Raw genomic sequence first — 287,953 nt, 5'->3', positions numbered from 1 at the left:
CCCCACCGCTGAGCTATCCCTCCAGGAGTCCAGCTGCTGCCTGTGGGAGCCCGGCCAGCCCTCTCATGCCTCCGTACTTCCTACCAGTCTTGATGTGGCTTCGTCTATAAGTCCAAGGTCATAAGGCTTCTTTCCAGCTAGTCTTCAGTTGGTTATTCAGGATGATTTTTTAATAATTTAGTTGTAATTCCAGTTTGGTCATGGGAGAAGGGTAGTGTAGCTTCCACCTAATCTGTGACCACCTTGGTCTCTCTGCAGTACTATTTTAACTAGCAGTGAGAGCAGCTGTCCTCAACTTGTTCCCTACACTAAAGGGCATGTTTAAGTCTTCTGCATGATGTTAGAGGCTTGATGTGGGTTTCTGATAGGTACATTTTATTGAGTTAAGAATCAGAATACCAGAAAATAAATATAAATACAAATGTATTATGTGTTGTTTTTTTAAATCCCCGTTGCTATCTCTTTTTTGCTGCTTCATGGAATTATGGGTGATTTGGGTTTTTAACACTTTTCTTTGCACATGTTACTTCAGAGGTGAGAGGGAAAGGCCACTACTAATCTTTTTAAACAGTAAGCATGTGGTATAGCAGTCTATGTCAAGTGGGAAACTGGAGCAGGGATCCATTTGAACAGACTGGGTAAACAGTTGGGAGTCTGGAAGACTAATGCCTGAACTGGAAGGTTCCCAGTGTTACTACTTCCTCTTCTTTTTCAATAGTTTTTTATTTTTATTTTTTATTGATTGTTTTAGATAGAGAGGAAATGAGAAGAGAGAAACATCAATATGTGAGCACATCAATCAGTTGCCTCCTGCATGCTCCCCACTGGGGATGGAGCTCGAAACCCAGGTGTGTGCCCCGGCAGGGAATCAAAGCAGAAACCTCCCATTGCACTGGACAATGCCCAGCCAACTGAGCCACACCGGCCCGGGCACTACTCCCTCTTCTGGTCAGGATGACTTAGGGATTAAGTTGTCAAGCCAATGGGAAAGACATTGGAGGTCAGTCTTCTCCCAGGGCCAAGTTCTGACCTTGGAAAGAAGACTAACAGTGATGCTCTGAGAGGAAGAGAGTAAAAGGTGAGGCCTCTGGTGCTCACTTTTCTGTGATGAATACCTACAAGCTCTGAAAGTGGTGCACATCCATGGCGGCTGTCAAGAAGATTAGCTTTGACTAATCCAGTTGTGAGCCCAGGAAGCCTAACCTACACCTGGGGCCTGTATTAGATGAGTGAGCTGAATAATCTAAAACTAAAGGGTTCTTAAGAAAACAAGATGAAGTTCAGAAACTGATGGCCAGCATCAAGTGTCAAACTGTAGAAATGAATCTCAGGCATTATGTGATCAGGAGCTGAGGGTATTAGGAGAAATACAGTAGTTGTAAAAGTTAGTGCAAGATTAAAGTGAATTATTGGTGAACTTCAGGCCATTTATTTCAGTTCCAGTGAATTATTAGTGAAATTCAGGCCATTGGCTGCACACAAAGCAAAAATATAGAGTTCTACAGGGCTTTGTAAAAGAGTTTTATTTTGAAATAACTTTAGACCTAGAAAAAACTACAAAAAATGTACAGAGAATTCTTGTAGATCTTTTACCCAGCTTCTCCTAATGTTTAACATCTTGTTCGACCAACGTTCAATTATCAAAACCAGTTTTGTTTTGTTTTGAATTCTGTGCTGGCTGTGTTGAGAGATGGAGCCAGCTGACTCTGACCTTTGCATAGGACAGGGCAGATGGGTAAGGAGAGTCCCAATAACATGTTGTGCCATCACATCAGACCAAATGACAGAAAGGAACTGATCCCAAGTGATACTTCCTGATAAAAATTGTACTATGGAAAGGAAAATTCTGTACATTCTCTATTCTAGTCTATGGAAATGAGATAAAAGAAAGGGATGAGAGAGAAGAACAGACTCATAGTCATATCCCTAAGAAAATAGCAGAGGGAAAGTAGGTGTGTGGCAGTTAAAATGTGTACCACACCTTACAGATCATTGGTTGGAAAACTAATTTAGATTCATTTTCTCAGGATTTTACTAAACAGATTTAATAGGCCATGAAGAGCTAGGAGGAAAAGCACTGATTACTGCCATGACTACACATTTAAACTTTAGTGCTTAACACCTTTGGTGATCCTCTTCCACATACCTCTGAGCAGGTGAGGCATGGTAACTCCATGATTAGCATTCACATGAGAGTCTTCACAGATGACTCATCTGGAAGTATTTAAATTAGATTTTCCAATTGCACCACGGCATCAGAGTCGACCCAGTGAAAGAAGAATGCTTTATAGAGTAACCACAGCCCAGCTGGTGTGGCTCAGTGGTTGAGCTGCCCCATGCACCAAGAGGCCACCAGACAGTTCAATTTCCAGTCAGGCCACATGCTTGGGTTGTGGGCTCGATCCTCACTGGGGGGCATGCAGGAGATAGCCTATCGATGATCAATGTTTCTCTTTCTCTCTCTCCCTCTTCCTTCCTCTCTTTGACGTCAACAAGAACATATTTTTTTAAAAAAAGGGTAACCACAGTAGTAGCTTGATATTTTGGGGGGATAGCAGTTACAAAAAGCAACAGAGTGACTTAAATACAGCATAGGCTGGTAGAAAAATATTTGAACATGTAAAACACTTACTAAAACACTGACATTGTAGTCATTACCATACATGGAAATTTTCCTATCTGGATATGGGATCAAGAAACTTCTAAGGAATGGTGAGAATCTGGGCGGATGTCATTTGAAAATCTTCCACAAATATAAAATTTGGTAAAGAAATTTTGTGTTTTCATAGCATTTTTGAGCAGAAAGATTTCATTCATTCATTTATATACTTAACAAGTAAACAGGTTCTGGGCCTATAGCTATGCAGTAGCATAGGTACATCTTTTATATTCTAATTGAAGAAATAGAAAAATTATAAAAATATACCAACAAACGAGATCATTTTAGACAGTGATTTAGTGCTGTGAAGAAAATAAAACAGGGTTCGGTGACAGAGGCCAAGAGATGTGGAGGCAGAGGGGCTCCTTTAGATTAGGCTGCCAGGCGGCCTCTCCGCAGAGGGGACAGTTTGATACCATAGTCTGCTATCTGCAACTGATCCCAAAGGCTGGAGTGGGGCGTCAGGACTTGCCTTTACCAATGCGTTCCTGGGCTTTGTTAAAAATTCAGCCCTGGCTAGTGCGGCTCAGTAGTTAGAGCGTTGGCCCTTGCACTGAGGTGTCATGGGTTCGATTCCCTGTCAAGGGCACATACCTGGGTTGCATGTTCGCTCCCCGCACCCTGGACCGGGCTTATGCAGGAGGCAACCAGTGGATGTGTCTCTCTCACATCGATGCTTTCTTCTCTCTTTCTCTCCTCCCCCCCTTCCACTCTCTCTGAAAAAAGCAATGGGGAAAATATCCTCAGGTGAGGATTGACCAAAAAAACAACAATTCAGCCAGTCAAGGGCTCCTTGGAGACAAAGCAGATTCCAGAGCTGGGGAAAGGATAGAGAAGAAGGAAAAGCTCTTACAGAGAAAAGTCAACTGATAAATGCAGGAGGAAGGACGTTGTTAGGAAATCATTAATGGTTGCTAAAACTAGAGGGTGGGAGTTTGACAAGGAACAGAATGTTTACAGTTTCAAAATATTTCCCCACCGATGGCTTCCTAATTATTAACATACAGTTGCAGCTCTACAGTGAAAAAGCCTGGAGATATCTCCCAATCAAGCGATCAAAGTGACAGCACTAACACTGGGACTGATGGCCCCCGGTCCTCCTGACGGGAAGCTCTGAGAGGGCACAGCGTCAGTTTAGCGGTGTCGCTACCGAAACTGCATAAACTGAATGTACAGTCACGAGAAAGCACCAAGCAGACCCAAACTGATCAACACTGTACAAAAAAACTGGCCTGAACTCTTCGAAGACATCAAGATCAAGGAAAACAGGAGAATGATTCGAGATGAAAGCAGATGGGTGAGAAATGAAAGTCAATGCACGCAGGATCCTGGATTTGATTCGAAACGGGAGGTGCAAAGCAAAGCTGGAAAGGACGTTACTGGAACAAGAGGGGGAAGGAGGCGGTGGTCTATGGATTCGATAACAGTATTGTGTCAGTGATAAATTTCCTGATTATGTAAAAAAACTTTCTTTGTACTTAGGAAGTACCAAAGTGTTTAATGATGTCTCCAACATACTCTCGTTTGTTGTTTTTTTTAAAATATATCTTTATTGATCTCAGAGAGAGGAAAGGAGAGGGAGAGAGAGAGAGATAGAAACATCAATGATGAGAGTCATTGATCGGCTGCCCAGTCCACAACCCGGGCATGTGCCCTGACCGGGAATCGAACCCTGATCGCCTGGATCCTAGGTCGATGCTCAACTGCTGAGCCACGCCTGGCCGGGCTCCAACATACTCTCAAATGGTTCAAAAAAGGTACACACACTCACACACACACACACACACACTCACACACACACACACACACTCACACACACACACACACACAAAATGATGAAGCAAATGGGGTTTTGCAAACATTAGTGGATCTGGGTAAATAGTATAAGGAGTTTCTTTGTACTGTTGTTTCAATTTTTCAGTAAATATGATAATATATAAACATGAAAAGTTACCAAAAAAACCAGCCAACTAACCAACAAACCCGTCGGTGAAGCTTCCCCATCTGGTGGGATGACTGAGGTCGTCGTTTCTGAAGGAACTCTGGCCTTGGTGGTGCAGCGGCACAAGGTGGGACGAAGCGCCCACTCACCTGCACCCGGCATAAGGTGGTAGCAGAAGCCAAGTTCCAGCATAACCTGCTCTGCCCTCTGAGTGCACACAAAACCCGATTCATCCTTCATGATCAGTGCTTATCAGTCTCTCCAAAACCAGGATCTTTCCTTTCGCTGGTTGTCCCAGTGACATAAACATCCAAAATATCTGGGTATTTTTCTCAGGGGAATTATTTTTATATCTTCAAGTAGAAAAAAATTATCATTCAAGCTTCTTAACAGCAATCAACAGAAACTGATTCTGGTTGATTTAAATATAAAAGGAATTTATTAAAAGGTACTAGAGCAGATTTTTATTTTGGGCAATTCAGGCCAACCTTAGTGCTGAAAACAACTAGGAAAGCTGGATGAAATATAAAAATGTCCTTCCTAACAGCATCAAAGATCTAGCAAGACTGTGAGGAATTACTGAGCCAAGATACCAGAGAAACAGAGATCCAGAGATTTCCAATCTGGGAAAATCAGCTGAGAGGCTGGCCGGTCAGCACCTTTGGCAGTCTGGCTAGGCTAGGGAAGAATTCTGAAAACTCTGCCTTAAAAGTCCAGATAAATATTTTAGGGTTGCAGGCACATAGTCTCTGAATCTTTTGACATAACTCTCCAATTCTGCCATTGTAGTGCAAAAGCAGTTAGAGTAGAGGTATTGGCACACTCACGTTAACAGCAGCACTGTTTACAAGAGCCGAAGACAAGGAAGCAATCCAGGTGTCCATGGGCAGATAATTGCATAAGCAATCTGATCTATCTATCTATCTATCTATCTATCTATCTATCTATCTATCTATCTATCTATCTATCTATCATCTATCTATCTATCTATCTATCTATCTATCTATCTATCTATCTATCTATCTATCTATCTATCATCTATCTATCATCTATCTATCATCTATCTATCTATCTATCTATCTATCTATCTATATCTATCTATCTATCTATCATCTATCATCATCTATCTATCTATCTATCTATCTATCTATCTATCTATCTATCTATCTATATCTATCATCTATCTATCATCTATCATCATCTGTCTATCTATCTATCTATCTATCTATCATCTATCATCTATCTCTTTATCATCTATCTATCATCTATCATCTATCTATCTATCTATCTATCTATCTATCTATCTATCTATCTATCTATCTATCTATCATCTATCTATCTCTATCTATCATCTATCTATCTATCTATCTATCTATCTATCTATCTATCTATCTATCTATCTATCTATCTATCTATCTATCTAATCATCTATCTATCATCTATCATCATCTATCTATCTATGCATGTGTATGTGTATCTATCTATCATCTATCTATCTATCTATCTATCTATCTATCTATCTATCTATCTATCTATCATCTATCTATCATCTATCTGTCATCTATCTATCTATGCATGTGTGTGTATATATATATATGTATATATATATATATATGAAATATTATTCAGCCTTAAAAAGGAAGGAAATTCAGTCACATGCTACAACACAGATGAACCTTGAGGACATTATGCTAAATGAAATATCAGTAAAAAAAAGTCAAATACTGTATAATTCCACTCACGTGAGGTATCCAAAGTAGGCAAATTCATAGAGATAGAAAGTAGAATGGTGGCTGCCAGGGGCTGGGGGAGGGAAAAAGCTACGTTGTTATTTGATGGGTATAGAGTTTCAGACTTGAAAGACAAGAAAGGTTCTAGATATCTGTTTCCCAACAAGTGAAGAGAGCCTCCCCTGCAGTATGTGCTGTTTGGCAAGCTTTCACACGGGGCACAAGTATCTTCAGAGTCTATGCCCATCCGGAGAGATCCTTCCACATACCCCTTCCCCAGACATCCTTGTCACCAACCTCCCAAGCCTGTTTCTCCCAAGTCCCTAATACCCAGCCTAACTATACAGCTGTTCACGTAATGAATGCAGATCATACTTGTCGCCATCTCTGTCTCCAAACCCAGTGAACTCAAAGTGTACCCCAAGTTCCGCCTATGGAGGATTTTCCTTCACCGCCCCCCTTCGGGGTCACCCTAGGTTGGCAGCTGTCCACCTTAAGTATGAGCATGTCATGTAACGTACACCAGGAACCCTCCCCTGAGACAGCATTCAAATTTGTATTTCTATCACTAGCCCCAACTCTCTCCTCAGCTCCATGTCCTGATATTTTCCTAGTGCAATTATTTTTAATGTTTTAATATAAAAAGTTCCGGAAAATACTTTAAAAATAGAGCACGATGAACCCTCACAATCCTATCAGCCAGCTTTAGCAATCATCATAGATAAAATGCTACGCTTGATCCAATTATGCCCTCCACATTTCCTTTCACTTCAAGATTTTAAAGCAAATTCTGAGTCATTATATCTTTTCTTCCCTAGAAATGTCAGTATCATTTCAAAAGAAAATACACAATTTTCCCTCTCAACATAATGTGTTACCACATGTAACAAAATTACCAATAGTCCTTTAATATAATTGCATACCTAATTCAAATTCGAACTTTTTAATCATCTAAAAAGATTTATACAGTTGGTTTGTTGAAATAAGGATCTGAACAATTTGAATTTGTTTATGATGCTCCTTAAATCTCCTATAAGTTTCTTTTCTTCTAGAACAACTCTGTTGTCACGTAGAAAAATCCCACATTCTAGATTTGGCTGACTGCTTTTTGTTTTGTTTTTAACTAGCTTCACTATCCCACACATTTCCTGTAGACTGGAAATTAGATCTAAAACTTGATCAAATTAAGGTTCAATTGGCCAGGAGGGCAAGAGGATCCTCTTTCATAGAATCAGGATACATACAAAGGCTAATTGTCTCCCTTTCAGAGACACAAAAATTCATAAGTGACTTCAGACAGATGTAATTCTTTTTAAAGTCCCTGAATATATCCCCCCCCCCAAATTCACCCCCACACTCCCAAACTACCCTTCTTCCTTTCATCTGTCTTTGTTTAAGGCAGAATGTTCCGAGACAGCCTGAATTCCTCCCTGATTCCCACACTCGAGGACCGTTCTCATGTGAGATCACTCCTCTCCTTTCACACCGCACTGCCTCAGCCAGAGAAGGTTCCAGAACTGAGGTACTTGAATAGATTTCAAACAAACAGCACTATCTAAAGACACAGGTTCGTTCCTCTGACTCTCCCAGGCAGAATAACCACTCGACCCCTTTATTGCCATACCGCTTTTGTGATCCCTTTATGATTGTATGTCATCACATCATATACTTAATGTCTATTTCTCTTCCTATCCAGGTGGAATCCTTTATAGGAGAGATTAAGTTTTATTCAATGCGTAAATTCCTTACACATGGTAAAATTAAATGTCTACTGTTGAATGAATGCTTCCCTTGTAGGCAATACTAAGTATTTGAATAAACTATGAGTAAACTAGCTTTTCTTTATTAGTTATCTAAATATATTTAAATGTTTAACTATTAAATTCAGTCTTGTGCTAATAATCTCAATCTAATGTGAGATAGAAGAAAAATTTACAGTCCACTATATCACAAACTAGAGCAACGATGCTCAGGAGGCTCTGGGGCCACATTTGTAGTGTTACTGTTGTGTCTGCCCCAGCCTATTGGTAATGATGCTATCAGATAGTAATGCCTAAGGTGCTCACCTAACTATATTACTTAGAGGGGCCAATGTTGTGGCTGGACTGGTCCTTGTAGTGCTTATTGATTGCAGGAAGCACTTCAGCATAACTATGAGGGAACTCTAAGGAACAGGATTTACTACTCACAGGTTATGAGGGTTATGTGGCATGCCCAAAGCGCATAAAGAGAGGTCACAGGTAGAGAAAGAATGTGGACTTGGGGCTCAGCTTTTATTAGGACCCAAAAATGGAGTGTCTAGGATTTCATGGGTTCCCTTTTTTGTATAAGAGCAGAAATAGGACACAGGAAGGAAGAATTGGGGTCACTAAGAGGTAAGTTATCTAGTTTACCCAAAGCTTTATTTTTTAAAAAAAAATTATTTTTCAATTATAGTTGATGTATATTATATTCATTTCAAGTGTACAACCTAGTGATTAGACATTTATATAACTTATGAAGTGATCAACCCAATAAATCTAGTACCCACCTCACACCATACAAAACAATATTATTGACTCTATTCCCTATGCTGTACTTTCCATCTCCATGACTATTCCATAACTAACAATTTGTACTTCTTAATCCCTTCATCTTTTTCACCCATCTCCCCAATTCCCTTCCCATTTGGCAACTGTGAAAATGTTCTCTGTATCTATGGGTCTGTTTCTGTTCTGTTTATTTTGTTTTTTAAATTCCACATATAAATGAAATCATATGGTATTTGTTTTTCTCTGTCTGACTTATTTCACTCAGCATAATACTCTCTAGGTCCATGCATGCTGTTGCAGATGGCAAGATTTCGTTCCTTTTTATGGATGAGTCATATTCCATTGTATATATAAACCACTTCTTTATCCATTCATCTATTGATGGACACTTAGGTTGCTTCCATATCTTTTTTTTTTTTTAATATATCTTTATTGATTTCAGAGAGAGGAAAGGAGAGGGAGAGAGAGAGATAGAAACATCAATGATGAGAGAGTCATTGATCGAGCCCACAATCTGGGCATGTGCCCTGACTGGGAATCGAACCCCGATCGCCTGGATCCCAGGTCGACGCTCAACCGATGAGCCACGCCCGGCCGGGCTCCATATCTTGGCTATTGGAAATAAAGCTGCAGTGAACATATGGATGCATGTCTTTTCCATTCAGTGTTTTGGGTTTCTTCAGATAAATACCCAGAAGTGGAATTGCTGGACCCTTCATTGTCTCTTGCCTTTGTTTTGAAGTGTATTTTGTCTGGTGTAAGTATTGCAACCTAAGCTTTTTTTTCATGAACTATCTTTTTCCATCCCTTTACTTTCAGTCTCTGTGTGTCCTTTCATCTGAAGTATCTTTTTTTTCATTTTCATTTTCTATTGATTTTATTGGGGTGGCATTGGTTAATAAAATTATATAGGTTTCAGATGCACAATTCTATAACACATCACCTGTATATTGTATTGTGTGTTCACCACCCCAAGTTGAAGTGAGTGTCTCATATATAACGTGTAATACCCAGGGCTTTCTGAAAGAGGGAACCTCATGGATGGGGGTGGCCCGATTCCTTATCTGCTTGTTTTGCTAGTAGCTGTGTCACTTAGCTGGCAGTATGTTCATTCAAGGTGAATGTCTTCTGAAATGGATGCTTTTGCAATCGAAAGCTTAATGTCAGGCACTTATACTACAATTAAAAAGTTTAATGTGAGGCTCTTACACTACAGTTATTTAACTACAAGGTCCATATGACTCCATAGAGTTCGTGGTCATATTTAGAGAGAAACTAGAGTTGCTAAAAATCAGACTTTGAATATATAGAGCAGAGTCACTTGCGAGGCCCAAGATTGTTGCTAGATTAAAGGGACTTGAGACAATGATTTGGATCCATGCAATAACATCAGCCAAAACATCAATAATTAACATTTATTGCATTCTTAGTATGTGCCAGGCATGCTGTGCTAAGTGTTTTTTATGGACCGTCTCATTTGATCATGAGAAGAGTCCCATGCAAGAGGGCCAGTTACGATTTTCCTTACGCAGACGCAGACAGTGTCATGCAGGTAATGAGCAGTAGGAATGAAGGGTCCAACCAGATGGTCTGACATTGTGGGGGAAGAAGAAACTTTCTTCTGCCCTCTTAGGTTCTTCCAGCTGGCCTAATAATTAAATCGGCGTGAGACAGATTAGCAAGAGAAAATAGCCAAATTTAATTAAATACATATGGGAACCCCACGTACATGAGAGGTCCCGAGACAGAAAGGGAAAATGAGGTCTATGACACGCTGAGCTAGGGGTGAGGTGAGGCACCTGGAGCCTCGGAGGGGAGGAAGATCACTCACAGGACGGGAAGAGCAGATGGTCAGTAATTAGATGTTTGCCCTGCCCTATAGATAGGTCAAATGAGGTTTTGTCTGATAATCTCTTATGGACAAGGTCCCTAATTTACATTCTTTCAGGGAGAGGTTAAAGTTTCTCTTTTTTAAAAAATTTATTTTTATTTTTTTATTTTTAGAGAGAGATGAAGGGGGAGGGAGGGAGAGAGAGAGAGAAACATCAATCCGCTGACTGGGGATCAAGTCCACAACCCAGGCATGTGCCCCGATTGGGAATGGATCCGGCAACCTTTGGTGCACAGCATTACGCCCAGCCAACTGAGCCCCACCGGCCAGGGTGGTAAAAGTTTCTCGTGAGCCCACAGGGTCTTGTCGATGAGGAAGAAACTTTCTTCTACCCTCCAGGTTCTTTCGGCTGGTCTAATAATCAAATAGATGTGAGACAGATTAGCAAGAGAAAATAACTAAATTTAATTACGTACGTATGTATGGGAACCCCGCGTACATGAGAGAATCCGAGAACCCACACACATGAGAGGTTCAACAGACAGGGAAAACGGGGTATATAAACATTCTGAGCTAGGGATGAGGTGAGGCACCTTGGGTTTCAAAGGTAATTTCAGGAAGAGCACATGTGCAGTAATCAGTAGTTTGCCTTGCTATATAGGTAGGTAATTTCTCATTATCTGTTCTTATGGGCAAGGCCCCTAATTCAAGTTCTTCTGGGTAGTTAGAGGGGAGAAGTCATGTTTATCATAGCCTGCAGAGTCTTGATTGCCTTTAGCTCAAAACAATTCACATACCACAGAGGCACACCTTGGGGTAACTCATTCTGAACCCCTGTAATTGCCTTCAGCTCAAAAAATTCACATGCCAAAGTGGTACATCTTTAGGAGGCCTGTCTGAACCCCTTTAACATGCAGCAATTACTTCTTGCCCAGCTCATAGTGAAGCTTTCCATTTCTAAGACAATCTGACATTTCTTTTCTATTGTCAGGATGCTATCATGTTAAAAGGAAACCTTTAGGACTATCCCCCAATTCTTTCCATTCTCCCAGTCCCATAAAAGAATAATCACTCAGTCCAAGCACCCGTCATCCCTTCGCAGCTTGTCTCCTTAACCACCACCACTGTACTTGTTTAACACATTGTTTTTTTACTCCAATTCTCCCTTCTCCACCGATCTCCTACCTTCATTTCCCTTGCCACACCAATACCTCATTTCAACCTCTCTTTTGCCAAGATTTTGTGTTTTTGGACCCTTTGTCTTTTGGTTACACCCATCCGGAAAACCCCAGACCTGGAATTGATTTGGATATCCATCATCTTTATTCTTACACTTAGGTTGCTGAGTCTTATTGTAGAAATTGCATAACCAGGCAGAACCCTATCACTGTATGTTTACAGCTTATTTCTGTGAACTCAGCCGGGGCCTCAATACTACCCAGGCTCTTACGATGATGTTCTACTAGTCAGCACATTCCCACTACCTGCAATGGCTAGTCCAAATTTTCTGCACTCTTCTCAAACAACCAGGCTTCCCAGACAACCTCACTTTCTGCAGACAGTCTTGCCTCCAAATTGACAGAGTAAATAAAGGCAATCAGATGGAAATTCCTTCAGCTTCCTGTCTGAGTTTATACACATTCTTTTTTTTTCCTGCAACACCGGAGAAGAATCCTTTCTACCCAAGATCCTTTCCTCTCTCTGTGCTCTGGATCTCGTCATTCGTTCAGGCAGTTGGGGTTTAATTTAGGTTGAGGGGGGTAGAATGAGCCAATAAAATACCTGAAGGCAATGACAAAAAAGCTTTCTGAAGGACAAATAGGAGGCAGGAATGGAAGAAACGAGGGTGGGGGGAGGGGTTGGTTGAAAAAGCTGTAAGCTGAGAGAAAAGAAACTGGATGTGTACATCTTGAGACAGGCAAAAGTTATACAAGTTCAAGGAAACTCCTTTCTCAGGAAACTTGCACTAATGATGGCTCCTTCTCTTCTAAGTCGTCAACCTATCATATTTTAATGGCTTCTTTCTTTTTGCATTCTTAAGTTCTTCTACCTTAAGAAAAATAAAAATAAAAATAAAATAAAAAAGAAGAGCTTGCTTTTGTCTGTGTGCCCTTCCAAACACAGTGGTCCCTCTCCCTCCATCCAGCCAATGTTCTTGGAAGAGCTGTCACCAGTCACCACCTCCAGTTCCTCCCTTATCACTCTCCCCGCAACCTGCCTCATCTGGACTCTGCCACTCCTCCCTTCACTCCTTCTCTTCTTTCAAACTGCTCTCCTAAGGACATCAATGATAAATCACGGGGTCACCCTTGAATCAAGTGCAATCACATTCCCTGTCTGTCCTACTCTCTGGCAATTTCTTAGTTTCTTTTGTCAGTTCATTGTTTCCTAATAAACCACTGATGTGGGCATTTAACAGAAGGTGGCCTGAGGCCCTCTTCACTTGTCATTCTATTGTCTTTGTGTAGGTCGGGGGTCCACAAAGTTTCTGTAAAGGGTCATAGAGCAAATAATTTAGGTATTGCACACCATACAATTTCTGAGCCTCCATCACAGCCACTAAACTCTACCATCATAGCTTGAAATCTGCCAATAAAAGGCTGTGGCCATGTTTCAATAAAACTTTATTTACAGACTTGAAATTTGAATTTCAGATCTTCGCATTTCAAAAAAATTATTCTTCTTTTGAATATTCCCCCAATCATTTAAACATGTAAAAATAATTTTTCGCTGGTAGGCTGTGCAAAAACATATGCACAGCCCAGGGCCATAGTCTGTGCCTTGCACTCAGTGATCTCTCCTTGCAGCTTTAATTACCATGTGTGCACAGAAAATCCCAAATTTAAATCTGCAGCCCAAACATATTTTTGAAGCTCCTAACATATATATCCAACTTGTTACAACGTTTCCTCTCGGATGTCTCAATGGTACCTTAAAATGAACACATCCCAAGATGACCCTGATTCCTCTTCTCCCAGCACGAGGTCTTGCTGATTATATATCCTACTTGTTTCTTGAAACCAAACTCTTCTCACCGTTCACTCTGCAATCACTCATCGTTTGCTCTCCAGCAACCACTTCCTAAATGGTCTCCTAAGATCCCCTCTTGTCCCCCTACAATCCATTTTGCAGCTGGGGTAATATTTGAAAACACTCACCTGATAAGAATACTTCCCTGCTTCAAGCACTTTTGCCACTTTGCCAAAAAGTCTTCCCTCAGGGTGAAGCCTGGAGGTTGCTGCATGATCTGTCCAATCCTTGCCCCTCCAACTCACCGGTGCCCCTTCCCACCCCTCCCCTCACTCTAGCCATACTGAGGCTGAACTGGTCTGTACACTTTAAGCTTTCTTTCAGAAAGTCTTACCTACCCTAAGACCATATATTCTCCCATGTTTTCTATTAACAATTTTGCTGTTTTTGATTTTCACATTACCACTTTAATATATCGGGATATAATCTGTGAGGTATAAGTAATAAATCTAATATTATCTTTACCTGTTTGGGTAGCCAATGTTTCCAACACCATTTATCACATAGTACTGATTTCTATCACTATTTCCTTCCCATTCTAAGTTCCTTGGGTCAGCTTCTAAACTCTCTAATATTTTCCACTGGTCTATTTTCTAATAGTAATACAATGATTTTTATTATTATGTTCAAATATTTCTTGACTATTTTTGGCCCCTACACCCGCAAATTAGTACTAGGATCAGCTTGTAAAGTCCTGATAAGAATCCTGCTGTGATTTTTATTGGAATACGACAATAAAATGTTAGTAATCCCCTTTAGAGGATAATATCCAAAAGCCAGGAGAATGACAGCTAGAAGCTCTAACTTCAATAAAACGAAAGGGAATTGAAACTAAAGCACCAAGTATGTGGAAGGGCTTCCAAGGCACGGAGGGTCGGTCGCACAGGGGCGCACGTGGGAAGCAGCAGACAGGCCACGGGCATTTCTACAAACCGCGGACAGAGCTGGCGAAATATATTTATCCGAGGGGAGGGACACTCGCAGGACCAAAAACTCTCCCCTTTTGAACACCAGCGAGAGCAGGATGCCTGGAATGGCTGTAAGAATGGCTATGGACCCGGTTTGGTTCCAAAGAAGCAAAGCACATGAGGCCAAGAAAGCTCACAAAGCGGCTGAGCTCAGAACTACCTGTCCCAGAGCCCCTGCCAACACGTTAGAGGGATGTGCAATCTCAGGAGCATTTTCTTAGGTTAAAGGAAGTTGTAGCCAGATGAATCAGGCAAGGAGAAAAAAGGTATAAGAGTTGGAAAAGTAATTAATTTGGCATAATTACAAAAAAGTAATTAATTTGTGTTTGTCTAGATAGAAACTAAGGTAAGAGTCTACAGGGAAGCTACTAGAATTCAATCCACGAGGTCAGCAGGTTGCTGGATATAAGATCATTATATATAAGTGAATGGTGTTCATATGTACCAGTAAAGTATATTTGCAGCACTGATAAAAAAAATCACAACCCACTGAGGATAAATTAAACAAATGATGTAAAAGACCTTAACAGATAAATTAACAAATTTTATAAAAGGCTTGAAAATGGAATGCCATACCATTTCAATGGATCGAAAGACTCTATATTTTAAGGATGGCAATTATCCCAAATTAATTTATAAATTCCATGCAGTTCCAACAAAAATCACAACGGGACTCTTAATAGAACTTTACAAGCTCATCCTAGTACTAATTTGCAAGTATAGGGACCAAAAACTGGATGTCTCTATAATTTTGTTTTATTAGGTGTTTTCTTAGGTGTGCTTCTGTGTATTGAATTTGGGGTTTCTTCCATGGTTTAGTTTTCTTCAATTGTTGATATTTGTTGGTATATCTGCTTTTTTATATTTAAGATTCCTTGTCCTCTTGTCTGTGGACACGAGTTATATTTGTCCTAGTCTGTGATTTGGGGGAAAGGGCAGTCTATGCTCTCAGCTAGAGGACACTGCGCCCTTTCATTTACATCTTTGCTCTCATTCCTCCTGAGTGTCACTAGCCAGCCACCAAGGGCCAGCAAACTTTTTCTATAAAGGGCCCAATAATAAATATTTTAGGTTTTGCAGGCCACATATGGTCTGGCATATATTCCTTGTCTTTCTTTTTTTAATGCTTTACATGTAAAAATTTACACGTAAAATGCTTTTAAAAGTGTAAAATGCAAAAACCATAGTTGCCTTGCAGGCAATACAAAATAGGTCACAGGCCGCAATCGCTGACTCTTGCTCTGATTCTGCTCTTACTGTTCCAACCTGGGACAAATGTTGCTCAATATAAGTGGAAGATAAAAGAAAAGACCGACGTATCAGGTTTTTCATAATTCAGTTTTCCAACCAATTACTCTGACATTTGCCCTAGGGCTCCATCTTCCGTCTTCTGAGCCTTCCTTCTGCTTCTGAGTTTAATATGATCCCAGGGCCCTTTCCACTCTAACCAGAACACATCCCTTCCATAAGCTTTGGACTTGGATTTACACTCTTAATGCTGTCCCATCTGCTCTCTGTCTTCCATAGGATCTTCTGATCTTTCTTGTTTTCCAGTTTTATAAATTAATTATGGCTAAAAATATATATCTTTTCTAAGAGACAGATCCCTTTTATCATAGGTAGAAATTAGGGCAGAGGGGAGAATAGAACAGCTCTAGCTCTATTTTTAAGGGAAATTTTCTTCACAGTTATGAGCCTCAAAGCAATGTAATCAACAAATACTTAAGAATTAACTATGAGTTTATTTCTGTTTTTTATTTTTCATTGTATTCCACTTCTCTTTCTTAGATTAATATTTTATTGGGTTGGACCACATTCTTGAGTAATTATTTAATAAGTGTTTTGAAAGTGGTATAAACTATTTGAGCTCTTGCATTTGATTTCACTTTTTTAAAAAATAAATCTGAATCTTAATCTTTTTAAAAATATGTTTTTATTGATTTCAGAGAGAGGAAGGGAGAGGGAGAGACAGAAATATCAATGATGAGAGTCATTGACACGGTGCCTCCTGCACGCCCCCTACTGGGGATCAAGCCTGAAACCAGGGCATGTGCCCTGACTGGGAATCAATCGTGACTTCTAGGTTCATAGGTCGACGCTCAACCACTGAGCCATGCCAGCCAGGCTGATTTCACCCTTGAATGATAGATTAATTGGATAGATAATTCTGAATTTAAAATAATTTCCCTTGGAACTTTGCTTTGAACACTTTTATTATCAAGTGTCACTAATGAGGAATCTGCTACCAAGATCTTTTTTCTTTATAAGTAATCTATTCTCTCTTTTTCCATATAAAACCATCTCTCTCTGCTTCCAGTAGGGCAGGAGAGAAACCCAGCAAAGCTTAGATATTATAAAAGCCTTATTAGGGGGTAACAGGACATGCAACTAGGACCTAATTCTTAGTAAGTCCACTTGGGTTTTATTCTCTAATATTAAAAAATCCCCAACATTTTGATATTTTGAATGTAAAGAACAAAGGCACAAAGCCCATCCTGCCATCTGGTCAGTTTCTGCAGTTCTTTCTTTAGCCTGTTTCCTCCTATTAGAGGCTTCTCTGGTTAAACAAGACATGCACATAACAAGTTTCTCTCTCAGCAGGTCCCCCGATACAGGTGTCTCAACAATGGTCCGCACTTGGCTGAGAAGGCAGAAAGGGGTGGGTTCTTACTTCTGCAAGCTTCAAGCCGAGGTGCAATCAAGAACGCCAGTGGGGCAGATGCATTTCAAACGTTCCGAGCAGCTCCTGCCTCATGTTAAACAGGCATCTCAATTCTAAAATATTCATGGCTGAAGTTTTGAAGACGCCCACCTCCCCCCACTGCTCTCCCAGTTTTCTCCATTTTAGTAAATGGAACCACTCTCCACGCCATCACTCAGGCCAAAATCTGAGGGGTAACTCTGGATTCCTGTCTCCCTCAGTGCTATTTACAAGAGTTGCTATTGCATCTCCAGAAAGTACCTCCAGTTTCTCCACCTCTCTCCAAATACACAGCTACTGCCCGAGGAAAAGCCACCCGCCCTCTTCCAGGACAGCTGCACGTTTCCTCACTGTGCTCCCACCTCTGCTCCTCCCTCCCACCAAGCGGTGCTCCATAAAGCAGCCCAAGCGATGCTCTAAAGACATATTACAGACCTCTGAGGCCCCTCCTTAGAATCCTTCAGCTGCTTCCTGACACGATTTTTTTGTTTTTTAAATATTGGTTACTTTTTTTAAAAAAAATATACCTTTATTGATTTCAGAGAGAGGAAGGGAGAGGGAGAGAGAGAAACATCCATGATGAGAGAGTCATTGATCGGCTGCCTCCTGCACGCCCCCAACTGGGAATCGAGCCCGCAACCCGGGCATGTGCCCTGACCCGGAATCGAACCCGGATCGCCTGGATCCTAGGTCGATGCTCAACCGCTGAGCCATGCCCGGGCGGGCCTGATATGATTTTAATAAAATCTCTGCCTGGCCTTCTCTATGACCGGCAGGCAACCCACGCATCCTCAACAGGGGACGTCGCCCCCGAAGAGGTAGAAAGTGGTGTTCCCGAGAGTGGAGGAGGGGAATAAAAAATCTTCCTCTTTCCCATGTATAAAGCACAGATACAGAGCATATATAACATCTATGGAATTAAAATGTCATGGGGGAGATGAGGAAACAATGTCTAAAAGGGTTCCTAAGGGGGCCGTAATAAAAACGGCTGAGAAACACTGCTCTGACTTCATGCCAGGCCCTTCCTCCCCTTACCCGCTGGACCAGTGTTGTACATCAACCCTTGTGCGGTGTGTCATCTGCGCTGCCTAATGTGGTAATCCCTAGCCACATGTGGCTATGGAGCACTTGAAATGTGGCCACTGAAACAGAGGAACTGAATTGTTAATTTTCACTAATTAAAATTTAGATTTCAACAGCCACATGGGCTGCCGTATTAGACAGCGCAGCTCTAGACACGATTGGTCTCCTTTTGATTCAAGACACCAAGTTTTTGCACGTACTGATGTACCTGTTAGGATGCTTTGCTGCAAAAACAAAAATTCAGAGAGGATTATATAGTAAGAAAATAAGTTATCACCCTGAGCCAAAAGGTTGCAGGTTCAATCCCTGGTCAGGGTGCAACTGATCGATGTTTCTCTCTTTCCCTCCCTTCCTCTCTCTAAAGTCAATACAAACATATCCTCAGGTAAGGATTTAAAAAAGAAGAAAACAGGCCAGCCAGCATGGCTCAGCAGTTGAGTATCAACCTATGATCCAGGAGATCAAGGTTTGATTCCCGGTCAGGGCACATGCCAGGGTTGTGGGCTTGATCCCCAGCAGGGGGTTTGCAAGGGGCAGCTGATCAATGACTCTCATCATTGATGTTTCTGTCTCTCTCTCCCTCTCCCTTCCTCTCTCTGAACTCAATAGAAAATATATTAAAAAAAAATAAGACATTTAAAAAAAAGAAAATATATTATTGTACAAAATAAGTCCAGATATAGAGAGACTCCAGGGTTGGCTAATTCACAGCTCAATGTCATTGTCATGGATCCAAGTTCTTTGCATCAGGTTCACTGTCATTCCCAGTGGATAAGCACTGCCTTTAGTTGTTCCCCTAATGGTCACTATATGGCTGCAAGGGTACCAGGCATCACATCTCAACCTAATGTTCAAAAGAAAGAGAAGTCAGCATCTTTTGTTTCTCCATTTGAAAGTGAGGAAAACTTCTCACATCTCATTAGCCAGAATTCTGTCATGTCTCTATATAACCCAATGACTAGCAAGAGAAATGAGACGACTATGTGTGGCTCAGATCATATAAGAGCGATTCCCTGGGGTCAGACATGGTGCTGGTCCCAAAACACATGGCTGTAAGAGAAGAGTGGATACTTAAAGAGGTGAAGGCGCTGCAAGAAAGGGACTTGCACGCCTTGTATGGGGTGGCACATGAAAGGAGAACCTCACCCACCTTACTACACAGAACTAAATGGAACCAGTTGGGCATTTCCCAATGCCAATGGTTCTCAAAGTGCTGTTTCTCCGCCAGCAGCATCAGCATTACCTAGACTTTATAGAACTGAGAGTCTCCAGGTTGAACCCAGACCTAGTGAATCAAACTCTGGGGGTAGTACCCAGGAATCTGTGTTTTAACAGGCCTTCCAGGCATTTCTGATGTACCCTAAAGTTTGAGAACTATTATCCTATCTCACTGACTCTCAATCGGGAGCAATTTTGTCCCCAGGGGACATTTGGCAATGTCTAGAGACATTTTGGTTGTCACAACTGGAGTGTGGAGTGCTATTGGCATGTAGAGGTCAGGACAATGCACAGACAGCCTCCACAACAAAGAGGTGTCCACCCCAAAATGTCAACAGTGCCAAGGTAGAGAAACCCTGTCCTCTGCCATGAGGCACAGCCAGCTCCTTGGGAGGGGCTGCAGCCACCTGGCTCTCCATACTAGATTCGGCTCTTTGAGCCCTGTTGGGACAGGATTAGCATGCCTTAACCACTCTCAGAGCAGGAGTGTCTGATCAACTCTTCTAAGCAACAAATCTTCAGGCCTTCAAGCCACCCAAATCAGTCCCAGGACTCTCACTTAAGCATCCATCCCTGATGAAGGAATGAGCAAGACAGTGCTTATCTTCAGAATGAAAAAAGGGCGTATTTTATAAGGGGCACAGTCAATATGTGCATCAAAGGTTCAGAACCGGCCTTTTCGGGAGCCCAACTCCTCTCTTAGAAGGCTAATAGGCAAGCTTTTTCCATGCTTAGGAATTTTTCTGTTCAGTGGAGATGAGGGAGCCTCCGCTGTCTTGAGCCTGAGGGTCAGGAAAAGGAGATCAAGCATCAAGTTCTCATCTACCTTTCCCATACAAGATGCAGGCGAGAAACCTGCACCTCTGTGGATAGGAATTCTCTCTGTGAGGGTTTAACATTAGAGGAGAGCAGCAGATCACATCAGAGTAGCTAAGGCCACAATCAGTTCAGGTCAGACCCATCACATACTAAACCTATTGTCAAAAGTCTTACAGTGCGGCCTGTTCTACCACAGCCTCTTCGGGCACTTTATGTAATATAACACAGTTCCGGAAATGGATGCAATGGTAAAGTTTATTTTCATTATGTTCTATCATTCCAATCATACTCAAGTCCTGGGAATTTGTCTTGTCATACAGAACCCAGTATATTCCTGGGAGAATTTTTTATTTTTTTGAAAAACAAAAACAAACAGGATACAGTTCATATGACAGTTGGGTAGCTTAACAAACATCTGGCTTCTGTGGGGTCTCATCTGGGATTGTAGAGTCAACTGTATCCAGAGGCTGCCAGTGGCAATTCATGAGAGAGTCGTAGAGTTCTTCACTTTTCACCATAAACTCTTTGTTTAATTCCTCAATATTCAAATAGAGATTGGGATCTGCAGAAGCCAATAATGCATGTGAAAAAAAATACTAGAGTTTGACAAGACATATATTAAAAATGGCTTACAGTTTTTAAAAAACATTAGCAGGAGATATTTAAGGCAGTTAATGTTAAAATTTTAAATTGTGTTTCCTTTAAATGAGGCTTGAAAACAGAAATTGAGGCTGAGAAAGAATTAGTGCTACCAGACTCAACGAGCATCTGGATCGTGAACGAGGTGGGAGTGGGCGGACTCTAGAGAGGTTCTGGAGAGGAACAGACAGTATTTGGAGATGGAGTCAATCTGGGGTAAAAGAGAAAGTGGGGAGGGGTTGAGGATGACTCCCGAGTTTCCAGCATGAGCACCTGGGTGGATAGGGTGCCAAACAGTGAGCCAGGACCAAGTCCCTGACGGGGCTTTGAAAAAATAACCATGCTGCTCTACCTGCTTAGTTAACAGACTGACATGTGAATAGATTATATGCAGCAACCGATTTAGAAAAAGGGAGGAGCCTGGCCTTCCTTCTCTGAAACCCTGCGATGCGAGGAGGTGCTCTGTTATCATGAAAGCATCACACCTACATATTCAGTTCAAATTGCCAGGTTCCAAGGTCACTGACTTTTTTATATGCAGTCCTTTTCTTTTCTTTTTTTTTTGGGGGGGGGGCAGGTCTTCGCTCATTTAGGGCCTTAATTTGCTTCCTAGTAATCACATTTGTTCCTGATATTCATTTGTATTTATTTATATGCCTGTTATAAACAGTTTGTGCCCCCCCCCATTCATACATTGAAACTCTAACTTCCAATTTGATGATATTTGGAGATGGGGTCTTTGGGAGATAATTAGGGTAAGATGAGATCATGAGATCCCTAGTTCCATGGGCTTAGTGCCCCTTATAAAAAGGACACCAGAGCTCGAGATCTCTCTTCCCCATCACATGAGGATATGAGAAGGTGGCCATCTGCAAGCCAAGAAGAGAGCCCTCACCAGAAACCGAATCAGCTGCACCGAATCTTGGACTTTCCACTGTCCAGAACTACGAGAAATAAATTTCTGTTGTACCCAGTCTGCAGCATTTTGTTATAGCAGCCTGAACTCCCTAATGTGATGTCCTTCTGTAATTATCTTTGTCGAACCAAGATCATCCAATAGCCCCACATCATATAAGTTTCGTGAGCTACTTCTTATTTTTCTTCGCTGGGGTCCTTTGTGGCCGTGCCGTCTGATACTTGTTCTTTAGAGCTTCCCACCCCTTTTGAACCATCTTTCCTTTGAGAGCTAGGGGGTCATAAAATTAGATATTTCCAGGTTTCCCTGAACTTTCTGAATTTTTCTTTCCTAAAGTCACGCTCCAGGGTCCTTTCCTTCATTGCCATGGGCAATTGTTGGCTAAAAGGCTCCTGACTCTGCATGTCCGTGGTGGGGGGAGAGGTGTCAGGACCACATGCTCACGAGCACTGTCTCTCCTGTAACCTGTGGCCTAGAAAACAAACATCAGCTAGAAATCACAGATTAATGATGTAGGCCATAGGGGTAATAGAAGCCTATAAAAGACAAACGCATTACATCTTTCCTAAACCTGCGGGCCCCCCAGACCTGTGCTGTCCAATACAGTAGCCACTAGTCACAGGTGGCTAGCGAGCACTTGAAGTGTGGCTAATCCTAGCTGAGATGTGATGTAAACATACATTGCATTTTGAAAACTTGGTATTAAAATTTTTTTACATTTCATTAAATTTTGATATTGATTACAGGTTGAAATAATATTTTGAATATATTAGATTAAGTTTTAAATATTTAAATTAATTTTCCCTGTCTCTTTCTGTTTTTTGAGTTTGGCTACTAGAAAATGTAAAACTACCTATGTGGGTGGATTTATGTTTCGTATTACTTTCCTACTGGATAGAGCTGCTCCAGGCGTGTGAACAGCTAACCCTCCAGGGGTTATTATGTGCCACACCCTGTTAAGCACTTAAAAGCACTTTAGAGCTATTGTCCTCACTCTTCGTAGGAGGTGGGTCTTAAATCCCATTTTATAGGTGGGGATGCCAATGCACTGGAGATTAATTTGTCTGGAATTACAGAGGGAGTAAGAGAGATCTGAACCCTGGCAGTCTGGACTCAGAAAGCACAATCTTATTGTATGTCTTCCTCTGTTACTTTTATAGTGTCTGAAGAACTGATAAAAGCAGGGAGAACAGACTCACACTTTAACCAGCATGAAATCCCCCTGAGAGCTGAAATGAGCACCTGTTATTCACATTGCAATCCAAGTACTGAAAACTAGAACTGCCCCATAAGCATTTGAAGATTTCTTTTAAACATCCATTTCATTCCATTTAAACCCTGAGCCCCAACTAACACGAGGACTTTGGGTTGGTTACTGGGACTGCAAAGACGGACACTCCCACATTTGATAAAACTGAGAAGGCAGTGGGTGGGTTTGTCCTGTGGGGGTGGGTGAGGGTAGGGGAAGCGACCAGATGGACATGTGATTAGACAGGCATTTAATAAGAAACGGGCAAAAGGATTCTCTGCATTTCTCTTCTATTTCTCTTTCCATCCCTTAAAATAAATAAAAGAAGCCAAATGTATTGTTCTCTTCCTTGAATAGGACACTGTCAGAAACAGGGTTTTTCTCTGGGCAGATAAACCTTGGTCTTTTCAAAACAGATCAAGAACTACGTGAAGAAACACCTGACACGACCGAGGGGGCCTGTTGAGTCCTCTAGGAACCAACAGCCCTGAGGGAAGCTAGGCAGCCAAGGTCACAGCGACTGCCTCATGCTTTTGTCCTTAAAAATAAAAATTAAAGCATAATTAATCCCGAAGTCTAAACTTATGAAGAAAATAGATCTTAAAATCAACTTATCTTATTTTTTGGAAATGTCCCCATTTCCCAGTCCTCCAGAAAGACCTAGAGAGGAGGCTTAGCTAAAGCTGTTCTCACAGAAGCAAACACGAAGTGAATTGCTAAGAGAATGGCGTAGGCAACCTACGCTGGTATTTTCCAGGAGGATCTCTCAGTTCCTAGCCAGTTGAGTGAATGAGGAACCTGGAAACTGGTTGAGCTTTGTTTTTAACTACCGTAACACAAGGTTTATGTTACCTTCTAGTAGGTCTTCATCTTGGTTTTCTGCCAGAGCTGTGGCTTCCTACAATGAAAATCAGTATTTTAAGAAAATAATAATTTTACTATCACATATGCTTTCTTAGAAAAATATAGTGCTCACAAATAATACCTAAAATACTAAACTCCCTTTAGATCAAATTTATTTTTCAACTTTGATTAGAAAAGTCTTTAAATGATATAATACTACAATTATGAAATGAATGAACTGAGTCAATAGAAGAAAGTTCACAAAGGAGCAAGGCCAACAAAGAGAGGCCTCTGGCCTCTATGAAGCTTGAGAACTGGCATCTTAGGGCCTGAGACAGGAACCTGACAGCAGGGATGCTGGCATCCAGACCCTATAGTGCCCAAACTAGATGCCAACTCTCTACCTGGAGCTCTGCCCTTCCTTCCAGGGGGCAATCTGCAAAGTCTCCATGAGCACATCCCCAGCTCCCCGGCTCAACTGAGGACCACCACAGTAGGAGCTTAAGGAGCTGCCAAGGCTACAGAAAAGCTAACCAATCAACCATCATCTTACATAATGAGATAAGTAAATCCCAGAAGCACTCCCCAAATAAGTCTGGGCTGGTTAACCCAGACTGTTGGCTCTACTGGGGCATAAGTTTCTATGACTCCTCTTTATAGGCACCTGTTGGAAACCTGTCTTTGTTAAGGATGAGCAGCTGTTCCAAGGAACCACCCCCATCCAGAAAGGGCTGAGTTAGCTCCGCACCATTGACTGTAATTAAGCCTCTCTTGCTGATAGAACAAGGTTACATAGAAAGCCAAAGATCACCTATCTCCTCTCTTCAATCTGTCTGAAAGTATGCCTCTCTTTCGCTCCAAAATAGGTCCTGATTTGGAAAATAAATTATATAGTTACCATAAATTTAATCACAGCATTAGAGTATTTTTTCTGTTTAGAAGCCAGAATCCATCTTAAATGAGGCCTTTTTTTTCTCTTTTACATTCTCACCCAAGGATATTTTTCCCATTGCTTTTCAGAGAGAGTGGAAGGGAGGGAGGGGGGGAGAGAGAGGGAGAGAGAGGGAGAGAGAGGGAGAGGGAGAGAGAGAGAGAGAGGGAGAGAGAGGGAGGGAGAGGGAGGGAGAGGGAGGGAGAGAGAGGGAGAGAGAGGGAGAGAGAGGGAGAGAGAGGGAGAGAGAGGGAGAGAGAGGGGGAGGGGGGGAGAGAGAGGGGGAGGGGGGGAGGGGGGGGGAGAGAGAGAGAGAGAGAGAGAGAGAGAGAGGAACATTGATGTGAGAGAGACACACTGAGTGGTTGCCTCCCGCATGAGACCGGACCAGGCTGGGGGTCAAGCCTGCAGCTGAGGTTATGTGCCCTTGGCTGGAATCGAATCTGGGACCCTGAAGTCCTAGGGCTTACTGACTTGAGAGTGAGAGTGGGGGGGGGAGAGGAGAGAATGGGGAGAGGGAGAGAGAGAGAGAAACATCAACCGGTTGCCTTCCCATACACACCCTGACCAGGGATCAAACCCAAAATCTAGCTATGTCCCCTGACTGGGAATTGAACCCGCAGCCTTTCCCTGTATGGGACGACGCTCCAGCTGAGCCCCCGGCCAGGGCACATTTCCTCCCTTTGAATGTGTGCTCTGGGAAATGTGGACCCTAAATTACGAGGCTGTGGGGAGCAGGAGCTGTCTGGACACAGGGCACTCTCTCCGGTCTGAGGCTCACCCGGGCAGTGCATGCTGCTGGTTGTCCTAAAAGAAGGGCACATCTGTAAATGGTTCTCCTCTGAAAGAGGCAGTTTGTGCTGATGGACCCCCAAAGACCTGAGAATCATTCTGAAGGCATACACTTCTGTAATCTTAGGCAGGACACAATGTCAAAATGGAGAGGCGAGCCCCTTAACTTGGGGAGGTCAGGGCTAGGGACACGGGTGTGCTACAGCGGTAAGGGCGCAACAGAACTACAACACCTCACGGAGGGCACTTGAGTAGGGAAAGACCCCCGAAGAGCCTTACCATCTTGAAGTTTGCTCACCAGCTTCAAAACCGGGAACTCCCACCAAGAGAGCAGGCAGGTGGCACACGTATGGTAACCACAGCCACAGAGAAACTGTTCAGAATTCCTGAATGAAAAATTCCATGTTCTAATAATTTGACTAGAAAATGAAATATTAAAAATCCAAAATTTGTCGACAAAAATGGAAAGAAGGAAGGAGCGAAAAGGTGGCATGGAGAGACAAAAAGGTGTTAATTTCTTCTTTTTTCATGAATGGAGAGATAAAGAAATACTTTCATTTCTGGAGTTGGTAATACACTCGAACCTATACTCCTCTATTTAAAGATATAAAGGTGAGCAATACAAGTCAGATAGACCATCTCCCAAAAAAGAAAAAAGAGGGGTGAAAGGAAAAAAAAGTGTTAAAACCTCAGGCAATATAGCAAAAGATTTTTTAAAAAGACGTAATATGAAGCATCTTCTAAAAGGGTAAAACCCAAATTGGGTTTAAAAGAAAAAAAAGCAAGACGTCTATCAAGATATTTTCTCTAAGAGACACACCTAAAACAGGCTTGAAAGACTTAAAATGAAAGTTTGAGGAATAAAATACCACACAAATGCAAATTCTAAAAACGGGTTAGCCGTTAAATTCAACTCTGGTGTAAATTCAATCAAGGCCATCACACAAAGAGTGTCACTGTGCACAGTAGGAAATAAACAGGGGAGAAAAACCTGTAACACTTTGACTGCAAAGGGCTAATTTCCCTAATATGTAAATACCTTACACAGCCAAGAGAAAGGGGCACAACACAAAAGAAAAAGGTAGGCAAAAACACCAACTCAATCAGAACACCGATACCAATAAACACCTGAGAAGGTGTTTGCCCTCAAAAATAGACAAAGGCCTTCCTCACATTTCCAATTGGCTAATCACACAGAAAACAAAACGCAAACAACAACAAAAAATTACAGAGAAGCAAGCATACCTACAACAGCAGTGGAAAGCGGAAACTCAGGCAGGTTTTTTGGTAAGTTGCTGATTAAAATCTTAAATGACCTATCCTTTAATCCAGGTCTTCCACTTCCAGAACATTTTCTTAGCCAAAAACACTCAGATGCTTACAGACAAATAAATAAAAGGAAGCTTGTTAAGGCACGGAGACTGTTTAAAATGTCTGTCAATAGGGATGAGCTAAAGTCACAGCACATCCAAATGGGCAGCTTTGAAAGAAAGCTCTCCTGGTGCAGCCTATAAGCAGAAGGGAGCAAGAGGCAGACAGGGACACGCCGCGCAGTGCAGTCCTGCCCAGGCAGGAATAAAGCCCAAGCACAGGGGGAACTCCAGAGGACAAGGGCAACTTCAACAGTGTTTTCTGCGAAGTGGGGAGGGAATGGGAGAGTGGGGGGATGGGGGGTGCTTTCCCTCACTCCACTACATCTTTCTGTGGTTTCAGTACTTTAGTCATCAAAATATTAAAGTATCTTTTAAAAAGTGTGTTAATGTTCACTGCTGTATCAAAACAATACCAAAACAAAAACAATACCAAGAACCCGCCACCTCCTGTCCTATCTTAAGTGTTTAAGAGTAAAATCTATTGAAAGATGATCATCTAAAATTTAGTAACAAGAATTTAGGCACAAGACTTCATCAGCCTGTTATTTGGTTTTTGGAAGAGTCAGGACTTAAATCGTTTGCAAGTCAAAATTTCTTGGGTCATCAGTTGTCACTCGGTGGTATTAAAATAGGGAGCAAAAGCCACGGCCGTGGGAATCCGAGTGGCAGGCTGTGGCGGTGTGAAGGTAGGAAGGTGTTTCCACATTGGGCACACGAAGGACACAGGATTCGTTCTAGAGTGATACCTCGGGCGTCACCGAAGCTTCCGCGGGGCGTCCAGAGGTCCCACGCGCAGAAAGGTTGTGTTCACTTCCATTCACTGCACAGCCACAGCTGCAGCCAGAAAGAGGACACCAGCTGTGCTGCTGCTCATACCCGCTGCCAGCCGGGTAACCCTGGTGGGGCTGGAACTTCGGGTTCACTCTGCTAGCAGAGGGGAGACACCAGGAATGACATCACCAACCAAGGCAGAATCCTTCAAAACCACAGGGCTCTTTCTCCTTCCCCAGAAGTTACAAGAAGTTTGATTTCTGCTTTAATTGTTGAAGAGCACCAATTTTCAAAGCCATAGTTTGTAAGTTGCTGAAAGATATATAAGAAATAGAACACTAAATGACCTTCATTTTCACTTAGAGTAGGAAAAAACACCTCACCTTTGCCAGTACCAGTAATAATGATTTTGTTGAGCTATGTCAAAACCTCCAAAACTCTGCTGTCCGGCCATTTATCCAGAAACTTGATAAAAAGAGACAAAGAATCTACAGTTTTTACTCCTGAGTCAAAAATTCCAGCTTGTGAGCTAAAGCCTCTCAACCCGGCAAATAACTCTCACAATTGCTTTAATTCCTGCTAAACAATTAACTGCTTGGCTTTCACGACAATGAGGTTAAGGTGTGGGGAGAGGCAGGGAGTCACCTGGGGTAACCGCAGCAAATTCTTCAGCTGGCTTTGGGCTGCCAGCCCCTCTCTCAACCATCAGGCCTGGGGAAGCTGCAGAGCTCTAGGGGGACAGGGGGGTGGTATGTGTTGGGCAACTGCGAAGGACACAGAAGTCTCCACCCCCACCTCCTAGATAAGAGAGTTACTTTTAATAATTAAAATTTTAGGACAAATACCACAATCTGATGTTCCCTTCTCAGTTTAGTTATCTACAAACAGAACCAGCACCTAGTGGACGTTTTTCCCCCCTACAGGTTGAAATCATCCCAGCCAGCTGGTGGGAAGAACTGGTACATCACACACATGAGCACATGCGCACGCACATACCCCTCCCTACCTTAATACAAGTACAGACAAAAAAACTGAAAAAAATAAATCTGTGGTTCAGTATTTTTTTTTTTTAAAGCACAGTTAAGCTTCCCAAACGTCAATGCATGTTCGCAATAACTGGGCATGTTGTTTAAACTGTATGTTATGGTTCCATAGATTTGGAGTGGACCCTCAGAGTCTGCCTTTTCTAGCCAGCTCCCATACACTTTAAGTAGGAAGGCTACCCAAAATGTCAAAATTTAAGAAGATAACTTGTGAGTCCGAAAAGGAATAGTCAGGGCCTGGCAGGAGTGGCTCAGTTGGTTAGGCTTCATCCTGTGCACTGAAATGTTGCCAGTTCGATCCCAGGTCAGGACATGTACCTGGGCTGCAGGTTCCATCCCCAGCCAGGGCACGTACTTATGGAAGGCAACCAATTAATGCTTCTCTCACACTGATGTTTCTCTCTCTCTTTCCCCCTTCCTCTCTCTAAGCATGCCCTCTGGTATCCTCAAGTGAAGATTGAGAAAAACAAAAAAACAGCCCTAGCCAGTCTGGCTCAGAGTGTCGGCCTGTGGGCTGAGGGTCCCAGGTTCGACTCCAGCCAAGGTCATATGCCTCGGTTGCAGGGTCCATCCCTGGCCCTGGTTGGGGCACGTGCAGGAGTCAACCAATCGATGTGTCTCCCTTGAATCAATGTTTCTCTCTCTCTCTCTCTGAAAAGCAATGGAAAAAATATCCTCGGGTAAGGATTAAAAAAAAAGGAACAGGGTTTCGCAATTTCCCTGAAGCTTGTTAATAACTAACTATTCCTCTATTAATGAACTATTCCACTCTTCCAGTGCTTGATGTATTCTATATGTGCCTGTAATGAGAAAAATAATAGTCATGATGAATTTAAACTATTCACCCATTAGTTACTGAGCCCCTACAAGGCAGGGTGACTGGCACTGGTAGCCCAGCGGAGGTTATACTCTAGTGGATCTCCCATGTCTTCAGAGAGATGTCGCTGATTAGCAGCTGTGGCACACATTGCTAGGTACCACCCAATATTGTTTCCTTTCCTTTTCTTCCTTAATAACAGAGCCCTGATTTAATTTGGGGGCAGCAGCAGGCCTCCCTAAAAGACTACATGTCCTACCTTCCCCCTTGCAGGGGATGTGGCCAGGTGGCCAAAGTCTGGCTAATAAGATGTAAGTAAGAGCTATGATAAGGGGATTGAGGAAGGCTGTGCAGACAAAGGCAGGCCTTTTTGCCCTCCACCCTTTCCCCAAGTGCTGACAGGTGTGACGGCTGGAGTCAAAATAACTGCACCTATCTTGGCCTATGGGATGATATCAAGGAGTAAGTCCGGCATGCAAATATAGGATTGGAAACAGAGAATGGGTCTGGGACCCAAGGACTGCAGACTGACCCCTGTACTAGCACTACACTAGCCTACCTCCAGTTCTAAGAAATAAATGTCTTAAGCCACTGTCGTGTTAAGTTATATGAAGTTACATAGTTCTTTAACAGCTTAGATATAAAATAAAGTATCAGTTAAAGATTTTCTTTTATATTAGGTTTTTTTTCTCCCTCTCTTATTTTTAGGACTTAATTTTTTTTTTTTAAGAAAATCATAGTTCTGGCTATGATGGGTGAGAGAGGACGCTGGATGGAGAGGAAAGTGGGAGTTGAACATTGATAATAAGGTGCTGGGGAGGCTGAGGATGGGAGAGGCCAATGCAGAAAGTTGAAGTACCTGGGAAGGTGGCCAGAGTGGCCCAGAGCACCGTGAGCAAGGCTCCAGAGCTGAAGATAGACATTCAAGGGTTTTGCAGATGAGAGTGACAGGGAAGGGTTCACAGACAGTTTTGCTTTCTAAAAGCCTCCAATGCAAGCTTCTCATATTTCACCTGGATTAGTCCCATGAAACAAGTGAAGCAAATTTATATCAGGTTAGACCATTGGCCAGTGTCCGGAGGAAGTAGCCCACTCTGTTTCCCTCAGCCCTACGTGCAAAGGGGACCAGAGTCCTCTGGGAATGCAAGCGCATGCAACCTCTGAAACTTAGCAGACTTGCTACCTGTTACATTGAGAAAAGAGGATAATGGGGCAGGAATACTAGACTCACGTGGCATTTCTAACAGGGCTGGTTTTTCTCCACTGTGTCCTGCTTTTAGCCCAGTATATCCACTTTATCACTACCCCTACCACAAATCCCCCCCAAAAGAAAAACTGGCTGCTTTTTCTTTAGCAAGCCAAAGCCAGGCACTCAACAAATATTTATTGAAAGAATGAATAAATAAATGCATGGCTTACATGTAAAAAGCTTTCAATCAGTAATTTAAAAGCAAAACTAAAAATCCTGTTGTGTTTTAGTATTAACCAGCTCTGAATAGCTGGTTGTTTCTTGGCAAGTTTTCACAAGAACGAGACTAAATGGCTTCTTACATCCTGAGTTTGAAAAAGGAACAGGAGGTTTTGCAGGAAGTATGTTCAGTCTGAATCCAGTTGAACAGGTACATAATTTTGTATTGTGTTCTTCTTTTACATAATGAAAAACCACGGTTAAAGAGAATGCTCAAGCCCAAGTACACAGAAAAAGCAGCAGCAGCACTAGGTCTACTGTTACTTAGCTGTGTGGTTTTGAAAGAGTTCCTCTGCTGGACCTATTTCAGCATTTATGACCTTGGACTGCACTAGTGTATTTTTATCTTAACGAGGCTCTAATCTTTTAAAAAATGTAACAAAATTTTATCAATGCTCTCCTCCAAAAATTTTGCATATAATTTCAGGGGATTCAAAACTGCAGAAAACAATCCATGAGCTCCCTAGTAGAAGCACCTGAACTAGATGCTGAGGTCATCTGAGCTCTGCAATTGGTTCCACTCATCTCTAACAGTAAAAAAAAAGAGTAAACCACTTTGAGTTATATTTGTTGCTTACACTATGGTTTTCATTCTAGAAGCAACTATATTCTAAAAGATTGGAGCAAAAGGCTTTTTCAAGCCTCAAGGTTTGTGTCTAAAATGTGTCAAATATTGCCCTAGCTGTTTTGGCTCCGTGGTTAGAGCGTCAGCCTGAGAGCTAAAGGGCCCCGGGTTTGAATGCAGCCAAGGACACGTCCTTGGTTGAAAGCTCAATCCCCAGCTCTGGTCAGGGCAACCAACCGACGCTTCCCTTTCTCTCTCTGTCTCCCTTTTCCTTCCTCTCTGAAAAGCAATGAAAAAATATCCTCAAGGGAGGATTAAATAAAGTGTGTCAAATACTTAAACAAGTAAAAGTGTGGCAATCTGATAACAGATGCTGAACATAGTAATTATCCTGTAATAGTGATATGTTAAAATTAATTTTAAAAAATATTAAATAAGTACTAATTCTTCACAGACAGACAGCAGGTGAGATTTCTCTGGGGTGAAGAGGCAGGGCACCAGGGGCATTCCGGAAGCAGCAGAATATACACAGCACAGGATTTTGAAACAGTTTTATTCAAACTATTTTTTCCCTTTCGGATGAGAAAATATTACTTTCACATTAAAATAAACAGATATGTCATGGAGTAAAACGCAAAAAGACGTATTTTTTAAAATATGAGGCTTCAAGGAAATGCCCAGCTTACTCAACCTTTTTTTTTTCCTTTATTGATTTTTAGAGAGGGAGAGAAACATCAATTTGCTGTTCCACTTATTTATGCATTGTTGATTCTTGTATGGGCCCTGACTGGGGTTCGAACCCACAACCCTGGCGCTTAGAGAGAATGCTCTAACCCAGAGGTGCCTGGCCAGGGGACACCTCCTCAAGCAACTCACACACCTCTCACCTTAGTGGGTCTCGGGAGGTAACAGTCAAGAAACAGTAAATAGGAAATAATTGAAATAGTAAAATAACTTCTGACTTTTTGTGACATAAAAAGATAATCAGCACAAAACAAAGACGTTACTATAAAACAGTGAATAACTACAGGTTTCCCAGAGACTGGGAATTAGTTTAGCTACAGCATTCCAGGGCCCGGGGAGTGTGTACAGGTGGAGTCGCCCAAGCATCCAAAGTGAAGTCGCTTCCACAAGACCAAGCATCAGTCGAAGCGAACCCGAGTTAAATACAAACATGTACAGACAATTCAGGACACCGGAGGACGCTCTTGGAAACAAAAGGGCGTGAGTGCTAGAAGATTAGCTCTAAATGGCGTTTGATGAATCGACACTGACCTTTGCATCTACCCCCTGCCGGCCAAACCGACCTGCTCTGGCGTCTATAGGCGGCGAATGACACATCCCAGGATTTGTGCGAAGATGTCATTCCTAACACATCCCGAAACCTCCAAACCTCATGAAAATCTCAAATGTAAATAAAGGCCATCTTATTTTATTAACGTTTTGACTTTGCACCTAAGCGGGGGAGGTGGTGAAACTTAATGACACCCTCTGGATGACCGAGCCTTTCTTCCCCAGGAGCCGGTCTTCAGGCCCTTCAGGCAAAGCGCCCTCCCCCCTCCCCAGGACCCGCCGCAGCGCCGGCCGCCCGGCCCGGCGTCGGACACGCGAGCCCAGCAGGGAGAAGAGCTGCGCAGGCCCCAAGTCCCGCGCCCTCTTTGCCCCGCTGAGCCAGCGTGAGAGAGAAAAAGGCTCATTCCACCGCTTCCTGCACAAAAAGGAGACCTAACGCCCTCCCTGCGTGTCACAGCCCACGGCAGAGACGCGTCCCCACGGACCGCCCCCACCACGCCGCCGGGGCCCCGCCCAGGCCGGAAGCTGGCCCGCCCCTTCCTCACACGTTCCGGAAACGAGGGGCTTCCGCCCAGGATGTCCCGCCCACCCCCTCAGACGCGCCTAGCTCGCAGCTTCCTAGAATATGCCTGCTTACCCCAATTTTTTTTTCTCATAGCGATGAGAACCTCCTCACGTGACGTCCTTCCTTATTCTTCGCTTGAAACTCTCGCGTGATCCTCGAGCGCTGAAGCCGTTTTCAAGGATGCAGGCGCTTTGGCAGTCCCGTGGCCGTGACGTCTCTCCGAGCCCCGGCGCAGGAAGGACCCCCTTCCCCTCGCGTCCGCCGTAGTCTCCGCCCCCTACGCCGAGCGCGGCTCGCGGCGGCGGCACGTGTCCTGGATGGAGCTGGTCGCGGGCTGCTACGAGCAGGTCCTATTCGGGTTCGCTGTGCACCCGGAGCCCAAGGCGGGCGGCGACCGCGAGGTACGAGGCGACGCGCCGAGGGACTGCGGGAGGTGTGGGCGGGGGGAGGTCAGGCCCGGTTCCTGCGCGGCCGAGGTAAACACAGACCCTGAGGGGCTGCCCTGCGGGCGCGGCTCGGCGTCCACCCGGTTGGCGGAGACCCGGGTCAGCCCCCGTCAGGGCCCGTGCCCGGGTTGCGGCTCGATCCCCAGCAGGGGGCGCGCAGGAGGCGGCCGATCAGTGATTCTCATCGATGTTTCTCTCTCTCCCTTCCTCTCTCTGAAGTCAATGAAAAAATATTTTTAAAAAGATTTAAAAAAAAGAATACCAAAGGGGAACACACCGTCTGATCCCTTAGGGATTAATTGGCGAATCAAACTCGAGAGACTTAAGTATAGGATAGCTTTTTAAAACACGGAGTAGACCTTTCATAAAACGAGGTGATGTCTGTCTGTTGTGGTAGGTGTTGTTGAGCTCGGTAGGCAAAGAAACTAGGCATTTCTGCGAACGGGCAGATGGGTCATGGATGATGGATTTAAGGGTCGCTCTCATAAATTGACAGCCAGTTGAGATGTTCGCTCTTTCACTGAATTTCTGTCCTGGAGTTTTGCAAACTCTTAGAGCTGGATCAGGATGACAGCAACTCATTATTACTGGATCCTTACTCTGGGGCCATTACTTGCGGTGAAGGTGCAAAGACGCCAAAGGTATGGATCCTGCGGTAGAGATCTTCCCTACGTAAGGGAAGACAAGTGCATGGAGAGAAATTATAACGAGATATAAGTATTTTACTAGACCTATGAATAAAAAGTTAAGTAAATTGCCAGTAGTCATTCAGGTAATTAGGATATAACCAGGTCTTTTAGTCTAGAACTATTTTTTCCGCCTAAGCACTCCTAGATATCTCTTAAAAACTTATTTCATTGGTTGTTTCTAAATGGAGAAGTCATGGTGTCAGTCTTGAATTAACCAGAAAACTAGAAGTATGTGACTTGACTAATTGCTTTTGTTTATTTTCTACTCTGGTTATTAATCTGCCTTTGGCTGAAAGGTGACATGTTTTGAATATTTAAAGATGATGCTATTGATTGTGTTCTCTTTGTAATAGTGTTGCTTACCGTGTTCCAGACCATGTAGCCTCACAGCAATCCTCTAAGGCAGTTACAGTTAAACCCATGTTACAGATGAGGAACCTGACACTGACATAGGTTAAGTGACCTGCTCAACACCACACAGCTAATATTTGGCAGACCTAGGACTTAAATCCCCAGGTGTCTCTGACACTTGAAGCTCTTAACCATTACCCAGTACTGCTTCTACACCTAGACAGACAACAGCCCGAACAACCACGGTTCCTTCTATAATACAGAAAAGCAAAGGTTATTCTTGGATTTATATTGACGGAAGGGATTATCTGTTGCCGTAGTTACTTAAGAATTAATCTACAATAACACATTATAAATGTGTTCAAAAAAATTTGGTGGGTTTTTTCCTTCCTTGGTTTGTTTGTTTTATTAATAGTTCATGAGGCATCTTCTTCAATTTGAGAGGTGTGCATGCATGTATTCTTGGCACTCAACCAGTCACACTTATCTAGTCCAAAAGTTACATGTCACAGTAAGTGTAGTTCTTGAAACCTCATCATCGGTCAATCGCTAGGGCTTATATTGGTACTAATGGAAACATACTATCCTATTTATTTTTCTTCTTTTTTTAAATATATCTTTATTGATATCAGAGAGAGGAAGGGAGAGGTAGAGACAGAAAGAAACATCAATGATGAGAGAGAGTCATTGATCGGCTGCTTCCTGCACTCCCCCTACTGGGGATCAAGCCCACAACCTGGGCATGTGCCCCGACTGGGAATTGAACAGTGATCTCTTGGCTTAACCACTGAGCCGAGCTGGCCAGGCCTACTTATTTTTCTTTATAGGACTTGCGGCTATAGCTATTTCTGGGTGACATTATTTTAATTTGTTTGTCTCTCCCACAGGAATGGCAGCTCCATTAGAAAAAGGACTTTTGCTTCTTGTGTTCACTGCTGTGTATCAACTGCCTAAAATGATGCTAGGCACTTAGTAGTCACTTATTTTTTTGAGTGAATTAATTCAAATCAAAATTGAACATTTGAATGAGTGAACATAAGTATGTGAGTCTCACATATAAGTAAATATAATAAGGAGTTAAGGCTTTGGCTGGGAACTTAAAGTCCCTGTAGTCTGGTCTTCATAACTGTTTTGCAATCATACATAGCACCACAGTCCCATCTTCTTGCTTTACCTTCCTTATTCAGTTATCTGGTTCTTTGTTTTAATCTACATGTCATTGCATAGTTTTTTCTCCATTTGTAAGATCCATTGGTAGTTTTCGTGGATCCTGGAACCACTTACCTGTTTCTAGAGAACTATGATATGATTGTGACATTGACTGTTTTACTCTTCAGCAGAAATGGACTCCTGTGGCTGACTTCACGCACCATGCCCACACGGCCTCCTTGTCAGCGGTGGCTGCAAATAGTCGTTTTGTAGTCACTGGGAGCAAAGATGAAACAATTCACATTTATGACATGAAAAAAAAGATAGACCATGGGGCTCTAGTGCATCACAATGGTAAGAAATGATATCCTTTAAGATAATAATGTTGAGGTATTGTTACTTTACAGTTTGACTTCAGTTGCACAATTCATCAAGCAGATTCTGTGCTAGGAAATAGAGAAACGGGGAAAAACCCCCATGAGGTTCTTTGTCCATAAGTTGTTCATAGTCTGTACTGAGAGACAGAAGGGAGGCGCTTAACTCAGTCTGGAGGGGAAAGAGGAGGAAGTGAATTTTCACTGAAAAGTTCCTTAAAATGACATCTGAATTACCATAAAAGAGAAATATCAGTTGTTAGCCAGGTGACGTTTGCAGAGAGGGAGGGCATTCCAGGAAGAGCAGGCAGCATGGGGAGCACAAGCAGCAGCGTCATGTTGATAGCTGACTTTACTGAAGGGGCGTCATGTACCCAGCAGTGTACCAGAAAGGTACAATTCTGTTTTCAGCTTCGGGAAGAGAAAATCGTGGTTCAAAGATGTTACGTGACTTACCCAAAGTCACAAAACAATGGAACTAGAAGTTGAACCTAGGTATAGAGCCTGTATGTGTTGGTTTGTTAGTTATTCTTAACCCTCACCGAGGATATTTTTTCCATTGATTTTTAGAGAGAGTGGAATGGAGGAAGGGAGGTGGGCAGGGGAGCTGGGGGAGAGAGACAGAGTGAGAGGAACATCCATGTGAGAGAGAGGCATTGATTGGTTGCCACCCGCATGCACATCAACCAGGGCCTGGGATCAAACCGGCAACCCAGGTATGTGCCCTTGACTGGGAATTGAACCCACAACCCTTCGGTATGCAGACTGATACTCTAATCACCAAGAAACACCAGCCAGGGGCAAGAGCTCACTAGTGTGCATGGGGGAACTGTAAGCAGGTCAGTATTACAAGAAGGTTGAAATGAAGGTTAAGGTGACTGAAGAAGTAGATGGGGCCAGGCCCTGGTGGTCCTGGAGAGGAGGAGGTTAAGGATTGAGTGCGAGGGAGGGATGATCGGACTTGAGGGACATGCTGGCAGTTAGGATACGAAAGAGATGCTGGATACGAAAGATAAGCCGAAGGACCGATGAGAGCTGCCCAGTTGAATTCGGAGGCTATGGATTTAGTAGCATCACTGCAGTAAGGTACCGGCATTTCTGTACAGCAAGGAAAGTTATTGTGTACAATAGAAGGATTAAATTACAGGGGAATAGATTTTGGTGAAATAATAGTTTAGGTTTTCAGCTTAGGGAAAACGGGTTGTTAAGGGTGTGCAGATCTCTGAAGAAAGCAGGCGGAATGTGAGTAATGGAAGGCATGAAAGGGCTGGGAAGATGTGAGGTTGTGGTCAGAGACTAGATCCTTAGAGTTCTCTGATGTGGAGCAGCCCTAGGTGGTAACTGGGTTTGAGGGACTAAAATACAGAGACAGCAAAGGTCACTAGACTGGAGGAAGTCAAGAAATAGCGATTCCCAAGTCATGGGGGGGTTTTCCCCACAGGTGGTACAGTTGCGCAGGACAGTGGCAAGATCAAGAAATAGACTGAACAGATAATTTACTTTCTCAGTATTGAACATTCTATTCTATTTTTATTGTTTTTCCCAGGAGACAGAGAATGAGGGGTTAATGTGTTCAGGAGAATGAAAAATGGAAAGAGAGAACTCAAATTAGTAGATTCAGTTAGATATATACTTAGTTTAGGGAAACTGAGCCAAGGAAGTTGGTTTCCTGCAGTTACGACAGGTACCCGCCCTGCTGGGCGTAGCTCCCGTTGAGCATCTCCTAGGATCCAGGAGATTGGGGTTTGACTCCCGGTCAGGGCACATGCCCAGGTTGCGGGCTCGATCTCCAGTCGGGGGTGTGTAAGACACAGCCAATCAGTGACTCTGTCATCATTGATGTTTCTCTCTCTCCCTCTTGCTTCCTCTCTCTGAAATCAATGAAGACATATTTTAAAAAAAAAAAAAAAAAGACAAGTACCCTTTTTCCTTTCCTGTCTTCATATATTTCAGAAGTTCCACCCCAAGCATTGTTGTCTAGCAACAAATTTGGAGTGATCAATCGTCTTATATTACGTGGTCCTTAGCTACTTTGTGAAGTATCTTGCTTTTCAACATAAGCTAGGCTTTGAGTCATTTCAACATGTATTTCTTTTCCTCTCTTCTAATTCCAGTTTATATAAAGGAGGCTTCTCCCTTTCTAAGGCTTGGAAGAATAATTTAAACAAAACTGGTCTGTCCACACCCAATAATAAGAAAAGCACTTACTTAGAAGGAGTTTGGATGGGGGTTGGGCCCCTGGCTTCCTTTATTCCTCATAGAAATCCGGGTTTTCTCTCAGTTGGTAATAGATAAGCTCTTTTCCAGGGAGCAGATGGAATCATGGGCAGGAGTAAAAGATGTGGGGAAGCAAAATATCCAGAGTCAGAAATGGGATAATAGGGAAGCAGGAAAACACGGGCCAAGATAGCTAAAGCTTTGAGGAGAAGGTGGTCTGTGAGCCCGTATTGTCTTAGTGCGGGAAGGGGGCTGGTGGTACAGAATTATTCATCAGAAACCTTTGGCTCTGTCCATCTGAAGGGCAATGTAAAGGATTGACCGGGAGGTATGCAGATGAACAACAGTGATCCGGGGGTTCACATCCTTATTCCATAAATGACAAAATAGTAAATATTTAGGCTTTGTAGCCATGTGGTCCCTATTAAGATTATTCGTCTCTTGTTGTAGTGTGAAAGCAGCCACAGGTGTCTTGTACCTGAATGAGTAAGGCTGTGTTCCAGTAAAAGTGCATTTACAAAAACTCCTCCAGCCAGATTTGGCCTCCTGACCCCTGTACGCTGGCTGACACAGCTTCAGAGGATAGGAGTTTTACCTGAGGGTCAATGTATAACGGCATGGACTGCTTTGGGGAGCTAGAGGAATGCTGCATTCTTACATCAGCTCACCTCCTTCAGCCTTTTCATATTTGAACTATGGGAAGGGGATAGAGGGAGAGTGGAAGAGTGTAACATTTTAAGTTCTTGTGACTGGATGAGAACTGTGTAGACACCAATCAGACACAGCTCTGGAGTGATAATCGGATTGTGGATGACGGGGTGGCTGACTGACAGTTTAGAAAGTAGAAGTTCTATGCTGTACGTGTCAGCTTGTCCCCCAGGTTAGTTGTTAGCTGGTTAGTTTTGTTTGACTTCTCAAACATTCTTACCAGCTATCTCCTATATTTATTATGGGTATGTAGAGCAAGAAAGTGAGCTAGTCAGTTCAAATCTATATCTACAACTAGAGAAACTCTGCTGAAAATATTTGCCTAGGGTTGAAATTATTTAAAAAGTTAATTTGTACATATAAGACGTTAAGGTTTAATTCAGTAATGCTTACATTGGAGGTTTTACTTGGCACAGCATAGCCTTTGAACTAGAAGTGGAATTTGCATTCAAAATAGTTCTTTTGAGTATTAATTTTGCCTATTTTGTTTTTCCACAGGCACAATAACTTGCCTGAAATTCCACGGCAACAGGCACTTAATCAGTGGGGCAGAAGACGGACTCATTTGTGTCTGGGATGCAAAGAAATGGGAGTGCCTGAAGTCGATTAAGGCGCACAAGTGAGTCCTGCCCTTTCTGGTTGGCGGTCTCCAGGTGCCAGTCAGGTGGGGGGCTAACTGTTGGTTTCCTTTCAGAGGACATGTGACCTTCCTTTCTATTCACCCATCTGGCAAGTTGGCCCTGTCTGTGGGTACAGATAAGACATTAAGGTAAGTTATTAATGCCCAAGTGAATGTCTCTACTTGATTGTGGTCTTTGTTCTCCAAGTACAACAGGAACCCAGAAACATTGTACTGCAAGGAAAGGTTGAAAGCTAGTGAACCTTTTCCTAATGGGAGGGAAAATGACAAGCTCTATGTTCAAACATACACATTACCTTTCAGTCCTTGTAAGCTGTGAAGAGGACTGTGGTCCTAAAAAGAAATGCTTTAGGAGGGGCACCTTTTGAAAATATGTTAAAGAGATGTGGGAATGCCCCTTTAATGAGTTAATCTTGCTAATCAATGTTTCAGATGTTGCTTTAGGAAAGTGGCCATTCTTCTGAATAGCCACATATTTAGTAAGTTGTCATTTGAGTACGTCTTCATTAATGTTATATATCTAGTAAAAGTTAATGATTGTGCCATAAGTGAGCTTCTTGTTTTACAGAACATGGAATCTTGTGGAAGGAAGATCAGCATTCATAAAAAATATTAAACAGAGTGAGTATTTTTTTTTTATCCTCACTAGAGGATAGTTTTTCCGTTGCTTTTCAGAGAGAGTGGAAGGGAGGGAAGGAGGGAGGGAGGGAGGGAGAAAGAGAGAAGGGGGAGAGGGAGAGAAAGAGGAATATTGATGTGAGAGAGACACATCGATTGGTTGCCTCCTGCACAAGCCCTGACGGGCCGAGCCTGCAGCCATGGTACGTGCCCTTGGCCAGAATCAAACCCGGGACCCTTCTCTGTGGGCCGGGGCTCTAACCACAGAGCCAAACCGGCTGGGGCCAGAGTGAGTGTTTTTGTTTGGAGTATATTGTGTGATAACTTACTTGATGGAATGTGAATACACACACTCCTGTGCAGGCGTATGCACATTTTTTTGCCTGCTTGATGGTGGTTACGTGTGAGAGCAAATGCTTTGGGTTACTTGCTTCATTTTAGATTGGGATTCCTGTGGCTCTGCCACCTACCAGCTCTCTAACCTTGAATGATTCTTTGAACCCAGTTTATTGTCTAAAATTGAACTCACAAAATATGTACCATAAGTTTGTTGTGAACATTCAGCAGGATAATGGATGTGAAAATATGCAGTATAAATATTTGTTATTTTTAGTATTACTTTCATTTTATTTTTTATTTATGAAATGAAAAGGCTTTGTTTTTTAACTTACAGATGCTCACATAGTGGAATGGTCCCCAAGAGGAGAGAAATATGTAGTTGTCATACTGAATAAAATAGATGTCTATCATCTTGACACAGCATCTGTTAGTGGCACCATCACAAATGAAAAGAGAGTATCTTCTGTTACGTTTCTTTCAGTAAGTGATCAGACATCAGTGGTGGATGTCAGTTTTAGTGTATGTGTGAGGGTTGGAATTGTTTGACATTCTGAATATTACTCTTTTTCTCTCAGGAGTCTGTCCTTGCAGTGGCTGGAGATGAAGAAGTTGTAAGGTTTTTTGACACTGATTCATTAATGTGCCTCTGTGAATTTAAAGCTCATGAAAACAGGTATTTTTTTTTTAAACCAGTTTATTGTATGTGTGTGTATACTCTCAATAAATGTTATGTGCAGTAGTTTCATAAAGCAGGTATATGTTTTTTATGAACAATTGCAGAGATAGACATATTTCATATTTATGTCTTGGCCTTAGTAAATGCAAAAGTGGTGAAGTTGTCGTCAAAACTAGTCACTTGCATAAGATACTTTTCCAATAATTTCATTAGCCTCGGGGCCTGAAATTAACCATATTTGAACGGGGGGGGGGGGAAATTAAAGTCTTGAGCTTTGCCCCAACCACTCTTGCCTTTTCACTTTACTTCCCTTGTCTGTGCCTTCCCCCTTTACACCCATTTGTTTTTCCTAGAGAAGAAATGCAGGGCATTATAGACTTCTGTTTTGTGCCAGTCTCTGTCACCTCTTACTGCTCACAGTATTTCTAGAGGTAGACTCTGAGTCTCAGAGTAAATAGCGAAGTGTCTTTGCCAAGATTACCCACTGTTAGCTGATGGAGGTGGGATCCAAACCCAGTTCTACCTGACTCTGCCTCTGCTTTTTCCACTGTAATTTTGGAAAAGGTGATAATGTAAAGAGTTATACTTCAGTGTGTTTCATTTGCATATTCTACATCTTAAGGAAGTCTTAGTTCTTATTTTCTAAGTAACATGTAGGTTTTAAGAAATCTCTCTTTGTAAATACTCAGAATATTGCAATCACTATACAGGCCTGGTTAACATGATCAGAGAAGGGGGAGTGGGACTTTAGTTTATCCCTAAGGAACTATTAAAAAAATTTTTTTTTATTGATTTTAGAGAGAGGGGAAGGGAGAGGGATAGAGAAATAGAAACATTGATCAGCTGCCTCCTGTACAGTGAGCCCGCAACCCGGGCATGTGCCCTGACTGGGAATCAAACCCGCGACCTCTTGGTTCATGGGTTGATGCTCAACCACTCAGCCACTCAAGCTGGGTGTTAAGGAACCATTTTTAAAAAGAGGAGAGAACTGCTGGCACACTGGCTCTGACGGAGGGAAGAGCTGAGTATATTTCAGGAACAGATAAAAGACCTGTGTTACTAGATCAAAGTGAGCCAAATGCTGCACAGCCTTGGAGGCTGTTGGGAAGAGTCTGGCTTTGTAGGTTTTGTTGTGTTTATTTTTTATTATGGAAAATTTTAAAGGCAGATAAAATTTTTTATTATGGAAAATTTTAAAGGCAGTTAATGCCTTTATTTATTTTTAAAATATTACAGATGTCCCTTTTTTCCCCAGTGACCCATTCCACCCTCTCCCATCCCCCTCCCCAGCCCCTATATCTCCACTGCCCAGCTCCAGCAGTTGTCAGTTCATGGTTAGTCTTGCTTTCTAAATATCCCCACCAGCTTCCTCCTTTCCTGTGTCATTCTAATGCAGATCCTAGCTTTGTAGAATTTTAAGCCTCAGAGTAACGTGGTTTGATTTCCATTTTTAAAAATTGTTAGGGGGCAAAAATGGAAGCAGAGAGGCCAATTAGGCTACTTCGTAATACAGAAAAAAATTATAGTAGCTTAGACTAGGGGTGGGGTGGCTCTGGAATGAGAAGAATGGATGTGTAGGAGGAGGTCTCGATTCATTTCTGTCTTACTTTTCTCTCCATACTGAGTGTGTAGTTTCTTGAGAAGAGGGGCTCTCAGTATCTTTTATCTCCTTTGTGATAACCTGATTGTAGTGATCATATTTTTTTTTAAAGTTAATGCCTTTATTTATTTATTTTTAAAATATTACAGATGTCCCTTTTTCTCCCCAATGACCCATTCCACCCTCTCCCATCTCCCTCCCCAGTTCCCCTCCCCCGTGTCCTTGGGTTGTGCATATATGCATATAAATTCTTTGGTTAATCTCTTCCCCCATCATCATTTTTTCTTTTTAATTAATTTTTAGAGAAGAAGGAAGGGTGAGAGAGAAATATGGATCGATTTATTGCCTCCTGCGTGTGCTCCAACTGCCACCTTTTGGTGTGTGGTACGATGCTCCTACCAACTGAGCCACAGTGGCCATGGCTTTTCAACATTTTTAAAGATATGGTTAACAGTCAGTTTTATCTTAGAATTTAGACCCTGAAAAATGACTGACTCTTGGGAAGTGAAGCATAGTTCTTGAAAAATCAAGAGCCGGTGTGCACAGAAGCTTTTAAGAATATCACACTATTTGAAGAAAGGATCATTTATGGTGTTAAACGTTTCTATTCTAGGGTAAAAGACGTGTTCAGTTTTGAAATTCTAGAGCATCATATTATTGTTACAGCATCGAGTGATGGTTTCATCAAAATGTGGAAACTTAAACAGGATAAGGTCAGTGTCTTAGCACAATATAAATGCACTTGAATGCAAGTCTGTCAGTATTGCCTTGAGTTAAGTGAGATGGAATTTTTTTCTTAAGGGTCATAGGCAGAGATCTTCCAGGTGTGGCTGATATTCATGATTTTAAAGTTAGGGTTCCACGGAGCTGCCTCGAGGGTGGGCACGGTGAGTCTGAGCTGGCAGGATCCCAGAACTCCTGCTTTCTCAATCCAAGAGGTGCTGCTTTCTTCTTTTTTGTAGATTGATGTTCTCTGTAAAATTTTGTTGGATAAAATACTACCATTACTGGAAAAAAAAAATTGGAAATTCCCGATTAATGTTGGAACCAACAGTAGTCTTGAACCAGATACTTGGAAAATTAAATTCCCTTCAATGGACTCCCTCTCCTAGAGAGTCGTAGTTTATTATCTGTGAATGTGATTTGCCGAGTGCCTACTTTGTGCAAGGTTCTTTGTTAAAACCTAGAAATGATCAAGACATGGTCCTGTTCCTTGGTGAATTTACAGTTTCTGAGTAGTCAGAAATTGGCTCAGTGAAGGATGTAGTCAAACCAATCATGAATCCAGATCATTTCTTCTAAACAGCATATTTTATTCTCAGGAAAATACAGTGTTTTAAGTTAAGGAGTTGGTTATGGAAAAAGAATAATAACTATTAAAAATTCCCCTATGTTGTTACGGATTTTTCTTGCTTGTTTTAGAAAGTCCCCCCATCTTTACTTTGTGAAGTAAATACTAACGCCAGGCTGACATGTCTCGGAGTGTGGCTGGACAGCGTGACAGATGTGAAAGAAAGCCAGCCTCCCGCTGCAGAGCCTTCTCCTGGTAAGTGAAATTGTTCATTTAAAAAAACTGAATAATCTTGGGGGTGGGGGGGAGAGATTAATCGAAGAACTTAAATGCATATATGCATAACCCATGGACACAGACAATAATATGGGGACAGCCTGTGGGGAGGCAGATGTGGGGTGGAGGGGATCTGGGGGGTTGGCAGAGGGGATATCTGTAATGCTTTCAACAGTAAAGATACATTTAAAATACATATATATATATATACACCAACAAAACAAAACTGAATAATCTCTTCCCTCTTGAATTGTTGAAGTGAAGGAGATCCAGGTAACTTCACTTTATTTTCAACCTGTGATTTTTTCCCCAGAGGGATAAATGATCTTAAATGCACTGTCTCATGTGTTTTAGTAAGTGAAGGACAACCCAAAAGCAGTGAAAAGAAATCGGGTGACGCAGAGCAGAAAGAAGCGAGGCAGTCAGCACCTGACACGGAGAGACGTGGGGTAACTGGTGGCAGCAAGAAGCCAACGAAAGGAGGTGGCCTGGTGGCAGCCAAGAGGAGGAAAGTGGGGGAAATGTTGGAAAAGAAGAGGAAAAAGAAGAAAATATGAATAATGCACTGACTCCCAAATTTTTCCTAAGAGGGAAGCTTTTTAGTGGGCAGTATGTTATCATGATATATATTATGTTAATATGTAATATAATTTTTACTGTCGTGCAAAGCAAATAAAGATCTTTCTCAAAATAATGTAGTTTAAGTAATACAAAATCTTGCACACGTTCTTGACCAGAGGTAGATAAGAGAGTTTTTCAGATTGTTTGCCTAAATGGGGAAATGATGAAAAACTGCCTTGAGCTTCTTCAAACGGTTCTAGTAATTTTAATGTAGATTTTGTTCATTTTGGTATAAAATACAGTTTTGTTCAAACAGCATAAAATGATTTTCATCCCAGGATGTAAGGACCAACTTAAAATTATAGTCATGTAAAATAAAAAATGTATAGCCCAGCCGGGCGTGGCTCAGCGGTTGAGCATCGGCCTAGCATCCAGGCGATCAGGGTTCAATTCCCGGTCAGGGCACATGCCCAGTTGCGGGCTGCAGCAGATCAATGACTCTCTCATTGATGTTTCTATCTCTCTCTCCCCCTCTCCCTTCCTCTCTCTGAAATCAAGAAAGATATATTTAAAAAATAAATAAATAAAAATAAAAAATGTATAAAAGCATACACTTACGTTTAGGGCTATGTACATAAGGTTATTAGAGAGATGGTCAAACTTCGTTAAACTGTTTTGTTTCCAACCAGTGGATGACATAATTTAAGGGCAGGAAAGTGACATATCCAATTTTGTGTGTGTGCATGTCCATTTCAGGCCATCAAAAAAATTCATGCAACTAATCTAACAGTTTTAAATTCAGCTGGTTGATTACATCATAATCTCTTCCTGACTTCTTTCCTCATAGATTACTGGATAACTTGGAGACATTATAGGGGATTTCTAGGTTTTAATTAGCTGTGCAGATGTCAAATACCTGAGGCCACCAGAGGGAATCCCTCCTGATTTGGCAAATTAACCATCTGTTGAAGGACATCTGGTGGTTTTACGGCTAAATAGTATTCTGTTGTATGTATAGAGCATATTTGGTTTATCCATTCATCTGTTGATGGACATGGGGGTTATTTCATCTTTTGGCTCTTATGAACAATGAACATTGGCATACAAGTCTCTGTGGGCATTTGTGTTTTCAATTCTTTGTGGTACATACCTAGGTATAGAATAGCTGGGTCACATGGTAATTGTTCTTTTAACTTTTTGAGGAACCGCCAAACTTTTTCACAGTGGCTACACCATTTTACCTTCCCACCAGCAGGGCACAAAGATTTCAATTTCTCCACACCCTCACCAGCACTTCTTATTACAGCCACCCCGGTAGACATGAAGTAGTGTATCACTGTGCTTTTGATTTGCATTTTCCTAATGACTGGTGTCGCATATCTTTTTATGTGCTTATTGGACATACGTATTTTATCTTTGGAGAAATGTCTAAGTTCTTTGTCCATATTTTAACTGGGTGGTTGTCTTTTGTTGCTGACTTGTAGGAGTCCTTTATGTATTCTGGATATTAAAATCTTATCAGAAAACACTTGCAAAACTTTTCCCCTATCACACGTTTTTAATGCAACTCATAAACTGTTTTGGTTCTTGTGGACACTTTCCCCATGAAAGCCCCATTGCCATTGCCTTTCCCTCTCGTGCCTGCAGCTGTGTGGCTCCTGGTTGGTCTAACCAAACCTATTCTTCCTTTTATAGTAGCCATGAGGAGCAGGACCAGCTTGCCCTCCTGGGTGGAAGGTGATGAGGACACATCACCTTCTACCATCAGAATGTGCAAAGCCATCTCTAAATGCATTTGTCTGTCTCTTCTCACTTGAATGCCTATACTAGGAATTGTTTTGTGCCCGAATAAGTGTTTGATGGTCTAATTAAGAGGCTCACATTACACCATCTAACCTGGACTATGGCAAAGGCAGCAGGGTTTTTTATGTGGTATGGACAAAAAATACAGTTGTGGACATTTGCTTTTGAGAGTATTTAATTCTATTAAAGACAATTACTGCATTTGTAAACCAGAGGAAAGCTTTTAGGATGGAAGTATAAGTAGGTAGTAAACAGAGTTTATTAAACATAGGCAGAATTCATAAGATAGACTAAGTAGTTAGTAAATAGAACGTGTTAAAGAAGTGGATAGAAAGGTCCTGGCCCGTATGGCTCAGTCCGCTGAGCATAGTCCCATGCACGGAAGGGGGGTGAGGTAGCCTGTTGAGTCCCGGTCAGGGCACAGCCCCGGGTTTCAGGCTCCATCCCCAGGAGCGGGTTGCTGCAGGAGGTGGCCAGTCAACGTATCTCACATCTATGTTTCTCTCCCTTTGCCTTCCTCTCTTCTAAAATCAATAAAAAATTTTTTCAAAAAAAGGATAGAAAGGAATAGAAGGTCTGAGATACCCAGTCTTCTCAGGCCCTAAACATACATGCAATGTCTGAGCACTAAACGTTCCTAATACATGAACTGCATGATTAGGCAATAAAACACAGCTCTTCCACAGGCCAGCAGGCAAGGTGCAGCCACCCACCCGGCTTGCCGGTGCCTGCCTCTGCTGCGGCAAGTGTGTGTCATGGCTTGGGGGGTGGTGGTGGGGTGGTTCCCTCTGCGGCTCTCCTTGCTCAAACCTCTGATCTTCAGAACCATCGGGAGGAAGAACTGTTGAGAGGAGCAGGGGGACGTGGCACTGTGATGCAGGATTAGGTAGCATGGTCCTTTCAGCTGGCTTGGAGCCTCTCCTAAGGCATTTATTTATCCCATCTCTTTCCCCTTCTCCCATTGTTGTAAATTTAATTAACCATGTGACTGGGACATTTAAATATGGTCTGTGAGCCTTTCTCCTCCATGACCTCTCGCAGATTTTGCCTGTAGTGTGTACTTGGAGGCCACTGCATTTCCCACATGCTAACAGTTCACACTGAAATATGTGATTCATTTTGGGAGAAGCAGGTCGATTTGTTTCCTTTTTCCTCCTAGAAATGTACAGTTTGCATATAGTCTTAACCATCGTAGGTACTGAATTATCTACTTTGATACTGTGTATGAACAAATCCTCATTACAAATTCACTCCTCAATATTTAGAATGCCCCATATGTGACCCATATCTTCCCTTCCATTTGTTTATTAAGTGCTCACCATGTGCCAAGCACTATTCCGGATTCTGGGGGCTGAAAGGAAAAACATGATCCCTGCCCAAAGGACAAAAGCTTTGTAAATAACTTATTGCATGAATGGCTGGGATGGTCCAGGCAGCTTGACGACTTTAGAAAAGAGAAGGTTGAGTTTTTGGCCAAGGACAAGACGGCATTTCTGGCAGAGGTGACAGGGTGCTACCTCACATAAGAAAGACTCTTAGCTGCAAAATACAAAAACTAAGTCTGGCTATCCAGAGGGGGTGGATTTATGACAAGAAGACCGGTGTCTGACAGGACCCAGGGCAGAAAGAGAACCAGAACCCAAAAAAGGGGAGGGTGTAGCCATGGCCACCTGTCCCTCCTCTTGTCTCGGACTCTGCATGCTGACTTCATTCTTTCCTCTCCAGACTAGCCTCTCACTTCTCACTCCCCCCACCCATCCATTTAGCTATTCACCCATTACGTGCCAGCCAGGCACTGTTCTAAGTGCTGCATAAAAATCGTCACTCTTGGGGAATTTACATGTTGAAGTGGGGAGGTGACATTTAGTAAATTACATAGCATATTGGGGGTAAGTGGCATGGAGAAAAATAAGCTGTGGGGGGAAATGCAGATGAGTTGCAGTTTTAAATAAGGTAATTCAGGAAGGCCTGGTTGAGGTGACATTTGAATAAAGACTTAAAGGCCAGGAGGGAGTAGGTGAGGGATTATCTGGGGAGAAGGTTCCTGGCAGATGAAGGAGCACGTGGAGTGCTAGGAGGTGGGAGCAGGGAGGCTGGAGTGGCATGAGCAAGGGGATAGGAATAGGGGCTGAAGGCAAGGAGATAGTGTGCAGGGCTTTGAGCTCAGGAATAGTGACACAAGCAGACTTGTAACAGGACTGTTCTGGTCACAATACTGAGAAGAGTCTAAAGGAGATAATGCAGCTCTGCCATGTACTAACCTTATACCAGTTAGATAACCTCTCTCTCCCTTACTTTCCACAAAGTGTAAAAGCAAGATATAATAATAGTCTTTGTTGATAGGGTTGTATGAAGATTAAATAAGTTCCTCTATGTAAAGCACTTGGAATAGTGTCTGGCATATAACAAGCACATGGTATGCTTTTGCTAATGTTATTATTACCGCTAACATGTGAAGTCCTAGAAACGTGGCATATAGGATAGTTAGAGAAAATAGGCATTTTTTTTCATAATCTCACTTATTAATTTCTTGGAGAAAGGTTTATTGAATAGATGCTATCACTCTTTAAACAAAGCTATAAAATACTCCTAAAAATCTAGAAATTGGAACTCATTTCTTCACACACTCTTGGTGACACCCCATTTACACGTTTGTGGTTCAGGGTTCCAGTAATTCAGTGGGCTCCTAATTAAAAGCTTAAATCACACTAAAAGTTTTTGCACAATGAAGGAAACCATATACCAAACAAAAAGACAACCTTTTGAATGAGAGAAGATACTCACGAATGATATATCCAATAAGGGGATAATATCCAAACTATATAAGTAACTCATACAACTCAACAACCCTCCTCCGAAAGATCCCCCCAAACCCCAATACAATTAAAAAATGGGCAGAGGACCTGAACAGACATTTCTCCATAGAACATACAGATGGCCAACAGACATGAAAAGGTGCTCAACATCACTAATCATTAGAGAGATGAAAATTAAAACCACAATGAGAGAGCAACTGAGATCTTTCTCCCAGGCATATGGCCTCATTTTGGTTCAAATAAACTCTTATGAAAATGGAAAAAAAAAAAAAAATCCACAATGAGAGACCACCTCACACCTGTCAAAATGGCTATAAAAAAAATAAAAATCAAGTGTTGGCAAGGGTATGGACAAAAATGAACCCCGTGCACTGTTGGTGGGACTGTAAATTGGTGAGGCCACTGTGGAAAATAGTACAGAGATTCCTTAAAAAATTAAAAATAGAACTGCCATATGACCCAGTAATACTGATAGGGGCACTTATAATGTCCAAAGATTGAGCACCTGAATTAATCTGAAATATAATTATATTACTTATAAAATTGTAGAACACATATACGTATGTGAGCAGGGATTTATGTTTCTTTTTGTCTTAAGTTTCTTTCTCCTATGCCTTTGCACCCGTACACTCCCCTTGATCCCAGACGAAGCAATTAAGAAGGTGATGCAGCTGTGAACAATGAGTTAAGATAATCCCCTTATCCAGACATTGCCAGATGACCAAGATGCATGGTCAGGCCGACCCAACAGTGAGTCAAGATATCGCGTCATCGCCTGACGACCAAGAACAAAAGAATGACAAGAATGACATCTGCGAACTTCCAGGACTGCAGGTAGCAACGTTCTGTTCCCAGCCTCAGTTTGCCCCATATAACCCTATCCCTCAGGCCACTCCTTAAGACAGGTTTTGGATGCTCATATGCTCCCTGTCTTCTGGGTTGGCTGGACTTCTCAATAAACACCTTATATGATTCAACCCTGCCTCCATTGAACTGGACACAGCGATAGGCAGCCCAAACCCCACTGAGGTTTCCTGGTAACAATACCACTTCTGGGTATTTACCTGAAGAAAACAAAAACACTAATTTGAAAAGATATATGCAGCCTTATGTTCAGTGAAGTGTTATTTATAATAGCCAAGATATGGAAGCAACCTAGGTGTCTATTGATAGATGAATGGACAAAGAAGGTGTGGTTCTACATATAATGGAATATTACCCAGCAATAAAAAGAATGAAATTTTGGCATCTGTGACAACATGGATTGACCTACAGGGATTATGCTAAGTGAAATCAGTCAGACAGAGAAAGACAAATACCATATGATTTCACTTATATGCAGGATCTAAAAAAACCAAAACAAATAAATAAATAAAACAAAACAAAACAGAAACAGACCCATAGATACAGAGAACAAGCTGATCGTCAAAGGGAAGGGGGGGTGGTTGGAGAAAAAAATGCTGAGTTTCTCCTAAAATATGTTAATACCATTAGAAACATTACTAAACACAACTCATTGTGTAGAACTAATTGAAACAGAGCAGAAACCAGTTCCTTTCATTTGACTTTTAAAAAATTTGTGATGAGTGAGATATGGAGTAAGTTATATGGCAAGGTGAGTATAAATATGATTAGCCCAAATTGGACAGAATGTGAAAAAGTTGTGGGAGACATCTTACACAGTTCTTTTGGTTGCAATTCAGAGACCCTATTTTATATTTTATGATGAACTACACACACACAGAAGAGCTGTGCATTTTGGTTGAGAAATGACACTATAAGAGGCAGCACCATGTAGAGCTAAGGGTGTATGACAGACCTTATTTCAAATAACAGATCTACCAAGGACTAGGACTGTAGGAAATTTACTTAATTTTCTGTGGTTCAAGTCCTTCAAGTCTATCATGGGGGGTATACCTTAAGGTTTGAAGCCTGCACCTGCATAACCTGCATAGAGAGAAATGAATCCCTAAAGCCATCCAGCTAGTTAAAACAAGTCCCATCTTTGGTTTGTGACAACATGGATGGACCTAGAGGGTATTAAGCTTTTCAGGAGAGTCTTCTGTTAGGTTGATGAGAGCCTAGCAATTCCGGTAGGAATCGCTCCAAGTTCTTAGTCATTACCAGCCGTGGCTGTCCAGAACCAGCTCTGGTAAACATTGATAATCTAGAAGCCAGGTAGGAGCTGCTGCAAGTTTTCCTTTTAGAGCATATATGTGTTTCAATTTCCTTTCCACTGAAGACTGTATTTATAAGACTTATCCATGTTGATACTTGCAGGGGATGAAGAGGCATCAAGGATGACACCCACATTTTGATGTCCATCAGCTGGGTGAACGGCCCGGGAAAGGCAGGGCGGAGAAGCAGATCTGCAGTGGGCGTGGAGATAATGTCTTGTGGGCACTGGGCAGAGGAAGTTGTAAATTACATTGAACTTACCCTCTGTCCCCCTTTAAGGTGCTTCTCCAGTAGCCTCATTCACAGTCTAGAGTGTAAAACAAACACCGACGTGAGCCAGCTGTGCAGCCGGCGGCACCATGCTCTCTGCTGGTGGAAGGAGTCCCTGCCCCTAGTAGGCAAACGACGTGATCGGGCCAGAGCGACAATCCTCTCGGGCCAGAGCGACAATCCTCTCGGGCCACAGCGACAATCCTCCCGGATGGCCCGCATCTAGTGTACACCCGGTAATATGTCCCGCCATGAATGGGGCCTTTCAGAATCCGGCCTCCGACGTCCGCCTCCAGCTTCCGTGGCCTCCACTACCGGCCTGGTCAACCAAGACCCGACTTAAACCCTGGGTTTTCCGCTTTTAGCCAGGGGGGCTGGTAGCCGGAACCGGGGCTGAAGCGGCCGGTCCGCGCGGCCGGGGACTCGGGAGTCTGGGCTCCCGCGCGACTCTCCGCCTCAGGCTCCGCCCCCACGCTCGGCCCCGCCCCACGCTCGGCCCCGCCCCCACGCTCGGCCCCGCCCCCTGCTTCCGGGACGCCGAGGGCGCGTCCCCCCACTTCCGGCGCCGGAGTTGTCGCGCGCGAGGCTCGCGCAGCGTCTTGGACCCGCGGAGGCCCCTGGGCGAGCGGCGCCGGTGCGGGCGCGGGCACGGGCGCGCGCTCTGCGGGATTGTTCTTGCCGCTGTTCCGACTCCGGAGCTCTGTAAGAGGCTTGCGTAGTGCCGCGTGCTCCTCGTCGGGCGGGACCCTTGGGCTGCGTCGCGGTTGCGTTTCTAGACGCGCATTTTCTGCTCCTCCCAGTAGGTTGTGGATCTTGGGGAAACCTTGAGCTCTGGAGGCAGAGGCCGTAGGGCTGCTTAGTTCCCTGGAGGCGTGAGTGCTTCGTCTCCTTAAAAATCTCGGTAACTCAGGGCCGCTCTGACTTGATGGCCGGGCGGGAGTCCAAGCCCCCTCTGCTAACAGGGGAAACGAAACGAAAGGGGGGTGTTGCCTTCGGCCTTAGCCTCACTGGGTTTCAGGTGCATGTTAGAAATTTGGAGTCGCTCTAACAAGGGCGTATGTAATGCCGACCCTAGGACTTGAGTTTTCCTGTATTTTACTCTCCCTTCTCCCCTCACAAGAACTGTGAATTGGTAGCAGAAGTAAATGACCGTTTAGAAGTTTTACAAACGTTAAATATTGAAATAGTTTGATTCTTGGAGCCAAGGCGAAAGGCAGCACCCTTCTCCCCTAAAAGGGACAATTAAAATAGTTGAATTAAGGGCACAGAAGATACTTGTTTTCCGATTTAGTAATGCATAACTTGGTTCACTGTTGAAAGGTTAACTCCTGACCTGTGCAGAGCTGGTCAGTGCATTTTGCTCAGTTTCCTGTGGGCCTGTGTTATTAGAATCGAGGTTATTACGAAAATGATTGGTTCAGCACTGTTACGTACTCTCCCAGTTAATGCCCACGGCAGCCCTGAGAAATTGCTACCATTGTTATCCTCATGGTACAGTGAAGAGAACTGAGTTTTAGGGAGGTTGGGCAATTGCCCATTACTTCTTATCTGCTAAGGGGTGGAGCTGGAACTCCGACCGCTTCTTTCTGACTGTTAGAGCTGTGCCACCAACCGCCTCTGATCCAGCCCCTCTGCAGGCGCAGGCTGCTGTCGTCTCCTGTCTGGACCGAGCCAAAGAGAACCATGCAGAAGGACTCCGGGCCACTGTAAGTGCGCAGAGAATGGGAGTGGAATAGCCAGCAGCTTCTCAAAACCAGCGCCTTTTCCCCTCTGAAAAGGGCTCTGAGAGTAGACTGCTGGGGCAGCACTGGGGATGGGAAGGTGGACTTGCAGGCCACAGTTTGAGTCCCAGCTCCACCCCTGACTAGATGTGTGACTTTAGGCTAGTCAACTAACCTCTGGGCTTTATTTTCATTTCTGCAGTGATAGGATTGTTTTGTAATGATGACCTTTTAGTCCCATTCTATGATTGTGGGTCTTTTTGTTTTTTAAAAAACTTGGTTGAAGCTGATTCCTTAACTTTCGTTTTCAGAGTGCCTTTACATTGGATTGGCTTCGGCTATGCAGCACTGATTGCCTCTGGTGGGATCATTGGCTATGCAAAAGCAGGTATGGTTTGTAGTTACTTAACCTCTTAGGATCTTCACATTGCTCGTGGTGAAGAGAGAGTCCCCAGGGTCCCCAAAGTGCAGTCTTATTTGAATCAGGTTTGCTTTTGGCTCTCTAGCTTGAGTTCAGGCTTGTCATTCCTGTAGCAGCTCCTGCACTTGCCTTTGGGTTATCTGGTTGAACTAAGCCAGGCTTCTTATCGAACCACTTGTTTTTGCCTCTTTGTTTAAAGGTGCTGGGCAGGAGTGGTAGCAGATTGTTGTTATCATCAGCTGCCACACATCAGCCTTGACCCCAGAATGCCATCGCTGTGCTCTTTAAGTAGCAGGAAACCTGTAGTTTTCACATACTCATTTTTTGAAGTGTCTTCATTAAATTAGGCAGGGGTGTGTCAGAAAGCCTGCTCATTTCTCACCCTTCCTTATCTGCATCCCCACCCCGACATGCACACACACACCCCAGAATTCTTACTCTCCAAATCTTTTAAACTTACCCTATTTCCTTCTCCTTTTGGGATTTGCCCAAGGTCCTGTCCATGGACAGTTCCAGTCCTTGATGAATTAATCAGGCCTGATTAGGATCCCTTCTTCCTTTTCTTTCTTTCCTTTTTTTTTTTAACATGTTTTTATTTGAGACACAAAAATGCAAAATTGCTGAGATATCAAACATTTTCCGATCCACTACAATACTGCCACTATGTACAAAAGATCTGATGATTTTTGTGAGCACAAAATACAATATCACCTATGGGTAGTACATGGGTAAAATATATGGCATTCACATGATATGGAATTGATTGCAGGGGTGCAAACAGCAAATACAGAGGCATAGTTTTTTGTTTAAAAAACATAGAGGTTATTCATGAATGGACCCCAAATTGCCATAATTTTTTGTTTCTTAAATTGGTGCTTTAATAAGCAGTAGGAGCCCTTCTTAGGTAGAAGTACTCTCCCTATTAGAGGAGAGAGGAGTGGTGTGGTGTGGTATGATCTGATCCTGACTTCTCTGATAATTTTACCAGAGCTCTTTAGGAAATTCCTGAAAACATTTTTGTGCTTGAGAACTTGGTTGTGAATTGTGTTGTGAGTTCTCTTTGCTGTTGTTGTCAGGAAGGGAAGTCTGATGGATTCTGTTAATGAAATGAATTTTTGACACTACAATACAGGCGTGTTTGTTTTCCTCCAGGTAGTGTCCCATCCCTGGCTGCTGGGCTCCTCTTCGGTGGTTTAGCAGGCCTGGGTGCCTATCAGCTGTCTCAGGATCCGAGGAACATTTGGGTTTTCCTAGGTATGTCAGCTTCACTTCAGAATACTCTACCAAAGGCCCTGGTTTGGTGGGGTGTGTCAGGTTCTTACATTAATAAGTTTCACTGCCTCTGCCAAGTCCTAGGGAAGTTTTTAAATGGTTTCCCTGGTTTCTGCTTACCTTTTATGTACAGAATGTGGAAAGGTTTCATACCTCATGAATTTAGATTTACCTAGTGAAATTAGTATCAAACTTGTGTAAGGCAAGTATATGTCTCTTAACCATTGTGATTGCCCATTAAACACTGTCTTCTTGAGCATCACTAAAGGGTCACGTGTCTGGGTTGTTTTCGTCATTATTGCATTTTTCCCATTTCAGATCATTAGCCCTTTAGCAGTAAGCTGAATTAGTAAGACATAGGGAACCTATACCTTAATTGGAGACATAAAAAGTGCCTTCAGGGAACCTATACCTTAATTGGAGACATAAAAAGTGACTCTGTGGGGCTACTGACATGCCCTGTGAGCAGCACAGACAGTGAAGAGTGCAGGGAAGGGAAGATTACTTCTTATCAGTGTGGCTTTTGGTACATTTTATTGAGCTCCACCTCCATGTGTCTGAAAGTCTGCTAGGAGTATGGGCTCCTCACTGTCTCCACATACCCACAGTATGAGAGAACATGCAGGGCTAGCCCTTAAAAGGATGGTGGGAGAGCAAGCGTGTTAACAGTGGTTTGTGTAAGTCTGCCTGCGCTGGGAAGGGGAGTCAGCGATAGCTGGTTTGGGGTGTGCTGGGGAAGAAGGAGGCGCCCAGCTCTCAGCACTGTCTAATAGCTCCCTCGCGCAAGCTCCAGAATGACTTTCAGACCTGTTTTCCCATCTGTGATCCCGCTTCACTCTAACAAATGCCCCTCATTGCCTGTGTGAAGAAAATAACAGCCATCACATGGGCCTCCGAGCTTTGTGCCATTGAGCTCCAGTCCTTCCCTTGTCCTGTTTCTCTCCTCTCCCAGGCCAGTCCCTTCTCCCCTGCTTTGGGTCTCTTCTTCCATACCTTCTTGGAGCTTTACACTGTCACAGATGCCATCTCTTACTTGTATTTCACCTTTCACATGGATTCCTCTTATGCTCAAATGTGCTCATCTCACCCATTTTTTCAAAAAGGACCTCTCGTGACACTACTTCCTTCTCCAGTTGCTGCCTTTCTTCCCCTTCAGAAACTTCTCTAAAAAAATTTGTCATGCTTCCTGTCTTGGTTTTCACACCTCATACATCCTTGACCAACTTTAGTCCCCGTTTTGATCCCTTTTGTCCATGGAAATACGTAGCTCTCCGAGGCTGCCAGTGACTTGTATTTTTCAAAACCCAGTGTACATTTATTAGTCCACATATAGCTTGGCCTGCGGGCTGCTCTTGGCACAGTATGTGAATCCACTCTCACTCCCCTGGTTTTCCTTTTTATTTCCTCATTCTCTTTTGTTGACCATTAAGTAAGTATTAAAGTACTTAAGGCCTGGCTTTTTTTTTTTTAATCTTCTTTATACTTTCTTGCATGACAACGTCATTGAAGCCCAGGCCTTACATTGATACACCAATGACTCACAAATCTCTCTCTCTTCCAAGCTTTACACTTAAACGTACAGTTGTCTACTTGAAATCTAGATGTCTCAGGGCCTGACTTCATGTGCTCACACACAGTCTCTCTCGGTGTTCTCCATCCATTCGGGTCCTGATTGCACTCTTCCCCTCCACCTTTCTAACTCATCAGCAAGTCCTATCAGCGCTCCTTGCAACACACCCTAAGTTGTTGTCTTCTCTATCTCTACGGCTACCCCAGTCGCCCCTCTCTTTTCCCTACATTCCTGAGGACCTTTCTTAATTGGTACCCCTACATGCTCCAGTTTCCCTGCAGTTTGTCCTCGTGGTGCAGGATGACTGGGCCCAGACTGGGAAGGCCTTATATTCTAGTGTTTGTGCTTAGGCTCCTAGGATGTGGGTGGTAATGAAGCTCCCTAACTTGGGAGGTATGAGATGGGGTATGGCCCTTGAAAGATGGGTGGGACTTTGGTCACTTATTTTATTTCTCCCAAATATAAGGTGTAGTGATCTTTGCCTCTTTCTTTTTCCCATCAGCTACATCTGGAACCTTGGCTGGCATTATGGGAATGAGATTCTACTACTCTAGGAAATTTATGCCTGCAGGCTTAATTGCAGGTGCCAGGTACTGTTTCTTCTATTGCTGTTCCTCACAGGTGTAGATTTTAGTTTAATGCCCATAATATGTACACCCACAGATTTACTTGTTTCACTATACCTGATGCTGGACATCAACTAAAATGATTTAACTTATACATAAATAGGAGAGGTTGCAAAAACAGTAGCTGATTTAATGGCAAAGTGAAATAAATATACTCACTCACTTTGGAAAAGCTTGCTCTCACATTTGCTCTCTGGTCCATCCTGGCTCCTGCCTCCAGAAGCAGCAGCCTCAGTGCAGAGCCGTGACTGCAGCTCATTCAGTGTGGGCCCTTATTTCTTAGTTGTATGAGTGCCCCTAATTATCGAAAAATTTGATAGAAGGGAGTTTCTGTTGATGTTTTCTAATTAGCTGATTATAAAATCCAAACCAGATTTTTTTTTAAATGTAGTCCTTATCCCAGAATAACAGACCCTGAAGGTAGGGGAATTTTAGAAAATCTGTTTTGGGAAAGGATTACTTATGATTTTGGTCATCGTTATGATTCTGTCCAGCAAGATGTTCTATAGTCAGTGCAGACCAAGGTCGAGAGCAGTAAACTGGGAGGCTGCAGATCCACCATTAGTTAGTTCTGTGACCATGGGGAGGCCTTGGTCTTTCCAGCCTGCAATTTCCTCACCTCTGAATTACTGGCAGTGAGATTAGGAACACCGGCTCGTATGTACTGCTTTAAGGCCTCAGCACAAGACTGCCCCTTGGCATGTTTTTTCTTTGGTGCCCCCAGGGATGGAAGTTCCATCTCTGCCTGCCCTGCCTTGGTACCTGCTCACTGTGCAGTGAGAGACCTGCAGAGTCCTAATCCTTTTAAAAAAAAAAATAGTCAAGTGCCTGTTCTGTCCCTTACCTGACATTTTTGTTTTTGTGTTGTTGTTTTTAACAGTTTGCTGATGGTCGCCAAAATTGGAATTAGTGTGTTCAACAGACCCCATCAGTAATAGTCACGTCCCCGCTTGGACTCATGAAGAATTTTAAAACTTCCACTATTTTTAGTATATTGGGAGAAATAAATGCAGCATTTTCACATATACTGACATTTTACTTTAAAAAAAAAAGATACTGAACTTTGCAGAGAAAAATATCAGTCATCATTATTACGACTCTAAAGGGGTGGGTAGCATATAACATAAGAGCTTATTATAATACCCTCGTATAATTTGGTTCTTGTATGTTAATACTCTTTCTTTTTGTATTTTTACATAAAGTCTCAAGGGGTAAAATGTTGTCAACATTGGGGTCCCTGAAACCTCATACCCTACCTACTAGGAGGAACAGTGTGAAAAAAAAAATCTCATGAGATTTAGGGTATCTGTTCTTTTGCTCATCTTAGAGCACAGACCTACTTTGACATTATATTAAATGAAATAATCAATGAAAATAAAGTTTCTATTAATAATATTTTCTATGGTGTCTTCATTGCCAGAGTTGTCTGGAACATAAAACGAGATGTGAATAGTAGGAAGATAGAGTAAAACAAAAGATTTTAAAATACTTTATGTAGGGATAACCCATTTTGAAAAATGTAAGGACCAAGGGAAGTTGTTACTTGATTACACATTGCCTTGAAGCTGGTTTTAAAAATGATCTGTAGTGAGAGTTTCTAAGATTAGGACTGTAATCAAAAGAAAAAAATGAAATTTTGGTTAACTAGTTAATCTATAAATGTGAAACTAAAAGGCCTATCTGAAACTTGAATTACGGAGTCTCTACTTTGGACACTAACTGGATACTGACACATTTTCACTTCACTGTTTGTTTTGGCATTGAGAATTAACTCATTCTGGGCTCCTTACTTAAGTTTAGCTCTCTGTAAAAATGAAGGGGTATTTGCTACTTACCTTCCACCTAACTGGTATTGGTTGAATGTAGAGTATAATTTAGTCACCTGTTAATTTTATATATTTGCTTAAGCTCCTTGAAAGGAGGCCTAGTTTTCTCATCTTTGTTTTATCTGACATGCCTGCCAGGCCCGTGTTTAAAGTATAATGCCCAGGACTCTACACAAGGGGGTGCACTGTATTCTAGACCAGGCATTCCTGTTAATGCAACCAGGGTCAAAATAAGGCTTTTTGGCAGCCCCATCACAGCAATGACTCATTCAGCTTTTGGTCTTTTTCTTACATACTGCTGTTAATAACTACTCATAGGTAGGGAAAGGTCAGTGCCTGATGTCACATACTTGTAAATACTTAAGTAAAATTTTTTCCATAGTTCCTGGCATACGGATTACATTTTATCACATAATTATACCAAATTCATGGTTTAAGTGATAAAGACAAACATTTACAAATGGTTGGTTGATATGTGGTGTGACATTAGTCCTGTATAGTCTCGGGAAATGGATGAAGAAAATCAAATAGGACATTTTGTTATCTTTTTGATATGGTTGGTTCTGGTACTGGGCATACAAGATGAGCTTGGAGCATCTTATGGGGTTAGAAAGTAAGGAAGTTCTGAGAAAACAAAAAACAAGCAAAAAAGTCTACACTGATGGGCTATGTCAAACGAACACAGGAGCCAAACTGAAAGAGCTCCCAATCAAAAACAGCAACAATTTGAGCAAGAAAATCAACAGAGAACTAGTGGATTATAACCCAAAGTAGAAAAGGGGAAACTGAAGTAAATAAAAGGATTAGTGGCCGCCAGAGGTTTGAGGGGAGAGGGAAGGGTGAATGGATGGAGCACGGGATTTTTAGGGCGGTGAAACTATTCTGTATAGTACTGTACAGTAGATACGTGTCATACATTTTTGTCAAAACCCATAGAATGTACAACACAAAGCTTGCACCCGAATGTAAACTATGGGCTTCAGTTAATAATGTATCAGTATCGGTTCATCAGTTGTAACAAATGTCACATACTAATGCAAGATGTTAATAGGGGAAATTTGAGGAGGGAATATATATATGGAAATTCTGTACTTTCCAATCAATTTTTCCATAAACACAAAACTGCTAAAAAAAAACAAAAAACACCAAGGCTAACTAACTTAAACAACATAGAGACCTCAGAGTAAAGGTATAAAGTTGAAAAATGTAAAGAAAAGACACTAGTTAACCATATTAATTTTAATGTCTATTAAGAGTTTAAAACAGTCCCAGCAAAATAATTTTTTAGCTTTGAGACAGTAATTAAAACTGTACAAATGTAACCATTACCACCAACATAAATTATTCTTTAGATTTTAACATTTCTCAACAAGGAGAGCTGAGTCTTCTATATAAAAATACCATATTATTACTATAATGTGCCTTTGGATAATGTTCACAGGATGATACCAATTACATTAACATTTACTTACAGTCATAAAATTATCAGTTGATAACATTACTCTTAAAGGAATACACAGTACTAATGTCCAGTCCATAAAATGGCAGGTTTAAATAAAGTTGCCATAAGTTCAAAATGTCTATTTTAAATACCAATTTAGAAATAAAACTAAGACAAAAATGTACTAAGTGAAATCACTGCTAAAGCATCTGAATGCACTCGCTCTTCAGAGCACATGTGAAGGTCAGAGGTGAGCAGTGATCAGCAGTGAGAGCTTGCTTTGGGGAACCCAGCTGATGCCCCTCATCCTTGTGTCCAGTAGGAACACAGAAACAAACGTATTTTGAAAGTCTGATGAACACACATCACAGTTTAAGAACTTTCTGGATGTGAACATGGGAGAACCTTGGCTTGGTTTCTTTGGGAGTCATCAAGCCATTGGGTCTGATAGTTACCATGAATTCAAAGTAGCTGTATTGGTCAAAATTAAACAGTAGGCTCTTTTCCCACTAAAATCAGATTGCGTAATTTTGAAGTCTCCATGTTAAAGATAAGTTTATTTCTAAGAAAGACATCCTGCTCAGGACTGGCATTTTCATTGCTTCCATAATTTCAAAGTAAAAAAACGATGTTACCATTTTTCTGCCATTGTCAAAGGGGTAGAGCAGAGCGCTGGCCAATTAGACCTATAACCGACAGCCCCAACGCTGTGGTCTACCGGCTATAAAAAACAAAAACACAACAAACCTCTGAGGCCAAATGATGAAATAGTAAGTAGTTTAGGCAAATATACGACACATGAAAACTAAACACTTCCGGAGGCATATTTTTTTCCCCCAAAGCTTCTTGTATTGGTATCTATTAATGTGTACATCAAGTATTTGACATTTTGGCAAATAGTTTATTCAATACTCTGTAAAGTCCTACCCATATAGCTGTCCTACCCATATGTGGGCACCAAAGCCAAGAAATGCATTTCATTTCTAGGAAAGAAAATAAAAGGTGATTTTGGTCTTCAAAGTACCACTATTCCATAGTTCTTCCAGAACTTGGTAGAAGTAGACATCTGTAGGCACTTCCCAGGGTCCGAGGAGACTCTGGGCAATGTGATGGGGCTTCACACCAGACTCCTACCGGTGGCCTCCATACTTGGCCACCCAGTCTGTTCTCCCGTGCACTGGGGGAACTGGCTGTGTACGGTTCACAATGTTTAGGTTCTTGGCTGTAGGATTATAAGTAGGTCCTGAAAATTGCCCCCGATCAGTTTTTGTGTTCCAGGTATATTCTGAAAGAAATCAGAATCAGAAATTAGACCGTTTTATTTGATAATGAAATTCAAAATAAAGCGATTCATCCTCTCACTTTGGGGGAAAATTTAAATTTATCTTTAAAAGATTAATTCAGTGGTCTCTAAGGGGTTTTGAAATACTAAAACTAAAAATTCTAGTGGAGTGTTTTGCTGACCCCAGTTAGAATTTTCAGTAGCCTCAGAGCCGTTATTTCTGGTTCACAGTTCTGACCCTGCTGCTCTCTTTCTTGGGTTGCGAAATGCCCATCACGGTTAGACAGGTGACACCCAACTAGGGTGACCAAGTTCAGGTTCAGTGAGCAACACCCACAGTTAGGGACTTTGTAAAATTACACTGTGGTAACATCTAAATAACCTGCACACACAGTATGAACACAGAAAGTTTTCAGAACTGTGACTCCCGTAAAGCTCTGGCTTCGTGCAGCTACATATTATATTTCTTTTTAAACATTAAAGTGTGGTTTTTAGAGTCAAAAAACTGAACTTCCATTGGGAAAGGATGGATGGTAACGGAGCCCCTCCAAGTGCTGAGCCACTCCTCGGGTCCCAAACCTTCTGTCACAAGATCTGTTTTGTTCTTACATTTGGCTGAGCAAAATTTTGTGAAATTTTAAGTCGTTAACATTTGTTATCTGAACAATTTATGTTAACGTTGCTTGAGCATCTCAAATGATAAAGCAGTAAATCATTTTACAGAGAACTTCAGTATCTTCAGTCCCTCCTTCACCCCTCCTCGCTTCAAACTGCGAGCCGAGCCGCTGGGTGTCAGGGGTTCTTCCTGAGGAGGGTTGTTTGATCTTCCCGTGGGGGAGCTAAGTGTCTTTTCACACTGTGTGGCAGCTGTCATTCCTGGATTAAACTCTGAGTCGATTTTGAAGTGAGCCTGACCATTCTGTACACCCAGCATAAACAGGTGTACTCTACCTGGGTGGTGTCCCTGTTTTTCTTTATACTTTCACTGTAAAATTGGGAATGTAGGAGGAACTTATGGGAGCCTGTGGTCCTGATGTGCTGCTAACCTTGGCTTAAAGGGGACAAAGCATTAAATGAGCCACCCTGGTGACAATCACTGCTGTGTAGTCTGGTTGGGACAGAGTCCAAGAGCCCTCCCCTCTGTGGTTTGACAGGTCATTTCATTCTACTCTTAACTCCTTTTGAAATTCTCAAAGCTACCTGGCAAAGACAGGGACAAGGTATTGAGAAGGCACTTAAGTGCATCTTGGTGTCCAGGTGCAGCCCTAGTTCCGACCCCCCGGAGCACAGAGCATCTGTCTGCTCAGTGAGGGAGCCCCCTGAGGCCCGCAGGCCACAGTGGTGCCATGGGAGAGGAGAGCATGTGAGGGGGTGTGAGTGCAGGGAGGAGGGAAAGAGGCCATGAGCCCAGGTGATTCAGAGAAGGGGAGAGGGACCCATTCCTAAGCGGACACTGGTGGGCAGAGAGGGGCTTAGGGAGTAAAAATCAGACAAGCTTTTTTCCAGGTCCTGACAGCTGAAGTTGGGTCCTCAATGCATTTTAAGGAAAGTGTGTCCAGGCCGAGACCTGTAAAACCTTTGGAGAAGGAATCATTTTGCCAAGAAGGCAAATGTTGACATTTAGGATTCCTTTCTGAGAAGTAATAGTTTTAGGACTCGGGCACCACTGACAAAGGAGCCCAGATCTCCGGGCAGGGCGAAACACGCCTTTGGTGCCTTAGCTGGGCCACACCCTGCCCCTCACCCCTCCGGCAGCCCTAATCCCTGCTGTGCATTTATTTTAAAAATTGCATGTGTCCTTTCAAGGGCATTTCACTTGCTGTACAAAATATCTGCCAAAGGGAAAGGTATTTGCCTCTAGTTAAGGATTTAATCAGTGCCACTACCATTAACTTTTAGCAAGATTAAAAAAACCTCTGTAAAATGGAGATCATAATACAGGGTGGGGTGAAAGTAGGTTTACAGTTCATATGGAAAATAATACAATAAGTGATAATACAAGAATCAACTCTGTGTTGTGCGCACTCACGACTGTACCTCCTTTTGCGATACCCTGCAGCACCTTCTGTAAAGGGGTCATTGACCGGATTAAATGAGTTGATGTCTATAGAGCTCTTGGGACAGGGCCCTAAAGGACAGCCCTAAATGGAAGCAGTCACCCCTCAAGCTCTCGTGACTGTCAACGCAGGGGGTGAGGCGGCAGCAGCAGATTTGGGGTGAGAGGTTACATGGGGAGGGAGAAAACAACTAATTTGACTTTTTTTTTCTCAAAATTTGTGAGGAAGAAAAACAGCAGAAGGGGACAGACTGTGAGAGGCGGGGAAATAGCTGAGTAAAGGTGTAATGACCTGGTTTATGTCCTGTGGGAAACTGCCACACAAGTGGGAGGACTGGAGGACACATCTTACAGAACAGTGTTCTCCTAAGGGCTTGCACTGACCACTCGAGGGTGGTTAGTATTTAGTTCCTTTTTTCCCTTTCCTCCTATCACCACCTGTAGGAAAATCTGATAAGCAGAGTAAATGAAGAGAGGAGAGGTTATGAGGAAGCATTTACTTTAAAAATGAAAACAGGAATATGCATGCTAATCTGGCAGAATAAATAATACAAAAAGGCCTTCAATACCTTCTAAAAATATGTTTAAAATGCCCACTTTCACCTTCTGAGAGCAGGTACTCAGGTAATAAAACAACTTGAAACATGATTTTCTGCTTTTACATTAAAAAATTACTAAACCATGGCTAATAACTCATTATAAGTCTGGCTTAAAATACTTGAGGCTTCATAAAAATCATTGTCGTATATAAGATGCCGATATATTTTGTTTCAGCAGAGAGGTAATGAAGCAACTCTTTTCACAGGTTAGGTAACTGAGTTCTGTTTAAGCAGTTCTGTGGTAAGAAATATAAATTTACAAAGTTCAGTGCTTTTCACAGTTTTAGCTCCAATGGTGTGAACTTTAAAGATTGGCCACTCCTATCAGAGTTTCCACATAAGATCCTGGTTAGGATAGGCTCTGAGGATACTGTTGGAGCCAACTTTTAAATTAAACCACAACTAGTATCTCATCAAACTTCTGATTACCCGCCTCAGTGTTTATTTGAGGTGCTTTCATGTGGATAGCTATTTTAGACTACAATAATTCAGAGAACATTCCTGGTCACACCTGGTCAGCTCAAGTACAAAGTCACCACCTCACTTTCAGGAGCGTCCCCTGATCGTGGCTGGTGTAGGCCGCACCACCATGAACAGGCGGCCTGGTCAGTCCCAACTGCCGGCTGCAGGAGCAAACCCTCCCTGCCGGCGAGCGAGGCCGGTGGGAGCTCTGCCACCTTGGTGCGGTGCCCCCAGATGGAACCAGACGTTTCTACCCTGGCTCCCCCATCTACGAGCTGTGTGACCTCAGGTAAGTCACTGGGGTCAGTTCCCTCGTCCGTGGAAGACCGACCCCGCCAGGTCCTTGGGAGGGCTGAATGGCCCGTCTGTGCGTCTGGCAGAGTAACCCCTTAGTCACAGGGAGCTCTTACCATTATTGGACTCTCAGGCCATGGCTTTGGAGGAAGGACAGGACATTTTGCCAAAAATAATTAGAACTGTTGTTAGTGAGGTGAGACCAAATTAAGTGTCTTCACTTGGGAAAAGTGACTGTAGAAACATTAAAAAGCTCCCTTCTGATCATAATTCTAAAACCCCACCTGAAGGTTCTTACCTGAAGCCGCTGCGCCGAGAGGCGCCAAGTGTATCCTCTGGCCAGCTGAGCCCACTTCTTTCTTGAGAAAGGAAGGACCGTATCCTGACTGGCCGTAAGTAGCATAACCTCCAGGATTTCCTAGTGATGCATCATAAAGTTTCACCATCAGAAGGCGAGGATTTTAAAGCACCAGAGAGTAACTTTGGCTAGTACCCCTACCAGTTATCAGCTCTATTTTTGAGCCTCTGCTGCCTCAGGCACCGCACCGTGGCTTAGGGGCCTCCCGCTCAGTGCGCACGACCCTCCGGGTGCGGTTATCACCCACGCCCGTGGCCCTTGGAACCGGCCAGCGTTCACCGCTGTAAGGGCCCGAGCTAGACTCTGAGCCGAGGCCCAGCTCTCCCGAACATACCAGGTTTTCACGGCTCCAGTTCTTAATGTGGGGACATTTCCTGCCGGGAGCCCCCTCCCTGAGGTCCTCTGCTCCTCATTTTGTAAAATCACAATGATAAGTGACCTGTTTCAGGGTCGTTGTAGGGACTGGACGAGATTATATGACAGGCACTTAGCACAGAATCTGGCGCTGAGCCAGTGTCAGCTCTCCTCCGCCTCAGCGCTATTTAGCGAATGATCAATCGAAGAGCGACGTAGTTTTGGGTTGAAAGGGGAAAATCGAGGGCAGGAGACCAGTGGGGAGGTCACTGCTGAGCTGAAATGAGACTACAAAGGTCTGAACTGACACACAGGGGACAAGGAGAAGGGAACTGAGTGGGTGTACAGGGTGGGAGGGGTAGGGAAGGAGATAAAAATTCCGAAGTTTGACATTTCAGTGACAGGCCAACAATACGAGGAGGACCGGGTGTGGGGGAAGACACGGCGCCCGGGGGCTGTGCCAGTGGCAGAGGTGCAGCGGGCAGGCGGGGAGACCTGGAGTGATCGGGTGTGGCGGCCACGCAGCTGTGGCCTTGGAGAAGTCCTCTCAGAGGGACTGCGGGACCAGCAGAGACCCAGCCGGGAACCCAGGGAGCAGCAGCATGAAGGGGGAGGAAAGGACCTGGCGGAGGGGGGAGAATAGAAAGGCAGGTGGTGGCAGAGCAGGGCCTCGAAATTCAAGAGCACACAGAGTGTGAGGACAGAGGGGTCACAAACGAGGTGCAGGTCTGCGGGATTAGCACTGCCCGCTGGACCTGGCCACCAGGTCCTGGGTGATGCCAGGACCTAGGGGAAGCTGCTTCAGGAAGCTGAGGACGAACCCCAGGGGGTTCACCCGGAGATCGGAGGGAAACTGAGTACAGCTGCTCTGCCAAGGGGCCTCGCCGCGCCAGGGGGGAGACGGGCCTGGCGGAGAGAAGGTGAAACGGTGCCGACAGCTTTGGTGGCTTCAAAGGCCTGTTCACTTGGTAGCTACCAATGAGCATCTTTTACGTGGTGTGACCTGTTCACAAGTCTGGACGCTGACCTTTGTGTCCTTGATGCCTGTCACACTGCTGTGCACACAGTAGGCTCTCAATAAGTGTTTGCTCTTGAACTAGCAAATGCCAAACAACAATGTCACTTATCAGACCCTAAAGGATTTTACACAGTAAACATCAGTTGATACAATTTTTAATACTACTGAATTTGGCATAAGCACAGCTGCCCAATTGGACCTTTCTTTTCCCTCCAGTGCTCGTTTTAAATTGCGAGTCAGTCCTCACTATAGGAGCAAGCACTTATTAAATGCTTACTGTTTGACAAAATCCTAGGTATGGTTAAATAATAATAGCTAGGTAATTCTTATTTCCTCCATTTTACAGAGGGGGAAACTGATTCAGGGAGCCTACGTAACTTGTCCAAAATCTCAAGGCTAGAGAGTAACAGGATGGGGTGTGTCGGACTCTAAAAGCCACACACTGAACATTCTAGGAGGCTTCTGCCTACTGGACGAAGGAGTTGCTGAGAAAAATGTGTAGAAAATGATCTAAAGAGAAGTTTTCTTAAATTATTTTGGCATATCATTCGAAGTACCTTGTGAGCTGCCGATTTTCAGGTTGGAGCCAACAGTCAGCCCTGTTTAAAGCAGCAACACCAAATCTCTAGGAAACCCACCATCTCTACTAACCTGTCCAACTTCTTCTTTTCAATGACTGTTAATACTTAAGAAGTTTCAGAACTTGTAGAAAAATTCCAGGAATATCTATTATAAAATTAGAAAATCTCCTTTTCAGTAGACTAAGTTGATTTGTATAAATTGTCGTAATTAATTGAAGACAAGTGTAGAGCTTTAGAGGCCCACTGACTGCAGAAAGGTGTCCCTGATGCGGAACATGTCTCCTCCTCGACCTAATCTGGCTCCTGAAAGCAGGAGACCTTGGCCTTCACAATGGCCTCTTATGACAAGATCTGGGGTAAATGTTGAGAAGAAAGCTGAAGAGATTCAAAGAACAAATTTCATCTATAATGCCCAGAAATTACCTTGTGGGTCCTCTAAGTGTTCAGGAAAACTTGCATTGCATGATAGTTTCTCAGTTGGTTTAATTATGCTTTCTTCTACAGAGGAGGCAGACGGAAGGAAAGAATAGTAAGGGGAATGGTTTAAGAAAAGCAGAGAAAGATGAGTTAGATGATTAATGAAAAGATCCAAAAAGAACCCTCACTGTGAAAAATCTCATGTGTTGTCACAGCTTTCATTCGATGCCAAAGTTGTAGCACTGTCATTTAAGTGGATTTGTATTTAACTAGTTGGTGCAGAAAATTTTTTTTTTTTTTAAACTGAGAAAAGAATAAGTAAATTACAGTGCTTCATTGTTGACCTCTGAGCATGTATTAAATAGGTAAGCGGAGTCTTCAAAGTGTCTGGAAAACTTGTAAAATACCCGGTGTGTTGATGTCACATCAGAACTACTCAGTTGCCACACAGTAATCCTCAAACTTTTTGATTCAAAACCACCTACAATTTTTTTTAGAAAGAATTCTTTACTTCTTCACACACTTTAAGCTGATATCTAAAAATTTTCATTCTAAGTTTTACAGTTTTAAATGATGTAATTTTAGGCATACTGTAATTATAGACATTTAAAAATAAAACTATTACATCTCTTGAAATATAACCAATGGAGTCTAAACATCATAGTGATTTTATACCTACTAATACTGAGCTAAGAAACACATGAACAGGTTTTATTTTTAACAGCTGAATTTTACAAGAATCCCTTTTTTCTCTAGAGTTTTACTTTCTTTCATTCATAACTTAACTCCCAAATTTTACCCAGATAATAATTTTAGGCTTAAAAGTCTTTAAATTGATCACTCAAAATGTGTAAATTGAAACCTTTAAAAAAACTGCTTGTAAGCATAAGCATATTAAAATACTCTTTTCTGGATTAAGTTAGTTATAATTACAATGATTCATTGTATATAATTAATAAAAAAAGATGAATATCTAAATTTTTATTACTACACATGAAAAGTAATTTTGGGGGAAACTCATCCATTAACGAGGAAGATGGGACCTTTTTCAAGTCATTCATGTATCCACAAATGAATACTTATTGCTAAAATCAGACAGCATTCAACATCAATTCTGCTTTTTTTTTTCCCCTTCCATTTTTGGAGCAGGAATCCCTGAAAAACCTTGTTAACATAAACAAATAGTTGGTAACGAAAGGTGTTTTGTTAGAGCTTTATCATGGTAGTCTTTGAACCATATTAAAATTATAGACTGAAAGTCATGTAGGAATCCTATTAAAGTTATAGACTGAAAGTCATGTAGCGATCTCATAAAAAGTGATTTTTACTTATCTGTCAGCCAGTAACCTTCTGTATTTTGAAAGTTACGAACTGGAAACCACTCGACTTAACAAGGCTTTGTTCCTCGACCACATTCTCAACACTGACACCAACATATCAAACTACCCCTCTCATAGGCGCCCCAGATATTTTTACACTTTGGGGAAATAGGAAACACACCATAGTACACAGTGAGAAGTCTTCTTTTCTTTTGTAAAGTAGGAGAACAGAAACACTTGTTCAGGCAGATTCGTTTTAGGAAAGAATCCATATGGAAGTTGAGATCTGGCAAATGATTCCCTTAAAACTATCTGTGCTCAAGTACCAGTTGGAAACCCTTTGTGTTCCCCCAAGGGTATCTTGGTTGGAAGGAGGCAGCTGCAATATATTTAAAAGTAAAGATCTGCAGAAGAAAAACAATGAAATTTATACTTTAAATGTATTCTTGCTTTACCTGCATTACTCCTTTTGAAAGCAAGTTCTGCCCCAATGGATCCCAATGACTTAGGAAATAACTGATTACTCCAAGTATACGGATTTATATCCTTTCCACTGGCTATCAAGGACACGTGCTTAGGATTTACACCTTAGAAGAACAAAATAGTCATTTCAAGGTTTAGAGTGTGATCATAAACTTGAAGGAAAAGATACATTACACATTCAAACAAAGATCAGAAATAACTTGGGGGAGGAGAATAGAAATAACTTTTGATTACAGTGTAGCAAATACTTCCCTTTTACTGAACCCTAAACGTGATCCTAAGCTCTAAGCACAATAACCTGAAACCCTACTTTATAAAACATATCTTCTATAACACAAGTAGTAAACATTGGATATTATTTACTAAATGGTGAAAATTAAGGTGGTACAAAAATTTTCTTCAAAACGCTATTTCCAAGTCATCACTTGAGTGTGCTCTGTGCCAGACCCTCGAGGACCACTCAGTGTGGCTGGGAAGAGAGACCGTGGCCGAGAACGCTGGCGAGCCGGGGAGGTTCAGGAGCAGATGTGGACAGACCTGTCTGTGAAGCTTATTTGTGCATTAGACAGAGTAAATTCTAAACAGTTAAATCATTTATGATTTTTTGAAATGTGAAGTCAACCTCGGACTTTGGTACCAGTGGTCAAAGGCTGTTGTTCTAACCTACTTTTAAAAGATTCAAAATCTTCCTGACTTGCTTTCTTTTTACTGACAATTAAATTGGATTCAACTTAGGCAGGAGCTAGAGACGTCACATAGTCAAAGGCTCCAGGTCACACCTGCAGCGTTCCTTTAGCTAGCACAGTGGCAACCTCCTGAGGACTACCATTACTATAGGAACTTAGCAACTGTTTCCAGGCAGCCTGAGCTTTTGCTTTTCACAAAGGCAATTCCTCAGCAGGGTTTCAGATTTGTGAGACATATAATAAATAATTGCCTTGTTTCGAAGCCAGCAACAAGCCTGGCTGTTCTGTACCGAGCTTCAAGATTACCTGTCATTAGTTTTCTAAGGAAACACTCCATTAGCTAAATCATTTCCCTTTCTTACAGGATATAGCTCCTTACAGATCGTGGTTTCTAACAGAACACCTACAAACAGAACTATCATAGGCTATGAACTGACAATAAAGAAAAGGCACGAGGTAGCAATTACTCATATTAAAAACATTTTTACAACAAAAAGAATCTTTACCCAAAAACAAAGTGCAAGGTAGAAGGAAAAACTAAAAATCTCTTTAAGTAAAGAGTTTTCATAAATACAGTTCAGTAAAGAATGGGCCCTGAACATTTAAATTGTTTTGTTAATCTAATTAGCCTTTCGATATCCCAGTTTCCCCCCAGTAAATACATACACTATTGAAGATAATTGCTTTAATTTTATGTCTTTTAAAAGATTCCTTTTTTAGGGAAATAGACACACTCTAGAATTTTAAATCATTTATGTGTTAGTTTGTAAGTTTTTATTGGGCACCTTCTATATAACAAACACTGTGTTAGAGAAGTAAAAATTAATATACTATCATACCTCACCCCAAAGGAGATTAAAGAGTCAGTTAGCAAATATTTACTGATCACCTGCCATGTGTCGGGCAGTGTGTGTGGCACTGGAGAAAAAGTGGTGGACCTATTAGACCAGTGTCTAGCCTTTGGCTCTTACAATCTACTCTAATGAGAAGGGAGGCATTAATAATTATAAATCATTAGGTGAATAATTAGCAGTGTGCAAATTGTTTAGAAGAATTTGGTGCTGAGGGGCCAAATAACAAAAGCAACTAAGCCAGTCTTTCTTTTCAAAATAAATTACTTTTGCGCTGGCTGGGTGGCTCAGTTGGTTGAAGCACTGTCCCCCACACCAAAAGGTTGTGGATTCGATTCTCGGTCAGGGCACATACCTCGGGTGTGGGTTGGATCCCCAGTGGGGCGGGGGTGCGTATGGGAGGCAACCAATCAATGTTTCTCTCTCACATCGATATGTCCTCCCTCCTCTCCCCCCACTTCCTCTTGCTCTAAACATGTCCTCAGGTCAGGATTAAAGAAAAAAAAAAGTAATTTTCAGTTGAAATGTGAATCATGATTAGGACCTGGTGGGAGGTAAGGAGTATTTTGGGAGAGGCAACAGTGCTGCCATGGACCTGAGACGGGAAAGAACTCAAGAGACGTTCAACATGGATGGAATGAGAAAAGGAACTGAGGCAAAATGAGGCTGGAGAGGGGCGCAGGGGTCAGATCAGTAGGAATTTGTGTCATGTTAAGAAATTTAAAGTGAATAGGAGTGGTAAGTATAGAAATGATATAGGACATTGAACACACAGGGTGGAAGGAGGATGTTAAGTGATAAATGGGATTCGAGAAGGATCCACAAACCAGGGTTTCAAAAGTGCTCTGGAGCAAGCTGTCTTCCTGCGGCCTGGTGGCACCCACTCAAGCTGGAGAGCCCTGGCTCGGGGAGCAGGAGAGAGGCCAGAGGGCGCCTTTGAGAGGCGCCAGCGCTTCCCACTGCTTGCTCCATTTGCAACTACCTTGCCATAACTAAGTACCTAAGGCTTACAGAGTGGGCTGATGACTGCAGTCCCACTGTAAGAAACAGAAAATACAACCTCAAACTCTTGCTCCAGTACACAGCTGGTCAGCAGCTGGCCAATAACTGACTCTTGCATCTCTTTCCCTGGAGGCGAGTGTCACAGATCTGCCAACCTTGTAGTATATATGTATTTTAAAAAAATAACTTTGGATCACAAATGGGAAGGATCACTTCTCATTTGGGTTTCTATCCTCTGCAGTTGCTGGCTCACAATAGGTACTCAATAATTGTTTGTCCAAGTGACTGAACTGAGCCCAATGCTATTTCCAAATCTCACCCAGCTCTAGAAGGGCCATCTTCACAACAAAAAATGCCAATAGGGTAACAGGAAGGCTCAAGTTTAGATTTCAAAGAATTCTAATTTTGAGTCTAATTCTTAAACCTCAATGACAGCCATACTTTTGGCCCAAAGTAATTTTCAGAAACTTAGATCTTTCTGGTTAAAAAGAACACAATCAGATGGGTCTCAGGTAGCCTGAAATATGTTCCTGAAAACTCCATTGGGGGCAGAACTATGAAAATGGGGTGCTTTGGATCTATTTATCCTGACAAAAATTTACAGTAGCCTTTCCCACCACCAGAGGGCTCACTTCTACAAATAAGACTACTGATTTGCTATATTTCAATCAGTGAAATGCACTCGATTTTAAAAAAGAACAGGGAAAGAAAGTGCCTCCCATGAATCTGTGTTCTGTGAACTTTCTTACACCCCTGCTTTTGCAGTCAGATCAGAATTCCCTCATGGTTTCCACACCAAAATTTACAAATCTACTGGTATCTGAATAGAGATTACAACGCAAGTATCTTTGCTCCTTTCAAAAGTGCACCCCACCTTATGGTCGGTCTTCACTCCGACTCTTCTCACCTTCCTAAGCCTTTCAGCCCCTCATTCATTCCTAAGCCTTTCAGCCCCTCATTCATTCCCCTCTTCTGCCATGATCAGTTCCTCCCCCTGCCCTGCACCCCCCATGGCTCCATTTCTAAGCTCCTCTTCACAGCCAAATGCTGCCACACAGCTGGCTACCTTTTCAGTTGCTGATTTCTTTTCTCATCACTTCAACCCATTCCAACCCCATCTCCCTCCTCATTCCAGACTAAAGTTCTCACCAAGGTCATCAGGGACCTCTTCACTGTCAAATTTAATCAGACACTTCTATCTGACTGCTCAGTGGCAAACAACTCTTTCAGGTAAACTCTCCCTTCTCGGCTTCTGGAAACCATTCTGTGGTTTGCCCCTCACCTGTCTGGCTGCTTCCTTTCCCCCTTTTATAGCTCCTCCTCTTCTACCTCGACCACTGTTTCAGCTCCGTCTCTTCATAGGTGATCCTGTTTAATCCATGACTTTAAATACTGTCTGGAGTCACTGGGGAGTCCCAGATCTATTATCCTGGACCCAGGTCCCTCCTCAGGGTTCCTTGCCCTTTCCCTCCAACCGCTTGCTTGGCCTCTCCACACGGGAGTTTCACAGGCATCTCAAATGTAGCGGCCCCCAGACAGGCCTGCCTGCCTCTTCCCCACCCAACCCTGCTCCTCCTAAGTCTTCCCAGGCTCAGAACACGGACCACCCAGGATTCATGCCCCAAACTCACTTTTCCCTTAGTTCCCACCAACGTCCATCAGCAAGTCCGTTTCCAAAATACATCACGAGCCCATCTCCCTCTAAATCATCATGTTTTCCCTGAAGGACTGCAATAGCTTTCCAGCCGGCCTCATGTAATCCATTCTTTACACAGAGTCTTTTTAACACATAAATCACATGTCGCTCGGCCCCTGAAGTCCTCCCAAAGGCCTCCATTGGACTTGGATAAAACCCAAGTCCCTTCCCCTGCCCCCAAGGTGCTGTATCATCTGAACCTGCCAGACTTCCCCGCCTCGCCTCACACGGCTGTCCCCATGCCTATTAAACTGCACATGTGAAGCCTTTGGTTCTACTGCCCAAACAAGCCGGTGTATTTCCCACTGTCTGAAACATCCTTTCTCAGCTCTTCACATGCCACCTCCTCATCGCTGTGGCTTCAGCTCAGATGTCAGACAACCAGGGAGCCCCACCTGCAGTCGTGCTCCGGCTCACCTCCCTGATTTCACAGTGGCACCCACCAGCACCTGCTACTTTCCTTCTCTCTCCTCTAGAACGTCGGCTCCTGGAGAGCAGGGCCCTTGGCTGTCAGCTCAGCGCACCATATATGGATGTAAACACAGGGTGGGCAAAAGGAGGCTTACAGTCCTGAGTATTAGAAACAGTTTATCCTTGTGTTGTTATTTATTAATTATTGTGTTATTTTCCATACGCACAACTGTAAGCCTCCTTTTCCCCACCCTGTATATCAATGCCTAGAACAGTAAACACCTGGCACATATTAGGTACTTAATATACTTCATCACTGAGTGAATGAATAAAATAATTGAATTAACAGAATTAACAAATGAATGCTCCTGCTACCAACAGGTCCTAGACTGTGTCCCCTTCTCCATGGAGCAGTGCTGCTCCTCCATTAAGGGCCAGCTGACTCCCCTCCTCTAGAAAGGTTTAAAACAAAACGAAGCAAAACAAATATTTACCCCTCTTAGATCTCTGAACACTAGGGTTATTGTTTTAGCTCTGCCCTGGATAACTACACGCCAGTCTTTCCAACTCCTCTTAGGAAGTGTCTTCCTCCTTCCTAACCAGCAGAGAAGTGTGTCCTTCATCAGTTCTCCAGAGGTTTATTTCAATGTATTCAACACCTGCGCCTAAAACTACATACCCACCATGCCTGCTTTCTACCCCATTCATTCTTAAACCCTTTCTGGTTTCATTCTTCTCTCTCCTCAATTACTGACAACAGGAGTGGATCCTTATTGGATTTCTAGAACTGAAATTTATCTTGTTGCCTAAAAGGTAAATAGTAAAATACGTTACCCATCAATCTCTTGCTCTCAGTCCAGTCTCAACCTCTTCTCTCATCTTCCTTGCCCCTCCTTCCCAACAAGCTTCTGGGAAGGGAGGACCGTGGCTCACTTCTAGAAGCTTAGGCATGAAAAGCAAACCGTCCTCAGATGAACCAAGTGGCCTGCTTACTACGCACAGAACGCTGTAAACGACCATGCCCATGAAAGCACAAGAGAGAAAGACATCTCCTCCTGCTGAACTAAAGATGTATCTGTACAGATACACAGTGATTTAAAAATGAATTTCCTTTACACTTAATTGAGTTTTAAACTTTTTAAAGTGGATTTGGAAGAGAAAATTCTGCTGTGGGTACAACATAAACTCCCCTCCATCTGTCTGGATCTTTCCCCTAAGCTCCAGATTCGTACATCCAATTGTCTATCAGCTACATCAACTCAGGTATTTACTGGGCAACCCAACCTCAACTCCTGAGTCTCTACTTCCACACTCCTGTCCTCTCCTAATCTTCCCTTTCCCAGTTAAAGTCACCACCATCCACCCAGTAGCCAAGTCACAAACGCAGAAGCCAACACTAACTCCTGCCATTCTTTGCCATCACCTGTGCTAATCCATCAGCAAGTGCTGTCAGTTCCACCGCTGAAACACACCTACATTTTACCCATTTCTCTATATGCCTTTACCACTGCGGGCCAGGCCATTATCCTCTCTATCCAGACACATACAATGGCTTCTTGAGCCCCTAGCATGTTCTCCTCAGCAGCCAAAACGATCTTTCAAAAACATAAATCAGATCATTTAGGAAACAGGATAAAATTCTACATTTTCTAAAAAGCTGAAATGAGGGTGCAGAATTGTCTGAATAAAATTTAGTATTTTCTAAAGGCATAGCTTTGGTGGGGAAAGGGTGCTATTTTCTGGAGTCATAGTCTTCATCTTGATTTTTGGCTGCTAGGCATTTCTTGAGCAGACTTCACAGAGGCAGGAGGCCCAGAAAAGTACTTGGTAACAGGTATCTACAAGGCTGAGCCAGCAAAGAGCACTGTGATTATACTATTTTACGGGTGCCCTTTCCACAAAGATTCCAAGACATGTGAGCCTGATTCATCTCTATTGTTACTAGCAGTAAACATTTTATTTTCTCCACTTACCTGGAAGGTATCTTGATTGTTTTAAGTAGTACTGTTTAGCCGCTGAAGTGGTTGCCAATTTGGAATCAGATTTTAAGGAAATAACAGCTGGTAAGCTCCTGTTTTCCGCTGCTGAGTGGTCAGGGCCTGGGGGTACTGACTCTGGAAGCCTTGAAAGTCAACATAAGGCAGCATTATGGCATGAAGAGGAGAAGATGACACTATGTTCTCACCTGCCCTTTGCACATCTTTTCCAAAGAGTCAAGGTGACCTCACTGATGGTTTCCAGGAGAGTCCTTTTGCTGACAGGAACACTAATTGGCAACCTTTCCCCCCCAGTAACTATTAGGCAGTGCATAAAATCATTTCTAACACTAGACATCATGTGACAGAAAGCTTTCCAACTGAGCATCAGATTGCCTGTATGTTTCCATCGCCCCTACAACTGCTGCAGCTGTGGGTTTAAAATGGAAGATGGAAAGGAAGACAATCCTAGCATGTCACCTGTCTACTAAAACAGTGTATAATCGGTAAGGTTGTTTGGGACTCCCTTGCAGACTGACACTGACTTGGCTGGCCCTTGGACCTGCTGACCACCCCAGCCCACTTGGGATAGCCCTAGACACAGGTAGGCCCCCTTCATTAGAAACAGTCCCACCTATTTTTGACTTCTCTCCCTTCCCGAGCCCACTGTAGTTAGGCCAATTGCTGAAATTCTACTCATTTCAAAACTGCTTACTAAAAAGATCTTCCTCTACTCCTCAAAGTAGTCTGCCCATAAACATAACTCTTGGAGCTCCCTGCAGCTCTCTCATTAGTGGCCCTTAATACACACTGTCTTGTGTTATAGTTACTCGAAGGTCTTAATTCTGCTGCTATACATTTCATGGATAGAAGACGACTATATCATGTTCATACCTCTGCTTAATACCACCTAGGTATTTAGTAAATGTATGCTGAGTATGAATACAAGAATAAATATAAATTAGTATAAATAGCTAAAAGAAGATAACCATTAAGTAAAGGTTTTACACTTCAGTATTTGGTACTTTGGATTCTTTATGGGGAAGACCAGGCTGCCCAACAAACTGAGCAGAGAACAGCAGAGTCCATTCAGCTCATCAAGTATTTGAGCTCCTGTTGTTTAAGAGGTAGTGTGGTGCAGAAGAGGATCTGGATTCGAATTAAGCCTCATCTGCCCTTTGGCAACTTATTTAAGATTTTAAAAATTGATTTTGAGAAAGAGGGAGGGAGAGGAAAAAATCAAGAGAGAAACATCCATGTGAGAGAAACATCAGATGCCTCTTGCACGCCCCCTACCGGGGATCATTGAGCTTTCCAGAAACCCAGGCAAGTGCCCTGACCAGGGATTGAACCGGCAACCTTTTGGTGCATGGGATGATGACACCCAACCAACTGAGGCCACACTGGCCAGAGCCAACCTACTTATTTAACCTATCTGAAGCTCAGTGTCCTATTCTGCAGATATTTTTAATGAATTATAAGAATTATAAATAAAGTTTAGGTAGGTACTTAATGGTAGTATATTAATAATTATTACATGTCTAAAGTGTATAAGGCAATTTAAAGATATGAAAAATTAAAAATAGAAGAAATACATACATTAAAAAGTCAGTTATATAGTTTTTTCCCTAAAGAAAAGGAATATTTGATGTTGAAGAAATTTACCAATTGCCCCCTTGTCAGAATCAAGTATATAGACTACAAACTTGATTTTAACTGTAGATTTTGATTAATTAATCTTCTACCTCTAAAATATAGGGGTGGGCAAAAGTAGGTTTAGAGTTGTGAGTATGCAAAAGTTAATTCTTGTATTATTATTAATTATTGTATTATTTATTATTATTATTAACCTACTTTTGCCCAGCCCTATATATGATAAAGTTCAGCTGGGACTAGAGTGACATGGGTTTAAAAAGAAAAATTTTCAAGTCATCTACATTCTACACCAGTGGTACATCTTTTGCTCCTAGATGCAAAGAATTGTTTTTAAAAAACCCCATACAACTATGTAGCTCCTTGTATATGTTTAAGTTGAAGTCTATAATTTTTCATCATAAATTAAATAATTTTATTTCTTGTTAATAGCAAGATAAAACAGTAAATAATATTCCATAAGATGAAATATTACGAGGATTTACTACTTCATAACCTTAAAACTGTCCCTCTCTCACAGTTGGCATTACAATTACACTTAAAAATATGTGTATTGTGAGGATTGACTGTAATTGGAGTATTTCATGGTATGACTTGATAAGTTTTTAACTACCTTATTCCATAAAACACTTAGAATCTTCAAAAATTATGTGTAATTTATACCCATAGGTTTTGAAAAATCAGTTTTGTTATTGTCATAACTACCTAGTTTATTAATATTAATAATAGAAACAGAACAAAAGGGAGGCCAGACATTCTAAGCATGGTCATCTGGGCAGCTTCACCAGGAAGATGCAACTTTACACTCCCCAGGGAAACACAGGTCCTTCCCTGCAGATCACTGGGGGAAGGCATCCAACAAAGGGGAAGACGGGTGCATGCACAGTGAAATTGGGATGACACAAAGAAGGTGCTTGCCTGTCAGTCTGACCTGAGAACAAAGCTTACTGGCTAGGAGGGTGGACTCCAATGCAAAACCACGAAAATTTGGGAATACATGATCCCCAGACAAAGAATTCTCTCTCTTCCTTGCCCGCTCTTGCACCCATTTCTCGCTTGCTTTGTGACCCATGTGCTAGCCTTCCATGTGGCTTTAAGCAGCTGCATCACCTATGGCCATATGGGCCCCACACACAATGGACTACAGCTGGGAATACAGGCTAACCTAGCCAGATGCTGGACTGGAATGCGCTTTAATATGGAGTGAAGACTCTGGAGAGTCTTTAATTTTAGCCCTGTTGAAGACAAGGCTGGACCTTTTCCATGGCAGGACGGGGGAGAAACTCCCTTAATGTTACATCATCGATAAAGCTTTACATGATGCCTCATCCTCCCATGGGGGCCTCAGGAAATTCCTGCTCCCAAGGCTCCCCAAGAGCTCCACCTCTACCAGTAACAGGGACACAGCAGGCAACTCACTGATAAGTTTCAGAAAGCATTCTAGTATATTTTAAAGAAAAATCATCACTAGGCTCTGGTCCTTCAAGGGGTTCTGAACCTCCATGCTTCCTGACACATACTAAAATACCTTTTGTAATGCAGGCTTTCCCCTTATGCATGCAAGATCCGAAATGGCTGAGAGGTGTAATTCTCTGGCAAAGTGGGAAGTAAATTAAGCAGGTTTATTCTCCAGCTCATGCATTTTAGGAAAGAGTACTGTGGAACTCGAGGATCTAGATACAAGGATCTAGAAATTGATGGACTAAGAATGATCCAAGCAGGCCCTGGTCAGATAGCTCAATTGGTTAGAGTGTCATCCTGATACACCAAGGTTGTGGTTCGATCCCCAATCAGGGCACATACAAGAATCAACCAGTGAGTGCATAAATAAGTGAACAACAAATTCATGTTTCTCTTTCTCCCTTCCTTTCTCTCTCTAAAATCAATAAAAATTAATTTAAAAAAAAAGAATTATCCAAACGTGTCTCCTTTAGAGAGTCTTCATGTACCTTCAGAGGTATGTGTACCCCAAAATGAAGATTTCTGCACTATGTAATACCAAACAGCTATTAGATAAATTTCCCTGACTCATTGCCACATCTTTTCTTCCTGTTCCTCTTCTGTTCCGGGGAGGGGGGGATGTTTTTGCAAAACATTCACCAAAACTTAACCCACCCTCAGCTCAAAGTTGAATAATGTACTCATGATGATTCAACTTATAAAAAAAAAGGAACTACTAAAGATATTAAAATTCCAGAAAAAGTTCAGGAGATGATCAAAAAAGTTTAGACTAGCAAGCAAATAGTTGAATCTGCACCAGAGTGTGCTTTGCTTTCTGCAAACAGGCATGTGAATTTCAAATGGGAATAATGGCGACTGATCCTAATTCAAGAGGGCACACTAAGAATTTAACAAGGACTCCTTCCTCCACCCACCTGCAACACTCGGCCACTGATACTGAGAATCATCACTGTGAGGAGCGAAGTCTTACCTTTTCAGAGGCATGTTAGTTTTAAGCTACTTATTGTCTTTTAATATCTACATTCATTTATATTTAAGGAGTAAAATAAGGTTGATGGTAAATAAGGTAAGGTAAAATATACTTTCCGGTGGAATCTGCAATCTTACCGAAAAGGAGAATCTTTTCTCCTCTTTTCTCTGAAAACACTCATACTTGGCTTCTTGGAATGAGAGGTTCCAAAATCACAGTCCAAGTCTTCACAACTATCTCCAGACTTGAACACAGTCTGACCCCAACGCCTCCTACCGCTTTTATGCCCCAGCATGCCACTTGGCTTCTGTGGTGGAAAATCAAGTCATCAGCATCTTTAATCATTTGCTGAATGCCTTTAATGCACAAACTATTATATTTTATACTACAAGTCCCCATTCTCAAGGAGCCTTCCATATAGTTAAGGAAGTAACATACATATATATGCATATATTTCAAAGTATTACTAAAAACAGAGGTAGCACATGCTAAAAATAGGACAGGAATTGAGAGAAGGGATCGATCTCTGTGAACTTTGTTTGGAGGGAGACTTGAAAACTTAAGATCAAAACTGACTCTTCATTGATGTATAATTTGGAAAACTGCTATGTGTGTTGGCTGTGGCTCTTTGGGCAAGTGACTTAACTTCTCAAAGCCTTAGTCTCCTCCCTAAATGGGAACATATAGTATTTATCTACCTTGGTGTTTATGAATTTAATAGTAAAGTACATTGAAAGTCCTTAGGGTACGGACTAGCACATAAGACTTACTAAAGGTCAGGTATTATTGCTGCTGTTATTATTGTTATTATCATTAGTTTGGAAGAGGACATGTATAAGTATGGCTTTTTAACAGGAAAATGCCAAAGTTTGTTCAGGGGAAAAAGGGAGACTAAGTTTATAGAGGCAGGTGGTTTGTACTGAAGTAGCGGAGAACAGGGTTGCAAAGACAGACGGATGTTACATTATGAAGGGTCTTCAATGTCTGCCTAAGAACTGCAGCTACCTTGTGGGTAACGAAGAACACTGAATGTTTTTGAGTTAAAAAAAGTGATGTGTAAAGGCAGCATGCCAGAAAGGTCAGGCTTCAAATAGGAGGCCTTTAAAGTTATAGTGGCATGCAGTGACAAGGGCAACAGATTCATAGTTTGGAATGATCAGGAAAGAATACATTTGCTATTAACAAGGGATATAATGTCTGGACTTTATGTCTATCTCCACAGAGGTCAAAGGAGAGTGTGGGAGACCCTGCTAGCTGCCCACCCAGCAGCCATCCTCCCCTTTTTTGTTACTAATATTTTGTTCACTGCAGCAACATGCCCAGTTAAAACAGCTGAAATCCCAGCCTCCCTGGCAGCTATATGTAGCCATGTGACATGATCTAACTAGTGAGCTGTAAGCACAATTCTATTGGGAGGGACTTCCAGGAGAGACATTTTTAGACTGCTAGCATGTGCCAGTGTCTTTCACCCTTCCCCCTTCTAGAAGGCAGGTGCAACCCTACAGGAGCAACAATCATCTTGTGTCCATAGGAATAAAAGCTGCTTCCTAAGGGTGGTAGAACAGGAAGACAAAAGCAGGCTGGCTACTATTACAAGCAGCACCCACCCAGGCTTGCCTACCACCTGACTTCTTATGAGAGAAAAGCAACCCCTGATTGTTTAAGCCACAGTGGTCAGGCTTCTGTCATAGCCACTATATGTGATCCTAGTGGATACAGAGACACTTTAAAAGCCTGAGCCTGATCATCTCAGAATGGTGGTTCTTTTAACAGAAATAGGGAATGAGGAAGGAGACCTGGCTTGGGGCCGACAATGAGTTGGTTTTATTCAAATTTACATGGGCGGTTTGGGGACATGTAAACTGAAAAATCCAAAAGGTAGTTGAAAATCCGGGAATTTGGAAACAAGGTCAGCAAATACAGCTAGGTTGGGAGCAAGAAGATGCTTAAAGAATGGATATGCTGTTGCTTGAAGCTGATGGTGTCATAGCAATGGAGGGTGACAAAAAGTGTTATTTGCCAAATCCTATTACACTACTGTTTTCTTGCCAGAGAACATGAGATCCACACTGAGGGGAATAAAAAGATTTAAAGCCCCAGATGAGTAGAGTCAAGCAAAGGTTATACTTAGCTGAGTTCAAGACTCTTATTTCAGTCGAATTGTGTTTTAGGGAGCTGATGCTGTATGCTGCTAAACAATGTCATTAATATCAAGTAGTCTTGTATGTCTGCAAAAACTGGAAAGGGGCAAATATAAATAATTTTTATGAAGTAAAAGCTGGGTTTTTACAAATTCCATATTAATAAGGTTGGAATGGGATGAGGGAAAAAGACTCTAAAATTAGTTATTAAAGGGAATGTTTTTGAGCAGAGTAAAAAAAATGGTAGACCATAGAGGCCACCATTTTCATAAAAAGCAAACACTGAATACATGTAGTCTATGTGGACTTCAGCACAGCAGGTGAGAGGGTCTTTCATGCTATCAATGAAAGAAAGAAGGATGGATCAATATTGTTATGGACTGCATGTTGACAAACCCCCAAATTTATATGTTGAAATTTATATGTCCCCCCCAATTTTGTACTCCATTGTAATGGTATTTGGATATGGGGCCTTTAGGAGGCAATCTGGAATTATGTTAGGTCTTAAGGGTGAGGCCCTCATGATGGGATTAGTGTCTTTATAAGAAGAGACTTTAGAGAGCTTGCTTTCTCTCTGCCATGTAAGGGCAAGGCGAGAAGGTGCTGTCTGCGAACCAGGAAGACGGTCCTCACCAGAAATCAAACTGGTTAGCACCTTGATAACTGACTTCCCAGCCTCCAGACCTGTGAGAAAATAAGTTTCTGTTGTTTAAGCCACCCAGTCTATGGTATTTTGTTATGGCAGCCCTAGGGGACTAAGACAAATACTTAATTCAGTAATCTGACCCCGAGTACTGATTAATGGATCTGTGTCAATCTAGAAGGTTTGAGTGGCCTGCCCAAGGGCTCATTGTTCATGAAAGCACAGGAGAAAAAAACTGAACAACTAAACGAATCCATAGCTGGTGACAAGCTGGGGAGAATGGTTAAACTGAGAACAAAAAATAAGGTTTAAAAATACTTATTAGCAATTTGAGAGGTAAAAGTAAGGTCTTGCAATTTTTTGAATCCTAGAGATCAAATACACAAAGAAAGGTACAGAATATGTGATTTAGCAGAAGCACTTGTAAAAAATAAACTCAGGAATTTTAGTTGATAAAATGCTCAATCCCAACTCTGGAACTTATTAGCTATTTAAAAATGTAGGACTAGGTTATTGGGTACTTTAACTTAGTGAATGTATACTAGGGGCTCTAGCAGAGTGCATGGCACTCAGCAGCCACTCAATAAATATCAAATTCCTTTTCTTCTCTCTCAGCCTTAGTCAATATTTGCTATGTGCCGTCCAAGAAAAATAAACAAAAAGAGAAATATAACCCGTGGTGGCACAAGCAAACATATGGTTCTGGGCTGTTGGAGGTGGCTCATCCTGTTTTTCTCTCCCTACCTGCTGCCTGCCCCTAGTTCTGGCAGCCTCATTCTAAGTGGGAAGCACAATGGTGTGGGGACTCAAAGGCTCCCTCGTACACAGGAACCAAACGTTACTCAGTCATTGATGGATGCTGTCATATGTGGAGCACATGAGGGAACAGAGGATGTTTCTCCTAGAGAAAAGGGCAGATGATGTAAGGGTCTGTATTATAAACAAAATAGACCTCAAGGAGCTTTACATTCTAGTAGGAAGAGCCAGATAATAAACAATACACACAAGAAGCAAGTAATTGATAGTATGTTAGAATGTGATTACTGCTATTGGGGGCAGGGCTTACTTCTATCAGGGCGGCAGGACTGGGTAAGGAATTAGAAAAAGTGTTCTTGAAGATCTCTTTCATTCTAAAAACCCCATAATGCAATGCATTTGGGAGTACAGGATACGTCTTGAGGAGACAGTTAAAACACATGGCACCTGAAAAGCTCCTTGAACTGAACAAAAGAAGTGGGAAGAGGAAGTTTTATATTATGCCTGACACTTAAAAAGAAACATTCTGTTCATGTTCATTAACATTGAAAAACAGTATAAAATTACTATTAAAATCCTTATTAGCTCTCTTTTGTCCCAGATTCTTTTCAATTCTTTGAGTTCCACATCTAAGTAACTTAAAGAAAAGTCCATAGCATGCAAAGTTTATTACGTTCATTCTGAGATTTTCTTCTTAGAATTTTATCCCATGCCAAGCTCCTGCCAGGGGAAGCAGGGGCTTTGACACAGAATAATCTTTTATATCTTTGCTGACATTTTTAGGAATGCCTAAAAACAGAATCCTAGTTGAACTAGTCAAACTACTGCACTGAAAGCATCATGGGCTACTTACAGTCGGCAGGTTCCTGACAATACTTGGAAACAGTGTCTGAGGCTCTTTCTGTTGGCTCTGCTGCTTTGGCGCTTGCTGGACACTCATGTTCTGTGGCAGCTGGATGGGCTGTAGGGGCTGGTGGCCGAATTTTGGCTGGGGCTGTCCAGAAGTCTGATCATTTATGTCTGGCAGAGGCTTGGGTTCTAGACCAATTACAGATGGCTTCGATTCTAGTGGCTGCACCTGCTTATGTAAAGACTGTTTCGATTCCAGATGATGTGAGGAAGGGCCTAATACTTGACCAACTTGAAAATACGGGTGTTTCAATGCCTATAAAAAGCATGGAAATAACAGATGGAAAATGGTTTCACCTAAATTTATTGCACATAAACTACTGTTGGACACTGGGCTAGGCATATATCACTGGCCTAGATGTGTTTCAAAGATTTAAAGAGCAACCAGTTTCCCCCATGTGGTGACTTTAAAAAGATAGCCAGGAAAAAATGATTTGAGAAATAAATTTCTCAAGAGAAATAAAGTACAAGTTAGCAGGAAAAATGTAAAACTCACTTGTAATTTTAACATCCAGGCAAAACCACCATTCTATTTAAGATTTTATATGAAAACAAAATCTAGCTTATAAGCACTGGCTAAATTTGATGTGACCAATTCAAACTAAAATGCTAGGTACTGATAATGGTTTAGAGTCCATCCAAAAGGCATTAAGAAATGAGTTAGAAAACCTTCTATGTAGATTCTTTAAAATGATTAACTATAACATTATGTAAAATTCAGGTCTACAGCCCAGACCAGTGTGCCTCAGTAGTTAGAACATCAGCATGAACACCAAAGGGTTGCAGGTTTGATTTCTGGTCAAGGGCACGTACCTGGGCTGTGGGTTTGCTCCCTGCCTGGTCAGGGTGCATGCAGGAGGCAACCAATCAATGTGGCACTCTCACATTGATGTCTGTCTGTCTGTCTGTCTGTCTGTCTCTCTCTGTTCCCCACTTTCTCCCTCCTTTCCATTCTACCTAAAAGCAATGGAAAAATATCCTTGTGAGGATTAAAAAAAAAAAAATTGAGGACTACCCTTAGCCTAACTATAACAACAAACCTACTGGCAATTAAAAAATTCTAAGAAAGCAGATTATAAATGCATACATGTTAAAGCATATATTTTTTTAAAATATGTTTTTATTGATTTGTTTTTTAGAGAGAGAGGAAAGGAGAGAGAGATAGAAACATCAATGGGAGAGAATCAACAAAGATTGGCTGCCTCCTGCACACCCCTACTGGGGATGGAGCGGGCAACCCGGGTGTGCCCTGACCAGGGATTGAACCAGTGACCTCTTGGTGCCTGGGTCAATGATCAACCGCTGAGCCACACCAATCGGGCCATGTTAAAGCATATTTATCAATCCACTGGCAAAGAAGATATTTATGGGAAGAACATACAAAACTACTAATAAAAATGATCACCTTGTTAATTTTAAAATGCTTTTAACCAAGATTTGCTTATAATTAAATTAACACGGGTTTTTTTTGTTATTAACTCACTGTTATTTTTAACAAATTTTAGGGAATAGGCCATATGTTGGGGGGGAAAAAAAACTGTAGTAATTTCGCCAACATAAATAAATATTACATATCTACAACTACAGTCTACATATTTAAATCCAAGAGTCATCGCTAGTAAACAATGCTCAGCGGCTGATTAGCACGTGATCACACCGCATGGGGCAGGATAATTGGTAACTGGTTCTGTTGTGGGTGAGGCGTGACTTTCTGCGGCAGTTTTAGCGTGTGCAGGCCGACCTTCCCGCCCGCGCTAAGCCCTGCCCCAGCCGCGTCCATTTGTTTACTCTCAGTGAATGCACGCATTTACTAGACCCACTCAGTATAAATGTAAAATTACTGTAATATGTATAGAAAACTTTTCTGTGAAATAAACTTGTCATACGTACTTAATTTTAATTACACAAACATGTCTACATAAGTAAAAATAGGTAAACTAATTTGTCCATTTTCTAACATACACAGTTAGAAAACCTACTTTATTATATAATGAACTTTCTGCTTTAATGGACATCCCTTCACCTAAATTAGTCCATTATATTGAGGTTTTACAACATGTAAATACTCCTAAATTAACGGTGTATCTTTTGGAGCTAGAACTTTTATGAATGTGTTTTGTAATTTCAAAGCTTCATCTCTAACAACTTTTTGTCTTTACGATACCAGCTACTAGCCTTCAAGAGAATCTTTTGAAAAAGTAATTTATTTTTTCCTGTTTATTAAGGGAATATTTGATCATTGCATAGAATAAGTAATGTACAGAAAGTTGTCAAGAAGAAATTAAAATCATCTCTAATGCCAACACCAAGAGAAAACTACTGCTCACATTTGAATGTTTTTCTGAGCAGTATTTCTTTCTAGTTATATAACATTTACATTTTAAAAATAAAATCATATTACACTTATAATATAGCTTACTTTTACACTTAGCCCTTGAGCTTGAGAATTCTATGAAATCGTTACTATATTTTAAGTTTTTCTTTTTTAATGATGGCATAATAGTCCATATTAAGGATGTATCTACTTTAAATGTTCCCCTGAAAATATTTAGGTCTGTACTTCTAATGGACAGTTTTTAATTAGCTTTGAACATCTTTGGGCGTAAATCTTTACCCAACTTTCTGATTGTTTTTTAAGGTTCTTTATATACACTGCAAAACTGCTTTCCATTAGTACTTAAAGAAATAGCCTTTAAACTATTTTTATTTTTTGTTTATTTGATAGGTAAAAAAAATAGTATTTTATTTTCATTTGCATTTTATGAGTGAATAAGGGTCGCACATTAAAACATTTTTTTTTTTTAATTTAAATTTCTTTTTCTGTGATTTTTTTCATGTCTCACGCTCACTTTTCTTTTGTAGGTAAATTTTAAAGACTTTTATTAAAATAATAGATGTTTAGAAACATTAGAAAATACATTGTCATGTTTGTCAAAAATAATTGTTTATCTTTCAATTTTAAGATTTTTATATAAGAAAAATTTTCATTTTCATAATCATGTCTTCTGAGTTTTCCCTTGGTTTTCTTCTATTACTTTTATACCCATCTTTTTCTTATCTTGAGATAAAAAATTCACCCATACTTTCTTTAGTTCTTTTTTTTTTAAATTTTATTTTTGTTTAAAATATTACAGATATTAGTTAGCCACCCCCAATATTTAAACTCTTCTGTGATTTACTTGTAAAGTATGGTAAAAAGTAAAACCTAAACTTACTTTTCCCCTAAGAGTTAATTAACTGTCCCAGTAACAGTCACTGAACAGTTTCCCTCCCCCAATCTGTGATGCCATGTTTACCTTCTGCTGACTTACAGCCTTTGCCACTCTGAGCTATTTGTCAATTCTTATGCTGGTACCTTCACTGTTGTCATTATCACCACTTTACAGACTGCTTTATATTTGATAGGGCAAGCTGTCCCCCCTCCCACCACCTTCCAATTACTTATTTTTGTGCAAACCTGTCTTGACTATTCTTTCTCATTTGTTCCTCCAGATTACCTTTAGAAAACATTTTCTCAAGTTAAATTTTTAAAAACTCAAATAATGTTTTGGTAATTTTAATACTGAACTTATATTTAATTAATAATAAGAATACAATAATCTTAATATGACATTTTAATTTAAGCACTTTAAATTAAAGCCCATGTTTTTACTTTAAAAACCATGGTGTTTTAAAGAACACGAGACTTGAGATACAGTATAAGGTGTAGCCTTAAAGCAGCCGAGCATGAGTGCCACGTGCTTCCCTCTCGTGGGAGAAAGAATGAGAGTCCACCGCAGAGGGGAGCACTGGAAAGTCAACCGTACCCTGTGATTGGACAGAAGCCTTTTTACTAGCATGACAAGCTTCTTCCTAACTAGCCTGTCATATGCATGAATTTTTATCTTTTGAGATTTATTCTTTTCAGCCTCAACTTCATAGTGTTGTTCATTTGAACCACAAAACACATAAAATCACTGGTGTGGTTATTTTTGCAATTTTCCCAAGGATCTTCGATGCCTAGAAATTAATTCATTATATACACTGGGTGCCTTATGGCTTCAGGGCTTAATTTTCTTGGTAAACCCTGGTTGAGCATAGACTTATCTTTGCAAACTAAAATAGCCCTGAAATTGTAAATCCTCAACATTTGGCAAAAGTATACCAGGGAGATTCATTTTACCTGGCTTGCTGTTGGTCTTTTTTTTGGATCCCAATTCAACATTTCAGTCATAAGCTGAATAGCTTCATTGCTGGCATTGGGAATAAGAGTTTTTAAGTTTATAGGAACACACTGGGGAAAACGGAAATTCATCGCAGATGCAAGCTGGAACCCTTCTGGCCAGTCATTCTGTTTAAGAAATATGTAAGTGCAGGGAGGGCACAAAGAAATTAGCAATCAATTAAAAAATGCAGTAATAATATACAAATCACTCACATGTGGAAATTTCAATGTTGATTCGTATAAATAAATGTGAGGATGAAATACCAGACCACATATACAACTCAGTGCTACAAACAGTATAGAAAGAACATTGAACTAAGAGTTACGAAAAAAATGAGAAAATACTTTTATAAATTTCAAATTATTAAACTCTTATCTAGTATTTGGATGATGATGATAATGATAACACCCAGGGGACTTTAAACAAATAAGGACACCTGTTTACAAAGTGTCTGATAATGACAAAGATCCTCATCAGATGTTATACACTGCATCCAATGTTAAAAATTGCACAGAGCTGGGAAAGGATAATTATCTTAAAGCTTTAATAGCTACTGTTAACCACAAGGCACATACTACTTTAATTAGGTTGTAAGTATATATACTTAAACTTACTAACTACATCCCAGAAAGTAAGATCTAGCTGAATGAAATAGATAATTGTAAAGTATTCAGTTCAAGAAGTTAAATGTCCATGGCAGAGGTATATAAAAGGAAACAAGGAAAGGTTAAGAGAAAATAAGATCCAGGACACGTGGGGTAATGAGTTGATGCCAATGGAAATTCACAGAGCAAGTAGGAGAGTCTAAGCAAGGATGTCTATGTAGTTGTCAGCTGGTCATCATTCCCAAGTTAAATATATAGAATTCTATATAGAGAGCATTTTCCTGTTGGTTCTTAAACAAAGGCAGCCACCTTTTTACTTCATTCTGGTGGGATTCTGGCTTCTTATAGTGCTCATCCCCCCCCAATTTAAGGAAAATGAAGAATGATAAGAAAATTAACCATTAAGTAAGTCATAAGCCTATTTGAAAATAAAAATATCAGATAGTGAGGCAAAAGTTATAATCAAGTTATAACAACTTAAGGACAAGAATACTTACTTTTTTTGGAGTCCCTAAAACTTGGCAAATTTTAAAGATTTCATCAACCTCACTTGTCCCTGGGAAAAGCGGTCTTAATGTATACAGTTCAGCCATTATACTCCCAACAGCCCACACGTCAATGGGAGAGCTATAAACTGTAGATCTTAATAAAACTTCAGGAGCACGATACCTGTGAAAACGGAAGAGAGAACAAAATGAAACACTATTTGATTGTGGTTTTGAAGATGGAGTGGCAGTAGGATTCTCTGGTTTGGTCAAGCTTTTCAAGCATGGAATAGGTATTAAGTGCCTTCTGTGCATCAGGTATTTGCATACTGTGCTGGGCTTAAACTGGACATCACACATTTTCCCAGACCCCAAACAATTAGTAGGGCTGGAGACTAATGTAAATGAATTATCCAAATAGCCTACAATAGGAACTCAAATGAATAAATATGGAAGTGTGCTACCTGATATATTTATAAAAAGGGGGAGCTCTGAATGGAAGTAGATATATTCTGAAAGGGAACAGTTGTATAATTTTACAAAGCACTGTCTCTATGATATATCCATATGAAAGATAGAAAACAAAAAATTAATGAGGATTATCCCTGAGTAGTGGGGTTTTTTTCTTTCTTTTTGCTTATCAGTTTGAAAGTGCTGATTCCTTCAACGGACCCAATTTCCTCAATTCACAATGTATTTTTAAAAATATGTTTTTATTGATTTCAGAGAGAGGAAAGGAGAGGGAGGGAGAGATAGAAACATCAAGAATGAGAGAGAGTCATTGATTGGCTGCCTCCTGCACCCCCCTCCCCCCCCCCCCCCCCGGGGATCAAGCCCACAGCCCAGGCATGTGTCCTGACCTGTAATCAAACTGTGACCTTCTGGGTCATAGGTCGACGCTCAGAAACTGAGCCATGCTGGTCAGGACACAATATTTTTAATTGATAAAAATATTCTATAAGGGCAAAGGTTCCTGGTGGAGGATAATCTCAATTCTAACTCTTCAGCATTGAAATGTGTAACTATTTCAGCCCAAATGTTTTGCAGTATTGCCTTTCGCTTCCATTCAGAGTACCTTTCTTTGACAGCTTTATTGAGATGAAATTCATATAATATACGATTCATCTGTTTAAAAGCATATGATGCAATGACTTTAAGTATATTCACAGACTTATGTATCCTCACAATCAATTATTTTCATTATCCCGAAAAGAAAGCCCACACCTCTCCAATACCCCCTATGCTGCCAGTGCCAACTTATTTTCTCTCTTTAGATTAACCTATTTACCTGTTGTGGACATTTCATAGAACAGAAGCATATACTCTAGTCCTTTGTGACTGGTTTCTTTCATTTAATATGTTTTCAGGGTTCATTCATATTGTAGCATGTATCAGTACTTCATCCTTTTAAATAATAACCTGGGGTGGTGAACACATAATACAGTGTACAGATGATGTGTTGCAGAATTGTGCACCTAAAACATGTATAATTTTGTTAACCAGTGTCACCCCAATAAATTCAATAAAGAGGAAAAAAGTGAATGAGGTCTGTACTCTATAAAAAAAATAAATGCCGAATAATAGTCCATTGTATGAACATACCACATTTTGTTTATACATTCATCAGCTGATGGACATTTGGGTTGTTTCCACTTTTTGGCTATTGTGAATATTGCTCTTGTGAACATTCACGTACAAGTCTTCGTGTGGATGAGTGTTTTAACTTTTCTTGGGTGTGGAATTGCTGGAGCAATCACATGGTAACTAGACATTTAACCATTGAGGAACTGCCAGATGCCAGACTGTTTTGTACAATTTTACATTCCCACCAGCAGTGTATGAGGGTTCCAATTTCACCACATCTTGACAACATTTGTTATCTGCTTTGACAAATATTTTTATGAGACAAAAATTGTTTTGAATGTTCTGCCCAATTTAGATACTGAAAACAAGTCTTCTTAATTTCATTCCATTTCAGTATAGAACCTAAATTTACCCAGTTGAAAATAGAAGCTCCTTCAAAAGATTCTTCCTGCAATAAGAGATATTCTAAACCTAATTATATGTTAAAAAAATAAAACTAGTACACGGTTTGAGCTCTAGTCATTTACTTTGTTCAATTCCTCCTTTGCATTTGTAGGGATAAAAATAAAAATCCTTGTCTTCATGTTTGCAAACTTTATTTTCAATAATTACAATCTGCTATAAATTTCAAAACCTTTGGGTTTTGATGCTCCATTTATCAAAAATTCTGGCTGAAGATTTCCAAGTGATTTGGAACAAAATGCAGCCATAGTATAGAGGACTTGTTTACAAAGAAGCCAGATACCACCATAAATCACTTAAACTGATTTTCAAAGTAATTTTTCAAAGGCTCACAAAATTCTAAAATTTGAGTGACAGCAAAGAGAGAAAGCACATGCTGCGCTCAAGTATTTTTGAAGTCAACACCAATGTCATCATAAAAATCTGTAGCTCCGTAACTGTGTGTGTGTGTGTGTGTGTGTGCGCGTGTGTGTGTAAATGGAAAATTCTGACAACTACAACTTGCATTTTTATTGGTCGAAATCACATTTAACTGCTTATGGAAATAAGTGCCATCTGATATATTAAGAAAAACGAGGGTGGGGAGCTTACTGGGATGCAGTTATAAAACAGACTTGCAATCGTTCTAGGTTTCTTAATCTATAAAGGACACTGGTTTTATGATGCTGTGCGCCGCTAAAACTTGCATTTGTATCATCACTGCAAAAACTAACTTATCTTCAACACTGAACTTAAATTACAATAGCATTCACAGTAATGTCAGACATTTCACCGTTTTCAGAAAGAACTTCCAGAAACTTTACTTTTGATTCTGTGAATTGCAATGAAAAAAAACCCCAAAAACATACCATTATTAGAAATAACTAATTTTTTGCCCGGCCGGGCGTGGCTCAGCGGTTGAGCATCGACCTAGGATCCAGGAGATCAGGGTTCGATTCCCAATCAAGGAACATGCTCAGGTTGCGGGCTAGGCAGCTGATCAATGACTCTCTATCATTGATGTTTCTATTTCTCTCTCTCCCCCTCCTTTCCTCTCTCTGAAATCAATAAAGATATATTTAAAAAAAACAACTAATTTTTCTCTTTGAAGCATGCAAAGACACTCATTTAAAACTGTCATTGTTTAATTGTGACGTTCTTCCTCTGCTAAGGAAGCCTATCCATTCATAGGCAATCACTTTACTTTTCATACTTGCATAAGAAAACTTGGGAAAAGAACAGCAAACAAAGCCCAAAGTGAGTAGAAAAAATGAAATAATAAAGATCAGAGCAGAAATAAATGAAATATTAATTTGAAAAAATATATGCACCCCTCCCTATGTTCACTGCAGCATTATTTACAATAGCCAAGATTTGGAAGCAGCCCAAGTGGCCATCAGTAGCTGAGTGGATAAAAGAGCTGTGGGACATTCACACCACGGAGTACTACTCGGCCTTAAAAAAAAAAGAAGGAGCTCTTACCTTTTGCCACAGCATGGATGGACCCGGAGATTATTACATTAAGTAAAATAAAGAGTCAGAGATAGAGCAGTACCAAACGATTTCACCTATATGTGGAATCTAATGAACAAAATAAACTAACAAAATAGAAACAGACTCAGATACAGAGAACTGACTGACAGCTGTCAGAGGGGAGGCGGAGGGGGGCTAGGTGAAAAAGGTGAAGGGATTAAGAAAAAACAAAAAACTTCATAGACAGACAAGAGTATGGTGATTACCAGAGGGAAGGGGGGTGGCGGAGGAAGGAGAGGGTAAAGGGGGATAAATGGTGATGGAAGGAGACTTGACTTGGGGTGAGGAACACACCATACAATATACAGATGTGTATTATAGAATTGTACGCCTGAAACCGATATAATTTTGTTAACCAATGTCACCCCAACAAATTCAATAAAAAATAAAAATAAAAGAGAAAACTTGGAATTAAAAAAGAGTGAAATTTAGAATATTGATTTCATCTAAATGAAAAGCAGTGCTTCATAGAGTCAAGTGTAAACTCATCTTCTACAGATGTACTTGCTAATGGCTGCCTTTGGAGTCTTCCTAAAATAGCTACTAATTTGTTTTTAAATGCTGGTGCTGCTTTGGCAAACTGTGTTCTGGTTTTCACCTGGTCAGTGACTTACGGCTCCTGTGGTGGACAGCAGATGCCAACAAACACTTTATGTAAGTTCATCAGCAATATCTCTTGAGAACCAGAAAAATACTTAATTTTCCACTAAATATGCATTTTTTACTTTTAGAGTTCATTGCAAAATAATTTTTTTAAAAGCATTACCAAATGTATCAGTTACCTAGGGCTGCTGTAACAAAGTGTCACAAACTGGATGGTATAAACCAGCAATTTTCAACTTTTTTCATCTCATGGCATATAAACTAGTTACTAAAATTCTGTGGCACACCAAAAAATATTTTTGCCAATCTGACAAAAAAAAAAAAAGGTACAATTTTGATTCATTCACACCAGACAGCTATTATTGTGTTGGTTGTTGTCATTTTTTTATTAGACAACCTAAGAGAAAAGTGCCCTAATAGTGTCCTAATAGTCAGGTATTGCATGTTTTAAAAATTCTTGCAGCACTCCAGTTAAAAATTGCTGGTTTAAACCAACCAAAACTTAATGTCGCCCAGTTCTGGAGGCTGCAGCAAAGTGTTGGTAGGGCCTGCTCATTCTGAAGGCTCTACAGAAGAACCTGTCCTGGGCCTTTCTCCTAGCTGCTGGCGTTACCAGCAATCCTCGGTGTTCCTTGGCTTTTAGCTGCATCATTCCAATCTCTGCCTCCATCGTCACATGACACTCTCCCTGTATGTCTTCACGTATCTTTCCCCTATGTGTGCCTCTGTGTTTCTTCTTTTCTTATAAGGACACTAGTCACACTGGATTAGGGCCAACCCTCATGACCTCATCTTAACTTGATTACATCTGCAAAAAAGCTATTTCCAAATCAGGTCACATGCACAGGTGCTGAGGGCTAGGACTTCAGCATACCTTTTCTGGGGCAGTACAAGTCAACTCGTAACACCAAACAGCAAAATAGTTGTAGATTTATACTATGTAATGATCGCTATAAAATGGGTATTCAGACCACTTTCTATATGCCCTACTAATACCCTGCTGAGTGTTTATTTCCCACACGTATTTCCTGGACACCTAACCTATAATTTCCTGTGTGCCACAATCCCACCAACTGCATCACAAAGGTATGGCAAAGACCATCAAACAAGTGGTTTGTATGCCATGTGCCTGGCAGGGGAACAATATCAAATACTACTACTGCTAGCATCCAAGATGAGCTGGTTGGCTGAGGACCACTCCTATCTAATTACATTTTGTTATACTGCTTCAGGAGAAGTTTGAATAAAGGGACAGGAAATCTCCAAATTAGCCATGTGTTAAGGTGTGAACTTGGTTCATCATTCACTGTTCACATTACCAGGTAAGACCACAGGGAAAGCAGGCAGCACACAGTGGAGGTCTCAGATCTGTCCCGACTCATCTGAATGAAACTACTGATAACAGGCGTTGGCCCTCTGGGAACAAGGTCCATAAGTTTAGAACCTATGTTTTCTTCTACATAATTTATTGTTTCAGATCTTATATTTTGGTCTTTGATCCATTTCAAGTTAACTTTTACATATTGGGACAAACAGCAGTCTAGTTTCATTCTTTTGCATGTGGCTTTCCAATTTTCCCAGCACCATTTATTGAAGAGGCTTTCTTTTCTTCATTGTATGTTTTTGGCTCCTTTGTTGAAAATTATTTGCCCATATACATGTGGGTTTATTTCTGGGCTCTCAATTGTGTTCCATTTGCCTGTGTATCTGTTTTCCTGCCAATACCATGCTGTTTTGATCATCGTAGCTCTGTAGTATAACTTGAAGTCAGGGAGTGTGATACCTCCAGCTTCACTCTTTTTTCTCAGGATTACTTTGGCTATTCGAGGTCTTTGGTGGTTCCATGCAAGTCTGATGATTTTTTGTTCTATTTCTTTTAAAAATGTCATTGGGATTTTGATGGGGATTGCATTAAAACTGTATATTGCTCTGGGTAATATGGACATTTTATGTTGATTCTTCTACTCCATGAACACAAAATATCTTTCCATATCATTGTGTCTTTTAAAAATTTCTTTTAATAATGCTTTCCAGTTTTCAGTATACAAGTCCTTCACATCCTTGTTAAGTTTATTCCTAGGTAATTTTTGTTGTTATTGTTGCAATTGCAAAATGAATTGTTTTTGTTTCATTTCTTTTCCTGATATTTCATTGTTAGTAGTGGATTTTTATATACTGATTTTGTAACCTGAACTTTACTGTATTTATTTATTGTTTCTAATAGTTTTTTGGTCGAGTCTTTAGGGTTTTCTATATAAAGAATTTGACCCCAAAGGCAAGGGAAATAAAGGCAAAAATAGATAAATGGGACTATATAAAACTAAAAAGCTTCTGCACAGCAAAAGAAACTGACAACAAAAAAAAAGGCAACCAACTGGGAGAAGATATTTGCAAACAACAGCTCCAACAAGGGGTTAATATCCAAAATATATAGAGAACTCATACAACTCAACACCAAACAACCAAACAATCCAATTAAAAAATGGGCAGAGGACCTGAACAGACACTTCTCCCAAGAAAACATACAAATAGCCAACAGGTATATGAAAAGATGCTCAACTTCACAAGCTGTTAGGGAAATGCAAATCAAAACTACAATGAGATACCACCTCACACCTGTGAGAGTGGCTGTTATCAACAAGACAAGTAATGGCAAGTGTTAGAGAGGCTGTGGAGAAAAGGGAGCCCTCATTCACTGCTGGGGGGAATGTAGACTGGTACAGCCACTATGCAAAACAGTATGGAGGCTCCTCAGAAAATTAAGAATAGACATGTTACCATATGACCCAGCAACCCCTCTTCTCTATATCTACCTGAAATTTTTGAAAACATTTATTTGCAAAGACATATATACCCCTATGTTCATTGCAGCATTTTTTCATGGTGGCCAAGACATGGAAACTACCAAAGTGTCCTTCCAGAGCTGGCTGAATAAAGAAGATGTGGTGCATACATACAATGGAATATTAGCCATAAGGAAAGATGAAACACTGCCATTTGTGACAGCATGGAAGGACCTTGAGAATATCATGCTAAGTGAAATAAGTGAGAGAAAAAGTTAAGAACCATATGATTTCACTCACATGTGAGATATAAAACTGAAAGCAATAAATGAAGAGAGAACAAAAATTCATAGATACAGACAACAGTATGGTGGTTACCAGAGGGAAGGGGGTGGGCAGCAGTAAAGGGTAAAGAGGGTCAAATATATGGTGACAGAAGAAGATCTGACTGTGAGTGGTGCAATGCAATATGAAGATCATGTATCACAGAAATGTACACCTGAGACCTATATAATCTTATTAACCAATATCATCCCAATAAATTTGATAAAAAGAAAAAAATCAGGCATTGGCTGAGACTGTCCTGGGCAAATGGGAGCATATGATTACTCTATCCAGCTCAGTCCTCAGACCTCTTCTGTTCTCTAACTACATTTGCTCCCTTACTGATTTCATTCAGTTTTGTGCTTTTAAACACTAAGGTCTTCTAACTTTACATCTTCAGCCCAGCCCTCTCCCCTAAACTCCAGGTCACAGATCCAGCTGTCTACTTTGACATCTCCTCTTGTTTGTCTCATAGACATACACTCAACCCAAAACCAAACTGTGCTTCCCCCACCGCCCCCACCAAGAGCTCCCTAGCATTCCCTATCTCAATTAGTGCTGACTCCATCATTCCAGTTGCTCAGGGGAAAAACCTGGAGTCTCGACTCCCTTATATTATACCCCCACATCTGATTGATCAGGAACTCATGTTTGCTGTACTTTAAAAACATACCCAGCATCCTACACCTCTCCCCACCTCCACAGCCACCAGATCCAAGCCACTATCATTCCTTCTCCAATTATTAGAACTGCCTCCTACCTGGTCTCCCTGCTTCTGCCCTTGCTCCTCTAAAATCTATTTTCAATACAACAGCCAAAGTGATACTTTTTTTTTAATCCTCCCCTGAGGATATTTTTTCTATTGTTTTCTCAGAGAGAGTGGAAGGGGGGAGGGAGGGAGAGAGAAACATGGACATGAGGGAGGTACATAGATTGGTTGCCTCCTGCTCACGTCCCAACTGGGGTGGAGCCTGCAAGTGAGGTATGTGCCCTTGGCCAGAATCAAACCCACCAGGGTCATAGTGATAGTTTTAAAACATGTCAGATCATGTCACACCTCTTCTCAAAATCCTCCAAGGGCTCCCCAGTCACTCAGATTAAAGAGCCATTAGAGTCCTTTCATGACCCATGAGACCTGGCTGCCCCTTAACAGTCTGACCTCATTTCCAACTACCGCCCTCCATATTCACTCTGTGCTCTGCAGAATCCAACTGGCGCTCCTGTATCAAGGCCTTTACCCTCAGCATGTTCTCTCCCAGCAAAGCCCCTGCTTGCCCAGGCATGTCCTCCCAGGCTCTTCTCAGCGGGACCCTCTATTTACAACAGCAGCACTCTCTTTTCTTCCCTTACACACACAGAAAAATGTACGTTATAAGAGTACAGCCTGATGAGTTTTCACAAACCAAACACATCCATGTACCCAGAACCCAGATCAAGCAACTTCATGTTACTGGCATCCCAGAGGCCCCTCTCCTGCACTCTTCCAGTCACTACTACCCTCTCCACCCCCACCCCACCCCACCAGTAACTGCTATCCTGACTTATTTAATAGCATAGACTTGTTTTCTCTATTTTTGCATTTTATATAAATGAGATCATCCAGTATGGCCTCTTGCTCTCAACATTGTATCTGGAAGATTCGTCCATATTGTTGCATGTAGTCATAGACCTTTCATTTTCACTGCTGTAAAGCATTTCACTGGGTGAATGTATCATGCCACTGATGATGCGGGTAGTTGGCAGTTTGGGACTATTACATGTGTTTTGATGAAAACGTGTTATGTCTTTCTGTTGGTAAGTCATGATATTTATAACTTGTTTATGCAGGTAGTTTGCAGTTTGGGACTATTACATGTGTTTTGATGAAAATGTGTTATGTCTTTCTGTTGGTAATTCATGATATTTATAACTTGTTTATGCAGGTAGTTTGCAGTTAGAGACTATTACATGTGTTTTGATGAAAACGTGCTATGTCTTTCTGTTGGTAATTCATGATATTTATAACTTGTTTATTTGTGTATGAGGCAGGTGTGTTTTTTTCTGTTTAGTTCACTTCTGTGTTCCCAGTGCCTAAGATAGTATCTGGCACATAGTAGGTGTTCAATAAATTTGTCAAATGAATGAATGAATGAAATTCTTTTTCCTTCTCTTATTTGATAAACTAGTATAGTCTGAACCAATCTTTTTTCTACAAAGAATACAAAGTCACTTCTACACTTGGTTTTAAACACTGGATATGGAACCTCCAGAATGATATGTCACAGTCTGTTGGAGGAAAACTTCCACCTAGACATATGCCTCTGGAGAGTTGCATAAAACTACTCACCATCGGGTAGATACATAATCAGTATATGGCGGCTGTGATCTTAATTCTCTTGCAAGTCCAAAATCAGCAATTTTCACAAGTTCTGGACCCATACAAAGCAAGTTTTCTGGTTTCATATCCCTATGAAAAAAACCTGGTAATATAAAGAAGAAAAACAATAATAAATTATCATGTTTAAACATATTTGATTTATAAACAAAATAGAACTGAACCTCTCTGTTATAACTAGGAATGTGAACTTGTGGGGCGGGGGAACCATGTTTATTGTCTAAAAAGTGATGGGAGGTGAAGGCTCTGCTTTCAAAATAATTTGGCAAGAAAGCACACACAGTATATAAGGTCATTAAGAATAAAATGTATTTCTATTTGTGAATCCAGTAAATTCAGGCACTGGGCTAGATACTGCCACATTATGATAATATCCATTACTTTTCAAAATAATCTTAAGGAGGTATTCTGATCACTGTTGTATAATAGATGAGCAGGTTGAGGCCCAGAGAGAAGTAGCCCAATAAAGCTTGAGGGGGGTGTGTAATCAGGCTTAAAAGTCGATACAGCTGTTTTTACTACTGCTCTGTCACATTTAACATGAGATTCCTTGAGTATAATCCTTATTTGAAAAATCTGTTTAAACAAAATGGAACTCTACACATTTTAACCAATTTCTTAATTTAAAATTATTTTATTTAACAGCTCAGTTCTTCCCTGGGAGCTGCTTTATTGAAAAAACACAATTATAATGCTTATTTACCAATCAATATATAAAATAAATGGTTAGTTATGGAAGCTAAAAGGCAGCCCAATAAAAATGAGGCACATACTCCAAAATTGCAGTTATTCAAATATAACATTATTTAACAGTTTATATACAATTCCTGTGCATGACCTTGACAATAATCTAAAGAGGCAGAGAAATGACACTTAAAAGAAACCTACCATGTTTATGGATAAAAGCCAGTCCTTGCAATATTTGATACATAATATTTCTGATGACTGACTCAGGGAACAACTTGTTTCTGTGAAGACATGAACAAATAAACCATCAGGTAACATTGCTAACCAACCAACCAACCAACCAAAAGAAATAAGAAGGCTCCTCCTTCCTTGGAGCCCCTGTTGGCCTCATGATACTGGCGAAAGGTATGATTTATGGTTTCATAGTGCTAAAGGTCATACATTTAAAAAGTGAAAATTAGAACTGTTTTTATTTTGCTGGGTGGTAAAAACTCAGTGCCCTCGCCGGTGTGGCTTGGAGGTTAGAGTGTTGATTGCCCATCAAAGGCACGTACTTCAGTTGCGGGCTCACCATTCTGCCAACCTGGCTGGACGAGTGCGGGAGGCAACCAGTCAATGTGTCTCTCTCGCATCGATGTTTCTCTCTCTCTCCCTCTCCCCCTCCCTCCCTTCTACTCTCTCTGAAAAAGCAATGGAAAAAATATCCTCAGGTGAGGATTAACAAAAAGCAACAAAAACCTCAAATAGCTAAATTCCATAGCTAAATTCTAAAATTAGAAAACTAATAACTATCAGATAAGCCAAGTGGGCAAATCTGTAGCATGTATGTAGACTTTAAGAGTTTGAAGGGCATCACTCCTTCAGTTGTACAGTGCGCATTGGTACTATCCAATAAAAATCTATCGAGCCACAAATGAGAACCACTTATGCATTTAACAATGTTTTATTTAACCCAATATATACAAAATATTATTTTAACATGCAATCAATATAAAAAAGTTACTAATGAATTTATATTCTTTTTTTGTACCAAGTTTTCAAAATCTGATGTGTAATTTATTTTCCATTTATAGTTCAATCCAGACTAGCCACACTTCAAAATGGCCACATGTGACTAGTAGCTACAGCATTGGACTGTGCAGCTTCATATGGTATTTACACAAGGCCCAAAGAAAGATCCAAATAAAGGTTAAATTAAGGCTCACAAATATTAATAGCATGCCACAAATTAATATGATCAACATTAATGCTTTGACCCTGAATTAATTCTTCTTTGACCCTGAAGCCATACCATCTTTTGGAAGCAATCATTTTAAGCTTTTCAACTTTAGCATAATTTCAACATTTTCTAACATCTTTAGTTCAGCATGATTGATTGGATTAATTTAGAATGTTTATTCAAGTGTTTGCAACTTATGTATCAACACTAAAATTACAAATTATGCAAAAAGCATGCATGCCTGTGTAGAAGGGCTAGAGAGAACTCTAGAAAATAAACACTGATTTGGGAGGTAGAAACCTTTTATTTCAACTGCTATTAATGTGATAATGCCATCAGCCTGGAATATCACAGGCATTCAATACGTATTTTTTTGAAAGAAGGAAAAATATTAAAGAAAAATTCACTCACCATCCTGAGGCCTTGAGTATGTGTGTGTATGAAAGAAATACAGAGAGGAATCAACATAATTCTGTAGGGAAACTGATTTCTAAACTATTTGAAGAAATTTGTTCACCTCTGGCTTTAAAAGCAGACAAATTTTGGACATAAATCTCACAGGCAGCTACCTCCAACCTCCCCGAGCCCTGGGCAGATGACTGAGGCCTCCCTCTTTAGATCCTGTTCACATTTTAAAAACAAAAATGAGGATCTCCTGGATGGGTATCGCCGTGAGCTTTACCCTTCACTTCGGCATCCTCATTAAGTTAAAGCGTTTTAGATCCTTTTCAGAAAGCTGCCTTGTTCCCTCTCCATTTTTTCACTAACCTTTCACAAGATGCCTGGGAGCACAGTGAAGATAATTTTCTCGACTTTAGCCAAAGGCCAGCTTCATTACTGAGTATTAAATTAGAAATTTTTGTTTCAAAAAATGTGTGGTTAGCCCTGGCTGGTGTTGCTCATTGGTTAGAGTGGTGGCCTGCCCACCAAAGTATCTCGGGTTCCATTCCCGGACAAGGGCACACACCTGGGTTGCAGGTTCAATCCCCACCCAGGTCTGGGCGCATGCGGGGGAGGCAACCAATTGATGTGTTTCTTTAACATCAATGTTTTTCTCTCTCTCCCCGCCCCCCATTCCACTCTCTTTAAATATGAATGCAAAAAATATCCTCTGGAGAGGATTAACAAAACAAAGAAATGTGTGTTTATATGAAATATTTATTTTGACTTTTAAGAGATTACAGCAGAAAAATGGTGGCTATGTCATAGCTAGTTTTTCAGTTAGATATCCTTTGATGAAGACAACTAATTTATTTAAATCCACCTCTTGGAGAGATAAATCTGTATACTGTATTGTAAAGAGTGACATATTAAAGGGATCTGGACTATGGAGGAGATAATAGGGGAAAATACAATTTTCATAAAATACAGTCATACCTGTCTTTCATTAATTGATAGAGGTTTTCTTTCATATATTCAAATATAAAATAAAGATGGTCATTTTCTCTGATAACTTCTTTTAGTTTAATCACGTTGGCATGATTAAGTTTCTTCAGAGACTGCAACATAGCAAGTATTAACATTCTTACAGCCAAGTTATAGGAGTTGGCAAAATCTCATCAATGCTGAGTATGATAATTATCTTAAGTAATATTCCATTTCTTCTGAATTCATTAATGAATTAATTTTACTATCTACAATATTTACATGTCTAAAAACATCTTAGAACACCTATTTAAAGTAAGCAGTAAATTGTTTTAGGTAATGAATGTAAGTATAAAAATAAGCCAAGTCAACAACAGCTACCAAGCATTTCAATCTGTCACTCTTTTTCTCGGTCTATTACCTTTGTTCTGACTTAACCATGTGAAATCCCATGCAAGTCTCCAAAAATGTATCCAAGTCATACGGCATAAAATATAAAGAAAAGGTATGTAATAATTTTAAAAGCTGTCTTTCCTTTGATAATATATGTAAGTTAAAATGCTCTTTTAAAAGTGAGTGTTTGCCCTGGCTGGTGAGTCAAGGGCATGTGCCTGGGTTGCAGGTCCCATCCCCCACCCCGGCTGAGGCAGCCAATCAATGTGTCTCTCACATCAATGTTTCTCTCTCTCTCCCCCCCTCTCCCCTCCCTTCCACACTCTCTAAAAATCAATGGAAAAAGTATCCTTGGGTGAGGATTAATAACAACAACAAAAAGGGGAGAGTGTACTTTCACATTTGAGGGTATAGTTATTTTCGTTCTCCACTGACATTCTGATGAGAAATTACTTTAGGAAGATAAAGGAAAAAGTAAGAAATACAATTATTGTTGTACTGCTTCCTACAGAGAAAAGAATAACCTCCTGAGCCCCATCCTGGGAAGTGAGGGAGGTGTGAGGCAGAGCTAAGGCCTTTTCTAGTTTTTGTCATCTCTAGGGTTTTACCTTAACTTCTCTCAAGTTCATACACTCATCCCAAGAATAGAACTTTCTCTTCATCCTGAAATTTAAAAAAGATAAGTTTAGTGTACGGAGACTAAGGATTTGAAAACACAAGTTACTCCTTTGGCTTTCTTACTCTGTTATTAGTTCACTTTAGGCAAACTGTGATATGTCTCTTCCCTCCTCCTTAAAAGCAAATCACCTCCCTTCTACATATGGAGGGTGTTTGGTACAAGTTACGACTAGGTCAGATCTGAAATTCTGCTTTAACACAAAAGTGAAAGAATTACCATTAATCCTCCTTTCCGGATGAATTCTTACATTTCTCCCATCAGTTTTATTGTGCTTTTCTACAAGGGCACCTTCCAAAATCCCCCCTTTCCAGAACTTAAAAGAAAAATATGAAATACTATACTTAAGTGGAGTGGGGAGAGAAATTACAAATTTTAGTAGCAAATTTAATAAAATGTTTTGTCTGATAACTTGTATATCATTGCCTCGGCTTTAAACAAGAGGCCCATAAAGTTAAGTGATTTATTTAAATCAGCAATAATTCAGATGTAGCCAAACTTTAGAAATAGCTTTCTTGAATTTTGTTCTTTACTTCCCCTCTTCCATGCTAATGTTGGTGACCATTAGAGATAAATATGTAAAAAGTGAACTTAGGGTGATAAAGTAGTTTCACTATGTATACCATAGATAGAGACTGCATTGCTTATATGAATGAATTTTTAGTCACCATACAAAATGGGAGACAAGCCCAGCCAGTGTGGCTCAGCTAGTTGAGTGTTGTCCCATGTGCCAGGGGGTTACAGGTTCGATTCCTGGTCAGGGCACATGCCCAGGTTTCGAGGTGGATCCCCAGTAGGGGGCATGCAGGAAGCAGCCAATCGATGTTTCTCTCTCACTGATGTTTCTCTCTCTCTCTCTCTCCCTCCTCTCCCTTCCTCTCTCTGAAATCAATAAAATAGTAATCTTAGGGGAAAAAATGTTTTTTTTCTTTAAAGGGGAGACAAGAAAAAAAACAGGACTCATGTTCTAATAAATGTTTCTTTAGGTATAGAAATTACAAGGCTGGATTAAGAAAAATAAAAACACTATATGCCCTACTGCTTTCATTTCATTAATTTCCTATTGAAATGTTCTAGAAGATTCTCAGAAAGCTTAAAGTTATCCTCATTTATTAAACTAATTACCACAGGAATTATTCTGAGCCTCTACAAGAGTATATAATACACTGGGCTAAGGAAATAAGGAAAGGCAGCATAAAGAATTAGCAACACATGCCCTGCCGGGCGTGGCTCAGCGGTTGAGCGTCAACCTAGGATCCAGGCGATCGGGGTTTGATTCCTGGTCAGGGCACATGCCCAGGCTGTGGGCTCAATCAATGACTCCCTCATCATTGATGTTTCTATCTCTCTCCCTCTCCTTTCTTCTCTCTGAAATCAATAAAGATATATTTTTTAAAAAAAGAGAATTAGCAACACACCAAGGTAGTCAAGAATGTAGCTGTGGCCCTGGCCAGGGTGGCTCAGTTGGTTGGAGCATCATCCGGTGCACTGAAAGGTCACAGGTTTGATTCCTGCTCAGGGCACATACCTAGGATGCGGGGTCGATTCCCAATGGGGGCACATACGGGAGGCAACTGATCAATGCTTCTCTCTCTCTCTCTCTCCCCCCCTCCCTCCCTCCTTCCCTCTCTCTCTCCATAAAGGCAATAAATATGTCCTAAGGTGAGGACTAAAATAATAATAATAATAATGTAGCTGTGGAATTGCACTGCCTGGATTCAAACCCTCACTCATCAGCTTGCTGATTATATGACCTTGGACGAAGTACTTAATGACCTCTCTGTGCCTCAAGTTCCTGGGCTATAAAGTAGAAACTACTGCATAAGATAAGCTTATTGTAAACTGCTTTGTTCAGTACTCAATACTTGATGTACCAAAATCTACGGCTGTCTATAATAAGACATGTATTCTCAAGGAAACAAAGGAAAAGAAAGATCAGCTTCAAAGGTTAAACTCCGCAGTGCTGTACACGGTACCTTTTGATGGCCACCAGCTCCCCAGATTCATTGCTCTTGCCCATCAGCACACTCCCATAGGTGCCATCCCCCAGCTGCCGCATGGTTGTGTACCGGTTCATCTTGGAAAAATAATGCAGCACAAGTTGATGATTGCAATGGCTTCTTTGTTGAATATAAATTTAAATGCTTCTTTATTTTTATTTGCTTTTGCTGTTAGACTGTTGTTGCTACACTGATGACAGGTTTGTCATCATTATACATAGGCTCTTCCCCAAGATTATGTAGGTTCATGAGCTACAGCAATAAGAAATCTGGCAAGAAAACAGTGCATCCATTCTTGTGAACATCCTATAAAAAATAATACAAGGAATTTTCATTAAAGAATCCAAAGAATTTATTGGTAATCTACAGCACAGGGAAAAATGATAATATAAATACCACTGTGTTTAAACATCTGTCAGTAAATCATTTGTGCCATTTGGAATGATGTTCACATATAACAGAAAAATATTCATTTGGTGACAGCTTCATTTACATGGTACTGTGCTATTTATCCCATGAATGTTCAACAAATATCGGCCTAATGATGTGTGTGATTCCTTTGTTATTGAATATAGTCTATATTATTCCAAATCGGACCTTGGAAAATCAGACATCTATACTGTTTCAATTCTTTGAATCAATTTCTGCAATATATTTAATTTGACCCACAATCCCTTATGTGAAACTCCTAGGTCAGATCTGTTTGGAATCCAGGAATTTCCACGTTTTAGAAAAGTAATATGGTGCATATACCATACATTATATAATGCCCATTAGCTTCTTGACTTACAGAAAAATGTATGAAAAGTATATAAGTAAAATAAAGACAGACTACGAATGGCCTCATAATCATTCAGGTCCTATTTTGTTGCAAATGAGTTTGCACAAACTTAGTTTTAAAATTTCATCCTTCAGAGCTTTGTGGATTTCAAAACTACAAATAAGGGATTGTGGATCTGTATATATTTGAAGGGTACAGGTTTCAATAGGTTCTGGTTTTATTACTATGATTACAGAAAAACGAAGCACTAGCCTAAGTGTCTATTTCATTAAAACGACACTCGTTTCCTCCCGTGGCTCTCTTAGTTCCACATTTCAAGGAACTATTTCTTAATTCATATCTATTTCTCATTCTTATTTTGCTTTTTAAAATTTCTGTTATTCTGTTACAAGGCTTTATGTTTAGTTGCAGAATGTTTGGCACCATTAAAATAAACAGTGTTTTAAAGTGGCTTTTATAACTTGGTACTTCATTCAAAGATTATTTTCCTTTCACTGTAGCACTGCTTCATTTCTACAAGTCAAATCACATCATAGGAATTAATTGTCTATTAACTGCATAAATTTAGGACCGACAAGGACGTGATGTAGTTGTCAAAGTAACCAAGACTTCCAACAACAGGCTTTCTGGAGAAAGAACAAGTGTGGAGAAGTACAGTAAACTATGTAGTTTCCTGTATTCAGGAATGCATTTGTCCACATGAAACTTTGGAAGAACCCTGTGGGGCTTTTCAATAAAGGGAGTGTGTATTAATTTATCATTTAGTTTACTTCATACAGATAGTCACCCTTTCAAAGCCACATGGGAAATCATCTAGGCTATGCTAACTCGGTGGCCAAGACCTCGAAAGAGATATGATAGTAGCTTCCATTCTATTTAGGGCTCCTTTATTTTTCTCAGCTTCTGTCTGAGCAAGTGGTTGTATCAAATGCCAGCAAATGGTTCCCCTATTTATATAGTTTTTTGCAAGTGGTCTTTATACATAGACACAGATTCTAAATATTAAGGTATTAATATAGAGAAAGGCAACATCCCTCTGCAGGGTACCTGACCAAAACATGTATTTGCTTTTATTAATTTTTCCTTTATCGCTATAAGGAAATATAACTTTTAAAGATCTCTTGGGTTGTTTGTTTTATACTATGTGCTATGATTAAACTATGGACTGAAATGTATTTCTTCTGATCATTTAGAATTTTGTTAAATCAGTATTTTGCAATTTACTATCAACATGTTAAATTACTTTACATTCTTTTCTAGCTACCCTATTTAAGGTGACATATGCCTATCTCTTTTAAGGAAACAGTGCTCTCTATAGGTTTACTGCATAATTAACAATACAGAGAATATATTTGTCCATAATTAACAATACAGAGAATATATTTGTCCATGATGTCCATCATACCAGCAAAATTATAAAAAAACACAGAAGGATTAAGTAACTTATCTATGATCAGAGAATTAAAGGTGGAGTCAGTTTAATACTTGCATTAGCCTAAAGCTGTGCTTTTTATAGTGTAGTCCCTAACTTCTAAACAACCCATTCTTATTGGCCTTTACAATCACTGATGTAGCTGACTGCAAGGAACCACCTCTTTTCTCCCAAACCATTCAGAATTACCCTACAACGAAAGTTGCATCAGTGGCACCTTAAGATTCCTAACCCAACTCCTCACCCTAAAACACCAAGATGCTACTGACAAACTGGAAAGTATAAATTGTGTTCCCTAATTAACAAAGTCCTGGGGCTATACCTGGCTTATCCCACACCTGAAGGACACTGTACAAATAACAGGCCAGAAACAGTGAGAGGAAAGGAAATGTGAGTAAGGGAGAAAGGCGTCTACCTGGAGCTCCCCTCATGAAAATTTTATTTTTTACTTTGCCCCGAAAGTTATTTAAATAAGACATTTAATAGGATAATAGCAGTTTTTCCTTTGCAGAGTTGTTGCATGTACAACAATTATTTTCATGCTAAAACCACACAGCTTGAGAAGTGAATTAAAGAGGAAGCTGCCCAGGTGGGAACTGAAGTTCAGAGGTAAGAGGGTGTCAGAAACAGTAGTCAAAACTTTACCCTGCAGGACTTAACAGCCTGCACAGTAAAAGTGTAATTACTGGCCTCTTTCTCTTCTGCTATTAAGACCACGAACCACCACCATCACCAGTACTATGAGCACAACAGATCAGTAATCGATGACTTTCCAAATTTGGCCTCAAAGCCCAGTTTTAGAGTGGCTACCTGAAACTTCATCCCAAGCCTAACCAACTGACTTGGAAATGTACACTGGAAATACAAAGTCCATTTCAAGTGAGGATGGCTATAGGGTAGGGTACACTTACACTCAGGGAAGAATAAATAAGGGACATGGCAATTTCCCAGCTTCTTTCATTTAGGGGGTGGGTGAAGATTATGGATATGACCCTGCCTGAACTTTTAGTAAAACAAATTTACATACTATGCTCCCAAACACTTTGGAAAGGCTCTTCTGATTTATATTAATTACAAAATAAACAGCTCTCTAGGGTGAGATGCTAACTATTTCAACCATCCCCTTATAGTGGCCTAATGTGAAGAGGCATAGATATAAAGGTTTTTTAAAACCCGAAACAATTATCAGTGTAGTATAGCAAGGTCCAAAACTGATTACTAGTCAAAAGCAGTATATGTAACTTAGGAAACACAGACTGCCTATGGGTCCCTAATTCATACACAGCAGTATTCCTCTAAAAGTTACATATATTCTTTTCTGTTGACCTATGGAAAGATAGTTCTGCAAATAATCATGTAATAACATGATTGCTTCTGTACATGAATATTTCCATACATATTTATTTCCGTATATATGCAACAAGGCCAAACACAAGTACATGTAATATAACTATGATCCTCAATTCCTGTTAGAAACTTGGAATTTTCTACAATCAAGCTACAATATTTACTGACTTTCCTATGGGTTAAGCAAACCTTATATTCTGATTTAAAGAAAAAGACATTTATTTAGAGGCTTAATTGTAGACCTACATTAAATAAATACCCATATAATTTCTCTCCCATTCTACTTTTCATATTTTTATCTAAGTGCACAATTACTGTAAACCTGAGCTTTATTCTCAACATCTTCTGCTAGTTAAGCTGGGATTTAGATAGGATTAAAGAAGATTAACATAGAGGGCAAAGGGAGGGTAAGTCTTGTGTCTGCCGGTCACTGAACAGATACCCTTTGGATGTCTTCAACTTGTCTATGTAGAACCTACTGTAATGAAATCATTCCCAGGCTGGCATTAACGTTTATTTATTTATTTTTTTAAAAAAAGTAATGTCTTAAAAATCATTAAGTTGTTTAACAAGCAAAACAGAAAAATGATTTCAAACGAAGTCATATGTTTACAGAAACTAAAAGGGCGCTTTTACAATGGGAAAACAAAGATTCCGCATTAAAATAGAAAAGCAGCAGTGCGTTGTGCTAATATTCACAAATCATTAAAAAAAAAAAAAAACAAAACACCTCAACGAACAGATGGAACATCCTGGCCCAAGGCCAGCCGCGCAAGGCAGTGACTGGCAGCCTCCGGAGACAGCGCCTCCCTCCGCCTTCAGGCGGCGGGGAAAGGGGGCGGGGGGCTCGAGGAAGGCCGCGGGGCGGAAAAGTAACTTTCGTCTCCAGCACTCTTTTGAACGCAGTGGGTCTGTCTGATTAAAATCAGTCTGATAGCTCTGACTCTACGAGAACTCCGTTACCATTACAACAAATGTCTGCTCACTAAAAAAGATGATCTGAACACAGTGACATAAACCTCTTTCCTTTCAGAACTGAGATGACAAACCCCTAAAAACCGGTTTCAGGGCTCCCCCGACCTTCCAACCCGCCTTATTCGCAGTCAAGAAACAGTTTTCGTGACACCGAGGTCTGACCCTTTTTGCTGCACACCGGGGCCGTTAAAAGACTTCTCCCTCCCTTTTTGGTTTGTCGTAGTTCTGAACTCGAGTCTCTGCCTTTCCGAGACCGCCGCCGCCCGCCCCTCACTCGGAAAAGTAGTTTCCCCTCAGGCCAAGCAGCGGGGGGCGCGACGAAGACAGGTGGGAAGGTCGGGAAGAGGTTCGGGGGCAGGGGTCCCTCAGATGATGGCCGTCCCGCCGTCACCCGCCCACCCGGGGCCAAACCTCGCTGCCTAGGAGCAGAAAGGGGTCGAGGGAGCCTCGGCGAGCACCGACCGCCCCGGCGCAGGCCCTCCCGCCCGCGCGCCGCGCCCCTCCCGGGGTCTCCTCCCTCCCGTCCTTCCCTCTTCCAGGGTCCGGGGCCCCTTCTCTCCTTGGACGTTGGCCCTGGCAGGACTGGGCGTCGAGAGGACATGCCGGCCGGCCTCGCACCGCAGGCTCGGACTGGGCAGGGCGGACGGCGGCGGCCCCGCAGCCGGCCGGGGATTCCCATCCCGCGCTCGCCGCTCACCTCCTCCGCTCCGGCGTGTAGCTCCGGCGTCCTGTGTGTTTCATCTCCTAGGAAACGGCGGTGGTGCGCCCGCTCGCGCGCAGCCCGCCGGCCTACGTCCGCCCGCAGAGGGGCGTGGCCGAGCCGGACAAGCCCCGCCCCATCCTGTGTCCCCTGTCTCCCTGAGGGGCGGGGCTTCCCGGGCACACCTGGGCGTCTGTCGCGCCCATTCGGATTTCTGACATTTCGATCGCCCTTTAGATTTGGGGCTTGGGAGAGCCTTGATTACCTTTTCAGTTCTCTATGGAAAGTTGGTTGGTTTGCCCTTTATTTTGGTTGGTTTTGCTCCAATTCATTCTACCAAGTCTTGCTTGATTCACTACATCGGGTTCCCAGACTTGGGAAGGGCCAGAAAAAGGCCTATCTGCCTGGTGCTGGTATTTGTGCATGTACCACACGGAGAAAAGCTACTCTTGTATTGCACTTCCTTATATTGGTCGATTCCTCGGGTATGTGTTATCTCTTAGGCCACACTTCTAAGTTAGTTTTCACTTATTCGTTCAAAAAACCTACTCAGTAGCAGTTGCAGTTTTAGATGGTGGTAATTACAAGATAATTGAATGAATGTGGGACTACATGAGTAAATAACTAGCCCAGAGTTGCAGGAGGAAGGTACACTTATGTTACTGCTAAAAAAACATTTCAGACTGGCTGGCAAAAAGGGTCTATAAATCAGAAGCACGGTACGTGAGTCAGTGATGTATCTATTTAGTAATTATCTATTAGGTGTCAGGCTCTAGGCTTGGCACTGAGAATAATGCCAAGGTAGCAAGACATGCTCATGCCCCTCTCACAGCTTAAAGTTACATAGGCAGGCAAAATAAAAAGCACAAATTAGGTTATGGTGGTCTAAATATGTACCGTTGTGAAGCCTAAGCCATACCATGTGGCTATAGTGGACCACTGAAGAATTCTCCACAGAGGAGTGGCACGTTCACATTTGCATTTTAGAAAGATCACAAGAGCAGCAGTGGGTAGGTGGGTGTGAACAGTGAATCTGGAGGCAAGGGAAGGAAAAAGAGGCTATTGTAACTTACCAAGAAGAAATGATGAAGATCTTGGGTTATAAGTTTGGTCCTGCCCCTGGTGGGGGCATGTGTGGGAGGCAACCAATCCATGTGTCTCTCTCACATTGATCTTCCTCTCTCTTCCCCTACCTCTTCCCTTCCACTCTCTCTAAAAAATCAATAGGGGAAAAATATTCTCACTCCTCTAGTGAGGATTTAAAAAAAAGAATTATAAGATCTTTGTAGTGTTGAGCGGACTGTTAACAGACGCTTCAGCCTTTGCTCACTGCCAGTATATTCTCTTGGCAGTCAAGTGGCCCTGTTAAAACACAAGGCAGATGTTGTCACTTTGTTTAAAATCCTGCCATAGGCTCCCATCTCTCTGCAAGGTCCTTGCCATGACCTGCGAGCCTATGAAGATCATCTAGCCACCTTTTATCTATGTGACCTCATCTCCTGACCATTACTCTGAATTTTACCCTGTATGATCTGCAACGGACCTCCTGTATCTGCTCTTCCAGCATTTACTCCCTGCTGTCAGGTATCCCCAGCTCTCCTTTGGGGAGACGCCCATGACCCATTTGCCTTTGTGGTTCAGCTTCAGGGATGTGAGCTACTCAGTGTCTCAGTGGCTGGCTTTCATAGACGGCCACAGGCGTCTGAGATACTGGGAAAAAGGCATTCCCTTTCTGTTGGGGAAACGTAGTAAGATGAGGTCCCAGAGCAGCTGGGTGCCATCTTTGCTGCACATCTTTGCCAAGTATGAACACAGAAGAATGCAGGGCTGAAAGGGAATGAGATCATTTCCTGAGGACGGCGCTTGAGCACCCACCTGCATCAATCATGCCTGAGTCTGTTCTTGGTCTTTTCAACTGCAAGAGCCAGAATGTTCCTCCTGTTGCTCAGTCTTTTGATTTTCCTTTCCACTTCAGCTGAAAGTGTTCTTCACAACACAATACACTGAGGATGTGTTGCAGAACTGTACACCTGAAACCTACATAATCTTATTAGCTAATGTCACCCCAATAAATTCAATAAAAGAAAAAAATTGAAAGTAGTCCTGATTTATACAGGACCATAAAGAAAACATGTTTACCCCTTCCAGTATTTGAAGATAGCTGTCTTGTCTCTCCATACCTTTCCCTGGCACCCCAGAATTGCAGGGTGCAGGATCATCCAGTCAGCCCAGCTTCCACACTGAATTTTCACCTCAGTCTCAATGCCAAGTGTGGGACCCTGACATTCAGTGAATGACTAAGGGATCAGAACATCTTGGGTTCAATACTTTCTTTTTACTATGCTGTGCTCTTTTACTTTTTTCTCACTTCTCAACTCTAATGCAGCTAGCCTCAAATGATGTGTCATTCCTCCTCCTTAGGTTTTACATTATTTCCTAAAGAAATGTATCAATTATATAAGATCATGATCAAATTTTAACTCTAACAAGTTTTACATGCTCATAATTTTAAGAATGCTTTAGTTTTCTTTGCAGCATTTATCACCTTTTAATATATTATACAAGTAATTATTCATTTTATTTATTGTTTGTTTTCCCCTCCATCCCCACTATATTATAATCTTCAAAGGGTGGGAATTTCATGTGATTTATTCATTGTTGTCCCTATAACATGCAGAAGCGTGCCTGGCACATAGTAGGTGCTCAATAAACATTTGTTGAACAAATGATACAGATTCTGCCCTCTACCAGTTCATGTTCTAGAACAGGAATTTTCATTTTACAGGTTGGTAGGGGCTATGTCTTTAGGCTTGATTCGCTTTTGTTTTTACAGAGATATTCTTATCAAATTATTGCTTGGATTTGTTTTTCTGAGCCTCTGCTTTGCATTAGAAACATTTAAATTTTTATTTTACACACACAACAATTTATTTTCACTTTTTCAAATATAAATTAATTGGGAAAAAACAGTTTAAAAGAAGAAATTAATATTATCTCCTTCTGTTTACTGTTTAATATTTTGCTGTATTTTCCCCACTTTTTATTATTTATTTATTTATTTATTAATTTTTTATTTATTATTTTTTAATCCTCACCTGAGGATATTTTTTCCATTGCTTTTCAGAGAGTGGGGGGGGGGGAAGCGCAGAGAGAAGGAGAGAGAAACATCGATATGAGAGAGACACATTGATTGGCTGCCTCCCGCACGTGCCCGGACCAGGGTGGGGGATCGAGCCTGCAACTGAGGTGCATGCCCTTGGCTGGAATCAAACCCTGGACCCTTCAGTCCTCAGGCTGATGCTCTTGCCACTGAGCAAAACCAACCAGGGCCCAACTTTATTTTTAAAACAAAAATTTTATTAAACATAAAAGCTGGTATCACTGAAGAAGCCAGTTCCCTAAATAAACAAATAAACAATTTCCACACTAAACAAGGGAAACCACTTATCATTATGTAAATAGATTTTCTGCTAAAGCAAAAATATGTGTGATTGTGTTGGTTTTTACCATGTGCACAGCTTGTAGCTTTCTTCCAGAGCAGGGATGTGACTGCCATTCACTGATACACAGCAGCATCTTGGCTAAGTGCCGCCCCAGTACTGGAACCCTCTGCACCCACCTCAGAGACACCCTACGGGCTGCAGGCAGAAGCTAGGGAGGGGCCCACGTCTAGGAGACCAAAAGACATTGAACCCAAAACACTTGACTGGAACTTTAGGGACAAAACATCCCTGTGGAGGACTGTGACCATCTTGAGGGGCAGGGTTGAGAGCCTGAAATCTGACTTATCTGTCAAGAAGCAGCTACTTCACTGCCTTATGTTTAAACAGACTTATTCAGTTGACTTCATTCCTGTCACACATAAGTCTAGAGCCTGTCCTGCTCAGGAGGAAGTAATAAATTATATCACCTCAAGTATGTTTGCTTCTGTCAAATGAATTTGTGGAACTGATCTTTATCTATATGTTTCTAAGTCCAACAACTTTGCTTATGTTTTACTCACTGACTTAGAAGATTTTACTGTAATATGATATTTCATCAAGTTCCTGCCCAAAATGAAGCTCAAAAGCTGAAATAAAATTTTAAAAACACTAGAGGAACACCATAAAGACAAATGATTATTGAGATTCCAACGTTCATTCTCAGCTTTTTAAAAATTTCTTAACATGCACACTTCTTGATTGGGATCACAATGGAACATTTGGGGGAGGTTACATTAAAAAATACCCTCAGGAAACAAATGAAGCTTTTTAAGCACAGGAGGTACATGTAAGCTTCCGATTTTTAAAACATCACATAAGTCTTTAGTAAGTGTGTTTTTTTGTTTTTTTAAAATATATCTTTATTGATTTCAGAGAGAGGAAAGGAGAGGGAGAGAGAGAGAGATAGAAACATCAATGATGAGAGAGTCATTGATCGAGCCCGCAACCCGGGCATGTGCCCTGACAGGGAATCGAACCCCGATCGCCTGGATCCCAGGTCTACCCTCAACCGCTGAGCCACGCCCGGCCGGGCAGTAAGTGTGGTTTTTAATTGGCTTTTTACAGAGATTTGAGAGCTATTTATTTAGATATGATTTTATTTCAATGTCAAGATGTATAAGAGGTTTTTTTTTAATTAAAAAGGCTTTTTTCTATTGTTTGCTTAGTGATAAATTAAAAATTAGACTTAGCCGAATCTGCTAGATAGTTTAACAACACTCACGCTCATTTTTTGTTTACTTGTGAACAGTGTCACAAAGCCTAACTCTTGGGTGAATTAGGAAAAGCAAAGTACTTTTTTTCTGAGGATAAATGATCATCCTTCCAAAATAAAAACATAGCTGCAAAGACTAAATGGCAAAGGAGAAGGAAACTGATTCATGCTACCAAACTCAGACGAAGGTCAGTAATTGGATGTTTTGAGGGACCCCAGAAAAGACGATTGGCTGAAAGTTTGTAAAAGAAACAGTTAGACCCCCATGTCTTATCCTCTAGCCCACCCAAACTGGTGACTGTCCCTCCCAGCTGCGTAGAAGGCCAGAAAAGGTGCAGGCTGAAACAGGAAAGTTAAGAGAGCTGCTGCACTTTGAATGGTGAGACCCTAGGCCACTTTCTCTGCTTCCAGAAAGATGGTAACTGGCTTATGCTATAGGTAATAGACTAGAACATTACCCTCTGGGAAAGTGGATTGAAACAAGAAAAACTCCTGCAGATACTGACAGTTGAGTCTGCAAGTTGAGAAGCCCCACCCAGGTAAGGAATCTGAGACACAGGAGGAAATTCTGTGATTCAGGGGAAACAAAAGCAATTTGGGGAACATTAAAAAAAGGGGGGTATATCTGTAATAGTGTCAACAATTTAAAAAAAAAAAAGCAACCCTGGCTGGGTGCGATGCTCCAAGGTTGCTTGTTTGATCCCTGGCCAGGGGACATGCAAGGATCAACCAATGAATGCATAAATAATTGGAATAGCAAATTGACCTCTCTTTATTTCTCTCTCTCTCTCTCTCTCTCTCTCTCTCTCTCTCTCTCTCTCTCTCAAATCAATTTTTAAAAAAGCAAAACAAACCCAAAACTATAATTAATGTTCTTAAAGACATAAAGGAAAATATTTCCAGCTGTTGCTTTGCACTGGTCTTCTTGGAGTCTTTTCTATGTAAGCAGAGTTCAGGGGTCAGGCAAGAATTTAAAGTGGATTTATACACAGATTTGGGGGTTTCATCTCTGTGGCTCCCTCTATTGCAAGATTTACCCCTCAGCTTCCAGCTACTTTATCAGCCCAGACTCCATCCTCTGATAAGCCAGCCCACTGCAGTAGTAGCCTCCTGTTCTAGCTGCTGCACGTCGTGTGGGCCCGGTGTGCTCTCAGGAGACAAGCTGTATAAACATGAACTGCAGTTAGTGTGGTTCTTTCTCTCAAAGGTCCAATCCCCTCCAGTTTCTACCTAACTTGGTGATTTTTCCAGGGCCTTCAGATAGTTAAACTTTATATATTTACCCGAAGGAGAGTTAGTGCAATATAAGCCACTATACCATTTCCAGAACCAGAAATTCAAGAATTTACTTTTAAATATTGATATACTCCAAATGTTTGAGAACAATATTGTATTTTATGACCCCAAATATTTCTATTTGTATTTTTTATGGATTGACATGTAGATATGACAAAACCTGTATTCTGATTCTCAATATAACATCAAGATTTGCAGTAGCTTAATATGATCATTATTCTTGGGATTCTTCCCTATACACCCTTATCCTGGTGTTTCCCACAAATTATTTCATCCTCAAATAATCAATTTTCAGTGGTTAATCTTAGTAGAGGCTTCTTTAAATTCTCCTTACAGAATGGAGTGCTCAAAAGTATGAATATTTTTAGACTACCAGCATATTTCTTATCAAAGTTTGGCCAAATATCCTTCAGTACATGATTGTTATCAAGGCGATGGCTGATCTAGCAGCTTTATGCTTCTTTAAGACTGTGCATTTCATATCCAAGGTTTTCTGCTCCTAGGAAGATAAGCATTCTTGAAGAAGATGTTATTACAGGGCCTTCTCAGAACTTCCACTGATAATACTTTGTAAGCCTAAAATCAGTTAAGAACCTCTAAACTTCTTAGTATTTAAGATCAGCAATAAAATAGTTGAGAAGTAGAATAAAAATTTAATGCTTGCATATGTCCTATTTTCCAAAAACAATTGTGTTTTATTAAAAATATATTTTAAAAAATTATCTTTGGTGTTCCAGAGGGGTTAGTAGGCCAATGATTGCTGCTGTGTTACATGCACTAGTAATTACTAGGTAAGATACTTTATATTTAAATAGCATTTTACAATCTACCAATGTCAAGTTTCATATGCTGATAATTCCCAAATTTGTATCTCTCAGTCTGTGCCTCTAACCTAAACTTTAGACTCATATATCCAACTGCCAACTCAACACTTCGTTTAGAAATGTAATAGTTTGAACTTAACATGTTCAAACTGAGCTCCTAATACTCTCTCCTTCCCCCACTTTCCCAAAGTGCTCCTCCTTCAGCCATTCCCATCTCAGTTGGTGGCAACTCCATGATTTCAGCTGTCAGATCAAATATTTGGTGTGTCATTCTTTGTTGTTGTTTGTTGGTTGGTCCTCACCTGAGGATTTTTCCATTGATTTTTTTTAGAGAGTGGAAGGGAGGGAGGAAGGAGAGAGAGAGAGAGAAACATCAATGTGAGAAAGACACATCAATTGGTTGCCTCCCACATATGCCCTGACTGGGGCCAGGAGCACACCTGCAACCCAGGTACATGCCCTTGACTGGGAATTGAACCCGACACCCTTTGGTGTGCTGGCCAATGCTCTAACCACTGAGAACACTGGCCAGGGCTGGTGTGTCATTGTTGAGTCTTCCCCCTCTTATGCTCCCCATTAACAGAACCCATACACCTGCCTTCATGATATCCTGAACTTGACCATGTCTCATCACCCCTGCTGCCCACAACCCTGGTTCAAGCTGCCATCATATCTCATGTGCATCGTTGCAATAACCTTCTAACCAGCCTGCCCGCTTCCACACTTACCCTTCCTCAGTCTACTTCTAACGCACGAGCCAGAGTGATTCTGTTGGAACACACGCACATCAGATCAAAACCCTCTGCTCAGAGCCCCCCAATGTTTTCCAGCGTCACTCCAATAAAAGGCACAGGGCTTATGAAGACTTACGAGGCCCTACCTTTTGTCCACTACTGTCCCCTCACTTATCCAGCTACAGCAAACTGGAGATTCCGAACATGCTGAACGTTAGGTGTTCCCTCTGCCCGGGTCCTCTTACACCACGGACGCACATGGCCGCGTCTTGCATTTTCTTCAGATTGTTACCCAAAGGCCACATTCCTAGTGAGGCGCTCCCTGGACTCTCTCTAAGTTCATACACCTCCTCGCAGCATATGCTTCCCAATTCCCCTTGTCTGCTTTACTTTCTTCCTTGGCACTTATCACTATATGCCACACTATATATTTTCGCACTGAGATCTTGCGTGTTGTCAGTCTCCATAACTAAAATGTAAACTCGGTGAGGGAGGGGTTTGAGCCGCCTGCTCTCTGCTCTGTCGCCAGCGCCAGGCGGCATCGAGCACACAGCAGAAGCCCCAAACCTGTTTGTCCAATGAATAATACACAGCACTTTCATGCATATTTTCATATCCTGTCCTTACAGCAGTTCTGTCTCCATTTTATTACTGAGGAAAGTACATTCAGGGTGATTATATGACTTAAGGTGCGTGGTCAGTTTCAAAGACAATAATCATATAAAAGATTTCTGATTCTGGAATTTCAGAGATATTTCCATGGCACGACACTGCTCCATCTTTTTTTTAAAAAAAAAATTCTCACAGAGAACATGTTTTTCATTGATTTTTTGGGAGGGGGGCGGGGGAAACATCTATCAGTTGCCTTCCATATGCACCCCAGTTGGGGCTCGAACCCGCAACCCTTTCGGTGTATAGGACAATGCTCCAACCAGCTGAGCCACCTCACCAGGTCTACGCTGCTTCACCTTAAAGTCGAAATCAGTATAGCTCGTGAATCATCTGAACCCAAAGAATAAATGCAGATGTTTTTATAAACCAAGGAGAGGAGGATTTTCGGTTGTTGCTATTTCTGTATTATTATAACACTTCCTCTGAACTAGCACAGATTTCTAAAATTGAGGTGAGATTTACATAATATAAATTTAACTATTTGGAAGTGAACAATTCAGCGGCTTTTAACACATTCACAACGTTGTGCAATCCCCGCCTCTAGTAATACAGAAATTTCATTTTAGGTTCCCTCCCTCCCTCCCTCCCTCCCTCCCTCCCTCCCTCCCTCCCTCCCTCCCTCCCTCCTTCTCTTCTTTCCCTCCCCTCCCGCCGTTCCTTCTTTTCTTCTTTCTCTCTCTTTTTTGTTTTCTTCAGATGGTGAGAACAGGTCAGAAGAAAACTTAGAGAACTCATATTCCTTTCTGTGAATCAGTTTTTCCCTTTCTAAACACTGATATTTTTCTACCATGTTCTAGGCTTTAGTACTTTTGAGTATTCATAGGGCTTTGGAAGAAAATTGCCTTATAAATAGCATCGTGACATGCATTTTTTGTTGTGTGGTTAGCTATTATTACTACTCATAGCACGTTCTTGATATTTACATAAGCATTATCCATGAGATGTGGTTCATATTATCTGGTGTCTGTTAAGTGCTCGTCTTGGTCTGTAGTTTTACATTTACAAAGTCTGTTATTATTATTTTATTGACTACACATTATGTAACACATTGGTATTTTATATAAATACCATTTATTCTTGTGAGTTTATCTCAAGAATATACCAGGCTACGCCCTGTCTTGGGTACTCTCAGGGGTTTCACTTTTGCCCTCTCTGTTCTCTACATACCTAATTGTCTCCACACCCAAGACTCAGGCCACATCTTCTCAGAGGGTCTCACCAGCAACTCGAAGTGTCACTGATTTTCATCCCCTCTTTTCTTTTTGTTGTTAATTCTCACCCAAAGATATTTTTTCCATTTTTTTTTTTTTTTTTTTTTTAGGGAGAGTGGGGGAGAGGGAAGGAAGGGAAAAGAGAGAAGAACATTGATGTGACAGATGCCTCGATTGGTTGCCTCCCACACACCCATGAACTCAAAACCCGTTAAGTGCCCTTGATAGGAAACAAAACTGCAACCCCGGTGCTCTAACCACTGAGCCATGCCAGCCAGGGCATAGGGCCCCTCTGAATTTCTTTTACTGCTCTTATTGTCTGCACCCATGGTGATCACTCCATTACATTCTATGCTGTCTTATTTATTATAATTTCATCACTAGCTACTCTGGCCCCCATTGCATTTTCCAAAAACTGAAAAGAAGAGACTAGATGCTCTTTAAAGTCTCTTCCAATGCTGAAAAGTCTCATTATGTATAATAATTTTTTCTTCTTGGATTCTAAACTTCTTGAGACAGATACATAAAATTTTTGAATCCCATAAGCTCTCTGTTCAGCACAGACAGGTGCTTGGTGAGCGACTAGCCACTGTAAGCATGTACATTTATGTGTGTTTAGGAGTGTGTTATGACTTCCACAAATGCTAATGATCTATTAGGTTAAATTAATAGACTTACAGTGTTCAGGTCTTGGAAGTGTCAGGCTTGCTACTTGTGCTGGTTACAAAACACCGAGAATGATGTGTTCCACTCTGGCAAGCCCACAATAGGGTAGAGATCTTTCAACTGGACACCAACAAGTTGGGTAGACTCTGGAAACCATTAAAAGCATTTAGCCTGGATAAGAAATGATTAATAGGAGATAAGAACACTGTGTTCAAATGTTTACAGATATAGGATAAGGAACAGAATTATTTCGGGTGGTCAAGGACAGATGGATGGCTTTTCATTACAGGAGTGATTTCAGGCCTGGCATAGGTAACAACATTTTCATAACTTTCTCGTAATTGCAGCTATTTAAAAACAGAATGAGTCCAGCCGGAGTGGCTCAGGTGGTTGAGCACCCTCCCCTGCACCAAGAGGCCCCCAGGTCAGTTCCAGGTCAGGGCACATGTCTGGGCAGCGATTCCCAGTGTGGGGTGTGCAGGAGGCAGCCCATCAATGACTCTCTCATCATTGATGTTTCTATCTCTCTCTCTCTCTCCCTTCCTCTCTCTGAAATCAATAAAGATGTATTTAAAAAAGTAAAAAATGGAGAATTCATTCCCTTACTCCATTTCTACATTTTAAAATTGGGTTGTTACTTAAGAAATTCCCTCGGAGAGCATTTAGAGAGTAAGAGGTAATTGTGGGATTTCAAATTAGATCTGTCCATTCTTTGCTGGATTATTTAGAGTAGACATATTTATGTTTTTGAGAGCAACTTTTATACTTACAGTCCAGGGAATACTCTAGAAATTCAAGGTGGAATGCATGATGTTACAAGCCAGCAGCCATTTTTGATTTATGATCTATTACAAACACCTGTGAAATCACCTTGAAATTATTTTCCTGGCATTTGCACAACTGATACAGGTCACTGATAACATTTGCTATTCTGTCACCAGTTGCTACTCTCTTCAAATTCAGCAAATGCCTGGTATAACATTTCACAGACTCAAGGAGACTTGTCCTCATCAGAGAGCTGAATCTCCAGGGTCTCGTGGCCATAGATGACAATCATGGGTATATCTTCAATATTTTCCACCAGCAGTGCAAAGTGTAGAAGAATGTCATTAGCTACCAAATAGTTAGTAGCAGAGCAAGGATTATGGATTACTATGTAAACAAAAAGTCTTACATATATTAACTTGGCATATTACTAGTTCTCTTTTCTTCTCCATACAAAATACATTTTATTTTTTTAATGCATAATCTTATCTAATCTTAAATTGTGCTAATTAAATTCTGTCAAAATAAATTAAGCCTTCCAAGTGTCAGTATTCTAAGCTGGTTTTGTTTTTTAAATGTTTTTATTGATTTCAGAGAGAGGAAGGGAGAGGGAGAGAGAGATAGAAACATCAATGATGAGAGTCATTGATGGGCTGCCTCCTGCACGCCCCCGACTGGGGATCGAGCCTGCAGCCCAGGCCTGTGCCCTGACCAGGAATTGAACCATGACCTCCTGGTTCATAGGTCGATGCTCAACCACTGAACCACGCTGGCCAGGGGAAGCTGTGTTTTCATGGATACACAGTTTGTAAATCTGACTTTTAACTTTTGTCCTGAACAAATCACGAAAGAATACAGAACAGATGTGTGATGGAAATCGGTATTTGAAGTGTTGGAGTGTGACATTTACCTTCCTGCTGAGGATGTACTGAGTCCTATTTGAGAGGGTTTAGCTTGAACACCCAGGTCCTGGGAAAAGGTTCTGTGATAGCAAAATGCCTTTTCTTAACCAGATGCATCCCCCCCCCCCCCCCCGTCTTTTCCTTTGTACCTTAAATGGGTTGACTCTAAGGAAACTTCCAGACTGCATCCTGTTTTCTGGCTCACCTTCGCTCTTTTAAGTTTTTCAGATTGTGAAGCACATACTTCCCATGTTCCCATAATAGTCTTCCAAGTAAATTAGAACCTCAGCTCCTGAATAAGAAGGAAAATTTTCAGGTGGTTTGAGGGGGAGGAATAAGACCCTTAAACCGCCCCTGAAAGGAACTGCTTCCCTGATCTTTAGAGAGTCCAAATCTCCACTCTCACTAAAAAACTGTGTGAGCTCTACAAATCCATTCTCATGCTCAGTATTTTCAGTTTTGTCTGAAGACAATGTCCCTAAACTGAAGACCATTTCCCTAGACTCCACACTATACTACTTAATCCCATCTCTGCACAGTTACTGCAAATATTTCTAGACTTTATTATGTCCCATTTGAGTTTTTTCTTCTAGCTAAATATCCCTGATCCCTTTGATCCACCTTTATTCGGTGTAATGGTTAATTTTATGAGGTCACATGGCTAGACTATGGTGCCCGGTTGTTTGGTCAAGCATTATTCTAGATGATTGTGAAGGTATTTATAGACTGGAATCGACATTTAAATCAGTAGACTCTGAGTAGAGCAGATTACCCTCCACTCCTCCGTTTGTGGATGGGCCTCATTCAATCAGTTGAAGGCTTTAAGAAGAAAGACAGGTTGTCCGAAGAAAAAGCAATTTTACCTCAAGACTATAACACAGAAACCCTGCCTGAATTGGGTTTGTCTGTTTGTTTGTTTGTTTGTTTAGCACTTTCTTACATTCCAGTGCTACAAGATGGTCTGGGCTATTCTTGCTCATCTGGAAGTGGAAGAGAGCTGTTTTACTGAAGCTGTGTTAGCACACAGGAGGTCCCTTCTAACCAAATCTCACACTGGAGGCTCTTCTCTATTTCCAGACTGAATACTGGACAAGAATGAAATTGAATTATAACATTTTTACCAAGTAGGAGTGCCAGGTAAAATATAGGACATCCAGTTAAATTTGAATTTCAGATAAACAGTGAATAGTTTTTGTATGTCCATGAAATATTTGGGAAATACTCAAAAATTACTTGTTATTTATCTTAATGCTAATTCAACAGGGCATCCTGTATATTTATTTGCTGAATCTGGCAACCCATGACCAAGGGAGATATCACCTCACACCTGTTGGAATGGCTGTTATAAAAAAGGCAATATGCCAAATGTGGGCAAAGATGTGAAGACAAGAGAACACTTGTGCATTGCTGGTGGGAATGAAAATTGGTAAAAACACTATGGAAACAGTATGCAGATTCCTAAAAAAAAAAGAAAGTGGAACTGCCATATGATACAGCAATCCTACTTATGGGTATTTATCTAAAGAAAATGAAAGCACTAATTTGAAAAGATATATGCACCCCATATTCATTGCAGCATTATTTACAATAGTCAAGATATAGAAACCACCTAAGCATTCACCAACAGATGACTGGATAAAGGAAATGTGGTATACGCATATATCTATAGATATATATATGTAAACACACACACATACATATATATACACATATATAAAGTATATATATAATGGAATGTTATATAAAATAATGAAATTTTGCTATATGTGATAACATGGATGGACCTTAGGGGTATTATGCTAAGTGAAATAAGTCAGATAGAGAAAGGAAAATACCATATGATTTCACCTATCTGTGCAATCTAAAAAACAAAACAAACCAACAAACAAAAGAATTGAGTTCATATATACAGAGTAGATTGGTAGTTTCCAGAGGTAGGGGGGTGGGTGGTGGGTAAAATGGGTGAAGGGGGTGTAAACGAAAATTAAATTTAGATTGCAACAAAGAAAAAGCATTTATTTGAGCAAAAGGAGCTGCAGCTTGGGAGACAGATTCAGGTATCAACCTAAATTGTGCTCCAGAGAGAACAAAGGCAGGGTTTATAAAACCAAAAGCTAGAAAGTGTAATTCTTTCCTGCAGATAAAGGGCTAGGTTAACAGGGATTGGTTCGTTCCAATATGCAGTCGAAGGAGGTGAAAATTACAGGGAGGAGGTAAAGTCCCTGTGTGTCTAGCAGTTGTTGCTCCAGGATCTTTATGGCTCCAGGATGTCATGGCCCATCCTGGAGCTCAGTTGAACAGGTTAGCAACTTGATAGCAGCTCTGAGCCTGAGCCACAGGATGTGCGTAAGGCTCAGTTCCCTAAAAGCCTCCTCACTCTGGTTGAAGTGACTCTTAGCAACGCTTATTCCACTCTAATATTTCTCTTAACAGGGGTCAAAAGGTACAAATAAATAACAAAACTGTTGAAGGAGCTAATATGTTTTAATCTATTATAACAACTGCTGCTCAGGTCATAACATGAACAATAATTTTTTCTTGTTTTGAAATGACTTAAGCATCAGCTACATTACTCTAAACTGTCGTTATTACATTTAATTGAACAGTATAAATTACATTTATGAGAAGTAACAAAGGAACGATAAAGCTATATTTGAATAAAACACCTCAGTTCTAATTTTGAAACCTAATCAGAAAGACTATATTTTAGTAAATAATAACCCATTAAATACACATCATTGTTAGGCTGTCTGTTATAAAAACATTTGTCAGTGCTAATCAAAGCTAATCAGCTGACAATGGAAAATAAAATTCTCTTAAAAACAACTGCATTTTACCATTGCAATATTGTAGATTTTTTAAAAAGCTGAAGATACAGGATTTGGAGATAAAATGATCAAAATTAATCCCTGGAATTATTTTCCCGGGTTTTAAATGCTATATAAAAATCTTAAGAAATGACTCTTATCAGGATATAAGATTGTAAAAATTTCTTCCTGAAGCTGTTGACAACCTCAAAGTGCCAAATAAAGATTTGTGAAATTCTCTAATACGGTCTAGCAGGAAAAAGCTTAGAGTGAGAACCAGGTTTCTTAACTTCTACTCAAGCTAATAAGCTAGTTTATTAATCTTTGTGGTTTCCAGTTTGCTCATTTGTTTATTTAGGAAAGTCACAATCCAGACCTCATTCTGTGTAGTGTAGTGTGGGTTTAGAAATGTTGTACAACAGAAATCTCCTAACTCAACATGAGACAGCTGCCATTTCCCGTTCCATTGCCAGCATGGACACCAATATTATGCTGTGCCCAGGTTTGCTGTTTAAAAGTCCTCATGGTCATAGCTAAAGAATGGACTAACTCTGCCTGAATAACTGATTGTAGACCCCAGTCCAGTTGCACACACATCCCAGGTCTCCGCTCTGTCTGCCCTGGAGGGAGCTGACTCTTGAGGAAAAGCCACAGCAGGCCTGATAGCTCTGCAATCTCCTGAAATTTTCAATGGAAGTGACGCCGATGGAGAAGCTGCCCTGGTGACTGTATCTGGGAAGTCCAAGGCTTCTGGATAGATGGGCATTGGGGTGTTTTCAGAAGCATAGTTACAGCCCGAAAGGCTCTTGGCTTCCCGCAAGTTGTCACAGTATTTCCGAGCTGGGGGCTGGTAGGCCTGGTAGGACACTTTGGTGGTGGTGGTGATCACCGTCTGCAGGGCTGGAGCACCTGGCGGGGGAGTGGGGAGGTACCTGCAGGGAAGCTCTGGGTTATAATAAGGGCAAGTGGCCATGGCCTGGAACTGTCCAGGGTCAGTCCTCTCCCCAAGGCCAGGTTTTCCAAGAGCTGGTTTCCAGCCCTGTTGTTTACTGGTGAAATCACAGCTTCTCTGGAAGCTGCTGTATGACTTGAAGTTATATTGTAGTGCATCCAGGTGAACCCAGTCTGTGTCATCAGCGTTACCGCTGGAATCTTTGTACAGGGTGGCATTTGGATAAGCAGGACCTGCCAAGTCATAGCTGCAAGGTGGCCTCGGCAAATAGATTCTTGGGTTTGGATATTTCTGAAAGGGTGGCGTTATGTCTCCATGAAAGGTGGCTAGGTCACAAGAAGCCTTGTAAGCATCAGAGGCTGGGAAGGAAAAGCAAGACTGCCCTAGAGTAGGAAGGTCAGTGCCAGTAATTATATCAAATTCTTCTGGATTTTCCAGGGGAGGTATGTTGTTGAAATGTCCACTGTTGCCTTGACCTTCTCCTGCCTAAAAAGATACAAATTTTTATTTGTAAATAAAATGCAAACTGCATGGACACTCTTACCTGTAACAGTAGCCAACCAATCAAATAAAAATAAACTTCCAATTGGCGGGTTCTGTGTTGTGAGCACTGCACAGCTTAGGTACATGAATTGGGCACATGGTCCAGGGGTTGCACAGCTGGAGCTTGCTCAGGCGTGAATACCTCACTGCTGCATGGGGGTCCACAGTAGCCAGGAAGGGTGGGTCTGTGTGGCAGATGGTCCTGTTCTTCCCTATACTATATTCATAAAAGTGGAGACTCCGGAGCCTGGCACAGATCAGGGTTCAAATTCTAACCTGTTCCTCATAATTGAACAAATTACTTAACCTCTGTGAGTCTCAGATTTCTAATTTTAAAAATGGGCTCAATAACAGTAACCTGTCTTAAGGCTTTTGGGGATGTTTCATGTGTGAAACTTAAGACCTCATGTACCTAGCACACAGAAAATGCTCAAACAATGCCAGTTTCTCTTATCCTCAGACTAACACTCTGCCTGCTTGGCATGCTTTGGTTGAAAAGCCAAACCAGATCTAGCTACCCAAGCAAATTTTATCTGCTCCATGTAAATAATGTAAAGGGCTCTCTCCAGGATGCATGTTCGCTCATTACCGGTTTGCACACATTTCTTTCTGTAGCACCATTGGCTAACTGCCCTTGTCTCAGGATGTCTGCACACATGCTCACTACATTACTGACTGTGTAGATGGTAGGCTTTTTATTTTTATTTTTATAAGAGAAGATGAAATTAGAAACACTATCCAAAATATTGATTCAATGACAGTTTGTTGTAGAGACATAATTTTCACAGATAATCAAACCTTTCTAATTAATGTGTGACCTTAATATTTTACATAATTACCAGTGTACATTGTGATGAAAATAAACACAGACCACAGTGGAATGTCAGCTCCCCATTACCTTCAGTTCTCGAATTCTCTTTTTCTGGGGTTGGTAAAAACAGGCCATTTGTCTTTTGATGGCACTTCTTCTAGCTTCCGTCTCCGATTTACTCTCTGGTCTTGGGTGATCATGAACTCCCTTGGCCTACAGTAATAAGGAAGGAAGCTGCCACTGCTGGTCAAAAATTACATCTTTCCCAAGATCCCACATTGTTATTTGTTTTTTCAAACTAACTGGAAAAAAATTCTTGAACCAATAAAACAGCATCAATAATAGACATCTTAAAAGATTACCTAACAGTCCTTTGGCCGTATTAAATCAGCTATCACTACAACCTGGTTCACTGTCTCTGGTGGTTCCAGAGCACACAGCAGGAAGGGGCAGGGTAATTATCTTAGTTGCTTGGGAAGACCCTGGGAGGCCCGGCACCTGCTCTGGCAACAGGAGCTGTCTGGTTTGGTCCAGAGTTCCTAAGGCACATGGCAGATGGTTTGGCCCCTATGGAAATAATACATCACAAACGGTGCTGTCCCCACAACCACCTGAAAAAATATGGCGTTGCCATCAAGCCTCCAGAAGTTGGTGACAGGGTATCCGCTGTGCCCTCGACAGGGAACCAATTCCAAAGCAGAATGACAGTTGGGGCATGCTTTCTCTGCAAAGCCAGAGGGGAGACTATTAATAAGAGCCCCGCCCCCAGACCCTTTTGAAGGGAGGAAAAGGAAGGTAGTTGGATGGAGGGAACCCCCGCCTGCAAGGCCGCCCCCCAGGCCCCCCTCACTCTGCTGCTTCAGCCGCGCCTTGTCGCAGATGGCCGGCCGCAGGCGCAGGCGGGAGCCGTCGGGCAGGGTGCAGGCCCTGGCGCACAGCACCACGCCCAGGCACGACTTCTTGAGGATGTGGCCGTTGTGGTTGTTGGTGTTGCGCATGGCCCAGCCGCTCAGGTGGCGCTGCGCCTTCTTCTCGTCGCTGCGATAGATGAAGCGCACGTAGCCGTCGGGCCACTCGCAGAAGTGGTCGAAGTGGGCCGGCTCCTGGACAGGCACCCAAAGGAAGGGCGGTCAGGTTGACTAAGGCCAAACCCAACGCACTGCGCTTTTCATTTTCTCCAAGCACAGTAGAATAAAAATCGGTTCTTTTCAGATCTGGAAATGTTGTAAAACTCAGAAACTATGCCATCACAAAATACTACTCATCCTGTCTGTGAGGGCTTTCTGACAATTGGCTAATTGATGTTAGTGTAGCGCTTATCTTCTAAGTGCTGTGCATGTATCAGTTCACCTACACCTCATAACACTCAGGCAATAATCAATTGCCTACAGTTCATAACACACAGACAATAGGTAATACTATTCTCCCCATTTTACCTAATAAGAAACGGGGGTCAGAGAGGTTAACTGACTCGCCCAAAGTCACACAGCTAGTAAGACCTGGCGGTAGGATTTGAGCCCTTGCAGTTTGACTCCAGAGCCTGTTCTCTTTATCACCATGTTATACCACTTCTTCTGTGTTTAACTGTTGAAAACATCTTCAGATTAAGTATCAAGGAGCCAGGACGAAAAGTGATTGGGATGCTATCTGACTGACATGCAAGTGAGCCTGCAAATAGCTTTACTTCCATCCAGCACTTTTCCTTCAAAAGCTCTTGGCTCTATCACAGACCTGTTGGTCACATCAGCAGTGACACCCTGAGCAACATCAGAGAGGCAAGAACAGCCCCTGATGTTCCTCGCAACAACTGAGCTCTCCAAGTTTACAAGGACATTGTGGTGAAGGGCCTCCCCATCAAGGTAAACCCCGGCACTGGGAGAAGCCTGCTAAGGACTGGACCTCTCCCCAGAGCAACCAGGATTATCATTCTCAACAAAGAGCCACATGGCTGGACTGCAATAATAAGTTAGATCTAAAATACTGAGCCCTGCTTTAATATTCACTTTTGATTGTCTCTGTCCATATTATGCATTATTTATACTGCAGTGTCTTTCTTATATATGTTTAATATAAAGTTACCCTTTAATTAGCACTTGCTGACCCCTGCCCTAAAGGTACCTGGTACAGACAGAGGTCAGTAAACAATGGACTGTGGGCCAAGTCCAGCCTGCCACAGGTTTTAGTACAGCCTACAGGCAAAGAATGGTTTATATATTTTTTAATGGTTGGGGAATATTTTTTAAATTATATTTTTTGACACATGAAAATTATATGAAAATCAAATTTCAGTATCCATAAGTAAAGCTGTATTGGATATGGCCATGTCCATTCACCTACGTATCGTCTATGGCTGTTTTCACACTACAATGCAGAGTGGAGTATTTGGGACAGAGACAGTGTGGCCCACAAAGCCACCTTATGCAGTATCCATAGTCCTCATAGCAAATGTTGCATGACGGGAGTCATTACTCTTATTTGATAAAGATAAGGACATGGAAGTAAAAGAGAGAGAACCCTCTACCGTGGCATAGCTGGGATTTAAACAGAAGGCTGTGCAGCCAGGCCACACTGGCTTTACTGGTATGACAGAGGCTCAGAAGAGTATTATCACAGGAACAAGACATTTTCTCCCTCCTACCACCCCAGGAAAATTAGATCCAGCATTTGCAAAGCAAAAGTATTCTCAGATGGACAATTCAGACTTGCGTACATACTTAGTATTATACATTCTCACAGTAATAGGTAAACTGGTAATTTTGTTTCCAAAACCACAGAGATATTGTTGAAATCATTATTATTACTAATAGGCATTGTTCTCTTTTCTAGAAATATTATGATTGACATAAAATTAATAGATTGACTTCAGTCAGTGACAAATGAAATATATACTGATGTGCTATCAACTCTAAGTTCATACTAAATGCTAACATCTTTGCTGTTAAAGTGAACGTTTCATTTTAAGGACCTTAGTGATAAATTGACAATTTTCCAGAGCAGAGTATTTTTTCAGTGCTGCCCTGTGGAGTACAGACTAAGCCCCTATGTCTCACACCAGTTACTAAAGCTGTGAAATGGAAAATGAAGCCACAGAGACGGTATTTTTTAGTCAAAACAAGAATGGAGGACCCCGGGATTGGGTTTCATTTGTGCTAATGTGTTGGCACGTGCGAGCCTATGAACTCACACACAGACAAGCATGCACACACTGAACACGACCGCCCACCTGGCTGAGCGCTTAAGATTGTTATCTAGTTTTGCCCCCTGATGACAGGTGAGTAGCCAGAGACTAAGGAAGATTCAGTAACAATCTCAAGGTCATACAGCCAGTTTAGTTTTTTCCTTCAATTAGCCAAAACAGGGCTAGAAATCTGAATTTCTCCAGTTATCTTTATATAGCCCAGCGAACCAGCCCCTTTTGAGATGTCACACACACTCCCTGTTTAAGAACCAGTCTCCAAAAGGAGAAATTATTCACATTTATGGAAGTCTAGAAAATGCTTGAGAGAGGAGCCATCTTTTCATTATTTGGATGTGGCTCTAAAATGCAAGATCAGCCTTTTTCCTATGAAAATTTATGTGGACTGAAGCCAGTGAGAATGAAGATGCCCTTGCTGTCCTGTGGTCCACTTTCACAAAAATGGTACCATGTGATCGTAAAGCAGGCCAACTTTAAAACAAACAAAAAGAATAAACTTTCTACAAAAACAGCATCCCCCAAAGCGCCGATCTCTTTGAGAGGCTGCACAGCTTTGCTAATGAACTGCTGTCCATCTGAACACCCACACGGTACATAGTCGATGCTGAATAAATGACGGGTCTCTCATTCCGGCGCCATAACCCTGTGGCAAGTACACTTTTGAAAATGCTTGGGAGGCCACTCCCACTCTCCCTCCACCTGCACCCAGGACTTTAAAGTCGCTCCTCAGTTTTTGCCCCAAACCAGTATGACAAAGCATGAATTTCCTGGACTTGGCTCCAAACCACTTTGTCCCATTAAAACAAAACAAAGCAAATCCACCCTAAAAGGACAGACAGTTTCTTGTCATTAGAGTAAACACTATGTCATTAAAGTAAAAGTTATGTCCAAAATCCAGATTCCTGAGGCCGTCTGGGCACCCATGGCCTGGTTAGCATGGTCGGAGTTTCCCAGGCACCCTGCTTCATCCAGGCAGCCCCCTGGGCTCCGGAATAAGTTGTCTAAGTCATGCTATTTGTTCAAGATTCTCAGGACCCCGGGGTCCAGTCTGACCTCACAGTGTCCCCGCCTGAGGCAGTGGTACCCACCTCTGCTGAGATTCTCTCCTACCTTTCTCATGGGTTTCCAAGAATGGATAAAGAGAGAATCACTGGATTTCTACCTTGGTGAAAGGAAAGTGAGAGTCAGGCATGTGTCCCCCCTTCACCCACCCCACCCAGACTGGAAACGTGGAGCCTGGTTGACAGTTTCTGCTCCTCTCAGTGTTTTCCAAAGAGGGCGAAGAAAGCTGGGGGGAGATACACCTTTAAACCCAACTGTGCCCTGTGTGAGTTCAGAGAACCGCCGATGTAGAGTCCTTCTGCCTGAGGACTCTCCTGTGTTTGCCGGGCTGAGTGCGCTCTGTCCACAGCCCCCTGGAGGCCTTGAATGCCACCCCCTCCTTTGGATGGACCGCACCGCGGGAGCTCACGCCCAGTGTCCGGTACCTGAGGCATCTGCGGGTCGTTGATGTCCCAGCTGAGCTTCATGCCGAAGGACCGCACGCAGCCCGCCCTCTGCCCGGCTGCGGCCCGCAGCTGCCACCTTGCCAGGGGTCTCGGGCCAGGACCCTGAAACACAGGAGGAAAGCAAGCCTAGAGGGGGCCAGGTGATTTTTTCCCTTCTTAAAAAAAATAAAGTAGGGAGAGAGCGGGAAGGAAGGAGGGAGGGAGGGAGGGAGAGAGAGAGAGAGAGAGGCTGGAAATCCACGGGGGTTCGGGGCCCCGGGGGAGCGCGGTTCTGGGCCGGGTGCTGAAGGCGCCAGGCCACCGCCCGCGCGCTTATAAAGGTTCACCTCCCTCCGCTCCGCCTTTCCTCGCTCCCTCTCCAGCTCCAGGGCTCCCCGCACCAGCAAGGCGGGTCGCCCCCTCCCCGACAGAGCTGGGGAAGCGGGGGAAGGTTGACCTGAGCCCTTGAGGTGACAGGAAACTGAGGCAAGAGGTTAAGGGGCGAGGGTGGGGTGTGGAGTTTGGAATGCCTCATTTAAATTGAAATTCTTTTTTTTTTTTTTTTTTTTGCCCTAACCCCTCTGGCCTCTGAGTTTTCGGATTGGGCTTTGGAGACGCTTTTGCGATAGTGGCTTTGAAGTCATCCCCTGAGAGCCAACACTCAATTCTCAGGCCCCTAGGGAACCGCAGTCGCCGCGCCCCGCAGTCTGAGTAACTGTGCCCAGGCCGCCGGATTGGGGTCGGCCCACTTTGGGCTCTATTCAGGGCTTTTGCTGTAGCTGCTGTACGTGTCCTGCAGTCTGTGCCCCTTATTTTTTTTGCGGGGGGGGGCGAGGCTGACGTCCAAGGGAGTACCCAAGGTCCCAGTATGCTCGCAGGCCTGGGCGCACCCATGCGCGCGGGGGCTGCGGAGGGACCCGGCCCAGAGGGGAGAGAGTCCTGGAAAGTGAGTTGGGGAAGGTGAGGGAAGATTGGGTGCGGTAGATGGAGAGGAGGAAGGAGGCGAGCTCTGCCCCCCCCCCCCCCCGCACCTCCTCCCTCCGGGGGCGCAGGAGCTCCCGCAGAACCGTAGCTTTCTCTGTGGCCTTGGCTCCCTCCCTCTGAGCGAGTTTCCAAGGGATTGGGGCTCGGGGAGTTCTCAGTCGCCACGCACCCGACATAACCCTCTATAAAAAAGTCATCTTTATTGGTATTGCCCTGGAAATACGACGAAACCGTGTTCACCCCCATTCCATCTGGGGAGGCTTTTCTGGAGCCCGCAGCAGCTAGGTGCGCGGGCCTAGGACGCGGTGGGCTCCGCCGGGTTGAGGCCCAGCCTGCTCCATCAGTGTATCCGCCTCATTAGAGCGATTCCAGTGCCTGGAGGCGGCCAAGAAAAGACAACCGTTTGAAGTGACTTAAGTCGCTCGTTACCCACGCTGGGCCGAGAGAGAAGACGGGTTTCCGGAATTTATTTTGTTTTGCGGGAGGCGAGCTTCGGTTCCCAGCCTTAGCCACGGGAGAGCCGGCCCCTGAGCAGGACGCCCGGAACCTACATCCCTCCAGCCCCCGAGGCCGGCGCGCTCCCGACCTTGGCTCCTCCGAGCGCGCACGCGGCGCGCGGACTGGTGCCGCGCGGGACCCGGCTGCGAGCGCGCCCAGGCCCGCACCCCTTGCAGGATTAGTCCTTTCCTTCGGCGAAAAGCGGGAGAAAGCAGATGAAACTGAAACCCACCCACGCTCCCGATCCTCTTACCTCCCCCGGTCAAGGGCACAGGCAGGTTTGTGAGAAAAGTCAATCCAATTGGCCGGTGATCAGCCGAGAACTCCCGTGCCGGGAAATCCCACCTTTGGGCAGCTCTGCGACTTGTCTCGTTTCTCTAGATTCAGGCTGGGATACTCCCCCAGTCAGAGGCGAAGCTGGGCCACGCAGGAGAAAGCGGCTTGTTCATCCCCTAGTCTGCCCTGCCCCAAAGTTCTTGCCTTCTGAAAGGTCACGTCGGTCTGAGTTGGCGATTAAATCACCCTCACATAGCCAGGAAGGTCTGGGAGGAAATGAAGAGCGTGTCCACTCCTTGCCCACTGGCTTTATCTTTAGACTTTCAACGTATGAACTGACTGCGGGAGGTCATTGCAACTCCTGCCATTCAGTTGCTTTTTATGGTGTTTCGTCTTTCAGAGGTGAAAAGAATTGACTTTTTTTTTTTTTTTTTTTTTACAAATCGATATTTCGTTAATTCAATAGTTTAACATAATGTATATTTAAAAATTTTTTAATGTAACTTCAAAAATAATTTAAAATCACCTCTGAGAATGTATAGAAATTCATTTCTGGTCTTTTGTAAACATTGTTAGGTTTCTTGTCTCTATAATTTTGGAAGGTTGCTAGAGAGTCCAGATCTTTCAAAAACATAAATAAATAAATTTTTAATGTTAAAGCCAATTCAATTAATCATATACTTTTCCCCTAAATGAATTCTGGTGTGAAAAGAAACGTCAGAGTCTCCGTATTTAGTTTGAGAAGAATTAAAATATACATATTCCAAATCGCCCAAAAATGTGTCTGGGGTAAAACATGTTAGTAAAACCAATCAAAGTGAAAATATAACAAAATAAAAATAAACAAATCGAGGTGTTCTCTATTACATTATCTTTAATTTCTATGAAAATTTGAATGCATTAACAACCATATCGTTTGGAAGGATATATTTTTTCCTGAAAAGTCTGAAAATAATGGACTATAAAATTTTAACATCTAATATGAATAATTTCATTATATTATTGTATTATATTGTTGTTATATTATTATAGTTTTATTTCCCAAAGTAAAATATATTCACACTGTATTTAGATTATTGCTTACTATCCTTCAGTTCTTTCCTGCAGTTAATATTTGCACTGATTCAGAACACTTTATATTCAGAGCTGGCTCTTCCTTAATTACTATTTTGATATTGTATAAGCCCATTAATTCAAAAGCAAGGAAGAAGGCTTTGAATTTTCTAGGTTGAGATGAAAATAGGTAAATTAACATAAGTATATGTACATCATATTTGCCAGGAAACAGAGATGATGAACTTTGAAATAAGTATCATTTCAAATGATCCTGGGCTGACAAGCTGAGATTCTGGTTATATTATGTTTTGCTTGGATGTAAACAAGTATTTTCTGTAAATGTCATGAAAAAATACCTTTAGCATCTAGTTACAATTCAAGTTGATTTATACACAAGGAATATTTGGATTTAAATTTAAGGGGTCTTTTTTTTTTTTCTTTTCTTTCTTTTTTTTAAAGAAAACATCAGTCCAATTTATTTTTGCCACCGTGTTCACATAACAGGCCACTTACTGGCCTAAACCTGGCCATTAGTACATATCTTGTCCAGCTAAGGGAAGTGGGCAGAAAACAAACTGGACGAAAATATTTGTTTGCTTTTTTGGTTTCGTTTTATTTTGACTGAGTACACCAAGGGTTTTATTTTATTATTTTATTTTACTTAAAAACCACCTTCTTTTGTGATATCAGGAATATACCCAGATTTCAGGTACAATCTGGTTCCCATGGGGAAGGTTCAGCTTTAGTCTAGATCAATATTAACGGACCAAAACCAGTTCAGCAGCTGTTAAAGATGGAGAGAAGGGGACACCTATCAGCGCAGAATTTTGCACGCGTAGAACGTTTAAATAATGTTCACCCCCTCTGCGTAATCCCAGTGCGCGCGCGCCCAGGCGGCCTGACCAGGGCTGCGAGTCGCTTGCGAGTGCAGCCGGCGTCTCGGATCCTGGATCCGGGGGGGCTTCAGGGGCGGGCTCAGCAGTTCGGCTTCCTGGCAAAGGCTGGAATCCAGGGCCCGGTCGGTCCGGGGCTCTCCGGGCCGCGCCTCCCAGCCCGCGCGGGTGTCCGGGGCGGAATCTCGGGAACGCGAGCGTCGGCATGCAGGCGGTGAGTGGCTCTGCGAGGACCCCGCGCTTTCTAGCCCCGGCCGCCTCTCCGCGGTTCCGGGCCGTGCTTGGGCGCGCGGTCCGTCGGGCTCTGGGCGCAGAGCCCCGGGTGCGCACCCGCAGACGGGGCGCGGGCTGCCGTCCCGCCGGCTTCGCGGGAAGGAGCCCTTCGGGGACCCTCCGAGCGCTTCCACCTCTTTAGATTTGCTTGGAGTTTATTGGCAGTGCTCAGTGAGACGAGGCAGGATAGATAGAAACCTCTGGGCCTTGCTAATAGAGCGCTGGGGGTGGCGTGAGATGGTGCAGAAACCGAAGAATTAATGCTTGTAAGGCAATAAGATGTTTCTTTACAAGTTGCTTCGGATGTTTGCCCGGACCTACCCCCTTGGATACGTGCAGAGCGGGGCCCCGGATGCATGGTTCCAAGTGCTGGGACTTCAGATAGTGCCTGGGAAATGGCATTCCTTAAATCGCGACCCCGGGTGGCTGGCGCGTGGGTTGGCACAGTCAGCGCTCCTACTTTGCAGCATTTATTTCAGTGTACGGCTGGTGGGGAAAAAAAAAGTCTAGGTTTGGGTTTTTGAATTCATTCTTACTTTTTATATTTATAAATAATGACGATAAAATTGTAAACTATGCTGACGTTTAAGGATTTTTGGGCAAGTGCATATAGGACCGTTAGCCCAAGCTAGAATTTTAAAAAACTCCGGAAGAGATTTTTAAAAAAAGATTTCTTTTAGTGTTATACTTTTCAATTTAATTCATTTAATTAATTGTTGGCAAGAAGTGAGCAGACGAGATGATGTTATTTAATCACAGGACAATGTGTTGTGAAAACCAGGATGGCAGACCCAGGGCTCACTTTTTGAAGAAAATGTGTTAACAATCCACTGCTCCTTTGTAAATTCCTGCGGTGGTTTCAGTATAAGTCCTAGATCACATTTAAAATTCATGTAAGTCATAAACATGAAGCTTAAACTCATGACTGGGCTTCAAATGCATATTTTAAAACCTTATTTTACAAACACTTGAAAGCCTTTCTTTTCATGTATAGTTATCACTATAGAGTTTAAATTTACCTGTGTTGTGTGATTGTTTATTATATTGATGTTTGCTTCGCGTCTTGTGATAGCTGTATTTCTTACAGATAGGGCTAAAGAGGTTGGATACGTGTTTGTTTAAAGTGGTATCTTACTTAGACTTAAAATCGGACATGAGCAAACAAAAACTTTTTTATTTGAAAAGATAATAGGAACCTTCATTTCGTTTGTTTTATTTTTAAAACGCGAACTGCATTTGTTTTAGATAAAAATGTTTTAAAAACCATTTTTGTTGTCCACAGGAAAAGGAAGGCCCTTTGCAGTCTGTTAAGGAAGAGCTTGGGAGTGGAATGGCCCAGGATGCTTTCTATGTAAAGATCAAGTTAATTTTGGGGTGTGTGTGCGTGTGTGCGTGTGTGTGTGTCTCAGCGCAGTTGGTCCTCTAGTCGCTCACACCAGAGAGAGAAATGGGCTTTGGTGCCTCTCCTTCCCTAATCTCCGATATCCGATGATGCCGTCCAGTGATAACTCTTAGGCTAGTCTAAGCCATCGAGTGCCAGGCACTATTCTGGATGTGGGTGGACAGTACTGAACAAAACGAACACAGTGTGCCCGTGTGGAGCTTACAGCCTGGCAGAGAGCCAAAGCAACAGGTTACCCACCAAAGGAAAGTAGTGGGAAGAAAAGGAACGGGCATGGCGACAGAGAATGGTTGAGGGTGGAGGGCCGCACTTGGCTTCCTTTAGGTAAGGTCCTGGTAGACAGACCTGCAAAGGTGATACTGAAGCTGAGATTCGAGGGCCGACAAGGAGCCCCAGGAGGGTGGAAAGTTGTGGGGAGAAGCAGCCTAGGCCTCCGGTAGCCAGTGCAGAGGCCCCGAGGCAAGGACGTTTGACCTGTTGCAGGACTCATTACCAGGGAAGCCAAGCAGAGGAAGTTGACAGAGGACACACGGGGCAGAGGCCTGCGGACCAAGGCAAAGGGTGTGTGTTTACTCCGAGTGCAGAGAGGCCAGGCAGAGTGTCAAGTGGTGGTGGTGGGGTGGGGGGGGGCTGAGGCTCAGAGTCAGAGAAGCTGAGCGTGAATCTCAGCTGGGTGATCTCGGGCAAGCTCTTAACCCTCCCCAGCCTGCTGTTATTACCCCCAGATGAAGAACCTAACCTCTCGGGATCGTGGTAAGGACTAACTGAGAACACCTGCACAAAATGGTTCACTATGTGGTAACTTAAGAAAGAAAATAGTGTTTAAATATTTAACTTCAAATGCTGTCTCCCCACTTAAGTCAGTACTAAGATAAATGGAACTTTGTGCTGTATAGGGTAAAATACCTCCGTATTAAAATAGCATACATTGTAATTTAGCCTGTAGGATTGGACTGGATTTTTAAAAGTAGAAAAATCATATTTCTATGGCACAGATATTTAAGGAAGTATATTATTCAAGTATATACTTAGAGGTATGTCTTGGCTAATGTTCAGGCAGAAAAGATCCGTTTCATCATGGCAATTTGCATATTTATCAGCTTTCATTATCTGTAGGTATTAGTGTTGAAGTCATTTTCTTTTATGATCATTCATGACACTTAATGAGTGACAATACACTTGAATTTTTTAGTGTTTTAGAATTTCTAACGTTATTGAGGATAAAGGCTCTTCACCCCAGATATCTTTAACTCAAGTGCAGTGTCCCTTGAGTCTGGGTTCTCAAACTGTAGCGTCGTGATAATCACTTGAATGCCACCCTCAGCATTCCTGATTCCTAACAAGTCTCAGGTGATGACCATGCTGCAGGTGGTCCAGGAACCGCATTTTGGAAACTGCATGCATGCCTCATTTTACTGTGCTTTGCTTTATTGCACTTCACAGGTGTTGCACTTTTTACAAACTGAAGGCCAGACCCCTCCACCCGCAAAAAGACTATGATTGGCTTTATTTCGATACCTGCTTTATTGGGGTGGTCTGGAACTGAACCTGCAATATCTCTGAGATGTGCCTGTACTGTCTTAAGCCAACAAACTCACTCACTGCCTACATGGCTATTTACTGTTCAAAATGTAACTCTCTGTTTTATATTTATCCTCTATTATTTCCACACTGAATTTTTGTTGATAATAGTAGTTAGAAATATTACTTTAAAATAAATGTTCTTGGGGAAAAGAAGTAATTTGTAAACTATCAACCTTCCAGCTTCAATCACTTATTATTGATGCATTCCATGGTAAAGGATTTCGGAAAATAAAAGAATATTTTCAACAGAGATGGAGCCACATTCCTCAAAAATATAATCATCTTGTATTATACCATCTTGACAAATCAATAAATAAGGCAAGTAAGTTTTTTTGTTTTGTTTTCTGACCGGAATACCAATGTGCAATGATACGTTGGTTTTATTGAGATGTAATTGACACACAGCTCTGTTTATCCGCTTAAGGTGTATAGCATAGCGATTTGACTTACAAATGATTGTGAAATGATTGCAACAATAAGTTTAGTTAACATCTGTCATCTCATACAAAATAAAAGAAAATTGAAAAAAATAGGTTTTTTTCTTGTGATAGAACACTTAGGATCTACAGTAAAACCTTGATATAATGGACTAATTCAGGCAAGGGGGGTGTCTGTTAAAGCTGAAAATCTGTTAATATAATAAAATAGGTTTTCCAAATGCATATGTTAAAAAATTGACCTGTTTACTTGTTTTTACTTATAGTAGACATTTAAAATTACAGTAATTTTAAATTTATACTGAGTAGGTCTAGTAAATGCGTGCATTTACAGGCCACTGAGAGTAAACAAATACACATGGCTGGGGCGGGGCTTAGCGCAGGTGGGAAGATCGGCCTGCACACGTTAAAACTGCAGCAGAGAATCATGCCAGGCAACAACAGAACCAATTACCAATTACCGAGCACTCTGTGGTGCGATCACCTGTTAATCATTTGCCGAACATTATTTATGAGCAGTGACTCTTGGATTTAAATATGTAGACTATAGTTGTAGATATGTAATATTTATGTCAGTGAAATTACTACAGTGTTTTTTCCAACATATGGCCTATTAGCTAAAATTTGTTAAAAATAACAGTGAATTGATACCAAAAATAACCTGTTAATTTAATTATAAGCAAGTCTTGGTTAAAAGCAGTTTTTTTTTTTTAAACATGTCTTTTATTGATTTCAGAGAGAGGAAGGGAGGAGAGTGAGATAGAAACATCAATGATGAGAGAGTCATTGATCAGCTGCCTCCTGCAGGTCCCCTGCTGGGGATTCAGCCCACAACCCAGGCATGTGCCCTGACCAGGAATCAAACCGAGATCTCCTGGATCACAGGCCTATGCTCAACTGCCGAGCCACCCCAGCTGGGTGGAAATGTTGTCTCTTAAATCTGAAGTTCGTTAAATCGAGGTCTGCAAAATCGAGGGTTTACTGTATTCTCTTAACTTTCATTGTAAGACTTTTAACTTAGTGTGGTCTCATACCTAGGAACTGGATAAAAATGAATTCCAGTATGTTTCATTGCTTCTGAAATGTATTCAGCGGTTCTTCATTGATGGCCTCAAAGAAGAGGAGCCTTTGCTAATTCAGCAGGGACTGATCCCAAAGATAAGTGTCCTGTTTTAATTTTGTATGGCTTTGGGTAACTTAACGAACTAGAGTGGATTCAGTTATCTCATTAAATTTGATATTTTATGTCCCTTTAAAATCAAATTTGAAAAGAAATTAGTAACAATGCTTATTGCCCATATCCAATCAAAATTGAGTTAGCATATGTTTCCTGATGGGTGTGCTGGACGGGGCACTTTGGGAGCACACAGCAAGGAGTAAGACACCATCCCTTCTCCTCTTGACAAGCCAATGCAGTAATCACATGTTTTTATTTAGTGAATTTGGCTTAGGAATATAAGATGAGTAGGGAGTAGACTATTCCACACTTTTCCCCCCGTGATCTCCTGGATCCTAGGTCGATGCTCAACCGCTGAGCCACACCAGCCAGGCTGCCCTTTTTTTTACTCAAAAATGTGTCTATGCAGCTGCCCTCCCAGGGGAAAAAGAGTAAACACCAGGCTTTCCCTAAGTCTTCTCGGGGGGGGGGGGGGGGGGCGGGGGGGGAACTGAGGGTTGTGCTTATACAAACTGAATGTAATTCATTTTTCATTTAGCCTCACCTACCTCCCTGATACACACTCAGGCAGATAACAGGAAGCAGGGAAGAGAAGATAAAACTTGAAAGGAAATGGAGCAGGGGTACCTTGGAACCTTAAGCTGGTTATGGGGGGGGGGTGAGTTGCCATCTGCCCCAACCTGAACTTCCTATTTTGATTTAAGAACACTCTCCCAAAGGTTTCAAGTGTTAGAGCAAATCTCCACTGGAGTTTTGAAATCAAATAGAAATTTCCATTGGAATTCTGATTGGTAAATTAGGAAAATTTCATAACCATCATTTAGACACACTTAAAGCATGTGCTGTTTATGTAACTTTTGGCCAAGAAGAGTAGATGGATATTACCAAAGTGGAGAGGATATTAGATTCTGTACTTCTAAAGCCAGTTGTGTTTGCAGGTCAACACAAAATGTGCTGGGGTGTTACCCTGCACAGAATAAAAATGTGCTACAGAAAGGAATGCATTAGTCCTGTGCCCTAAGATCCAGGAAGATTAAGCAACTCGTCCTGCACAATATACATATGAGTAGTAGCTAGTGCATCTGTAAATAACTGTGTCGCCTGGACTTCCAGGAACGACGCAGCTGTGGGACCGGTTGGTGTCATCTGTTAGACCATCCATGTGTGATCATGGCACGTAAATGGGTTCGGGAGTGACTTCTTGGTCCCAAGTCTTGGTCAAATAGTGCAGCATTTCCCCTATTTCTCTGTATCTCTACTCAACCAATATATTTTGATGGGTTGGGGGGGGGGGATAGGATTTGGGGAAATGAATGAATGATGACAAAAATGTATTTAAAAGCATAGAATTTTGAGTATGAATATAGGGAGGGAGAAACTGTCGCCTTAGCTGTGAGTTCCTCTGGCTGTGCAGAGCCACATTTCTTTCTTCTGGCTGTCGGAGGAAAGTTTGCTTCAGGAGGTGGATGATCCAGTCGAATGCAAATATTGATCTGATTTGAAATCATAGAAACATTAGTTGGAACATAGTTGTGGCTCTCGCCGCTGTGCCTTAGAAAGGCCTGGGGGCTTTAACAAGCACTGCCTGGGCCCCATCACCAGAGGTTCAGGTTTGCTGGGTCTGCAGTGGTCCCAGGTATGGGGGTGTTTCCGAGTTCCGGGGCTCTCCTCATGTGCAGCTGGCGATGAGAGCTGATCGGCTCGTTCATGGTCTTCAGCGGGGTGCCTTGTGTTCTTGGCTCCAAATTGGACAGGTTCCAGGCCCCACTCCTATAAGAGTTGTTTGTCATGAACTCATGCTATCAACTTCATGTTCAACTGGTAATTTCTAGCTACGCGTGCAGGACTTTTCCTTTCTTTTTCCGTTTTCTTTTCCTTTTTTTGTAAGAGTGACCAGTCTCAGCAAAACTGGTCCAAAGATGGCCCTTTGCTTTATTGAATAAATACGTTGTAGGAGGGTTTATAGAAGTTTATTTAAAATCATACCAATCCTAGCAACTTAATATAAACTTAGATAAATGTGCCTGTAGAAAAGAAAAATCTCCTAAGTAGCTGGAAGCTTTTGGCCAAAGGAAGGTAGCCAGACGTAGGCATATTTACTGTATGACACGTACTCCTGGAGCCTGCTCCAAATTCTGCATCTCCTTGGAGAGCTTGTCTTCTACAGCTTCCCAGAGGACAGGACATCTCCTGTGTCCGGAGGCTCATTTATCTCTTCACCCTTCCTCACAAGCCCCTTCTTGTGTTTTTCTGGCATTGCTCCTGGCCATGTCTAATCATTCTTGCTGGTATCTGAGAGCTTACTCATTGCAGCTCTGTAGCAGTATGATTACATCCTGGAGTGTTCTAGATGGAGGCCTTGGAATGGATGGAATGGGAAAAGGTCTTTAAAATTATTTGCTCTAGTGAAAGAATGATCTTGTGAAATTTTATCGAGTAGGCAGTCATGCAGTCATGAGGGTTCCATCTGTGTTTCTTCTCTTGTGTACATGGCGACCTGGTTTGAAAGAACAGTAGGATTTCTGACCGTGGAAGATCTAGCTTCAGACACATCCCTGATTACTGTCACAGAAGACTTCTTTGACACAGTGCTGGTAAGGATGGGGGTGGATGCCTCGCTGAACAGATACCATTGGTAGTTTGCAGGAACCTTTGAGTTATTTCTAAAACTTGTATTTTTCTAAGATGTGGGTTTTACTAAAAGACTCATATTTTATTATTAGAATATGTTAAATAGAAACAAACATTAATATAGATAATCACTGTTATAGAAAGATGAGGTGTTTTATATATTCATACATACCAGTTCACCTGATTGAGAGTGATATGCTGATTTTAATAAAGTGATTGAAAGTCAAATAGGGTTTCTCTAGAAATGTTAGGATTAATGTATCAACATTATAGTTTATAATGCTTTTTAAAAGTAATGCAAGCTTTACTTTTTCTTTTTATTAGATTACTTCCAGGAGTACTAGAAAAGGTAAGCGTATTATTTACCACTAATTGGCTATTTGCTTTTTATTAATAGAATATTCTGGTACAGAGAGAATATTTGTCTAAATGATATGTAAAAGTAAAGTGGGTTTAATTGTTATATTTGGATTTATTGACCGTCTTATGGTAGTTGTGTTGTGATGTTGAAGTAGATTTTGTTGTAAAGTATGTCTCAGTTGGCCTGAGGTCCTGCCACCAGTGGCTACCTTGGTCCACTCAGGTATGGAGAGCCACTTTTGTGATTTCAAACCAGCAAAGTTTAGCTCTTACTGATTTAACTTGGTGCTGATTCAGATGCCTTTCTCTGTCTTTCAAGAGTGTAAAAGGCAAATTTTTAGAATATTTGGAAGTTAGATTGATGATTCTGTTCCATTTACTCAGCTTAAAGGTGATTTGACACCTTGAATTATGATACTACGGGTTCAAAGACACACTTAAAATATTTGAACACGTCAGAAATTGAGGCCATTTTAAAATGGATGTGGCCTCTTCCATTGTCTATCTTCTTATTTTTCTTTGAAAAGCTGTTATTAAGTCAACACTACATTCTACAATGGATGGAATCTTGTAATTGAGGAAATTCAATGCTAGAAGCTTAGGTATACATGGCGCTTAGTTAATTAATAATAATAATAAAAAAAAGTCCCCCTATTCTAAGTCAGTGGATCCAAATACTTTCAAGTCAATTTTTTTATGAACTTCATAAGTGATAGTTACCGTCTCTAAAATTGATTAATAAAATACACAATGGTAAAAACTACTTTGAATTTTGTAACATTTAAAAATAAACCTGTCTTTTATTAATTACAGCAGTGTATATCACTGCATATTTGAAAAAATATATATATGAGAAAGATCTACCGACTCAGTACAATTGTTCCTTGGTCCACTTATAGATTCCTATCTTTACAATAGCTCCATCACCCCAGATGGAGGAAACACTGCTCTAAAACAGATGACTGTTTTAGTCAGCCCTGGCTGCCATCACAAAATACCATAGGCTCAGTGGCTTAACAACAGAAATTTATTTTCTCCCAGTTCTGGAGGCTGGAAATCTGAGATCAGGGTGCCAGCATGTTGGGTTCTGGTGAGAACTCTCTGGCTTGCTGTGCCCTCATGTGGGAGACAGCAAGCCAACTCTCTGGTGTCTCATCTTATAAAGGCACTAATCTCATCATGAGGACCCCACCCTCATGACTGCATCCAACACTAATTACCTTTCCAAAGGAGCTCATTTCAAATATGATCACATTTCAAATATGTTCACATAAATAGGGTTTCAACCTATTAATTTGGGGGGAAACATGTAAATCCATAGCAATGACAGTTTGTGCTTGGAGCCCATTCTGGCCACCTTATGGTGGCTGACCTCTCTGCAAGTGTCACATTTTCACACTTGACTGTCTGGCCTCTGACTGTCATTTTGCCATGGGTATTGTTATATCCAGGCTCTATGGAGTTGATACCTAATCTCTGTCTTTGAATTACAAAGATGCTTTCACTGACATTCCTACCTCCTCCTACCATTGATAGAATTATTCCTTTCTTTTTGTTCCAAGATTTATGTCATCTTATTGGAAGTGTACCATTTTACGACTCCTTTGTTTTGTGCTTTGCTATATGGGTTATATTTTCTTTCACAGTTTGCTCCTCTCTAGTGATTTGAATAGCTTGTGTTCAAATTTTATTATAGTGGTAGTTACTCTAATTTAATTATCAACATCAAAATTATGGAACTTTATTTCTTCTTTATACTGTATAACAAGGAATTCAACATGTTTTTATTCCTTCTCCATATTTTATCCAGATTTATTTCATTTAACCTGGGGCTTTAGGCCTGGAGTATGTCTGTGTCTATGCCTATGCCTATCTGTATCTTTATGGTCCCCTGCTGTCCAACTGGGCTCTGTTAGAATCTTCCTTTCAAGTTTTTGTTTTTTTTTAAAATATGTCTTTATTGACTTTAGAGAGAGGAAGGGAGAGGGAGAGAGAGATAGAAACATCAATGATGAGAGAATCATTGGCCGGCTGCCTCCTACACGACCCCTACTGGGAATGGAGCCCTCAACCCGGGCACATGCCCTGACTGGGAATCAAACCCTGATATCCTGGATCATAGGTCAACGCTTCCTCTCAAGATTTTAGCTGACAGGCAAGTTGTTGCCAGAGCCCCTAGCCAAATATCTGATTTCAAGAGATTTATCTAGCAGTATTAATCTGGCTGTTTGGGCACTAAAGAGGGATCTTTAAATTTCTACTTTCTGGGTTGGGTTCCTACAATTTCATGAGTTACATGGGGGTTTAATAGCATATGATATGTGATGAATAATTCATATATCAAAATTGCACATCTGAACCTATCAGAATAATACTGTGATCTTACCATAAGTTTTCGCAGTGTACACTACTGCTATCATTTCATATCTTAACATAATATGCTCAAACAAAATAAAAATAATAGTTCACTTAATAAGCATAGAGTATTACCATATACTCTTTTAAAAGCTATGTACCGAGCCCCGCCAGGCTCGGCTCGGCGATTGAGCATTGACCTAGGATCCAGGAGATCAAGGTTGGATTCCTAGTCAAGGCACATGCCCGGGTGCAGTCTGTGTTCCTGGTCGTCGGGGGCATGCAGGAGGCAGCCGATCAATGACGACTCTCTCGTCAATGATGTTTCTATCTCTCCCTCTCCTTTCCTCTCTCTGAAATTAATAAAGACATATTAAAAACAAAAAGCTATGTACCAACATAAATACTGTTGAAGTTTCTGTGATTATGCTATTTAATAAAGGTCAACACTTTATTTAAAAATTTTCTGCTTCTGTTAGCATAAGACCTTATCAATTTTTGATTTTTATAGAATACGTAAATGTAAGAAACACATAGAAGCAACAGGACGCTGTGTGCAGGAGCTGCCCTTTGCACATGGCTCAGTCTGGACAAAAGGTGTTTTGCTTGAGCTGCGATCATCACAACAGCCCCACTTTGCATGTGCTGCTCTTGTTTTCCTTGGGGTGGGGTGGGGTGGTGGTCTGTGCAGAGCAAGTGTTTCGTGGCCTGGTGGTTTCTAGGCCTCAGAGCAGGCCATCATTTGTCTCTTGCCTGGACTAATTCTGAAATGCTTATGGCTCCCATAGTGTCCCCAGCCTTTGGCTCTTCCTGCTGCGTAAGAAGGCATTTCCTTATTCTTTCTAGAATCCATTTGATTGTTTTAAAATTACGCTTTCAGGAAAAATTCAGATGTTGGATTCCTTCATGTTTACCTTAGGATCTCTGGTGACAGAAAAAACGGTAACTCATTTGACTCAACAAGAGGTGAGTGGCAAATAGCAAAACAGATAGTAGTTGCTGTAGAAACGCATAGAAACTGACCCCTGCTTTGTTCCTTCCCCATCGATGGCTCTCTCCAACTCGGAACAGGCTCTGAAGACTCTGAACAGCATTTTGCAAGCCGTACCTTGGGAAGAGAGAAAACAGCTCTCCCTGTCAGAAGGCCCCAGACAGCTCCTGTAAGTGACCTTGTACTCCGCTGCGTGATGGTGATGTCAGGCGAAATCCCTCTGCTGTGCTCCCCAGCCTGTCCTCAGGCTGCTGCTTCCTCCCCCTTCGGGAAGTGCTTCGCACCTATAATGGGTCGAGCACCGTGCCAAGGCATGAGGGAGGGCCGATGAAAAAAGCCAGACTTGGCGAAGCTCTTCCTTTTTAGTAATACGGGCTTTGGATATTTTTTTTCCGTCAAGTTTGTGACATAAAGTGCATTCTTGGGCTACAGATAATTTTTTCACTGTCAATGTGAACTAAATAAGTTACTTGTGGGAGAATGTTGAGGACAGATCCTGCTGGTAAACAGCTTGGCTTCAAATCCTGATTTTGCCATCTGTGCTCACTGCATCATCTAGAGCACAGTCTTAACCTCACTGTACCTCAGTTTGCTTGCCTGTAAAATGGAGCCAACATTAATACCTGATTGATAGTTGTATACCAGTGGAATCACGCAATCCATTGAAAGTGATTAGCACATTCCCTGGTAGAGAACAAATATCCAAAGGCTACCAACTATTAACTATACCAATAGGGCATGGACTTTGTATTGCTTTTCTTTTCTTTCTTTTTTTCTTCTTCAAGATTTTAATTCTTTTTTTTTTAAATTTATTTTTATTGTTGAAAGTGTTACAGGTATCCCATTTTTCCCCCCAATTGATCCCCTCCACTTCACTCCCACCCCCTCCCCAGGCCTTCACCCCGTTATTGTCTGTGTCCATGGGTTATGCATATATGCATATAACTTCTTTGGTTAATCTCTTCCCACCCTCCACCCCTTCCCTCTTTCCTCTGAAATATGATCGTCTCTTGCATGCGTCAATGTCTCTGAATCTAAATAGTTCGTCAGATTCTTCTATTCATTAGCTTCTTCTTAAAGAAGACCCTTCAGCATTTCACATAGTATTGGTCTGGTGGTGATGAACTCCTTTAGCTTTTTCTTATCTGTGAAGCTCTTTATCTGACCTTTAATTCTAAATGATAGCTTTGCTGGGTAGAGCAATCTTGGTTGTAGTTCCATGTTTTTCATCACTTTGAATATTTCTTGTCACTTCCTTCTGGCCTCCAAAATTTCTGTTGAGAAATCAGCTGACAGTCCTGTGGGTGCTCCCTTGTAGGTAACTAACTGCTTTTCTCTTGCTGCTTTTAAGACTTTCTCTTTGTCTTTAACCTTTGGCACTTTAATGATGATGTGTCTTGCTGTGGGCCTCTTCGGGTTCCTCTTGTTTGGGACCCTCTGTGCTTCCTGGACTTGTAAGTCTATTTCTTTCCCCAGGTAGGGGAAGTTTTCTGTAATTATTTTTTCAAATAGGTTTTCGATTTCTTGCTCTATTTCTTCCCTTTCTGGCACCCCAATAATATGAATGTTGGGCCTCTTGAAGTTGTTCCAGAGGCTCCTTATGCTATCTTCATATTTCTGGATTCTTTTTTCTTTTTGCTCCTCTGGTTGTGTGTTTTTTGTTTCCTCATGTTCCAAATTGCTGATTTGATTCTCAGCATCCTCTACTCTACTGTTGACTCCCTGTAAATTATTCTTCATTTCAGTTCGTGTAGCCTTCATTTCAAATTGGTACTTTATTATGTTATCGATTTTCTCTGTTATTTCCCTAATAGTATGCTTAAACATCCTTATAAACAAAATTCTGAACTCTGTATCCGTTAGCTTGCTTGGATCTATTTCATTTAGTTCCTCTTCTAGAGATTTCTTCTGTTCTTTCCTTTGTGACATGTTTCTTTGCCTCCACATTTGGCTGCTTCCTGGTGTTTGTTTCTATGTATTAGGTAGAGCTGCTATGTCTCCTGGAATTGGTAGAGTGGCTTTGGGTAGTAGGTGTTCTGTAGGGTCCAGTGGCTCAGCCTCCACAGTCACCTGAGCTGAGCCTTCTAGGTGCTCCCCTGTGTGGGCTGTGTGCACTGTCCTGTTGTAGTTGAGCCTTGGTTGCTGTTGGTGTCACTGCGAGGAATTGACCCCCAGGCCAATCAGCTGTGAGGACCAGCTGCAACTATAGCCAGAGAGCTGCTGTGCTGGAGACACCCCTATGGGGAGGATTTACTTCAGTGGAGCTTTGGTGTTCAGCTAGTACGCCCCATGAGTGTGTCACTCATGGATGCGGTAGGGTTGTAATCCAGCGTGGTCGAGTCTGACCACCAGGTGCACTGTCTCTGGGGCCTCCTGGGAGGTGCAAAGTCAGCCTGTGCCAGTGCCTTGCCCAGGGCCACCCAGCCTGAGCTACACAGCAAACCGTAGTTGGCTGCTACTTGTGCTGGGCTTGGAGGTGTCCAGGAGAGGCCAAGCTATGAGCCAATGCAGCTGCTGCTAGTGCCAGGCCTGGTGCCGCTTATCAAGCTGTATGGGGCCCGCTGCTGCTTGTTTGAGAGATTTTAGGAAAGTCCTGAGCATGAGGCTCCAGAGGCCACTTGCACAGAAAAGCCCCTGGAAATGGCCTGGATGAGCAGCAGGTGGGGAGGGGCGGGGCCTCCAGGAATCACGGGGCGGGGCCAAAGGTGTGAGTCAGGTGCTGGCGACTCAAATATGGCGCCTGCTGCCGGCTGTGCCGGGAGGACTCGCCAAAGGAGCCATGGCCTCCGCCAGCCCTTCTGCCCGGGAGGAAGCCGCCCCCCCACCTCTCACCCGGATCTCAGGCAGGTTAGTTCCTCCCCGAGTGTCCCAGGTCCTTTCCGGCCGCTCCCCGGCGCTGGGCTCAGAGGGAGCGTCCGAGTGAGTCGGTGCCGGGCCCTTTAGGAGGAGCTGCTGGGGCTCCCGGAGCCTCCGCGTCCCTCAGGGACAGTCCCTGCTGGTTTCACAGCCCAAAGGTGTGGGGACTTCTCTTCCCTGCCCTGGGGCCCTGGGCTGGGGCCTGCTGAGGGGCTGGGACCCTTCACTCTTCTGGGAAGCCTCCGCCCCCAAGATGCCCTCCCAGGTTTAACTTGCGGCACCGGGTGTGGGCCTGCGGCCGCCTCTCAGAGTTTCAGCCCTGATCCGCCCGCGTCTCTGCCCCTCCTCCCGGTCTCGATGCTTCTTCAGTTCCCTGGTTGTAGGGCTTCTGTTCAGCTGGATTCCAGGGGGTTCTGAGTGATGATGGCAGTTCTGTATTTTAGTTGTAATTGCGGCGGGTACAGCTGTTACCTACACCGCCATCTTTGTTTCTCCCTGTATTGCTTTTCAAGTGATGGATTTTTTCTGTGTTGCTGCTCCAGTCACAATTGTGTAGCTTTGGGACATTGAAAGTTGGAAGTAAGGTTGTAATGTGTGACCATGGGAAGAGCAACACCAGCCCCCTGTTTTGAAATTGAACCTAAAACTATTACTGTGAGCTGACCACTGACTGGCATTGATGATGTCATTGTGGCGTGCAATCCTCATGTGACATGCAATCCTCATGTGACGTGCGATCCTCATGTGATGTGCAATCCTCATGTGACATGCAATCCTCATGTGACGTGCAGCCTTGACTGGGCACGGAAAGGCGACCTGGTTGACCAGAGTGTAGGCCTCAAATAGGTGACTGGGGAGCATGGAGCTCATTGCTGTCATGTTTGTCCATTTAACTAGTCTGCAGTATAGTTTTTCTAGTGAAGTTTTCCTAAAAAATATTTATTGAATACATTAGTGAAATCATTATTGAGTTTTTTTAATCCTCACTTGAGGATATATTCTTATTGATATTTTAGAGAAAGAGGAAAGGGGAGAGAGAGACAGAAACATCGATTGGTTGCCTCCCGAACGTGCCCCACCCGGGATTGAACCCCACAACCTTTTGGTGCCCAGGAGGACACTGCAACCAACTGAGCCACCCGGCCAGGATGAAATCATTATTCTTCGTGGTGTATTTAGTATTGGAGATTAGCTGACTGGAGTTTTCTCCTAAGTTTTCAATTCAGTTCTATGGTCCTACCTTATTGTTTGTATGTGCTAGAAAGTCTGGAATATTCTAGACTTTGGGTAAAATATGCAAGCATAAAATTAAGCAGAACTCTCAGTGGTGCTGTTTTAAAGCTTCTATTTAATAGTAACAAATCAATAATTTATTATGAGAAACTGAAGTACTCTTAAGATTTCTTAACAAATCTGTTCTTTAAAATGGGAGTTATTTTAAACATTAAAAAAAATCCTACATCACACTTGTTAGCATTTAATTAAAATTGCTAAATACAGATGCTCCTTGACTTATAGTGGGGTTATGTCCCAATAAACCCATCGTAAATTGAAAATATTATAAGTCGAAAATGCATCGAATACACCCAATCAAATGTGCTTAGAACACTTATGATAGTCAAAAGTAAGGCACAATCATCTAATACAAAGCCTATTTTAAAATAAAGTGTTGACTATCTCATGTAATTTATTATGCATATGGTTTTTGTGCCATTGTGACTTCAAAAAATCATAAGTCAAACCATTGTAAGTTGGGGGCAGTCTGCGTGCAATAGGGGTCTGTGTTAGTTTCAATAATGTAATAATCCTGTTATACCTGTAATATAATCAGTTTTTTAAAAAAGTTAAAAAAAACTCACTGGAAAGACTCACAGCACTTATTGTTAATATTTCTTCTGGATGTCAAAATATGTAAAAAATGGGCACACATGCTCACAAAGTTGCTGAATTACAGAATTACAAAATTACAGAATCTTAACATTTGATGAATCATCAGAGATCATCAAATTGAATTCACTTTACAGAAGGAGAAATAGAAACACAGCTTTTTTTTGGAAAAAAAAAAAAGTACATTTATACAAACTTGAGAAAATTTTTCCATAAAAATCTATTTTTGACATTGAGAAAAATGTTAATACTGAATTTGAAATAAGTAGTTTCAAAAATATAAATCTTGGTTTAAAATTTTAATGCCAATATAGTGAAGTTTTGCCTATTTAGGTTCATTTCAATAAAATGCAGTTTATCTAAATGTTTTTCAGGAAAGATTTTGCAAGGACAATCTTGACTGTGGGTGGTAAGAAATGTTTAGCATTTTAAATATGAAAATATTAAATATTGGACATTAGGGGTTTTATGAGCATCTTGGAACTATGGGAAATAAATTATGGCCAAACTGAAAATAGGAATTAGGATATTGGTTTGTCATTTATTATGAGAATTTTCAGCATGTTGAAAACCATAAAGAGTAATTAATGAATGCTCATTTACTCACCAACCAACTTCATCAGATTTTATCATTTTGCCACATTTGTGCTCTCACGCCCCCCTCCATTGGTAGACGTAATCTTTGACTTGTGCTTTTCATTCCTCAGTATATATTTTTTTACTTTTACACTATGTATTCAAAAGAAACATACATTATTGTTTTGCAAATTTTAAAAGCATTTTATAAATCTCATTCTGTTGTACATATCCAGCTGCAACTTTCTTCTTATCTTTAAAACTATTTGAAATTTAAACATGTTGGTATATGTAGTTTTTATTTACCTGCTGTGAAATACCACAATCTTGAGATTTAATTTTTGTAGTAGAAGTATTTTCTAAAGGCTATTTGATGAGCTGCTTTTGATGAATGTTTTAATATATATAACATAAAATGCAGATATATTATTTATTTAAGATCTGTTACATGCTGTTTAGACCTACTGTTTAGGTGTTCTCCTACTATTTCTTAAATATTGAATTTAAATGATTATAATTACTCCAGGATACATCTTGCTGCTTAAAAGACACAATACTAGGCTCCTAAGATGGAATTTCTTAGAGCAAATGCTGATCTTTGGAACTCATTTCTTCCTTTGCTTTGAGCCCAGAATTACCCATGTTTTTAATCTCTAGATTACAACCAGCAGGTCTCTCTTTCTGAAGCATTGTGTAGACTGACAACTAAAACATCAAGGAATGACCTTGTCCGTCAGTGGTTTGAAGATGATGTCATTGCTGAAGCTTTCAAAAATATTAAGGATCGTGAATTTGAGACGGTGTGATTCCTGGTCCTCAAAATCCCATCTAATTTGTACTTATTAAGCATTCTCTTAGTACTTTCCTGGGCTCAGGGGAGGGTTTTTTTTTCCCCCTTAAATATGATTAAGTTGCCATTCTTGAACTTTTCGTTTCCCACTTATGTGAAGCAATTTGAGGACAGTACAAACAATATTGTAGGTCAAATATGGGGATACAGGCAGGACTTCTTTATGGGTAACGTAGAAATGACCTATGTGTGAATTTAATGGATTCAGTCAGAGAAAATGTGAGGCAGGGGAACAGCTTTTCAAGGAAACTTGAAGAGTTGGAGGAGTAAAGAAAGTGAATTTCAGCCTTGCAGAGAGCAGCCGGTGTAATAACAGGAGGCTGTTAATTGGCACCCTGTGCGGTAGTGCTGGAGGAGTATTATGGGTGTTCGTGTTGGGAGCCATTGAGCTGCTCCAGTTTGGAGGAACAATAATTTTCAGTGTCTCCCATGAGCCTGGGTTCACTGCAGTTGTCTTCTCAAGTTGCACTAAAATAGCTGATGGTTTTGTTGCATACTCACCTTCATCTTAAAGTAGCTAAAATGTTTTCCCTCTTGGAAAAAGTTCTGAAAATGAGGGTTAGATACTTAGGGAAGGGAAAAATTATTTATAACTGTGTTCATGTTGAACTAGGCTTTTTGGTTTGAATGGCTGTGCAGTTGGGATTCTATTAATCCTCAATGAGGATATTTTCTTCCATTGATTTTTAGGGAGAGTGGAAGGGAGGGAGGGGGAGAGAGAGAGAGAGGGAGAGAAACATCCATGTGAAACAGACACATCGATCTAATCCATTGCCTCCCGCACATGCTCCGACCAGGGTCCCGGGGCTAGGGATCAAACCTGCAACCCTGGAATCGAGCCTGTGATCCTTTGGTGGGCAGGCCGATGCCCTAACCACCGAGCAACACCAGCCAGAGCTAAATATATTATTAAATATATTATATTTGACTCTGAGCCTATTGCCAGACCTGTAATAGTCAGGATTCAATTTGATCTAAATGGAAAGACCATGAGCCCCTGGAGTGCCACCTCCCTGATTTATAAGTATTTTGATATTTGCATTTTGGCAAGTTGACTTTCGAGAAACCCAAGTGTCCTCATCTGTAAAAATGGAAATGAAACTGACCTCAACACTGGGAGAATTAAATGAGAGAAAATGAAGGTGCCAGGCATGCTGTAGACACCCAGATATTAGTTTATTTTCTCCTCCGTGGTGTTCTCTCATCTGCATGGAAATTTGATGAAAACAGGACAAAAGTAATTATCTTGGTTTTCAAGTCATACCCCACACCCTAGAGTCATCAACTCCTTAATCGAACCACTTTTATATTAAGGCTTACATTACTGTTGTCTATTTAGTGCTGAATGTAGGCATGGAATGTAAGGACTGAGTACAACATCCAGTCCTTCCAACTAAAGGGACAAAAACCTAGATCAGAGTAGAGTCTCTTTGGCTTTTGAATTTTGGAGGCAACAAATGTACCTTCCTAATAGATGTTGGATAGGAGAACTCTAAAAATACTCTTTATTTTTAGAACATACACTGGGAGAGAAAACCCAGGAAGTAGTGGGGTAGAGTATTCTGGGTAAGGAAAACTGGCAGGTGATAATATACCCAGGTAAACCCAAAGTCAATGAGTTTTATGGCTTTGTGGTTGGCTTGTGCTGGGCAGATGTTAGGGAGATGGATACCCAGTGGGTTAGTCAAATATTGTCATCCAGCTCATCAGTAAGATGTATTTCTATTCTCTTCTAACCAAGGGAAACATAATTGTACATGTAACTACACTTCCCTCAGCTGAAAATCTCCTGGTTGGGGGATTCCTTCTAGAACATAGATCTGGAGCCTCCTTTTTGTGACACAAAGTATTGTTTTAGTTAACATATAATATTGAATCCTCATGAAGCCTGTGATATTACTAGATCTTGGAAATTTAGAGGCAAACACTGGCCTCTGCATGCTGGTGAGGGTGGTACTATTTAAGACATCTTGATGTTCTATTAAAAAGTTTGCATTATTTACTTTGAAGGACAGTAGACTGTTTCTCAATTACCTAAACAACAGACTTGGCGACCAAAGAAGGTAAGATATTTCTCTGAGCATTATTTTATTGACTAGCTTATTCTGAAAAGATCTAATATCAGAAAAATCTAGGATCTGTTTTATTTTATTTTAGGACAGACTATAGGATACATAATTTACTGAGTACTACTGAGTTATCCATTGAGTAAAAAACTCGGAAGATTAGAGATATTCTGCCTATTCATTTGTGTGTTTAAAAATAATCTCTATCAGTCTTTTAGCGTATTTATGATTTGGAATATTTCTAACAATCTTCTGGGAAGATTTTATGAGGAGTGATTTCCTACAGACTTGAGGTCACTAGAGATAGGTGTATTATGGACAGTAAATCCTTGATGAGAAGATATTTGCTAAATTCACTCCTTTTATTGGGAATTTTGCCAAGCGACTGGGCAGAGATAATAGTACCAGTAAACTTGGCTTGTAGACTGCCAGATCGGAGACTTGAAATTTAGCCACAGTAGATCTCCATTTGCAGGTCTGAGATCCCTTTTCATACCTTGTACAAAGAGGCTTGATGGCGTGCCCTAGTTATAATTGCCTGTTTGTAGAACACCTGTAGGTTGGGCTTGGGTTCCATCCATATTTTTACTTTTTAATTGTGAAGTGTTTTACAGGGTCTATTCATTTCCGTGTGTTGCTGCTTTTGCTGATGGGCATGAGGTATGTTTGTATTTCTTGGGGGCCGTGAGGGTGGTGTGTAACGAAACCCATGGTTAGGTTTACTTAGGCCATGCTGCTCTTGCTACTCAGAAGGGCTCTTTATAAAAGGAAGCCCACTTCTTGTAGAGGCCTCAACTCTGAAGCTCATTGTCCCTTTCCCCATCTTTCATACTGTAACTGGGGTGCATTACCAGTAAGTTTAAGTATCCTACTGTTACTACTAGATCAACAGATTTTAGGGCATACAGGTGCACATGAGGTCAATTACAGGAGCCTAGCCTTATTTTACTCTGTTAGTAGTTAACGATATTCATGCCTAGATAAAGGGAAAAGGGCAATTTTCTACACAGTTGATGCTTCCTACTCCATCCCCAGCACTTGGGGGCACTTTCCCTTTTTTCTAGGTAATTCTAATTTGTACTTTATAGTTCAAAATTGAGCAACCTCTTTCTACTACTTCCTTTGGTTTCCAGAGGAACAAGGTCCTTCATGTAAAAGTGTCCCAACCTGCAACATCTCAATTTTGGTGTAAAATCTTCAAAGATCTCTGAACCTTGACTCTGTTGGCGGTTTCCTGGACCATGTCCTCAGAATGTCCTAATAAACCATTTCTTTGTTTTGGATTCAGAACCCCCTTCTAGGCCTCTGTGAACTACATCTGCAACTCATGATTACACTACAAATTTCTCTCTAGAATTGGTTTTGGTAGCTTGATTCCTATATCTAAATTCTATTTTTCCTTCTAATTATCTGGGGAGTCCAATCTCTGTTTGGTTTGTCTTCTTTCTTGGACTTCTGAATTTCTATCAGCTACAATCAGGGCCCTTACACTGGCTTCCAGGAACACATTGTGAGTTAAAACCTTTATTCAACTCGATAGATATAAGAAAGTTGGTATGTGTGATGGAAAGGTGTCCAAGAAATACTATTTATTGGAAAACCAGGTGTAGAATAGTAAGTCTAGTGCTTGCTTCATTGCTGTGGAATAAAGACTCTATATGTCCTGATATATGTCTACAACAGGTCTGGGAGAAAACAAAGACATTGTCAGTGGTGCCTATGGGAAGTCGGGGCAGAGAAGGAGATGTTTGCTGTTTCTTTAAACACCATACTGTTGGACTCTTTCTCTTTACTATAAGCATATTATATTTTATAATAATTAAAATGAAGAGTATTTGAAATCTTTAAGTCTTAGCTCTGTTCTAATAGATGATAAGTTAAAAGGCAAATAACCACTTATATTTGGTCCCAGTACTTCCTTCGCTAGAAGTTTCCATCCATATGCACTGTGGACTGTTACTGCTGAAACATAGAATTGCTGTCTCTGTGACTTCACTAGGAAAAAAATTTGTGTGGACAGAGTCATCTGGCACATGTGAACATCTATTAAATAGTAAGGGATAGTGGGTCATTTTTTTCCTTCAGAAATAGCTTAGTTGTATAAAACCAAGGCCTCTCTTTTGTTTTGCAAAAATTAGTAAGGCAATAAAAAGGACACCCTATAATATTGGGGTAGTGTTTAAGAAAAAGCAGAACTTCTGTTTTTAATGAGAAAATTTTCATCTGACCCTTTGACATGATATTTCTGTGTATAATTTATGCTGAAATTATTTCTTACAGATGAGAAAACCAGCAGATGAAAAATTAGAGGAATTTTGGATTGATTTCAACCTAGGAAGTCAGAGTGTAACTTTTTATATAGATAATACCAAGGTAATTACATTTGATTTCTATTTAAAAGCACTTAGAGATTGTTCATATGCAAGTATGTGTTATGTGCTCATGAATTTCACTTATTTTTTTCCCCAAGAGTGCTCTGTGGGATTCAGTAAGACTTTTGAAGGAAGCAGTGATTAATTTCAGCATAATAGGTAAGATGATAAATTATCAGAGTATTATTTCTGTTTATAGTTGCAGCATACACTTAGTTAATTATAGAGTAGACTTTGTGCCTTAGAGTGGACATGTGGTGGAAGGAGCATTGGGCCCAGGACCGGGATGCAGGGGTACAAGACTGGTGACTCCTTCGCTTTGTGACTTTGGGATTTAGTTACTTGCCTGGCTTTCTCACTGTAAAAATGATTTAGTTTTTAAAAAAATGAAAAGTAAAATTACTGTGTGATCCAGCAATTCCATTTCTTGGTATATATCTGGAATAATTGAAAGCAGGACTTGAAGAGATATTTATACACCCCTGTTCATTGCAGAGTTGTCAAGAGGTAGAAGGAACCTAAGTGCCTATCAGTGAATGGATAGATAAACAAAAATGGGGTGTATACATACAGTGGAATATTATTCAACTTCAAAAAGGAAAGAAATTCTGACACATGCAACAACATGGATGAACCTTGGCATTACTCTAAGTGAAAAAAGCCAGCCATGAAAGGACAAATACTGTGTGATTCCACTAATATCAGGCATCTGAAGAAGTCAACCTGATGGAAATGGTAGAATGGTGTTTACCAGGGTCTGTGGGAAGGGAAATAGGGAGCTGTTTGATGGGTACAGTTTCAAATTCACAAAATAAAAATGTCCTGGAGATCAGTTGTACATATATACATATATATATATATATGTATATATATATGTATATATGTATATATGTATATATGTATATATGTATATATATACACACACATATACACACACACACACACACACACACACTAACAATATATACCAACACTATCAAACTGTACACTTAAAAATGGTTAACATGGTAAATATTATTTTTTGTACCATAATTTAAAAAAAAGAAAGATTTAGTGCCTGTCTTTCCCTTCCCACAGATTTAGAGCAATTGTCAATGAGTTTATGTGGGTATGTGCCACCTGTATCTGAATACCATCCCTCTGACTCCACCCCTTAAACCTCTGTGACTCACCTTTCTTCTCAGATTGATAGATAGGGCTGAGGGGCATGAAATCAGGAGTGATCCTTTTCTGGGTGGCTGCAAGTAACCTGTTATTCCAGTTCAGCATTTCAGCTATAATCATACTTGAACATCAATCAGGATTCCTGAATTGGGTCTTTAAAAAACAGAGGGATGTTAGGAAGGTGGGGGGAGGTAGAAGTGGACAAAGGAGGGATAAATGGGGATGAAAGACTTTGGGTGGTGAGTACATGATGCAGTCTGCAGATGATATTTTGAATTGTACACTTGAAACCTGTATGGCTTTACTAACCAATGTCACCCCAGTAAATCCAATAAATAAATAAGTTATAAATGAACAACAACAACAAAATAATAAAGTGACATTTTTGCAAATAACAGTATATATAACATTTTTCCAATAATTGGGTTTAGTAAAGATTTAAAATGAAATGTTATGTGATTATATGGATATTATACTTCACTTCTTTCCACAGAGGGTTTAGGTCAGCTTGCATAATTATTCCAGAATGACAGAAATGGAAAATTGGAACCACAGACAAGACTAAAAATGTCTGTCATGAAGGCTAGTATAGTCCGACGTGGAGATTCAGATTTGGTGCTTAGCTTCTTGAAAGCAGGGTGAAAAGTGAAACATAATCTGTAACACAATCCTTTCTCATCATACAAATCCTGGAGAGAACAAATTCTTCCTAGCCTTGAACTCTAACCGAAGGTTCTCCCCTGGGACCACTTAGGATAAGGTAATCCTTCCTCAGCCCCGAGCTCCCCTTGCTGGAATTTTTTGTGTACATGAGCTAACTTCATTATTCTGTTAAATGATAACTTTTGAAAAGATGAAATCATGATCCTCATATAAATATTAAGTGAACGTGAGTTGAAGATTTTATTTAATTCACTAATTAATAAGGAAATCAGTGAGATGTAATAACCAGTTCAGAGGAGAATTCAAAACCCCACATATATAAGCAACACTGAAATGAACTTACAAATAGATTTAAAACTAGACAGTTGCATTCACAGATACAGTTAATTTTAATTTCTAGGGACAAGAATAATTTTTATTATTATCAGTTTTCTACAACTCATAGATTTGTAAAATTGCTCAGAGACAATGAAAAGTGCAGATAACCCAGAGGGGATTCTAGAGAGGCACCCAGGAACTTTTTGGCTCATTTCAGTATGTTTCACAGTTTTCTGTATTCTTCTCAGTGCTTGTGAGAATTTGTTCTAATGTGCAAGAATTTTTACTTTCTCCTTTAGGATGTTGTAAGGAAAAGAGGGAAACTTTAGGATGGGTAGGTGAGGCAGTAAAGCACATGGCAGAAGAGGAGGAGAGACTTTTCCAGTGAAGCTGTGGGGGGAATGAAGGAAAAGATGAAGAGAAGGGAACCTAGATTTTGGAGCTATAGGCATAGCAACCACAGTTACCATCTGAGGAGCCAGGCAGTTGGAAGCACTGAGAGAGAGTGTAAAAGAAAACTGTATACTCACAACACTTCTGACACCAGAATGTATAGAGTTTTTCTCACATTATCGGTTCTGATGGTAACTACCTGGAGATAGCACAGACCCCACAGGTTGAGAGTTCAGTTCCATAAGACTCCCCCCACTAATCTTAAGTTCCAGTGTTATCAGAGAGCTGCTTGAGTTGAAGGGGCCTCTCCCCTCCTTGACTCTTGTCACACTTGTGGAAAAGAATTCAGACGAGTGACAGAAAGCAAACCAAGTGAATTCATTAAGGAAGGAAAGCAAGCAAATTTATTAAGAATACACTTGGCATAACACACAAGTGGGCAACTCAGCTAGTCTGAGTGCCCCACCTGATGGGGGTTCAAGGGTTTTATACTTTCTCCCCTATAGCTTTCAAGGTTCCCCTGCCAGATAGACTAGATTTCAAGTACCCCTTTTACATTGTTGCAGCTTTTCCCAGAATTTATGAGAACATCTGGTGGTTTTATCTTGACAAGTCCCAAGAGTGCTGACTTCCTTGTTCAGTGGGTGAGATAAACTCCCCTTTTTCCCCTCCCTTTTCCCTCCTTCTGCCCTAGTAGCTATATATCCTGCCACATTCCTCCCTCAAGTGACACCATCCAAATGCTTTTGGGGTTTTTATTATTTGTTCCCCAGACTTCATCTGGTCTTGGGTTTAGCTGGCACAAATGTCATTAATTGGGTCTTTGTTCTCTATTTTCCCAAGTCAGGGTGATTTAAGCTATGTATTCTCTGGTTAAGGAGGAAAGGTATAAACCATTTACTCTCAAGTGTCCTTGGTTGGGGACGATAGGTCTTGTGATTGACAAGCAGGCTGCATGTTGCCTAAACTGTTTGGCCTTGTTTAATTTTCTTGCCTCAGTTTCCTCATTCCACTTGCCCAGGAATTTTCCTAGCTTCCTATTGTCCTGCCACACCAGGTGGCAACCTGTACTTCTGACCAACTAGCTACAAATTGAGGGTTCCTGCAGCCTCCTTCTCAAGTTTGATAATTTGCTATAATGGCTCACAGAACTGGGAGAAACACTTAAGTAACCAGTTTATTATAAAGGATAATATCCTTTATTATTGTTTTCTTAGTTTAAGTTCCTGAACTCCAAACCTTGCTCCTGTAATCATTTGCAGGAACCAACTTGCCAAAGTTAATATTCTATATACTTCATTAATATATCACATTTCTGTGAGACTGTAATTTACAAAGTGCCTCACAGCATCTGAAGGAGATGGGTATTATTTTCTATTTTTATAGCCAAGGAAACTGAAGACTGTAGCAAACTCTCCAAACAACACCTTAGTTTCATATGCAACTTCTTGCTAAGGAATTGGCAATGTTTTAGTAGTATGTTGAGTGCTTGGTGCAGCCCTCAGGTAATTTCTTCCGACTCTTGTATGTCCTTGTATGTTTGTATTGAGCTCTACAGCCCAAACAGATGTTTACTTTTTTAGATATTGTTTGAATGACTTCGGTTACAGTGTTTCATAGATGTTTCCTACAGTGATTAGATGTCCAGTAAGATTGGTGTTTTGGGGGGTTGCTGAGCTTTTCTCTAGGCCAAAACTGTCCTATAAAAACATAGTGTGAGCCACATATTTAATTTAATATTAAATTTTCATGTAGCCACATTAAGAAGTTTTTAAAATGGACTTATTTTAATAATATACACTTAACCCAATGTACCTAAAATATTTACATTTCAATATGTGATTAACATGAAAAATTGATGAGACATTTCACTTTCTCTTTGTTTTTGTACTAAATCTTCACAAACTGATGGTATGGTATTTTATGCTTATGGTACACTTGGATTTGCTCTAGCCATATTACAAGTACTCAGTAGCCACAAATCTAGATGTAGGCGTGTCTCACTCTTTTTTCCTCTTTCCATGCTCATCAAATTGGGCTGTTAGCTTTGCCTACTCTTTCATAGATTTTTCCTGTTGCTTCCAAATCAGTGTGTACTTATGGTGGCTTATTTTTGGACTCTCCTTGAATTTTGGTCTAAGTCAACAATTTTCAACAATTTTCATCTCATGGCACACATAAACTAATTACTAAAATTCTGCCGTACACTAAAAAATATATTTTTTGTTGATTTGACAAAAAATAGGTATAATTTTGACTGATTTACCGAAAAAAAAAAAAAGTAATTACCTACAGTTTTTGCTTCAGTGACTTTTTAAAAAAAATTAGGTGCCTATACTTGTATATAAGGATTTCTGGTACCAAGAATTAACTAATTAGATGCAACCAATTAGATGTGACCAATAAGATGGAACTCTATTATATGACCTATATATTTATGGTTCAAGACAGGGCATTCACACTGGACGGCTATTGTTGTGTTGGCCGTTGTCATTTATTTATTTCACAACCTGAGGGAAAAGAGATCAGTGCCTCTGACTAAATAGTTAGGTATTGCATGTTTTACAAATTCTTGTGGTACACCGGTTGAAAATCGCTGGTCTAAGCTATTTTCTGTTCTAAAACAATTACTATTTGTCAGTAAAGGGCTGGTGTCCTGGAAGGGGCCCTCAAGGAGACTGTAGTCTGAGAAACAGGCCTGTATCTAGATGTTTCCATTTCTCCTCTTTAAGTGGAGGCTATTGATAGGAAGGTAGATTATTCCATTTTGCATATTGTGAACAGTGACTTTTAATTTGAATTTTAGAAATAAGTGGAATCTGGAAGAGAGAAGGAATGAGAGTGAATGTTGTGCTTAATATATTGGAAAGTAAAATACCTGTTGCATATGATAGCTTTGTATTCACAGAATGCTCTGAAAAATGGATTAAGTTTTAGAAGACAAAAATATCTCCATTGCTATGCTGCTAAGATTACTTTCTATTTCTGCCAGATTAACCACTTAATCATATTGTGTGTGTGTCTGTAAACACACATGTGAATCTAATAAAAATAATTTTAAAGTAACTTTTAAAAATATAATTTCTTTTCAATTACTCATTGCAGAAAAATCTGGACAGTTGCCAAATATCTCAGAGCACTTATTTAAAATGATAAGACTTTAAAATGCAAATTTTCAGTGTGTTGATATGCGTTGGTATATTTTATTTTTTTGCTAGAAACTGAAAGGAAGAAGATGCTCATCATTTGCTTGAAGCCTATTAATATCACAAACAGAGAAGTGAGGAAAATAGAAATCCATTTCGATTTGCAATTCAACATATCACAAGCTTCCATTAAAGCTTTAGGAGAAGACAAACAGGTGGCAGGTTTAATTCTCTTTAATTATTTGACTGTGTTTTAGTATGTTTTCATGTCTCTTAAATTTCCATGTTGGTTTTTTTTAATTGAAATATAATTGACACGTAATATTATACAGTCCTGTGTTTCATAACAACGTTTTGGTCAGTGACAGACTACACAGATGAGGGCAGTCCCATAAGATTATAACGGAGCAGAAAAATTCCTGTCCCCTCGCGACGTTGTAGCCCTCATAACATCATCATAGTGCGATGCATTGCTTCTGTGGTTTGTGGTGATGCTGCTGTAAGCAAGCCTACTGCACAGCCAGTTGCATAAAAGTGTAGCACAGATGCAACAAGCAACAGTAGTGTTCATTTATGATGATGATAGCAAGCAACAGTGTTCATTTATGAATTTACTACACTATATTTTTTATCGTTTCTTTAGAGTACTCTTTCTCCTTATTAAAAAACATGTTTGCTGTGAAACAAAACAGTATGCTGTTACACTGACAGTAACCTCGTACATCTGGTGTTTACTCTGTCTTTTAATTGCATCATTTTATATGTTGTTTTATACAGTAACATGCTGTCGAGGGCTGCGGCCTAAAAGCAATAGCTATACCATATGGCATATTTGTGTAGTAGTTTATACCACCTAGGTTTGTGTAAGTGCATTTGATAATGTTCGCATAACATCAACACCACCTAATGATGTATTTCTCAGAACATAGCCCCGTCATTAAGTGGCGCATAAATTAATCCCCGTTATTAGTTTCAGGTGTAAAACATAATGATTCAATATTTGTGTATGTAGCAAAATGATCACCACAGTAAGTCTAGTTAACAGCCGTTGCCATAAAGATTATTTTTCTTGGCATGAGAACTTTTAATTGACTCTCTTAGCAATTTTCAAATATGTAGTTTTTGTTGATTTCTCCCTTTAGGTCTGTTAATATTTGCTCTGTATAGGTAGGTGTTCCTGTGTTAGGTGGGTGAATATTTTATTGTGTTGTCGGGTTGACCTCTTTATAATGACCTTCTTTGTCTCTTATTATAGTCTTTGTTTTAAAGTCTATTTTGTCTGGTATAAGTATAGCTACCCCAGCTTTCTTTTGTTTTCCATTTTTGTGGAGTATCTTTTTCATCCCTTTACTTTCAGTGCATGTGTGTCCATGTAGAAGGGTCTCATTTATTGTTTTTAAAATCCATTCAGCCACTCTATGTCTTTTGATTGGAGAATTGAATTCATTTACATTTAAAGTTATTGATAGGTACATGCTGATTGCCATTTTGCTAATTGTTTTCTGGCTGTTTTGTATTTCCTCTGTTCCTTTCTTCTCTTGCCCTATTCCTGTGTGATTTGATGGTTTTCTGTAGTGTTATGTTTAGATTCCTTTTTGTACTACTATAGGTCTTTGTTTTGTTATCATGAGGCTTACATAAAACATCTCATAACAGTCTATTTTTAAGTCAATAACAATTTAAGTTTGATTTACATTCCAATGCTCTACATTTTTACTCTTCCCTCCATGGTTTATTTTTTGGATGTTAAAACTCATATCTTTTTATCTTGCGTTCCCTTAACAAAGAATTGTAGTTATAGTTATTTTTACTACTTTTGTCTTTTAGCTTTCATATTAGCTTTAGAAGTAATTATAACATTAGATTATTTACATTAGATTATTCTGAATTTTACTTTATATTTACATTTATCAGTGAAATTTATAATCAGTTATATATATAATTTATTTTAGAGAGAGGACAGGAGAGCAAGAGAGAGAATGAGAGAGAGACATCAATGTGAGGGAGAAACATTCATTGGTTGCCTCGCGCACATGCCCTGACTGGGGATCAAACCCGCCACCTTTTGGTGTACAGAACGATGCTCCAACCAACTCAGCCACACCAGCCAGGTCTATATACTTTCATGTTACTGATCAGTACCTTCTCATTTAAGCTTAGAGTATCCCTTTAACATTTCTTGTAAAGATGGTTTAGTAATGATGAACTCCTTTAGCTTTTGCTTCTCTGGAACACTTTATCTCCAATTCTGAATGACAGCAGTGTTGAGTAGAGTGTTCTTGTTTGGAAGTTTTATTCTTTCAGCACTTTTAATATATTGTACCACAATATATACCACAATAACTTCTGCAAAGTTTCAGTTGAGAAAACTGATAGTGTTAGAGGGTTTCTCTTGTATGTAACAAGTTGTTTTTCTCTTGCTGCTTTTAAGATTCTTTGTCTTCTGTCTTTAACTTTTGACACCTTAGTTATAATGTGTCATGGTGTGGGCCTCTTTGTGTTCCTTTTTCTTAACCTCTTTGGGTTTCCTGAATCTGGATGTCTATTTCCTACTCCAGGTTAGGGACGTTTTCAGCCATTATTTCTTCAGATAAATTTCCAGTCCCTTTCTCTCTTTCTTCTCCTTCTTTTACTCCTATAATGTGAATGTTTGTCCACTTGATGCTGTCCCATAAGTCCCTTACACTGTCCTCACTTTTTTATTCTTTTTCCTTTTTGCAGCTCTGGTTGGGTGAGTTCTACTCCCCTGCCTTGTCTTTGAGTTCACTGATCCTTCTGTTTCATCTAGTCTGCTTTTGGACCTCTGTAGTATATTTTTCAGTTTAGTTACTGTATTCTTAAGGTCTGTGACTTCTATTTGGTACTTTTTAATATTTTTTTATGTCTTTTTTAAAGGTTTCACTGTGTTCATCCATTGTTTTCCCAAGTTTGGTGAGCATTTTTATTACCATTATCTTGAACTGCCTATCAGTTAAATCACTTACCTCCTTTTCATTGAGGTCTTCTTCTGATATTTATTTTGTTTTCATTTGAGACATATTCCTTTGTTTCTTCATTTTTCCTTTACTCTCTGTGTTGGTTTCTATGCATTAGATTAAATAGCCACCTCTCCCAATCTGAAGGAGTGGCCTCATGAGGAGATGAACTTTGTTGCGTAACCTTGCCCTAGCTCTTAGTTTTTTCTCAATTCCATGATATTCCAAGAAGGCTCTTTTATTTTTAGTGGCTCCTAGAATTTGATGTTGTACCAAGAGCTGTCAGTGTCCCAAAGGGGAAGATCTCAGTCAACACCTAGATTCAGGTTGATTGGAAAACAGACCATCAGCCAGCAGCTTTTTAAGTATGTAAATATATACAGTCCTGTGGGACTGTGAGTGTAAGCCCCACTTTTCAGTAGAGCCAGGTGATCTGGAGGTGTCCCCTGGTTAGCTGCTGCAAAAACCAGGGCACTAGATGAGGGTTCAAGCTCCTTTCCAGAAGACATTGGCAAGCTAGAGCAAGACAAAGGGAGAGTGTAAAGATGGTGCTAGCTGGCTTCAGTCCCTAGAGAGTATTTCAGCAAACCTCTAGATGTATGTTAAATTAGATGTGTGCCCCTCAGACTGTTTTAAAATAAGCAAATAAGCTTCTTTCACAGAAAATTTGTGTTCTTTTCAGAGGGTTGCCTCCATGCTGAGCCCTGGGGAAGATGAGTTTGCATGTATGAGCCCTTTAAGAACTTTTTCTCAGTTTGTTATAGCCTGTGGGTTTCATGGACTCAAACACCATTGATTTTCAAAGCTATATATTTGGGAGGCTTGTCTCTCAGGTGCAGGTCTTAAAAGTTGGGATGCCAGATCTGGGGGTTCAAACCCTTTACTCCTCAAGGAGAAATTTGGGGTTTGAGTTCCTTCCTGATTGTGGGTTGCCATGTTAGTGGTAGGATTTATGGTGAGATTGTGTCTCAACATCTCCTGCCTGTTTCAATGTGGGTTTTTCTTGTTCACCTAATCTGTAGGAATCATTCAGCTAGATTTGGTTTTTTTTCCCCAGAAGAAATTGTACTATGGAAGATCAGTGTGACTGTGGGAGGAGGTGAGTTTAGGATATTCCTACCTTGCCATCTTGAACCAGAACTCCTTGTTAGGTTTTGATGTGAACTTTTGCTTAATCAGGAGGATTGATCTTTTGCATATCATGTAATAAGAGTTGAGAGCTTGAGTTCTAATCCCAATTCTTCCTTTTCATGTGTCATTGTCTTAACTATATAGGACACAAAGCTTCTTTGTGCCTCAGAATGCTTTATTTTATTTATTTTGAACAGTTGAAAAATTTCCTAGGATAATAACACCTCCTTAACCATATTTTTCCAGAAGTTCTGAGTCGCTGTAGACTTCTTGTTACTTCTTTATCTCTGAGCTCCTTGAGGATGAAAGGAATCACTAGGAATAGGGTCTCTTTGGGAGTTTTCAACAGTTCTATCTACTGGTCTTATCTTGTGGACGTGATCATAGCCTTGTATAGACCCCTGTGGTCTGTCTCACTGAGTATAGGATTTCCTACTTATATACAAGAGCAAGAAGTCTTTCTCTATCATAGACAATAGGCAGGGCAAAGAAATTTGTGACAAAAAGACATAAAACACTATGGTATGGTCAATAGGGGTCAAATTAATATGTCAGAGATGTGAGGGAGCATGTATCAGGCTGGTTTCCTTTTGGCTTTGAGTTGTATATAAAATCATTTTATACATGCTAAAGTGCTCTGCAAACATAGTTTCCAAAGACTTACCCATTTTATGAGAAGACATTTCATGGGTGAAGATGAGAAATAAAAGTAGAATCAATCAATTAATAAAGAGCACCTCCTCCATCTTACTTCATGAATTGGCCTGACACTATAGGTTTGCCTCCATTCAGAATTGTATGTATTTCCACATTTCACAAGGTGAAAAAAATATTTTGGAGAAAATTGGACTTTGCATGCTGTTAAGCCACAGTTCCTCAACCATGTGGAACTGTGGGAAGCGGTGGGGATGGCGAGAGCCTGCAGTTGGGAACTCACTGAAGACTCACCCTGAGAGTTTCAGTCCCTGAGTAAAGCAGGGATAAAAGTTACAGGGGGTCTGACTTGGGACAGAGGAAGCAAAGGCTGTGCCGACTCCAGGGAAGAAGTGGCTGAAAGGAGGGAAGTGGTCAGCTAGAGCTGATTCTGGAGGGAGGTGGTAGGCAGAGAAGCTGGAAACCATGAAATGATCCTTCAAAAGAGGACAGAAATGAAGCCTGACTTCCAGTTTATCATGTGCTGTTTCTGAGCTTTAAATTTTCCTTAATTTTTTTAAAAAAAGATTACTGGTTTTAGAAGTCATGTGGCTTTTGGCTTGCATTTCAGATATTGTCTGACCAGACAAAAATCTCCTCACAACCTCTTGATAAGTTTGAAAAGGAAGACACTGAGATTCCTATAATCCACGAAAGAGAGACAGGTATATTGGGAAATAACAATTTTATTACTCTGAATTCCCCATAAAAATAATGATAAAACCTTACTCGGAAGAGGTCACTGAAAACCTATGATTACATAAGAATAATAAATGAATTATTGTGCCTTTGGAGAAAGAAAACCTGCTAAGAGCCTTAAATTATTTTCCCCACCTGATACAGTCTCTTTTCTGGCTGAATTGGAAATGACAGAGGAGAAAAAATGATATGGGTGGCAGGTGGCAGGAGATGGGGCCTGTCTACCTACAAAGCCAGCCCGCACAGATAGATCATGTACCCCTTATGAGTTGCAGCCCAAGGCTGTTTTCTATATAGTTCTTTAGATTTCCAGTTTGAGTTTTGAGACTTGACCTAATTTACTGGCTCTTTCCAAAAGATGGTGATGCCCCTGCACTGAGGGTCCCACGAAGAGCACTTGGGGAGTGTGCCACTGTTGTGCATGGATATTGTCATCACTTTGATGTGCTCTTTCCTTAATGCAATAGCCCAGGCAGAGGAATCCACTGAGCTGGCAGAGTCAGCACCTGCTGAAGTTGATGACTGCCTAATAACTCTCCCCTTAAACGACCAGCCTGAGCTTGCTGTGAGTATGGGGACCTGGGGGCAAGATTCTGAACTGTGTCCACCAGGATGCCGACAGGTGGAAGCCACCTCTCCTGGCTTGTAGTCCATTTTCTCCAGGCCAACCATTTGTCTCTTTGTTGACCATTCCCTCCTTTAGATTATTTTTGCCTGCCATATTTATGGGATCTCTTCTTTCTCTCAACTTGGCTCTCCCATGAAATGTGTGACTTGGTGGGCTCTGCCTCCTTCCCTTGTTTGGGACCTGGTGACTGAGATACAGGGAAAGGGGCCTAATCTTTGGAGATAGACCTGTTTTTTTTTTTTTTTTTACTACCTGTGGGAACTTGGGCAAATTACTTAACACCACTGAGCCTGAAGATTCCCATCTATAAAACAGAGGTAATAGCTGGTTCTCAATGTGGACATCTAGGATTAAAAACAGAATGTGTGTACAGCAGCTACACTGCTTAGCACGTGTAGGTATTTTGTCCCTTTGACCTTTGTTTATATTTGATTACCTAGATGCATCATATAGAAGTGTGATGATAGTGTAATCCTTTTTTAAAAAAACAAACACACCAAAGATTATTCCTCTGGATAGTTGGGGTCTGCGAGAAGTTCTCTGCTTATCCCAACAATTCTGAAACTATTAAAGATATTTTTGTAAGTTTTCCTTTGATGTTTCCTTTTGTAACTTTGGAACACTCTGGTTGTCTTTAATAGTGACAACTTTTCTCCTAAGGGTGAATATCAATTTATTGGAACAGCTAACAGTCATTTGGAGGCAACTCCAATAAACAAAGAGCCTAGTGTCTTAGTACTCAGTGGGAATACTTTCTTTGGAGATGTAGAGTGGCTCCAAAAGAATGCTAAAAGAGCTTCAAAGGCACCATAGTTCAATACGTATTTTTTTCTGCAGCAAACAAAGGTAGCTGATGGTTCACCTGAAAAATTGAAACTGGGTGATATGCAACAAGGTAAGATTTTAAAAATCTATCATAAATAAGGCTTGAATTGTAAATATTTACTCCAGAAACTTAACATTTTTTGTTTTTAATTTCCACCATTAGAAGTTACTTCAGAACATGAGTCTTCTTCAGATTTACAAGAACAGTCAGTAAAAATTCTGGTTCCTAAGTTAAAAGACAAATCCAGGTAAGTGATTTTCAAAACTCATCAACCGTTTTAGATTGCTGTTAATGTGACTAGTTAATGTACAAGTCAGCTGTCTAGGTTATCCCCCTTACCTGTATCTGGACATTCCCCGCACGAAGAGAGAGCACTGTGTGCAGTTTAGTGATTTGAGCAGTGGTGAAATGTTCTCCTAGCCTGTAGGTCTCTAATATTATACCCCCAGCATTATCTTTGGTGATGTATTTTTCTGCAGCAAAACATTGAATATGCCTAGCCAGAAAACCTATATCACTGGCATGAATTTATTTGCCACTTTTCCCAGTAGGCCTCTGAAGAACAGGTCATAAGACAAGTGATTTTTTTTACAGCTTTGAGATACAGTATAATTAAAATGAAATAAACTGTACATATTTTAAGTGTATACTTTAATGAGTTTTGGTATATGTCTACACCTAGGAACCATGACTGCAAGCAGATAGTGACCATACCCATCATCACCAAGAATGTCTTCCTGCCCCTTGGAAATCCCACCCTCCTACCCTTCTTCATCCCCCCTCCCACCCTCACCGCAATCACTGATCTGCTTTCTGCCACTATAGATACATTTATAGTTTTAATAATCTTATATAAATGCGATCAAACAGTATGCACTCTTTTTTTCTAGCTTCTTTATTGTAATTATTTTGAGATTCATCCATGTTGTGTATATCAGCAGTTCATTCTTTTATATTGCCTGGTAGTATTCCATTGTGTGCATGGATATACCACCAGTTGTTTATCCATTCACCTGCTGATTGACATTTGAGTTGTTTCCAGTTTTTTTGTTATTACAAGTAAAGTCCTTAGGGTACATACATAAGTCTTTGCATGGACATGTGTTTTCTTTTCTCTTGGGTAAATACATAGGAGTAGAATGGTTGGATCATGTTGATTATGTTAATTTTTAAAAAAAACTGTTAAACTGTTTTCCAAAGTGCTTTAAACATTTTACATTCTCAACAACAACCTTTGAGAATTCTTGATGCTAGACATTCTTGCCAATATTTGATAATGTCTTCTTTATCTTAGCCATTGCAGTGGAAGTGTAGTGGTATTTCACGTGGTTTTAATTTGCATTTCCCTAATGACTAATGGTGTTGTGCATCTTTTCATATGTTTATTTTCCATTTATATATCTTGTTTGGTAAAGTATGTTCAAATCTTTTGCTCATTTAAAAAAATGGTTTATTTTTTTCTTATTAAGTTATATATATCCTACATGTAGTTTTTTTTTATATATTCTACATATAGTTTTTTAAATCAGATATATGTCTGCATATACTTTCTCCTTGTCTGTGACTTATTTTTATAACAATGTCTTTTAAAGAGCAAAAGTTTTAAATTTTTATAAAGTCCAATTTATTGATTTTTATATACTTTATGCATTTAAAAAAATGTTTTTATTGATTTTAGAAAGAGAGGAAGGGAGAGGGAGAGAAAGGGAGAGAGAGAGAGAGAGAGAGAAGCATTGATGTGAGAGGGAAACGTAGATCAGCTGCCTCTGAGACCCAAATCCAGGCATGTGCCCTGACTAGGAATCAAACAGGCAGCCTTTTGTGCACAGGACAACTGTCAACCAACTGAGCCGCACCAGCCAGAGCATATTTTTATGCAGTTAAAGACATGCTTAAGAAATCTTAGGCAAACTCATGATTGGTAGTATTTTTTCTTATGTTTTCTTCTGGAGTTTTTATAGTTTTAGATCTTATTTCAGTTCTTGAGTAATTTTATGTTAATTTTTATATATTGTGTGAGGTAAGGGTTGACGCTCTTTTTCCTTCTTTCTTCCCTCCTTTCCTCTCTTCCTTCCTCTTTTCTTTCTTTCATATGGCTGTCCAATTGTTCCAGACCATTTATTGAAATAATTATTCTTTCCCCCATTTAATTTCCTTGGAAATTCTGTTGAAAAGATCAATTGACCGTATATGTGTGTGTCTATTTCTGGATTCTATATTCTGTTCCAATAATCTATTTGTCTGTCTTTCCATACTGTCTGAATTACCACAGCTTTACTGACATAACTACTGTATCTCATTCTGAAATGAGGTAGTGTTAGTCTTCCAACTTTGTTGGTTTTTTCAAAGTTGTTTTGACTATACTAGGCCCTTTGAATTTCCAGATAAATTTCAGAATCAACTTTACAAAAAATGTCTGTAGGAATTTTGACTGGGATTGTATTGACTTTATAGATCCATTTAGGAAAACCCAGCATCATATATATAATATATCTCTTCATTTATTTAAGACTTTTTTCTTTTTTTTTTTTTAAATATATCTTTATTGATTTCAGAGAGAGGAAAGGATAGGGAGAGAGAGATAGAAACATCAATGATGAGAGAGCCATTGATCGAGCCCGCAACCCAGGCATGTGCCCTGACCGGGAATCGAACCCTGATCTCCTGGATCCTAGGTCCATGCTCAACTGCTGAGCCACTCCCGGCCGGGCAAGCCTTTTTTTATCAGTAATGTTTCATAGTTTTCAATGTGTAAATTTGCATATATTTTGCCAAATTTATCCCTTAGTATTTCATATTCTTTGCTATTATAAATTTTTAAAATTTCAATTTGATTATTCTATAGAAATACAGTTGATTTGTGTATATTGATATTATATCCTTCTTGAACCCACTTAATTTGTTTCATACTTCATTTGATAGAATTTTAGTTGCTGTGCACATTTTAAATACTTAATTTCCAGGAAAGTACAAGAAGTAAACAGCTTGTTTTCTTCACTCCTTTAGAAAGTACATCCCCAGAAACAGTTGTGAATGTGACTGGGAAAACTGTACTTATGGGTGATGTGATTTATCTAAGTAAAATATTCAGTAGAACCTACAAAAAGACTACTAGAACTAATAAGTACATTTTTAAATGTATAATTATAGTTTTAAAAATTGTGGTAAAATACAAATAATGTAAAATATATCATCTTAACCATTTTTAATTTTTTTATTTTCAATTACAGTGAACATACAATATTATATTAGTTTCAAGTGTACAGCATAGTGGTTCGACATTTATATAACTTACAAGACTGAGATAGGTCTTGCACACCCACCTGACACCATGTATAGTTATTACAATATTATTGACTATATTCCCTAAGCTGTACTTTCCATCCCCATGACTATTTTGTATCTGACACTTTGTACTTCTTAATCCCTTCATCTTTCTCACCCAGCCCTTCAGCCCTGCTCTAGCTGGCAACCATCAGTTTGTTCTCTGTATCTATGAATTTGTTTTTGTTTTTTAGATTCCACATATAAACGAAATCATATGGTATTTGTCTTTCTCTGTCTGACTTATTTCACTTGTCATAATATCCTCTATGTCCATCCATGCTGTGCCAAACGGCAAGATTTCATTCTTTATTAAGGCTGAGTGATATTACGTTGTATATATGTACCACTTCTTTTTTATCCAGTTGTCTGTTGACAGACACTTAAGTTTCTTCCATATTTGACCATTGTAAATAATGCTTCACTGAACATAGGGATGCATATATCTTTTTGAATTAAGTATTTTGTATTTCTTCAGAAGTGGGATTGCTGGGTCGTATGATAGTTCTATTTTTAATATTTTTGAGGAACCTCTATACTGTTTTCCATAGTGGCTGCACCAATTTACAATCCCACCAATAGTACACAAGGTTCCTTTTTTTCCACATCATCACCAACACTTGTTTGTTGATTTTTTTTATTTTTATGATAGCCATTCTGACAGGTGTGAGGTGATATCTAATTGTTGTTTTAAATTGCATTTCTCTGATGATTAGTGACATTGAGCATTTTTTCTTATGTCTGTAGGCCATCTGTATGTCCTCTTTGGAGAAATGCCTATTCAGGAAGACAATATCTTTAAGGTGCCAATTTTCCCCAAATTATCTATACATTCCATACAAACCCAACTCAAATCCCAGCAGAGTTTTTCATTTGTTTGGTTTTTTGTTTTTTATTTTAGAAACTGGCAGGCTATTTCTAAATTTCAATGTCCAATAATTGCCAAAACAGATTTCAAAAAGAAATACAAAGTGGGAGGGCCAACACACTACCTGTTTTCAAGACTTATTATAAAGCTACAGTATCAGGAGAATATGGTATTAGTTTAAAGATAGATAAACAAATGGAATAGACTAGGAGATCCAGAGATAGACATACCCAGATATGAACAACTAACTGGTCAGTAACAAAAATGCAAAGACAATTCAGTGGAAAAGGATGGGCTTTTTTCAAAAGATGATGCTAGAACAACTGAATACCCATATATGCAATAAAATAAATGATTTTTGATCTTTACCTTCCACCATATAAAAAAATTAACTAAAGAAATTGATCATAGACCTAAGTATAAAACTTATTTGAAAGAAAACATAAGAAAAAATACTTGCAACCTTGGGTTAAGCAAAGATTTCTTAGATATGACACCAAAGGTACAGTCCATAAAACCAACAAATTGATAAATTGGACTTAATTAAGATTGTTTCCATATCTTGGCTATTGTAAATAATGCTGCAATGAACATGAGCGTGAAATCTCTTCAAGATCCTGATTTCAGTACCACTGAATATATGGGATTGCTGGATCATATAACAGTTCTATTTTTAATTTTTTTAAAGAAGTGCCATACAGTTTTCTATAATGGCTATACTGTTTTACATTTCCATCAAATGTGCAAGGAAGGGTTCCAACTTCTCCACATCTTCAGCAACACTTAGATTTTTTTAATACTAGCAAACCATAAAATAGGGGTTAATATTCAAAATACATAAGGAACTCCCATAATTTAGTAGGAAAAAATCACCTGGTTAAAAAATAGAGAAAGGGTTTGAATAGACATTTCTCCAAAGAAGACATGTGGATGGCCAACAGGTATATGAAAAGATGGTCACCATCATTAATTGGGGAAAGCTTTTTCAGCACCCCAGATTCTAAGGCAGAGCCAGAGAGAAAGCCCTCTCTGCAGCTTTGCCAGAGTCTGTTGCTTATTTCCTGGTCCTACCCTAACTTCCTCTTTGTCTGCCCGACAGAGAGGGGTCCACAAAGTCTTGTTTTGTTTTAAAAACCAGTTATCAGGCAGCGACTCTATGGAAATGGGCTGCAAGGTGGGTTTGTCTATAGGATGTGGTGCTCCCCATGCCCGAGGCTCGCATCAGGCAAAAATGTTAGGGCTGTGAAGCGAGGGAAGGAGCAGATGATGGTCGTACAGTTCCATTGACCCGATATATTTTGTTTTAGGAAAGAATCTACTTTCAGAGGTGACAGAAAGCCAGAAACAAGGATGCCGGTAATGAAGTAACTTTTATTGTCTGGGGGCATTACTTCCCAGGTTTTAGTTATTTGCCTGCCATCTTCTAAATTTCTCATGGCTCTGCGCTTTATCTCTATATTTCTCCATCCAGTTGATCTTAAACTTACTTTAAAGATAATTATTTCACTTCCAAATGGAAAATCATCATGAGTTGTTACAAACAGTAGGTAAGCCCCCAGGTAGATACAGTGGAAAATAACAGAGTTATCATATGGAACTGTACCTTTACTTGTATTAGGCCTGTTCTCGCTTTTTGAAAAAAGATTAGTAAGTAGAAGATAAGTGTTCAAGACCTACTAACACTGGAAATTTAGCCTGAATAGGAGCAGATGTGGTAATGAATTGAAATGTTTTGCTCTGAGTCAGGGACGTGGTGTTGTTTCTCTGGGCACCAGCTTCCACCTCTCCAGCTTGCCTCCCACCTTGGGAAGGTCAGTGCTCTAAATCTGTAGTCAGAGCATTTAAAAAATCTCTATAATGAACATTAAATGAAGTCTTCAAAAAATTGGAGATCATGAGCTTAAGCAAATGAGTTCTGGCTCTTTCTGGCTTGCTTGTAGCCGTGGTCCTCACTCCCCACTGCGCATCTTCTAGCTGGGATCCCCAGGGGAGCTGATGAAAAGACAAGCCCGGATCCCTTCCCAGATGACTCTGACTTAGCTGGTCCAGGGTGGAGCCCAGGCATGAGGATTTGTTTTAAAGCCCCTCCTGGTGATTCTAATATGAGCCAACTTTAAAAACAACTGCTCTGGGTACTTGTGTTTTTGTAAATAACTTTCAGCACTTTTTAATATAAAACTAAAGAAACTGGGAAGGCCTTGCTGTGTGTGTGGTTGTTGTTTTTTTAAATTGGGCGCATTCAGTGGAGTGATGTGTGGTTTTTACAAGACACTGGCTGAGCAGGTCTGGAACAAATGTGGGGCTTCCACCGACCTTTTTATTTTTATCCTAAGAGGAAAGTGCAGATAGGCCTGGCTCACAGAGTTCCTTTCAAAAATGAGCTTCTTGCCCAGCTGGCGTGGCTCAGTGGTTGAGCATCGACCTATGATCTAGGCGATCACGGTTCAATTCCCTGTCAGGGCACATGCCCGGGTTGCGGGCTCGATCCCCAGTAGTGTGCAGGAGGCAGCCGATCAATGACTCATCATTGATGTTTCTATCTCTCTTGCACTCCCCCTTCCTCTCTCTGAAATTAGTATATATATATATTATTACATATAATATATATATGTGTATATATATTTTTTAAATGAACTTCTCTACAAAATGGTGAACTGCTGAACATTTTAAATTGGGTCTTCAAAAATAAATTCATTTGAAAAATAGATAGTTCACCATCACCCACCTTAAAGGTTACGGGCTGTGTTACCGTAAACAGGGGCGATGCTGGTTGCCACCTGGAGCTGTTTCTATGCTTTGCCATTTCAGGCACAGGGTTGGTCCTCCAGCTGATGTGTCAGGTTGAGAAGAGCATGTGAGGTACTGTCACCACTTAATACTTTGGATTCATGAGAATCCTCCCTGGCCTGAAATGAGAACGAGCTGTTACGAGCTGAATGGTGGAGCCCCTATTGAGAGAGACGCAGGGTGGCGTAAGGACTGGGTCCCTGGAGGGGCACAGAGGCCAGGGCTCAAATAGAGATGTGTTTTGTTAAAGTCAGAACATATTTTATATTCAAATTGAGCATAAACATTTATTTGTTACAGCATTTATAAAAATGAATCAAAAATAGAAAAATATTTAAAAAATCTAAGTATCAATGTACAGTTAAATAATTCACCAGAACAGATTAGATTTGCCCTCAATCTCTAACTTTATAGTTCAGGCTCAATTTCTTCTTTTTTTAAAAATCCTCACCCAAGAATATGTTTTTCATTGATTCTAGAGAGAGGGGAAGGGAGAGGGAGAGAGAAACAGTGGTGTGAGAGAGAAACATTGATCGGCTGCCTCACGTACAGGCCCGATTGGGAGTTGAACCCGAGACCTGGGTATGTGCCCTGACTAGGAATCAAGCCGGTGACCCTTCAATGCCCAGGACGATACCCTAACCACTTAACCACACTGGCCAGGGCCAGGCTCAGTTTCCAAAGGCTTTCAGGTTTAAGTAGAAATGACCCTCATTTTTATCTTAGTTCTTCTAAAATGTAGACAAGCATGTGTTTGCAAAAATTATTTGCATACTTTCTTTTGTCGTTTAGATTAGTGTTTTGGAGTTATAGTGTTGACAGGATATTGAGGTGCATCCGCTTTTAAACAGCTACCCAGCATCTCTCCAGTTGCGAGTATCTGACTAGAGAGGAATTTGTCACAGTTGCAACAGCCGCTCGGTTGAGACTTGTTTCCCCTTCCCCTCTTTACTCCTGTGCCTTTTTCTTACGTAAGAGACCCCCTTACTCCTCTCTTGCCTGACTTCATACTGACAGGCTTGATTGTACATAGAGGGTGCTGACACCCTTTTGAAAGTGCTCATTTACCATCTGTGTCTGTGGAAGTTCAATTACAGGAAACACCTCTTCTCAGAGAGCAATGGAGAGTCAAGTTCCAGTGCCACTGGCACCGCCCTGTCTTGGACGGTTCACCAAGACAGGAAATCCCTAAAACCATATCCCAGGAGGAAAAAGACAAGAACCAGAAGTAGCTTAAGAAGTAAGTTGGGCACCTGCCTTCCTTCAGGCCCTTTTTTAAGTAAGTCGGCAGGTGTGTATTTCTCAGTATGTGGGGAGAGAGGCCTCCAGAGAGCCGTGTATGATCCTGTGAGTTCCTGCCCCGCTGCGATTACACTGAAAAGGCACAATGTACATACTTGAAACTACAAAACTATGGGAATGGCTGAGATAGGAACTGACCATAAGTGGAGGAGGAGTTCCCAGGGAGGAAGCTGAAATGAGCTGGAATCATCACGGAAAGCTTTGGGGAAGAGTTGGGTGGGACTTGAGCTCATCCTCGGGGAAAGAATAGGCGTGGGGAAGGGCAGCTTGCTGAGTTAGGCAGAACTACAAGGACAGACTGAGCACGTGAGGACCATATTCGAGGACGTGATATGGAGCAGAGAATCCATGCTGGGTGGTGAGGAGCAGAGTTGGATCACTAGAAAGGGATCTTACGAGCCAGACCTTGGAGCCAGTTGTGGGAAATAGGAATTGCTTCTCGCCTGCACATGTATAATGGGAGAGGGATAGATGAATTTTTGTATTTCTCACAAGTAAATTTATCCATTGCATACTTTCTCCTTCCATTTTAGTCTTGCCACTTTCCCCTCTCAGTCCTGGGAGTGACCACTATAAAGACCAGGTAAGTCAATTTTATCTCGGCTGCCCTGTGCCCCATGGCATCAAGCATGGCACAGGTTGATCTGTTCAGGGTTAGGCTGTATTTATTTCTAATAAAAACTCCTTTCGGGAATATGAGAGTAACAAGGCAGTGGTATGTAATCCACTGTCAGTAGAAGCTGCAAGGACTTTTAAACGTTTAGTACGGCTCTTGGGTAAAGATTTAGGATCTTTTTTGTTGTTCCCAAATGTTGCCAAAAGGTTATAATAGTGCATCAAATCTGGGCTGTTCTGATTTCTGCAAATGTGTTCCCTTCTGAGTTTAGTTTAAAAAATAAACTTCTTGGTTTAATTCTTCCCTTAGTGTTCAGTTTGTTGATATGTTGTTTCCAAAGCTTTTAATGATTTAAACATTCAGTCTTTATTATGCAAGGGGTTGAAATGCCTGCGAGGTTATATAAACATTGAATAAACCCTCAGAGGTTCTTAATTCCCTTCAGTTACCCTGGTTTTATAGCAAAGTAGTTAAGAGTCTGAACACTAGTGTCCTCCAGACCAATGCAAAGCTGATTTATCCTGTGATTAGCTGAATCACCTCTCTCAGCAGTTGGCTTTTCTTGTCAAATGAGAACTGTCATGCCTGGCCCCTGGGATTCTGAGGGCATCAACAACAACGTGGTTAGTGCTCCAACCACAGCTAGTTATCTGCCCCCCACCTGGCTTCCTCCTTCAGCCAGGGGAGCATAGCCCTCTGTGAATCTTAGGGGTTCTCAGGTCCTGTACGACAAAGTATTCAACTCTGCCATCGTAGCATGAAGGCTGCCATGGACTACACTGGCATGAATGGGCGTGTTGTGTTCTGATAAAATGTTATTTACCAGAACCTGATTTAGAGCGGTGGCTAACTTCAGCTGTCATCAGAATGACCAGGATGGCTTGTAAACACACAGATTGCTGGGTCCTGTCCCCAGAGCTTCTGATTGAGTAGGTCATAGGTGGGGCTTGAGAATTTGCATTTCCATCAGGGTCCCAGGTGTTGCTGATGCTGTGGTCGAGGACCACACTTTGAGAACTTTGACTTGGAGTTATTTTTGATTTAGAATTTTCAATTGATATATGACCTAGTGTGCTCCAACTCTGGGATCTAATAGACTTAGTGTTTAGTTTCAAATGGAGCAAATCCAATACTTAAACTTTTTTAAAGGATATTGGAAACATCTTGGAATTTTTTATAACTTGTCTTGCGTGGTTACGAATGTTAACACTTCTAAAAAGTACTATATTTTAGGCTAAACTTCTAACACCATTGTGGAAAGATACCTCCAGGCAAAATAATGCCATACCTCCAAAAATTTCTGGACCAAAATTTCAGGGTAGTTCTGCCCGTTTAACTCCTGAAGCTTCTGCCCAGAAAACAGGTACCCGATTTCTGTTAATTTACATAGAAAAAAATTATTATATTTTGGGAGAGGTAGTTTGAAATAAATAAAACATTTTTCTTTTACTATCTGTTGGAGAAAGTGTGAAGGCATGAGTGTTCTTTTCTTCAATATTCTCATTGGCAAGAGATAGAGGAGATTATGTTTTAATTTTGCTTTAACATTTGAGGTCAGCTTGTGCATAAGAAGCAACTCAAATGACGACGTGCTAGCAGGGGCTGGCAAACTTTTTAAGGACTGGGTAGTGCATACTTATTGCTTTTTGGCCCCTATACTTTCTGCTGCAACTATTTAACTCTGCAGTTGCAGCACAAAATCAGCCCTAGGCAAGATGTAAACTGATGGGCATGGCTTTGTTTCCATAAAACTTTATTTGTAAAACCAGGTGGCAGAAGGGGCCTGAGGGGCCAGAGTTTGCCAACCCTTGACCTATAAGGTTTATCTTAACCCCCCACTGGATTTTATTAAAACTACTTGCATCTTTTAAACTTGTAAGAGTAGGGGTTTTGTTTCTCTCACCTTTATCAGCTTACTCAGCACATTGCCAGGCAATTAACGGCACTAAGTAAGTGTGCAACTGGCCACCTTCTAGCTTGGCTGCCACTGGCAGAAAAGAAACAAGGAGAGAGGAAAATTAGCAGAAGAGAGTAAGAGGGAATAGGGGAGTGGAACGAAGAGAGAAGGAGATGCAGGGACCACAAGGTGGAGGCAGTAGAATCCTGGCCCATGAATTTGGGGCCAGATGGACACTATGAAAGGTGCTGATCTCATGGAGGGAACTGGCCATTCATTTTATCTACAGGGCTGCAAACCCAGTAGCCTTCCATACGTGCCACAAAGGAGCCAGTCGTTGGTTTTTGTTTCAGTCAGTCCTGTGTCCCCTTTGCTTTTGATGGTGGGATTTACTTGCAGAGGGATGGTGAAATGTTAGTGCCTGGGGCTGCTGCTTAGTGTGCTCATTCCCTCGAATCTGTTCTAAGACTTGGAACTTCAGAGCCCCCGCCCCCAGAGCAGCCCGTCTTCATTGCAGCGCTCAGAAGCTGAAGAGCATGCGTCTGAGGTACAGTTTAATTGTTGAATTTTCACCGGGTTTTCCAGAATTAATGTTATATTTGCCTAATGTACTGGCTTGTTCCGCTTGAGGGGTGATGTAACATCATTTGCATTTTATTTGACATAAATACATATACTTGTGGCCTTCTTGTTGTTTTTCAAGTCTGTGAACCAAGACTCACTGATGAAAAGTGCTAACCTCAGGCGTAAACTGGGAAACCTGGAAGACAGAGGTGAGAGAATTCTAAACTCTTTTTGTAGAATACAGCAAAATTGATCTGATTTTGGCGGCTGGGCTGTTACTCAAATTGCAACAGATAAAATCACTTTACCGAGGGCCGGCTGCCAGGCCTTGGAGAGCGCAGTGTGATCTGCACACTAGCTCCCAACGTGTGTGAAGGTCAAGGAGAGGGGCAGGGGGCTTCACTCAGGAACGAGAACGGCCTGTGTCAAGAAGCATATAGCTTGGAGTCCTGGATCCTGCCAACCAGCACCCCTCCTCTTCGGCCTTACAGAAGGGCTTAGTGGGGGCACTTACAGTTTATCAGCAGTGTTTCAAAAGGTCATGTAGCCAAGGTATTAAAACTTCTGAATTCATTTCTCATGGTAACAGTGATAGGAAGGTTTCCTGGCCAGCTCACCATGTGCTGAATTGGTAGAGCGCCTAACTAACCACTCTTTTAGGGTGTTTGTGAACTGTTTGTTTTTTCTTCACATTTTAAGTTAAATAGTAGGGAGATTCCAATAGTTTGAACTGTGTTCAGGATATTTAGCGTATCAATACAGCAAACATCTGCGAACCACCAGTTTAAGAAACATTACTTTTTCCAAATCTTGGTTCGCTCCACCCCACACCATCCCCACCCCTTCCGCCCTCATAGCAGTCCATGAAGCTTCGTTTTGTGTTAGATTCCACCGCTTTTGCTTTTTTCACTTTTACATTGTGAAGAATACCATATTCAGAAGAGAAAAAAGACATGCATGTGGTTTAAAGAGCGATCATAAGGTGACCGTGTCTGCAACTCAGAATGAGAACCAGAAAATTGTCACTGGCTTGGGACCCTTGCACACAGGCCCATGCCCTGTTCGTCCCCTCTGTCCCTCACAGAGGCCACAACAGCCCTGAGCTGTGGAAACGCTTCTGTCGCTTTTCCCTTTCGTTAATTTTACTTTTGTGTGTGTGTGCATCCCTAAATAATACGTAGTTTATATTTGATTTGAAATGTAAACAAACGGCATCATGCTGTGACTATCTGGTGTGGCCTGTTTCTTTTGCTCTGAATCACTTGTAAGATCCATTTACTGCTGTTGCATGTGAGTGAAGTATATTCATTGTCCTCACACCGTACGTAGCGTTCGGTTACGTGAAAATACCATTATGTATTTATGCATCCCATGGGGTCTTTGACTTGTTTGCAGTTTTAGTTGTTGGAAATAATGCCAGTTTAAAGACTCATGCACATTTCATCATGCAGGTAGAGAAAAATATTAGGTATGTTTTTAGAAATAGAATTGCTGGGCCCTGGAGCATACATATCTTTACCAGTTTTAGCTGTAGCAAACTGTTTTCCCAAAGTGGTCGTGTCAGTGTGCTTTCCCGCCAGCTGTGTGTGAGAGTCCTGTTGCTACACATTCTTGCCAACGCTTGGTATTTAAAATTTTCGATGTGTGTGTGTGTGTGCATGTCTACATTGAAGTTCTAATTTTAATATCCCTGATAAAAGTTAAGCAGCATTTCATATGTTTACTAGCCCTTTGAATTTCCTTTTTTGTGTAATGTCTAAAATGTCATGCCGACTTGTCAATAGGATTGTCTTTTTATATAAATTTCTAGGAGTTCTTCATATAGACCGGACTTGGTTGTATGTCTTGTAAATATCTTCTTCCACTTTGTGGTTTGCACTTCTCTGTATGATGCTGTTCGTGTTTGTCTTTATGACTTCCTTTTCAAAAAAGGAAAGTTTTAAACTTTAATGAATTGGAAATTATTAATCTTTTCTCTATGGGAGAAATTCTTTCCTATCTGAAGTCAAAGATATTCTCATATACTGTTTCCCCTGTTATGGACATTGAATGCTGTACATTTCTAAGGACTGCTATAGGCGAATCCCACACGTTGTAATATATATTTGTTATTACTTATTTTGAAATGTTTTCTGGTTTTTTCTTTTGAAGAAAAGAAGTGTATATCTTAATTCTCAGTGGTGTGGTATTTTTCTAGCTCTTTTTGTTGCTGTTTTCTAGTTTGATTGCCTGTGGCTAGCGAATAGTTGGTATGATTACATCCTCTGGAATTTCGAGATGTACTTTATGATCCAATATATGTCAGATTTTTTAAAGGTTAGTATGTGGTTAAGAGTATATTCAACAATCATTGGGTGAATCATCTCTACATATGTATATCCATTAGGTCACTGTTCTTTATGTTCTTCAAGTATTTTACATTCTTACTAATTATTTTCAGTCTCCTATCAGTTGGTGAGAGTAGTGTGTTAAACCCAATCATTATGATTGTGAACTTGCCAGTGTTCTCTTTTGATTCTGTTCAATTTTGACTCATTAAATAAGAATGTCTTCAGGTGCTTATAAATAAAATAGTTTATCCTTATGGTATATTGAAACTTTTATCATTGTGAAGTGAGCCCCTTTATCTCCAATAATGTTTTTGTCTGAATCTGATATTTCTTTTAGAATTGACTTAGTATAATTTTTCATCCTTTTATGTTTAACGTATAGATTTTAACGTTATAGATAACACTTGTAAATAGCCTATAGTTGGATTCCCTGACCCCTCATATCATAGTATTTGTCTTCAAACTGGAGTATTTTGTCCATTTACATGTAATGTAATTACTGCTACATTTGGATTTGTTACCAATTTATTTTGTGTTTTCTATATGACCCAACCATTTTGATTTTCTTTCTTGTATTTTTATTTTGCTTAAGTATTTTTTCTCATTCCATTTCCTCTTCTACTCATTTGTAGTTCTGTACTCTGGGTGGTTTTTTTTTTTCTTCTTCTTTTTTTTTTTTTTTTTTCATCTGTTAACCTAGAAATTATAACATGCATAAATTTTCAAATTCCACTTTAATCAATAATATTATTTTCCTCTTAGATTGTATAGGACCTTAAGACTCCTGAATTCCATTATCCTACCCCAACCACATTATGTGGTGGTGTTCTTTAATTTAATTTAATTTAAAAAGTGAAGGCATGTTTTATGTAGTCATTTATGTTTTTATATTCCCACAAATTTACCACTTTGCCACATTCTTCTTGTTTCTCACACTTTGCATGTGAGACCCCTTTCTTTCTGTCTGTGATACAACTTTGGTGAAGGTCTGCTAGTGGGAACTTCCTCAGTTTTAGCTTGTATGAAAATGCCTGTTTCACCCTTACTCTTGAACAAATTTTCACTGGGTGTAGAATGTAGGTTGGCATAACTTTTTGTTTCAGTACATCAAAGAAATTATTCCACTGCCTTTTAATGTCTCTTCTTGCTGATGAAAATCCAGTTGTTACTCTAACAGTCACCCTTGGAAGGTAATTTGTCCCTTCTTTCCTGCCACTGAATACTTGTAAGGTTATTTCTATTTATCATTAGTAATTTCCATTTATTAAAATTTATCTAACTGTGGTCTCTTTTCATTGTATCCTGCATGGTATTTGCAGGGCATCTTGAATATATGAAATAGTGTATTTTATCAGTTCTGGAAGAGTCTCACTCATTATTTCCTCAAATATTGTTTCTGGTTCATTTTTCCTTTTTCCTTCTAAAACTCCAGTTAGATACATGATATTCTCTCATTCTGTGATCTATGTTTCTTAAGTACTCTCACATATTTTTTATTTCTTTTCTCTATTTGCATACTGGATAATTTAATTGGCCCAATCTTCCAGTTCACTACTACTCTTTCACCTGTATCTGATCTGCTATTGACTCTATCATGAAATGTTTATTATTGAATCTTTTGTTTCCAGAAAACGTTTGGTTCGCTACAGATCTTCTAGGTCATTTTATATAGTGCTGTGTTCCCTGCTAATATTTTTAAGTTTGATTTTATTTCTTTAAAAAGAGTGGGTGTTTTTGGTAATGAGTATCTGAAGTTTTCATGAATATCTTTCTGCTCTCTGATTCTGCTGCTACCAGCTCATGGTACATTGTTTCTTTGTGTGCTTAATCAGCTATTTATTTATTTGCAGCTTCTCATTTTCCTTAGAAACTATTTATGATAATTCATTGAAACCTAGGATGAAGTGATTGCTTCTTTACCCTTTTTGTTGTTCTTTGCTGATTTATTGCTCTTTGGCCAGATTCTACTTCATCTAGTTATGTCATTTTTGCTTTCTTTTTGTATCCACTTACCAGCCAAACTATTGTCTGTGTTTTTATTTTCAACCTTTATAAATCATTTTGTATTAGGTATTTTTTTTGTATATAGTATAGTATAGGTTTTGCTGTATGATATAATCTGAAGATATTTTTCTTCAGGCGAGTTAACCCTATTTTTATTGATATGGCACATGATTGTCTTAGTTCTGTGACTATAATATGTGATGTTGCTTTTTTGAGGTTTTACAAATTATTTCACCATATGGTCTGTTTTATTTTCAAACATATTTGATTGTAACTTTTAATTTAGGCAGCTTGATTGGGTATACATTTTTGACTTAGTTATTTGTCAGGACTTTGTAGTGTTCCACTGTGTCCCAGGGTTGAATTTTTTTCCTTTCCAAGTGAATTGGACTTTTTGTTTGAGAGCTCAAAGGATTCCTTGTTTCCTCTCTTTTGTGCATATTCCCCAGTGTCATATCTACCCATCCAACAGGTAAACATTGTAATATGTTTGCTTGTTTATTTGTTTTGATAGACCTGGAGAGCCTTTTCTATGCTTTCGTGGATTTTCCCCCCAGGTTTGTTGAAATATAATTGACATATAACATTCATTTTATAACTATAAGTTTGTACCCTTTGGCCAGCATCTCCTCATTTCTGTAGTTCGGTTGTAATTTTGATGTGGTGCGGGAGGATATGAGTACTGTGCTTACCTACGCCACCATCTTGACTGAAGTTAAGATGTCTTATGTCTTATTTTGTAGAAACTTGGATATTCTGCAGCATTCATTCCTTCCTTTGTTCTGTGAATGTCTACTGAGTATCTGCTATGTGTGAGGCACGTTTCTACATGATATTCTAGAGAACAAAACAGACAAAATGCCTGACCTCATTGGAGCTTACCTTCTACTGGGGGAGACATAATACACAAGAAAAGTAATACTTGTATATATCATATTGTGGTAGAGGCTAAGAAAAAAAATCAAGGAAGGGGCTTAAAAGCTGGGAGGTTGTATTAAAATGTTATGTTGTGATAAAGGCTAAGAAAAAATTATTTAGGAAAGAGGGTTAGAAGTTAGGGGGGTACTGAAATTTTAGGTTGTATGGCCAAAGGAAACCTTAGTGCAGATATGTGGGGAAAAGGGCTCAAGTTAGAGGAACAGCAAGTGCGAAGGCCACTAGGTGAGAATGTGTCTGGGGTGTCTGAGGAACCCCAAGGAGACCAGGGTAGAGGAGCAGAGTGGAGAAAGAGACACTTGCCTCTTGGCTTCTCTACTGTCTGCCTACCATATTGTACAACTCCTTGCACATAGTAACATTCAAGTGTTTATTAAGCAAATTAATGAAATTGGATTCTAGAACTTTCAGAGGGAAAACCAATAGTGACTAGCTGGCTATGTGAGGAGAGAGGGGGAAGCAGATGACTTCACTAACATGACTTAGTGTAGGGGCTAAGCGTATGGTGGGGAGGAAAGACTGGTTAGGGGGAGCAGGAACAGACAGCATGGGTTCAAGGTGGAGATGTCGGGTAGGCAATTAGAGACAGAAGCTTGCTGCTTACGAGAGCTCAGGCAAGAGCGGTGTTTGGGAGATGACAGTGCAAGGTATGGGACTGATGAGATCCTCCAGGGTCATTGTGTGGGAACGCAGGTGTGGACAGTCTCGGCGTGGGAATGCAGAAAGAGATACGGGTTCATTCTACAGGCAGGACCTCAGGCCTTGGTGATGGGAGAGAAGTAGATGGTAAAGAAAAGCAGGAGTCAGGCTGAACACTAGTGCACTGTTGACAATGGTGCTGCCTTTGATAAGATCAGGAGGGCCTGGATGGGGTGAGAGTGAACATGAGAATAGGAAATATTTAGCAAATGCCAAATGGAAAAGAGAACCTATACATATATATTTTTAAGTTTATTTTTTATTATTGTCAGTATTACAGATGTCCCCTATTTCCCCACCCACGTCTCCCCTTCATCCAGCCCCCGCCTTACCCCAGGACTTCACCACACTATTGTCTGTGTGTCCATGGGCTATGCCTTTTATGCATGTAAGTTCTTCGATGAATCTCTTCCCGAGAATCTATATTTAAATCTCATGAACTGAGGCTCTCAAAGTCACTTGAGCTAGTGAGGAGCCAGTGACCTCATTTATACAGTAGGCCTCAGTACAACCCTGAAGCTCCAGTGTTACCAGCAGGTGGCGCACTCCGCAAGGTGATCAGATGAGCTTCCAAAGCCCATGTGCCTGGAAACCTTGCTACTTTGCAGTTTTGCCTGGAGCTGGGGAAGTGTTTTTGTTTTGTTTTGTTTTGTTTTGTTTGTTTGTTTGTTTCATGGGGCCTGGGGTAGAGGAATGTTTCTGATGTGAGTCATTACTGCTTTTTGTTTCAGTCAGTCTGTACCTTGCCAAGCAGAGTGTTCCTAAATGTTACAGAGCTCATCAAAGCCTGTTCTCATGTGCCTTTTTTAGGCATCAGTAGACTCAGAGCTTTGATTCTTGTTGAATGTGCCACATGCTAAGTGATTAGTACCAGGTAACAAGTTTCACTTGCTGCTTGTCAGGGTTAGATATTAACTGGCGAAAAGAAGACCAGATAAACTTGGGACAAAATAAATGTGTGTGCATGTGGTTATTAACATGCTATGCTTCCCTTTAGACATGTCAGAGAGTAGTTCTGCTAAGTGGAAACAGTCAAAATTGGACGAAGATGATGCTCCGGGATCCCTTTCCTCAGTGATAGAAGAAACAGACTTGGCAGGTAACAGCATGCACCCAGCCAGCCAGTCAAGCAAGAGTGTGACAAATGTAAGCACAGAATGTACCAACACGAATTACAGAGAGTTATAGTCTAAAGATCACAGAAGCTGCAGAGCCCTAAAAACTAAGTGTTCTGTCCTTTCAGAGACAAGTAAATTGTTGCGCATTTTACAGATAAAAGCAGGCACATCTCCTGCTAAGCCTTTAGATTTCTGCCTCTTAACTCTTCTTTATAGCAATGTTCAGGGCCTAAGGGTTCCTGAACTTACAGGTCTCTGCTTTAGTTGAAAGTTAACTAAATTTCTGTGTTGTATACATTCACTCTATACCAGTGAAGGAGAATGATCTGAAACATCTGCACTTGTGGGGATGGCCTTCTGGATGAGTGATGCCACTATATTTTGAAACAAAAGGCTCCAACAAGGCAAAATTGGAGGTACAGAGGGTGGTGAAGAGCCAGGCAGCCTGGCTTCCTCCTGAAGCAGTTGGTGTGAGCTTGCACAGGTTATTTGATATCTCTGTTCAGTGTGGGCAATAGCAGTACTTACTTCCCATGGTTTTTATGAGGATTAAAAGAGTTGACACATGCAAATCCCTCAGAACAGTACCTGGCCCCTCCTGTGCCCTCATGAATCTCCTGGAATGCAGAAGTTGTTAGGCCAGCGTTTCCCTTATAGAAATGCTCTACCCATCACTTCTTACAACACCCCAGCACTGATTTAAAGTGCTGGGGAAGTTTGGCTGAAACGGGCACTTCCCAGAGAGGGCGGTTTGCTGGGAAGCAACATGTAGCGCCTGCTGCAAGGACTCTTGGCTTGAGTTGGCCCCGTGGGCCTCAGCCAGAGTCAGCCCGCTGCAGTCACAGCCAGGTGGCCGTGGGGCTTCATGGGTCGGATTTGTGCTCTGCCTGACTGTCCCTTCTCCGGGCAGCTCATGGACTGAGCACATCTACTTCGAGCACTTTGTTAACTTTACTGAATGTTCTGCTTTTATTGTTCAGAAGACATTTCTACTTCATCCCTGGCGGTTGTGCCAGAGACCTTGAAGAGCTCTGCTGTTATCACAACCTTTGAGAACTTCACTAGAGAACTGAAAAAAAATTATGAGGTAATGGTCCTGAACAAGGAAGAGCTCATATTATTTATGAATACACCGTCTTTCACATGTGCAAGTATTCCTGCATCTTTGGGGGAGGTAGGCTTGTCTTAGCTGCGGTCACTGACTCCAGAGCCTCTGCGAATTGTGGTTCATATTTATAAGGCACCTGTTTCATGTTCCTTTGCCACTGTGGGATGGGAAGGACTATTGGAAATGGGACTCACGGTTTGGTGTCATTGATGGCATTCCCAGACACCTGAACTCCCAGGAAGCAATGATTTGGTCACAGTGATAGACAGGAGGAGGGCGAGAAGGAGGGTGTGGAGAAGGGAGGTGTGTGGGGCAAGGTGGTGTTAGGCTGTGGGGGGTGTTCAGCAGGGTGCTGGCTTACCTTTGTGACGCTGCACATGTAGGCCGTCCCAGAGCTCTATCTACCAGATCAGCTTTAGAACCATTTCAGTTCCCTCCTTTTTGCCCTATTTTTGTATATCCCTGGAGTTATTAAATAGCTTATTTGAGAGAATGGTCTTACCCTAACATACATTCATTTAACTAAGTTGGAAGATCTCCAAAGTCTTATTTTCTACGACACCACTGTAAGCTAGTTTATAATGGAAACTGGTGCATGACATCCAGTATGTGTAGCAATAGTATGAACGCAGGTGTTTCTCGTTGACCTCACTGTTCTTTATTCTGCCGGCCCTGGGGTACATGGGAGGTGTGTAGCATGGCACCGCACCACAGCTCAGTAACGTTTGCTAGGAATGTTGTGTGCAGTTTGTGTAGTTATGGTTAACCCAAATGTGATCTTCTTTTATTGTTGTTATGGTTTAGCTTAGGTACAGAAGGAGTGCACTTTATTCTAAATATGCAAAGCAAGCACCGAATTGCCTAATACAGCTTTTAAACCAGATACATCACTGCAGGTAAGTAGTGGCTTTCAGAGCAAGTTCATAAAAGTGTGATTGCTCACAAACACTTGTCTCATGACCGCTGTGCTGGGTAACGAGGAGCTGGAGCTTGGGCGGATGTGAGGTTTGATGCATTGCTTAACTCTTCCAGGTGTCTGGGCCTTCACTCGTAAGATGAGGGGTTGAACTAAAGGCCCTCCTTAAGCCTCTTTATGGTCTACCATTATATGATTCTAAAATATTAATCTTAAAATATTCATAACCCAGTTGTGAAGACAGGGCAAGCATGGGTATATATGTAAAAATGCTGGATAAATGATATGTGGTACAGACATACAGTGGGATATTATTCAACCTTAAAAAGGAATGGAGTTCTGCATCCTGGCCAATGAGGCTCAGTGGTTAGAGTGCCAGCCTGTGCACTGAAGGGTTGCAGGTTCGATTCCCGGTCAAGAACGTGTACCTGGGTTGCAGATTCCCCACCCCTGCTGGGGTGTATGCAGGAGGCAACCAATCAATGTTTCTCTCTCACATCAGTGTGTCTCTGTCTCTCTCCCTCCCTCTCTCCTTCCTTTCCACTCTCTCTAAAAATCAATGGAAAAAATATTCTTGGGTGAAGATTAACAAAAAACACCCCAAAAAACCGGACTGGAATTCTGATATAAGCTACAACATAGATGAATCTTGAGGACATTGTGCTAAGTGAAATATATAAAAGGACAATTATTGTATGATTCTGCTTATATGAGGTACCTAGAATAGGCAAATTCATAGGGACAGAAGGTGGAATAGAGGTTACCAGCGGTTGGGAGAGTGGGAAACAGGTAGTTATTGTTTAGTTAGCATGGGGTTTCTGTTTGGGATGGGGGGAAGTTCTGGATGATGGTTGCATAACACTGTGAATGTCCTTAACGCTACTGAATTGTACACTTAAAATGGTTAAAAGGGTAAATTTTATGTTATGTATAGTTTGCCACAATAAAAAATACTACACACACATGCACACGCATGCACACTCATGCAAACACACCCCTGTCACCATGTAGCAAGAAGTGGAAAGGTGTTGAGGTTTCAGACAGATGTGAGGGGCAAGAAAGGCGAGTGGAGAGATGGGTTTCTGCAGAGATTGGAGTTGACCCAGGGTGATCACAGGGGGAGTGCTTCTGGAGTGAGGTTCTGGAAATAAAGATTTGAATTAAGTAAAGGAAGGGAGTATAGAGGTTGTTCCTGTTGGAGAGAATGGCCATAAAGGAAGGTGGAGCAGAAAGCCACGCAGGCAGGTCCGTTTGCTTAATTGAAGGAAGTAGAAAGTTCCTTAGGGCAGAATACACAATGTGAATAGAAACTTACAATTTTTTCCAAATATTTATGCAGGTACTGTCATGTGATTCTCAAAACAAGTCCATGAGGCATGGTCCAGGGTGAAGGGGGTCACTGGGGGGGAGGGGGAGACATCTGTAATACTTTCAATAATAAAGATAAATAAAACATAAAAAAAATGTATGCATTAAGAACAAAACCCCCCCAAAAAACAAGCCTGTGAAGGACTTTGGGCTCGTGGCACTTCCATGGTCTCCTAGGGGGCGTGCATTTGCTCACTGTGTTGTTCAGCGAGTGCTCCAGCAGTGCTCAGCCGGGCGAGTGCGCGGAGCAAGCTTCCGAGTGTCCTGCCTTCCTGGGGCTTCCAGCCTGATGGGAAGGCAGACGCGAAGCAATTGAACAAATAGGTAGTTTATGTGGTGGTTTGACACAGAATAGCGACTGTTAGAAATTTCAGAAATAAGCCTAGAGATGGGAAAAAGGCCTGTGAGCCAACGCCAGCTTTGCGAGCCAGCTTACGTAAGAAAACAGGGAGCGGGTGGAAGGCAGGAAGCTCGGGGAGCCGTGGTCCATGGTATAGTGGCTGCTGGCCCGGGTCTGAGGTCGGCCCCCTTTCCTTGGGGTCCTCTCTCCTTGCTCTACAAAGTATGATTTGAAATGCCAGCTTCCTCCGGGCTTCTGTTGAAAGACTAAATCAAATTTGGCATAGTTAAGTTTCAGGTTGGTCAGGCAAGGAGGGGAGGGGAGGGAAGAGAGAAGTGTATTCTTAACACAACAGATACCTGGGGGACAAGAAGTGTCCTTGCAGTAAGAAAATCAACTATGAGCGTCTTTTGTCACAGCCAAGCCTTCCCAATGAAATGTGTTGCTTTTACATTTCTCAGACTGAATAAACTCGAGAAGTTTAACAGTTTTGTTCTTCAAGAGCTGACCAGCCTTGAGAAGGATATTCAGGCTCTGAAACACCTTGAGAAGGACATTGTGGTAAGTTCTTTTTGTTTACAACGTTCTCTGTGACTTACGAGAATCTGTTCAGGGTAGAATAACAGCTCAGTGCTTCAGCACACCTTTTGTTCAATTTCAGGAATTTTTGGGGAAACAGGCTGATGATCTGAAATCATTCTGCGATCTGCAAATGCTGAGGTATTTTTTAAAATGTATTCTTCCTAGAAGTATTGTAGTTGAAGTGTGAGGTAGCGCTTTGGCTAGACTGTGGGGGTTGATCTTGCTAAAACTTCACACAAGGAGCCAAGTAGCTGCTTCCTGTTAAACCAGCTGCTCTGAAGCACTCCCTGAGCAGAGCCTGGCTTCGGACATCCACCTAGAGGTGCAGATTTTGAAAAGCAGAAACAGGGTCATCCAAATGTCACTGTTTTTGATCCAAGTTGATTTATTTTTGAGCAATATTTTAAAAAATTAAAACGAGTACATTTTGAGCAAAGTATTGAGATTTGTTAGTAAACAGTTAATTTTCGCTTATATATTGAATTGTGTTATGACACAATAGATTCTATCCAGAACACACACATATATGACAAGTGGGTTTATCCCACCTCCCAGTCTGCGGGAGCCGCCTCTGTCCATCTGGAGCCCCCCCCCACTCCCTGAGTATACTGCGTGGGGTAGTGCGGAGCAGGGCCCTTTGTGCCCCTGCGTGGGCCCTGGAAGGGATCCTCGTGTTTCCTTCCGGCTTGACAATCAAGGGAATCTCCGTGTTAACTTACAGTGGCCGAAGCTGTATCTGCCAGTTGAGAATCAGTTTCTGTCACAGAAATCTAGGTCAGATGGCTTAGGATGGGTAGTTTTCTGTTTGCACCATGTATTTCAAGCAACACTTCTGAAATTTGGGATACCCTTCCTCTGGTATTCCATTTAACACAATTAATAATGACAGGATGGACTACAGATTTTCACAATTCTTTCCCACACACGTCTCCCTCCATGTGCCCACTTATGTAATTAAAGGGGATATGCTTTTCACTGAGTACCCCAGGCTGTGAATGGTTCTCAAACTTTTTGGAATTAGGACCTCTTTAACTTAAAATGGCATTTTGTTTTTTTCCAGAGAACTTTTCTTTATTCCTTAAGGACTTAGCTCTTTATATGGGCTCTGGTGGGGGTTGTGGGGCAGCCCCCGCAGGTCTAAATCAGGGTGGGGGTGTTGGGTCCTTCCGGGCTTCAGGAGGGTTCCTGAGCACCTTGCTGTGAATGGCACAGCTCACACAGTGCTGTAGTTTTGCAGACAGCTTGGGGAGCGCTTAGGCCCTGAAGATACTGGCTTTGGAAATGTCTCGGTTGGCTGTGGCTGCTGCTGCTGTGTTTCGAATGCAGAACTTCTTAATGGCCTTGTCCTTGGGCATGCATCAGTCACAATGGGTGCAGGGAGTGGGGTGTACCTGGCCAGGTCTTTTTTGGCATGACCGTTGTGCCTTCTATTTTTACTTCTCACATCTTGGAAGCGAGGACCCAAGAGCTGCTTAAACATTTAAAATTTATTGACGATTCCCAAAGAGCTTTTGATTTATGGGTTATATCTGTGAAAATTTTCCACATTAAAGAGTGAGACTGGGATTTAAAACATATATTTATTTTAAAATATCAAATAAATCTATATACTGATTGATGTAAGTAACAGATTTCTATGAACAATAATCAGACTTTTCAAAACAGGAAACGTGAAAAGAGTAGCACTTTTTCATGTTTTTGCAAATCTCTAATGTCTGGCTTAATAGAAGACAGCTGCATGCTCAAGTCTGCTTCTGAATTCAGTCTGTTGTGATACCACAGCCTCTGGAAAATTCAACTGTATATTGTGAGAGAGTAAGAATAAAAAAAGCAAATAATGTCTTGGTATTGTCACCATTTGCCAAAATACATTCTGACCTCATGGAACCTTTGGAAGCTTAGTTTCCTTAGGGGTCCCCAAGGAAAGAGGGGTCCTTTTAGGGTTCCAAATGTTCACACTTTGAGAACCGCTAATTTAAAGAACAAAATTGCTTCTAAATATACATCCCTCCGGGCTTTGCATTTGCACTCCTTTCTTCCAAACACCCAAGGAAACCCCCCCGTGGCTTGCTGATGAGAGAGGATGGTGATACTCTTAGCTCACCTGAGTTCTTACTGGGCACCCGGCTCTGGGCTAAGCTCTTGAAGTGCCTGTGAGATTTAGAGAGGCTCATTAGCTTGGCAGAGAGCCAGTATCTGGAGCTGGTCAGTATCCAATGTCTATCCCTTTGTCATGTTGGCACATTAGTGTTGGCTTTTTCTAGGGAGATGAGGAGGTCCTTTCTCAGACTAGATTATTTCAGCCCGTAGCCCAGTGCTACAAAGAGATTGCGATTCAGTGACTTGAGTTGTGGTTGTGAAACACCTCTGCCTATGTGGAGGCTAGTGGTATTGACGCTGCATAAAATAGAATCAAGCAAAATATTAATTTCCTATGTTGATATCCTAGATTGGCCATTGACCCCCCTATGCTAACGTTGATAACATAGCCATCTATGAAATAACTGTGGTATATGCATATACATATATGTATACTCCTCTTTTTAAATTGCCTAATGTGAATGTAATAAGATGGACCAATGTCTTTCAGGCTTAATGCAATTCAGCCTTCCTGAGGAAAGCCAAAGCCCGGTTTTATTACTGCATTCCTGGGGTAGGTACAAAGGTTGGCTTTGTTCAGATGCGAACTGAAGTGAGGGAAACAAGCACTGAAAGATACTTTGTCCACATTACAACTCCTCACTGAGCTTTCTCCTCTCCCACAGTATCTCCCATCTTAAGCTATTATCTTTTTGGATCTGGGTCATTCATTCATTCATTCATTCATCCAGCACACATTTATAACCGAGTGCTTGCTCTGCTGTCAGGCACTGTGCTAAATTTGGAAATACAACGGTTAACATGCAGACATGCTCCCACGGCCATTAAAAATAAATTCCCTGAAGGAATACAGAAAAAAGACAAGTAAACAAAATAATTGCAAGTTTACTGAGCGCTTTGAGGGGTACGAACAAGGTGCTTTGGAAGAGTAGCAGAGCGAAGTATCGATTTCAGATAGGTCGGTCATCAGAGGTATCTCTAAGTGACATTTAAGGTGGGGTTTCAAGAATAGGAAGAAACTAGACTTGTGCACAGTTTAAAGCAGCCAAACTGGTGGGGGGGAACTTGATATCCTCGAGGAACTCAGAGTTCTTGGCTCACAGTGGTGGGAGGGGCCAGTTACGTGAAATGAAGTTGGGAACGTGGCCGGCTCGATGAGGTGAGGCCTCATTGACCTTGGGGGGGAGTTTGAATTTTATACTGAGGGTGAAGGGACTTATGGATGGATTTTGAGCTAAGACATTGAAGGTGAGGGTAATACACTCTGGTTTTTACTTTAAGAAAAACATTCTAGCTACTGTGTTGAGAAGTGATTGGGGAAGTAAAGAGCACAAGAGGAGAAAACAAAGAATAGCAGAGGAAAGCTCACCTGGAGAGCATTGGAGAGGGGGAGGAAGGGAGATTCAGGTCCATTTTGGAGCCAGAATTAATACATTACTGACAGATGGAAGGAGGGGGTAAAGGGAGGAGAGATAAGGCTGACTCCTGGGTTCCTATCTTTTGGTAGCTGGATGGGTGGCGATGCCAGTTAGAGAGAGAGGGAAGACTTGGGGTGGGAGGCATGTGTGGGCGGAGCAGAAACTAGAGCTCATTTGTTAACATTTTAACTTTCAGATGTCTATGCAATCCGAGTGTTGATGAGAACCTGGAATAACGGACAGTTTTCCAGGAAAATGCAATTTAACAGAAGAGACTCCCGAATACTTGGAACAACAGGCAAACATTCATAGAAGAAATAAAGCTGATAAAGAACTGCCCTGCGAATGCGTGTGGTCCAGATTGCGGCGTGGAGTTCTGCTGGTTGTTGAAAGGAAGGAACTTCAGTGCTGTTCAGCTTGATTGACACTGGCCAGTTCCTTAGAGGAGATGGTCATACAACTTCTTTCTGAGGGAGGGAGTGCTCTGAGGGCAGGGGCGCTGAGAGATATTTAGCCTCTTATAGTCATGGGCTTTTGGAGTTGAGTCAGACCAGTTCTCCTCTGTGAGGTCCTCAGGATTGCTTTATCTATTGAGTAGTTATATTCTCTGGTTCAGTTTATCCACTAGAATGTAAGATTCACTATATGAGAATAGAGGCTGGGCCCCATCTATATTCCAACCAAAGGACAGAGTGCCTGGCACACAATAGGTGTAAAATAAAAACTGTGTCAGATGGATGGATGGATGGATGGATGGATGGATGACGGGACGGAGTGAAATGAGATGTACTGACTTCTGGTTGGTCCTGTAGTTCAGTTTGGTTGTTTTTTTGAAGTGGTGAGCTCAGGTTTCACACAACCCTAAACATCAGGCTTCTGTTTAGACAGTGTTTGTTCTCAGTCATGAGAGGAACCAGGTAGTAATCTCTCTTCTGGTTTCTCTCTATTCCTTGTTAAATCCCTCAAGTTGCTCACTAAACAACAGCAACACCACCAAAAACATGGCACAATCCCTGCAGCCCATCCTCCGCCTGCCAGGGACTTCCAGCCTGGCAGGATCCATCTACCAAGCCATCTGCATCTGTCCACTAGGCTCACCATGTGTCCCTCAGGTCAGGCATCTAGCATGGACCAACGGCATTTCAGCCCTGAGGTAATGTGATCCCAGCACCCCAGCGGTGTGGCCACCAGCACCCACTCACCTTGGGTGCCTAGGCATGCAACCTTCACCCTTGGACAAGCAGGAGAAAGTGGATAAATCAATAGCAAGGAAGACTGTAGGTGTTTCACATGGTCCATTCAGTCATTCAGAGAGATCATGCAGTTCCTTTGCTGGATACCATCTGAGGGCCATTGTTCTAGGAAGTGAGGAATTTTGGTGAATATGAGCCACTCTGATTATTCCTCAAGAGATCAAAACACAGGTAACAGCAGCCTACAGAAAAACACACACACAATAAACAGTTAAAATTAATCGTCAGAGAGATGCAAATTAGAACCACAATGAGATCTCACCTCGTACTTGTCAGAGTGGCTACTGTCAATAAATCAAGCAACAAGTGCTGGTGAGGGTGTGGAGAAAGGGGAACCCTAGTGCACTGCTGGTGGGAATGCAGACTGGGGCAGCCCCTGTGGAAAACAGGATGGAGTTTCTTCAAAAAATTAAAAATGGAGCTGCCTTTTGACCCAGCGATCCCACTTCTGGGAATTTATCCAAAGAAACCCAGAACACTAATTTGAAAGAATATATGCACCCCTGTGTTCATAGCAGCATTATTTACAATAGCTGAGCTCTGGAAACAGCCCAAGTGCCCATCCGTAGATGAGTGGATGCAAAAGCTGTGAGGCTTTTACACAATGGAGTGCCACTCAGCCGTAAAAAGGAAATCTTGCCTTTTGTGACAGCATGGATGGACCTAGAGAACATTATGCTAAGTGAAATAAGCCAGTCAGAGAAAGAAAAATACCATATCATCTCACTTATATGTGGACTCTAATGGACAAAATAAACTGACACACAGAAACAGACTCACACATGCAGAGAACAGACAACTGTCAGAGGGGAGAGGGGTTAGGGGAGTGGATGAAAAAAGTAAAGCGATTAAGCAAAAAGACATATATATAGACACAACAGTGTGGTAATAGGCAGAGGGAAAGGGGAAAGGGGGTGGGGGCTAGGTGGAGGTGGGCAAAGGGAAGGGGGAAATGGGCCCACGCAGTGTGAGATGAAGCTTTATTGAGCTGTATACTTGAAACCTGTACCCCAATAAATTCAATAACTTAAAATTTTAAGTCCTTAATATTAAAAAGCTCCTAAAGTCTATATGAAAAACCAAAACAACTAAATTTTTCAAAATGACAAAGAATTTGAGTAGACAATTCACAGAAGAACTACAAACGGCTAATCAAAATTTTAAAAGATTCACAACTCCCCAAGGATCAGGGGTATGCAAATCTAATAAGACAGCATTTCTGCTCATCAGATCAGCAGAAACTAAAAATATTGCCAATATCCACTGTTATGGGAAATGTGGGCATCGTTTCTCTAAGCATGTCTGAGGATCATCTGCATCAGGATCTTTTGGTAGGGTCATTTAAAAGGCGATCACCAAAACTTCAAACAGCCCAGATGTCCTCCAGTGGTTGAACTGACAAACCGGCACATCCACACCAGGGAAAACTGCTCAGTAAAGAAACAATGAACTATTGATACAGGAAACAACTGGATGACCCTCAGTGGCATTATTCTGAGTGAAAAGCCATTCTCAGAAGGCCATGCGCTGTGTAATCCACACTCGCAAGAAGTCAACAGTGACAGGAAAGGCTGGTGTTCACCAGGGGTCTGAGGTGGGAGTAGAGTGTGACTGTAACTCTACAGCAAGAGGGAGCTTAACTGGGATGATGGGACTCTTCTGTGTACTGATTGTGGTGGTTACACAAACCTACTACGTATGTTAAAATTCACAGAATTGTATACTCCACCTCTCCAAAGTCAAAGTTACTGTGTGAAAATTGAAAAAACAAACATATATGGAGCTCACCTCAAACCTAACAATCAAAATCTCTGGGCAGGTGGGGCCAAGCCAGTGGCCTATATAACCAGCTCCCAGTGATTCTCATGGACACTAAGTTTTAAGAATCACTGGTTCTCATAGTTATTCATGAGTGTACCACACTCTGGAGTAAAATTAGGAATATTATTGAAGTGTAGAATGTGCATAGGCCTTTGCTCAGCAATCCACTTTCAGGAATTTGTTATATGGATGTACTCACAGGAGTTTGCAGAAACGTACAAACATGGCTACTGTGGATTCAATGCCATAGTGAAAATCAGGAACAACTTAGATATCCATCAACAGCAAACAGAATAAATGATGCTGCAGGCGTGTTGTGCATTGGTAAGTCGGAGGCCCATGGGGAGGCCTGCACAAGAGTTCACCTCTGTGATCAGCTGTCTTTCTCCCTTCAATTCACATGCTGTTCCCTTTACTCAGTATAAGATTCTCATCTGGGGACATCAAGGGAAGTGTAGAAATACCTGCAGAGAGAATTTTGGTGGTCACAACTGGGGAATGGGTGCTATTGGCATCTAGTGTGTGGGGGCCAGGGGTGCCGCTTCCCATTCTACAATGACAGGACAGCCCTCAGGTCAAAGAACCTCCTTGGCCCCAAAGGTCTGAGGTTGAGAAGCCCTGGCTGCAGGGCCTCTCCACCCACAATCGACCCCAAACCTCTTCCCAAAGCCCCACTTCCTCACTGAAGCTTCCCTAGCCCCCCTAGTATACCAGGATCTTTAATTTCTTTAAATACTGTTCTGCTTAGCATCTCCCCCCACCCCATAAGTTAACACTTGACACCTAAATAGTCATCACCAAATCTTGCATTGGTTTTATCCCGTATCCTCAGGTTATAAGACCATTGAGGACAGTGCTATTTATTTTCTCACAGGGATGAGCACAGAGTAAATGTGTAGTAAACACTGTGGGCCCAGTAGGGAAGCACACAAGAAAAACTAAACACAGGCTGACTGGCTTCTCGTAAGGACTTTAGGATATGGAAGCAGAGGAGTATTGTTTAAATGTGAAAGAGAAATTCTAGAATTTCCACAGAATTGAAACTCCTCTGATTCTGAATATCCCTGGAAATGAATTCAAGTATCAAGATAGAGTCACAACTGTCCTTTGAAATTTAAATAAAATGCGGCTCAACCCCTGACACGTCTATGTAAAACTGATAAAAACCTGAATAAGTTCTGTGGATTGTACTGATGTCAGTTTCCTTCTTTTGATCACATAGTAAAGTTATGTAAGACGTTACTCTGGAGCAAAAACAGTGCAGAGTACACACAGCCTCTCTACTGTTCTGCAACTTCCTGTGATTTATAATTATTTCAAAATAAAAAGGTAAGTAAATGGGCAAAGATGTGAATACACATTTCATCTAAGAAGATAAATGAATGGCCAATAAGCATGAGAAGATGCTCAACATCCTGTGATTAGGGAAATGCAAATTAAATCCCCTCCCCACCCACTAGAATGGCTACAATCCGGGAGAATGACAATACCTGATCTTGTCAAATACAAAGAAACTGGAACCCTCAAACATGGCTGGAAAGAATATAAAATTGAGCCCCCACTTGGAAAACAGTCTGGCAACTCCTTAAAAAGTTAAAAATAAATTTACCATTAGACCCAACAATTCCACTCATAGGTATCTACCCAAGAAGAAAGAAATGTATGTCCACACAAAGACTTTAGCACCAATGTTCATAACGCCGTAAATCACAATGGTCAGAAAGTGTCAACAGACCGTCCTAGCCAATTTGGCTCAGTGGTTAGAGCATCAGCCCGTGGACTGAAGGGTCCCAGGTTCAATTCCGGTCAAGGGCATGTACCACGGTTGCAGGCTTGATCCCTGGCCTGGTCGGGGCTCATGCGGGAGGCAACCAATTGATGTGTCTCTCACATCGATGTTTCTCTCTTTCTCTCTCCCTCCCTCCCTCCCTTCTACTCTCTGAAAAGCAATGGAAAAAAATATCCTCAAGTGAGGATTAAAAAAAAAGTGTCAACAGACCAGATGCCCATGAGCTGATGCATGGCTAAGCCGCGCACGGTGCATCAGTGCAATGGACTGGCGCACGCAGCGGGAACAAGCACTCACACCTGCTAAGCCCTGGTGGGTCCTAGCAAATATCATGCTGAGAGAAAGAAGCAAGACACAGAAACTGCATTCTGTGCGAGCCTATAAAATGTCCAGGAGGTGAAGGAAGTGGAGGTGTTCTCCGTGGACACCCACAGGCTAGGCGCTCTCATGACGCTGCCCCGAGGTTTCCAAATCCGTCGAGCCTTAACCCACCTCGAAGATGCCACTGAGCTCTCCCACTGCACCTTGTTCTGCAGTTTTCCCTCCTTGGCTTCTTTATAACCACCTCCCAGCCCCAACGCCTCCTCAGCCAATCCATTTGCAACTCACGATTTTTAAAAAAAACAGTCTCGAAATATGCAGATGGATTGATTATTGGATGATGTGAAGGACATCTTGTTAATTGGCTGTATATAAAAATGGTACTGTGGTTGGGTAAGGAAATGTCCTTACTTTTTAGAGACACACTAAGCTATTGAGTCCTGAAGATGAGTTCTCTTTAAGGAGGCCCGCATGGACAGAACTCTCCCCGACACACAGACTCCGCTCTGCTGCTGTGTGCCCTCACGCCCATGCAAAGGCAAACTCTTGAAATAGCCCCGTGTCTGTGTGCCCGTCCTCAGCCCACTGCACTCCCCCCGCCCCCAAGGGCTCTGGTCAGTGTCACCAGTGAACTCCCTGCCCTCCGGGGCCCTGCGCTCTGCGCTCACCTTAGGCCACACTCCGGCGCCTGGTGGCACTGGCACTTTCTTTGTGAAAGGCTCTTTTCCCGGTTCCACAGCCTCTTTTCCTGCTACTTCCCCCCCACCCCCCACCCATTGGTCTCTGCAGCAGCGTTCTCTCTTTTCACCTCCGAAATCCTGTCTCCAGACTTCAGTTCCTAGTCTTCTTCTGATTCTACACCACCGTTAACTTTATGGAGGTCACAGGCCACCTTTGAGAATCGAAAGCGAAACTCTCTCCTTAGGAAAACACTGCACATACACACGGTTACTACGGAAGGTTCCAGAGGGTTACCAGGCCCCCTGCAACCGCCAGTTCATCCGCAGGCCCTCCAGGAACCTGACCCCCACGCTCCTTAAATTCCCACCACCTCTCACCTGCAGAGGCTCAGGTGTGCTGTGAGGGAGCTACGAGGGGCCACACCCAGGGGGTTCCCCCATTCGAGAACTTTAAAACAACACTCTGTTCCTTAAGTCAATAAATAATATAATTTATTAAATAGGAAAGTAAAATACTAGATAGCCAAGTCCCTTGGAAAAATTAGACACTTAACTTTCAAAAGGCCACCTGTGGGCTGGTGTCCCATGAATTTGACGCACAGACAGAGGTGGAAGAGTTACAGGAACAGGTGGGATGTGCCATGATCACCACTCAAAACAGGCCTGGGGGTCCCGTGTGTCATCTTGGGGAAGTCACTGCTCATCTCGACCTCATCCTGGGTCTGCACCTTGAAAGGGTTGAAAGGACAGGAAATTCAGATAGTCACCCGCTCATGACAGTGGGTGACAGTGGGCTCTTGTTAAACTTAGAATCAGACCAAGTGCCTCCTGTGGGTCCACGTGGTGGGAGCCTTCACAGTGGCTTTTGGTGATTCCTGCCTCCTGGGAACGTCCTTGTGTGTCCACTGAGTGCTCAGTAACTGGCTTCTCAACAGCTGACAATACAGCCTCGGTGACGGGATGTCGGGTCCTGTCGCTTCTCTCGTACTCCACTCTCACTCTTGAGTTCCCTTCCTTTCCCTCAGCCCCTATTTCACTTTCTCTCTGTGTATCTCTGTCTGTCTGTGTGTCCGCCTGCCTGTCCCTCTGCCACATCTCTGGAACGAGGAGAGCGAGTGCCCATGTTGTGAGCTGCCCTGTGGAGAGGCCCCGTGGAGAGACTCGGAGTGCCCAGGCCAACAGGCAGGAACTAGAGCTCTGCTCAGTCTAAACTCATCCTCACGCAGACCAAGCGAGTGACCTGGGGGGAAATCTGTCCCTCGCTGAGCCTCAGTGGAAACACATCTCCTGCTTCACAGAGACCTTGAGGCAGCGACATCCAGCCAAACTGTGCCCAGATGCCCGGTCCACAGAAGTTGTGGATGTTAATATTTGTACTTTACGGGTGCCAGGTCTGAGAGCAGCGTTGTCTGTGCCCCAATTTCTCCATCTAACACATGACAATAATAAAAAACACCTTCTCTCCCTGGCCCGTGCGGGCCAGTGGTTAGAGTGTAGGCCCTGGCACCAGAAGGGCGGCAGGTTCGATTCCAGGTCAACGGCATGTGCCTGGGTTGCGGGTTTGCTCACTGGCCCGGGTCAGGGAGGCAACCCGTCGAAGTGTCTCTCTCACATCGATGTCTCTCTCCCCCACCCCTCCGTCGTCCTTTCCAGTGTCTCTGAAAAAGCAATGGAAAAAATATCCTCAGGTGGGGATTAACGAAAATAAATAAATAAAAACAAATAAATAAATAAATTTTTTAAAAACAAAAAAAAAACCCTCTCTGAGGTTCTGGAGAAGGTAAAAGAGTTAATGTTTGAAAAATGGTGGGAACACCTGGCATATCACCAGCGTTGCGCCTACATGTTATAAAATCAGTTTAAAAGCTCTTCTTACAGAGTCCGTAAGCTCCTGAGGGTGTGAACGAGTCACACCTTTTGTCTGATAGGATGTAGGGAGTGTTCAGTATTAGACAACAGGCCCACAAAGGGGTCGCATATGCTAAGCCCCAAGTCAGCAAACTGAGAATAACAGTTTTGGCTCTCGGAAAAGAAATCTTCAGTCAATCCGCCTGACAGACCCTGCCCCCCTCAGAGGGAAGCCTATGAGAGTCTTCATTTCATGCAGCTCCGTCTGCTAGACTCAATGCTGCCCAATTCGAATCAGTTTTTGCTCAAATAAACTTCACATTTGAAAACTTGCTCAGCGTACCTTTCAACAGGAGGGCATGGTGATGCCAGTGCCAGCGATGGAAGGTTCGGTGGTTATGTTTCTGTAAAATGGGCACAGTACTTGCCTTGTACCCTGGTTGGTGAATTAATGTTCATAATAATGATATAGCTCCAGCAAGCAGGCTGCAGGGGGAATGAAATACGCTATTAATAAGTTTGGTTATGTCTCCTCCCCTTTGCTGGCGGAGTGACCCGGCGCTGGGAACTGGAAGCAGCTCCCCGACCGTCCATGCTGTGCAGCGAAGAGCCTTGTTCTTGAGCCGTCTCCTGGGTGCTTTGTGTGGGGCGGTGGGTGTGACTGGGGCAGAGGTTTTGCATGTGTGCCCGCTTTGTCTCCAGCAGTATGGAGCTGGGAAGAGGGGCTGCCTGCCTGCCTGAGGTCAGCTGGGTGTCCCTGCCCTTCCCTGAGACAGGGGTCCTTGGGTCTCTTCAGCCACCTTTGGGTGTTGCCCTAGCTTTGTTTACTCTGCTCAGCTGGGAGGAAGAGTGAGGTCTCAACAGAATTCTAACCCTCATCAGTGTGTGGTGTGTGTGTGTGTGTGTGTGTGTTGTGTAAGGGACCCTGAAGCCCGTGGGTGTCTCAGACAACCTCAGGCAGACAAGTCGAGGTCAGTGCGGCCTTGACCCTGGAGTGAACGGGGGTGTCTGCGGTTGGTGGCTGGTTCCCACAGGCTGATGACTCAGATTAGGATGTCTCTGTGCTTAGGAAAGGCCTGGAGATATTCAGGGATCTGGTACCTGTGAAGCCTTTTAACCCTAAAGGTCAGTTACAACCCAGAGATAAGTCACGATTATTATCTTCGTTCTACAGGTGAGGAAACTGAGCACAGAGAGGTAAAGTAACTGGGTATTCACACAGCTAGCAAGTGGCAGAGATGGGATATGACCAGGCAGCCTAGCGTCAGTCTAACTTCTTCCCTATGTAGCCTTTTGCAGGGCAAAGCTGGAACTCAGCTTCCACATTCAGGAAAAATTGTCATATCATTTGTAGACCCCAGAGGGTTGTTAGAGTGGGTTTATTTATTCATTTGGGGACTGCACCTTCAGGAAAAAAAGTCTTAAGAAAACACTGTCTTGTTAAAATTTAAGTCTTTTCCATCACTGGGTTGCATCTTGTGAGGTTTAGATGTCACTGTTATGAAACACACATTGATTCCTGAGCTTAAAATCTGGGCACTCTCGGGGCTGAGGTAGCAAAGTGAGCAGCACTAATGCCCCTGTTTGGCCAATGAGGAGCTCACAGGGCCATCGCTCCAGCATCACAGCCACTCCTTACGGACAACGACGCGGGGCTGGACTTTGTCCCCGGAGCACGGACCCTGGAACCGGGAGAGCTCAGCCCTCAGCAAGCGTCTCCTCTGGGCTCTGTTCTTACAAACAGGAGCAGCGCAGGAAAACGTGTTGAGAACCACAGGGTTGATGGTTCCTGGGCCTTTCCAGCCGTGTCAGGAGCGGAGACATCTCAGGCAGATAAGAGGGGATGTTATGCGGCTCTGGCTCTGGATGGTTCTCAGGTCTGACCTGCCTGACCTGGAGCAGCCACCTGACACCCCTAAGCCTCTGTGTTCTCATCTCTATAATGGGAATGTTTCTTGAAGACTCACGGGGACAATGCTCTTCATAAAGACTATTTATATGGGAAGTTGTTTTGTTCCTCAGCGAAAAAAAACATGTGCCTAGAAGGTAACAATTGTATAAACATCCCCTCATCCACCAAACTTTAGTGGTGCTTTTAAAATGTGGAAACTTGTGCAGTCTGGGCACTCCTTTCCCTCCTCTGGCACACGTCCCTAAGGGGCAGGGAGTTCCGGGGGGCTCCAGACCTCAATCCTCCTGGTGATTCATGGGGATCCCACTGATGGGTCCCTCCCTGTCCCACCCAGTGTGCAGCTGAGTTAACACATAGCCTACGTGAGGCCCGCAGGATGCGGACCCTCCAGGAAGGCCCTGGAGAAGGTGGCAGCGTCCATGGTACCAGCTTTCCCTGGTGGAAACATCTCCCACATCGCCACCTTTATGTCCATCCGCCCAGCCTCCTCCAGAGCCCAACAGCTCTTGGATGAGCTGTTTATTAGGGGAGCACCCCCCCTTCGCATAGAGGTGACTCTGCCCACTGCTACTTGTGCCTTGAAAATGTCAGCACATCCCTCTGAGCCTCAGTTTGCTCCTCTGAAAAGTGGGGCGGTAGAGAAAAACCTTATAAGGTTCTTGCAGAGACCGCTGTAGGGATAAGCCAGGGCGGGTGCTGCCTGGCTCTGCTGAAAGAGCTGCTGGACGTGCTGTGGTTGTTCACGGCTAGCATTTCTCTCTGTCCCATGAAAAGTCACTTGCCTAGCCCCTCAGCAGCCTGTGGGATTTTTGTCATTTTTATTTTTTATATTTTTCTTGGCTTGTGGCATTTCTGAGTTTGCACAAGCACATGGAAAACAGACAATCAAGGAGTTCAGGAATCCACTTAGCTGATCCTTGTGCTTGTCTTTGGTGTTGGCAGATTAGGGACCCCTGGGCATAGATGGCAGGGGGCCACAGGCCCACTCACATATGGGATGGTTCTGGGAGGAGTTCATTTATTCAACAATGTGTTTTAAGCACCTACTACAAGTAGACCCTTTTGGAGACACTTAGCCTAACTCAGTGAGTGAAGCAGACACAACCCCCGAGCCTCAGTTCTACTCAGTGAATCCGTCACCCTGTACATCATTCGCAGGTTCTGTCCACCCCCCATCAGATCTGATGCCATCCAGGTCTTCTCCACAGTGGGGGCAATCCATCCTTATAAGGACCAGGGTGACACACCACAGGACAAAGTCAGAAAGTGAGTGGTCTTTGGGTCCAGAAGGAGGGCCTCCTGTGTCTACAGGACGAAGGCCGTGGGTGGGGAGGGCCTGGCAGAACCGTCACCTTACACAGTTTCTCATTCCCAAGAGAGGCCTGAGCTCTGATGGCTTCTCTTCCAGGAAGACAGGGGTCAAAGAGGACTGTGGATGGGGCCCCTGGCCTCACAGGACTGAAGGAGAGGGGTGGGCTGAGTTGTCCCCCAGAGTCCCAGACCCACCACAGCCCCATCCCGCTCTGCCTGCCCCTGTCCACAGTCATCTCTCCTGACCACCATCACCAGGCTCCAAACAGCCTGTTCACACATCTGTCTCAATCCTCAGTGCAAATGCCCAGGGGCATGGAGGGCTGGGTTCGGTAGGGGACAGGACTCCCGGAGAGTTGTCAGTGGGGAGAAAGACTTACAGAGGCTCCGTGTGAAAGCTGCTACATTGCCAGGCCTGCTACTCTCCGGGCAACCACACAGGGGTTGGGGCTGGCATGGGGCTGTCCCCTGATGGGCAGGGCCAGGCACAGAGGTTTGGTCCCAAATAAGGTGCCATGGGAGGGCCACATGGAAGGAAAGGCCAGGACGCTGACTCCGCTGCCCCACCTGCCTCTCCCCGGGGCCACTGCTTCTGCTGTGGGAGCCTGGCCGGGCCGGGCGGGGTTTCGCCGGCTCTCGGTTTCCCCTGGTGGGAGCTGAAGCAGGCCTCGGGCAGGTCGGCGTCCCTGCCTCACACACGGGCCACGCCCGCCTCGTTCGGATCCAGCTGGAGCATCTAGAGCCCCCCGAGTCCACACTGGGCTGGTGATCAGGGGAGGGGAGGTTCATGGGCCAGGGTCCCCTGGAAGGCAGCAGCATCTTTCCTGTCTCTGGAAAGGCACCCGAATCTGTGTCTGTGGGCTCCTCCGGGTCCCCCTCCAGAGCCGCAGAGCGCTCAGGGCGAGCGCCTGGCCCAGCGAGAGGCCCCGCCCGGCCCCGGCCTGAAGCAGCACCTGAAGCCAAGGTGGAGGCGGCTTTTGGAGCCTTATTTCTTTCTGCCTTAAAAATTCTAAGCAATTATCCTAAATAAATAGATAAAAATGAGGAATATACCCCAACAATATATTTATAATAGCAAAACCCAATAATTTCCATTAAATGAAATACTCTGAAACAAACAGAAATAAAGTTGTTGATTAAAAATATGTGTAGACAATACCTGCTCATAGACATATATATAATATAATGGTGTATGTATTATGTGTATCCAGTATAAATATGGAAGGATGCTCAGTATACATTTAAAAAAAAAAAAAGATCTTTATTGATTTCAGAGAGAGGAAGGGAGAGGGAAAGAGACAGAGAGAGAGAGAGAAACATCAATGATGAGAGAGTCGTCTTTGATCGACTGCCTCCTTCAAGCTCCCGACTGGGGACTGAGCCTGCAGCCTGGGTATGTGCCCTGACCGGGAATCGAACTGAGATCTCCTGGATCCTAGGTCGACGCTCAACCACTGAGCCACGCCCGGCCAGGAGGTTCAGTATACATTTTAAAATCACTTCTAAAACAGATTTAAATTTTCTGATAATTAAACAAATATAGACTGATAAATGGAGAAATAAAACTTGGAAATGTACACACCAAAATGTTACCACTGGTGAACTCTTGCAAGTGGGACTAGAAGTGACTGTCTCTTCTGCTTTTGCTCAGTCTGTTTTCTGGGTTTTGTACAAGGATCATATATTCATCACAAGACATTTTAAGACTAAATATCTTTATAGATTACACTTTAAGAGTCTTTAAATTTCAATAATTCCGCCATTATCAATAATATCTCTCTAAATTTTCCCAAGCACCGTTTTAGATCATGAAATGGTCTCATTAAAAGCAAAAACAGCCCGACCGGGCGTGGCTCAGCTGTTGAGCGTTCATCACTTAGGAAATCGCAAGGGTTTCAGGAGCTGTGTGCCAGGAGGAATCAGGGAGGAAGACCAAAGTATATTTCCTACATCACAACCGCAATTACACAGACACATTTCAGGATCTGGGGCTTGGTGAAAAGCTCTCAAGAGTGACGCCTAAAACACGATTCACAAAAGAACATTTGAAAAATGGGACTTCATCAGAATTGAAAAGTTCTGCTCCGTGAAGAACCCTGTTAATGATGTCAGGATGAAAAGGCCAGCTACAGACTCGGAGAAAATATTTGCAAACTACAATGTGGTTGCAGAACCAGATCCAAATGGGCCTGTTCTGTTACACAAGATCCTGAGTTGCTATTCAGAGATAACAGACCAAGGTCGCAAGTCATGCAGCCAGGGCACGCACAGGAACAAGGGAACTGGCCTCCAGGTGCGCCTGGCACCAAAGCCTTGTGCTCACCCTATGCCCCGTTCAAGGAGCCAAAGGACCAGGACATGAGGACATGAAGGGTTTGCTGTCCAGGAAGATCCGATGCTGAACCCACTTACCGTTAATGGCCAACCTCCAAGCTCCTCCATCTAAAACTTGCCCTGCCAGCACTTCCTCCCCAAGCCCTGGATCAGAAGGACAGATTGGAGCCTTGCCTCCTGCCTGCTGCGAGCCAACTCAGCAACAGATAATTGCTTTTCTTTATCTCAAAAACCGATGTCATAGTATTGGCACACTGGGAAAGAAACCCTTGTTTGGTAACAGAAGGGCACACCTAGAATATATAAAGAATGCTCAAAAAATATAAAAAACATTTAAATTTAAAAAAGACTGCTCAAGACTTAAAGGTAAAAAAAACACACCAGAAAACAAGCCAGTTAGAAAATGGGCAAAAGACATGAAAAATCATTTAAATGAAGAGGACCTACTGAAGTCCTAGAAGCACACAAAAATATATTCAACATGACTAGCCACTGGGAAATGCAAACTGAGACCACACTGACCTATCACTTCACACCTATTAAAACAACTAAAGTAAAAACGGGTGGAAATGCCCAGTGCTGCCAAAGATGTGGAGAAAGTGGATCTGTCCTACGTTGCTGGTGGAAATGTCAAATGGCATACCAGTCTGGAAAGCACTTTGGCAAACTACTTTAGTTAAAAAATAAACATGCAGCCCTACCTGGTTTGGCTCAGTGGTTAGTGGCCGCCCACAGACGAGAGGGTCCTGGGTTTGATTCCTGCCAAGGGCGAGTATCTCAATTTTAAGCTTGATCCCTACCCCAAGCCAGGGCGCATTCGGGAGGCAGCCAATCGAAGTGTCTCTCTCACATTGATGTTTCTCTCTCTCTCTCTCTCTCTCTCTCTCTCTTTCTCTCTCCCTTCCACTCTCTCTGAAAAGCAATGGAAAAAATATCCTCAGGTGAAGATTAAAATAATAATAATAAAATTAAACTTGCAGCTACAATATGACTCAGAAAATAGAAACTTAACTTATTTCCACACAGAACTCTTTGTGCAAATGTTTATAAAATCTTTATTTGTAATAATAAAAACTGGAAACAACTAAGATGTCCTTCAGTGGGCGAATGGTTAAACAAATTGTGGTACATCCATTCCATGGAACTTGACTCATCAATAAAAAAGAATGAACTACTGATACACATAGCAACATGGATGGACCTCAGAACATTATGCTGAGTGAAATAAAAGGCAATCTCCAAGAGCCACATGCTGTGTGATTCCAATTATATAACACTGTCAAGTAACATGGTAGAGACAGAGAACAGATCAGTGGTCACCGGTGTTTAGGATGGTGGAAGAGACAGGCGTGGGCGAGTATAAGTGCCTGACAATTAGCTTTTTTGATTTTAATGTAAGTGGCTGACATTAAGCTGTTTATTGCTAAAGCATCCACTTCAAATCTGGAATAAACACATCGCCAGCTACACAACTGGATGAAAAGCCAGGTTTCCTACCCATGAAGCCCCGCTTTTAGAAAGCCCTGGTTGACCTAAATAATTGACCCCCTGAGTAGCCCTGCTTTCCCCTTTCATCATCACAATAATTCCTGAAAGAGTGAACCTAAGAAAACCTGGGCACCACACCCTGGACCCCAATAAAGACAGAACCTCAGGTCCGTTCTCTCTCTCCCTCCCTTTTCCCCTCCCACTCCCTCCCCATGACCTTACCATGTGGCCCTGGATGTGCCTTGCAGTCTCCTGGACAAGTAAGTAATAAATCTTGTCTTCTCAAAGTTTCTTGATAGTTGTTGCTGAGCTGTGGCCACAGGGCCAGTTCAGCCACAACACTGGCTCTAAAAGGAAAAATGTCCGGGGGGTCACACCAGCAGTACAGGCCCTACAGGTCCTACAGGCCCTGGGCAGTGCCCCAGGCATTGCCAGCTCAGTGCATCTCTGTCCACAGGCTGAGACCAACACAGAGCAGTGTGACCATAAAGCGGCTCTTTGTGGCGATGGAACACTTCTGCCTCTTGATCGTGGTGGTGATTACATGAATTTAAACATCTGATAAAAGAGCATACACCTACACAGCACCAATATTAATTTCCTGGTTTCGATATTGTGTGTAAGATGTAAAATGTTTGTAAAATGTTTAAAACACAGTTATATTGTATACAAACTATACTGCAATAAAGTTAATTTTTTAAAGTGATTTGTTAAATGTTTGGCAAAGTGCAGTGTGACAGCCTGAGTTCATGCTTTGGAGCCAGAAGTAATTGCATCCTACCCTTTTATTTTCTTGCTTAATGTCAGAGAAATGTCTTAACCTCTCTGAGTATCCATTTTATCATCTGTAAAATAGATATAATACTATCCATATTGCAAGGTTGTTGTGAGGGGAAAAAAATCTATTAGAGTATCTAGTTCCTGTAAGCATTCCACAGATTTAATAGATTTTCCCATTCCCTTACCCCATTATGAGATTTCTCATGTGAAAGAATTCACAGATTATTTAACATATTCTTGTCAGGTTTCTCTATACTAGTGGTTAGAAATGTAGTTATAGCAAGAGGACTCTCCCAGCCCTTATCTTTGATGATTCTATGCCCAATACTTTCACTCACCCCAGGAATTAATTGTGGTTTACCAGGGGTAATACTAAGAGTCACCACCAGGCTGCAGACCAGCCTTAATCGAAGGATCAATTTGGTCACAGAAGTACTGAATGGCAACCAGCTATATTTAGGTTATGGTCTCTCTCTGTTTCCTGCTGTGGGGAATTTCTGGAACAGCTCAGTTTCTCCAGACTGTCTGGCCCTGAGGTTTTGGATGTGATCCAATAATGTATTCAGTTTCACTTGATTCAAGAGTTTACCACATATTTATCAAACTCCTGTGACAGATACTGTGCGAAGGCCTGGGGCCAGAGCCACATTAAGTGGTCAGGATGGATGGCACATTTCCTTTTAGGTTGTGTATGTGTGTGTGTTTATTGCAAGGTATTTTCCTATCAAAGTCCTCTTGTGTAAATTTATACAAGGTATTGCAAAAAGTATTTGTTCTTCTTTGGTACTTAACTTCTATGACCTGGGCAAAGCTAAAATAAATAAATAAATAAATAAATAAATACATAAATAAGTAAATAAATAAAACCAAGTGGACAAAAGTGATTCAGTTGGAGTTCAAGCTGACTGTTGTACTTTCTCAAGACATCTGGGGTCATAGGGTAACCCACTTGTCTCAGTTTTTCTGGTTCTTCCCTAGTTTTAGACCTAAAAATCCCCCATCCGGTGAAACCCTCAGTCCCAGGCAAACTGGGGTGGCTGGTCCCCGATCTAGGGGTGGCTTTTCTCTCCCTCCCTGTCTGAGGGGATTTCAGATGGGCAAACAGGAATGGATTTTAGAATGCCTTCTTCACACCAGCCAGGGCACCATGTCTGGCTGTCAAGCAGACCTAAAGCTCCTTCTGAATCCTGGGACAGTGTCCACAATAAATCCAAGAAGGAAAAAGCCTGGGAAAGCGCAGGAAGGTGGAGGAAGGCCACTGAGGAAGGGGCACTGGAGCCGAGCCCTGAATGAAGAGGAGGCAGCCCCCCTCGTCCCGGGGCGGCACCGCCGAGAGGGGCCAGCAGGTGCCAGGCCCGAGCCAGGGAGGAACTTAGCGCTGGCGGAGCCGGGCCCGGCTGGAGCAGAGCCACAGGGGAGAAGGGCAGGGGTGAGCCTGGCAGGGCCACAGGGCCCGTTCAGGGCTGCTCTCGTGGCCTTGGCAAGGAGTTTGGAATTTGTTCTCAGTAAAGAGTAGCCTTAAGCGGGGGAAGGACACCGCCCAGTGTGCGTTGTAAACCGATCGCCCTGGCTGTTGTGGGGGCAAGAAAATGAAGGTGGCCAGTAATAGTTTATGAATCCGGAGGAAAGAAGGGTTTCAAGGTCACAGAGTGCAGGGGTCTTTGGGGCCCTGTCTGTTCCTCTTCTGATGTTTCTGTCCCCCTGGGTGACTTCACGCTTCATCGAACCTTTTGGCTGGTTTCCTAGGTGGTTCAATCTCACCTCTCCTCCCCAAATTAAAATACATCTGTTCTCAATTCCATTTCAGCAGGACACCCCTTCCTGCTTTCTGTCCCCCGGGAATGCATCTAGAAGTCTTCATTCATAATGGAATATGAGAGCCTTAATCAGTTTTTTGGGTCATGCCCTCCTTAGTGTAGCAGATACCTGTCGACTGCAAATGTTCAATTTGTGGCACTTTGATGCTAGAATTTCAGGCAAGGAGCCAGGATAGAAAAGGGCATATTTAGAAAAGAACACTTTCCTAAACCTTCCAACCACAGCACACAGAACGCTGCCCACTTAACCTACACACAGACAGCCTCTGTCTCTGGTGCCCTATCTAGCGATAGAGTACTGAGGGCTCTGTGCAAGAAATGAAACTCTTTTTTTAATCCTTGCTCAAGAATATGTTTATTAATTTTAGAGGGAGAAGAAGGGAAAGAGGGAAGAAGAGACAGAGAGAAACATTGATGTGAGAAACATCCATCCATTACCTCCCATACAGGTCCCTACTGGGACTCGAACCCACAACCTAGGTATGTACCCTGACCAGGAATTAAACCTGCAGCCTTTTGGTGTACGGAATGATGCTCCAAGCAACCAAGCCACCCGGCCAGGGCAATAAAACTTGTTTTTATGTTTCAGAGGATGAGGTGGTTGTATTTCCTCCCACCATGAGTCTAAATATATAAGCCAATCACCTTAAGATTCAAGTGTTTTCCTATCATATGGGCCTTGAGTGGTTTGGCCATCGATGCACAGAGGGAAAGGAGGAACAACACAGGTTTTGAGAAGCAAGAACCTCTTCCTGTCTCCTAATAATTCTTGAAGGCCAGGTGTGTTGTCTGATGTCACCCCGATGCCAAAGCAGAAGCCAGATAATCTCCTGGAGGGATGAGGGGCTTTAATTTTAAAACTTACTTGTATATTAGTATGTTTTGTTTCTGTTTTATGACCACTAGCTGCCAAGAAGACAGAAATGAACAAAGAAAGAAACATATACTCAAGCAGTTCATGGTCTAGAGGGAAAGACAGACATGTATAAATTATATATCTGATGCCATAATGCATCAACATACATAAGCAAGTAATAAACCACTTGGGAGATCCAGGAAGGCTTCACAAAGGAGGTGACAATTGAGCTGAAAGTGTCATCTGAATTTCAGCCCACAGACCACATCTGGAGACTGCCTTTCCCCACAGTTGATGCAAAGATAGGTCAGCTGATGTGGGTGAAACCATAAATTTTCTCCGTCACTTCTGAGTGGCAAAGGGGTTTTCTAGAGAGAGCCAGATGAACTTGAGAGGAGCAACTCCTCATCTGCAAAACATTTTTGTATTCATCAGGGTTTTCCTCAACTCCCAAGTTATTATGTATGTATTTTCAGTGATCCCATGACTCTGAATGTTTCTTTCCAAGCAACTTATTTACCTCCCTTACTTGCTGTAGAAATGAAACCTGAGCCTGCTCGTAGTACCTGTGTGTAGGTGCCAATGGCAGATTTTTCATGAGATTTAACGTGAGGGCCCACACGGGGCAGAGGGGCCTCCTTTCCTCATGTGAATATCGATTCTTACATTGGCTTGGCCTTCTCTCTGCAGGTGTTTTCTTAAAAGACAAAACAAGTCTTTAAGGCCTGTCTCCGAATTCTTATTTCCCACCACAGTTCTTTCTTTTCCACTTTTTTTTTTTTTTTAAAAACAGCAGAAATTTATATGTTTATGCCAAAAGACAAGACATTGTTTAGACACTGAAGTAAACTTGGGGTATTACAATAGCTAATGATTAGACTAGGGGATGCCCTGGGGGGCTGTGTATGAAAACTTCGCTTTTTTCATATAGTAATTCATCATGCATGCAGATCATTTTCCTCTTCTTGTCTTCCCCCAGCTCCTTCGCAGTCTTTTTTCCCTGACCTGAAGTTGATTGACTAATTCACTAGTTATCTCACAGCTTCTTCCCCGGGCCGCTTAGGTTCTGGGAAGCCAGGCATTCCCGCCAGACTCCCTGTAGCCAGGGCTGCCACCCAACCCAGTTATGGCCAGTGAACCATAAGTGGAATATGCCAGGGGACGTCTGGGACAGGTTTTGCTTCTATTGAAAAGGGGCAGAAGTAAGAGGAAGATCATTGGTTCAGCCTCTTTCCCTGTCTTAGAAACCAGACAAAAAAGGTCCAGCTGCCGGCCACTACTACAGTCAAATGTGTATAGATGAGGCTGAATCTCTGTGGTGCGTTTATTAATCAGCTAGCTGGCAATCTGAGAGAGCAGCAGGTGTAACACTCTGAAAAAACCTCTCTGAAAAAAAAAAAAATCTGAAGCTAGTGAGCCCCCAGGGTCTGCTTTCGATCATAGTCTTTGCAAAGATTAGGCCCAGAAAAGATGAGCCCAGAAGGCTGTCTCCCTTCAGATAGGTTCTGTCCTTGATCTGTGCTTAAAATGTATTCTCTCTGGAGTGACAGGCTCACCTGGGCTCTGGGGCTGCCTTATCTCCTGGGCCCGGTCTTCTTGCAACACATCCTCTGCTTTCCCAGGGTCTGTAAGAAAATCTCTTCTTTGCAGTGAGCAGCTATGAAACAACTGTGATTCTGCGTCTACTACGTGCCCCTCCCCGATCATCTTGGAGGCAGGCATGATGTCTGGGTCCGCAGCAGCCGTCTTGTGCCCATGAGGCAACCAGCATGAGAATGAAAATGCAAAGGCGGCAGAGGGGAAATGCTGAGAGCCTGGCCTTTGAGGACACTTTTTCCAGCTGAACCAATGTTAGCAAACCACCCATGTCCCGACTTAAGGCCGGTGGTGAGAGCCAAGCCCTGTTTTAACGCGACCGTCACCTGGGGAGGAAATCCTGTGCAGCTGCTTGGTGCCCCTCGCCCTTTCTTCTCCCTCTCACCTCCTCCCTTTGTCTTTTCCCTTCGCTGCTTGTTACGGGCTGAACTGTGCCCCTCTTCCCGGATTCACATGTTGAATTTCTAACCTCTAGTACTTCCGAATGGGCCTATGTTTGGAGGTAAGATATTTAAAGAGATATTTAAATGAAAACGAAGCCATGAAAGTGAGTCCTAATCCAATATGACCATTGTCCTTAAAACAAGAGGACATTTGGACACAGAGATGTACAGAAGGAAGACCCTGTGAAGACACAGGGAGACGGCTGTTAACAAGCCAAGGACACAGGCCTCTGAAGAAACCAACCCTGATGACACACACTCATCTGGAATTTCTAGCCTCTAGAGCTGTGAGAAAGTACATTTCTGTGGTTTAAAATAAATAAATAATGACAAACACAGCAGAAATGTATTCTCTTCGCGTTCTAGAGGCCAGAGGAGTCTGAGAGCAGGGTGTTGGCGGAGCTGGTTCCTCCTGAGGGCTTCCTGCGGTTTGCTGGAAATCTTTGGTACACCTGATCCCCGACGTCATCTTCACATGGTTTCTCTCTGCCTCCAAATAGCAGAAGACAGCCATCATTTTGAATTGGGGCCACCCTAATAACTTCATTTTAACTTGATAACTTCTGTAAGGACCCTGTCTCCAAATTAAGATCACACTCTGAGGTCTCGGACATTAGGACTTAAATATATAAATTTGGGGGGGACCCAAGTCAACCCATAATAACACCCAGCTGGAAAGCTCAGAGTTAACTTGGAGAGCTCCCTCTCTGGTCACTAGCCCCAGTCTTAACCAAGCTTCCCTGCTTCTCCCCATGTCCGCTCCCCAGTCGGCCGGGTGACCACTGCCCCACGCATCTCCTCCCGCACATTCCTCCTGCGAGTGCTGCACCCTAAGCTCCACAGCGCCGGGCTCGTTACATTGTTCTAGTCGCTCAGGGACACGCAGGGACGCTCCAGGGCCTCTAAAACCAAGTGGGAAGCCTCTTCCTTGCTCCAGAGCTCTCACATCTCCCTGGTGCATCGCACACTCTAGGGGGCTGCCTTGTTCTCAGTGGACCCCACATGTCCCCCTTATTTACTTATTCCTGTGGGAGGTTTGGGGCGCAGAGTAATGAGACTGCCGCTTGGTAGTGAGTCTGAGTTTTTGCCCATCTGCCGACTGGACTCCGCGCTGTGAGGCAGCACCGAGCCTGGGGTTCTCCGCCCTCCCCCCTTCCTCCCTCAGCTCCCCCTCCTGGCCAGCGGTGAGTGTGGCCCTGGGACACAGGCAGGGGTGAGTGTGGCCCTGTGAGCCAGGCAGGAGCGAGTGTGGCCCTGTGAGCCAGGCAGGGGCGAGTGTGGCCCTGTGAGCCAGGCAGGGGCGAGTGTGGCCCTGTGACACAGGCAGGGGCGAGTGTGGCCCTGGGACACAGGCAGGGGCGAGTGTGGCCCTGGGACACAGGCAGGGGCGAGTGTGGCCCTGGGACACAGGCAGGGGCGAGTGTGGCCCTGGGACACAGGCAGGGGCGAGTGTGGCCCTGGGACACAGGCAGGGGCGAGTGTGGCCCTGTGAGCCAGGCAGGGGCGAGTGTGGCTCTGTGACACAGGCAGGGGCGAGTGTGGCCCTGTGAGCCAGGCAGGGGCGAGTGTGGCCCTGGGACCCAGGCAGGGGCGAGTGTGGCCCTGGGACACAGGCAGGGGCGAGTGTGGCCCTGGGACACAGGCAGGGGCGAGTGTGGCCCTGGGACACAGGCAGGGGTGAGTGTGGCCCTGGGACACAGGCAGGGGCGAGTGTGGCCCTGGGACCCAGGCAGGGGCGAGTGTGGCCCTGGGACACAGGCAGGGGTGAGTGTGGCTCTGACACAGAGCCTGGCTTCTGCAGGACACGCTCATCACCAAGGGCACAGGCAAGGACACTGCGGGCTTGTCTGCCTCTGTGGGCTCAGCTCACGCTGGTTTCTCTGGTCCCCCCACATCCATCCTCCCTTCCCGGCAGAGGACCCCGAGGACTCCAAGCTTCAGCGTCAGGCACGATGGGGGCAGCCTTACAGAGGCTGCTTGGTCACCCCACAACCGCAGGGTCAAGTCCCTGTGCACGTATGGGGATGTCCCCGAATGTCCTGCTTCTCCGAGCCTGGACCCAAAGACACAGGGCAATAGTCTTCGGTTACCACAAGAAGAAAAAACGTAAAATAACTTCAAAAGTATAATTACTCACACTCAACGATGTTAGTTCACTTGGCTTTGCTATTTTTCTCAAGCCAGAAACAGCAGGTGGATGTTCTGAGCTGATTCAGGAATCATAGTGGCCTCGGCACTCACCCTGTCCCCACGTCAATGCCGTGAGGGTGGCAGTCCTGACCTGCTCACAGTCAGCGTAGCAGTTGACCTTCTTGCCAACCGTGGCGACTGTGTGCTCCGTCTCGACACAGGCTCCTCAAGGGCAGAGGCCTGGTCTGTTTTCATTAGTTTATTCCAGACCCTGGGCAATGCCTGGCACATGGGAGGCGCGCAAGAAATACTTATTAAAGGGGTGGCGGCTCCCATCAGAACTGTGTTTACCTCCGGAAGTTCCTTGAACGCAGTTCCTGCCTTGTCTATTTGGAGAATTTCTCACCATCAAAATCAAGTGCGGGCACTGCCTCTTTTTGGAAAGATTTCCAGGTAAGCTGCTTCCAGTATTTCTATTGTTTTATTACTGTTTCTCCATCCACTTTACCATAAGACTACGGACCCCAAGGGCAGATATTTCACCTGGGTCACTTTTGTTCCCTAGTGCACTACACAGCACTGGACAAGGTAAATGCAATCAATTTTTCTTTTTTCTTATTTATTTATATATTTTTAAATTGATTTGAGAGAGATAGGGAGAGGGAGGGAGGAAGAGAGAAACATTGATGTGAGAGAAAAACATCCATTGACTGCCTTCTGTATGCGCCCCGACTGGGGATTGAACCCTAAATCTGAGCATGTGCCCTGACCAGGAATCGAACCTGAGACCCTTCCATGCACAGAAAGATGCTCTAAACAGCTGAGCCACACTGGCCAGGGCTCGATCAATTTTTCAATTGAATATTACTACTTCTAGAGTTTATCAAAGCCCATAGGACTAAATAGCTTTAAAAAAAAATAAAGGCGAGTTATGTTAACTTCATGTCCCTCTTAGCCTATGACATCTGCCAGGGAAAAACTGCAGAATTTCTCCTTTTGGAAAGTTTTCTTGATAAGCTTTTTCTATTATTTCTATTATTTTATAACTAAATGTTTCTCCATCCACTTTACCGTAAGACTATGGGCTCTAAGGGCAGATATTCAGTGCTCAGGAGTCACAGATCGAATGCCTTGAGGAGTCAGCTAGGTCAATAGGCTGAAGGCAAAAGGCTTAGTGGTTACTGTGGCGAATCCAAGAGCACAGGCACCATCTCAAGATGACAGGCTGTGGTACGCAAAGGCAAAGGCGGGTGCCAAGAGCCTGGAGGGCACCCGGCGTGGCTGGGCTTTGCCTGAAGGCCAAGCGGGGCTTGGCCTCAGACACGGTCATGACGGGTTCCCAGTGGGCTGCTCCTAGAGCCGTGATGACTGCATTTACAAACTGCTCAGCGAGGGCCCGGGTTTCAGATTTACTTGTCCTTCTGGTGTCATTCCAATGTTCCCTCAGTGCAGCTTCCTAAGACAGAAAAATGACCTACAAATCAATAGCTTCCCCCCCTCCTTGACTGAGTCATGTTCACTGAAGGTCAAGGGTATCTTAGTCTTGGAAGAGTGATTATTTCTTCGTGTGCCCTGGATTGGGGAAATCTTCCTTAAATACACAAATGTAATTTAATTTGATTTTGAAGAAAGCTTGCTGTAATAAAAACACATACTGAATTTTTCTTTATATAAACAAACTACGGAACTTACCTAGGTGAACATTTATCATGTATAAGCACCTTTTAATTTACAGCAACAGTTATTAGGCCTTGCCATAGAGACATAGAATTTATCTTTTATTCTTAAGCACAAAGTTTTAATGACTTTGTTCCACCCACTGTTTAAAATAATGAAAGCCCTGCCCTGGCCGGGTGGTTCAGTTGGTTGGAGCGTCCCGATAGGCCCAGGTTGTGGGTTTGATCCCTGGTCAGGGCAAATACAAGCAGCAGCCAATGAGTGCGTGAGCAAGTGGAACAACAAAAATCAATGTTTCTCTCTCTCCCTTCTCTCTAAAATCAATAAATTAAAACAAATATGTAAAATAAAATAATGTAAGCCCTGTAGGTTAAGAGAAGGCTTTTGAAAATGTCCACTCTTCCCCCTCAAACTCTAGCCCCCACTCAGAGTTAACGTGAAGTTTCCCCTCTTCAGCGCCACCACCATTCCCTTTCCTTCCTCCCATTCCCTCTCCCCTCCTGCCCTCCCCCCAGGCCTCGCCGTGGCCCAGGCTCAGCCCGCACACCCCTCCTGCCCCAGTCTCCCCCAGGCCTCGCCGTGGCCCAGGCTCAGCCCGCACAGCCCTCCTGCCCCAGGGTCTCCCCCAGGCCTCGCCGTGGCCCAGGCTCAGCCCGCACAGCCCTCCTGCCCCAGGGTCTCCCCCAGGCCTCGCCGTGGCCCAGGCTCAGCCCGCACAGCCCTCCTGCCCCAGGGTCTCCCCCAGGCCTCGCCGTGGCCCAGGCTCAGCCCGCACAGCCCTCCTGCGCGGCGGCCGCCTCCCCTCTGCCCGTCTGGGTCTGGGCGCCCTGCAAAGGGAGCCCTGGGCCTCAGCGTCACACGGTGCTGTCTGCGCCTCACATGGCCCGTCCACCCGTCCAGGGCACCTTCCAGGTCATTCTGGGTGGCAGTTACACCTTTCTTCACACCCTCTGCTGTCTAAACTGGTCTCATATTTTTCTTGTGAATGACCATTTTCTGAAATAGTTTAACTTGGCATATGAACACTATGTAGAGGTTAAAAAATACACATTGCTTATTGAAATGAAGGAAAAATTAAACGTCTAAAATTAATTGCTAAAATATCACTTTATTTTTTAAAAAATCCTGAGTAATAGTCATTTGGAATCCCATGCAGACACACATTTTAATTTATTTGAACCAGGTAAGAAAAATCACAATATGCTTTACTTTAGTGTAAAAATCAATTTATTATACAACAATCATACAGAATGCTTTTTATCTATCTACAAAGAAAAATGGCTTCTCCTGCCTCCCTGGCCACCCCAATCATGATAGTATGTTCTTACGATATTAAGTACTTTTAAAAGAAAACCAAAAAAGCGATATTCTTGTTTTCCAAATAAGGAAGCCCTCAGAAACATCGTAAAATGATACGGAAATATTAGAAAGAACCAGACGGTCCCTTACACACGCAGTGCTGTCACAATATATGCCATTTTGCCTTAAAATAAAAATAAGAAATACCTTTCTCATGGGAGTGGGGAGGCCTTTATCCCCCAATATGCCTAAATAATTCAATATATAATTTTGAAGGGTAGAAAATGTCTATGTTTAATTCCATTAAGTAAATGTCTTATTCTGCTAATTTAAAAAATGGGGGGATTATTAACAGATATGCTCATGGTATCTATTTAAGCATTTTCATAACTATGAGTAAGAGAGGACATTTACTGGGGAAAAATAATTTTCCATTTTTTAACAGATTATACAGGTTTTTAAAAATAGTTTTGTTTTTAGGAAAATCACATTAAAAGTAAACATTGTGTTTTTAAAAGTTGTAACGCTCAATGACAGGTTGAAATATTTACCTGATTCAATTTTTGCAGCTAAGATTTCATAGCTCTGTGTAATTTAACCGACCCTTGAACGGTTTAAGGCTACGAGTGTTTTATTAAGCTTTTCTAGAACTAAAGGCCGATTGGAAACAAGCATCCTGAAACCTCTAACTAAACTGAAAGTGTAAACTACCCGAGTTCTCCCCTTGGGTCTGCGAGGTTTCTCCTGCCCGGCCCCCGGAGCTCCTCGGCTGGTGGAACAAAGGCTGCCCTCCTTGCTCGGCAGGTAGGAAGCCGCGGGCGTGCCCAGAGCTGCAGGTCCAACAGAGGAAGCTGAGTACAGTGAATGACCACTGATTCTGCCTTCTTGCATAATCTCGTTTTTACCTGGAATATACTCGGAGAACAGATTTTAGCTCATGTTTGAGACCTAAACCTGAACTAGAGTCCAGTTGCTCCAAGGGCTCTCTCCTTAGCCCGGCTTGTGCTTGTCAGGGAGGAGCAGTGACAGTCATGCTCGAAGCTAGCCCTTGTTTTACAACGAGTTTCTTGCAACAATACAGTTATAACGGGACGGAGTGGCACCCTCGAGCAAGTCGGTATTAGAAAACTCTTAGAAAAATAAATCCAAGGGTAAGCGGGCATCGGCTAGAGATGTCTGTTGGGTAGGAATGATCGAGTAGAGAGGGGAATGGAACAGGGCCCAGAGCTTTCTCCAGGAAGACGGGTCTAAGGTCAGTCACTTCCAGAGGGGCCCGGAATCCTGAGTGGGTAGTTTACAGGAAAGAGAAGACAGAAAAGCCGGCACCGTGTCAGTGCACAATGTTCAGTACAAAAGTCAGTGTTTTTAAACAGGAAAAATAATTTAAAAATTAGAGCTCAGGGGGAAAAAATGCCTAAAAGGACAGGAGGGCTCCCAGGCAGACTGCAATGCGCTGTGCCAGGTGACATTCCTTTCTGGCACTGAAGCATCTGATGTCAATGTGATGACCTAAAACGTGTTTCCAAAAGAAGGTATAGGGGATAAAAACACTTTTACAGGGTATGAATCATCATAAAATCTTCAGAAAATATCCTGTTTCCATGCTTGGCACAGTGTGACAGTGAGTGACAGCTGACACTGGGGGGGGGCTGTCACTGACGGCTTCCTGTGCTTTTGTGCGTGGCTCTTACTGCCGCTGCCTCACGGAGCGGGGAAGGGTGGGCTGAGGGGGCCGGGTGGGCACTGCCAGCCCACGGCTCAGCGCCGAAATCTTTCCAGAGGCCTTGGAATTTCAGCTCCTACTTTCAAAAACGTAACCTGCAAAGAGCGACAGCAGGTATTGGGGAGTAATATTCACAAACAGGTTCACAAGAAACAGCTGGCGAACTCAGTGTCCTTCCCCGCTCCGCTCTGTGAACTCTGGCTTCGGAATGCTCCAGGGCCCGCTCTCGGGAGGGGGGCTGACTGGACGCGAGCCCTGGCTCAGAAAGAACCGGGCGGCCGGGTGTAGACCCGCGTTCGATCCTGAGCGCTGCGCCTGTCTGCATCCCAGCCGAGGGCCGCCTGACGTGCGGGGCAGACGTGAACAATTACGGAATCCGGATGAAAACGGAGGCCCAGCTACTCAACCCCTGAGCTACGCGGGCCTGTCAGAGGATGTTCCTCCTTCTTAGGAAAACTAATCCTCCAAATAAAAACAACACAAGTTTCCTTACCGTATCACCATGCTGAAGTTAGGAGTGGCTGTGGGATGTGACAGGCACCGCTTGAGAGGGAGAAGTTCTGCTAGACTTTCCACCTATAACCCCATTTTAATAGCTTCTGGGGCTGACCCCTAAAGGACCAGAGGGACTACTGACTTTATGCACTGACAATTATTGCTTAAGTTAGAACATACCCTGTATTTAGGAGATCATTAACATTTTCCTTTAAACATTTTCACGTGAACAACTGTTAACGTTTTATTTGAAGACTTGCTGTGACAAATGGTGCTGTGTGTGTGTGTGTGTGTGTGTGTGTGTGTGTGTGTGTGTAAGGCATCGTGAAGAGTTTCTGGCGAGGGCACGTCTGCGGGAGGAGAGAGAATTGCACCAGTTCTGGGGGCTACAGAGCTCGGCTGCACCTCGATGCTGACAGAAGCACTCAGTTAACAGAGTAACCTAATAGCAAGGTATTAATACATTCTGGGTACAAATGATTTATAAACGCAAAAGAAATTAGTTTATGCTAAAGCACGTGTAACTTTCAATGCAGTCCTTGCCCTCGGAGCCGGGCGGTGCCGTCGGGCCGCCCTGCCGCGGCTACTGCGCCTTCTTGTCCGCCACTCCGTTGGCCGCGGCGCAGTAGGCCTTGGAGAAGCCGTTCTTCACCTCCTTCCCCGCCGCCGCCTCCTCCGGCTCTTTCTTCATTGGCTTTTTTCGATATGTCTGTTGGATGCGGACATTTTGAGGAGAAAAAGGGGGGGAAAAAGGATTCTTTAATAAGGCTTTGTCCCTAAAGTGGCAGAGTCTAAAACAGTGCACGAAATCCTTGGGTACTGGACTTTCTAAGAAGAATTCCTGTTCTTAATATGACAATCTTTAGGCTTCTGGTTAAAAATAAAAATAGGGGGAAAACAGGACATATGTATGAATTCTAATGAAAGGTTGTTTCCTTCACCTTATGAGCATAGCATTTATGTATTATGGGATTAGCATTCAACTTATTCTGCATTAGTTGCTTACTTGGAAAGCATATATATATATATATATATATATATATATATATGTATTTTAATTGAGGTATAATTGACATACATTGTCTTAGTTTCAGGTGTACAACATGATTCAATATTTGTATATATTGTGAAATTATCACCTCAATAAGTCTAATTCACATCCATCACCACACAAGACTTTTTTCTTGTGATTAGAACTTTTTATTTAATTCTCACCTAAGGATATTTTTTCCATTGCTTTTTAGAGAGAGTGGAAGGGATGGATGGAGGGAGGAGAGAGAGAAAGAAAGAGAAACAGCTGTGAGAGAGAGACATCGGCTGGTTGCCTCCCACATGTGCCCCAATGGGGCGGGGATCAAACCTGCAACTGAGGCACGTGCCCCTGGCTGGGAATCAAACCCGAGATCCTTTGGGGGGCGGGCCAAGCTCTAACCACTGAGCCACATCGGCCAGGGTGTGTGATGAGAACTTTTAAGACCTACTCTCTTAGCAACTTGCAAATACTCAACACAGTGTTATTAACTACAGTCACCATGCTGTACATTACATCCCCATGACTTAAGGACATAATTAAAAATATATATAAGTAAAGTGAAAAAGTACTGTTTTTTTAAAAGTATTAGTACCTGGGACTTCAGCTTGATTTGGGTTTTGGCATGTCTTTGCTATTCTGACAAAATACCTGATCTCACCTCATTTTAAACTTATTTATTTACTTTTAATTTTTTTTTTTAATTCTCACCCAAGGATATTTTTCCATTGCTTTAGAGAGAGAGAGAAAGAGAGGGAGAGAAAGGGAGAGGGACAGAGAAACAACGATGTGAGAGAGACACATCAGTTAGTTGCTTCCTACACACATCCTGGCTGGGGATTGAACCTGCAACTGAGGTGTGTGCCTTTGGCCGAAGTCGAACCCAAGACCCTTCAGTCCAAGGGCTGATGCTCTAACCACTGAGCCAAACTGGCTAGGGCAACTTTTTTACTTTTTAGAGCAATGGTATTAAGGGTTAAGACTAAAACGATATACTCAACTTCAAAAGACTAAGATTCAATCTCACCAACCAGGAGAGTTAAAGCTCTGAGAGCCACTGGCGACCCCTGCTGGGCGATGTTCTTCTTTTCAAGTTTCAACACCAAAATGACTTCCTTAACTGTCCTCAACATTATCCCCCCACCCCCCACGCTTTGTTGGGTTCTATCAATGGTTATTTCTTTAGAAATTCTCAAAGGAAACTCTTATCTCTCATAACAGACAAAGCCTACCCAGTCCACTTTCAGAAACACAAGAGCTGAAAAGCTGCCCAAAGTTCAGTTCCCACAGTTGTACTTTGTATAAAACACTATGTACGGGTTGACTTTCAGCAAATCCGAACTAAAAAGTCAGAAAGCACTTGTCTAAAGAAGAAAATACAGTTGAAAACCACTTTAAAAGTACTCTTTTGAATATAAATGTTCTTATTTCCTTCATAAAGTTTTCTGTTTCTCCAGCCCACAAAGGAGGGCAATTTAAACCTACAGCCGCCTGAGGCCTGTGCAGTTACTGCTTCACCAGTTATTGTATCAGAGTTGCTTTGAAATTGCACGTTGAAGCTCTCCTCCCTTTAAATTGTTAATTAAAAAAAAACAACACTCGCCCTGGCCGGGTGGCTGAGTTAGTTGGAGTGTTGCCCACGCACCACCAGAAGGTCACCAGCTCAACTCCTGGTCAGGGACACGCCCAGGTTTCAGGTTCATCCTGGTCAGGGTGGGTAAGGGAGGCAACCAATCGATGATTCTCTCTCACATCAATGTTTCTCTCTCTCTCTCTAAAAAAAATCAATTAAGACCCCCAATATATCCTCAAGTGAGGATTAAAAAAAAAAAATGACATCAAAAAGTCGATGTGACCTTTGCACACTGGTTTGCCTTAAAATAATGTTTTTCCAAAGAAACAGTGAGTCTATAACATCACAGTAGCTGATATAAAAACAATTTTTTAATATTAAATTATTTAGCCCATGATTTTCTTAATTCACATAAATTTTCTGGATCTGTTTTACTGTACACACCGTGTAACTTTCAGACTTCAGACTTTGTTAGCACAGTACAAATGTAGGCTACAAATGCATAATATATATATATATATTTTAAATATGTCTTCATTGATTTCAGAGAGAGGAAGGGAGAGGGAGAGAGAAACACCAATGGTGAGAGTCACTGATCGGCTGCCTCCTACTCGTCCCCAACTGGGGATCGAGCCCGCAGCCTGGGCATGTGCCCTGACCGGGAATTGAACCTCGATCTCCTGGATCCTAGATCCTCGATCTCCTGAGCCACACTGGCTGGGCAACTGCATAATATTTTTGATAAACTTTATACGTATACACTGAAAAATGTCTGCTAGGATGCCCACTCGGCTGACAGCGGTTATCCTCCGAGAAAGAGCCAGGAACGTGGGTTTCAGTTTTACTTTGTGCATCTCTGTTATTTGAATTTACCAACAAGCATGTGCTACTATAATATTTGCTCAGTAAAATTAAACAAATATGTAACGCAACAGTGCATAGTCTCTTCAGTTTTACCACTGGCCGCTTACAGTTGACTTACCTGGAAATAGAAATTTAGGAAGAGGATGACTAATGTGAGCATGTAGGAGGACTGGAAGATGAGGCACCCGAAGGGGAAGCCGCACGGCTTCACCACAGCGCTCATGGTGTGGGTGATGGTGAGCACGAACTGCACCTGGGGTGGCAAACGGGGCAGAGGTGAGGGGCGGGCTGAGCCCACGCCAGCCACCGGGGGTCCGGGCCGGTGGCAATCAACTACTCTTCCTCCCTAAATTTGGCAGGAATACAACAAGAAAATGCAAAAACAGCCCACTATCCTACCCAGAAATCTCATTTGAAGTTATATTAGTAAGTAGTTAGAACTGCTCACTTAATTGCTCATTAATTTTCTCATGAAAAGTGGCAGTTGAAACGATTTAATATCGACATTAATTTTAGAAGTATTCGTCTACATTTCAAAGCAAGGAATAAGCTAATTACGTATACAGAGTGTGTCTTAGCATGCAAAGCTTCATTCTTAAAAGGCCATTTTTAGAGAAAGACAGGCAGCTTCGTCGCCCACGGAAGCCTCTGGCCTCTGAGAGGGCCGGCACTGCTGCGGCCTGGCCCCCCCATGCGAGTCCTTAGGAGCCCCAGGGAGGCGAGCGGAAAGGAGGCGGACGTACCAGCTGGGCCTGCGTGAGGTATTTCTTCCACCAAAGGTACTTGTGCATCGATGGAAACACAGACAGTCCATAGTAGGAGTACATCAGAATGTGGATGAAACTGTTCAGAGTGGGTCCAAAGAAACCTGCGAAAGCACCACACAGAAATCACTGCCCTTCCGGAGAGTAAGGCTGCTCACTGAGTCACGCGAGGCCCCTCCTGCTCGTCACAGGGATGAGTAACGACCGGCGCTGACAGTCCACGGGTGAGCTTCCTGATCTCTGAGCCGTTACTCCAGGACTCACAGGGTCACCTGGATAGAGGGACTAGCCCAGCGGGGCCACCCAACCCGGTAACTCCTGATCTGCAAAGGTTTCACTGTCCCTTTAACCCATTACTGTCCGCTAATGGGGAGGAAAACATGTTGACTTAAAGCCGACGGCAGAACTTGTTTGAGACAGAGGTGCCCGCTGTAGCCAAACCTCCGATGAGCCATTCTGAGGGTAGCACATGGCTGAAGGGGCTGCTCAACGGTCAAAAAAACAGGTCGCTCTTCGTAATTAAGTAAATAAAATCTACCTGAAAGGGACCCAGGAACCAGCAGATGCAGGGAAGGTGCGAGAACACGGGGGAGAGAGAAGGGCCTCAGGATGAGAAAAGGCTGGGACTGAGGAGAGATGGGCCATCTCCTGGACTAAGGACAAAGAATATCTAGAGCTGAATTTTAGGGTGTCTGCTGTGTTGAAGCACTCCCCCAAGCCCTGCCGTCATCTCCATGAAGTGTTCCCAACCTGCCATCAGCGGGTGCAGGGTATTTCAGGACACCTAGGGGAAGGGATTAAGTTTTATGCTGGCCAACTAAGGGTCGCAAAGATAGAGTGTAGGAGGTAAGATGTCAGAGATGGATTATTCGTTGGAAACAGGGAACTCACTACTGTGAGGATTAAATTGGTCGGTGTTGGGTGCTTACTAGTGCACACTCTGTGCTGGGTACTGTTCTATGCGTTAGCCCAGGGTCCAGAGGCTGGTCTATGAGGGATCAATCTCATGGTAAGAGACTATGGAGCTAGCGACCCCCTATTAGCTATGTCCCCTTGGATATGTTACTTTGACTTTGCAAATTTTGATTTTCTCACCCAGAAAATGGGTATAATAATTATCTCTTAAGGTTGTGGTAGGATTGAGATATTATAATACTATATAAACTAAAAGGCACTGCACATGTGTTGGTTAATTAATCAATTTAAATTCTCTACCCTGGTTTCCCAGTCCTAGAGGCCTGAAGAGATAAATGCAAATTCACAAATAAGACACAAGTAGTAACACGGCGCACCCAGCGAGGCCTTGGGAAACACTGGCTGGAATAACTTGGAGGGGCCCTTGAATTTATATGAAAACACAAATAGAGTTTTAGAGTACCAAGTACCACAAGATTTGTGATTTTTTTTCTACCAACCTGAGTTGTCATTTTCATCAATTAAAAATTAGCTGCTGCTTAAAATTTTTATAATATTCTAGATGGACTAGAAATGGTCACACACATAGTTCTATGTATTTACCCAGCGATTATTTGAGACTCGCTGTCATATGCTTAGAAACTGTTGACAATCATAAAAATACTTAATCTTCATCATTGTCCTTTGGTGTTGACTATGGTCTATATATTGACTACAGTGTAAGTCTATTAGGGTCTTAATCACTAAACTCAGGAAACCAGATCCTGACAGGCTGGGAAAGGCGTGCCCAGCACCCTCTGCCCACTGCACCCCAGCAACACCCTTCTTCACACTGTGGTGAGTTTGCAGCTTCGCAGCCAGGTGTAGTCCAAATCTGGTGTTTAAAAAATCTCATCTCTACAAAATCTTAAATCCAAGGACAAGATCATTCTAAGTTTTATCTGTTTTGACTTTTCATAGAATATTCTTTAGGTATAAGACAATATCAAATAGAAAGTACTTTTCTCTAGCTCAGGGTTTCTCCAATTGTGAGTCATGATGAACCCTTTAGTAAATCAACGCAGTGTGACTGCCATCAGCTTTTTGAAAAAGTGAAATAGAATTTTAAAAAAATTAATGGAGCCAGGTTAAAGATTGTCTCATGAAATTTTTGTTTCATTCAAAATATGTACATATGAATGAATGGGTGTGATGTGAAACATATTATATTGTAGTTCTTAGTAAAGAAAACGAGCCAATGCTCTGGTGGGTTGGCAATGCGGCTTCAGTTTTTCGGAGTGGAAAACAACCCCTACAAGTTGAAATGACTCAATCTGTACCACGGCAAGTGGTGACTGTGGAAGGTGCTATACTTAGTTCTTCAGCCCCAGGTACTGGGGTAGAACTGCTCCAGCCAGGATATGTGCTTCTGGCCATTGGATATTTGGTGCACTGAAAAGAAAATATTTTTAAAACGTAAGGTAATACTCAGACTTTGCCAGTATCAGAGACCAGAAATGAAGAGCCACTGACAAACACATGCATCCCCATGCGACACAGCTGCTATGCCATGGCCCCTTGTCAACACAAGAGACGTGCTAGAGGTCTTGCAAGATCCATTACATAGAACTGAGAAGTTAAGAAAAGTCACTTACTTTGCCCACAAGGTATCCAGTTCAAAACACACCACCAGATGTTAAACATAGAGGCATGATGATATACGTGAAGGAAAGTAATCTGGCTGGTTTTTTTCCGCAAAACAAAGAAAATCGTGTCCAGGAACTCTATTAATTTGGAGAAGTAGTACCACCACAACACCTTGGCTACCTGTAAACATTTTAAAGTGGGAAAAATAAAAGGTGAGCAATGGAAACGTGCCTGTGATGCCCTCCCTCCCTCTAGCATTCAGTGTCCTGTGCTCCACCAGCGTGCATTTGTCAGGCTAACAAAAAAGCATCCGCCTGGGTCTCTGCCTCCCATTTCCCTCATTCCCAGCGATCCAACCTACTCTGGTATCATCCTTCCAAAATACATGTCTGGTCCAACTACTCCTCTGCACCTACAACCAATGCATACTCCTTAAAACCACCTTCTCTGGAACTCTGCCTCTCCTTTCTCAGGCTGAAGCAACTGCTTCTTCATTTATATTCCTAAATTACTTTATGCCTCTATTTTAATAACCACAATAGGGTGTAGTCAGTGTTATGAGTCTATCTTTTCCAACAGATTGGCAATCACTTGAAGACAGAGACTGCCTCCCCTTTGCCCAGGGCCTCGCACTCAACAGATCACTACTGTTGGTTAAGCTATTTCACTTTTTATCTAATGTACATGTTTTGTCTCTTAAAACTATACCACTCAAGAGCAGTCTACTACTTCTTTCATGTCTCTTCCTCAGAAGAAAAGATTCAAAATCAAGATGCTTTTCTACCTCACTGATCACCACTCCCCTTCCCTCCGAGTCCCTCAGCACTGGCATGTAAACACAGAGGAGACACTATAACAGGAACTCTGAAATTAGAATACATGCTCTCAGTTTACTTCTCAAGAAGGTGTGGTGGCTTCCATCTTAACGTTTCAGGTAACAATAAACCTTCAAAAATATTAATACTCAAACTGTCCCATATTCAGCAGTGGGAGTCTTTTCCAGGAGGCTCCTAGGTCTTTTGTCAAGACTCTAGCAATCTTGGGTATTTCCCTTGCTCTCTGTCACAGAGAGGTCCTGGATTCTTTCCAGATACCAAAAATTGCCAGATTCTCTAAGAACCTATCCCTTCTGGTGGAAAATTATAGTATTTAGAGAACACAATCTGAGGATTCACTGCTCATTGTACTGGTTGTCACAGACTGACTAGGCCTTTTCTATACAGAGAGCTAAAAACAGGTTTGTTTTAGAAAGAATAAAGCTGGTTCTGATATTTCTAATTTGAATCTATGATTATGGCATTTCATTTAACTTTTTTATTGATATCTGTTTTATGTTCAAATGTTAGTTGTAATGGTATTAACATCACTGTATACTCACTTTATCCTACAGTGTACTTATAAGTTTCAGAAAAGCAATACCGATATTTTTATTAATAGCAACCAAAAAAATTACTGAATACTGTTAACACCTTGCTGACCTGTCACAAGTATACACGTGTTTCTGTGTCCAGACATCACTGACCAGTCACGAGATAACTTGTGTCTCCACTTACATTAATTTAAGTAATTTTATTTTATTAAAAAAATTTAAAAAACACATATTTTTATTGATTTCAGAGAGAGGAAAGGAGGGGGGGAGAGAGATAGAAACATCAATGATGAGAGAGTCATTGATCGGCCACCTAGCCCGCAACCCGGGCATGTGCCCTGACCGGGAATCGAACCCCTGGATCCACAGGTCGATGCTCAGCTGCTGAGCCAGGCCCGGCTGAGCAATTTAAATAATTTTAAACACCTTGCTGACCAAAGCGGCTGGCCACATGGGCAAGTTCTGGCTGAAATAGCCGGTCAGCAAGTTAAGATATATCTTATTAGTGATGTCGTCAAAACACTGGATTTTAATGTTACTTGAAATAATTCTTCTTTGGGTGGTTATGTCACCAACTTAATATATAGGTATATTCATTTATTTTAGTTTATTTCCAAGTTTTCTGGGGGAAGCTGCCCTGCTTTCTTTTTAGATTTAATTTTGTTTTATAATTATGCAAAACACTCCAAAGCCAAATGCAATACAGTGCACATTCAGAGGGGTCTAGCTTCTATCCTGTCCCCTCTGCCCTGTTCCCTGCCCCGGAGGAAACCTCTTTGCTTTTGGCTTATTCTGCCGTTGTTTCTTTTTAGAAGCGTCAGCATGCACACACATGTTCACATCCTTTCTCGCACAGAGGTACAGTATGCACACAGGGTTACCCAGGTTGCGTCTTCTCGCTCAGCCGTATCTGAGGCGATTCCGTGACAGTACAGAGACCTCCTTGCTCATGCTGAAAGGGACCATCCCAGGGACGCACCACGGTTCGTTCAGTGTCCCACAGGTGGGCATTTGGGAAGCATTTTTGTTCTCAGGCATTTCTATCAGAACTCTATCGGAGTTCCTTTCTGATCTAGCCCGGCCCCAGCCCCACACCCACAAGGAGAAAGCCTTCCCTCCCGCTCAGTGAGCGACGGTTACAGGTGGCCCAGTGGCTTCTGACTCACCCGGACATCGGCCTCCCCGGCACTGGCAAGGTCCTGACACTGCAGGTTGTAGCCTCCTTCCCAACTGGACAGAATGAGCTGCCAACGAAACAGAAAGGCGGAGGGGTCAACACAAGAATTTGGATAAAAACAAGTCCCCATTCATGTTTCTAACTGGCATCTGTTCGAGACTTGAGTAGAAACTTCCCAGAATTTGACTTTGCTTCGATCCTGTCCTCAAACACTTATTATCAAAGCGTTTAATTCTTGCTGTGAAATGATATCGGTGGTGAGAGTCCTTAGGTAATGTAATTTACTTCTAGCATTTTTTTCTTTTTAAATTAAATCTAAAAAGAAAGAGAATTTAGCTATCATTTGAGTAACAAAATATTTTGTGTAAGGAATTACATGGTTGTATATTTCCACAAGCAAAATGTAGAATTAAATGTAAACAAACATGAGGAAACGACACTAAAATTTTAATAGTACTCTATATTGGCTTATACATAAATATTTACCTTATTTGATCATCTCAATGATTTTATGAAGTACGTATTTAGTATCATTTAGCAGATATGAAAACTGGGCTCAGAAAGGCTCTTATGCCACTGCTTCATTCTACACTGCGTGGCAATCAAGCGTCCGTGTGACTATAACCGATTAATGTCTATATTAATGTCTATGTTAATGTCTGTAAACACAAAGAGCTCCATGAAATCCATGCCTTTTTCATTCATCTTTGTATCTATAGTTCCCTGCTCAATGCCTAGCACATAAAAAGTACTCAGTAAATACTAAGTAAGTGATTTCTTCAAGATTACATGGCTAGAAAGCAGAGGAACAGTGGTCGGAACTCAGGCCTTTCAGGCCCTTATCTAGTGTTCTTTCCACACACAAAAAACACCTTTTTATTCTTTGTGGAAAATTCTACAAAAGAGGTTTTCTCCTTTCCTTCCCACTATTACTGAAGAAAGGTAAAATTCTAGAATGGGAGGCATTTGGCTGTGATTTGCATAAGGAATTATATGCTAACGCCCACTCTCGGCTGCCTATCAGAAGCGTGCAGAGGCCAGAGCTGCTAAACTGCACGCACAGAGCGGGAGGGACGCTAAGGAACTGAACAGGGGAGGTGAGCCACTAAACACATTTAGAACATTTCAGAATCCTTGCCTTTACTCCACTACCCTGACTTACCTCTTTTCTTCTAACCTAATTGCCTTTCAGTTAGCACCACCGTAATCACGGATTACCAGGATAAGTGGGTCCAGCGAGAGTAAAGAGGCTGGATTTCCTGCTGGGATCTATTTATTACAAGTCAGTGATCCCCTGAGGCCCCTGGGCTTTATGCTCCTGGTGCTCAAGGGGGAACCAGTGACAGGCTACAGGGGGTCTAAAATTCCTAGAAGTATACGTAAATTTTTGTGTGCTGGTGCATTTTTCAAATAAGAAAGCTGTTTAACATTGTGCAGGAAGGTTAATTATAAACCTCTATGGTCAGGCTGCAGCTCTGTAGTCAGGGGCTCTAAGTCTCTTCACTGTATCCTAACAATACGGCAGTGGGAGAGGACAGGCCATACTCTGTTACCCCAGGACATCTCCTGCTTCAGTCGGATTTATCCAGGCCACCCTCACCCCTGTGCCACCTGACAACTTAACAACTAAACATCAGAATTAGGCAGCCAACCTGCAGGAGGTTCTCTCTGCTTCACCACGAACCATTCCTAATGTCCCGGCTGGGTTGGTGCGCGGGAGCCACCCAACCTCTGCGCTGAAGGGACAGGCTTAGCCCTGAGGCGGCTGCTCCAAAGTGCGTCCAGCATCCACTGGCTTCCCCCATCTCCCCCGCCCAATCCAGGCTGCTAGCATCCGATGACTGCTGTACCACAACCATATTCTAACTGCACTCTGCTTCTGCTCTTGTCCCGCAACTCACTCACATAGTCCATTCTCGTGTAGCGGCAAGAATAATCTGTTTTAAAAGGGAGATCCCATCGCTCCCCTCATTAAAATCCTCCAGGGGTTTTCCATTATACTCAGAATAATAAGCGGAATGCCTTACGAGGCCCTACTTGATCTGCCGCATCCCACCTCCCCTTGAATCCTCTCCTGTCCCCCGTGTCCTTGCCACGTTGTTTCTCTATATGGGCCTTGAACGCCCAAGCTTGTTACTGCCTCAGAACGTGACACTCGCTGTTCCTCCTTCATGAACACACTCGCCCCAGATCTTTAGATGCCTGGCTTACTTTCATCATTCAGTCTCAGCTCAAATATCACCTCCTTCCAGAGGCGTTCCTGCCCCACCACCAGCCATCACCCTTCAATGCACTAGGGCAGCGATTTTCAACCTTTTTCATCTCATGGCACATAAACTAATTGCTAAAATTCTGCCGCTCACCAAAAATATATTTTTTGCCGATCTGCCAAAAAAAATAGGTGTAATTTTGATTCATCCACACCGGATGGCTATTGTGTTGGTTGCTGTCATTTTTATACTTGACAATCTAAAGGAAGAGAGAACAGTGCCCCTGATTAAACAGTCAGATATTGCACGCTTTGAAAGCTCTTGCGGCAGAGTGGTTGAAAATCACTGCACTAGGGTAAAGGCTGTGTTCTAGAATCTAGATCAGAATCTGACATAGTGAAGGAACTCAATACATATTTGTTGAAAGAGTTAATAATTTTAGCAATAATTTCCTGGACTAAGCAAACATCTGACCAGGGCATAACAAGTCAGTAAGGTTAACTCAAATTATCATTTGACTGGTGTCTATAGAATGTACCCCAAAAGTGTCAAAGAAAAGACCTATGCCTGCCCTGAAAGAGGTTACAGTCGGAGGAGGCAATGGGTAGCAGTGATTCTGAACCAAGAGATATGAAAGTGTGAGAAGAGAAACTGGACAGAATTCATAGTAGGAAGTGAGCTCCGTGCAGAGTTCTCCCTAAAAGACAGGCACCACTTACTTGGTTGTTCAAACACTACCCTGTTGTTCCTGTTTCTGCTGATGTGACTAATACTCACTTTAAGATGTATGAAGCCTTTTCGCACGTACTGACTCCTGCTTGTGCTTGTCTGTGAGCATCTGAGTGCAGAACCCGCTCCGTCTCTGTATCCACTTGGCAGCACCTCCCAAGTGCTCACTGCATGTTGGCTGAACCGAACTGATCAACCCCAACATCTCACTCACGAGTTCAGTTGGACAAATACCATATCGCAGTCTCAAAGATGACCTGCCTAAGGTCAGAGAGCCTGAGTACCTCCTCTAAATCACAGAGGAAGTGACAGACGACACATGAATTTGGACCTCCTGACTCCACCACACCAAAGCTTCCAGCAGGGTTGGGGCTGGATCTCCTGATACAGCTGCTACCTCTGACAACAATCCAATGACGAGTGTCTTTCCCTTTGTTATACAGGGAAACCAACCCCATAAATTACTATCTCGCAAGCTCATCAGTGAACCAAAATTCACCTAGTAGAGAACCTAAAATAAAACTTCCCCTTTCAGGGTCAGGTAAATCAGCGAGCACCTATGTGTATGATTTAGACCTGTCCGCATGGCTTTCCTGACCCCAAACCCCACCCATCTCCTGCACTCTGACGGATGCCCCAAACTCCATGATTAGAATTTTATTAGTTCTTTTAGGTAATGGTTGTTTACCGTTATTAGAATGGTGAATTTCAGACTAATGCACAGATTAAACTCTACAGGTGAGACAACCTGTTTTTTAGGTGAGCAATTATTTACTTTTTTAGAGTTCAAGGGCACCAGGAAGGCAGCTATACTTGTGCCATCAATAGCCATTTATAATTAATACGAATGATTTTATCCTAACTTTTCCCTAAAAAAGATTTTATGTTTACCTCCCTTCCTCTCCTCCTTCCCCGCCCCCTCTGTCAGGTCTGAGATTGTATAGGCAGGATGATTATTTTTTTTCTTGTCAAATACGTGGGTTTGGCACTTTACAAAGGCCGGGGGAGCACGCGCTCTAAGGAGGGGGGAGCTAGAGCTGAGCCGCAGTGTCGGCTCAGGCCTCTCGACGTCAGCGCTGAGAAGCGGCTGGCCCACCGTCAGCGGCCCAGGGGAGTGTGTTTGTATTTCAGCCAGACTAACTGCATTTGCTATTTGATTCTGAAAGTGCTCTGTTGCTCAACAGCCGTCTATTCTCTGGCCAATCATGTAACTTATCTAAGCCTCAGCATCATAATCTGTAAAAGGAGAAAATGATTACATATGATCTTTAAACACCCAATCACATCTAACTGATTTTAAATTGCAACGAGACTAAGGACTAAAGAAATAGGCCTAAATCTGGAAAAGAAAAATTCAGGTTGGAAACAGGCCTCTGGGGCTCTCGGAAGGAACACTATGGAAAGCTGGAACAGGGTCTCGAGATGGTAAAGAACAGCGCTGAGGGCCACCTCGGGTCGCTCTGGGTGCCGGGTGCGGCGGCTCCTGAAAGCCTCCCAACGGTGGGCGCCAGGCGGGCGGCACCGGCACTTACCTCCACCAGCATGTACATGGAGAGAAGTGTGATCCCGAGGTTATACAAGGTGAGGATACTCCTGAGGGAGAGAGCAGGTCTGTTCTTCATGTACTTGTTACCCAGCCATATTGAAAGCAGATACATGACAGTAAGAGAAAAGGTAGGGAGGTAAGAGTCCAGCATGAACCATCCTCTGACTCGAGAATCTGAAAAGAAACAGAGCCGGTGAGAAAGAATCCTGAAGGAAACGCTCCGTTCAGTCACGAGGTGTTGGCACATACGTGTCAGTTGCACATGCTAACTACAATAGGAGACACGACGACACTGCATTGGGCCACCGTTCAGAAGAAGAAACCAGTTGGGGCTGGGACGGTGAAGGAAGTTTTCATGAGCAGACGGCGTCGGTCGAATGCTGAATGACAGGCAGCTGACGAAGGCGGGAAGAATCAGTCCTAGAATGTCTGCTTTGGAATAGCTGCTGTTTGTTTACGCTAACTCAGTAAATGTGAAGTATGTTATGCCATTTTACAGATAAATAAACAGCCCAGAAAGCTTGAGTAACTTGCCGAAGGCCGTACAACAGTGGGCAGCAGGGTCGGGATTTGAATTCACACCCGCCGCCAGCCCGGCCTACCTTGCTGCTGCCGCCAGGGAGAAGTTTCCAGGAGGCAGGAGAGAAAGGGTATTGATACTGTACCCTATTTCCTAAAACTCAGAACTTGCCTGGGATCACTGTGCAGCAAACCAAGAGTGGGTTCAGAGTTCAGCTGGTCCAAAGAGAGCAAGGAGGTTTCAGAGTGGCAAGCGTGAGAGCGGAGACAGTGAAGGCAGGGCCTCGGCGCCGGTGCTTCAGGACCGAGAGCAGAAAACAAGACCAAGGACCCAACTCTGGGTACAAGTCCTCAGTACAAACAGCCAGAGGCAAGAACCTAGATACCTCAAGTGTCCCTCGCTCTGGAGAGTGAAAATTTAAAAACCCAAATAAAACACACATAATAGATCTATAATAGAATGAGCAGCGCCTGAAAATAACTGTAGGCATAAAATGATTCTTGTTCTCTATTTTGTTGTTTAAATAAAGAAAATGAGTGAGCTCGGAATTATAAAATGGCCTGTAAAGAGCTGGAAGGAGCTGCTTTCTCCTGCGGTAACGCCCTTTTCTAGGCCTCCGCGGCGCTCCCAGCCTCCGACTCTTTCTGCTCCACCCCACCCTGTCCCCCAGCCTGTCCTCAAACCGCCCACCCTCCAGAGCCGCTTCTACGGAAAGTGTCCTTTCGAGCTCTGCCCATCACTTATCCTGTCCACGTCTCCCATCTGCAAGAAGGACAGAACAGGGAAGAAAGGACCACTGAGGTGACCGGCTGCCTTTCACAGACCAGCTCGCCGCTACGTCCCGAAGGCGGGCTCCGTGCCACCCTATGGGTACCTCCACGTGGGACTCGGCTGGTCCCTTCAGGTCCTGCCTTCCGAAGGGGGCCGCTTCCCGCTGCTCCTTCTAACTACAGCTCCTCCGCAGCAAAAAACAGTGACCGTCTCATAACCTATGTGACTCTGGCTACATTTACTGAGCACTAATTCTGCGTCACACACTGTTGTAAAGCCTTTTACATGCATTAACTTACTTAGTTCTCAAAGCAATCTTCGTATATAGGGGGTATTTTTAATAGCGTCATGAGATATAATTGATACCCAGACTCCTGCACGTATTTAATGGGTACACGCTGATGAGTTTGGACATGCAAACGCCTGTGGTGCTGTCGTCAGAGTCAGGGTAACAGACATACTATGGTTATCCCCAGTTTACATCTGAGAAAGATTGAGTTACAGAGGGTAAAAACTTAAATAACTGCGCTGAACTGCTACCCCACCTCCTGTTATGATGCTATGGGTTGAACTGTGTCCCCCACAAAGATATGTTCAAGTCCTAACTCCTCGTGTCTGTGATTGTGAGCTTATTTGGAAATCAGGGTTTTTGCAGACGTAATCAAGTTAAGAAGAAGTCACACTGGATGGGGGTGGGTCCCGACCAGGTGACTGGTGTCTTTATAAGAGGAGGTTTGGATTCAGGAACACAGAGAGGACACTCTGTGAAGATGGAGCAGAGATTGGAGTGATGCATCTACAAGCCAAGGAAGGCCAAGGATTGCTGGCAACCCCAGAAGTTAGGAGAGAGGCATGGGACAGATTCTTCCCTAGAACCTTGGAGGGAGCACAGCTGTGCCAACATCTTGATTTCAAATCTGTAGCATCCAAAACTGTGAGACAATAGGCTGCTGTGTGCTAAGCCATGTGGTTTGTGGTACTTTGTTTCTGCAGCTGTAGGACACTAATACCCATGGTTTACTCGATGCCTTTCCAATGTCTCAGATGTGCTACTTGTACCTTCTCAACTACAGTATACACTCCATGAGACAGAGGCTAGGTGTTATATTTCTATTCTGTCTCATTTATAACTTATGCTCGTGTAGTGCTGAGTTGAGAGGAAACAGTTATTAAATATATACTAATTGGGACACTGAGTCAAGCACATATTGCAAAATGAATACAGCACCTGAAGTTTTTGCTTTCTTATGTCATGGTCCTATAAATATTTGCCGCAGCTGTTACAGAGGACCATGACTGATCCAACCAGAAGATGGGAGCAAATCACTGTAAGAACATTACTATCTTTGGGACTTGAGAAGTGTTAGCTTTGCATCTGACTCAGGTATTTGCCAGAACAACATTCCTTGATGGTACTAAATGCTGTAGGTAAAATGAGAGAAGGCCTGGGGACATCTAGCAGCTTACCAGGTGGCTGCTAGTAAACATAAGCTTGTGTCACTTTTAGAAAGGGGACAAAGATTGGCGATGGCCTAGATGCCATTGTGGAAGTCAACTGATCCAGTCGTCGAATGCCAACCTTACAGTCTCTTTGCTACAAAGGAAACATGAAAATGACCAAAGCTGAGTAAACAACTGTAATCCTATCCTTAACTGAACCCATATCCACATCATTCCAGATCACGATGACCTTACCGATGGCAAAGTTCAGTGTGAAGTTGGCTCAGAGAGACTGTTACTTAACTCTCTAGGGGAAGTGTCCAAAAGAAAGCCACGGCCACCAAGAAACCCCGCATTACGCCTAAGTCAAGCTCATGCCCTCCACACTACGCACTGCAGCTGTAAGGCAGAGACACAGAAACTAAGGTGGGCGCAGGATACCGGTATCCAACCCTGCCTATCCCACCAGGTCATCACAAGGACAAAATGGGAAAACAAAACACAATCAAGACTATGTGAAAGTATTTTTTAAAAAGTTCTATACAATCACAGGTATCAAAACTGTGAGCCTGGCTGGGCGTGGCTCAGCAGTTGAGCATCGACCTAGGATCCAGGCAATCGGGGTTCGATTCCCGGTCAGGGCACATGCCCTGGTTGTGGGCTCGATCCCCAGTCGGGGGCGTGCAGGAGGCAGCCAATCAATGACTCTCTGATCATTGATGTTCCTATCTCTTTCTCTCCCTCTCCTTTCCTCTCTCTGAAATCAATAAAGATATATTAAAAAAAAAGAATAGAAACTGGAGAGTGGTCTAAATAATCTCTAAGTGATTCTTTTTAAAGATTTTAAGAAACAGAAAAACCTCCTCATCACATACCCCCCGACACATACCCCAATAGTGCTGAGGAAATAATCTGTAGATTTTTCACAGCTTTGTGATCCAGCGAGACTCACATGCTGCTTGGAATTTATTCATTCAGTTGGAAAATATATAGTGCCTTATATGTTCCTGGAACTCATGAGCACTGGAGAGGAGTCACGGTTCCTGTGCTCATGGGGGAAAGAGCCATTAATAACAGTAAAGTATATGAAGGAAGTAAACAGAGCCTGAGCTAGAGTATAATGAGGGGCCTGCTTTCGAGGGGAAAGTCCCCTGGCATCTCTCTTAGGGAGAAAGGTAACATTTAAGCTGATGCCTGCAGTGCGATAGCTGAAGGGGCCCACTATCTTGGAGGGTGGATTAGGACACAGTGCGGAGGAATTCCAGGGTCAAGGAAGAGCATATGGAAGACATTTATATATTGGAGGAAGTAAAGACACCGGAGGTGGGCATGAGTGGGAGAGGAGCACTGAGTGTGGGGAGAGCTGGGGCTAGATGAAACAAGGGGAGGTAGTCCATATAAGAAAGTTGGTTTTTGTCTGAAGGGCACTATGAATATTACGCTAGAGGACCACTTACTATGACTTAGGCTTTTAAAGTATCATCCCAGCTGATATTTACTAAGTGATTGGAAGAGGGGAGACTAGTTAGGATAACTTACAACCCCTCAGTGCTGAGTTGAGAGGAAGGAGTCTTTAAATATATGTCAACCGGCACGCTGCAGTCGTGTAAGTGACCAAGGATGGAGGAACGACTGAGACTCGAAATGACTGAGCGTAGACGCTCAACCTAATGGACCCGGGCAGAGGAAGCCCACACATGTAAGGGCGGGAAGACTATATATGACTGCATGGGAGGAGGGTGGGAGGTGAGTGGGCGGGGAGTGAGGAGAGGAGTAGCATGCGTTTAGAAGGAAGGCTACAACTTACTTTGGTAGCCAGTTTTTGGTAACTTTGGTAGCCAGAGAGACACCAAAGGAAAGTATTGCGCTGCATTCCAGTCCTGCCTCCTGCTCCCAGTACTTTAATCTCAGGAGGAGCGAGGCCTCCGGGAAGTTCTGGGAGAAGCATGTCAGAGGTGACAGAGGTTAAGTCTCTATATCGGGTGGGGAACATCTGGCCCACAGGCTGTATGCCCCCAAAATCATTTGGTCTGGCCTGTCAAGGCAACTGCAGGCAGGGCTGGAAGTTCAATAAATCTAGGAGCTCTTTTCATAGCTATTTTTTAACGCAATAATTTTGTATGGCCCACAAATGACGTTATAAATATCCAAATGGCCCTTGGCAGAACAAAGGTTCCCCACCCCTGCTCTAAACATTAAGTACCACATTATTTTCAAGACATGGAGGAATAAGCCTCTTCTATAACAAAACACTGTGTTCCTTGTACATTAAGTTCTTGAGTAGCTCACTCACCTCGAGGTCCAAACATATTGTCCAAAAATGCATTGATTTCATCATCAAAAGCCTTTAGAAGCTCCTGAAACGATAAAGAAAAAAATTATTCAAGTGGGTATTTTGGAAACTCTCAAAACAAATCATTATCAACAACATGCAGTTGGCAGAATATTCAACGGTCCTGGGTTCAAGGATGTTTGACTACAAAAATTTCAGGAATGTGAACCAGTAAATGTGGCCTCATTTCTCACAGGCTTCTGAAGATTTGGAAGCAAACAATTCCTCTTTCATTTCCTTAGGCAAGAGGAGTTCTGAAAACAGGCTTGGTACATTTAAACGTGGAAGGGCTATTGGCCTTAATTCCATTTCCCTTTGCAATGCTTAGTGGTATAAGCGTTTCCATAAATAACTTCTATTGTTGCAGTTAACAAGTTGTGTGCAAGCAACAGGGAAGTCTAAACCTATAGAATATAATGTAATTATTAAATGAAAATTCAGCTGAATTGTATTTCACGCAGCAGAATGTAAAGCTTTCAAGGGGACTTCCTTTTCAAATAAGGAAATTAAGTGTTACAGCTATTTTTTTTCATTACCTTTATATTTGTTTGTTTTCAAAACTTTTTCACACATTAACAGCTATTTAATATTACAGCAAACAGTGTCACTAGGGTACATCAGATTAATTACTGCCACTTTAATCAGATTCAGATTGGGACTGGAGGAATTCTGTTAAGAATCTTAAGGTTGCCCTAGCCGGCGTGGCTCAGTGGTTAGAGCGTCAGCCCGCAGAACGAGGGGTCAATGTGTCAGACTGACTTTTGCTGCTCTTAGAATAGGGCAGATCTGTCTAGATCTCTTGTTCCTGAGCAAAATACGTTAACCTCACTGATGTACCCACCTTCATAACAAATACCAATGAAATCTCTCTTTCACTGCCACACCCACCCACAAGTGTTTAAACTTTTTCAGTTTGTTTGCTAAGGTTCAAAATCCATTTTCCAACATCTGTAGATCTAAGAACACTCTAATTAAAGGTCACAAAGATTCTGTTCTTTCTACAATCTTGCAAAAATGCAGTCATAGTGGAAGAAGTGAAGGAATAAAAGTGAGTGAGGGGGGGGACATGAAGAGGGAGCAGAGAATGAGGAGAGTAAGTGAGAAGGGGCATCTGTTTTTCAGCCATTAATGTACAGATTCACGACCAGCTGTCTAAACGCTCCTTTCTGCCAGCACCACGTTAGAGGCTGAAATACAAAGCGAAGTGAGGCGGGCCCTTAGCTTCACACAGGAGAGTAGAGAAGTAAACCAATAATTACCTAGTGTCTTAAATGTGGCGAGAGAGGTTTACAGGGATGTGCCATAAGAACCCAGAGGGAGGAAATATCATTCAGCCATAAAAAAGAAGGGAATCTTGCCATTTTGACAACATGAGTGGACCTCGAGGGCATTACGCTAAGTGAATAAATAAATCAGACAGAGAAAGACAAATACTGTATCATCTTACTTATATATGAAACCAAAAAATAAGACAAAAAAACAAGCGCAGGTGCAGAGAACAGGCTGGTGGTTGCCAGATGCCGGGCTTGGGGTGGGGGGTGGTGGGCATAACGGGTGAAGGTGGCCTAGAGGTGCAAACGTCCAGTTATAAAATAAATAAGTCATGGAGATGTATAGTAGGGTGACTATAGGTAATACTGTATGGTATATTTGAAAGCTGCTAAGAGTAGATCTTAAAAGTTCTTATCACAAGAAACAATATTTGTAACTATGTATGTAACTAGAGTTATTGTGGTGGTCATTTTGCAATATATAAAAATATCAAATCATTATGCTGTACACTTGAAACAACCAACCACACTGGAAAAGTTTAGCAGTTTAGTGAAAACAACATTCAAATACGACCCAGCATGCCACTTCTGGGTGTTTACCCAAGAGAAAATAAAGCACCTAACCATGCAAAGACTTGTACACAAATATTCATGGCAGCTTTATTTGTAATAGCTAAAAATGGAAACCTCCCAAGTGCCCATCAACAGGTGAATGGATAAACAAATTGTACAGCCATACAATGAAACACTACTCAGCAATGGAAAGGAATGAACTACTGATGCACATATTATGTTTCCATTTACATGAAATTCTAGAAAAATAGAAACTTATCTACGTGATAGAAAGAAAATCATGGGTGGCTGGGGGTCTTTCATGGGAAGGGAGCAGGGTATCCTTTAAAAATGAGGGTGAAATAAGGATATTTTCACATATGCGTAAGTGAAAGGATTTGTTTCTAGCAGAACTGCACTTACCAAGTATGCTACAGATGGTCTTCATGCCCAAAAGAAATGACGCCACAGAAAAGAACCAAGAGCACCAGAAATGGGTCTATCTAACTGAGGAGTCATCGTTCAGAGCAAGCTGGCCTCCACCCACCTCATCACATCGGCCGGACCTGAGATCATCCCCTTTCACGCCACGCTCATCCTTCCCTAGAAGCAGTGTTTCCTAACCCGGGTGCTGTCCTGCACCTGCTCCCTCTTCTACCTGCCCATGTGACATGCCACTCCCAGCACTGGTACATTGGGTCACCATGCGCGCCTGCCGCGGAGGATACTTGGGAGACGGGAGAGCCCTGAAGGGCGCACCTAGGTTTTGGCCGCCACGACACTGGCTGGGACTTCCACTCAGCTCTAACTGCCTTAGCTGGAGCTCAGCACAAAGCCAGGGCATCTAATGGGAGGCCCTTTCCCAGTCTGTTCCTGAAGGTACAGACTCTGTGTCACTGTGGCGAGGCCTCATCCTGAACTCAAGGATTTTTTCCAGCAAAGGCAGTCTTGCCATCAGAATCCTTAGCACTCTGTCCATGCTTTCTCTGAGCTTTAAATGACAGGACTCCAGGCTCTGTTTCCCTCCCTCCCTCCCTCCTCCCTCCCTCCCTCCCTCCCTCCCTCCCTCCCTCCCTCCCTCCCTCCTCCCTCCCCCCCCTCCCTCCCTCCCTCTCCTTTCTCCCTTGTTACTTCCCTGGTTCCTTTTCTAACCTCTGCCATTCCTTTCTCTTTCCTTCCTTCATTCTACTCTTCCCTTCCTCTTTTCCCTTCCCCTGCTTCCTTCCCTTCCTCCCTCCTCCACTCATTCCTCCTCCTTAGCATTCCTTCCTTTATTTATGCTTTAAGCATTTTGTGGTTTTTAGTATTTATCTACCATGGGCATTTCAAAATCCAGTGACTCAATATCTTGGTGTCTGTCCTGTTTTGTTGATAGTGTTTTATAGAACACTTAAAAACACTTTTCAATCAGAATAGTTATTTCCCACCACCAGCTCCCTTCTTCACTGCGTTTTAAAATGAGCAAAAGCCATTACGATGAAAAAACTGACTGTTGAGTTTGGAAGACGACATAGTATCCAAATCCTTAACATTCTTTTTTAGAAATATATTTCAGAGAAAACAAAATCTGAAGTGCTCAATGACAGCAGGCCAGGAAATGGGTCTGACCAGCTCTGGAATAATATATCAGACTCATGAGATGCGGCTCTGAAACTCTCCCAGGAACCTCGGGGCCAAGGCTGAGTTATACAGACTGAGACAAGAACGTGGGATCTCCCCTCAAGGGCAAGGGACACTGACTAGAGTGCCACCCCACTGTTCCAGGGGCTCAGGATGGATGTCCATTGTTGAAAGCCCTTTTGGCAGACTCCTGAGGGGCTGCTCCCAGCCAGTGTCTCATGCACTTGAAATCTAATATGTTCACATTTGTGAACGCAACTAGAAGGTTTAGAGAATGGCTGAAAGTGGACATAAAATATTCTTTGGCTTCGTGCAGCTGACTTCACACCATGTCTTCATGCATATTTCCACTGATGCCCCTAACCTGCCTCTGAGAGGCCTACCCACTCAACAGCTCGACCTCCCACCACTGCACTCCAGAGGGAGCAAGAGGCTAAGTCAGGCAGAGGGGAGGCAACCCGTAGGGATGCTTACTCATTTATGGAAACGAAATTGTTGTGTGTCTTATGGAGCAATTTTCATAAGACTGAAGCTAAGGTATCGAAGAATCTGTGGGAACATTTATACTTGGTTACCACATCTTAAGACAGATATAAACTGATGGAGACCAATGTGCTACCCAAAATATGCCACTTTTTGAGTTTAAGTTACTTAAGAAACAGCTGGTGCAGGAAGAACACACTGACCCTCCTTCCTCCCCCTGAAATCAGGAAACGAGTCTCTCCTTGTACCAGGAGGGGAGCTGGCATCCCTATCACCAGAGACAGGGAATTCAGGGCCAAGAAAGCTGTATAAACAAACCTGCCTATTTCTTCACCAATTTGCTCCCGCAAGCCCAAACCCCTTTGTCCTGTCAATTCTTCACAGATTTATTGTTTCCTTATCTAAAGGGTATAAAAGGTGCCGGCTTGGGACACTTCTTTGAGTCTCATGATGTTTTTTATGGCACACCCACACAAAATTAAATTCTTTTTCCTCCTGTTAATCTGTCTTATATCGATGTAATTATTAGGACAGCCAAAGAGCCTAGAAAGAAAGAAGGGAAAAGTTTTCTGCCCCTATAAAATGGACTAACCATAACGGTGGGTAATAGCTCCTGTTTATCTAAGTAATATGGGCCAGGCATTTGAAATATATTTGCTTTGCTTTTTACAATAGCTTTGCAAGTTGGGTATTGTTCCCAGTTTACAGATGTGAAAAGTGAGACTGCGAGCTGCAGTGGCACTGCTGTGTAAAACCTGGACTAAAAGGAAGTTAGTTCAGTAACAATTAATGCGTTTTTTGTGCCTGCAGATTGAAAGGATTCAGGGCTGGGATAGCAGAGAAAGGGCTTTTGCAGAGCTCATGCTCGAATTTCTTGTGCTGTGGCCCATCTCAGGACACTCAGCTGACGGAGACAACAGGGGCGGATGGTATTTGCCTTCTGGGAATGCTGACACTGCAGGGCAGTTTCCCTCAAGGAGGTGGAAGGTCTGTTTTAGAACAGGAAATATGAGCGCAGTTTCGTCTGTCATGTCCCGCTCCTCCCGGACGGCTCTCCGCCTCATTTCACTCAGCGCCCGGGCGAACGGCAGCCGCGTGCGCGCCCTGGCCCGCCTCTCGGCCGGGCCGCCGGAGAGGAAAGCATGCGCCTCCCGGCCTGGGCCGCGCAGGGCCTTCCCGTCTCCTCGCCCAGCCCGTCTGCCTTAGGCCCTCAGCGTTAGACAAGTTTGCGCTGGCCCATGTTTACTGTCTGGGTCCTCTCACAGAACCACCACGCGAATAGGCCGTTTAATCCTCAATTCTCAGAACAATGCCTGGCACATATGGGGGCTTCACAGTCACTGGATGGGTTAATGAAAACCATTCTTCTAAACTTCCACAGTACGCACCTGACACGACTTTCATATTTACTGCATTCCTAGCTATATTCTAAACTATGTGATCTGGCTTCCACTCAGTAACACTCAGTATATCAGCAGGGTCTATTGGACCCAATTTATTTTTTGAATTTCCATTTTAGAAGTTTCATCTTTCCAAAGAAAAAAATTGTTCATATATATTTTAAAGTAGAATAAAACTCTTTCTACCTTGCAATTAACACATGACTCCAGTGGGCCTTTCATGAATGTAAGATATACTATGGGATCTTAGTGATCTTATTATTTTCTATCTCTTAAGACATTTTGCAATTTAAACAACTTAGGAATTACATCATCAATACTCATCAATCATTTCAATCTATGCTAATAAAAGGAAAAATATGAAAGTGTAAGAATGATGGAACTGCCTACAAGGACGATGATTTTTAACTGGTGCACCACAAGAATCTTTAAAACATGCAATGCCTGACTATTTAGTCAGGGGCACTGACCTCTTTTTCCTTAGATGGTCAAATAAAAAATGACAACAGTCAACACAACAATAGCTGTCCAGTGTGAACGAATCAAAATTATATCTACTTTTTGTCAGATGTGCAAAAAATGTTTTTTGTGCGCTGCAGAATTTTAGTAATAAGTTTGTGTGCCTTCAACAGAACCTGACCACACTAGCACTTGATCTCAGACTTCAGGATCCGGAACTGTGAGAAAATAAATTTATGTATTTCAGCCACTCTAGTCTATGGTATTTCGTTATGGCTTGAGGTAAGAAACTGGGTAAAAGAAACAAAAACAGCCTTGAAGAGCACCTTTTTATAAGCCTTAAAGAATGACTTTCTACAAGAAAGAAAATCATGACTCAAAATCTCTCAAGTACAAGCTTTGTTATCACCTTTGGTTTAGATAAATTATTTAACAAACCCCAATCTATTTGCCTATGCATGTTTATATACAAGTATATATAATTTATGTGTGTGTGTGCATACATCTATATATATGTGTGTATATATATACACACACATATACACACACACACACACACATATACATATATATATATATAAAGTTTTGGAAAGGCACATATCAAACTGTTAACTATGATGATCTCTGGGGAAGAAAGGAGAAGATTAGGGAATAGTGGGGGGACAGAAAGAGAGACTAACTCTTTACTGGGTATATGTCTTATGTTTTAGTTTTTAATAAATCACTGTCAATATATTGATCATGTAATTAAAACATTACAACTAAAACCAAGAGATACGTTGTTAATGGAATGACCTGTGCAATTTCCTCCTTAAGTTTTAAAAAAAAATCCAATCACAATTTTTTTAATCCTCACCTGAGGATATGTTTTTATTGCTTTTTGAAGAGACAGCAAGAGAGGGAGGGAGAGAGGGAGAGGAAAGGAGCAGGGGAGAGGGAGTGAGAGAGAAACACTGATGTGAGAGAGAAACACTGATCAGCTGCCTCCCGTACATGCCCCGATTGAGGAGTAAACGCACAACCTACGTATGTGCCCTGACTGGGAACCGACCCGCAACCTTTGGGTGTACAGGATGACACTCCAACCCACTAAGCCTCCTGGCCAGGGCAACAATCACAGTTTTCATGGGTTGGTTTCTTCCTATTCATCTAAAATAAAAGATGAGATGAAGCAGGTAGTATTATGATACGAAGTAACTAAAAAGCATTATCCTATTTGAGAAATTCTCGACTAAGCATGTGATAAGTATTTAAATTTTCATCAAATATGTTTTTATTATTTTGTACTGATACAAACAGATTAGTGGTTGTAATAACAATAAGCCCAAAGCTAGTTTTTTTGAAAAAGATAAACAAAATTGACAAACCTTTAGATAGACTGACTCAGACAGAGAGAATTCAAATAAATAAAGTCAGAAAAACAGAGGAAACACTACAACAGAAATACAAAGGAATACAAAGGATCATGAGCGACTACTATGAACAATTATGCACTGACAAACTGAATAACCTAGAAGAAATGGATAAATTCCTAGAAATATACAACCTACCAAGACTGAATCATGAAGAAACTGAAATCTGAACAGACTTACAATAAGTAAGAAGATTGAAAAAGACCCCTCCCCAACATAGAAAAAGCCAAGACCAGATGATTTCACTGATGAATTCTACCAACTATTTAAAAAAATTCATGTCAATCCCTTTCAAACTCTTCCAAAAAACTGAAAAGAGAACACTTCCAAACTCATTTTATGAGGCCAGCATTATCCTGATACCAAAGCCAGACAAGGACACTACAAGAAAAGAAAATGACAGACAAACATCCCTGATGAATATAGATGTAAAAATTCTCAACAAAATATTTTCAAACCAAATTTAACAGCACATTAAAAGGATCATATGCCATGACCAAGTGGAATTTATCCCTGGGATGCAAGAATGGTTCAACATATGCAAATCAAAAAGTGTGATACCCACATTAATAGGGTGAAAGATAAATGAATATATCAGTAGATGCAAATAAACTCTTCACAAAATACAACTTCTTTTCATGATTAAACATGGTCAACAAATTGGTTATAGAAGGAACTTACCTCAGTTCAATAAAGGTCATACAAAACAACCACAGCAAACATCCTATTCAACACTGAAAGGCTGAAAGTTTTTCCTCTAAGATCAGAAACAAGACAAGGGTGCCCACTCTCACCACTCCTACTGAACATAGTACTGGAAGTCCTAGCAAGAGCAATCAGGCAAGAAAAGAAATATCAGACATCTGACTAGGAAAGGAATAAGTGAAACAGTCACTATTTACAGATGATATGATTTTGTATAAAATCCAAAAGATTCCACAAAAAAACTGCTAAAACGAATCAACGAATTCAGTAAAGCTGCAAGACACAATATCAACATACAGAAAATAGTTACATTTTTATACATTAACAACTGAAAAATATAAAGATAATCCCATTCATAACAGCATCAAAAACAATGAAATACTTAAGAATAAATTTAACCAACAAGGCAGAAGATCTGTACACTGAAAACTACAAGACTTTGATTATAGAAACTGAAAAAGACACAAACAAATGTAAAGATATCCGGTGTTCAAACATCAGAAGAATCAATATTGTTAAAATGTCCATATTACCTAGTCATCTGTAGACTCAGTACAATCCGTATCAAAATTCCAATGGCATTTTTCACAGAAATAGGAAAAATAATCCAAAAATGTATGGAAAACCACAAAACCCTTAATAGCCAGAGAATAAATGAACAAAAAAGAACAAAGCTAGAGTTATCACATTTTTTGATTTCAACATATACTACAAAGTTACAGTAATAAAAAGTTGATATTGTCATAAAAATGGACATATATATCAAGGGAACAGAAACATGAATCCAGAAATAAATCCTCACATATAGAGTCAACTAATATTTGACATGGGAACTAAGAATGCTCAATGGGGAAAGGACAGTCTTTTCAATAAATGATACTGAGATAGTTGGATAAGTACAAGCAGAATAAAATTGGACCCATCAAAATTAATTAAAGGCTTGAGCATAAGATCAGAAACAATACAACTCCTAAAAAAACCCAAGGGATAAAATCTCCTTGGCATCAGTCTTGGCATTGATTTTTTTAAATTTGACACCAAAAGCAAAAAAAGCCACGTGGGATTACATCAAACTAAAAAGCTTCTGCAAAGCAAAGGAAACTATCAACGAAATAAAAAAGGCAACCTGCCAAATGGGAGAAAATATTTGCAAATCATATATCTGCTAAGGGGTTAATATCCAAAATATGCAAAGAACTCATACAACTCAAGACCAAGCAATCGAACAATCTGATTTTAACATGGGCAAAAGATCTGGATCAACATTTTCCCAAAGATATACAGATGGCCAACCAGGTACATGGAAAGGTGGTGTTCAACATTATTGCTCATCAGGGAAATGCAAATCAAAACCATAACACATCACCTCATGCCTGTTAAAATAACTACCATAAGAGAGACAAGAAATAAGTGTTGGCGAGGATGTGAAGATGAAGGAATCTTTGTGCACTGTTGGTGGGGATATAAATTGGTGCAGCCACTATGGAAAACAGTATGAAGCTTCCTAAAAGAATTAAAAATAGAGCTACCAATCACTTTCCCTGGCTTCAAATTATACTACAAAGCTACAATAATCAAAACAGTATGGTATTGGCAGAAAAACAGACACAGACCAATGGAACAGAATTAAGAGCCCAGAAATAAATGCACACATATATAAGCAGCTAATTTCCAACAAAAAAGCCAAAAACGTACAGTGGAGAAAAGAAAACCTCTTCAATAAATGGTGTTAGGAAAATTGGAAACCCACATGCAAAAGCATGAAACTGGACTATTTGACACCATATACACAATCTAACTCAAAATAAATTTAAGACTTAAATATAAGACCTGAAACACTAAAATACATAGAAGAAAACATAGGTACTAAACTTATGTACCTTGGTCTCAGAGAGGCTTTTGTGAACTTGACCCCCAAAAGCAAAAGAAGTAAAAGCAAAAATAAATGAATGGGACTACATCAAGCTAAAAAGTTTCTGCACAGAAAACGAAACCATCAATAAACAAAAAGGCAACCAAAGAATGGGAAAAGATGTTTGTAAACAATACCTCCAAGAAAGGGCTAATATCCAAAATATATAAACAAATTAATACAACTCAATAACAAAAACCCCCAAACAATTCAATTAAAAAATGGGCAGAGGACCTGAACAGATACGATTCCCAAGAAGACATACAGATGGACAACAGATAAAAGATGCTCAACTTCACTAGATATAAGGGAAATGGAAATCAAAACCATAATGAGATATCACTTCATACCTGTTAGAAAGGCTGTTACAAATAAGAAATGACAAGTGTGGGAGAGAATATGGAAAAAAGGGAACCATCACACACTGTTGGTGGGGATGTAAACTGGTACAGCTACCATGGAAAACAGTATAGAGGTTCCTCAAAAAATTAAGAATAAAATTACTTTTTGACCCAGAATTCCCTCCTCTGGGTATCTACTCGAATAATTTGAAAACACATATTCACTAAGACGTATGCATCCCTATGTTCATTACATCATTATTCACGGTGGCCAAGGCATGGGAACAACCAGAGTGCCTTCCACGGATGATTCGAAGATGTGGTGCATGCATACAATGGACTACTACTCAACCACAAGAAAAGAGGTAATTTTGCCATTTGCAATAACATGGATGGATCTTGAAAGCATCATGCTCAGCGAAATACGTCAGACAGAAAAGGACAAGAGCCGTATGATTTCACTCACATGTGGGATATAAAACAGAAAGCAACGAATGAACAAATGAATGAACTCATAGACACAGATAACAGCATGGTGGTTACCACAGGGAAAGAGGGGCAGGGGAGATAGAAGGTAAAGGGGGTCAAATCCATGGTGACAGAAGGAGACTAGGCTTTGGGTGGTGAGCACATGGTGCAATATACAGATGACGCCTCATAGAATTGTGCACTTGAAAATCATATGTTATTAACAACGTCACCCCAATAAACTTAATTTAAAAAAACACAGAACTACCATATGATCCAGCAATTCCACTCTGGGTATTTTTCCAAAGGAAATAAAAACCCTAATTTGAAAAGATATATGCACCCCATGTTCATTGCAACTGATGGATGAATGAAGAAAATGTGGGATAGGATGTGTGTGTGTAAAATAAAAATATTATTTAGCTAAAAAAAGAGAGAAGAAAATCTTGTTATTTGCAACGACATAGATAGACCTTGAGGGCATTCTGCTACGTGAAATAAGTCAGAGAAAGAAAAGCACTGTATGATCTCACTGATATGTGAAATTTAAAAAACAAAACAAAACAAAAAATATGAACAGACACAGAGAAAACACTGGTGGTTGCCAGAGGCAGGGAATGCGGGGGAGCAAAATATGTGAAGGAGATCAAAAGTTATAAACTTCCAAATGTAAAATAAATCCTGAGGCTGTTATGTATAGTAGGGTGATTACAGTTAATAATACTATATACTGTACATTTGAAAGTTGCTAAAATCTTACAAGTTCCATAACAAGAAAACATCTATAACCACATATAGTTAACTAGATTTACTATGGTTATTGTTTCCCAATATATAAAATATTGAATCATTATGGTGTACACCTGAAACTAATATAATGTTATATCTCAATTAAAAACAACCTCAGAGCAAATGCTGAATAGAAGGGAACATCTTTAACTTGGTAAAGATAATATACCAAAAATCGAACAGCTAACATTTTATTTAATGTCAAAACTTCGGCTGCATTCTCTAAAAAACTGGAAATAAGGCAAGGATGTGGACTTTCACTGAGACGTCTAATGTCTACTGAAGATACTGGCCAATGCTATGAAGAATGGAAAACGAAAGATGCAGGTATTGAAAGGGGAAAGGTAATATATTTCTATTTGCTAACAATAGAATCATCAACTTAAAACAACCAAGAGAATCAACAAACTGTTAGACCTAGTAACAACTCAGCAAGATTACTAGACACAGGACTGAAAAACCCATATCATCTCTCTACTTTAGCAGTAACTAATTAAAAACCAATAGTAGCAAAACTGTAAATATCTAGAAATTAACAATACATAAACCCTTCATAGAAAAAACTTCAAAACTCTATAAAGGAAGTAGACAATGATATAAATAAATGGAAAGACATTCATTTTTTTTGTCTGAATATTTTAAATATGTCAATTCTCTTCAAGTTAATCTATATACTTAATATAATCCCTATCAAAATTTCAGTGAACCTCTTAAGTAACTTGATCAACTTACTCTAAAATTTATATAAAATAATCCAGCAATTCCACTTCTGAGTTTATGTTCAAAGAAAATGAAATCCTAAAGAGATATCTGCACCCCCAGGGACACTGCAATTGTTCACAACAGCCAAGACCTACATGTCCACTGACAGATGAATGGGTAGAGAAGCTGAAGTGTATCTATACAATGGAAGACCGTTCAGCAAAAAAAAGAAGGAAATCCTCCAGTTTACAACAAATCAGATGAATCTTGAGGAAATTATGCGAAGTGAAATAAATCAGACAGAGAAGGACAAACATGTGGAATAGAAAAAAGTCGAAGTCAGAGAAAGAGAGACTAGAGCGGTGACCACAGGCTGGGGAAGGAGGACCTGGGAGACATTGGTCAAAGGGCATAACGTTCTGGTTATAAGATTAAAAAGCTCTGGCGTCTTAATACATAGCATTGTGAATATCGTTAACAGTACTGAATTACGTACTTAAAAGTTAAAAGAGTAGATCTTAAATGTTCTCACCACCAATAAAAAGGTAATTATGTGAGGTAATGGATGGTGGTAATCATTTTGTAATATATAGAGTGTCCCAAAAAAAGATATACACACACTTTGAATAATTATAAAGGGAGTGTTTATAAAAATACATTTCATTTCCAAAATTGAGCTATCAACTGTTAAAGTGTATACACATTTTTTGGGGACACCCTATATATATATAAGCATATCGAATCATCACATTGTACACCTTAAACTTACACAATGTGATATGTCAATTATATCTCAATAAAGCTGGAAAAAAAAATAGTAATCAGCCCAACTCTCAACAGCAATTGGCAGTAAGTGGTTAAATCTTGAATTTCATATTATATACTCTAAGCGACCAAAACCCAGTTACCTTTAAAAGATCAGGAACACCCCTAGCTGGTCTTGCTTAGTGGTTAGAGCGTGAGCCTGTGGACTGAAGGGTTGGTCTTCGATTTGGGTCAAAGGCCCTGGTCCGAGCTCGTGGGGAAGCAACCAATCGATGTCTCTCTCACATCAGTGTTTCTCTCTCTCTCTTTCTCTCTCTCCCCCTCCCGTCCACTCTCCCTGAATAGCAATGGAAAAAACATCCTCAGGTGAGGATTTAAAAAAAAGATCAGGAACACCAGTAGCTGTCTACTCTACTCTTTCTCTATAGATGCCAGCTCTCGTGTTCCTCCATCTGCTTTGTCCGCAATACACACCATGGGAATGCGGTGCTGGGTAAAGCATGGCCCACTCCCACGCAGAGAAGGATTTTTCTTCAACGAAAACAAACCCACGCAGGACTTCCCTCAGTGGGTTTGCAGCGGCCTTTCTCGGATTACTGGTCAGATTACCGCTTTGTTAAAAGTAAAAATGCTGTTTTTCCCTTGGTAGGTTAAAATTATGCAAAAACCAAAGCCCCCAAGAAAGCCTAGTCCAGTGATAACCTTGTTATTTTTATCAATTCAAGTGCTGTTAGTTATTGTTATTTTAATATAAAGTGACCAATACAGTAGAGCGCAGAGGAAGGAAAGGCCACCTTATCAGGGCCGCACTGAGGTAGTCCAGGCATGTGTACTATGCATTTCACGTCAGTTCCAACTGGATGTTGCAAAAGAATTTGCATTCTGTTTGGCATAAAATCTGAAGTATTTTAAAAAACCAAATGATTGTTATTAAGTTCTTTGGCTGCCTGTGCCAAAATTCAATGACCTCCACCCACTTTTCTAAGCCTCCTCTCCAGGACGCCGAATGTGCACTGTGTGCTCCAGGCACATCTCCTTACCTGAAGCTCCGCCACGCGTCACCCTCCCTCTCTCAGTGCCCCCGCGGGGGTCCTTCCTTTTGCCGGGATGGCTCCTAATCGTCCCTCGGTTTCCCTGACCACTCTCCTCCTCCCAAGCTGGTCAAGATCCTCTGACCTGGCACACACTAGACTCTAACTCAGTACAGCATCTGCAGAGTGCATTTAGCAGTAAGTACGTTTGCCAAAATCACACCAAGAATGGGGCCAGCAAGCTTCAGGCCTCTTTCTCCTCTGACAGTACTCTCCTTGGCCAGGTGTAGAGGGGTTTCAGGGTCCTGTGTCTATGAACTACACGTGGCAAGTAAAGGGCACTGGGGAGTAGAAAGAGAGGACAGAGACACTGAAAGAGTTTTGACAGTGTCACTGCGTATATATTTTTAAATCCTCACCCGAGGACAGTTTTTTCCATTGATTTTTTTTTTTTTAGAGAGAGTGGAGGGGAGGGAAGAGGGGGGAGAGAGAGAGAGAAAGAAACATCGATGTGAGAGAGACACATAGATCGGTTGCTCCCACATGAGCCCCGACCGGGGCCGGGGATTAAGCCTGCAACCAAAGTGCATGCCCTTGACTGGAATCGAACCTGAGGCCCTTCAGTCCAGGACCGACGCTCAAATACATATTCTTAAAAATGAGGATTAGTTTCTTTCCAATCATTTTGCAAGCTATGGCCTTCTCTCCAAGAGTATGGAAATAAAACCCAACTACATTTCTTTTACAGCATTCTGATCTCACTAAAAGAGATCGAATAACTTGCCTTAATTTCATGTGAGTAAAAATGAAATCTGCTGCACAGAAAAACAAAATGCGTCAATTTCACAACTAAAAAATAAAGTCATTCAGTGATTCAACGCTAAATATTTGAGGAACAAACGGCTAACGATGCTGCTAAAGTTGCAATTCCAGATATTTGCAATGACCATGACAACTTCTACTTCCACAGGAAGTGGAGAGTGAATACAAACCGCCTTGGAGATTTCGTCCGAAGCCAGATAGCTCTATTCAGGACACGCTGGAACTGTACCAGCTTTTGAATTTGGGGACATGGTGGAGAATAAAGCTCTTTCACAATTAACAGCAGTGATGAAAGGAGATTCTGTTTGTATGTGCTTTGGTTATCAAGTACTGACCAGAGGGGAAGCAGGTTGGCTATTCTGCATGTACAAGTGGTATCCTTTCAATGGGAAAACAAAGGACAGCTTTTAATGATTTCTTGGAAAAAAACATGGGCCAGGTTTTATTTATAACTTTTCAAGCAATAATCATAGCTATCTATTCTATTTCTGTATACTCCAGTTTACCTATTCTAAAATATCTACAGTATTTTAGTAGAGTTATGGTGAAGTCAAAAGATGTATTCTTTTATTGCTAATAGAGAGCAAGGGGCAATCTGTAAGTCACACGGATAGACTATTTTATATTTTCCTTCTTGCAAGCTAATAAACCAACCGATACAGGGATCTACCAAGCAGTCCAGGTTATTCCCCTGATGAATGAAATTCTTATCACATACTTTTGGTTTGACAGTGCACTGCCATAAAGTGACAGCTGGTCCACACTTCATTGCTTAAAGTCTTTTCTATGAGGTAAAACAAAGTCATACCTTTCCCTTAGCATTTTAATCCAGATAATGTCAAATCAAATTGAACCTTATTAGCTGGCTCTAAGAGGAAAAGAAATCATCAAATAAATGGCAAAATGCAGCCTGAGCTGTATGTAAGTGGACTTTTTTGATGGCCACTTTACCTTTACGATGGTAAAACTAAATTCTGATATTTGAATCTCATGGTATTTTGAACATCCTCTGGGATATCACCTTAATTCACGTTAATTAACTCATTAACGTCAATCATCAGCCCAAGTGGTCTCCCAAATTACTGGACTGATGGATAAAGACAACTTTATGGGAGGGGAGGAGAGGAAAGAAAGAGGTGACAAGTATTTATTCTACAGATGATAAGAGGCAGAAGACAAAACAATTCATTAACATTATATACTATGTGTGACTTAGCTCATTGTCTTTGCCAAGATACTGCATCAAAATAAAGAGAATTATGTAAGTCTCTGACCCCCATTTAAGAAAAATTATCACTGCGTGTCACAGTCTGCTCTCTGGGTTCTTCTTGAGCTACTGTTTTGAATTCTGCTAAATGAGCACTTTTATGAAATATTACTATCCTTTTTCTCACCGATAAGTAATTTCTATTCAATGGAAAATGGAAAGCGTTTTGTTGTATTTTCTCAATTTTCTTTTTCACGTGCTAACAGAGGCTTCAAGCCCTCCCTGCTTTGCCCCTGCTGCCACCCAGACAGCTGTCCCATTCTCTGTCTACGTAAAACTTCTGACGCTACTATTGGAATAGATATAAAGCACATAATAAAGTGATAACTTAATTAATATATTTTAAGTTTAATACATGTTGCCAATATCTGAAGTACGTAGAACTGATGCATAATTTGGAAGTGAAGTGGGCAGATAGAACTGAAATCAGTGAAATGTATCATAAAAATTAAAATGGAGTTAGAGCACAACCATTTTGTCATATAAATAATTTAAGAGAATATTACCAAATTTTCTTTTAAAAGTGGGTGCAGGAGGCAGCCTATCGATGTATCTCTGTCACATCAATGTTTCTCTCTCCCCCTTCTCCTCTCTAAAAAAAAAAAAATGGAAAGAATATCCTTGGATGAGCATTAACAACAACAAAAAGTGTGTGCATCAATCTACTCTTCTGTTAGAAATGAGATGGCTTCTATAAGATAAAGAACCATACACAAAGTGCACTGATCTTTTTAAGGTTTCATGATTGTAAAGGATTTTCTTGGCAGAAGTCTTCACCTAGTTTTAGCCTTTCGGCACTCAAAGATTATTTGTTTTTTCTTTTAAATATAGCTTTTAGAACTGTATCATTATAGAGGATGTTAACTACTATAGCTAATGCACCTATAAACGGTTTATAGTGTTTTCTCCCCCAACCTCTAAAAGAGAAGCGATAAATTCTATACCACTAAACGATGGTGACTCCGGGCAGGGGAAGGAGTGGGTGAGAAACACTCCTGAGTTTTCTTTAAGAAGATATTTGCCACACATGTTTTCAGGAAGATACACTGGAAAGAGAAATTGCAATAGTTACGAGAGCATGGCTTCTGCTTTGTTAGTGATCTTGATTAGTGGATTTTGTTGTTTCTCAAATTATGGCCAAAGTTAGTCTCCAGAGAAGTAAAGACTTAAATTTTACTGGTCTGATTATATGAAAATACATGTGTGTTGAATTTAAATATATTACAAAAGTTAAAAAAGGAAATATTAGATTATGAGCTTTTTGTTTGTTTTTTTAAAGGAGAAAGTCTGGCCAACTCATTTGCATAACTTTTAAAATAGCCCTAGGTTTGAAAATGCAAATGACTTCTGAGGCCTGTAGCAAGCTGGGTAAAAGGGTCAGATAATGCTGAGCAGGGCTCCCAACATACAACTGGACAGCGTGTGGCAGGAAATCCTCTGTGATCCTTCTTGGCCATAACTGGAGGGACGAGGCAACTCATACATTAATCCTGAACTTGGGAATGAAGTGTTATATTACAGGCTTCTGGGACAGCCACCAAGAAACTGATTCTTAAATAGAGCGCCTCTGTTTCACTAGGCAAACTAGGAATTGTGCGAAAACGGAAGCTCCTTATTAGTATTTCTTTATGTCCACTGTCTCCTTAGTATACAACTCTTAAGTCCACCAAGAGACTTATTAGGTAGCAGCTGGTAAAAATCAGAAAGGAAAACCTTACAATGTTTGAGATATTTACACACACACACATACACGCATAAAATTTCATTCACTACTTCCTCTGACTCTTCCCTTTGAAGGGCTGGAGTGAAGGGCAGGCTGATTTTCACCCTGTTCATTCCGGCTTGCTACTCCTTCAGCCTCCAAAACACTCTACTAGAGGTGTCGCCTACACATATTCACAGAGAAAGCTGTATAACTCAATGACAAAAACCATTATTTTAGCTTTCAGAATAAAACATATCCATCTCATACTCATAAGAGTAGCTTGTGTGCACTTAGCAGGATGACTGAGATTAGGATAAACTCAATGTTAAATGGGGGGCAGAAGGAGCTTCACTGCTATGAGTACGCAAAGCAGCATTTATTCTTATATTATTATTTATTACTTATTGTATTATTTTCCATACAAACTGTAAACCTACTTTTGCCCATCCTGTATATTAATTAAAAGCCTTATTTAACCAAAATGGGCTTTCCTAATTCCCTGGAATCTCTTAAAGGGAATGCCCATACATTTAGCCACTGTAAAGATTACTGCTTCACTATAGTCATAAATCATCATAATAAGGCTGAAAGCACCAGAATATAAGTTAAGAAACTCAGGTTCTTGTCTTGACTGAGAAACAAGCTTTGTGGCCTAGAACTTCATTTACATAATACTGGGGGAAAAACCACCTCTCTTCTCTGAATTATCTGCTGTTGACTTGTCATTTACCTAGACACAAAGAATCTACAAGACAAGTATTCATGGAACATTAACATGCTCAAGACAGGGTTAGGGTTTTAGAATCAGTAAAATAAAGTATACTTTTGTGCTGTTATTTATGTGTGACTTCAGCCTGATCACTGGATTAATATGAAATTTGGTCTTTGGCCACACTCTTAACTCATACAAGAGCCTCTAGTTTTATATGTATCTGGTATATGGAAAATTGAAGAAGTAACAGGATTTATTGACAGTTTATACACTGTAGTCTTGTGGACAAAAAAGGGACCACATACTACACCTGACAAGCTCAGGGGAGACCCACATGGCAGGCCTTATAAACCCGGAGACCAAAGTAACCACACAGGGTGGTCTGAATGTAACAATTCCTAACTAAAAGAGGGTCATGGTGGGTAGTCACGTCCTAGGACTACAGCTTCCTTGACAAAGGTCAATCTTTAACCTTGAAATTATTTATGGTATTTGTGCATCTAAGATAACATACCTTTGCAATGTCAGAGCAATCTTTTCCAGGCCTCTTGAAGGCACACTGCAGGCACCAAAGCATGAGACCACATTGTTGTTGCCCACATACCATCTCTATGTGCTGTAAATGCTAATTTTTAACTATCCTGTACCCACCAATGTAAAAGAAGTACTGATGGGGAACTCAAGAAGTTAAAATTTTTTAGCTTTAGTTAGAGTTAATAGGCTTGGTAATTAACGCATATGAAAGCTATTATTCCAGGAACCTTTTTGTTTCTCAGGAAGACTGCAAGCGATCAAGATGGTATCTGAGCCTTGATCGGTGTGGCTCAATTGGTTGAACGTTGTCTCATGCACCAAAAGGTTGCTGGTTCGATTCCTGGTTGGGCACATGCACCTGGTTGTGGGCTTGATCCCCAGTAGGGGGCATGCAGGAGCAGCTGACTGATGTTTCTCTCCCCCTCTCCCTTCCTTCCTCTCTAAAATGAATAAAAACATATTTTTTTAAAAATGGTATGTGAGCCACTGTACTCCAGGGAGAGACCTTCCACTGCCCAGGATGCAGGTAGAATCACCGGTCAGCAGACGAAGGAATGCTGGGAAAATTGCCAGACTGCAGCTTTTATCTGATTAACCTATTTCCCTGATTTCCAACCCCCTTACCTACTTTTCCCTGAATTCCAAACCCTTTACCTACACTTTCCTTCTTCATAAAAAGGTCGGCTTGAGATGAGATGTCAGACGGTCTTTCTGGGGTACATGACCCGCCATCTGCATAGAGCGCCCATAGGGACTCAGTCCTTATTGGTTGTGGTGGTGACAGGAGCGCGAGTGCCGACTCCCTGCGGTTTCATGTTCTGGCGACTCCGGTGGGGGAGCATCGGAACTCTCCCGTGAGCTTGGGTATTTGGCGGGGAGTCCCGCTGGCTGCCTGCACTGGGGGGCCAGGGTGCGGATGTGGAGGCCCCCTAGCAGCTGCCAAGTGATTTCACTTGGGACTCTCCTCCGACTCTCAGTACTCCCCATCACCTTCACTTTCTTTTTTAAAATGTTTTTATTGGTTTCAGAGAGAGGAAGGGAGAGGGAGAGAAAGAGAGAAACATTGATGGGAGAGAAACACCGGCTGATTGCCTCCCACGTGAGGGGGATCGAGCCCGCCACCCAGGCATGTGTCTGGACAGGAATGGAACCAGCGACCTCTTGGCGCATGGGACGCTGCTCAAGCAACTGGGTCACACCAGCCTGGCCACCTTCACTTTCCACTGAATCGCTGTGCTTTCTGGTTAAGGATTACAGTACCGGGTTATGACTTCGGTCAGTCAGGAACGAAGGACGCTTCTGGTCTGGTTTGTGTGATCTTACAGAGTTCCGTCGGGCAGAATGCGGGGGAAGAGCCTCGTTCCGGGAAAAAGCCTCTTGGTTCTGGGAAACAGCCCTTTGGGGTGAGTTCTGGCTGATTGGTTAACCTATGCTTATAAGCCTATGACTAAAAAGAAAATGATTTTTACTATATGTAGTGTGTTTTCTGCCTCCGGATGGCATAACTAGGGTGCAATATTTTATTGGCCTAAAGAAATTAAATACTTACATAGATTAAGCAGGATCCTGTGGTCTGCACAAAATATTTAATATTAAAACCAGTTTAAATTTAATAGACGTCTTTTAAAGTTGTTACCATAAAATATGTGTTTGTTTTACCCAGGTTTACAAAAAGTTTATGTTATGATTTTCTGGTTAAGTTTGACCACCTTCCCAAAGTTTAAATTTTAAGAGACTTTTTTTAACCAAGAAATGACTTCAAGTTATTCCAATGGGCCCCTGGAATTCCTCAAAGATTTGTTCTTTCTTCTTATAAAAGACAAAGTTGTTTGTTTGTTTTTAACTAATTAGTCCTATTTAATACACTTGAAATCACATGGGAAGCTCTGCCAAATAAAATAATAACAGCTATGTTCTATTTGTATACATATATTTTTTATTAAAATGGATATTGTAGAAATTTCAGTCTGCTCTAGAAAGGAACATGCAAAGATTCAGAACCAAGTTCAAACAGAAAACTCCCAGGGGTAGCAGGTGTCCTGTTGGTGATACCAGGCAAGCCAAGACTGACGGTTATTGTAATACTGCTTGGCTTATGGATAATCTGGACTCAAGAGAGCGCTGGCCACTGAACTGGTCTTTAAATTACTATACTAAACTCAATTAGAGTTGTTTTGTAAAAGATCAGGGAAATAGGACGAAATACTTTATGTACAAGCTTTTATGACTTTGCATAATAAAGATGCAGGATTAAAAGGAAACAGATTAATGGTCCAGAGAAAAGGGAATTTGCCTGTGGTTGATAGCAGAAGCCCAGCAGAAAGGGACCAGGAAGACTGGGATGTTACATCTACTGTGAGCAAGGTCAGGGTCCTCACGGCCCCTCCAGCCCTGGGGATCTTCCTCCTTCCTCAGCTGTGGGAGCCGGAGGAGGTGAGCCTGAGCTGGTCTCTCTGTCCTGAACCAAATTTGCTGGAGGACAAGCCCCTGCTGGGCCAGGACAATAAACTTTGCAAAGACTTCCAGTGGGAGTAGGGCCAGAGGGCCAGCCTGCTGCGTATTACTGGGCACATACTCCGTTTTCTAGATAGCATCTGTTAAACTGGAAAAACTCAAGTCCTCCTTATAGGGATGACCCTACTAAAATGACTTAGTTACATCAGTTTTTGCCACCCACCATTCCAACTGGGCAGCTATATGAGTCTTACTGAATATTTTGCTTACGGGGGATGAGTGATGAGTGGAGGTTGGTGTTGGATAAGGCAAATGAAAAGGCTAGGAGACTGCACCAAGGAAATCCAGATGGGGCTCCTGACCCTACCAAAGGCAGTATCATTAACCAAGCCCAAATGGGACCCTACTGAGAATGGCCTTCCTCTCTTAGAGCATTATAAGAGGTGCATCCTTGAGGACTGAAGAAAGGATTCCCTAAGCAGAAAAGTAAAGTCAGGAAGGACTAATCGAGCCTCCCGTTAAAGCTGACCTCAAACCAGGGGCCGGGACTCCCATTAAGAGGCAGTATCCCTGGCAGAAAGAGACCCTAAAAGGAATATGCCCAATGACTCATGAAAGGCAGGGTACTGCCCTAGGAGTCCCCACCCAAACGCTTAGCGACATTCCGCAACCCGTCGCATACTTGTCAAAAAACTGGATCACACTGTCTGGGGGCAGCCAGCCTGCTTGAGAGCTGTGGCAGCCTCCTGTGAGCTTTTATAGCAGGGGTGGGGAACCTTTTTCTGCCAAGGGCCATTTAGATATTTATAACATAATTCGCGGGCCATATAAAACTATCAACTTAAAAATTAGCTATGAAGCCTCACCAGTGTGGCTCAGTGGTTGAGCATCGACCAATGAACCAGGAGGTCATGGTTCGATTCCTGGTGAGGGAACATGCCTGGGTTGCTGGCCTGATTCCGAGTAGGGGGCATGCAGAAGGCAGCTGGTCAATGACTCTCCCTCATTACTGATGTTTCTACCTCTGTCTCTCTCTCTCCCTTCCTCTCTCTGAAATCAATACGAAAAAATGCTTAAAAAAGAAAACTTGTAAAAAATTAGCTATGAAAAGCTCCTAGATTTCTAAAAATTTATTTTTATTTTTACTTATTTTTATTGTTCAAAATATTACAGATGTCCCCTCTTCTCCCCATTGATCCCTTCCACCCCCTAACCACCCCCTCCCCAGTCCTTCACCACACTATTGTCTGTGTCCATAGGTTATGCATCTATGCATATAAATTATTTGATTAATCTCTCCCCACCCACCCCCACCTTCCCTGAGATTCATCAGTCTGTTCCCTGCTTCCATGTCACCGAACCTATTTTGTTCATCAGTTTATTATGTTCTTTAGATTCCACATATAAGTGAGATCATGTGATGTTTGCCTTCTTCTGCCTGGCTTATTTCACTTAGGATAATATTCTCCAGATCCCTCCATGCTGTCCCAAAGGGTAAGAGATCCTTCTTTCTTACAGCTGCATAGTATTCCACTGTGTAAATGTCCCACAGCTTTTTTATCCACTCAGCTACTGATGGGCACTTGGGCTGTTTGCAGATCTTAGCTATTATAAATTGCGCTGCTATGAACATAGGGGTGCATAAGTTCTTTGTGATTAGTGTTTCAAGATTCTTAGGATATATTCCTAGAAGTGGGGTCACTGGGTCAAAAGGCAGCTCCATTTTTAATTTTTTGAGGAAACTTCATACTGTTTTCCACAGTGGCTGCCCCAGTCTGCATTCCCACCAGCAGTGTACCAGGGTTCCCCTTTCTCCACACCCTCGCCAGGCATTTGTTGATTTGTTGATGGAGCCATTCTGACAGGTGTAAAGTGACACCTCATTGTGCTTTTAATTTGCATCTCTCTGATGATTATCGACTTTGATCCCCCCTGTGGGTGCTTGGCAGGGCCAGATCAAATGATCTCATGGGCCATATAGGCTGCTGGCCAGATGTTCCCCTCCCCTGGTTTAACCCTATGTTATAGAGAACTTATTCCTTTCAAAGGAGATGAAAATATTTGGGTATATTTAGCAAAAAATGTTCTAAACGTCTCTGACTTCTGTCTTGCAGGAGGAACCTATGTTGAACAAACTTTCACTTCATGTCTTGCAGGTGTTTGTACTCCCCTGGAAAACCTTGGAAATTATTTGTTTCAGCATATCAGTAAGACCATAACCTGCTCCGATATTTATAACTCGGGACCTGTGGTAACTCAAAGGACAGGGAAATGTTTTCCTTAAAAGTCACTAATGTAGGCCCAGCTGGAGAGTGTGCAACCTTTGTCAACTGTACTAAACACTGTTTTATGCTTTCAGCAGGCGTGGAGATAAGCTGCAACACCACCACTAATGTATCTTATGCCTTTGGTCACCTCCAGTTGCCTGCAGGGTGGTTCTAATATGTGGAAGAACTGTTTATTCCTATGTTCCAGCAAACAGTTCCAGAGGACTATGTTCTCCTGGCTTTCATGCCTCAAAGCCCCACTGCCCCTGGGCTTGATGGGAACTCTCCCTTGCACCTGACTGTAAGTCATTTGCATCGTTTTAGCCGGCTGAATACAGGGTGTCCCAAAAACATGTATACACACTTTGAATGATTATAAAGTCGGTATTTATTAACATACAGTTCATTTTTAAAATTTAAAAGAATCTACAGAAATGAAAAATTTTTTTGGTTAAAGCCTGTTTTCAAACTGATGACCGTTCTGGTCCAGGTACTGCTGACAATGTGAAGCAGTGGAATTGCAAACATCAAGAATCATTTTGTTCGGTATTTGTGCGCCTTCAATTCATCTACTGTTGCCAGTTTTGTACCATAAACTTTATCTTTTATGTATCCCCATAATAAAAAGTCTAGTGGCACTTTAGGATAAATTTTCTCTGTTCGAAGCTTAGTCTGGCTTCACCTATTATTTCAAATCAATTAAACCTGAAAAGGAGTGAAAATTGAGTTATCAGCTGTTACAGTGTGTATACATTTTTGGGGACACCATATATATATACCTCCTTGACTATATTTGTAATGCCAGTCATAGAAATAAGCAGATTAGCCTGCACTATGGTAAAGGTTTTGAATGCCACCTCTCAAGCCATTAGTGCCCTCAGTCAAGAACTGGGGCAGGTTAAAGAAGCAGTATTAGAAAATCGTGCAGCTACAGACTACCTCCTGTTAAGACATAATTATGGATGTAAAGAATTTAAAGGACTCTATTGTTTGAAACTGACTGATAATTCACAGCCCAGAGAGCATAGAGTAAAACAAGTTAATGAAGTAGTATCCAAGATAAAACAAAGAGAGGGATTCTTTGGTATTGATTTTTCTAAACCATCCTCTTGGCTGCCTAGGGCATTTGTTGTTTCCAGTCTTTTCATGTTTTTCAGTACCATAGCTTGTTTTTGCATACAATGTGCCCCTTTATGTGGATCTTCAATTAAATGTATTCCTAAACCCCCTAGGAGACTTTCTAATGCTAAGATACATGCTCCACAGCAAAATGATTACTTCCATATGAAACTAATGCCAAAGAAATAAGTCAGTTAAAGACTAATACTGGGGAAGGATGGGGAACTTAAGAAGTTAAAATTTTTAGCTTTAGTTGTATAGTTAACAGGCTTGGTAACTGATACATGTAGAAAGCCATTCTTATTCCAGGAACCTCTGTGCCCCAGGGGGACTGCAAGTGATCAAGATGGTATCTGAGCGATTGTGCTCCAGGGAGAGACTGTCCACTGCCCAGGATGCAGATACAGAATCACCGGTCAGCAGATGAAGGGATGCTTAGGAAAACTGCAGGACTGCAGCTTTTATCTGATTAACCTTTTTCCCTGAATTCCAAACCCCTTACCTACTTTTCTTCTGAATTCCAAACCCTTTACTTACACTTTTCTTCTTACAAAAGAGGTTGGCTTGAGATGAGATTAAGACGATCTTTTTAGGGTGCATAACCTGCCGTCTTCTCAGACTGCCGGCCACCCAAATAAAGCGCCCATAGAGATTCAGTCCTGTCTCTACGTACTGGTTCTGGTAGTGACAGGCAGCGCCAACGCCAGCGCGCCCGGCTTCAGTATGCTTCTCCCTTTTACTTTTTACACAGTCTCTGAGATTTCCCCCTCCACATCTCCTCCTTTGATTCTAATGTATAAAAAATGTTGCAAAACTGCGTGCCATTCTCCGGAGCATTTTCTCAGTCTGTTGAGATCTTGTTTGCTGGAAATTGTCATCAGTTTGGCTCAAAAAAACTCTTGTAAGACTTTTTCTTAGGCCAGACGTTCTCTTTTTGACAGCCTGATTTCACATGAACTTTTTGTTTTAGACTTTTAAAAATTGATTTAGAGAGAGAGGAAGGGAGAGGGAGACATAGAGAAACATCGATGTGAGAAAGAAATGTCCATTGGCTGCCTCCTGCACAGCCCCCACCAGGGGTCAAACCCGCAACCCGGGCATGTGCCCCGAGCGGGGATCGCACCAGAAACCTTTCAGTGCACAGGATGGCGCCCAACCAACTGAGCCACACTGGCCAGGGCTCCCATGAACTTTAACATAGCTAAATGAAATATTAATATTATTATACTAACAGAGTAACAATCTTTCTAAAGAATATCTTTTCTTACATAGAGATTGAATATCTTTAGGTAAAATACTATTTGAAAATATCTGAACGGTTCTGATGTGATTACATCTCCATTTCTTAAACTTGCACACCTGTGTTTTATGAAAAATGACTTTTAAAATGTCTTATAGTAAAAATTAACATGCTTATTTGTAAGGATTTCTTTCCCAACACATAGCACTATAAAGGCATAAGAATTCGCTCTGTATGGTCCAGAGGTTTTGTGATGAATAGAAACAAAAAGGAAGAGCAGAGAATGACTTTAAACCTCGGACGAACCAAGCAGTACCTTATTGGCTCTCATAGTATCAGAGAATCATAGACATCTAATTCAACTTTCCACCCATGCCTGGAAATAAATGCTTTCTAAATAATTCTGACAGAAACTCACCCACCTTACTGGAAAAGCTTCAGAGAAAGACTTCTGCTGCTTTCTAAGATAGCACATTCTATTTTTAAAGTATTTCTTCTTTTTAGAAAACCCTTCCATATTCTGAGCTAAAAATCTTTCTCCATCAACTGGCACCCACCGACCCTAGCTCTTGCCTTTGAAATCAAACTCACTAATAGTATTTTTCTTCCACGAGAGCCCTTCAGATATTTGAAGCCAGGCATTGTTTGACACACGCCTCCTCCACCTTTCCTAAGCTAAACAGCCTCAGAAATTCAACTTTCCCATCCTCTCCCTCCCTCTCTTCCTCCCTCTGACCTTTTCTGCTTCCCTTTCCTCTTCCACAGGCAAGAACTGAACATACCAGGTATTAGGCCCATGTCCACATCTATGAAATGAGCCCTGGAGTGTCATCTTCAGAATTCTCTGGATTTATTCTAGTTTGCCAACCTCTTTTTTTAAAAAAGAGCTCTCAGAAGTGCACATCTTCAGAATATGGAAGAAATATTACCTCTCTTACTCCGAAAGCCCTACTTCTATTGATATAACCAATTCCTTTGCCTGTGCCTAGTGAAAAGCTTCCCCCTGATATCATTCCCTCAAACAGAATTAATTGGGGCTGTTGGAGGTAAAATCTACAGACACATGAATTTCTCTCCCATCAACCAAATGACTAGAGTTTCTTCATAACAATGTGAGGTGCTTTGGTTACCACCTGTCTTTTCCTCTTTGAGGGTTTGGTGTCGCTATGAATTTGGATGTAGCATTTTAACTCCGTAATAGATTCAACTAGGTCCTTGTCCTAGAACATTGTACACCTCCCTTGTTACTGCTGCCTTGATAAGCTACTGCTCCATTAACTTTCTACGTATGATCTGACTCTTCAGCTTGGCCACATTTTTTTTTCAGTCCTCACCCAAGGATATTTTTTGTTGCTTTTTCAGAGAGAGCCGAAGGGAGAGAGAGAAACATCGACGTGAGAGAGACACACCGAGTGGTTGCCTCGCGCGTGACTGGAGCAGCCTGCACCCGAGGTACGTGCCCTTGGCTGGAATCAAACCCGAGATCCGTAGGCCCGTGGCCCACACCCTAAGCACTGAGCCAAGCCGGCTGGGGCTGGCCACCTTTTATGAAGCGGGTTTACTGTTGGCTAGGAGCAGGTATGGACAAGCAGGCTGACCAGTGATCCGATGGCTTCAGTCCAGAGTAGCTATCTCCATCAGGAGACTAAACTGCCTCCACACTGTAATAATGATTGCAGGCTTTCTTTTCCTTTTTTTAAAATTTATTTTTTAAACTTTAAAATCAAGGAGTTCCTAATTTCCAAATTACTCCCAATATCACTGATTTCTTCATTACAAAAACTACAGATGAGCCCCAGGTAGTGTGGCTCAGTTGGTTGGAGGGTCATTCCATACACCAAAAGGTGGTGGGTTCAATCCCCACTCGGGGAATATGCAGAAGGCAACCAACCCATGTCCTCTCTCACATCAATGTCTCTTTCCCTTCCTTCCGCTCTCTAAAAGTCAATTAAACAAAAGTCATTTATTATAATAGATGATAATAAAAATAGTGATAATAAATGCAAATAGTTAAATGTGTTTAGTAGGTCATTGTGTTTACTGGGCGCATGACATACTATTACCTCAATTCTCTCAACTACTCTATGAGATAGATATTTTCATGTCCCGTGACAAAAAGGAAAGGGAGATTTAGAGAAGTGAAGCAACTTGCCTAATTTCATACAGCTAGTACATGACTAACCATTATTGCTTCAAGGAAGCTGTATCGTCCTGCCACTCAGGTGGCGATTATTTTTATTTTTAGCCCATCTTGTGTGGGGGGATTGGTCACTTAACACTAGTTAAAACAGGTAGCATGGCATTCAGTGAAGTTCGTTGCAAATAATGGGAGTTTCACAAGGGGTCTAGTTTTGGTTCTGACACTAAGTAGCTGCATAACCTTGGGCAAAACATTATCTCTAAACATCTCCATTATCTAATAAAAGTAAAAAGCAATCCTAACTTCACAGCGTCATGAAGGTTAAGTGGTTTCATGTTTGGAAAAGCATCTGTATGCTAAGGTCTGAATACTAAGTAGAAGCTTAACAGACATTCATTCAGTGTCCTGCATTTTCAAATCCCAATTCAGTGGCATATCATGTCCTCATATCTCCCACTACTTGGAAAATCTCAAGGGAGTGACATCGTACAGGAGAAATGTCTCTTCTTTAATTAGTGCCTGCCTCAACAGTGATGTCTTTTTGAAAAATTAGAAAAGGAAATGTAGTGGTGTAAAAAGGAGAGGAACAAAATTCCGGTTTGAGTTTTAACACTGGGAACAGATCCAAGGGATATTCAACATAAATATTTTCAAAGACAACATTGGTAAACGAGGGATTAGAGGAAGGAATGTGAAAGGATAGGACGTGCACTGGGTTCAAAAGCCCTTCACAACTGACTTTGGATTAGGAAACACAAATATTTATGGTGTATAATTTGAGTAAAAATGCTATCTTTATTTTTATGCTTCTTTCCCCAGCTTGCCTCAGTTTCCCTATCTGCAAAAAGGAAATGACAGTACCAACTCCAAAGGTTGCGGTGAGGATGCACGAATACAGGAAAGGTTCTTACAACAGTGCCTGGGCCGTAGTAAGAATTCAGTAAATATTATTAAATTGCTATTGTTGTCAGCATTTGGCTAGTCTTTTTTCGCACATGGGAAAACATCTGTATTCCTTTAACCGATGTTGAGAATGACAAACATGACCTTCTGCATTGTCCTTTAACTCTGTAAAACTGAACGGATGCTCAGCCTGACTGTGTAAGGCCTTTCAGATGTTAAGTCAGCCAAGGGAGGGTGAGGGATTTAAAAATGAGCCAAAGGCCCTCTTGCTCCAGAGCTCATCTGTCCTACATGTGCTACACCTACCAGATCTCTGACCCGAGACGCTAATGCAGGTCCCAGGCCCAAACCTATTCTAACTTGGGAAAAAAAGAAAGGCAAAAAATGTAGAGAATGGTAAAATAAATATATCGCATGTTAAAGCGGTGTCATATTTGTTTCAAGTATTTTAAAATTAATTCAATAAATATTTTTGAATATGCCTACTAGGTGCTGGGAGCTGAGAAGTAGAATATAACTGATAAAGCCGTGATCCCCTTTGTACATCTCATCTCCCTAATCCCATGTCCCTAGTTCCCTCCTCAGATTTAACTATTGTAATAAACTTGATGTCAAGCCTTTCTGTCCAGGTTTTTATAGATCTACATTCACAACAAATATAGCACTGTTTTGTACATTTGTACATATATATAAATTACATCATACTTATCTTTCTGTGGCTTGACCTAATTGTCACTAGTTCATTCGCTGTAACTTCTGTATTGTGTCACATCATGTTATGGAATATATCGTTATGCACCCACTTTCTTACTGATGGATATTTCAGGTTGTTCCAGTTTTTTGCTATTATAAATGATGTCGCTTTATGTCCTTGTGAGATCAGTATGATCTCATAAGTGAGAATGTCTCTGGGAATAAATCTAGTTGTGGAATTGCTATGTTGCTTGAGGAATACTTTTTTAATTTTAGTAAAAACGACCATATTGCTCTAAAAAATTCATGGGATTCTCTACTGTCAGCATTTTAAATTTTGCCAAGTTCATGGTGTGGAATGGTTTTAATTTGCATTTCCTTATTACTATTGCAGTTGTTCGTGTCTTTAAAATGTTTATTGGCTGTGCAGATTTCCTCTTCAGTGAGCTGCCATTTAATAATCCTATCCATGTTCCTAATGGATTGCCTGTCTTTAGTATATTGATTTACAAAAGTCATTTGTATATATAACAATCTATATTGTTATATAGATTGCAAATACCTCCTGAGTCTGTTGCCTTTTTTATTAAAATATCAAGCCTATGGTGTCTTCCCGTCATTTCAAAATTTTAAATTTTGACATGGTCAAACCTGTCACTTTTTATGGTCTGTCTTTTCAGTCTTGCAGAAAATACCAGGGGCATGAGGAAAGCCAGTTGGTATAATGAAGCAAGCAATGGGGTAGAAGACGAGACTTAGGTATAAAGCAGGTCTGAATCCCCAACCCGCCATTGACTAGTTGTGTGACTGAATAATACAATCTCTGCGTCTGCTTGCTCAGACATGAGAAATCTGCTTTATACATCTGTCCATTTAGCCAACAAGTATTTTTAAGTATCTATGATGTGCTGGCACCATTCTAGTGCTGAAATTACAGTGGTAAATAAGACAAAGTCCTTGCCCTTATAGGGTTTATGTTGCAGTGAGGGAGACAGATAGTAACTAGGAAAACAGAAAATAAAAAAGCAACAAAGGAAATACCATGCAACTGAGATGACACTGTGCAAGCGTTCTCTCCATTAAGAAGTATACAAACACGGTTCTATGATTGCCATGTTCAGGGACACTGTGGGAAGCTCCTCTACAGTTGCTCACAGGTTGAAGGTGTAATTATCCTATTTTATGTGAAAACGAACTGAGAGGGAGTCAAGCCACACCAATGTCTGCTACAAGGCCAGACTTTCCCGGGCATCATGGCCTTTCACCGGAACCTGAGGCTTCATCCCGTGTGGCTCAGGCAGTCCTCCAGCCTTGCTTGGACCAGCCCTCCCTGCAGCCTTCACTGCAGCCGCTGGTCTATCCGCTGCCCTCAACATGCCCAATGTCGGCTACGTTCTCACCTGATCTCAGCTTCTTTTAACACTGTCCCTTCCTAAATCATGCAAAGTAAGTTTTGTATTGTCTTCTCATTTCGGTTTTCCCCATACAATTAAATTTCTAATTAATTTTCACTACTTCCAAACTGACAGGGAAAAAGTGGGGAAAGAAGCTGTGTTCATATATGTATGTAGTCTCTTTCCTCATTATTTTCAATACAAATCCAATAATCTGCTCTACTTAGGATTTTAGCAACTGAAATAATGCCGATCTAGTGGGAAAGGCAGAGAGTGAGAAAACTGTTTTCTTGCACGGTAAATTTTTAGGGGGGAAGCATCAGATTAAGCGCTATTCAGAATCCCAAGACATCGGCAGTTTGATGTAGGCAGCTGGGCAAACAGCTACAGCTTAATCTGATTAAATGGAGCTTTGGGGATTTTCTAAAGTTGTGATTCAAATCCATGAAGCAGTTTTCAAAATACATTGTTTTATAATGAGTGCATGTATAGGTGAGAATTATTCAGTAAGAAAAACTTTTTACCTTTTTTATTAACCCTTACCCAAGAATATGTTTTATTGATTTTTAGAGACAGAGGAAGGGAGAGGGAGTGAGAAAGGAAGGGAGAGAAGGAGGGAGAGATGGAAAGAGAGAGAGAGGGAGAAATAGAGGGGGACAGAGAAAAACATCAGTGTAAGAGAGAAACATCCATCGGTTGCTTCCTGTACATGCCCCAACAGGGGATCGAACCCGCAACCTAGGTATGTGCCCTGACCAGGAATTGAACCCACAACCTTTTTTTTTTTCCCCCAGTTTATCTTTATTGTTGAAAGAATTACAGATGGCCCGGCCGGGTGTGGCTCAGAGGTTGAGCATCGACCTAGGATCCAGGCGATCGGGGTTCGATTCCCGGTCAGGGCACATGCCTGGGTTGCGGGCTGCAGCCGATCAATGACTCTCATCATTGATGTTTCTAGCTCTCTCTCTCCCTCTCCTTTCCTCTCCCTGAAATCAATAAAGATATATTAAAAAAAAAAAAATTTAGAAGAATTACAAATGTCCCCTTTTTTCCCCCACTGATCCCCTCCACCCCACATCCACTCCACCCCAGGCCTTCCCCATACTACCGCGTGTGTCCTTGGGTTACGCATATAAGCATATAGGTTCTTTGATTGATCTCTCCCCACCCCCGTCTTCCCTCTGAGAGTCTTCAGTCTGTTCCATGCTTCCATGTCTCTGGAACTATTTTGTTTATCAGTTTATTTTGTTTATTACATTCCACATATGAGTGAGATCGTGTGGTACTTATCTTTCTCTGATGGCTTATTTCACTTAGGATAATATTCTCCAGGTCCCTCCATGCTGTCCCAAAGGGTATGAGATCCTTCTTCTTTACAGCTGCATAGTATTCCATGGTGTAAATTGCCACAGCTTTTTTATCCACTCAGCTACTGATGGGCACTTGGGCTGTTTCCAGATCTTAGCTATTATAAATTGCGCTGCTATGAACATAGGGGTGCATAAGTTCTTTCTGATTAGTGTTTCTGGCTCCTTAGGATATATTCTTAGAAGTGGGATCACTGGGCCAAAAGGCAGCTCCATTTTTAATTTTTGAGGAACCTCCATATGTTTTCCACAGTGGCTGCCCCAGTCTGCATTCCCACCAGCAGTGTACCAGGGTTCCCCTTTCTCCACACCCTTGCCAGCACTTGTTGTTTGTTGATTTGTTGATGGAGCCATTCTGACAGGTGTGAAGTGATACCTCATTGCGGTTTTAATTTGCATCTCTCTGATGATTAGTGATGTTGAACATTTTTCATTGTGTCTCTTGGCCATCTGTATGTCCTCTTTGGAGAAGTGCCTATTTAGGTCCTTTGTCCATTTTTTAATTGGACTGTTTGTCTTCCTTTTGTTAAGCTGTAAGAGTTCCTTATATATTTTGGATATTAACCCCTTATCAGGTGTATCACTGGCAAATATGTTCTCCCATACAGTGGGCTCCCTTTTTGTTTTATTGATGGAGCCCACAACCTTTTGATGTATGGGACGATGTTCCAACTAATTGAGCTACACAGCCAGGACAAGAAAGACTTTTGAAACAACCTCTTTAAAAAAATTTCTCATTAATTAACAGAAATCATGTAGCTCAAAGAAAAAGAACAAAAAGAAAATCAGAGAATAAAATCTTTATCACTTTTCATTCTCTCTAGAAAAGGTCCTTAATGTTAACTCTAATATCCGTATCACAGGATTATAAGAATTTTTACAATGTAAATACATGAAGATGAGTTGTTAGGTAAAGCTCTCTTCCCAGCACACACAAACAAGTAAGGGTTGTAAAGATGAGTATGATTAAGTTTCAGTGGGTCACAGCCACCAGTTTTGGGTCTAATCCAAGCTAGCTTGTGTTGAAGAGCTCTCTATATATTATCCTATTTGACCCAATCTTTAGTAAGTGTTATACATATTTTATAGATGAGATAAATGAAGTAGAGAATTAAACCCAGGAGTGTGTGGTTAAAGAGATAAGTTTTCAAAAGTTGGTAACATGAAAGAAAGAAAGAACCGACATATTAGTTTATCCCCTCTAGAGTCTCCAGGCTTTCCCAGCCCTAGATATTATGGAACCAGATGAATCTTCCTAAATGATGCTTTCATCATTTGACTCTCCATTTTAAAAACATGGTTTACAAAATCTAGAAGAAACTTCTTAGCTTCAGATTAAATACTCAAAATTTAACTGATCCATACAATTATCCAGCTGGTCCATAGCCTTCACAAATTTCCTGAGTACCTAAACCTATACTAGGCTCTCTGAAAACATGACCTTGTCCATAAATTGCTCATAGTATAGTGTTTCTCAAATACATCTGTTATTGCTTTCTGGGTCCTTACCCACTTATTTCCTTAAATGGAATGTTCTGCTCAATTCTACATTCCTCCCTTTTTCTGACATATCAAAATCCAACCTATTCAAGATTCAGCATTGATCCCAACTCCGTCATGAAGTATACGGTAACATTTTTGCTAGAAAGCGGTCCCTCATTCCTTTGAGCCCCTCGAGCACTAGATTCCAAAGTTGTGTGAACCTGACTCCTGGCGCGCAGGTTCCGAGGCCCCTCACTCAGAGGTTCTGGGTCAATCGGCCTGGCTTCGCCGAGTCTGGGAATGTGCCCCTAACCATGTCTGTCCGACCCCTAAGTTCATGCTCCTTCTACACCCAGGCTGCCTCTCACACAGCTGGTTTGATCTTTCCTCCTCTCACTGGCTGACTCATCTCCTGAGCACTCTGGTATCACAGCAGACACAACCGAGATCTCCGCTTTATCAATCCTGATGACTTGGGCTCTTTAATTACCAACCACCTCCTGGCCCTAACCGCATGGTAAAAAAGTAAAAGGCACATCTGTAATACTTTCAATAATAAAATAAATTAAAAAAAAAAAGTAAAGGGGTTTAGTATCAGCTTTTTTTATTTTTTATAATAACTAGTCAGCTTATTAGACTAAGTCTTTTAGTTGATAAAATGGTACACACACGAAAGCACATTTACTCGCCTTAGTGACCTGAAGGCTCAGCTACTGAGCCTGTTTGCACTGGACTGTCTTTTACATTTAGATCGACAGTGCCTAACACACTGCCTGTTACTGAGCATGTGCTGAATGAGTAAGTTAATCAATATATTTAGACAAAAGTTTACTGAGGTCCAGCCAGTGTGGCTCAGCAGTTGAGCACTGACCTAGGATCCAGGAGATCATGGTTCAATTTCCAGTCAGGGCACCTGCCCAGGTTGCGGGCTTGATCCCCCGTAGGGGACATACAGGCGGCAGCCGATCAATGACTCTCATCATTGATGTTTCTATCTCTCTCTCTCCCTCTCCCTTCTTCTCTGAAATCAATAAAGACATATTAAAAATAAAAAAGTTTGCTGAGGGGATATAAAGGGTATCCCAAGAAAATGTATACATACTTCAATAGCTAACAGCTCAATTTTGAAAACAAAATGTATTTTAATAAACACTGCCTTTATAATTATATAAAGTGTGTGTACATATTTTTTGGAAACTCACTATTTTCATGTCTCCTTGGTATCAGTTTTAAAGAATACGGTATTCTATGTAGAAAGCATATCTCCTTCAAAAGAAGTAGTGCAAACTATTAATTCCAAAGTTTGCACTCACTAAGGACTTAAGAATATTACGTAACTTATCTGAAGCAAGCATTGATAAGATTAGTGTTTTCAGAAATATATTACAACAGGGATATTTCCACTTACTTTTCAAACTGTAAAAAGAAGCCCCGGCTCAGCTGGTTGAGCGTCGTCCTGTACATTAGGAAGGTCAGTAAAAAGGTTGTGGGTTCGATTCCCGGTCAGGGCACATACCTAGGTTTCAGGTTTGATTCCCAGTCGGAGCAAGTACAGGAGGCAACTGATGGGTGTTTCTCTCTCATGTCGATGTGGGTTTTTCCCCACCTCTCTCTTACAAAAAAATAAAATTTAAAAATCAATAAACATATCCTCGGGTGAGGACTTTTTAAAAATTGTAAAAAGAGGATGATATGGTAAACCTCATTTACAAAAGGGACATGGCAGCATTTTAGTAGCAGTAGCGGGATCTTTAAGGGGTTCGTGTAATAACCAGACCATTGTTTAATGGAGAAACAGGGCTCACCCAACAGTGAAACTGGCGTGGCTGCTCTGTGCTGGTGAGTTTGAAGCAGACTACAGGCAATAAATCTCAAAAAAACTGTGACACGTGCGGTGCTCTTTCCTTCTAGGAGTCTGAATAGAGAATGGCACCAAAGGAAAGCAGGTAATGCTTTCCTTGAAAACACAAAAGAATAACAATTCCCCAGCCGATGGAGAAAGGGACATGAAACAGCCTCTAAGTGCCATCTTGCCTAGGGGAAAGTTCAGCCAACCCTCCTTCTCAAGCATGACCTTCACCACTGACATAAAAAGTCATGAAATCTGCATCTCCAAAAACCGAGGAAGCTGCCAGCTCCAGGGAATGAATCTTCCCGGTAACAATTTAAGGAAAGCCGCTACAGTTGGGGGCAGAGAGGGTCAAAGCAGAGGCTGCTCCTTTCTCCCCATGCCATAGACGACGCTGCACAGACCACCCAGAGGCAGAGAATAAGCCGGCTGATGAGAACTGAATTTTCAGGAAATCTGAAAATGGTCTAATTTTATTTTTGCATTATGGACACCTTCTGATTTCTTCTTTAAAGTCTTTAGTTAATTTTTAATCTAACTCCTCAGTGTAACAGTCAGTAAACTTTGACCCTGCAAAAAAAATAAGCTCCCCCCTCAGCAGCCATAATATCTGTTAAACTCAAAGATTCTATTAACCAAATTCTGCTTATCCATATAGATGAATTCAAATCTTTAATGTTTTAGAAATAAGCCCAAATGATGAACTCATTATGAAACAAAAATTTATGTGCAAAGCTACCATTGGTGTCTTTGAGCAATGTCTCAATACTGCACTCATTCTACTCAAAAACAGTGACTACTTTACTTCCTTTGTAAATTACTTGTCTACTTATGTGAATCGCCCTATTTATTATACTAATAAGATTAAGTTTGATATGTACATATATTGTTCATGATCACCTCCATTTAAAATTACACATTCCCTTGCATGCTCCATTTTCCATATATATGAAAATGAATCTTTTGGTTCTATATACTTAATGTTTAAATGTATATATATTTATATATTGATCTATCCATCTATCTATTCTTATAATTCATGGGAAAGAAACTACATGGGGAAGTCATTCTGATTTTTCATTCATCTACATTAAAAGGGACAAGTGCTATTGCTTTCATCACATTCATATGAGGAGAGAGCATTTACACTGGCTCATGGGTAAGGCTATTTGGAGTAGAAGAGGTGATATTTTTGGAATCAGAAGGTTTATACCTGGTTTTACTATCTCTAGTATATGACCTTGGATAAATCATTTATCTTCTTTGAAACTCAATTTTCTCACCAGTAAAGGAGGTATATTTATACAGGACTTGCCTCTTTAAAAAGTTTTTTTGAGGTGTCAAAAGAGAAAATGTGTATAAAAATGCACTGAAGAACATTTAACTGATTAATAAATAAATATAAAACATACTATACTTATAGTAAATCTAAGTGATACCTAAAAGTCAAAAAGCACAACAAATATATGTAAAATAATTATTCAGTAAATTCATGAATCATACCTTTGTTTATATTACTATTAAGATAAAATTTCATTTTTATTTCAGTAACAACATAATGCTATAATTAGAGATTTCACTGTATAAAAATGACATAACCTTTCTTCCCCTTCCAAAATATGACTGTGAAGTATAAATATAGTTGTCGGAATACATATACATTATCACTTGCTAAAAGGTTACACAGCCACACATGCCTTGATGAAGCACTCTATTACTGAAACATGCCTAAACTGAATTGTGATCATTTTAAATGCATCAAAGAGATTGTTCTTTGAGGGACCTGTACTGTGGCTATATTTGCAAAGCAAATGTTCACTTCCCAATTCATCCTTTATGAAAGGTAAATGGGATGTGAAGAGAAAAGAGCACTGCACTGGGAACTAGCCTTCACTTTACCAACAAACAATTGTTTCATATTTACTGTATGTCAGGCAATTGCCTAGAGATATGTCACTGAGCAATGGAAACAACAATCTGTCCTCACAAAGCTGGCAGTCAGGTAGGAAGGGACAAATAAAATCACGTAACATGGTAAGTAAATCATTAGAAGATTCCAAGTGCTATACAAATGAGTAAATATTTAGGTTAAAAGTGTTACAGGGGGAAAAAAAAGAGCGGAGTGGGATCCTGTATGTGTGAATATGGGAGGGCAGGTTCCAGTTTTAAACGGAGTGGTTATAGTAGGTCTAATTAAGAACGTATTAAGAAGACAGTCCTACAGCTCCCTGGAGGAAAGATCCAGTGAGAAGAACAGCCAGTGGTCAGCTCTACTGGGATCTGATAAAATGATCTTACAAAAAAATATCCCATTTTGCAGGTGAGTGAACAGTGTCTGAGTGACTTAAGGGAACAGAGTCAGTTAATAAAGCCAGGACTAGACACCAGGTTTCCCGATTCTTGGTCCAGTGTTATTCTTTTGTTTTGTGCCTTTATTAGGCACAGAGAAAGTGCTGTTTCCTATAAAGAACTGAGTGAATGAATGTACAGTGTCATCATGTGTGGTTGATGCTATTATTATTATTAATCACGAACTCTGGTATTTCTTGAAAGGTAGATAAAGCTCAAATAATAATTTCATTTCCCCTTCCATGGTTTATTTTTCTCCTTCCTTTGTGCTTCTTTACTTGGGTGGATCATTGTAATATCAGATTATCAAAGTAATTATATTGCTTTGGCTATCTGATAAAGGAAAGGTATTTAGCATGGAAATAAGCTATAAAAGAGAAGGCATTCATGACACCATGAAGAAGAGCTGATGAAAGAAGAGAGAGAGCACGGAGCCCAGTGATTTAGAGGGAGAGAACTACATTTCTCAAGAAGGGAAGGGGGAGAATCTTTGAACACATTAGGAGACTAGAGCCCCCAAGTGTGATGTTAATACATGAAAGCAATGAATCTGGCCTTGAAGAAAAACAAACTTAAAGTGAAAAAGTTAAAAAGAAAGAGACCACAAAAAAGAAGATCTGAAGAAAAGGTAAGAATAGAAGAAAGGGGGCTGGAGAGGAAAGGAGAAGAGATTTAAAGATATTTTCAAGTAAAAATATGAGATTATTATACAATAATAGAAAAGAAAAGAGAGTAAGAATCAGATTTCAGACACAGTAGACTTGAGAGCTGGTGGAATTACTAACAGCAAAAGGGAACAGAGAGGACAGTCTGAAAGATGAGCTTTCTTTTCGTAATGCTAGGTTTAGGGTGGCAGTGAGTTCTCACCAGTGGAAAGGGTCTGATAGATAAGCGGTAAGCTTGAAAGCTGTGTATCATCTAGAGCTGTTTTGTCCAGTACAGTAGCTCTTCACCGTATGTGGCTATCAAGCACTTGAAATGGTGGCTAGCTGAACTGAAGGTGCTGTAAGTATAAATGTACACCAGGTTTTGAAGATTTCATGTAAAAAAAGAACATAAAATACCTCACTAACATTTTTTACATTGATTACATGTTTAAACAATATTTGCATGTATTGAATTCAATAAAATACATTAAAATTAATTGTACTTATCTCTTTTTACTATTTAATGTGACCACTAAAAAATTAAAAATTACTACATGGCTTGCATTGTATTTCCACTGGACACTGCTGATAGAGATGTATATTAGCATCACGTAAGTGGAAGAAGTGAATCACAGACATCATTCTGAGGTCTCTCAACCGAAAACAGGTATGGGAGAAAAAGAACACATAGTTGTAATAGTATTTACCAAGCGTCAAAGCATTATGCTTATTTTAGGTACATCGTCTTATTTGTTCCTCCCAATAACCTTAGGAAATATTACAGTCGTCCTTTACAAAAGAAAAAACTGAGGCCTAAAGAAGTTAATCTGCCCAAGGTCATAGTTAAATGTTGGCCTGGGATTCAAACTCCTGACTGACCCCAGATCTCAAGCCCTAAATTGCCACATCAATTCCAGAACAAGTTATATACTCCACAATGATTAAATTGTTAGATTTTTAAATGGTTATATTTAAACTAACAATTTATGAGAATGGTTCATTGTCTGAGTTAGTAATACACCAATGATGTCCTAGTTCGATTAACAAAAAATACAAATGTGTAAATTTGTAACTTAAGAATTATGATAAGCTAGTGATGTTGGCATATTTTCACCATGCTGGGCCTAAATAAGAGTTTCCAGGGCAACTTCTTGTCTTTTATCAATGCCTACTCCCCAAAACCCAAGTCATCAAGTTAGATGGTACAATGGAGATGATTGTGGGCACAACCATGAACAACACGGCCCTGTTTTCTGAATATAACTAGACAGGTTACATGGAGCCGTTTAAATTTTAAACACTGTCTTTCAAACTATAAAAGTGTTTGAACCTCCCAAACTGTGATTTAAATGTTTTGGAGAGAACTGGATTAAATTGCAACCTTTTGTTGAAGAACCAAAAATTAAGCTTACCCAACTGGATAATTTAAAAACGGGTTTTGTACTCCTTGAAAATGCAACACTTTCGAGGAACAGAGAGAGAACATGGCTTGATATTCTGACTGGAATCATAGAAAAATCTTGGGATAAAAAAATAAGGTGGTTTTCATTTATGTTTGTTTGGTTGGTTTTAATTTCAAATACAAACTTATCTTCCTTTCCTTTTTATCTTTAATTTCTACCACCTATCTGGACTAGGCGGTAATCATAGAACCGCTGAACTTATACAGGGATAGCTATAATTACATCATTTTCAGAAACGTGCCCATGTAAATTTTATCAAGCAGTTTGGCTCAAATTATATAAAAATCACTTCCCCAGACTTAAAACAAGGATTGCCATCAATTTACACTATAGAAATAGAAAAATGAAAGGGAATTTCAAAGGAAGAATTCTGCTTTGGAATAAGACTAATTAGTAGAGACACTGTGAGACTGCTCATGTTGGACATGAATCCAAAGGAGTGTCTCTCAACAGGCCCCACTAACTTATGAATTTAACCCCAGACCCTTCCCACTCCCTGCCTTTTTTAAAAATAATGAGATGACTTGGATTTGTTTATAAAAATAGCTCCTCCAAAGACCCAAAGTTACTGAGAAATGCTTATCTAAAGAGGAAGAATCACAATTGTATAGAGTAGAGCTTATTAAGAGCTTGCCTTTAATTTTGGCTCTTTCCGATTAATTCCCACGACTCTTCCATCCAATTAGGGAGTTATCCTTGGACTTGGTCCCTTACTCATTACAATTCATAATAATTTGGAACAAAGGTTCAGACCTGGAAGGAGAGAGCCAGTTAGCCCTAAAAATGATTTGTCCACTCATGTGCCAAGGTGTCAAGGCATAATAGATGGGCACCCACAACTCCTCTCATTGAGGGCCACTAAATCCACTCTCTTCTCTCCAAGAATATCCCTCCTCTCCAACTTCACTTGAGATTCTCATCAATTGTCAATTGGATAGATAATCCTTATAGTTGCACTGTTGCTTCCCATTTGTACTTTAGCATAAAGTATGCTACTTCACTGGGTTAATCTTAAAAAGATACCGAGCATTTACTATGTGCTAGGCGCTGTTGTAGGTACTAGAAATACAGCAGTGGAGAAAATGACAAAAATCTCAGCCCTAAGGAAACTTACATTCTAGTGGGGAACACATTCAATAAACAAGATGAACAAAATCAGGGGGGCAATGGGGGGGATCTTTAATACTTTCAACCATAAAGATTTTAAAAAGATAAACAAAGTGGATAGTAAGTTAAATATCAGATGCTGAAGGAAAAAATGCAGCAGTCGAGGGGAATCTGATCTGTGGTGAGTGGGGTGGGAAAGACTGGAATTTTAGATAAAGTGGCAGAAAAAAAGGGCTTCGCATATGAATCAGACAGGGAATGTGCACGTCAAAGGGCAGAGAGGGCAAAACCGAGGGCTGATCAGTGTCAGATGGCGTGGGAAAAGGACCGGGGATTAGCATATTTTAACCAGCCCGAGGTGGAGAGAAAACCCTATGGGAGGGAGGGGAGAAGCAAAGATACAACACGGACCACTGAAGACAAGCGCGGGCTCCGCGTTCTGCCCCGGACCGAGCGGCCGCCTGGGCATGGCACCGCGCTTTCTCCCCGGAGCCACGGGGCCGGGCTCCGCCGCCAGCCTCCGGGCGGCCCACGGGACACGGGCTCGCCGCCCCGGCCCCCCCGCGGCCGCCACCTCTCCCGGAGCCAAGCCCAGCAGGGCCACTGCTGGCCTGGGAGCCGGGAGTGAGGAGTTGTTCAGAGAACACGCCCGAGGCCCCCGTCCCGCACGCAGGTGGACACCTACCCCGACTCCGCTGCAAAGCCGGAGGCACCGGCGAGCGCGCAGACACACCCCCGCGGCCGAGGGCGCGGAGCGCAGCGGCGCCGCGAATCCAACCGTTTCGAGCCCAAACCCCAGAATTTCCCGACGCGGGGTCGCTGCCGCGCGAGGGGAGCGCCGTTCCCCGCGCCCGGAGCGGAGGGCGGAGGGTGCGAGCGTGTGCGGGGAGAACGGGGCTGCGGGGCCCGCGGGCATGGCTGCCGCGGGCAGAGGGCGGTTTCGTCGCGCATCCCGGGCGCCGGCCGCCGCGTGCATCCCACAGGGGGCTGGACGCGAGCGGGCGCCTCGAGGGACCGGGCCGGGTCCGCGGGGCGGGACAAAGTGCCCGAGACCCGCCGGCCCCGGACAGCGACGGGTTCCAGCGGTCGAACCCGCAGCTCCCGCACCGCCGCCCGCTCGGCCCCTTCCCGCCCAGGAGCGAAAGAAAGAAAGAGCGGCGGCGGCGGCGGCGGCGCGCGGCCCCACTCACCATGATCCGCGGCGGCGGCGCAGGACCCGGCGGGCGGCGATGCGCTGTCCAGGGTAGCCGGCGGCCCTCTGCCCGCGCTCCCGGACGCCGCGCTCCTCACCCACGCCCACGCCCCCGCCCCCGCCCCCCCCACGCCCGGCGCACGCACGCCCCCGCCCGCGCCTCCCCGCCCCCCCCGGGCTCGCGCCGCTCCAGCGCGGCGCTCCGAGCCTCAGGGCCGTTTCGGGCGCCCGCCGCTCTCCGCCCCCTCCCCGCGCCGGGGCCTCGCCCGCCGCCGCGCGAGGAGGGCTGAGGGGGAGGGGCGAGGCTGGCCAGGCGACCGCTCCCCGCGGCCTCGCGCGCCCCCGCGCGGGCGC

The 287,953-nt window shown here is 41.9% G+C and overlaps 7 protein-coding genes and 2 pseudogenes across 13 annotated transcripts; 4 read left to right on the top strand and 5 right to left on the bottom strand.

Moving 5' to 3' along the window:
- Positions 1 to 20,749: 20,749 nt before the first annotated feature.
- C9H6orf52 (chromosome 9 C6orf52 homolog) lies at positions 20,750 to 28,734 on the bottom strand. Its single transcript, XM_016204188.2, has 4 exons — positions 28,410 to 28,734; positions 28,002 to 28,179; positions 24,169 to 24,214; positions 20,750 to 21,074 (listed from the first exon to the last, which is right to left on the bottom strand). The coding sequence occupies exons 1-4, from the start codon at positions 28,478 to 28,480 to the stop codon at positions 20,917 to 20,919; spliced, it is 453 nt and encodes a 150-aa protein (XP_016059674.1). The 5' UTR covers positions 28,481 to 28,734; the 3' UTR covers positions 20,750 to 20,916.
- Positions 28,735 to 34,071: 5,337 nt separating this feature from the next.
- On the top strand, positions 34,072 to 45,845 carry PAK1IP1 (PAK1 interacting protein 1). 2 transcript variants are annotated; one of them, XM_016204187.2, is made up of 10 exons: positions 34,072 to 34,178; positions 36,604 to 36,766; positions 40,210 to 40,330; positions 40,406 to 40,480; positions 40,920 to 40,972; positions 41,643 to 41,788; positions 41,884 to 41,981; positions 44,198 to 44,297; positions 45,007 to 45,130; positions 45,506 to 45,845. In XM_016204187.2, the coding sequence occupies exons 1-10, from the start codon at positions 34,095 to 34,097 to the stop codon at positions 45,706 to 45,708; spliced, it is 1,167 nt and encodes a 388-aa protein (XP_016059673.2). In that variant the 5' UTR covers positions 34,072 to 34,094; the 3' UTR covers positions 45,709 to 45,845. The 2 variants fall into 2 exon arrangements, with proteins under 2 accessions (XP_016059673.2, XP_016059672.2); XM_016204186.2 differs by having other exon boundaries at positions 36,601 to 36,766.
- A 7,531-nt stretch (positions 45,846 to 53,376) lies between these two features.
- Positions 53,377 to 59,784, top strand: LOC107530413 (transmembrane protein 14C). 5 transcript variants are annotated; one of them, XM_016204181.2, is made up of 6 exons: positions 53,377 to 53,481; positions 54,336 to 54,485; positions 54,812 to 54,888; positions 56,074 to 56,175; positions 58,266 to 58,353; positions 59,270 to 59,784. In XM_016204181.2, exons 2-6 carry the CDS (start codon positions 54,463 to 54,465, stop codon positions 59,322 to 59,324), a joined length of 345 nt encoding a protein of 114 aa, XP_016059667.1. In that variant the 5' UTR covers positions 53,377 to 53,481; positions 54,336 to 54,462; the 3' UTR covers positions 59,325 to 59,784. The 5 variants fall into 5 exon arrangements, with proteins under 5 accessions (XP_016059667.1, XP_016059671.1, XP_016059670.1 ...); XM_016204185.2 differs by having other exon boundaries at positions 53,383 to 53,481; positions 54,417 to 54,485; XM_016204184.2 differs by having other exon boundaries at positions 53,383 to 53,481; positions 54,406 to 54,485.
- Positions 59,785 to 61,439: 1,655 nt separating this feature from the next.
- Positions 61,440 to 107,700, bottom strand: MAK (male germ cell associated kinase). 2 transcript variants are annotated; one of them, XM_016204180.2, is made up of 14 exons: positions 107,288 to 107,700; positions 105,244 to 105,298; positions 104,255 to 104,376; positions 101,860 to 101,939; positions 100,924 to 101,056; positions 91,342 to 91,513; positions 90,197 to 90,364; positions 85,979 to 86,290; positions 81,723 to 81,892; positions 77,499 to 77,647; positions 70,852 to 70,983; positions 69,084 to 69,158; positions 66,648 to 66,767; positions 61,440 to 62,941 (listed from the first exon to the last, which is right to left on the bottom strand). In XM_016204180.2, exons 1-14 carry the CDS (start codon positions 107,386 to 107,388, stop codon positions 62,787 to 62,789), a joined length of 1,944 nt encoding a protein of 647 aa, XP_016059666.2. In that variant the 5' UTR covers positions 107,389 to 107,700; the 3' UTR covers positions 61,440 to 62,786. The 2 variants fall into 2 exon arrangements, with proteins under 2 accessions (XP_016059666.2, XP_016059664.2); XM_016204178.2 differs by lacking the exon at positions 69,084 to 69,158.
- Positions 107,701 to 127,629: 19,929 nt separating this feature from the next.
- Positions 127,630 to 138,021, bottom strand: GCM2 (GCM transcription factor 2). The gene is made up of 7 exons (XM_087820724.1): positions 137,825 to 138,021; positions 135,643 to 135,778; positions 134,108 to 134,230; positions 130,275 to 130,527; positions 130,036 to 130,148; positions 129,512 to 129,637; positions 127,630 to 128,556 (listed from the first exon to the last, which is right to left on the bottom strand). The coding sequence occupies exons 1-7, from the start codon at positions 138,019 to 138,021 to the stop codon at positions 127,630 to 127,632; spliced, it is 1,875 nt and encodes a 624-aa protein (XP_087676850.1).
- Positions 138,020 to 198,896, top strand: SYCP2L (synaptonemal complex protein 2 like). The gene is made up of 27 exons (XM_087820723.1): positions 138,020 to 138,136; positions 140,215 to 140,242; positions 141,225 to 141,391; positions 142,549 to 142,668; positions 145,177 to 145,281; positions 145,643 to 145,667; positions 148,914 to 148,999; positions 149,105 to 149,193; positions 154,142 to 154,176; positions 155,001 to 155,143; positions 157,204 to 157,256; positions 157,874 to 157,919; positions 159,540 to 159,632; positions 159,730 to 159,790; positions 165,388 to 165,530; positions 170,686 to 170,779; positions 172,430 to 172,514; positions 180,344 to 180,486; positions 183,529 to 183,608; positions 183,765 to 183,834; positions 190,592 to 190,693; positions 191,693 to 191,799; positions 192,625 to 192,716; positions 194,906 to 195,005; positions 195,106 to 195,164; positions 197,617 to 197,679; positions 198,741 to 198,896. The coding sequence occupies exons 1-26, from the start codon at positions 138,020 to 138,022 to the stop codon at positions 197,639 to 197,641; spliced, it is 2,268 nt and encodes a 755-aa protein (XP_087676849.1). The 3' UTR covers positions 197,642 to 197,679; positions 198,741 to 198,896.
- Positions 196,169 to 196,506, bottom strand: LOC148092505 (small ribosomal subunit protein eS26 pseudogene; annotated as a pseudogene).
- A 27,540-nt stretch (positions 198,897 to 226,436) lies between the features above and the next one.
- Positions 226,437 to 287,639, bottom strand: ELOVL2 (ELOVL fatty acid elongase 2). The gene is made up of 8 exons (XM_087820026.1): positions 287,598 to 287,639; positions 244,945 to 245,008; positions 239,907 to 240,094; positions 235,425 to 235,502; positions 232,898 to 233,069; positions 230,328 to 230,452; positions 229,703 to 229,837; positions 226,437 to 226,826 (listed from the first exon to the last, which is right to left on the bottom strand). Exons 1-8 carry the CDS (start codon positions 287,598 to 287,600, stop codon positions 226,701 to 226,703), a joined length of 891 nt encoding a protein of 296 aa, XP_087676152.1. The 5' UTR covers positions 287,601 to 287,639; the 3' UTR covers positions 226,437 to 226,700.
- LOC148092504 (uncharacterized) lies at positions 266,663 to 269,962 on the top strand (annotated as a pseudogene).
- Positions 287,640 to 287,953: the final 314 nt, after the last annotated feature.

Source organism: Miniopterus natalensis, chromosome 9, assembly GCF_054644295.1.
Source record: "Miniopterus natalensis isolate mMinNat1 chromosome 9, mMinNat1.hap1, whole genome shotgun sequence".
NCBI classification, from domain to species: Eukaryota; Metazoa; Chordata; class Mammalia; order Chiroptera; family Miniopteridae; genus Miniopterus; species Miniopterus natalensis.
This window is presented reverse-complemented; position numbering and strand designations above follow the sequence as displayed.

Excerpts from the sequence above, each read along its gene's own strand:
- C9H6orf52 (XM_016204188.2), bottom strand. The coding sequence starts at position 28,480 with ATGGCCGGACAGCAGAGTTTTGGAGGTTTTGACATAGCTCAACAAAAT. Across the intron at positions 24,215-28,001 it reads AAGCTTCGGTGACGCCCGAG|GAAGCCACAGCTCTGGCAGA; the intron begins GTATCACTCTAG and ends TTTTCATTGTAG. Across the intron at positions 21,075-24,168 it reads AGATGAAGACCTACTAGAAG|ATCCCAATCTCTATTTGAAT; the intron begins GTAACATAAACC and ends TGGCTTCTGCAG.
- PAK1IP1 (XM_016204186.2), top strand. The coding sequence starts at position 34,095 with ATGGAGCTGGTCGCGGGCTGCTACGAGCAGGTCCTATTCGGGTTCGCT. Across the intron at positions 40,481-40,919 it reads GGTACAGATAAGACATTAAG|AACATGGAATCTTGTGGAAG; the intron begins GTAAGTTATTAA and ends CTTGTTTTACAG. Across the intron at positions 44,298-45,006 it reads GGAAACTTAAACAGGATAAG|AAAGTCCCCCCATCTTTACT; the intron begins GTCAGTGTCTTA and ends TGCTTGTTTTAG.
- LOC107530413 (XM_016204181.2), top strand. The coding sequence starts at position 54,463 with ATGCAGAAGGACTCCGGGCCACT. Across the intron at positions 56,176-58,265 it reads GAACATTTGGGTTTTCCTAG|CTACATCTGGAACCTTGGCT; the intron begins GTATGTCAGCTT and ends TTTTCCCATCAG. Across the intron at positions 58,354-59,269 it reads GGCTTAATTGCAGGTGCCAG|TTTGCTGATGGTCGCCAAAA; the intron begins GTACTGTTTCTT and ends TGTTTTTAACAG.
- MAK (XM_016204180.2), bottom strand. The coding sequence starts at position 107,388 with ATGAACCGGTACACAACCATGCGGCAGCTGGGGGATGGCACCTATGGG. Across the intron at positions 105,299-107,287 it reads GAGCTGGTGGCCATCAAAAG|GATGAAGAGAAAGTTCTATT; the intron begins GTACCGTGTACA and ends TTTAAATTTCAG. Across the intron at positions 81,893-85,978 it reads TTGTCAGGAACCTGCCGACT|AAGCCAAGTGGCATGCTGGG; the intron begins GTAAGTAGCCCA and ends TTTCCACCACAG.
- SYCP2L (XM_087820723.1), top strand. The coding sequence starts at position 138,020 with ATGCAGGCGGTGAGTGGCTCTGCGAGGACCCCGCGCTTTCTAGCCCCG. Across the intron at positions 140,243-141,224 it reads CCTAACCTCTCGGGATCGTG|AAGTAATTTGTAAACTATCA; the intron begins GTAAGGACTAAC and ends CTTGGGGAAAAG. Across the intron at positions 172,515-180,343 it reads AAGTTAAAAGACAAATCCAG|GAAACACCTCTTCTCAGAGA; the intron begins GTAAGTGATTTT and ends GTTCAATTACAG.
- GCM2 (XM_087820724.1), bottom strand. The coding sequence starts at position 138,021 with ATGCCGACGCTCGCGTTCCCGAGATTCCGCCCCGGACACCCGCGCGGG. Across the intron at positions 130,149-130,274 it reads GGCGCGGCTGAAGCAGCAGA|AGAAAGCATGCCCCAACTGT; the intron begins GTGAGGGGGGCC and ends CTGGCTTTGCAG. Across the intron at positions 129,638-130,035 it reads GCAACGCCATATTTTTTCAG|GCCAAGGGAGTTCATGATCA; the intron begins GTGGTTGTGGGG and ends TTATTACTGTAG.
- ELOVL2 (XM_087820026.1), bottom strand. Across the intron at positions 235,503-239,906 it reads CCATGTACATGCTGGTGGAG|CTCATTCTGTCCAGTTGGGA; the intron begins GTAAGTGCCGGT and ends TTTCGTTGGCAG. Across the intron at positions 233,070-235,424 it reads CCGGGGAGGCCGATGTCCGG|GTAGCCAAGGTGTTGTGGTG; the intron begins GTGAGTCAGAAG and ends AAATGTTTACAG.